Genomic DNA, 262,107 nt, shown 5'->3' with positions numbered 1-262,107 from the left:
GGGATGAGACGTGATTTCTTCAAGCCAGGAGAGAAAGACAAGCCTGGGAGATATTGTCCAAGAGACCTCTTGGTGAGAGCCAGCTTCCCAAAATTGCCCCCTGTACTGATCTGGTTTTAGTATTCCTCTCAAACAAAGCCAGGCAATATCTTTTGGGCTCATCAGGTGGAGGAGGGGACTCTGGCCTAGGAGAAGGCAGCAGGAGTCTGGCTTTGGCTCTCAGTCAAGACTCCTTCCAGTTCACTTGCTCCCTTGTTGCTTTTAATCAGTCAAAGCCCAGAGCTCCAGATGAAAAAGAAGTGGCGAGGGAGAAAGGCTAAACCTCAGTTCGAGTTAAAGCAGGATTATTTATTTTAATTATTTATTCATACCAACTTCCAGCACGGCGCCACATACACGATGGCTGATATTTAGAATTTCTCAGTCGTGTCTGATCAAAGCTTACAGTTCCTGCGTCTCTTCACTTCCACAGAATTCTACTTTGGTGGGGTGTGGTGGGGCGGGCAGGCAGGAGTTCGATGTGGGAAAATAATTTGGGCTCAGGGATTAACAATGGTTAAATCTTAGTGTACCTCGCCTGCCAGGTAACATGGTATGGTAAACAGTTTTGGTTTTGGCTGCCTGTGCCCTGATCTACCTCTAAGAATTATTTATTCTACATATGGAAAGTTGTTAGTCAAGGTGTCTGCCTTTCTCTGGCCTGAGGTAATACATGTGAACCACATGAGGTCAGTCAGATCCTCCTTCCTTGGAATCTGACATTTGAACAAAGTCATCGAAAGACAGAAATGAACTGGAGCTCATTTGTGATTCACAGTGGTGTAACCAGGCAACCCCAGTGAAGGAGGTCCTCGGTCTTGATTCTGTGCTGCTGCTTGCCTATGGCGTAACCCCGGTTCCTGTTTGTTCTTTCTTGCTTTCTGGACCTGATTTTCAGTTGAGCTATTGAAAGATCAGCTGTTTTTCCAGTAAATTCCCTTTTGATTTAGATTAGCCAAGGTCAGTTTCTGTTGCTTGCTACTCAAGGAACTCTAACTACACCCACAACGAGCCCTTGTTTCTCAGAATCCCTTTAGTCCACACAGGTTTCAGAATGGTGCCCTAAAATTGTGCTAGAAGCAAATAAAATCTTTGCGTTGACTTGGACTCTGTTGTAATCATTTCCTACAATTTATTTCCTTCGTTGCCAAGTTCAAACTGGCTATTCATTGATTGTAGTTTGTAGCCTGTCTTTTGTTTCTTTCAGCATTTTTTAGTTCATGTCACACTTGGCCAAAACTCCCCACTGCATTCCTGGGACCAGGCTTGCTTTCCTCATGGTCTGCCGCTTGACACTCTCCAGGCAGAAGACACTCAGATACCTGCTAGGGAAACACAAGCCTGGACAGTGTTTCTATAAGCCACAGCTTATAGAAAAACTATCAGCAAGAGCTTCTAAAATGTTCTTTCTTTTTGAATTAGTTATTTAAGTAGTTTGGGAACTTACCCTAAGAAAATTGTGAGAGAAGCATAAAGATTAAGTATATTTGTTACAGTGTTATTTTGTAGTAGCAAAAGCTGGAAAACATTTCCCAGCAACAGAGAATTGCTCAAGAAAACAATGATATATTCATATGACAATGTGTGATGTATCAATTCAAAATCATGATTTTGTAGATTATTTAATGCTATGAGGAAAATTCTCACAGTATCTGTGTACCAGGAGAGAAAAAACAAACCAAGACACAAAACTTTATGCACAGGGCAATCTCAACTTTTTTTTTCTTTCAAATTGGGAAGGACCACATCAACATATTAGCAGTGGTTAACTCTTGGTGGTGTGATCACGAGTGGGTTAGCAGACTGTAAACTCTTTGAAGGCAGGAACTCTGTCTTGCTGAAGGTTATAGCTCTAATTCTTAGCTCAGGTCCAGGCACATAGCTTGCCTTGAGATAATGAATGAGCTTCTTTATATTTTTCCATAGTTGTATTGCTAGAGATCAATAGATACCCAAACAGTCCTATTCAAACTTCTCCCTCCTCGGGAAACCTTCACTGATCCTCCCTGCCCTTCCCAGGATCCCAAACCCAAAATTCAAATTAGTCACTCTTAGCTCCAAAAGTTTCTCTTTACACCTTTATCAGAGTACTGGCTCATCTTGTCTTTCTCCAGGAGATAACGAGTCCCTTAAGGGAAACAACTCTAAATCATTTTGTATTCTCAGAGCACTTAGCAGTGTCCAGCACACTGATTCTTTCTTAAAAAGTTCTATTTTATTTTAGATTCAGGGGATACATATACATGTTTGTTACATGGATACATTGCATAAGGGGGGGGGGTTGGTCTAGTGTGTTACCCAAATAGTGAACATTGTACTCAATAGATAATTTTTCAAATCCCCAATCCCCTCCCACCCTCTTTGGAGTCCTCAGTGTCTATTATTTTCATCTTTATGTCCATGTGTACCCATTGTTTAGCTCCCACTTACGAGAACATGTGATATTTGATTTTCTGTTTCTGAGTTAGTTCACTTAGAATAATTAACTACAGCTCCATCCATGTTGATGCAAAGGACATGATTTCATTTTTTTTTATGGCTGTGTAGTACTCCATGGTGTGTGTGTGTGTGTGTGTGTGTGTGTGTGTGTGTGTGTATCTCCCATGTGCAGGTGTCTTTTTTATATAATGATTTCTTTTCCTTTGGGTTAATATACAGTAATGGGATTAATGGGTTGAATGGTAGTTGTATTTTTACTTCTTTGAGAGATCTCCAAACTGCTTTTCATTAGAGGTTTAAGTAATTTACATTCCCACCAGCAGTGTATAGACATTCCCCTTTCTCTGCATCCATAACAACATCTGTTGTTTTTTGTTTTTAATAATAGCCCTTCTGAATGGTGTAAGATGATATCTCAGTGTGTTTTAAATTTGCATTTCTCTGCAAATTGAAACTTTTTTTCATGTGTTTGTTGGCCACTTGTGTTTCTTCTTTTGAGAAATGTCTCACATGCACTGCCCAGTTTTTCATGGGGTTTCAGCACATTGAATCTAAATGGTGGTCCCTCTGTTCCTGTTACTATAGTATAGTCACATGGGAGAAAAAAAGTTGACAGAGAAGCCAAATCTAGTGTGTATGTTGTGCTCTCATGGGATTCTGGCTATCTTCAGGATTCTGGGCTGCAACTTGATATCACAATGGGATGGCATTACACCTGTAAACCATCCCAAAGGTCTTAGTTTGCTAGGGCTGGCATACCAAATACCAAAGACTGGGTGGATTAAACAACAGACATTTCTTTCCTCACAGTTCTGGAGGCTGGAAGTCCAGGCTCAGGGGGTTAGCAGGTTTCATTTCTCCTGAGACCTCTGCTTGGCTTGTACACAGCCACTTTCTCATTGTGTCCTTACATGGTCTTCTCTCTGTGTGCAGGCATCTGGCAACCCTTCTTCTTCTAAGGACATCAGTTGTATTGCATTAGGGTCCTACCCTTGTGACCTCCTTTAACTTTAATTACCTCTTTGAAAACCTTATCTCTAAATATAGTCATATCGGGGTAGGCCTTCAACATATGAATTTTGGGGGGACACAATTCAGTCCATAACATGAAGGGACACAGTAAATTCTTATTGTTTGCATTCCTGTACTTGTGGATGTCAATGAAAAGAAACAATGAACACAGTGATCAAAATTTTATCCATAAACACTCTCCTGGTCATAAGTTCCAGGCTTATACTGTTGTTGCTTCATATCCCTTTAAAATAATGACCTACCTAGGTAATAGAAGTCTGTGACAACTTGCCCTTCTCCACAGCCAATAACAAGATCTGATTGCATGTAGGTTTTGTTTGTTTGATTGTTTGATGCCCAAGGAAACCTCAAACAAGTCTCTAGTATCATCGTCAACCCACAAAACAGTATTGATTGCAAAGTAATGCACAATATGTCACTTGTGTACAAGAGAGTGTTCTTTAATTGCAGCACCATCCTTTACTGAGGCTAAAGAACAATGAAGGGGTTTGGGAAAGAAGTTGCTACAAGCAATCAGAGGATGTTTTAAGGACATGTAGTAATGCCAGTGTGATGGAAACTATTCTTCAACATTCTCCTTCTCAAATTAATTCCTAGTAATTTCATTTTTAATCGGTTTGTTCTTATTGTTTTATGTTATATTATAAAAATAGGGGGAGGGAGAGATAGAAGATAATCTTCTATTGGTTTAGGGCTATTTTATGCCTATATCTGTGGTTGCTGGAAGAGGCATAGAGCAAATATTCAAGGTCACATATTTGCCCCTTGCAATTCAAATTAAAATGCACCTATCTTGCAATTTTTGCTTCTTGTTTTCAGCTGGTCTTTGTCACACTATTTCACTCTCAAACCAGCCCTCTCCCCACTTCTCCTTCCACCTTGGTTTCAACACTTAAGGAATGAGAGAACATTTCTTGTTCTGATTCATGGTATCACTAGTGCATGCGCTACATGAATCTATCAACTCTCATTTTCACATATTGTGGCATGTTTACACAATCACCACCCTGCCTGTATGGAGTCTTCTAATTTAAAACTTTTTCATGTGAAACTCATTTCTGAAATACATTTTATTTACCATTTCAAACAGATTAAAAATTTTGTTTCAGTCTGTAAGAAGGATTTATCTGTGTGCCACTCTATAAAACCCTCAAGATTTTTATCTTTCTTGAATTGTCTAAAGATAAGAGGAGATTCAATTTGCTGAGGGTCCATGCTTTTGACACAAAGACAAATATCTATGCCTGTGCTATCCTGCCTCATTAAAAAAAAATCTCTAGAGATCACGGATTCTCCAGATACAGAGAATGAACCACCCAACCCTTGCTTTCTTCATTAATTTTAGTATGTTCTTTCTCTGATGCTTCACTTCAGAAAAGAGGTATAATTACTATCTTTATGAGTCAGACTCATAGCCCAGCACCTGCTAGAAAATTAAAAAATATCTTCCCCATGTCACATCGCAAAGTGAGGCTCTTTGTTTTCACACAGTTGCCAGTGTTCACTCATTTGCCAAAATGACTATATTGGAGGCTTTAAAAGCCATAGCGATAATGGAAAACAATGACTAGAGACATTTCCAAATGTCAATACATAAAGATAGTAACATGAACTTGATAAACTCTGGTTTTCATTCTCTTAAAATTGTTCATAGATTAATATAGGAGAGTCTGTTTCTCTCAGGCATGACAAAGCAGCAGATGCAGGCAGTTCAGAGTTGTTTTCTTAAAACATACTCCAGGTAGCTACTTAGGCATTAGGTATGGAACTTAGTAAATGCTAACTACTCAATATGTCTGAATATATTATTGACACAAAGATTAAGAACAATTGTAAAACTGATGCCATAACATATAACTGTCCAGCTCAGCAGAGTATAATAAAAAAATCTTTACACAGTCCATTTTTTGCCTAAATGATATATAGAGAGATAAAGGTCAAAATACTATTGTTCTGCAGATGACAATTACAGTGTTTGATCCCAATACCAAACAGAAGACAATAAAGATGTCAACTTTCTTGGCTCTGCCATATTTTCCCAGTGACTTCAAAGGGTGTTTCTGTACAAAACTAACTTGAAGTTTACTTTGAATGAGGAATATATGCTGCACAGTCACAGACTGAGATACAGCAGGGAGAGTTCCACTACCACTCACACCCAGCCCAACTTATAACATTTCTAGGCCTTTGCCATGTGCATTGAAGGGGAAGAGCAGAGTAGAGAGGCACTGCATGTCCTTGGCCAGTGGCAATGGTAAACACAATCTCACTTGAAATTTATACAGTTGTCCCTTGGTATCCTTGAGAGATTGATTCCAAGACTCTCACAGATACCATGTTCAAGTTCCTTATATAAAATGGCGTAGAATCTGCATATAATGTACATGTTTACTGCCATATACTTTAAATAATCTCCAGATTTACTTATGATATCTAATTCAATATAAATGCTATGTGAATACTTGTTATAATGCATTTTAAAACTTTGTATTTTAAAAATTATTGCTTTGTTATTTTTTATTGTTTATTTCTTTTAATCACTGATTGGTTGAATCCATGATGTGGAACCCACAGAGGGCTGACTGCAGTAGGAAATCTCACTTTAGAATCTGTAACTATGACCTGACCCTCACCTGGCTTTTTGTATGAATTTATATCCCTCACATATGAAAAATCAAAAAGGAATTTTAATTGAAGTGGTCTCAGAATGTTTGTATAATCAACTGAGAGGGACAAATGCAAATCTTCTTTGGAAAAATGCAATCTCAGTTGGGTCTCAAAGAATTCTTATAGATAAAGTTCCAAGGGACATAACTTCACATTGAAATACACATACCAATACTCGCCTTTCCTTGACAAAGATCTAGCCCGCCTTGAGGATGAGCATGAGAAAACAAAACACCATGAGTGAGAACCATCAAAAACAATAAGCAGTAAAATCAGATCCATAAAGATAAAATCCATAAAGACTCAGAATATAAAATAGTAAGTTTGATGTGCTTAAAGAAATGAAAAGTTTACAAGCAAGGAATAATAGTTTTTAAAAAATCTAGCACATTGAAGAAAATCGAATAAAGCTTTTGGAAAGAAATAATTGCTTTAGGCAGTAAGATTATAAGGCCAGATGCAGGAAGGTCTGGGATGTGAGAAAAAAATTGTAAACAAATAAATCGATAAATATGTTAAGTAAATCTAAACAAACATTGGCTACATGTAAAAATAATAATAATATCTAATTTTTGAGATTAAAAAATATAGAATTCAAATACTAGCCAAAGTATAATATAAAACGCAAGAGGATGAAAAATTATAAATATTCTATGGTTCCTGCATTGTTTGGGTAGAGCATCAAGAAATTAACTTTAAGCAGGCACGTTAACATGTCTACGGTAACTCATTTTTTTTTTTTTTTTTTTTTTGAGACGGAGTCTGGCTCTGTGGCTCAGGCTGGAGTGCAGTGGCCGGATCTCAGCTCACTGCAAGCTCCGCCTCCTGGGTTTACGCCATTCTCCTGCCTCAGCCTCCCGAGTAGCTGGGACTACAGGTGCCCGCCACCTCGCCCGGCTAGTTTTTTGTATTTTTTTTAGTAGAGACAAGGTTTCACCGGGTTGGTCTCGATCTCCTGACCTCGTGATCCGCCCGTCTCGGCCTCCCAAAGTGCTGGGACTACAGGCTTGAGCCACCGCGCCCTGCCTTACGGTAACTCTTAAAATTAAAATAGAGATAATTGCTTTCAAAGAAGCAGAAGGTAGAGGAGGTGGGGAGAGGAATAAGCAAAAGAAGAAAAGAAAAAAGATGGCAAGAGACAGGGCAGAAAGCTAGAAAAATAGAAAGCACATAAGAAGGTAGAAATAAATCAAAGGAAGAACAACAAAGATAGAGTTTTAAGATCCTCTGCATGATAACAAAACAATGGGAGTTTATACACACTCTAAAATCATGAGTGTTAATTTCATACTGCTGCTAACAGCGAATAAGTAACGTAAATGTCCTTTGGGAATAAAAGGCTTTATTCCATAAAAGAAGCTTTAAACTTTTGAAGGCCTGTCTCTCAAAAATGGACGTTTATAGACAGTTTTCAAGAGCACTCTTATGGTTACTAGATTTAGAACATGTTTTTATTCTTGTAAAATTTGGCCTTTGACTTTATCTGGAGAATTTTGTCTTGTGAACTGCTGTGTTGTTTGTTAGTTCTCCTCCTTTCACTCCTATATTAATACTTTTTCTCCTTTGTATTTAGAGGACCTGATATTTTTAAGGCTAGAGCTGGGATACCATTTTTTTTTTTTTTCAAAAAATGAATCAGAAAGTTCAAGACCTCAAGACTTACTATAGAAAGCGATATTTTAAAAAAGGATTGAGGTCTATAATATCGTGCTTCTACAGGATGCTAAATAGCTTCCTAAAGGGTCTTTATAGGATTCCAGAGTGGATCCTTTCCATGTGTATGTTTTTTTCTTCCCCCCCCCTTGGTCCTACATGCTGCCGCTTTATTTTGTTCTGTAACGCTTTTTGCCACAGTTTCTGAGCTCTTCGTTTGTTTGTCTGTTTGGTCAACAAACAGCACACAGAGATGACTTCAAATTTGCTCAGGGTTCCGCAGCATATTCCTTCTCAGAGGCACAACTGGAGGCCAAGATGACGGGCATAGCCTCTAGTCCAATTCCCAATTCATTCGTGACTATTTGCCTAATCCAGGCTTTGCCACTTCTTATCTGTGTCACTTTGAGTGAGTTGCTAACCTTTCTATAGCTCTGTTTTCTTATCTGTAAAAGGAATCCAGTAAACATACCAACACCACATGGCTCTCTTGAGGTTTAAAAGTGTTTAAAGCCCTGAGCACCATACATTGCCCATCATACATAATACCTGTCAGCTCCTATAATGTTATTGTTACTATATAGCTGCTGCTGCCACTACTGTGGTGTACCCGGAATCTTCTGACATAGCCAACCTCTCTATACATGCTTCTTGGTCTTCTGACATCATCGCTGCGCAGAGATAATTCCACGTCCCAGGATCTAACACACCACTGCTCGTCTCTCCCTCCCCACCACCACTCACACAAACTTTTTGAGCCTGGTTTGTTTTTTTTCAGATTTGCCATCTTAGAATGTTCCCAGCAAAGTGGCCTTTGGTGCCTTGAGGAGCAGTACCCACTAGGCACAGCAATGAGGGTCCAGGTTCTTCTTCTTATTATTGTTTCGTTTTTTTGAGATGGAGTATCACTCTGTGCCCAGGCTGGAGTGCAGTGGCGCGATCTCGGCTCACTGCAACCCCCGCCTCCCAGGTTCAAGCGATTCTCCTGCTTCAGCCTCTGAGTACCTGGGACTACAGGTGCGTGCCACCATGCTCGGTTCATTTTTGTATTAGAAACGGGGTTTCACCATGTTGGCCAGGCTGGTCTCGAAGTCTTGACATCCAGTGATCCACCCATCTTGGTCTCCCAAAGTTCTGGGATTACAGGCGTGAGCCATCACACCCAGCTGAGGCTCTTGCTGATACTCTGTTGCCTTTGTGCTTTGAGTCTTTGATTTTTTTTGACCTTTTTTCATCAAAGGGCCGTTTTTTTTTTTTTTTAAATAGAGATGGGGGTCTCTCTATGTTGCCCCAGCCTCAAGTGATCCTTCAGCCTCAGCCTCCCAAAGTGCTGAGATTACAGGCATGAGCCACCACACCTGACCCATCACAGGGCTTTTAATGGGATATTGGAAGGGGCTGCCTCAAGGCTTGTTAGCCAGATGTCATGCCACCTTATACTGGAAGTCTATTTACTACTTTTAAAGTGGGAACACAAACTGTGGGAGAAGGCCTGATGCCTGTGAAGACAGTCCTTTCAACAAGCAGGAAGGAAGTCTTTTTGGTAATGAAGGAAAGCCTCTCAGTGACCTGCAGTGAGACCTTGACCTTAATATGAGTTGGGAGGATAATTGCCCCATTTTTACAGGCATTTAGATAAGTTAGATTTGGGGCTAAATTATCCTCTCAGGAGGGCTAAGACAACATCTAAATACTGCTGAGACAATATCCTTACCATTTGTCCAGGAAAATTCAGAACATTTGTGAGAAGATCTGTATGCTGAAACCCATGGTATTAGGTTTAGAAAAAAAGGTTTATGTTAAACGTTTAATGGTTGAATTTCAATAGTATATGAATGCACAGTTCTCATCATTGAAAGTTTAGCTGTTTTTATATTAATGAGGCCAGAAGAGGCATAAATAATAAAGCAATGAACAGTTCATAAAGATTTTGTGATTGAAAAGCAGTCAGGACCATACACTCAATCAGGGCATGTGCCCTTATACCTAGTTGGACACTCTTCTCTGTGCCCTTTCAGTAGCTGTTCTAGTTCCTGGGAGGGGTGGGGATGACTCTAGGAGCCCTGGGTGTATGGGGACCACAGACAATTAAGAGTGTGCCTATGAAGTTAGCCTAAGAAACATTTAGGACATCAGTAACTAAATTAGGAACAGCAACATAGACTCTATACATATACGCCTGACCAGCTTAAAGCATCAAAGCACAAATTATAGATGAAGGCATTTTCAAAGGCCTTCACTACATGATCAAAACAAACTCTAACATTAAGTTGTATAACTATATCTGAATCATCAGTAACAACATTAAAACATGGAAAAATGTTTTCTTTTCATCAAATAGAGCCATCTCTTCCTACCAATGTACTACATCTAGGACACAAATGGTAATAACAAGTATAATCTCTTTTTCTGCAAGTCAGTGAGTTGTATAGATATTGACAATTTGATGACATTAACAATGACTGGCTCAGGTAACCATGTTAGTTACAAAGAACTTAAGCTTTCCCTGACCCCAAACTCAATTTTTATGTCTCACGTTTCTCTTTCACTACTCTTCTCACTGCTGCCAAGGGCTGGAAATTGAAGAACTTTCTTCTTGGTGATTGTAGGTCTGTCTTAGACTCCATAAGGTGGATGGGCTTGGTCAGTTGTGGGGTCCCTCTGGTTAAGAGTATAAGGAGTTCCAGGGGAATATGGTCACAGAGAACCACAAGGACACCACCAACGCTGACTCAGAGACTTTCCTCTTATGTGATGTGGGGCTCGAGGCCAGATGAGGCATGCAGTAGCTCTCAGGGTCCCCTCAAAGACACAGTGAACTCCTAGGTGGAGGCAGGCTGAGGGAAGGGAGCATAGCTTCTGCCTTGGATCTGAAGTCTAGGGCCCAACTCCTGGACCTGAGGTACTCTACTGGATTTTGCCAGAAGGTCTAATGCTCTGATGCAAACAGGATTTTGGTTGACCTGACTTGAGAACGTTGAAGAGTGGTCTTTATTTAACATGGAGTCTGTGTACCCTAGGAGTACTTGAAGGAGTTGATGATTGTTAGTTCATAGGGCTTCTGGTATTTTCTTGACATAGATATTCTTGTTTAAGTGTACTGCTGAAAACATGATATTTTAGTCTACACTGAACTTTTCTCAGTTCAGATACAAGGTAGAGTGGAGTGATGGGAACAGACAATTTTGGACTAATAATTCTCCTTTCTATGCCCTGGCTTTGTGAAAGTATGCATCTGAGGGACAGTGTCATGAAAGCAAGCCAAAAACAACATTAGTAAAGAAATGTTTATTGTTGCAAATAATGACAATGTATTTAAACATAAGCAGCTCTTTTCACTTCTTCTTGATATTAATCCCTAGGACACAGCATTAGCTGGAAAAAAAAAAAGAATCTTAAATAGCCAAAGCAGTATAGGTTAGTGTTGCTAATTCTTTTAAATGTAATTAACAATGTTTTCCTAAACTCAACATTTAAAAATAATTTACAAATAAATTTTATTTGATTAAAATATGAAGATGTATTTTTATCTAGTCTATGAAGATATACTGGATAAAATTTCTTTGAGTTCTTTCCTCTTGGCACTTATTATTTAATGAAGTAGTTAATATAATTTTATTAGACACTGTTTGAAATGTTTAAAACAGTAAAATCCTTATCTAAAGATGTTTACTTTTTTTCCTATTAATAAAAAGTAAATAAGGTTCTTTGTACAGACCAATTATTTTTGTCTGCATCTACCATTCTTTTCCATTCAATGTAAACAAAATGTTAGATACTGATTCATCTCATCAAGAAATCCATTGTTAATACAATTTAACCTTTGCCTAATATTTACCAACATTTGTAACATTTGTGTTACAATGTAGAATAACTATAAAATTATGCATGTTTTCATAGTAATTTAAGAGATCAATGAAAGTTTTACAACTGTGAAAATATCTTAATATAATAAATTTATTTTGTAAATGCCAATATTTATAACATGCTGGTTATCTTTACAATATTCTTTGTAGCTATTTAAACTTAGGATGAACAATTTCAGATATCAACCTGAAAATGTGCAAAAGATATATAGTTTAAAAAATTTTGCAGGGTATATTAGAAAAATATTGATTTATAATTGTGGAGCATAGAACGTGTAGAGTAAGTCCTTGTGTAATCCGGTCAATCACTGCCATTAAATAAGGTAGTAGTAGATTCTCTTCTTCCTAACCTCACCAAAAATGCATTTCTCAGTTACTATAGTGAACACTGTGTACTACTTGGAAAAATAAAAGATTCCAGTCTTGAGATACTATTTTACAGTTTACAAGCTTAAACCTCAACTCTGCCATTTAAAAAGTCTGGTAATAGTGAATGAAAACTTGGCTGTGCTGGGTTTTAAAAAATGCTGCTTTAAATCAGTTGAAAAATAGCAGTCACTTGAATCTTGGCAGAAACCTTAATTCCCCAGAAATTTAAGGTTCTGGATAGAAAATGACAACTGTAGAACGCACTCACTTTTAAGAAGACAGAAGATATCTCTTTGGATTAATGTGTTAGGCCATATCAAGCTCTCTTGGGACAAAAGTAGATAAATCTGGCAATGGGGCACGATGCAAAGCCAGATGTTCATGTTTTGTAGCAAATATATTTCCAGTGCTAAGTCTTTTTACAAAAATGTCCTGTGAAGGGCTCTGCTTAAAAATACTTCAATATTCTAAATTACATATCTATCTAATTCTTGGTTTGAACTATTAACTATGAGAATTATTAATGGTAATAACAAATAACCATACAAACTAAATATTAGGACTAAATATGCTAATAATAGGTATTCAAAAGCTTTTTAATGGCAAACAAAATAAACCCTTTTCATTATTTCTAAATTAAAAAAAATTAAAGAAGATGGCCACCCTGTGGTGTCATGAGAGGAGCTGACTTAATCCTTACGGACAAGTGAGCATAATGCCTCATTGTGTTAAATATAGATTTTGAAATTGAGAATCTAAATAGATTCTCATTCAGACATTGTTAGTTCTACCTTTGAAATGAATCCATCTATGTGTAATACTGCAAGTTACAGTGTTATATTTAAGTCATTTAGAACTACTGTCAGGGAGAATAATGGTACTGTCATATTTTCTTCATAATTTTAGTAAGTTATCTAAGCATTCTATGTTTTGCAAGCCTCAAAAGACAACCAGCATTACCAATTTTCTTTTGGGAATCAGATCTCCAAATACATGCTGTTGGGAGATTAAATTTTAGGATTATTCAGCTGCTTATGATCAAAACCAAAATGTTTCTCTTGGATTATTTTTTGAAATTTAACCTATTAATTTTATTTTGCAAAATGTATTCATCCATTGATCCATTAAATGATTGCTAAGTATCAACTAGTTTTCTAGGGCACCCAGTAAAAAACAGAGGAATGAAGCAGAAAGGTATTGTTTTCTTGGTACATAGGTTAGCATTTTTTTTTAATAACTTTTTTTTTTTTTTAAACAAAGTTCTTTTCAGACTCAGGGCTTTGGGTGTTGGTATAAAATATTTAACATTTTTATGAAGGAATATTGATTTTCTTTAATTCACAAGTTTTCCCTGGAGAGTTATAGATTCACAATCAATGGGCAAAGAAGTAGAGTTTGCACGTGCTAGGAGTCAGAGTGTTAAATAGTTCATTCTATGGGGGTGGGTCTCAGTGTACCACAGGTTTCAGTTAAACATAAGGGAACTGAGTACAGCAAGGCTATTTCTGTTCAATACTAATACACAGCTCTTAAAAGTGGAATATGCCAGGGCCAGTGGTAACATCATAGGCAGGGCTTTTTCAACTTCAATGAGTATACGAATCACCTAAGGATCTTATTAAAAATCAGATTCTAGTCACTAAGTGACTAGATAGGGCCATCTGAGGACCCTATTGTCTACAGTAAAATTACAGGTTTGGACCAGGTGATGTATCAGGCCCTTCAGAACTATAAAATTATAGATTTTTAAGATAACTCTTATTTTTATGTTAGCTGCTGTCTTCTTTATTTCCCCTCATAAATGGTTATTGAAAATAAAAAGTTTTATTGTGCTGTGTTACTCCCAAAGCTTCCCAGTTAGTTGTACTTTGCATTCTTTGAGCCAAGATAGTTATTTCTCTTTAAGGTCAATTTCCAGTCTTTCTGCATAATTCTTAGGACATTTATTCAGATTAGTATTTTCCTTTAACTTTAAGGAGATTTTTTAAATGAATACGGAGTCTGTGGGGTTATTTGTTGCCTAAATAAAAATGTAGTTTCTATTATTTCACATTTTTCAGAGAAGCTATAATATTCTTAAATAGGGGCTGATCCTTTAATTGGAGCCAATCTCATAAAACGCACCCCTGCTACAGCGGCAGTGGCTGGTAGCGGTTTTAAATAGCATTTAACAGGGAACAAATCCTTTCCCTTCTCTGAACAGAATTTGAATCAGTTGCCTCTTGTTTATCCCCAATATCAATATCTTTATTCAGAATTTCATTAACTCTTACCTGAACTACTGTATTAGTCCACCAACTAGTGTCCCATCTCCAGCCTTTCTATCTCATAATTACTCCAATACACTCCTGCTAGAGAAACATTCCCGAATTTCAACAATGCACAACATATCACTTCTAGTTGAAAGCCTGCGGTGGGTCCTTATTCAACACCTTAATCAATTAGGTCCACCTACTTTTTTCAGGTTCCCACTACCTCCCTTCACCAAATGTTTCCTACATTTCCCATAAACAGAATTTGTGACTCTTTTTACATGTTTCTTCTACCTCGTATACCTTCTTCCATAAATCCCATCTATTCTTCAAGATCCATTGTAAATGCCGATTCTTGCTTAAAGTATTCCCTGATTCTTCTAGCAAAAAGGTGAATTCACATAACACCTTGCTGTTAACTCTCTTTTTACCCAATATCCTCTGCTGTATAGTCTTATTTCTATATGTGCTTTCTCCCTGCCCTCTACTGTATAATTCTTGGGAATCTGTATGATGCTTTAATTTTCTTTGTAGCTCTCACAGTACTTTTTCAGTTCCTCATATCTGTTGAATAAATGAGTGAATAAATAATGTAGATTCAGTATTAATCTATGGATTAAGATGTTCAGAAACTGCAGAAGTTTAAAATTATTTATTAAACTATTATTATTTTGGGCAAATTACTTAATCACTGTGACTCAGTATTCTCACATAGTTTTTTATGGAGTAAGGGATGTTTAGTAATTTTTTTTACTTGATGAATATAAAGCACTATGCTATATAAATGTTGGAACAGAGGGATATCTTTTGACTTACTAGATCATGGTAAATATTGTCATAGAAAAGTATATCCCAGATTCATCTATTATGTTCTTAAGAAAATTCTATATGTAAAATTCAGAATATAGAAAGATGATATAATTTATATTGAATAGTCTAAAAATGCAATACAATAGTATTGGCTTTACAACGTGTTATTACACAGGGTTAATATTTTCAAGCAGAAAAGTCAAATTCTTCCCGAGAATACCATTGATACAACCTTAGCAATGATACCATAATTGTCTATCATGATTTGGGGACCATTAAAGGTGTCCTTTGTAAGAGATGGTCTACATTATTTTCCTAAAACATGAAAATGAAAAAGTTTAATAATCTATAGTCACAATAGCATTTGTGAATTTTGAGCACATACCAAACTGACTTCTTGTGCTCCATAAGCTGCAACGCAATGGTTAAACATTTTCAGCTGTAGTGTGTTAGCTCTTTTAGGGTACTAGGTTAATCTGTGAATGCAATAGTGTAAGAGTCATAAAATTTAAAAAGATAAAACTTGAGAAAGCTAGCTCCATAGTCAAATAAATTAGCAATAATCGATCTTAAATATTACAAAAACTTTCAGAGTAACAGAACATTAAAAGATCTTAGTCTTACATAATTTTGTGTTAGCGTCTCTTCTAGTCAATTCCCTTAGCAGCAAATGTGACTTTTAAGTAGTTCTGACCAACTACAAATATAGTAATTTAATTCAATAAGACTTTAAAAAACTGTTTGAGGAATCTATGTGAAGTTAGAAGAATTCTCCTATCTTTGTCCATGAATACCAGTTTAAGAAGAAAACCAGAGGGTTATAATTCTCTAAGGAATATTTTCTTTGACATCTTTTCTCTTAACACCTATAAATCCTTTCATGGCAAGTCATGGCAAACATCAATTCATGGAGAAATTAACAGTATTAGACTAAATACCCATTATATGCATTTGGAGCCTTATTTTTTCATCCTACTCACTACTTTCCTAAGATTCCTTATAACTGTCTCATGCCAGGAACTTATTTATCAGTGAGAAAATCAAGAAAAGTTTGAATGTGTTCCTAACCTGTAGGTTACATACTATAATGCTGGGTTGTTTTTTTTTCTGTTGTTGTTGTTGTTGTTGTTGTTGTTGTTGTTAAAGATGTCTTTCTTTAAAGGCAACATAGCTTAGTCTGCACCATTCAAATGGTCTAGGTTGAAATAAATGTTAATATGACCTTTATGTTTATTCATGGAATTACTTCTCTGATATATTTGTGGAGTATAATACAACCTCATTGCAGATCATGATTCTATTCTGAGAGTGATTATTTATAGAAGTACTCATAAGGCAAAAATGTAATAGCAAACTGAGAAATCAAGTTTTGCAATAATACTCTACATCACCATTAGAAAAGCTTATGTATGACTTTACAAATCTAAATATGTTCATAATTTAGAAAAAATAAAGAATCCTACTTTATCCCCATGGTTCCTGAAGATACAGACCCACTGTATCTCCATGAGCTGAAATTGCAAGACTGTAAAAAGCATGTATAACCCTATAACAAAGACTGTTGCACACAATAATCTCTTGTGCTTTCACTAAAGTTTTCACTAGATTTTGCCATTTTCCTCATGTCATGAGTACTTGTAATTAAGCATGCAAGCAACAGATCAGAGACCCCTAAGGTCCAGTGCAGTGGTCACCTGTTGGCATTATACAAGATGATTTTAGAGGGTGCACTGACTAACACTTGTTTTGAGACAGGGTCTCACTCTTTTGACCAGGCTGGATGACAGTGGCACAATCATGGCTCACTACAAACTTGACCTCCTGGACTCAAGGGATCCTCCTAGCTTACCCTCCCAAGTGGCTAGGACTACAGGCAAGCACTACCATGCCTGGCTAATTTTCATTATTATTTTTTTGTAGAGACAAGGTCTCCTTATGTTGCCCAGGCTGATCTCGAACTCCTGGGCTCAAACAATTCTCCTGTCTTGGTCTTTCTAAGTGCTGGGATTATAAGTGTGGAGCCACCGTGCCCAGCCAACATTTCTTAGATACACATTTATTTCAAAGTGTATAAGAAAAAAGCAGCAAATCAAACTCATTATAGCTACTTCTTGAGTCAAATTTAGTTTTTACATAAATTTCAGGTTAAAAAGTAAGTGCATTTAGGAAAAATATAAACTACATATAGTGTAAGTGCTATTGACAAAGGTCATGATGGAGGCTTGGAAAGCTCCAGTGAGGTGGAAAGTCTGGGGTAAGGTGATTGTGGTTCTGTTTCTAGTTGTCACTAACTACCTGTACTACCTTAACCAAGTTACAATCTTTTTGGGCATCTATTCCTTATCTGTAAAATTACAGTTGGGGTGACTTCTAAGATCCACCCAGTGCCATTCTTCAATGATGTTGTACTCTCTTGTCAAAGGCCATTACAAGGGATGCCAATCTCTGCAAAACAAAAGTAAGCATTCAACTCTTAACACAAGATGCCATACTTAAACTAGTCAGGCAAATCAGTGGACCTAATGTGGAATTTTTTTGAGGTTAAGATACTTTATTAATAGAGTAGACTAATCCTTTGGAAGACTGGAAATAAATTTGATTTTGTTTAGTAACTTTACATCTTTTGCACATGGAAGGGATCCCAAATATCTTTGAATTCTCTAGTCAATAAGATGGTCAAATAGCAGAGATTTTTATGTAGCATATTTTGAATGTGTTACCATTATTCCAAAATGGGAATAGGAAGGCTGGACGTTCATGATGCAGTCAGATGGAGTATTTAAGTAAAGTTAGTTTTTGAAGGAAAATACCCTTCTATTAGATGGAGAAAAACATAGACGAACACTAGACTAAGGTAAAGAGTTGTGTTTTAAGAAACAGGAGGTGTCTGCAGGTTTAAGATAAAATAGCTGATCTGGCTTCTGGTTTTATTTTTTCACTCAAAATAGAAAACATGTTAACCAGTTACCCATTTTCAGGGGTAATAAAATTTGAATCCCAAATTACCTCTAACTTTACTAAACTGTGTTGAATTAGTTTTTTTCCCAATGGTTTGAGAATACAAGGCCAACTCTGAGTACCAAAAAGCACTCATTGTAGAAAATATCTATCAATATGGTCAGGTTATTTGTTTACTAAAATAATCTATATAATTTGAGAAATAAACTACTATTTCCTTGAATTGACATTACCATCTCTTTTTCTAGAAGGTCCCCAGTCACTCAGAGAAGATTGTCTTCCTGAAGGTTATCTATCATTAACTCTGAGCTAGCCTAAAGAGAAATTAGATTAACCAATTAGATTGTAAGGTGAGGAAAAGAAGCTTTTAATTATGATGATGATCTCTGCAACTACCTGAACTAAGCATTTTGGAGATTATCTAATTTTAATTAGATAAAGTACTTTTTTTTTTTTCTGTTTGGAATATTCATTACATCGATTTAACCTATTCAGCTCAACAAACAAATGAACACATACCAACAAAATCCAAACAATCTTTTTTTTTTTTTTTTTTTTTGTGGAAATATATCTGCTTGTAGTGGTGCAAGAAATGGAAAAGATGTTATGGGTGAAAAATTTTACCTGTGATCTCTAAAAGGCTATATTCATAGAGCACATTCAACATAAATATAGAAATCGGACCTCTGGAATACCAACAACTTAATTATCTGTTACTCTATCAAAACCCTCTTGAAAAATATGGCTTCACAATTTTCCAGCTTTTTACAGTCTTTTGTTAAATATATCTATAGGTATGCCTTCCTGATCTGTGAAAATAATTTTATCTTTGTCATTCTCAGTTACAGTGAGTTCCTGGCACTCTCTGAAAGAGCGTGCACGCTGTGGGGAGCTGCCTGCTCCTCACTTTGGATCATTGCTGACTCCGCCTCCTCCTAAGAATGGCAGCCAGTCTCTGTCTAGTCTCATTTGCTGAAGATGCTCCACCCCTGGGAGGATGTGGCTGGGGGAGAATGGGCAAGCCTGAGCTGCCAACCCTCTTGGGCTTATCTGAGGTTGGGAAAGTGGTGGGTTTTGACACTCCGCGCAGGCTGGGAATTTGGATTCCTTTTTCAGAGTTCAGTCTTGCAAGGCTTCTCTCTCCATGATTACTGACCGCTGCAGCAGGGGAGGTTAGGCTGCCCTTGCTGAGGGAACACGGTGAGAATGGTAAACTTCCACGAAGCTTCCTGAGTTCCAGGAGCTGTTCTCTGGCTTGACTCAAAGCTTCTGTCAGTTCAAAGCGTTCTTCACATTCTCTACGCACTGTCTCCTGAAGAAAAGTATTCTGAAAAGAGAGAGGGGAAAAGAAAGCAGACTTAGCTTTAAATAATGTGCATAAGTAGATAGTTACTGACGATACAATTTGAGAACTGAACTGGAAATCAGAGGTCTGTATTCTTTGATTGTCTCTGTGATAGTCTACCACACGGGACAGACAAGTCAAGAACAGGAACAATCTGTGATGGTGGAAAGAAGTTGGAGTGCATATTTGGTTCAACCCTTGCAGTTTGCAGATGAGAAGTCAACAACTGCAGAGACTGAGTGACCTGTCCAGGGTTATTCAGATGTTAGTGGTGCGGCTGGTGTTAGAACCCAGGACTTCTAATACAGGCTTCAGTGGGGTTTCAACCTCTCTGCATCAAGTCGCAGACAGTATTATCTGCACATGTAATACTCAATAGTTAATAGCTATAGAGTCATTAAATATATTCTTTTACAGTAGAGGTATACTATAATAACATAAACAGGTAAAAGCGCTTGAAGTGTAAGATTGAAAGAATAAAAAATCAGCTATAGCATTTAAACAATAAAATCAGTTCTCATATGATGCTTTCTCAATGGAACTTAAATAAGATGTTCATTTGCCATTCTGTAAGATAATATCCCAAAATAGAGAAGATCGTCTGCTATTAATTCCATTCATTCAACAATCATTTACCAAGTTACTAGAAGTTGTAGTGAATACAATCCCTGCCCTCAAGAAGTTTGTACCTTTGTAGGTTTGAGCAGAACTGCTTTCTATGTCCATAAAAGAATCTAGACCCAAGGTGAAAGCTATGGGGTTTAACATAAGGAAGAACTTTTTAATAGAGCTATCTGGAGGACACTGATGAGTTGAATCTCACTTGACAGGGATGTGCTGAAGCAAATTTAAGCTTCAAATGTGTGACTGGACTAGAGATCATTAAGCCTCTTTGAAATTCTAAAATTCTACATTTCTAGTTGAGGAGTTACCTATGTTTCGTCTATGGAATTCATCAAAATTATTTCAAGTCCCATGGTAAGAATTAAGTCTTGGATCTCCCTAGTGTCCTGACATTCATGTCTTTATGATGTCAAAAATGAAGCTGAAAAGTAAATAATTCAAAGTAGTATCCTAGTAAGAAAACACAATTAAAATGAGTGTGCTATAGGATTCGTCAACTCAAAAATGAATTTCCATTGGGTTAGCTTGTTTGTAAAAACAGCCAAGGCATTCCCGAGTCTGCTTCTTAGTGGAAAACATCCTCCCTAAGGGTTGACTGACTAATCTGCTGTCAGTAGAACTAAATAACAAAGCGCCAGGGAAAGTAGCATCTTCCTGTTTTTGAGTTTCTCATGATTATAGACAGAACTCTATTCAATTCCAAATTTGGTAATCAAAATGGAAAAATATGGAGCAATTCCAGATTAGCCAATTGCACAGTAATTTTCTATAAAAGCTGCATTCCTGGGTCAAACAAATCCTCATCATTTACATATACTATTTACTTACTACATGACACACATTTAAAAAAAATCATGGGTTAATCACTTGCTTCTCGTTATTTTTAATTTTTGGAGGAATTGGAGAGAGCAAGGATGGTGTTTGTGGCTTTATCACCTAGTTCTCATTAACTCTAGCTGAAACGCTTGTGGAAAAGGTAGGGGAGGAGGGACTAGAGAGGAAGATAACAAGGTGCCATGTTAGGTGTCATCTCATTTCCTGCTCCCAACAATTATATCTGACTAATAAAGACTGAAGCTCACACTGTTATGTAACTTGCTGAGAGTAATTCCACTCTGAAGTACTAAAGTCCCCTTCAGAGCCCTGCTCCATGCTGCCTATGCCTAAATTAGTTGCCTAATTCATTACATCAAACATGCAGGGACCATTTTGTTCCCAGGACACTGAAAACAAACAAACAAAACAAAACAAAACAAAACAAAACAAAACAAAAACAGTAGGACATTTTCATCTGGTTTTGCCCAGGTTTTCTAAGTTCTATTAATCAAAGTTTCTTTTAAAGTGGGGGAAAGACCCAATCCATTATATTTTTTGTCTACTAGTAGAGTAAGCTGGCAAAGTGTTGGAATTATTAAAGTGGTGTATTAATCCATTCTTGCATTGCTATAAAGAAATACTTGAGACTGGGTAATTTACAAAGAAAAGAGGTTTAATTGGCTCATGGTTCTGCAGGCTGCACAGGAAGCTTAGCAGCTTCTGCTTCTGGGGAGGTCTCAGGAAGCTTCTAGTCATGGTGGAAGGCAAAGGGATAGTGATGCATCTTACATGGCAGGAGCAGGAGCAAGAGAGGTGGGGGGAGGCACTACACACTTTAAACAACCAGATCTCATGAGAACTCATTCAGTATCACAAGAACAGCACCAAGAGGATGGTGCTAAACCATTAATGAGAAACTGCCCCTATGATCAAAACACCTCCCACCAGGCCCCACCTCCAACACTGGGGATTACAATTTGACATGAGATTTGGGTGGGGACACAGATCCAAACCACATCAAGTGGCTTTCAATAAATTAGTATAAAAATATCGCTAATTAAGAAAGCAATGAGAAAGAGTTAATTTTATTTGAATATGTGAAAGAAAAAAATAGCAATGAAAAATGAGGCCAACATATTAGTGACATGAATAATAGGCACAACAATATGGAATGATAAAGTGATGGAGGATGTGATGACAAGAGCTTTCCTTAAAAGAAAAATAAAATTCAATCAATTTACTGAGATTAAATTCAAGTCTCAAAGGAAAGGAGTAATGATCTGGAGAAAACAACCAAAAAGCAAGTCACATAAAAGCTATTTCAGGCAAGTGACATTCCACTAAGGAGAACATGAAAGGGTAGAGTGAGCCAAAAGATGTCCTCATAGCAAGTTCAATGGGAGCAAAGACCTGGCAGACTCCAAGCTGAACTGTGTACCCATGTTTTATATCCAGTGAAGTCTGAACCAGTCATGGAAGGATCAGATTACACAGTTTCCACCAACACTAACTAGACATATTCCAAAGTAAGAGAATGGAGCCAGCCAGTGGAGTGGGGGAAGGGCTGCTGACTGTCTGGGGCTCACTGCTCTGCAACTCATCTTTCTTCAAGGTTATTAGCTTGCAAGACAAAGGATTAATTCTCTTTCTTCTATTAGTTCCCAAACCAGGAGACCCCTGAATTGAAAATAATATCCAAAATTGATACTTCTACTCTTTTCTGTGCCAAAACATCATGAAATGTTAGGTGAACCACACAATATCTTCACGTCATCTGCCACCATTACCTCCTCCTCTAAAATTGAGATTATAACTCTGTTTTGTTCAACAGGCAATTCAGATTTATAATCTATTCAATTATGGGATTAAAAAATTAAAATAAAACAATGGAAGTGTAGGGGATTGCTATTTCAGGGGTGTAATCTGATAGGGCATGACTAGAGGACACGTGGATGTGGCTAGAGTAAGTAGACACATTAGTGGAAAATTCCATCATACGTGAAAAGAATCATCCGCTCGTGGTTACTTTTCAGCAATTTAGTCAAGATGAAGGTTGGATTGTTGCAGAATTTTAATGTGTTTTCACTGAGTAACAAGGACAAATGTGCAAGATGAAATATGTTCAGTAAGACTGAAAATCATGCATAGTATTCTATGTTTTAGATAAAATTATCTTTGGCCATATTTTAACATGGCAAAAATAGAATCACTGGATTGTAACTAGACTGGAAGTCAAAATGGAAAGGGAGGCATGAGCCAGGTGAAGAAGAGGCAATTAAGTTTTCGAGGCAGAGCGGGCAGTGAGTGCAAATGCCTGGCAGTGAGAGAAGGAGAGGCATAACTTGGGATAAAACATGGCTTAATATGACTCAGGCAGGTGCACATGGGGAGAAGAGACCAGGACTGATGTAGGGAAGAGTGAGCAGGGTCAGATCAAGAGAAAATTTGTTAGTGTGCTAATACTAGGGTTTTGACTTAATTCTGAGGTTCATATGGAGTCATTGAAAGTTTATTTCAAGCAGATGGCTGGCAGGATCAAATCTGCATGAAAGGAAGATCCCTTTGCTAGCTTTGTGAAAAACAGCCTGAAGTTGAGCAAGATGGGAGCCAGGGAGGACAGTAGGAGCCCCAAGTTTTCATGGAGAAAGTCCTTATCTCAAGTGCCCCTTGGGTCAGGTGGTCTCGGGAGGGGAGAACTAGGCACACCTGCATCCTTAAGCTCTGCTGATTGGTGGTAAGCATTCTATAGATATCACTACAACATTTTCAGAATAAGGCCACTTTGAATGGGCTTAAAATATGGCTTAATTGCCCTCCCACTGAGAAGGAAAATGTCAAAATGAAAATATAAATTAGTTCATCATATGTTTGAAATTTCTAATATTAAAAAGTGGCCAATTTCCCCTACTCCTTGCAATATAAGGGTGGTTTATTTTTATATTTGTTTTCCTTTTTATTCTTAGAGACAGCTGGGTTGCTTTCAATTCCAAAAACAGTGGAAGAAGGGAGAGAAGGCTTTACTGTGTAACTTGATTGTTCTGAAGGTAAGACTGCCATCTGCAATGGGAATCAGCTGTATTTGGCACAATTTTGGGGGGAACATGCCAGGAAAGCAAGTCCTCCTCAGTGAAGAACAATCACAGACTGATGGCTTTGTTCATGCTTTAGACCGAGTAAGATCTGAATCAGCCATGGAATGATCAGATTACAGTTTCCACCAGCCCTAACTGGATATATCCCAAGGTGAGTGGGTGGCTGGCCGGGTGGGTGGGGAGCTGAGGTAAAAGGAAATTCTGTGGAAAAGTGTGGAAACCAAAACAATGAGTGGGAGTTTGCAAAGGATGTTCCCACCTCCCATTGAAAGCCTTCTAGGCTTCTGTTCAACTAATCTGATCAGCCCAAAACACTGCAAAAAGTTAGTGAAAATGGCCTTTTGGTAAAACAAGAATGAGAATCTGAAAAGATTTCCAGGAAAAAAGTAAGATGGATGTCAGGCTGGTTGTTTTCAAAATTATATTTCCCTGCTTACAAACATAATAAAACCAACTACAGTAGACATATTCAAACAAAAGTTGTAGCAACAGAGGGCAATAATCCCTCAGACTGATATGCTTCAGAGGCAGATTTGCAGGGCAGAGAAGAAGAGCCCATGATGACCAAGTATGCAGGATTTACTTTTCTAAGTCAATAATCCAACTTAATTTAGATTTAATTAGCACTAATTAAACATACACAATTTAACTAGCACTAATTAAATATACAAAAATTTCTCAATATATCTTCTCATTCTGTCAACTTTCTGGTATCTTCCTCACCACAGAGACTCCCAGTCTGAGCCCCATTCTGCTCCATGGCCCAAGGCTGAGGTTTTCAGGTTCTCAGTTCACTCATCCTCCCTGCTAACCAAGCCTACATATAGTCCCTGTCCCCTAAAAGCTTTCCTGATCCTCCCCATGTTTCCTGCTGGAGGATGGAGAACCTCCTTTTACCCTCTTACTCTTTAAAAAAGACATAGATATTCTAATTTTATTATGTCCCCAAACTGCCAACTACTTTTTGATAATTTACTTGCTGGTACTTTGCTTACTCCATTCTCATAGATGGAATTACCAGAGAAGTGTGTGCCGTATTCTGTATATTGATTAAACATGCAAATAAAATAAATGCTTATCCTAAAACTAAGCAAATCCCTCTTGCAAGTAAACTATTTGTGCTTGCAAATACCATGTATTCCTACAATTTAATCTTAGAGTTTACATAAATCCATCTTTGCTAGATTAGTTAATAAACTTTTTTCTTTTTGTTTTTTGAGACAAGGTTTCAGGTTGTCACCCAGGCTCCAGTACAAAAGCACGATCACAGCTCATTATAGCCTCTATCCCCTAGGCTCAAGCAATCCTCATTCCTCAGCTTCTCAAGTGGCTGGGACTACAGGTGTGTGCCGCCATGCCCAGCTAATTTTTGCATTTTCTGTAGAGACAGGGTCTCCCTATGTTTCCCAGGCTGGTCTTGAACTCCAAGCTCAAGTGATCCTCCTGCCTTGAGCTCCTGAAATGCTGGGTTATAGGTGTGAGCCACCATGCCTGGCCTAAACTTTCTTATGTAAATGGAGTTTCTTTCTTTCCTTTTTTAAAAATAGAGTTTACATTGGAAACATATTTTCAAAACACCAAAATGTTAAAAATAACCCATGATGTCAATATTTTTAAAAAGTATGTAAGAAGTAAAATCCCTGTCTATCTCTTCCTATACTTCTAAGGTAACCACTGTTAATAGTCAGGAGGCAAATCTTTGATTTTTTCCTATCATCTTGGTAGCCCTGTAGAGAAACACATGTACTTTCCTTTGTTTTTTAAACAAAACAGATTCAAGATGCTAGGAGATGGTCGGGCAAACCAACATAAACAATAAAAACAGCTGTTGTAATGAAAGCCAATACAGATCTATAGTCCTTTAGCCTTACTTTTGACATCCAAAAAGCTCTGAAAAGAAAAAAATGTAGCTCATTACATTTAGTGATAAAATCTGACTAAACTGATAGAAGGCTAATTACAGTCTTTGTCCCATTTCGTGTGAACATTCAGATGTTTCACTGCAGAAGTATTAATGTCATTGCATGGGGAGGCTGCCCTACATCTATGAGGACATACTGTACTAACTTTCTAAAATTCAAAATAATTTTATATCTGAGCCCAAAGTTTTCAGATAAGGGACTGTGGGCCTGTCTATATGGCATGTACTCTTCTTTAACTACTGTCTTTCTTTAGAGTCCTTGGTAGTGTTCTCTTCCGGTTTTCTTCCTACCTCACCAGAAGTTCCTTTTCTGTCACCATTGCTAGATTCTACTCCTCTTCCAAGCCTCTAAAAGTTGGAGTGCCTGTTCTCAACCCTTTCTCTATTGCCTAATCCTCTGGGTGATCTCATTCAGTCCCAGGGGTTAAGTATCAGCTACATGTGGATTTGTCCAAAATTGACATCTCCAGCTTGCCTTCCCTGTGGCCATAGTGCCTAGTCAACATCTCCCCTTGGGTATCTAATAGGCATATTAAGAGCAACATGTCCCAAATAAAATTCTTGATATTCCTCCCCGATTGTATTTCTTTTCTAGCATTTGCCATCTCAGCACTCTCTCAGTTGCTGAGATTCCAAACTTCGGAGTTATCCTTGACTCCTTTTTATGCTTTCATATCATCCAGTCCATCAGCAACTTCTATTGCCTTCATCCCTAAAATATATCCCAAATCTGGTGATTTGTCACCTCCTTCACAGCCTTGCTCTCATTTTTGCCCTCTTCAACCTATTTTCTAATCAGAAGTCAGTTATCTTCTAAAAATAAGTCAGATCATGTCAATTCCTTGTTCAAAATTCCTAGGTGACTTTCTATCACACTTAGAAAAGTATCCAAAGACTTATCACACTTAGAAAAGTATCATAGCCTACAAAGACTGCATGCAAGCTGGCCCTTCAACCTTGGTTTCTATCACAATCCTTGCTCACTAAGCTCCAGCAGTGCTTCCTGACTTCCTTGTGGCTTCTTTAAGGTTCCCAGTATGCTCCTTGCTTCTGGGTCTTGACACTAACTATTACCTTTGCCTGGAGTGTTTTTTTCCTTGGAATGTTCTTTGCCTCATTATTTTCTCAGAGCCTTTTACCACCCCGTCTAATATAGCACCCCTCCTTCAGAAAGTATCCCTTTTATCCGGATTTATTTTTTTCTTAGCACTATAAAAACAACAAAACTGTTTACCTGTTAAATGACTGCATAAATAAGGAACTGCAGTAGGCGCACAGGTGTATAGCTAATTTTGCCTCTGAGATTTTGTGACTTCTTGGAGGGGTTCTCTTTACACTTAGACTTGAGGAATAAACAGAAGTGTGCCAGGCACCTAAAGTTTAAGCTAGAATCTGCTTTGTCTTTTTTCATTTCTCATAATCTGAAAAGAAAATCTCATGAAGGTTTATATTTTGTTGCTTTTGTTTTACTTGTAACTTTCCTGATTTTTCTTTAATATTCCTTGCTTGACCTTTATTCTTATCTCTGTCGCCTTCTCTACCAGGTCCTTTTTATACTTTATTCCTTTCTATTATTTTTAATTTTTTAAAATTAAAGTATTACATATAGCTAAAAAGTAAAATAATACTAAAACTCACAATGAAAAAAACACTTTTTCACATTCCCAAGTCCTGCCTCCCAGGAATAACCATTTTCAGATCTTTAAACTATTTCTTCTGATAGTTACCCTCCGTAATTCAAAATAACATCATTATACATCGATCTCTTTGTTTTTCAGTTTTGAACATATCTACTTACTGCATGGAACGGAAGATGAGGGTTCAGCTTTCTATACCAATTCCCAACAGATGCTGCTGCTCCTCCTATCCTCATATTTCTGTCATAATTTTTAGCTTAATCTATATTCATCTTTATATGATTATAGTATATAAACATATGCACATCTGGGCCATGTTATGTACTATGACGACATTTTCTTCCTTGCACAGCTTCCATCCAGAGTTATTGTCTCATAATTTTTCTGCTTTGTTTTCTGGGTATTGATACTAATTTTTCACCAGACTTACAGAAGTGTAAATATCCTCTCGACATGTTCAAACACCCCATGTAAGCTATCAGCTTCTCTTTGTTCTTGGAGACATACTTCTAAGAACCCACCATGCTTCTGCTCAACATTCTAAGAACTTTCTTTTGGTATGCTTGTTCTTTCAATCTGATGCACTGCTGTAATCCTAGCATTTCTTCCCACCGTTGTCCTGGGATTCCCTTCATCTCTCTCCTGTGTTGGATTCCTTATTTCCTGATTCCTATATTTTCTCCTTTATTACTTATTCCCTCATTGTGCTGTCATATATCTTCTAACAGCTTCCTGAAAAAGGTTGCCAGGGTAGTAGTATTTTTGAGAAGTCTGAAGTCTGAAAATACCTGTGTTTGATACTTGATGGATTGTTTTGGCAGGATATAGAATTCTAGGCTGGGCATAATTTTCCTTTGGAATTTGGAACGCATTGTCTTCTATTTCTTATTTCCTTGAATTTTCTTTTTCTTTTCTTCATCTTTTTGCTTTTTTCTTCTGCTTTCTAGATTTCACATCTTTATCATCTAACCCAAATATTGATTTTTAAACATTTCAGTCCTTATATTTTAATACTCACTCTTGTTCTTTTTTTGTAGCTGGCTGTTTATGTTTAATGAATACAATATCATCTCTTTTCTCTCTGAGGATATTAATTATATATTTTTAAGTTCTCTTTTGCTCCCTGTATTGTTTTGTATTTTTTTTTCTGTGAAGTTCTTTTTTGCTTATTGTTTCTGTTCTTCACATTAGAGATGTTTCTCAAATAATTGGTGATCCTTGGCTGTTCGTGTTTAAAAATGGGTCCCCGAACGGGCGCGGTGGCTCACGCCTGTAATCCCAGCACTTTGGGAGGCTGAGATGGGCAGATCATGAGGTCAGGAGATCGAGACCATCCTGGCTAACACAGTGAAACACCGTCTCTACTAAAAATACAAAAAATTATCCAGGCATGGTGGCGGGTGCCTGTAGTCCCAGCTACTCAGGAGGCTGAGGCAGGAGAATGGCATGAACCTGGGTGGTGGAGGTTGCAGTGAGCCAAAATCCAGCCACTGCACTCCAGCCTGGGAGACAGTGAGATTCCGTCTCAAAAATAAAAATAAAAATAAAAATAAAAATGGGTCCCCAAAATGTTACCTTAAGCTCAGTGTCCTTGTGTTCGGTTTATTGGCTGAGATCCTTCTAAGTAGGTAGATTGAACATGGATATAGCCATTTCATTGAGATATCCCAACTGTCGGTATCAATGGGTCTTATCTTTTTTATTTATTTATTTTTGAGACAGAGTCTTGCTGTCACCCAGGCTGGGGTGCAATGGTGTGATATCTGCTTACTGCAACCTCCACCTTCTGAGTTCAAGTGATTCTTGTGCCTCAGCCTCCTGAGTAGCTGGGATTACAGACGTGCACCACCACACCCAACTAATTTTTTTGTATTTTCAGTAGAGACGGGGTTTCACCATGTTGGCCAGGCTGGTCTCAAACTCCTGGCCTCATGTGATCTGCCTGCCTTGGCCTCCTAAAGTGCTGGGATTACAGGTGTGAGCCACTCCGCCAAGCCGGTCTTATCTTTTGAGGCAGCTCATTTCTCCAGAGGGTGCTCTTCCAATTTCTTTTTTTATGGCCATTAATACATAAGCCTGGTTACTTGTGTTCTGAAAAGTGAGAGTGTGAAGGGTACTGGGAGGTCTCCCTACTTAACATACCCTTGCTTTATCTCTTTTGTCCTCAGGTTCAGTGCCTTTTCTCATTCAGTTCTGCTAGAGAGTAACCCCCTGGTACTCTGCCAGGATGGTGGGCAGGGGCTTCTTAGGAACTGGGAAGGCATCTCTAAGGATCCGTTTGCTCCGTTTATAATCTTTCAGTCTTGTTTTCCACTCCACCCTTACATCCCTCTTTCAGAGGCATAGGCATACAGAGATAGTGTGTGTTTGGTTCTAGACCAAAATAAAGCAAATATTGCAATAAAGAAAGTCACATGAATTTTTTGGTTTCCCACTGCATATAAAAATTATGTTTACACCATACTGTATTTAAGTGTGCAATAGCATTAAGTTTAAAAAATGTACATACCTTAATTTAAAAATATTTTACTGTTAAAAAATGCTAACAATCATCTAAGCCTTCAGTGGGTTGTATCTTCTGCTGGTGGAGGGTCTTGCTTCAATGTTGATGGCTGCTGACTGGTCAAGGTGGAAGTTGCTGAAGGTTGGGATGGCAGTGGCAATTTCTTAAAAGAAGACAACAGCACAGGAATCACTTGAACCTGGGAGGCAGAGGTTGTAGTGAGCTGAGATTGCGCCACTGCACTCCAGCCTGGGCAACAGAGTGAAACTCTGTCTCAAAAAGAAAAGAAAAAGAAAAAAAAGACAACAATGATGTTTGCCACATCAATGGACTCTTCCATTTATGAAAGATTTCTCTGTAGCATGTGATGCTGTTTGACAGCATTTTACCCACAGTAGAATTTGTTTCAAAATTGAAGTGAATCCTCTCAAACCCTGTCACTGCTTTATCAACTAATTTTATATAATATTTCAATCCTTTGTTGTCATTTCAATATTTTTCAAAGCATCTTCACAGGAGTAGATTCCATTTCAACAAATGGCTTTCTTTGCTCATCTATAAGACATAACTTTTTATGTGTTCAAGTTTGCGGCAGTTCAGCCACATCTTCAGACTCCACTTCTAATTCTAGTTCTCTTGCTATTTCTGCCACTTCCTCCACTGAACTTTTAAACCTTCAAAGTCATCCATGAGAGCTGGAATCAACTCATTTTATCCTCCTCCCATGAATCAGGAATGGTCTTAATGGCATCTAGAGTGGTGAATCCTTTCCAGAAGGTTTTGAATTTACTTAGCCCAGATCCATTAGAGGAATCACTAACTATGGCAGCTGTCATGTTATGAAATATATTTTTTAAATCATAAGACTTGAAAGTCAAAACTGTTCCTTGAGGCATGGGCTGCAGAACGGATGTTGTGTTTCCAGGCATGAAAACATTAATTCCCTTGTTCATCCCCATCAGAGCTCTTGGGTGACCAGAAGCATTGTCAACGAGAAGCAATATTTTGAAACGGATTTTTTTTTTTTTCTGAACAGTAGGTCTCAACAGGCTTAAAATATTCAATAAGCCATGCTGCAAAAAGATGTACTGTCATCCAGGCTTTGTTGCCCCACTTATAAAGCACAGAGTAGAGTAGATTTAGCATGATTCTTAAGGGTGCTAGGATTTTTGGGATGGCCTGTCCTTTGAAGGCTAATTCTTGAAGTTTGGCTTCAAAGCTTCTGTACCACAGCTATGAAAGTCCTAGATGGTACCTTCTTCCAATAGAAGGTTGTTCCATCTACATTGAAAATCTGTTGTTTAATGTAGCCACCTCATAAATGATCTTAACTAGATCTGGTTAACTTACCACAGCTTCGACATGAGCACTTGCTCTCTCACCTTGTACTTTTATGTTACGGAAATGGCTTCTTGTCTTGAACCTCATAAACCTACCATTGCTAGCTTCCAACTTTTCTTCTGCAGCTTCCTCATCTCTTTCAGTCTTCACAGAATTGGAGAGAGTTAGGGTCTTTCTCTGGATTAGGCTTTGGCTTAAGGGAATATTATGACTGGTTTTATCTTCTACCTAGACCACTCAAACTTTCTCCATATCAGCAAGAAGGCTGTTTTATTTTCTTATCATTCTTTGCTGAGGTAGCACTTTTATTGCCTTCAAGAACTTTTCATTTGCATTCGCAACTTGGCTAACTGGACCAAGAGGCTTAGCTTCTGGGTTATCTCAACTTTTGATTTGCTTTCCTTGCTAAGCTTAATCATTTCTGCCTTTTGACTTAAAGTAAGAGATGTGTAATTCTTCCTTTCACTTGAATGCTTAGGAGCCATTGTAGGGTTGTTAATTGCCCTAATTTCAATATTGTTTTGTCTCAGCAAATAGGGAGGCCTGAGGAGAAGAGAGATGGGGGGCTGGCCAGTCAGTGGATTAGTCAGAACACACACAGCATTTATCTATTAAGTTTGCTGTCTTATATAGGCACCATTCTTGGCACCTACAAACAAGTGTAACAGTAACATCAAAGATCACTGATTGCATGACCATAACAGATATAATAATAATGAAAAAGTTTAAAATATTGCAAGAATTACCTAACTGTGACACAGAGACACAAAGTGAGCACATGCAGTTGAAAAAATGACACTGACAGACTTTCTCGACATAGGGGTTGACATAAACCTTCAATTTGTAATAAAACCCAGAGTATCTATGGAGCACAATAAAGTGACATGCAGTAAAACAAATTATGCCTGCACCTAGTTTCTCCAGTTCCTGAGCCTCTCTAGTGTTGTGTCACATAACTAGATTTTCTGTTTTGGATCCTCCCATCCCCAATCCTCACAGGCATTAGGTTTCAATATTCTCTAGTCTGATAAGTCATTTTTCTCTTAGACACTTGCTTTCCATTTTTGTAAGCTTTGGTCAACATCTTTTTTATCAAGTGCTAACTTCTCTCCTGTTCTCTTTGTCCTACTGGATTTATTCACTTTTTATTAATTGATTGCCATTTTAGTGGCAGTGGAATGAAGTAGAGATAAACATACGTATTCAATTCTCCATGTTTAACCAAGAGCATTATTTTATATTTTTGAGTATCACTCATCTTCATTGTATGACTACAATAACTATAGCATTTAAAACTACTGCTCTTTTGACTCCCTTATGTGTGGTCTTCAAACAACAAAAATATTGAACTATCTGTACTGATTTTCCTTCAGTGATTGTATATGAGCTGTTTACTTGAATTTACCACATTCTTCCTCTGGATCACAACAAGGTCCCTAACAGTGGGGTCACACTGTCTTGACTGTACTCACATGGAACCAGTAGGAAGGAAAATGAGCATCAGAAGCACATGACCCATTTTGACTTTGGTTTTACTGATAAGTGTTATTCTCTAACATATTAACTTTCTTTCTTTCTCACTCCCTCTCTCCCTCCTTTCCAATCTTTTAATGTATCTTTTCAGGGACTCCTTGTTCACATTTACATTTCTAGCACAGTTTTATTTTCCATTTTCTCTTTTTATTGACCTGCACCCTTTGTTGCTCTGCTTTGTGACACTTGCTGTTTCTGGGGATGCGCTCCAATAATCCCTGCTCCATTTAGGAAGGCCCATTTTGCCCCTTAGATGCTTTGGCTTTCCTCTTATCCTTGAGAACTTTCTTCATACAATTAAAAACAAAGTCTACCTGTTATTTGGCCACTTGAAAGAGAACAGGGCTTTCTTCCTCTTAATTAGCCTCCTTATTAGACCATTAATTTATTTTCATTCTAATGGGAATTTGTTTTCCACTTAAATGCAGCTTTATTTCTCCAGAATCTGAGAAATTTCAAGTGTCTGGAATGCATGATCAAAAAACGTGGTGATTTTCACTTTACATGCTATGGCCTCTATTCTTTCTAGCTCATAAATCCTATCCCTTTTATTGGCTCATTTCCTATTTTTATAAGCATATTTTGGACTCTGGCATGCTTAGCCAGATAAGCAGCCTTAATTATTTACTCTTACAGTTCAGTTCAAATTAGTTAACTTTGACGTGATATTCTGGTAACTTCTAAAGGAAAATCTAGTCTACTCTCCCTGCTCCCACAAAAGGATATTGCCCGCCTGAGTATGCCCTTAATTGGTTTTCTTTACCTTTGGGATGTTCCTTTTCTCCTCTGTAGCAATGATCTATGATCATTTACATACCAACCCAATGTCTTATGTCTTTCAGTCCACATTTTTAAAGAAGCTTTATTCCTAAGTGGCTTCTTTTAACAACTAATGAGCAGGAAGAGTTCCAAATGCAGTTCCTTTTGTCGATGAAGAAATCCACTCTTCACTTTTAGTCTATTTTCTCTTGCCAAAATCACCTCCAGAAGCCCTGTGATTGGAAGCCTTTAAAATGCCCCCTAATGATCCTTACCCTCCTGATATTCATATCTTTGTGCAATGATTTCACCTTGAGTGTGGGTTCGATTTATTGATTCATTTGTAATGAATGGAATACAGCAGAAGCATTGGGATGTGTCTTCTGAGATTACGTTGCAAAAAGACTGTGGCTTCTGTCTTAGCACCTTCTCTCTCTCATTCTCACTCACTTGCTTGCCCTGAGGGAAGTCAGCTGACACACTGAGCTGTTCTATGGAAAGGTCCATGTGGCAAGGAACTGCGGGAAGCCTCTGGCCAAATACATCCTGCCAACAACCATATAAGTAAGCCTGAAAGCCAATCCCATCCTAGTTGAGCCTCTAGATGAGACTGCAGCCCAGAGGACACCCTGACACCAATCTCATGAGAGAACTTGAGCCTCTAAACCAGAGACACGCAGCTAAGCCGTGCTCAGATTCCTGACCCACAGAAGCTATGAGATAATAAATGTTTGTTGTTTGAAGCTGCCAAACTTGGGGATAATTTGTCACATAGCAATAGATAATTTATACCGGCTCTTCAGGCAAATGTTCTAGCTTTCAGTCTATGCTGTTTTTATGATAAATTCTGTTTAGATCATTCTTTCCTTTGGATATTAATTTAATTACGCATGCAAAGTTTTCTTTAAATTTTTTTTGAGAGCAGGAAGTGGCAGTTGTCAGTCTTATTCATAATTATATCATCAGTACCTACCTAACATGTGCCTGGCACCCAGATAGATGCTGTTATGGGGTATGGAAGTTTGTCAACTCCAAATCTCATGTTGAAATGTAATCCTCAATGTTGGAGGTGGGGCCTAGGTGGGAGGTGTTTGAATCACGGCAGGCAGCAGATCCCTCATGAATTGCTTAGCACCATCCCCTTGCTGATGAATGAGTTCTTGCTGGGTTAGTTCACAAAAGAATGTGGCACCTCCCCCCACCTCTCTGTCACCACGTGATGCACTGGGCTTCTCTTTCACCTTCTGCCATGATTGCAAGCTTCCTAAGGTCCTAACCAGAAACAGAGGCAGGCACTATGCTTCCTGTTCAGCCTGCAGAACCACGAGCCAACTAAACCTCTTTTCTTTATAAATTATCCAGTCTCACATATTCCTTTAGAGTAAGGCAAGAACAGAGTAACATAGATGCTAATATACATTTACTGAATTTGACCCTTCCGTCTTTTTCTACCTCTCCTAGTTTATAATTTACTCCTCATTTTCTATATTGCCATTTCTTTAGTGAATGAATAGTTAGGAAACCTGCTAGTCTAGTTGGCCTTGACCTTTCTGTCTTTTACCCTGCTTCCCTCCTCTAGAGATTCACTACTGCTGTCGCATTTGAGGCAAATCAGCATCACGTCTCTCTTTCTCAGGGTTTCTTCAGTGGAGCTAAGTCCATGTGTGCTCTTCCACCTTACTCCTGCCTGAACTGGGGGTGCGGCTTCCTTCACTGGGGGGACTGTGCTGCTATGTAACAAGAGACACTTCATCATCTTTTTGTCTTAATTATAATACTAAAAGAAAATTGAGTCCCTGGAGATGTTAACTGAGTCTGTAGTCACTGTGAAATACAGAAACAGAGTAATAAGAACTAGGTTTCCCAAAAGAGGAAACATCATATCATAGAGATTCGAATTTGAATCTTAGCTCCACCAAGCTGTCTGACCTTATGGAAATTATTCAGCCTTCTTCAGTCTCTTCCTCATTTGTAACTTGTAAATAATTTCTACTTATAGAGTTGTTTTAGGCATTATTCTTGATCTAGTATTCTGTCTATTCCATATTTTATTTTAAATTTATAACTTCGTTGTAATAGGTTGACTTCATGATTACATAATTACAATGATAATGTAAACTTTCTATTTTGACTGATAATTTAAATATAGCAAGACCATGGCATGTTTAATTGTTAATAATCGATACTGCTATTAGCGCTTTCCTTTTATGACTTTATTGATGTCAATCAAACCAACAAAAATATTACTTCTCACCAACATTCAGAATCTTCCTCCATTTGCCTTTATTTGCTATACTGTCATCAATGGGATCAAATATTGTAATGTGATATGATATTGGTGATTAGAGAACAGATGAATTGTTTCACTACTTCTAAACTCTTCAATAGTTCAGACATAATACTTTGAAAAATGTTTTCAAATCAAAATAAGTCTACTGCAGTTTGAATGAAAAACATCACTGAAATAATCATGCATACATAAGAAAGAAAACTGATGCATGCCTATTACCTTATAAGTTTACATTGATAGGAAGGTAAAAACCTATGGTAAAATTGTATTTAAAAGACAGTCTAATTTTTTTTTAAGTATGCAGAAAGTGCTCTAAAAGTTTATTTGCCAAAGATTTAACATTAAAACAAATAAGACATAAACATATAAAAATTCCTAGTCTTAGAGGCTTAAAATAGTTATTTGCAAGAAAGAACTGGGTGCCGAGAAAACTTTTAGAGATTATGTAGTTTAAGGGAAAGCCAGGTCTGGAGAGGCTAAGTGACTGCCTAAAGTTAAGGACAGAGCACCAAGATGTGACTTAGGTCAGACTAACATTCCAGGGCTCTTTCCAGGAAACTAAGCTGCCTTTCACGTTTTTGTTTGTTTGTTGAAAGAACATGTGCTCTTTGATTAATTGCAAAGGTACCACTATCTGCTTCCTACCTCTTCCTGGGACTTGTTAAATTGCTCTATCAGTTGTGTTTGAGCCAGCATTACTCTTTTCAGTTCATCTGACTTCTGTTTCATTTCCTTCCTCAAGTCTTCGGAAACTGAATCATTACTGTCAATTTCCTTCTTCAAGCGAGATTCAAATTCTGCAACCAAATTTTTAAGATTTTCAATTTCTTTTTCCTTTGACTCAGATTCTTCAGTGTACCGAATATGGGATTCATGAAGTTTTTCTCTAAGAGCGGTGACTTCCTGTCTTAGATCTCTTGTAGCGCCTGTGATTAAGTCAGATATCTGTAAGATAAATCTCATATTAGTTTGTAGGCGATAGTTTCTAGGTAACCACAGAATTCTTACGGTTTTTAAGAGGTTTATTCTCATTAATCAGTGTACTCACTTGATCAGATGAAAACAAACCCATGACATGCAGGCCTTCAAGATTTTCTTTTTAAAAGACTAAAACATTTATTTTTCTACTTAAAACAGTATCACATTAATCACTTGGGAATTTTTGGAAATATATAAATTTCTGTGACTATATTAAGCTACAAAGGATAGGACAACTCTTTTTTTTGAGACAGGGTCTTGCTCTGTTGCTAAGGCTGGAGCGCAGTGGTGCAGAGGTGTAATCATGGCTCTCAGCAGCCTTGACCTCCTGGGCTCAAACGATCCTCCCAATTCAGCCTCTCCAGTAGCTGTATCACAGACTCATGCCACCAGGCCTGGTAATTTTTTATTTTTTGTAGAGATGGTGTCTCTCTATGTTGCCAAGGCTGGTCTTAAACTCCTGGGCTCAAGCAATCCTCCTGCCTCAGCCTCCCAAAGTGCTGGGATTACAGGTGTGAGCCACTGTGCCCAGCCTCAGTTAAAGTCTTGACAAATAGATCAAGGGCCTGTCTGGACCTAACTAGGTTGGCTTTGGGATCTCAAAATGCCTGATTTTTGGGGAATGCAAGGAGGAGAGCGCTAAAGTTATACTTTACCCTAAGTATACCAATAAATTTTTCTTTGACCTATTTTTTTTCTTTTTTGTAAATAATGGCGGGAGGAACTCCAGATACTATGCCTTCCAGAATAGTACTGCCCAACAGAGCTTTCTGTGGTGGTAGAAATATTCTATGTTATCCAATATGGTAGTCACTAGGCACATGTGGCTACTGACAGTGCTGGTAAATGTTTAACAACTGACTCTCAAAAAAAGAAAAAAAAGCAATATTTGTATCTAATTTCTAAGTACTCTAACCATAGCTCTCAAAAAAGAGTATTGACTATTGAGCACCTGAAATAAGACTAATGTGACCAAAGAACTGAATTTAAATTGTATTTAATTTTAATTAATTTAATGGAAACTTTCATAGCCACAGGTGACCTGAATATTCTGAAAATGTACTGCTTCTCAAGGTGGTACCTCTAGATAAATGAATGAGAGAATAATTTGGAGAAGCTTTTCTTCATAGCATGAAAGTCTTTAGAAAGGAAAAGACACTTATTTTCTTTCTCCTTAAAAAACAAAACAACAAAACAAGAGCTGCTTCTAATGGAACATATCCTTATTACTTACGCTCAATTATTGTCATGTTATAAATATTAGCACAACAAGAAACTAGCCCACTAAGAATCTGGAAAACATTCACAGACCAAGGTTCCAAGGACTTTGTGAACTATTACATAAAAAGAGTTGTGTATCCAAAATTTGTTTCAAATGTTAAATTTACAGAAAGAATAACTTGTGTGAGAAGTCTCTTCACCATAGTTCATAATTTTATAAATTAATATTCTATTATCTTCAATTAATCCAGGAGGGAAGAAGGTCACTGTCAGGTCTGTACAGTGGTTTCCATCACCCAGAGGAGAGCTGACATTGAAATAAAGCAAGTTATCCTTGGGAGAAGAGGTTCACATAACCACAAATATGTTTTTATTTTTTAAAAGGCAGTCAACATTTAAAGATCAGGAGGTTTCACTTACAAAATGTGGATTTATGACTTCTTTTGAGAAACTGTAACATCTGGCAAGTTCCAGCTTGCCTGTCTGCGTTCTCCTGCTGATGGGATCCTGAACCACCCAGGGCTGCAACAGCAGTCACAGAGTGAGAGGAGGAAGAAAAGGGGAGACTCAGTGGAGCCTGGGGCATCAGAAGCCAGGAAGCAAGAGGTGAGAACCCTCTAGGGGAGGCAGAACCTTGGGGGAGCCAAGGCTGTAAGCTTGTGGCACATGCTCCATTGCCCCAGTAGGATTTCACTTACAAAACTCAAGTTCAAAGATAAAAATCACTACAAATTTTTTTTCTTTTAGAAAAGGGGGTCTCACTCTGTTGCCCAATCTAAAGTACAGTAGTGTGATCATAGCTCACAGAGGCCTTGAACTCCTGGGTTCAAGTGAACCTCATGTATCAGCCTCCCAAGTAGCCTGGGTATTAACTGGTATGAACATACTACAGGTATGAACCATCACACTAGGCTAATTAAATCTTTTTTTTTTTTTTTTTTTTTTTAAATAGAGACAGAGTCTTGCTATGTTGTCCAGGCTGGTCTTGAATGCCTGGCCTCAAGTGATCCTCTTGCCTGGGCCTCTCAAAGTGCTAGGATTATAGGCATGAGCCACTATGCCCAGTTAGCTTATTAAGAATTTCAAGGTAGTACCTGCAGAGCATTACATCCAAAGCATGAGACCTTTCTGAGTGTGGGACCATGTGCTATTGCACTGGTTGTACACATGTAGCTGGTGCTGCCTGTTGTTCACAATGGACTACTGAAATGGATGTACCATACCTCCTGTACACAAATGTAGAAGCCATTAGGTCTTGTCTGATGCTTAATTAACACAGACTCTTTATGCATGTATTCAAAATGTTATTTCCACACTAGGTCTTGATTAATACACATATGCACATACACACTCTACACTCAAGTCCTATAAAAACAGGAAAACTTTAACAAAACCTTTAGTATTTAGAACATACTGTTTAAGAAATTTAGGGAGATGTGATTACATTTTTAAAATATTTCTCTTCATTCAGAAATGTTGAGAATGAAAAATATCTGCAATGAAAGGGTATATGCTTTAGTTGTTGGGAAATTTTTAATTATGTAAAATACCTCATTATCTTTTGATGTTGGATATTTGAGGTGTTGAAATATCTAGCCATACTAATTTTTAGTCATATAGTTTATGATGTTTAAAAAATAAGTTTATTCCAGTAGAAAAAATCCATACATAGCTAGATTACATGCTTGTATAACTTATCTCAGTTATCCATTCTGGAGAATTAGCCAAACCATCTTACCTGCCTGGCTAAAACCAAGACACAGTGACCATGAGTGAAAGCTACTGGAATCATAAATACTGTAGTGTTCTAAGGCGAAATATACAACATCTGCAGTTTCAAATCTGTTAAATAATGATGAACGTCATAATTACAGACCTTCATTTGTAGTTCCTCTTGTTCTTTCTTATACTTTTGGATTATATCTTGGTGTTTTTCTTTTTCAATATCAAGTTGCAGTTTTGTTTCTTCCTTAAAGAGAAGAGCTTGCTCTTCAAATTCAACCAAGTGTTGGGCCCTTTCCTTGGCAAGTTCTGCTTCAATCTAGAAATGGCATTTAAAACACAAGTAAAACCATTTTACCTTAAAATAAGTACATTAAGCTTATTTTCAAACTCTAAGTTTTAAAATGTTCTGACATTAAATTTTTAATTAAACTATTTTTAAAATTCTAAAAAATTATGTGACTTAAAACTTGGGCCAGAAAAACTGACCTTGTGCCAAATATTCCACCACCTTCTAAGACCTGAAAAATTAGTAGAGGAGTTAGAACCATATGACAGTTTTCAGAAATACTAAAAGCTTAGTTACCTGCTCATTTATACTGTGAACTCAGTCCTTGCCAGCAACTCAGAAAATTAAAGTTTTTGTTTTTAAGCAGATTTTGAGGGCTTTAGACTAAGTTCTGCTTAAAACTCAGAGGGAATACAAAGTACAAATGTTGATTTTTCAAGTGGCCCTTTCTTGATGGAGGTCATAGAAAGTTTTAGAGTCACGGATTGTCATTTTAATGTGACTAAAGTGGGAAGGATGGTTAAAGGAAGAGTCAGTAATGCCCGTACAGATGGTCTCCAACTTACAATGGTTTGACTTCTGATTTTTTGACTTTATAATGGTGAGAAAGCAATATGCATTTTCAGTAGAGACTATACTTCAAATTTTGAATTCTGATCTTTTCCTGGGCCATTGATACACAGTATGATACTCTCTTGGGATGTTAGGCAGTGTCAGTGGGCTGCAGCTCCCAGTCAGCCATGTGCTCATGAGGGCAAACAACTGATAGTGTACAGTGTATGTACTGTGTTGCCAGTATTTTTTAGATATTGTGTTTTCACATTCCATCATGTCTACAGAGTACCCATTTTTGACTTACAATACCTTAAATTTATGATGGGTTTATCGGGATGTAACTCCACTGAAAGGTGAAGAGCATCTGTATCCATACTTTGACTCAGATAGCATCATAATGCTAGAAGGGACCTTAGAAATCCCCTAATTCAATCTCTCATGTTTCCAAGAATTGTGGAAAGAATAAGCAAGAAATCTGGATGCAGATGAAGTTGAGTTTAAATCCTGGCTCTTAATCCTGGCTCTGCTACTTGCTAACTGAGTGATTTTGAGTTTGTGACTGTAACCCTTCCTGGTAGGGTTATAACTAGTTCCCTTAGGGGTTGTTATGAGGATTAAAGGAGGCAAAGCTTCTTTGTAAAGCTCTAACATGAGTAGGAATTTAATAGTCAGTGGAGAGTACTTCCACACTCTGACCCTTCAGTCTCTACTACTGACTCCATACTAAATGACTGACTGCTGGGTGCCTCACACCTCCAGAAACCATAACTCACTCCTTCCCCAGAAGGCATTTCCATTTTCAGACAGCACTAAGCATTAGGCAGTTTTTCCTGTAGTTGAGCCAACATCTCTCTCCATGTGGTTTTTAGCCATTGGTTTTGGCTCTGCCTACTGAAACAGGAAAGAGAACAAATCCATGAGTACTGGAGTAATTTACTCCTGGGAGTTCATCTAGAGAGACTGGAGAAGGCAATCCCAGTGACAGGCTGGCTCTGGGCTTACACTGTGCCAGGATTATAAACTCTAAGAAAGGGTAAAACCAGGTAAATCGGGAGAAAAACTCACAACTGATTGTGACTGTGTGATTTAGGCCACCAAGACAAGGAAAGAGATCAACCTAAATTTCTCAAGGGAACAATGAAATCAGGGTACAAGGACACAAATTTTGCTAAGAAAGTTAAAGGAAGTCCTTTACATTAAATAAAATACTAGATGGAAGACTAGCCCCAGTGTGGGGTCAATTGGTTTTATTGTACTGGGTATAAGATTGAGCATCTGCCTTAAGGGAAAGTAATTATGTTTATACAGTATTGGATTTTAGCCCTTTCAAAATAAACTTCTGAATTGTTTGGGATAATAGGCTACTGATGATCTTTTAGCAACATTACAGAATTACAGAATTACTCGGATGGGCTGCTCTCAGACTGCTGAAGACAAAGGAAGTCTCAGGGGCACTCAGAAAAAAGGAAGACATTCTTTTGAATTTCAGGTACGTAAATCCACTTTGCCTCCTGGTAGCCATTTAGATAATTCACAGGTGCCTCCAACGAATTGTATGACCCAGAAATCTTGTAACTACACTCCTCCCATAGCCTGTTTCTCCCCCTTATTTCAGGACACAGCTCTACCATTCATCTAGTTACTCAAGTCAATAACTGGAACATCATCTTTCACACCTCTCTCCTTTACCCTCCCCACCCAATCCAACACAAAATCCTGTTCATTTTACCTTCAAAAGATGTTTTGCATCCATTTCTCTATGTCTCAACTTTCATCAGCACTTCCCGATCACCTAGTTCTGGCCACCATCACTTCCTGACCGGCCTCACTTTCACTCCTGCTTTGCTCCAACCCATGCTACGACACACAGCACAGTATTCTTTACAAAGTATAAATTAGATTTTTAAAATTCCTTCTTCGTGGTTTCTCAAGGCATTAATATATCAAAACTCCTCTATATGAGCTTTTACAGGGCCACTACTAGCCCATATGACACCTTTGTGTAAACTGACAAAGCACCCCTTCCTTAGATGAAAACAGTCTCATGCCAGGCATAGGACTTGATGAGCAGAGTACAGGCTAGATTCCAGCTCCCTTTGCTGCCTTGGCCTGGTGCAGGCTGCAACTTAAACACTGTATATGGTGGCAGTCCTGGATTCCTCCAGTCTGGCTGCCACTACTTTTCTCATTTGATCACTGTGCTTTGACCACACTGGCATAGATATGTCAAGAATATATGAAAAGAGAAACCAAATGTAAAACATTTGGAAAAATTGGAAGGCATAATATTAATATAAAAGTCAATAATCAATAACATTCAATTATTAATTATTAATAAATAATAGTCACATAGTTCTCATTAATAGTAATCAATAATAAGTGAATAATATAAGCATTAATCATTCATAAGATGCTCTGAGACTATTAATAAAAAAGCAACAAGCTATTTTGAGAAGCTCAAGAAAAATGTGTATTGAGGTGCTAAGATATCAAGTATTTTTAAAAATCTTGTGTGGTTAATTAGTAGAGTTCAATAGCTATTTTAGGACAAAACAACATCTTTCCAAATATGGATTGATTGCTCAAATTAAGACAGTGAGAATATATGCAAACTTGGTGGAACAAGACAAAAATTAGATGACAGAAGGACTTTAGAAGAACCTTTAAAAAAGTTTTCAAAAATTATTATGGAGATGAGGTCAATTAGAAAATCAGCAGGGTTCCTTTGATGAAGTTGAAACGAAGTATTCAGGGAAGAAAAGGTGATGGCTGATGGCTTGAATGAGTTGAATGTTTTGTTTTACCTGAGTTAGAAAGCAAGATCTTCTTGCCCCTGAACTATTCCTTGAACTACTGTAGGTAAAGAGACAAAACAAGGAAGGAATAAATATACGGACAGTGGGAAAGAACAAGCACTGTAGACAAAAGGGAGAAGAATGATTGACTATTGCTAGCTTGATTTTTAATTTGCACAGTCTGAGAAGGAGAAGCAAAGTGATGAGCTTCACATGGGATTTCAAACATTTAGGAAAGCTGCAATGGGATGCTAAGAGCCATCTGAATGTGTTGACAAGTTAGCACAGAGAAATGAGATTACTGGTTCCTTCATGATCTGATTAGTTTGAACAAAATGATGAGCCCATAAACACAATGATTTGCTTAAGGGGTGTATTATTTGCCTTTGAGTAGGTGCATTCATGCCAACTTGCCATGTTTTTATTTTTAAATGTTGATAGGAGCTGATAATTTAAAATATTTTAGATGACAGGAGTGATGTTTGAGCAAAATGAATAAATTTGTTGATGGCGTACATATAAAGCATGAACCACTTTGTACAATAACTAGTAGTAATTTTGATAAGGAGAAAATTATGATTTCTAAAAAAGCAGGAGTAACATTAACTTAAGATTCACACAAAGTAAAATCAATTATTACCTTTGTACACATCCTAGGTTTTAATTATTTTTGTTTTTTATTTATCTATATCCTCTTCTAGCTCAAACTCCATCTCCTTGGTGAAGGCCTCCAGATGACTCCAGAGCATTCAGAGCATTGTTTTTAAATTTCTTTTGTATTTGTTGTTAAAATGCATAATTAGTATTTTATAAAATCTGTATCTAATACCAATATGCAAAATACTGCCTTTTCACTATTTTCCAAGTGAAATATTTGTGGTTGACTTTGTTATTATCATTTTCTTATTGAACATGGAGCCAAACACCATGTTTGACCATTTATTACTCAATGATACCTTTAAAACCAATAGGAATTTTAGTTGCCAAAGTAGGAATCAAATAATTTGCTTATGTTTGATATGCATATATAATTTTTAAAGATATATCTCCTAAAATAAATTATTATACTATTTTACAAAAAAAATACTGATTGCAAATTATTACAATACTTCAGATTATTTCTGAAATAGCTACTGAATAAATAATAAAAGCAGATGATTATTCAAAACAGAATTTGCAGTTGAAAAATGAATGCTAAGGAATCAGAATATGTAGGCTGCAGGTCAAATCCTGTCAAGAACTGTGTGAACTTAGGATGCAAGGAGAGAATGTTCACTGAGTAAATGAATACAAGCTAGGGTGGTATGGTATAGGACACTTTCTATATATTAACTCTTTTAATTCTTACAACAACTCTGAGAATAACATATACTAATAGAAGTATTACTCCCATTGTCTAGATTAAGAAATAGGTTCAGAGAAGTGAGTAACTTCACCAAGATCATAGAGCAACTACAAGGTGGAAAGGATATGTATACTTAGGTGCTGCTGGTGAACTCCATAGCTCAGTGTGTTTAGTTTTCTTTTCATGTAACCTGTCCCCTCCACCCCTACATCTGTACAGCATAGTGGGCTCAGGGAATGGACTTGGTATTTATTTAGTTTCAAAATATTTGAGGATTGTCCAGATCTGCTAATGATTTCTAATTTTATTTCATTATGGTCAGAGAAAATACTTGTCGTGAATCCTTTTAAACTTATTGAGACTTATTTATAAGCCAAAATATGTCGATTTTGGTAAAAGATCATGTGCACTTGAGAAAAATGTGTATTCTGCTGTCAAATTGAGAATTCCATACATATCATTTGGGTCAAGTTTGTTAACAATATTGTTCAATGTATCTGTTAATAAATTTATACCATTTTCCATTGTATAAATCCTTACTCTTTGGCTATTTTTCTATCAATTATTGAGAAAAGGAATTGATATCTTAGGCTCTAATTAGTGAATTTATTTCTCCTTACAGTTCTATCAGTTTTGCTTCATGTATTTGTAAGCTCTGTTATTAGGTGAATGAACATTTAGGGTTATTATGTCCTCCTGGTGAACTGACCCCTTTGTCATTATTAAATATCTTTCTTTAATCCTAGCAAAATATTAAGTATTCTGATTTCTTTGCTCTGAAATCTACTTTGCCTGATAGTAATATAGCTACTCCAGCATTCTTTTTTTTTTTGAGACGGAGTCTTGCTCTGTCACCCAGGCTGGAGTGCAGTGGTGCCATCTCTGCTCACTTCACCTCCTGGGTTCACGCCATTCTCCTGCCTCAGCCTCCTGAGTAGCTGGGACTACTGGCACCCGCCACCACACCCAGCTAATTTTTTTTTTTTTTTTGTATTTTTGGTAGAGATGGGGTTTCACCGTGTTAGCAAGGATGGTCTCGATCTCCTGACCTCGTGATCCACCCGCCTCAGCCTCCGAAAGTGCTGGGATTACAGGCGTGAGCCACCGCGCCTGGCCTCCAGCTTTCTTTTGATTTGTGTTTCCATTTTTTACTTTTAATCTATGGTGTCTTTATAGTAAAGTGCATTTCTTGAGAGCTTATTTAGAAGTTCTAGCAGGGGAGGAGCACAGCTACTCATATACCCTTTACAGAAGAATGGTCCTCCTCTATCAAGGAAGGTCATCCTCTTCCACCAGAACACGTGCAGCTTCAAGAAGGTCACATGTAAAGCAGTAAGGGAGGATGGGGATACCTGCTTAGCCAGCCAGATCAGCCAGATCAACCCTGGCAATCAACAGGGTGTGATAGATGTCACAGTCAGATCTTCCTCACATCCTAAAGTACATTTCTTATAGGCAACATATAGTAAGGTGTTGCATTTTTTATCCAAGATAAACATCTCTGCCTTTTTAATAGAATATTTAGACCAGAGCTTAGCCAACTATGGCCTACAGACTAAATTCAGCCATGCCCATTCATTTGCATATTGTCTATGGTTTCTTTTATATGTTACAATGGCAGGGTTGAATGTTTGTGACAGAGACTGTATGTCATACAAAACCAAAAATATTAACTAACTGGTCCTTTATAGAAAAAGTTTGCTGATCTCTGGTTTAGATCATTTCCATTTAATGTGATTATTGATATAATTAGCTTTAAATCTACTATCTTGCTATGTTTTCCATTTGGCCCATCTCATATTTTTTCTCTTTCCCTTATTTTGCTGTCTTCTTTAGGACTGGTATTTAAAATTCAATTTTGTCTCCTTTATTGGATTATTATCTATATTTTAGGGTTTGGAGAATATGTCTTTAACTCAATACAGTCTACTTTCTAATGATATTATCACTACATATATTGGATAAGAATCTCACAGTAATAATATATTTCCACTTCTACCCTCTCAGCCATTGTGTTATTATTGTCATATATTTTGCTTCTATGTTATAAATCTCATCAATTATATTTTTAAAAATTTAAATAATGAAAAAAGACCCATATCTTTACCCACAGTGTTACCATTTCTGGTTTTCTATGTTCCCCTGTGTAGATCCATATTTCCATCTGGTATAGCTTTCCTTCTGACTAAACGACTTCTTTTAACATTTTTTATAGTGTGGGTCTATTGGTAATACATTTTTTCAGTGCCTTTTGAAGGAAAGATTTTTTCACTTGGTATGAATTCTAGGTTGACAGCTTTCCTCACTGCCCCCCTAACCTTCTTTTAGTACTTTCAATCCTACTTTTTTTTGCTTGCATTGTTTCTGATTAAAAAAAAATCTGCTGTCTTCTTTCCTCTCTATATAATGTCTTTATAAAATCCAGTTGCTTTAAAATGTTTCTTTTTATTACTGTTTTGGACAACTGGATTATAATTTCCCTTGGTGCACTTGGTTTCTTGTGCCTGAGGCTTATTGAGCTTCTTAAAACTATGGGTGTTTAGTTTTCATTAAATCTGTAAAACTTTCAGTCATTATTTCTTCCTTTTTCTTTTTGGTTCCCTCTTCTGTCTCTTGTCCTTCAGGAATTTCAATTACAGATATATTGGGCCTCTTGAATCTGTCTCATGGCTCACTGATATTCTTTTTGAGTTGTTTGTTTGTTTTTGTTTTGGAGTCTATCTTGTTTTATTTAAAAAGACTTTCTATTGCTGCATCTTCAAGTTCACTAAAGTTTTCTTCTGGAATGTCTATTTTGCCATCAGTCCAATCCAGTGTACTTTTAATTTCAGATAATCTAGTTTTCGTCTCTCAAAATTCAGTAACTGGTCTTTTTTATCTTCCATTTACTTAACATGGTCAATTTTTTCTTTAGCTTTTGGGTATATGGAATACAGTTATCATATTTGTTTTAATGTTTTTTCTGCTAATTCTCACTTCTGCGTTAGTTTTTATTTACTGATATTTCTTTTCATTCTGGGTCAGTTTTTATTTACTGATATTTCTTTTCATTTTGAGCCCTATTTTCTTGTATGTTTCCATGGATGGCAATTGTTCACTATATGCCAGACATTGTTAACTTACTTTGTTTGGTGCTAGATATTTTTGTATTCCTATGAATATTCTTGAGCTCTGTCCTAGGATGCAGTTAAGTTTCTTGAAATCAGCTTGATTATTTTAGGTCTGCCTTTTAAAATGTATTAGGCAGAATCAAATCAGCATTTCATCTAGGCCTAATTTTTCTCAACTTGTGATGCAAGACCCTTTTGAGCACTCTACCCAGGGCCTTATAAATTACAGGTTTTCCAGTCTGGCTGATGGAAATGCAAATCACTGGCAATGTGTGAGTATTCAATACTCTCTCTGACTCGGTCTGTCCCTGGCTTTGTGTGCTTTTCCCACATGTACACTTTGACCATAAACATATGCAAGGGGGGACTCTTTGTAGATCTCCAGTGTTCTTCCTATGTGCAGCTCTCTCTCCTGTGAACACTATCCGTGAACTTTAGCCACCATGATCTCCCAGGACTCTGCAAGGTTTCCTCAACTCAAAGAATCTGACAGGCTCAAACTGGATTCCAACTCCCTGCACCATGACCTGAAATGTCTTTCAGGACACTAAGTTATAGCAATCACAGGGCTCACCTTGTTTGTCTTCTGTTTCCAGGAATCACTGTCTTTCATTGCCAGATGTCCAATGTCTTGAAACCATTGTTTTCTATCTTTTCCTCACTGTTTTATTTGTTTTAGGTAGGAGGGTAAATTTGGTCCCTGTCACTCCATCTTGGCCAAATGCAGAAATATAGAACTTTGTATTTAGATACATGGAAATAGATTCTCAGCTCATTTCCTGCCTTTATAGCTTTAGTAAATTACTCAACTTCTCTAAGTCTTTTTTGTAATGTGCAAAATGGAAATAATAATGTCATAATAATGAAAATTACATTATTAATAGAGACAAATTTTGTTTCTAGATTAGTGGTTTATGAGATGATCTCTGCTGGCCACTCCTGACCCAAAATTTTCAGATTTTATTAATTCAATTTCTAAAACTGCATTTTAAAAAATATTAAAATTAAAGCATGTCCTCAATATTCCTCTGATCTATGTTTATTACACATAAATTAAAATTGATATTTTATAAATAACATCTGTGTCACATTTTGTATGTCAGAAATTATCCCTTTTAATTTCAATAATAGCATTCTAAAATACATTAGGAATTATTAGGTCATTTGGTTCTTCAATTTTGAAAACTAATTTGAGATTTTTTTTTTTTTGCCTTTCTTCAAAATTGAAAATTGACTATTTCTTGAAGTAAACTGTTCTCACCTGCATTTTCACTCTCAATCTAGTTGCTTCTGTCAAGAAATAAGGTTTTTGTTTGTTTAACTACTGGTTTCTCAAAAGCTCTATGTAGTATTTTAAATGAGGTCATTAGTGCAATTCTAAAATGTTCTTAAGTGTGATGTCTTGATGATAATCTAAGAAAATATTTGCTTAGAATTTGCTTATTGCACTAAAAAGTGATAGTGATTAAATAATGTAAGTTGATTATATAAGCAGTGTGGCTATAGGATTTTTTAATTACAAAATTTTAACTAAATAGTAACAACATTGTACATTTAAAACCAATTTTAAAGGTTCAGCATGCACATTAATTTGCTTTCTTCAAGTAGTAATACTTAAATAAAAATCCATGACAATTAGTAAATATGTAGTTATTTAAAAATGTGCCATCCTTGTCACATAGCAACTATTGATCTTATTATGTGCTTTTTACATACTCTAAAATAATTAAGCACAGACACAAATTGCTATCTACTTTTTTGCATGTTAAAACCATTTAATCTATGAAGTTTATTTTAATATGTGTATTATATATTTGTAAAAAGAACATTTCATTCTTTGGCAAAGGCACAGTGACCCAAGAAAGAGATGACAATGTCATATTAATGATTCTCCTTTCTCATGAGAAGACTTTTAGATAACTTTTTATTCATAGTCTCAATAGCTAACATAGCCAAGGCATAATTATTAGTCCTTTGCTTTCCTGGTCTGGATCTTGATTTACTGCTAGCTAAATTATAACATTTATTAACAAGAAGTCATGTTCTTTCAACCAAATGAAATGACCATTTATACTATAGAAAATTATACATGCCAAAATACCTCTGCAATATAATTAATTCATTAGAAAGATATCATGGTCCTAGCAAGAACTTATAGAATATTATATAGAATTATTTTTACCACCAAATTAACTTAATAGCATAAAGCAAGAACATAAATGCTTTTATATGTCAGATGCTAACACTAACTTGTTCTACTCTGTTAGCACCTCAAGACAGGGTACAGTGAACAGAAGTACTAGAGGGGATCATAAACAGAGACTTTTTCTCCAGCAAAATGTATTCGAAAACCCCTAGTGGGGTATGAATATGGAGATGGGAAATTTCTACAGAAGCAAAAGCAGGAAAGTTTACTCCATCATATTAAGAGAAGGAGCTCAGGAGTTTGAGAAGCGGAATGACTCTGAACCTCTATCCACATTAATTCCATTAGTAAAATTTCTGAGTCAAAACATGGGAAGTTTACAATATCTCGGTACATATTGGCAAACTGCTTTCCAAAAAGGTTGCTTTAATTTCTAGTCCCTTAAAGAGTAGGTATGAGAGACGATCTCACTAGATCTTAACCACAGTGTTAAACTATTCTATCAGTTGGATGGATAAACAATCTTTCATTGTTCTAATTTGAATATTTTGGATTATACAAAATAGGGCTGATAATCTTCTTTTTCAATTTTTACACATAGATTGGTAAGAATAGGGAAAGTGAATAAGTGCAGACCTGTTAGTTGAATACCCTGAGGCTAATTAAAATAAGAAAGAATTAAAGAAGCTGGGCCTCAGAGAAGAAGGAAAAGAAAAGGCTTATGCTACAAAATAAAACAAAATAAGAATGAGACACAAATAGCAACATTAGTCCATATTCTCCAATTTTGTTTTGGTCCATGTGGTACTATTGTTACAGTGATCATTTTTACTATATCCTGACTGTGTACCCTGATGGAGAAGGGAAGGGGTACTTATTTTTAGAGGGCTACTGTTGGCTGAGTATGGCCAACTGTTTGAAGACTGGAAATGAAAGCGACAAATTTAAAATTGTCCTGAGCCAGCAAGAATACCTAAAGGGTTTCAGTATGCTGGATGGTAGAGTGAGGGATTCCTAGTAGAGATGTTAGTTTGAAGGAGGCCACTGCTTGTTGCCGAGGCTACAAGTTATGGGGTTCAATCCCCAAGGAGAAGAATCTGATAAAACCCAAACAAGTTGTCGGGACTTCAGTCAAACAATCTGAATTTTGGCGACCAGCTCCATTTCTAGAGGAAAATTTAAGGCATAATAAGAAAACTAAGGCAGAAGGCCAGTGCTAGGCATAGATACCAGTCATGGAAGAGAATAAGTTGGGAATGCTTTGGGTCAGTGTGTAGAATATGGCCCAGGGATCAATCAAGGAGTACTGGAAGTTTATGGCAGAAAGATGACTGCTTTTAACTCAATGACTAGAGCTGTGGATGACCTGAGAAGGTACGGACTAACAATTTTTAAAATATTACTTTTATTATTTAAAATTATGAAAGTAATACCTATTCATTGTTGAAACTTTGAAAACTACAAAAAAGACCAAAGACCAAAACCAATGCAGCTTTTTTTCTACTTTAACAGCAAACATTTCTCTGTAAATACTAGCAAGCTAAATGCTTATTCATTTTACTTTGTCAGGGTATATATGTCAAAAGTCCAAAACCAAATAATTCTAAGTCATTTTCCATTCTTTCATCTTCTCATAGGAGAAGAAGAGAAGTTGTAAGAATTATTTCCCTGGTCTTAAGAATATGATCAAATGTAGATTGTGACAGTTGATAAGGAAATAAGAAAATATTTAAAAGCAAAAAGATATGCTTTTGCATGAGAACCAAGAGCTATCTTACAAGATTCCAAAATGTGTTATCATTGTTAATTTTTCATTATGTTGTCTAATATTTTGGAAAAGACACATTCCATAAGCATGTCTGGTCTAGGAAATTCCAGAAGGAATCAAAAGTGTGCATAGAAGCAAATAAATCTATCTGGAAGAGTCTTCTGACAAATGGTCAGAATTTTTAAAAAGCAAATAGGTTGCATGCTGATGAAAGCCACGCTACCATTACCTTCTCCTTCCAGTTATCATCACTCAGCAGCTTCTGTCTAAGGGTTTCTTGCAGCTGCTCGATGCTTTTCTGATGTGAAATCAGCATCAATTCCCTGAAAATCATAAACCCGACAAATGAGTCAATAATTACCCCTAACACAATTCCTAAGTTGTAGTTCCTGGGTCAGAAGATATTACTTCAAAACTTAGTCTGTTTATTTTCTTTAGCAGTATATATGCTGCTACTACATATCATTTTAACTATTAACAGCAATTTACAAGTGCTGCATATATGGTATTTTTTCCAGGCTTAATTTTTGCTTAATAAGTAGTAAGATATTATTTTGGCAATAAACACTAACAACATATGCAGAGTCACAAATACAATAAAATGCCTTCTGGCTGTTCATGTGTGCAAAAAATAAAATAAAATGTTACAAGTTGTGGTTCAAAAAGTATATGACTAAATTCTAAAATAGCACCAGACAATATTTGGTTTCTTTAAAAAAGGAAAATATGTTGGGATATGCCATTAAGCCAATACATGTTAGCAGTTCCTGTGAAATTTTCTTTTCTTTTACTTATCTCAAATATTGATAGGAACAAACCAAATTAAGTAGAGAGATGTGTGATGTCAGGGATGCAATATAGCATAAAACATATTAGAAATTTGAAAACATAAAGATCACTTTATTATCTTAATCCACGTAAGTAGATCTTCATGCTTAGCTTGTGATCCTCTGGATGGAAGTAAGGACAGGAGGAAATTCAAGAGAGAATTTCACAGGGGCACTGAAATTAAGATAAAAAATCAGTAGTAGCAGCAAAAGTATGCTTATTGATCAGGGACCCTTCCCTCTTGCATGATCATTATGATTCTTCTTATGTTTATGTATGTGATTCTTCTCTATTGCTCATTCATTCTCCTAATCCTTTTGTTTTCCATCATCACTCTTTTCCTTTTAGCTCTGACCCTCCTGCAAAAACCTGTGACTTTCATTTATAATTGCGTGTTCAACATCTCCACCCTAATGGTCCATCAACACCAAAAATTTTATACATCAAAAACCAAATTAAATATAATCTCCTACAATCTTTTCTTTCCTCCTGACTTCTGAAAACCTTCAAGGGTCATTTCTGAAGGTTCGAATCATCTCTGACATTTCCTTCTCTCTCTTCTACCACAACCATACAGTAGCAAGTTCTACATAGTCTACTTCTTTGGGGTAACCTCAAACTATTTCCTCCTTTCCTAATACCAAGACCCAAGATAGGCAGAAGAAAGTAAAAAATATCAGAGTTGTAATCAATGGAAAACAGAAAAACAATAGACAATATCAGTAAAACAAAAATTTGTTTCTTTGAGATCAATAAAATAAACTTCAAGGTAGACTAATCAGGAATAAAAAAGAGAAGTCAGAAATTACTAATATCAGAAATAAGAGTGATCATACTACTACAGATCCCTCAGATATTAAGATGATAATAGAGAAATATTATGAGCAGCTTTATAATAAATATTATGAACAGCTTTATGTCATTAATTTTGACAACTCTGATGAAATGGACAAAATATTTTAAACAACCAACAAAGTTCACTAAAGAAGAAATAGATAACATGAATAGTTGATAATTATGGTAAGTTTAATTTACTATGAATGTTCTAAACTTATATGTGCCTATTAAAATAGCCTCAAAATATATAAAGCAAAACTTGATATAACTGTACAAAGAAATTCTTAAATCCATACCTTAGTGGTAGAATCTACCACAGATTTCTCAGTTACAGACAAATCAGCCCAGGACCACCACATATGCCAATGGAAGTGTAAACTGCACAACTCTAGACTGCTATGTGAATGTCTTTGCTACCGTTGTGTAATGTAGCAATCCAGGGTCAAGCAAATAAATAGTTCATTAAAGATACAGGAGACTTAAGGTTCATAAGACAGATTTAAGGTTCACATCTAGAACCTTGTAAACAATTAGTGGATAAATACATCATTATTTTCCAGCTCATATGGAATTGACCACTTCTAGGACAAAGAGTAAGTTTTAGTTAATTTCAAACAATGGTTATACTATAACCTGCATTATTCAATATGGTAGCCACTAGTTTCATGTAACTATTGAGCAGTTAAAATGTGGCCAGTTCAAGTTAAGATGTGCTATAAATGTAGAATACATACCAATTTGAAAATTTAGTACAAAAAATCTAAATACCTGTGATAACATTTTAAGACAATTACATATTTAAATAATATTTTGGACAGTTTGGGTTAAATAATTAAAATTGATTTTACTTGTTTATTTTTAGTCTTTAATGTGGCAACTAAGCATTTTAAAATTACATATGTAGAAGTATAACATAATACTTCTACAGAACAGCAATGTGATAATGTATATTCCATGAAAACAAAGAAATGTCTGTAACAAAAGATAAATAGCTTCAGGTATTTGAAAATTTTTAAAAATGTATTTTTGAATAGTTCATGAGTCAAATAAACATCACAATTGGTATTTTAATATCCTTCGAACTGAACAATAATGAAATTATTAATTACTATCAAAATGAATGGAATAAGGCTAAAGCAGCATAAATTGTGGTATACCTGAACATACAATATAGATGAAGAAATGAATAATCCTCAGCTACATGAAACTTTACAAACAAATCCCAGGAACATAATATTGAGCACAAAGAACAAATTAGAATGATACATATGGAATGATTTTATTTATGTGAAGATAAAATACATGCAAAATCTAACATTGTTTAGGAATACAAACATGCTTGGTAAAATTATATAGAGAAACATGGACACAATAGATGTTATCTGTAGGTTTTTGTAGCTGCTCTTTATCAGTTTTAGGAAGTTTCCTTCTATTCCTCATTTGTTGAGAACCACAAAATGCAGGCTGGTGGTCTTCTCTGAGGAAGGGGCGAATGAGATGGAATTGGGGAGAAGCAAAAGAAAACTTCAAAGATAATGGTAAGGTTCTTTTTCCTAAACCGTGTGGTTGATACACAGATGTTCACTGTATTGTAGCTCATAATATTTGATACCTATGTAAACCTTCAATGTATCTACTCAAAACTTATAAAGAAAAACAATTATTGATATAGCCAGAGCACAGAGTAGAATGTGCACGTGGAAGAAAGAGAATTCAAGGTAAAAACCAAGGTGAAGGAATGTGCAGGTGACTTGTCGGTCTCTCTCTTGAGTGGTGGGGTTTACTGTGCTCTCTGAACAAGGCAGTGTCATCTAGCCCTGGAGATATAGAGGTGAATTAGGAAGGAAGAGTCACTGTTCAAACTGTGCTCAAAATCCAGCAAATGTAAACAGGAGATCTATTAACGTGTGAGGCAGACCCAGCAGGCTTGATGCTTGCACATTAGTCTCTAGGCTGGAAAAATGGAAGTGAAACAAAAGGAATAAAGAATGAAGACAGCAAAAGTGAGAATACATTAAAAATTTTATTCAGGGCTTTCTTCCAAACATCTGGCCATTCCTGTCTCCTTTGCAGAGTCATCTTCCTCTAATGTAATCTAGCTGATGACAGTTCCCAAATTTTATCTCTAGCTCAGATCTGTTCCTGAGTATCTGATTCTTGTATCCAACTCTCCACCTGACTGTTTTACTTTATCTTAGAAACATCTTAAATTTAACATGTATATACTCTCAGTGGCTTACAATACCAAAGTTTATTTTTCTTGGATTAGGTGTTATCTCCTTCCTTGCTCCACATTTTGGGATATAGCCCAGTGAGCAGCTCTTACTTGAGAATGCTATTATTGTGGCAAGAAACAAAACAAAACAAAGCCAAAACATAGAATCTCTTAGAGCTTCTACTTGGAACTGGTATATATCACTTCTCTCACATTTCAATGGCAGAACAAATCAATTGACCAAGTCTGATGGCAATCAGGTGTGGATAGCATTGTCCTCTCACTGGGAGGTGCACTGTAAGTCACCTGACTGGCACCAATGGACTCCATCACAACTCTGAAATCCCACAGGAAACCTACCCTAAAGGACGGAAACATTTCTTGCTTGGACTGTGATTCTTTTTACTGACAGTAATTTCTAAGTTCAATTTTTGCCATAGCTCCTCCTAGCTTTCCTGTCTGAAATGTGCCTCTTTTTCATTACCTGGCTTGGCCACGTCTGAAGAAGCTATTAGGTTTTGCCCTTGAGATACCAACAGCTTTATCAACTTCCTTATGGTCTGTAGATGTTGGTGGGTGGTTAAGGGGGTTGCCTCTTTGTTTATTTATTTATTTATTTGAGACAGAGTCTCGCTCTGTGGCCCAGGCTGAAGTGCAGTAGTGTCATCTCGGCTCACTGCTAGCTCCGCCTCCCAGGTTCACGCCATTCTCCTGCCTCAACCTCCCAAGCAGCTGGGACTACAGGCACCCGCCACCACACCTGGCTAATTTTTTTGTATTTTTTAGTAGAGACGGGGTTTCATCGTGTTTGCCAGGATGGTCTCAGTCTCTTGATCTCATGATCTGCCCGTCTCAGCCTCCCAAAGTGCTGGGATTACAGCCGTGAGCCACCACTCCCAGCCGCCTCTTTGTAATCCAGGCCCTCTCCTCCAGGCAATCAATGCTTTGGTTTCTGTCACTATAGATTAGTCTGCATTTTCGGGATATGTAGATATATTCTGAAATACTGTATATTCTGAAAATATATGATTCTGAAGTCATACAGTATATTCTTTTTTTGGTCTGGCATCTTTTACTCAGCATATTTTAGATTCATCCAGGTTGTACCTTATTGATAGTTCATTCATTTTCATTGCTGAGTAGTATTCCATTGTACAGATACACTGCAATCTGTTCATCTATTCATCTGTTGGTTAACATTTAGGTTGTTGTATATATTTTGGCTATTACAAATTAAGCTGCTTTCAATATCTGTGTACAAGTTTTTGTATTGATATATGGTTTCATTTGTCTTGGGTAAATACATAGGCATGAAATGGCTGGGTAACAAGATAGGTATACATTTAACTTTTAAAGAAACTTCCAAACTCTTTTTCTAATAACTTGTACTATTTACCCACCAGTAGATTATAAGAGTTCAAGTTCCTCCATATCTTTGTAAACACTTGATACTTTCAGGTTTTAAGTTTTTACATATTCTAAAAATGTATAGTAGTATCTCATTGTGGTTTTAGTTTGCATTTCCCTAATGAGTAATGATACGGAGCATCACTTTATGTGCTTATTTTATTGGTCATTTGCATATATTTGGTGGTGTCTATTCAAGTCTTTTGTTCATTTTTTATTAGGATGTTTATGTTCATATAACTGAGTTTCTAAATATCATTGTATATTATAGAAAAACTCCTTTATTATATAGATCCTTTGCAAATATATTATTCCAGTCTGTGGTTTTTATTTTCATTCTCTTAAAGTGTCTTTTGAAGAACAAGTTTTTAATTTTGATGAAGTTGAATTTATCTCTTTTATCTGTTGAATGTCATTAATTTTTATGTTAAACTAATCATATACTCTTATGATAAACTCCACTTATTCATGATTTATTTCCTTTTTATATGTTATCTTGATTTTAGCCCCTTCAATTTGCTAAAATTTTGTTTAGAATTTTTATATTAATGCTCATTAGAAATGTTGGTCTGTTAATTTTCTTGTTATGTCTTTGTCAGGTTTTGTTATCAGAGTAATACTGACTTCATAAATTAAGATGGGAATTGCTCTTTCTTATTCAATTTTCAGGAACAGTTTGAGTATAAATAGCATTATTTTTTCTTTAAATGTTTGGTAAAATTAACTGGTAAAACCTCTGGGCTGGAAGTTTTCTTTGTGAGAAGACTTTAAATTACAAATTCAATTTCTTTAAAAGATATAGAACTATTCACGTTATCTAATTCTTCTTTAGTGAGCTTTGGTAGTTTGTTTAAAAAATTTTGTCCATTTCATCAGAGTTGTCAAAATTAATGACATAAAGCTGTTCATAATATTTATTATAAAGCTGCTCATAATATTTCTCTATTATCATCTTAATATCTGACAGATCTGTAGTAGTATCATCCCTCTTATTTCTGATATTAGCAATTTTTGACTTCTCTTTTTTATTCCTGATTAGTCTACCTTGAGGTTTATTAATTTTATTGATCTCAAAGAAACAAATTTTTGTTTTACTGATATTGTCTATTGTTTTTCTGTTTTCCATTGATTACAACTCTGATATTTTTTACTTTCTTCTGCCTATCTTGGGATTTTTTTCCCTCGCCTCTTCTTCTAATTTCCTAAAGTGGAAGCTGATTTTTTTTTTTTTTCACATAGACATTTGTCCCTAAGTTTTTCTTTGGTGACATCCCATAAATTTTGATGTTTTTATTTTCATTTAGTTCAAAATACTTTCTAATTTCCCTTTTGATATTTTATTTGACCACTGTCTTATTTAGAATTGTTAAATAATTTACAAATATTTAGGGGACTGTCCAGATAATTTTCTGTATTTGATTTCTACATTAATTACACTGTGAGAAGAGAACATACTGTACTTTGTATTATTTAAATCCTTTAAAATTTCTTTGGTTTTATTTCATGTCCCAATTATACAGTCTGTCTCAATGAGTAATCTGTATAACCACGAGGGGGAAATGTGTATTCTGCTGTTGTTGGGTGAAATGTTGTATAAATGTCAATTAGGTTAATTGATTACAAAGTTCAAGTCTTCTATAGCCTACTGATTGTCCTATTACTTGTTTTATCAGCTATGAAGAGGGGGTATTGACATCTTTAACAATAATTGTGAATTTGCCTACTTGGAATTCCATCCAGCTTTTGCTTCCTATATTTTTAAGGTCTGTTATTAGATGTACAAATATTTAGAACTGTTATGTCCTCCTGATGAATTGACCTACTTATAATTATAAAATGAACTTCTTTACTTCCAGTAAATTTTTTTGTTCTGAAATCTACTTTGTAAACCCATTACAGCTTTCTGATTAGGGTCAGCATGTTAGATCTTTTCCCATTCTTTTATTTTTGACCTCATATGTCTTTATATTTAAAATACGTTTTCTGCAGGCAGCATATATCTAAATCTTATTTTCTTATACAATCTGATAATCTCTGCATTTTAATTAGAATGTTTAGACAATTTACATTTAATTTAATCATTGATACAGTTAGGCTTAAATTACCATTTTGCCATTTCTTTCCTATTTTTCCCATCTGCTTTTTCTTCTCTTTCCCTTCTTTCTGTTTTCTTTCAGATTTTGCATATTTTATGATTCAATTTTATCTTATTTGTTGGCTTATTAGCTATAGCTCTTTGTTTAGTTTTATTTTAGTGGTTGCTATAGGGTTGATAATAGATATTTTTAGCTTATCACAGTTGTGATAGGCTGAATAATTGCCTCCAAAGATGTCCATATCTGAATCTGTGAGTATGTTTCCTTATATAGGAAAAGGGACTTCGTAGACGTGATAAAGTTAAGGATCTTGAGGTGAGGAGATTAGTTTGAATTATCTGGATGGGCCCTAAGGGTAATTACTAGGGTCCTCTTATAGGAGGGATGCAAGAGGGTTAGTGTGGGGGAAGGTTATATGACAATGAAACAGAGATTGGATTCATGTGGCCAGAAGCTAACGAATGCTGATAACTTGTAACAGATGGAAGATGTAAGGAATGTCTTCTCTGGATCCTGCAGAGGGAACCAGTCCTGCTGACACCTTGATTTTAGCCCCTTAAGATTCATTTGAACTTCTGACCTCCAGAACTGTAAGACAATAAATTTGTGTTATTTTAAGTCACTAAATTTGTGGTCATTTGTTACAGCAGCAATAGGAAACTAATACAACATCTTCCTATAAGTGATACTATACAGCTTTAGCAATAATATGAGAATATCATGACAGTAACTTGATCAAGCTAAGGAGCAACTGTCAATGGAAATAAAGTAGCACTTCACCTGGTTTTCAAAGCCAGGATCATAGAATAAATGTGTCTAGTCACATGCTTGATAGAAGTGTCCAGACAGCCTAACAATTTGATCCACTTAATTTATTAAATTAGGTTTCTTGTTGGAAAATAAGTCTTATTGATTAGAAAATCCAAATGAGCATCTCCTGAGAGTGCCTGTGAATACATTAGAAGCTACCTTTACTATAAAGTAGATGGTACTGAATATTTGAGATGCTTGAATTTCAGTCTCCCTGGATATAGTTACAATTTTGATACCACAAAAAGTAGAATCCATTCCAAATGCATTCCTCTGATGGACTCAGTGCATGGAACTCATGTTAAATGTAGCTTTTTAGAAGAAAAACTTTAAAAGTCTAGTAGATTAGAGGAGCTAAAATATAGTAAGCTAGGATGCAAACAGTGTTAACGAAGTGATGATTATCCACTGAATTTTCCAGGAATTATGAAGTTCTTTATGACATTTCTAATAAAGTATATAGTATTTTGAGTAAATTGTTATGAAAATATAAATTTGTATCTGTGATGATAACTTTGCTTGATATTATGGTGACAGAAATGAGAAGGGCTTTTATACCTCCTTGATTCCCTGCTGAGCCTCCATTCCTGACTCTAAGAAATCTTCAGTGAGACTCTTTAATGGGATAAAGCAGAAAGAATAATTATACATGATATTATATGCACTCATTGTTCTTGATTAGAATGGAATGGGCAGTGAGTAATGTATACAGGACTGATTATATGTGTGAAAAAGATAATCTAGATTCCAAAAATAAAAATCACACTTGTACAGTACAACCATGGCGGTGCTCACACATTGTTCAAGATCATAAAACAATCTTAGGACACTGGTAAAGAGAAAACAATCTTGTGTTGACAAAAACTATGAAGGACCAACTCTGACTCAAGCAGGACTTTTTGCTAGAAATTTAGAGGAATTATGAGAAATAAAATATTTATTATAAAGGCATAGTACATATTTTTCCATGTTATAAGTAGCTGAAAACATATAGCTATTTAGTTATCTGACTTTTTTTCTAGAATCAGTTCAAGAGAGATTGATGTTTTAGAATTATAGGAAACAACACAGATTTAGATCCTAAATTTAAATTTTACTAAGAATTTAATAAAGAAGATTACCACTGGAATCCCGGAGTTCTCATTGTACTCCTAGGTCTGATTTTTGAAGGTCAAAAGCTCTCTGGCCTGAAAGAAAAACTGGAGCTTCCCAGTTTTAAATTCCGTGATCAGTTGTTTGATAGAAATTAAATTCATTCTCGTCCATGCACGCATCCATCCCTTACAGCAAATATTGAGTGCCGACTATGTGTCTGGCACTGTTTTATTCTCTGGGGATATAGTGGTTCTTTATTTTCATTCCTTAGAAATATGTTAATACAACTCCCTCAGTTTTAGAAGAAATGAAGACCTGAGTGATAAATGACTATCTGAGGTGACATGATTCACAAGTGACAAAGCTAGCTCAAGCTTATGCCAGCCAGCAGTATGTCATGCTGTCTTTGCTTTGCATATCTCAGAGGGAGGTGTGGCTGTCGACATTCTACCCTGAAATTTCACCAGATAGATTTAAAATTAATTTTTTTGGAGTTGCCACAATAGGTAAATTAGGACTTATTCACAATTAAGAGTATTTATTTTTAAAACTTTATTAAATTCTTGGACCAAAAAGAAAATGAGAATCTTAATTTCTTATGTACATGCAAATCCAGATTCTCTTAATTGCAGTTAAAAACATAACTGCAAACAAATGTCAAACCATAATGCCAAAATGACAGTTTTAAATTCTGTTTCACAAGTTGTTCTTTTCGAGATGTCTTCACATTGTCAATCAAATAGATAATTTTGATTTTGCCATAACTCCTGCCTCTGTTAAAAGCAGTAAGTGTGTGATAACATAAGAAGCTTGGCAAGCCTCTTGTTCTGAGAGCTGTTGATGTATAGGAAATCAGAGAAAGAGGTGAGTCTTGGAGAAAAAAACCTGATAAGACTTATTGTTTTCAATTATTACTTAGAACATTTCATAATGCTTTAAACTAACAGATTAGCATCTGCATTAGTATGTTTGAACACTGCTACTAAGACATACCTGAGACAGGGTAATTTATGAAGGAAAGAGGTTTAATTGACCCATAGTTCAACATGGCTGGGGAAGGCCTCAGGAAACTTATGGCAAATCATGGCAGAAGATGAAGAGGAAGCAAGGCACATTCTTTACAATGTAGCAGGAAGGAGATGTGCCAAGAAAAGGGGGAAGAGCCCCTTATAAAACCGTTAGATGTCATGAGAACTCACTCACTATTACAAGAACACCATGGGGGAAACTGCCCCCATGATTCAATTACCTCCATCTAGGCTCTCCCTTGACATGTGGAGATTATGGGAATTACAATTAAAGATGAAATTTGGGTGGGGACACAAAGCCTAACTATATCAGCATCCAAATGGAATCACTCCAAGGATTGATCTTTACAACTGTAGGAGTAAAGCAGATAATAATGAATTCAACAGATATTTACTGAATATCTTACATGGCCAGTGCAGGGAATAAAAATTAATACGACATGGTGCTTTAAGGGGTTAGCAATCTAATGAAAGATGAAAGAGAGGAAACTAATACTTTCTGAGTACCTACAACCTACCAGGCACAATATTTTAAAATTCTCAAGAAGATAGCTATTATTAAAATGTCCACATTACAGATAGGGAAAAGAAGCCTTAATTGCCCAAGCTTAACAGTGGTCAAGTTGGGATTTACTCTGTGTTTACCTAATTCTAAAGTCCATTCTTTTTATATTAAGAATGGACTTTATCTTGCATCACTTCTTAATCCTTTTTCATATCTAATACTAGATATAGCTAATCACTAGTGATTGCTTCTAGAATTTATGAAAATATGACAAGCCTGAATGAAATAACTAACCACTTAGTTTACATTTTTAGAACGTAGCTGTGAATTGTTTTTATTCTATTTTCCATCTGAAGATATAGCTTTACTTCTGATTCTACCAAGGCACTGGGAAGCAGAAGACAGCATCTCATATTTATCCCGTGAAGAGAAGAATACTGAGGGGGTGGGGGTGAACAAGAAATTGAGAGGAGAGGAGAAGGGACACAAAAAGAGCATTGCTTTTTTGCAGGACTGTGAGTCTCCTAAAGACTCAGTGTTACAACATGGTTCAGAAAGATGTCACACTGAGAAAGAATGACAAAACTTAGCCCTTCAAGACAAATACTGAGGGAATTGTGCAAACGGTAGAGAAGAGAACATGAGTTATAAGGTCAGACCCAACAGAGCTTGATTTCTGTCTTTGCCAATGATGTGACCCTGAGCAAGAAATTTAGCCTCAGTTAAATTAACATTAATGTCCTCATCTCCAAAATGTGGAAAATGACACCTGCTTCACCAGTGAGGCAGGTGTGGTTGCTAGCCAGTGCCTTTGTGCAAATTTGGAAATGACTTCTCTTCTGGGTTGGTGAATTAGAAAAAGTGCTCCCTTGGTCTGAGGGAAGACCTATGGACACAGGGCTTGGTAAGGATGACAAACTTATGCAAGAAAAGTGAACCCCTTCGTCTGGCAAGTAGCTATGATAGCAGAGCCCAGGCTGGCCTCCTGTCCCCCTTAGCCCTTCCACCGAGCCTCATAAAATGGTGCATGGCATTGTGCACAGGGTTCCTAGAAAACAAGATAAGATAATGTCTACAGAAACATTTAGAGGGCTCCTCATTGAAACCTGTGGATAGGTGAAAGAGCTTGAGAAAGAGAAGGGAAAGGGGGAGGGGAGAAAAAGGGAGGGAAAGAGAGAGGAGACAGAAGAAGGGATAGAGAGAAAATGAGAAAGCAGGTATGTTTAATCATGAGGTCCTGCCATATATTTGAAAACAGGAGACTCTACGAACCTCTTGAAATAATGTGCTGGGTTTTGTGGATACTTTTCTGAAGTGAGTATATTGTCTGTCTGTTTTCCTGTTGCTATAAAGAACTGCCTGAGACTGGGTAATTTATAAAGGAAAGAGGTTTAATTGACTCACAGTTCCGCATTGCTAGGGAGGCCTCAGTAAACTTACAATCATGGAGGAAGGCAAAGGAGAAGCAGACACCATCTTCACAGGGCGGCAGGATGGAGTGAGTGCTGAGCAAAGGGGGAAAAGCCCCTTATAAACCATCAGATCCCGTGAGAACTCACTCACTATCACGAGAACAGCATGGGGGTAACTGCTCCTATGATTCAATCACCCACACTGGGTCCCTCCCATGACACATGGGGATTATGGGAACTACAATTCAAGATGAAATTTGGGTGGGGACACAGCCAAACTGTATCAGTGAGGGTTCATAGCTTTTGACTACAAAGAAAAAGATGGAGAGAGGAGAGGCCAAAAGAGAAGTTAATGAAATGCAGGTGGGGGTGAAGGAAGTGGATAAAATCCTTCCCTGTAGCCTAAAAATTATGCTTTATGGGAAAATGGGGGAAATTTAGTAAACTGCATTTAAGATACATAAGTAGAGAGACTGCCAAACAGATGCAGATGTATATTATTTATATCTCAGAATAATTTACACATAAGCAACTTGCACCTAACTTTTATTATGACTAAGCTTTTCCTCAAACAACACTCTTCATTATTCCCATCATGTTATGGGCAAATTGATCACAGTAAGTCTTTTTCTGTATTTTTTCTTGGAGTTTACCAAGATAAAGATAATACAGCATCTAAGAATGCAAAGGGTATGAGAGCTATTATAAACAGTGTGTGTTCCGGCTGTATGGTTGTAGGCCACATGGTAGTGCGTAAGCGAATTTCTCCAAGTGCTATATGTAGGCAGTCTTCAAGCTTAAACACATATGTCCTCATAAAATATATTTGTACATTTGTTATAGAGAATTTAGGACATTTTTAACTATATAAGTAGTCCCTAAGGATGGAATTAGGTGCCCCCATCAGCCCACAGAACCCTTTTTAACCCACAATATGCCTGAAGGAGTGTTGCACATTCACAGTTCTGGGCAGAGTTCTGGCCTTGGCCACAGAGACCTTGTATCCCAGTAGGATGGGAGCTGAGGGCTGTCTTTTCAAGAAGTTAAAAAATGGCCATACTTTTCTCTGGCATCATCCTTATGACTTGCTGCATTCTTCTCCATCCATAAAGGAAACCCCTCTCATCAGTCCCAATGTGTCTGTGACCAAGCTGGCCAGACTGTCTCCACCTGCAGAATCCCATGATCTGAGAAGACCTACTTCTTTTCCTTTCATTGAAGATTCTTCTCTACCTAGCACTTCCTCAGCTGAGTGTGGGGAAGAAAGCAATGCCCAAATAGATAGATTTGTACTAATCAATGAACTATTTCCTAGTTACTAAACTCCCTTATCTCTCCAAATTCAGAAGTTCTGCTAGTTTTTTTCTAGGGTCACCTCTGGCTTTTTATATCTTTTCCTCCTCTTCTGAAACTACATAGCTTCTAAACTGCACAATTTGTGACCTCAGCAAGGGCTCTGCTCTCCTGAGGGGTCAGGAAGGAAGGGTGGTGTGTATCTGACACTGCTTGGATTTATGAAAGCACACACAGTCAGTGGGAGTGAATTGAGCTCTGGCCTTTGGTGAGTACATCTGGTGGCCTGGTTGGTTGTAATACTTCCGTAGCAGTGGTTTGGTACTTTACCAAGTAGCAGATTCCTAGGCACTACCCAGACCTACTGAACCAGAATCTCCTATGGTATTATCAAGCATCTCTATATTAAAAGTGTTTCCTGAGCCCAGTTGCTTCTTTTGGAGGGACATTCACACCTCCAACTGCTTAAGGAAATTTCTTATTTAAAAGTCCCATTGATGCTTCAAATCAAAGCTTCAAGAGCAAACTTGCTAAGCTGAGACAGGGTCAGTTTACTAAAGGAAAAAAGTGGAAAGAGGAAAGTCAAGTTCAAGTGTGAATTTTAAGGAATGTCTGCTATCAGGTGATCACAGGAGGGAAGGGGAAAGAACAAAAACAGAGCTAGAAAAGAGACCAAATAACAGGTTGCCCTGGAGCCAAAAGACCACTGTTCCAAGACAAATTTGGACAGTAATGTCAAAAGCTTCCAAAGTTCATTTGTTCTTCAGAATATCTTTTTTTTTTTTTTTTTTGAGATGGAGTTTTGCTCTTTTTGCCCAGGCTGGAGCGCAATGGTGCGGTCTCGGCTCACTGCAACCTCCGCCTCCCAGGTTCAAATGATTCTCCTGCCTCAGCCTCCCAAGTATCTGGGAATACAGGCACCCGCCACCACGCCTGGCTAATTTTTGTATTTTTAGAAGAGACAGTGTTTCACTATGTTGGCCAGCCTGTTCGCGAACCACTGACCTCAGGTGATCCACCCACCTCAGCCTCCCAGAGTGCTGGAATCACAGGCGTGAGCCACCAAGCCCGGCCCAGAATATCTTTTTAACCCTGAGGCTCACCATGGAGTAAGCTGTGGCTATTTTACTACTACCCACTTGACATAGACACTTAACCCAACAGAAACTGACAGGGGTAGGAGCTGGAGATTCTCATATTTCTCATATCTCTTAGGCTTCACTACCTATATAATTCTTTATCAAAAGAGTAAATGTCCTGACTTGCTCCCATTACCAATACCTTCTCCATCCAGCATCGAGAATGATCTTTCTACAGTGTCACTCTTCTGCTTAAATCCCTTCAATGGTTTGTCTTCATTGCACTGAGAACAGCACCCAAACTCCCAAAGGCCTGCAAGACCCTGCATGATGTGACCTTGCCTGCCTCACTCACACTTACTATGCCACCAGCCACGCTACCCTGCTGTCCTTTCCCAGAACTCACCAAGCTTGTCCTTTGCTTGTAAAGTTCCTCCCTGGCTCTTAGCCTGGTAACTTCCACTTGTCTTCCTTTAGCAAAGGGGCAGAGTATCATCTTGGAAGTCACTTTTACGACCACCCTGGCCAAAGCATGCACCCCTTCTATCAATTTCTACTACTTCATAGCCATTATCACAATTTATAATTATTCTAGTCAGTTTTCCACATTTTTTGTTTTACTGTTTGTCTCCACCCTTAAAATATAAGCTACGTACTATGTACCCAGGGTATATAAGCTGGGTACTATGTACCCAGGGTACTAGCTGAATTACCCAAAGCAATCCATTCATTTATTCACTCACTTGACAAATATTTGTTGAATGGATGTGTGTGGCAGGCTCTGGGCAGTTAGAGGACAAGGCAGCAAAATATGAAAGTAGCCTAGAAAAACTAAAAAGGTAAAGCTTATGTTTAGGAGTAATCCTATGATTACATGATAACCTACTGGTCTACAAGGACATTTTTAAAAATTTTATTTATTTATTTTGAGACAGAGTCTCACTCTGTTGCCCAGGCTGGACAGTGGCATGATCTTAGCTGACTGCAATCTTTGCCTCCCGGGTTCAAGCGATTCTTGTGCCTCAGCCTCCTGAGTAGCTGGGATTATAGGCATGAGCCACCATGCCTAGCTAATTTTGATGTTTTGGTAGAGATGGGGTTTCACCATGTTGGCCAGGCTAGTCTTAAACTGCTGGCCTCAAGTGATCTGCCTGCCTTGGCCTTCCAAAATGCTGGGCTTACAGGTGTGAGCCACTGTGCCTGTCATTTTAATTTTTATTATGTGACAGACATCATGTCTGTAAACTTAGTGTCACCAATTACTAAGTAAATGTATATTCTGGATATACTAAAGCAGAGAGAATAAAGAAAGTACAAGGGCAATAATACAAGAAAAAAAAAAGAAAGGAAAAGAAGAAGAATAGGAGTTAGTTCAGTGATATCACTATTATCTGAAAGCTGATAGAAACTGTCCTTCTCACTCAACACTTAGAGCGTAAGATTGTAATCATAATTTTTTTAAAAAACATGGCAAAACATACACATCCAAGTGTATGCTATTTCAAAGCAATTCCCCAACAAAGCTCTATATATATTCTACTGAGGTCACTAATCCTTAAAGCATTCATAAAACTCCCTTCTTCAAACTGTAGTCAGAGATAATTTATTAAGCATAGAAAAAAGGGAAAAATTTACCTCATTTTTGATCCCCAATAGTATTTCCCAGATTGATTTCCCATCATATTCACTGGACTTATTTTCACTGGACCTATCTGAGACTGTTTCAAATAGCAAAGGTATTCCTAACAGGTAAAGATCTGTCATACTGACAAGAGTCTAAAATGTGTGCTTAAGCCAGTCCTTGGAGAAGAGTTCCAGAAACAATTAGACAAAGACAGGTTCTTCCCAATGACTTCAGTGAAGGAGACAGCATTCATCTGACTAAACAATTAAGCCTAATTAATCTGGTATCATTGGAAATATGATATTCTAGGTAATATAGGAATTGCTCAGATAACCAAAGTTCTAAACCAAATACTTTGAAAATTTTTATTTATTCCATGGTGTCTTTTCAAAGATGTATGATGTGTATCTTTTGTATGGAATATATAACTGATTTTAATCTTTCTGACTATATACGTTAGCATATATAGATTTTATCTCTGCTTACACATGCTCAATCTTTCAACTATCACTCCTTTTTTATTAATAAGCCTGGCTCTTACACATTTCATTGTTATAAAATTGCAGCTTCTAATAAATGGCAGAGGAGGTGGGGTGGAATAGTCATGTAAGTAGAAAGTACACTTTTGGTGTTGAAGGGTAAAGAATAAATGGTGCGGGGATATCAGCTCTGCAGTTGCTAATCTTATTCAATAGAATATAAGTAATTATAAAATCATCCCAGGAAGGACGAGAGATAAGCATTTTTCCCTATGAACTACACAGACTGCCTTCTTGCCTGGTGTAGAAACAGATATGATGCCCAGGGAACAGTGTTGGCAAGAAAGAGTTCTGAGACAAAAAAGTCTAATTCTAAGATAACTGCTGCCCACTCCTCTGGCCCCACTCCCCAGACTCAGCAAATAGGTTTGCAAAGAGGAAATAAAAAAAAGATTGTAACTCTTCTAAATTATATTCATAAAATAAAATATAAACAAATATAAAAATGATAGGAAGAATGAAAAACAACCTATCATGTGCCTTCTGCGCACAGAAAATGATACAAAACAAAAATTCCTGCCCTTATGAAACTTGTGTTCTTAGCGAATATAATAATTATATCAGTAAATGTAAATGAAATAATCTCCTAAAGAAACCCAGATTTTTAAATCAATGAAATAAACAAACAAAAAAACCCCAAGATTTGTGCTATATATCAGATATAAATTTAAAACAAAAGGATTCAGAAAGAATGAGCAAAGACATAGCAGGGAAATGAAAACAAAAAGAAAGAAAGCAAGGTTGAAATATTAATTAAAGATAAGGTTAATTCAAAGACAAATTAAGTAAACAAAAGTATCTTGGAAGCCTGGACCAATGTGCTTCTTAGTATCCTCGATACCAGCTAAGGAGGTATCTTTGCTTGTGCCATATCCTCCAACAAGATGTGCTGACAGACAAGGAGGAGAGAAGAAAAGTAGGAGCCAATTAAAGGAAAAAGTGATATAAAAAGTTGTTTCTGTTGGAAAAATGATAGAATCTACCAATCACTGACCCAGGTGAAATTTAGTAGTATAAGTATCACACATGGTCTGATTTTTTTTTTCAATAAAAATTTGACACCAAATGCAATTTGGGCTTCATTCTCTACCTTCACCAACTGCAACTTTACCAAGTCACGTAACCAACTGGAGCTTCAGTCTAATCACTTGTAAAATGAGGTAGTGGGATGCAATGACCTTGTAGGAGAAATATATATTTATTCCTGTGATTTCACTATTATAATATGTCGGACACTGATGTCTCAAATATATATGGAATGCTAACTTAAACAAAAATGTTTTCGTAAGAAATTATTGTTAACTGCACCTTTCATTTTTCAGGGTTAAAACCTCTTCCCTTGTCTGATTCAAAAGAGTTTTGGTTATCTCCAGTTCATTTTCTGCAAGGTTAATTCTTCTCTTTATGTCTTCTTCTTGTTTTTCTTTTGCAGTCAGCTCTTCCTGTAATGCTCTATATATTTGTTGACAAGTCATTAAAGAGTCTTCTTTTTCCTTAAGCAGCATAGTATGCCTAAAAAGAAATAGGAAAAAAACCCCACCAACATGCTTTATATACTACATTTTATATTTATCAAAGATGTATTAAGAGCTCATTTGAAATTATAGATTATAACTGTGACTTTAAAAAATTAAAAATGTTAAAAAAAAAGAATGGTTCTATAATGTTAAAATTTTCCCATCTAGGCAGTGGCAACAGCAATAACCAACTGCAAGACAATATAAGCTTGAATTAGGTATTGTATATGTAAATAATAAGAAAATAAAAAATAAGTGTCTTTTAAAATAAAACATTACTTAAATACAGTTTTAAGTTCAATTATTAAAATATAAATTTAAAAATTGGTAATGCATACTGTGACTCAGAAATAACGGATTCAAACTTCAGTTTTCTAAGTTCTCTTTGACAGTCATCAGCTTCATTAGATTTATTCCTAAAATAATACAAAAGAAGTTCAAATATATGATTTCAAAATAAAGTATGTGTTTTTCTGTAGCATTATTTTACTCATCAATAGAAGAAATTTTTTAACATCTTCATATTATTATTTGTTTAAAGAAATAAACATTCAGTTCACTTCTATACTGGCCAACAAAGCTTCTGTCAGACTGATTTGCATGTAAATAAAAAGTATAAACTCTGCACAACATTAAAAAACAAAAACAAATAAACAAAACCGAAACACCAAAATACCTATGTGAAGGTATTGGAAAATGACCAAAAGCAGGGAGATTCTGGAGAAAAGTTGACACTTGGAATGAGGTGACAGCATAGGGTTGAGTTATTAAAAATAATTTTAAGCCTGAAGGCAGCCCCCAGTCAGCACACTGCAGGGGAACTAAATAGAAATCTTCAGTCTTTCTGGCTCATAGAACCAGAGGGCATGGTATTTGGGGCAACCACAGCTGTTGGAAAGTAAAGAAAGAATGCTGAAAAGGGGAGAGCCAGAGAAAGAGAGTTCAAAATACTCCATATAAATTCTGCCCCTGAACTACACATGTATTAAGCAGATTCCAAGCAGCCTAGTTAAAGAAAAAGACCTGAACTGAGATTGAGCTGTTATCCTGGACAGAGATTGCCATTTGAGGTGAAGCAACACCACTCCAACACTATCAACAATAACAACGATGACAATATTTTTTGGAGAAATATAGCAGAATCCAGACTCTCCATAACAGAACATTCACAATGTCCAGAACATAGTAAAAAAGTATTCAGAAAAGTGTGACTCATTCTAAAGAGAAAGACAGTTAATAGGAACTGACTCTGAGATGATCCATATATTGAAATGAGCAGACAAAGATTTTTGAGGAGGAATTATTAACTCTGCTCAAAGACATAAAGGAAAATCTATTCTAATTAATAAAAAGATGAGAAATCTCAGCAGGGAAATAAAAACCATTAAAAAGAACCAAATAAAAGATCTAAAACTGAAAGAAACCTTTGCCTTGATCTTATATGATTGGGTTTTGTAACAATATTCAAAAGGTTAATATATTAAAATTTTAATATCCAATTTAAACGTATTCAGACTACTCATTAACTAGTTAAGTCACAATCTGAATGCATCTTAAAATAGCTTGTAAATTACACAATGAAATACGTAAGATTATCAATGCCCTCCTTGCAGAATGACTTTAACTTCTAGTAATAATGTAAAAATCATCGTGAACATGCACAATATTCATTTATTTTTAAACTTCTTTATTGTAAAATATAACAAAATTGTAAGATACAGAAAAGTACATAAAACAATTATATAATATAACAAATTATTATAAGAACAATACTCTGGTGATTACCATTCAGGTTAAAAAATAAAACCTTACCAGCTACTCTAAAAGTCCTTTATGTCCCTGGTTCCAATCATAGCCAACTCCCCGCTCCCTATAAGTAACCATTCTCATGAATAATATTGTAATCACTGATTTTCCTTAGAGCTTTATTATCTAAGTTTTATCTCCGAACACTATATTTTAACTTCGTTTTTATTTTAAAGCCATTAAAAATGTTCTCTGCCGGCCAGGCGTGGTGGCTCACGCCTGTAATCCCAGCACTTTGGGAGGCTGAAGCGGGTGGATCACGAGGTCAGGAGATCGAGACCATCCTGGCTAACACGGTGAAACCCCATCTCCACTAAAAATACAAAAAATTAGCCAGGCTTGTTGGTGGGCGCCTGTAGTCCCAGCTACTCGGGAGACTAAGGCAGGAGAAGGGCATGAACCCGGGAGGCAGAGCTTGCAGTGAGCCGAGATTGCGCCATTGCACTCCAGCCTGGGTGACTGACAGAGCAAGACTCTGTCTCAAAAAAAAAAAAAAAAAAAAAGTTCTCTGCCACTACCCTGTTTTTGTAAAAATGTCTCTATTAAGGTATTGTATTGACGTATAACACACTGCACATCTTTAAAGTGTATAATTTGATATGTTTAACATATGTATATGCCCATGAGCCATCACTACAATCAAGTAGCACATGAGCACATTCAGAACCCAGATACGGGCTTCTATCAACATTCCCTATTAGAGGAACCAGGACTACTCATAGAAATAACTGATTTCAAGGCTGGGGCAAAGTAAGTATATCTGAAATATCTTGTGATGCCAGAAAGTAACAAAGTGTTTACAAAAGATGATGAGATAATATTCTAATGTCAGAAGAGCCAGTTTGAAGGGGCTTCTACTTACTAAGCCTAGGACAATCTGAGCACCACAATAATTCAGTACAGTAATAAATTATAAGCCATTAAAAGACAGGAATTGATGAATCTGTACAATAAATAAATAGACGAAGGTAGGATCTTGCTTACAGTAGAATGCTAAGGCCTAATTAATAAAAGGGAGCATGATCTGGAATCTTAAAAAGTCACCATTTAGCAATCACTATAGTAAAACTGAGATCAGGCAAAAATCATTAACAGATGCTATATCTAAGGATAAATTTTCGTGAAAAGCAGTATATTTACATGCATTTAAAGTGTCTCTTCTAGACTTCTTATTAATTGAAAGAGAACAAAACCCCCAGTAATTATGCAGAAAAATTGAGCAACATCTTGATCAGGTGATCAAAATTAACATCACCAGTTACGGGAAAATGGTTTTCATGTGCCTCCAGATGTGATGCCCTGACGACACATCACTCTCTATGTGGTTTTCTGGCTAAGAATACACATCCTTAATCTAATAGAGAGAAAACATCAGACCAATACAAAATGAAGAATTTCTTATTTTTAAAAAGTGTGAGGGGTGCTGCATTCATAAAAATTCAGTGTCATTAAAAGACAAAGACAAAATGTGGAAATATTCTAGACTAAAGGAGGCTAAAGAGATATGCGAGTAGATGAACTCCAGATTGGATCCTGTACTAGAAGAGAAAATGCTATAAAAGATGTTATGAGGTCAACTGACAAAATTGAAGTAAGAATGGTAGATTAAAGTATTGTATGTAAATTTATGACACTGATTAGGTAGGCTGAAGTATCTAGAGGTAAAGGGCTATGTTGCATGTAACTTATCCTCAAAATGGTTCAGGAAAAAAAAATTTGTGTATGTGTGTGTGTGTGTCTGTGTGTGTGCAGAGAGAGAGGGAGAGGGAGGAAGAGAAGGAGAGTAAAGAGGGAGAGAGAGAGAAAGTAAATGACTTAAAATGTTAACACTAGGTGAAAATAGGTAAAGACTATCTGGGTGCTCTTTGAACTATTATTATTTTTACAACTTTTGGTAAGTTTGAAGTTATTTCCAAATAAAACATTAGACAAGAAGAAATAGAAAAATATTAACATACAGTTAGAAAAATGGGCAAAGGCTCAGGTGAGTCACAAAGAAAAGAATACAAGGAGCTAGAAATGCAGAGGTACAAATTTTATTAATTTTAAAAGTTATAATACCCAGTATTGTCCAGGAAGCAGAGAAATGAGTATTTACAAACACTGTTGAGATTACATATCTGTATAGGCTTGTTGGAGGACAATGAGTTATTATGCATTAAAAGCCTTAAAAATATTCAAGTTTGATTCTAGCAAAAATTACACTAAAGAAATAACTGTGTGTTAACAGATTTGGCTACATGAATTTTCCAAGTGCCTTACTTATACAAATAAAAAACTTGAATGCTCTAAAAACAAGATGTTAATAAGTTATGGTTCATCCATAGATTGGAATATTATGTAGCCATTTAACAATTTTCCATAAATGTATAAAGTAATGACATGGAAAAATGTCCAGGATATATCGCCACGCAAAAAGTTCGCAAAACAGTAAAGGGGCCGGGTGCGGTGGCTCACGCCTGTAATCCCAGCACTTTGGGAGCCGAGATGGGCGGATCATAAGGTCAAGACCAACATGGCCAACACAGTGAAACTCTGTCTCTACTAAAAATACAAAAAATTAGCCGGGCGTGGTGGTGTGCACCTGTAATCTCAGCTACTAAGGAGGCTGAGGCAGGAGAATTGAGTCAACCCAGGAGGCGGAGGTTGCAGTGAGCCGAGATCGCGCCATTGCACGCCAGCCTGGGCGACAATGTGAGACTCCATCTCAAACAAAAACAAAAACAAAAACAAAAACAAACCAAAACAGTGCATAAAGTATATTCCCAATTATGTTAAAAATGCATACTACTTAGAAAAATGGACTAGAGTTCCCTTCCCCTCAAAGATACATCATTGTAGACTGAGGCCACAAACAAGTGTTTTGCTGACTTTGCCTGCAGCTGGGTGCAGAGGCATTGGTGGAGGGACTGGTTCTCCAGTACCTTTACCAGGAAGGAATCTTGACAGAAAACCACGTCCAAGAAATTAAAGATCAAGCCACAAGCTTCAAGAAAATACTACTGCTGGATAGCCTACTTTCCAGGGGTCCTAAAGCATTTGATACTTCCCTAGATTTCCTACAGGAATTTTCGTGGGTAAGGGAGAAGCTGGAGAAAGCAAGGGAAAAAGCCATGACTGAGCTGCCTGCAGGTGACACGATGACTGGGATCCCCTCGCACATCATCAGCTCCCCATCAAACTGGCAGATTAATCAGCTGGCCCAGAGGCTGGGCCCTAAGTGGAAGCCCGTGGTGCTGTCTTTAGTACTGTTCCAGACAGTTATCTACCGCTGTAAGGCCAACCATCTCCACAATGTGCACTTGCAGGTGGTGGAGGCCTTTGTCTGTTGGCGGCAGCGCTTTGGGAAGCAGGCAACTTTCCAGAGCTTGCACAATGGGCCGCAGGCATGGAGGTAGACCTCTTGGTGCTCCTGCACATGTTGCAGTGATAGTGCCTCTGCCAACCAGCTGAAGAGTATGCCTCCAAGTCACATGGCCTGAATCCTGACTTTCAGTCAGAACAGGTGGTTTTTGGTTTGGTTTACGTTTGTTTTTTCTTTTTAATGATCCTCAGATGGAAAGAGAAAACAGGGTTTCCACTTGACATTACTTGAAAGGCCAGATTACTCAGTAGATCTCCCAGATTGGTTCAACAATTCGTTGTTTTTAATTGCCTGAAGATTGCCTTGTTATGACTGCATAGTTTTAAATTGTGTGATGGCCTTTTAATAGTCTAGTAAATCATAGTGGCTCCAAAAACCCCCCAAAACAAAAAAAACGCCAAAGCCCCATGTTATCACATTACATGCAGGTGTCTTATACGTAAAACATTCACTTTTATGTTGCCTGGGAACTGAACTGTGAACTTTACTATTCATAATGATAAGAAAATAAAATGTAAATTACTTAAAAAAGGAAAATGGACTAGAAAATAAATCAAAATGTAACTGTGACTTTTTTTATATCCTTGCATTTTCCAAGTTTTACACATTCGCTTTGAAATCAAACAAAAATGTTTCTTTTACAAATCCCTTTGAGATTCAGCAGCCCCACCACAACTTTCACTGTATGTTCAGACTGTTATGTACACTTTTCCAAATCTAGAAGCAGGGACAGAAGAACTCCTTTTAGCGGTTATTTTACTATGTAGATAATAAATTTGGGCTGCAATTTTTTAAAAGCCACCTACCATCCCAGGAAGTCCCCTCAGCATGATCCCTTCCCCTGCCCCACACCAGTTAAGCCAGTCTTTCTATGGTCTACCCTTCATTACCCAATTGTTATCTTCACCTTCATTAGGACGGAGAAATTGGATGGAATAGAAAGGATGCCTACATCTCTTTAAGCATTGCATTCCTTCTTTTAGGATTACCAAATAGTGGTAATCCTTTCTCTTCAATTGCTATGAGTAAACCTTCAGAAAGGTCCCTGCTGCTCCTGCCAATAAAATAAAATAAAATAAAATAAAATAAAATAACTGCCTATTTCCCCCCACTTTGAAAGGTGATGTTATATGCCACTCCACTCGCTTATATGAAACAGCCATTCTTAAACTAACTCCTTGGTATTTCCACTTTGCAGTCTCAAAGGCATCTTAGCTCTAACAAATCAAAAGCATTGTTTTTGATTCCTCCACTTCCTGTATCTGTTTATTTCACAGAATTTCCCACTTCAATAAATGGAACAAACACAATGATGAGAGTAATAAATAACACATTATGTATCTTGTGCACTCCTCAAATAAGCCCTTATTCCCATTTTACGATTTAGGGAACTGAGACCAAAGAGAAAAGAAACTTGCCCAAGTTGACATAACTACTAAGTTGTAGTACTGGGATTTGAACCCCAGCAGTCTGGACCTGGAGTGTGAACTCTCAGTCACTGCACTTTGCTGCCTCTCAACTGTCTCCCCTAATGAAAAAAGGCTCAAGCCCATCTTTATTCTTTCTTTCACTTCCCGTCTCCTTGCTTCCCAGTCACATTTTCTCTATCAGTAAATCTGATTGACCTCTGACAAATATTTCTCTCCATCTCCATGCTACAGTCTTAGGCTAAACCATAATTACTTCTCACTTGCATGAATGCACAGCCTGCCACCCAGACTCCCTGATACCGCTTTTACTCCTACTCCAGTCCATTCTTGAAGTAGCAATCACAGTGAGCTTTTAAAATGCAGATTAGATTACTCTCTTAGCATTCTCCCCAGGCTTCCCATTGCTCGCCTTATAAATCCAAACTCCTCAGAAACTCTTCAGGAAACACAGGCCAGTTTAATTTCTTATTGCTGCTGTAACCAATGACCAGAAGCTTAGTGTTTAAAAGCAATAGAAATTTATTATTTCACAGTTCTGGAGGTCAGAAGTCCTAAAATCAAGGTGTCACTAGGTTGTGTTCCTTCTGAAGGCTCCACGGGAGAATTCATTTCCTTACCTGTTCTAGCTTCTAGAGCTCACCTGTATTTTTTGTCTTGTGGCCCCTTCCTCCATCATCAGATCACATCACTGCAACCTCTGCTTTCATCCTCACATCTGCTTTTATGACTTTGACCCTCTTGCTTCCTCTTATAAGGACCCTTGTGATTACATTAGGGCTGCCCACATAATCCAGGATAATTTACCCATCTCAAAATTCTTTTTTTTTTTTGACACAGAATCTTGCTTTGCTGCCCAAGCTGGAGTGCAGTGGTGTGATCTTGCCTCACTACTGCCTCTGCCTCCTTGCCTCTCGGTTTCAAGAGATTCTTGTGCCTCAGCTTCCCGAGTAGCTGGGATTACAGGTGTGCACCATCACACCTAGCTAATTTTTGTACTTTTTAATAAAGACAGGGTTTCACCATGATGGCTAAGTCATACTGCTGGCCTAACGTGATTCACCTGCCTCAGCCTCCCAAAATGCTGGTATTACAGGTATGAGCCACTACACCTGGCCTCAAAATTCTTAATCACATTTGCAAAGTCCCTTTTGCCATGTAAGAGATCATATAGATTCCAGGGATTAGGACATGAAACTCTTTGGGGAGCTGTTATTCTGTCACCACAACTGGCCTTCATGTTTTTTGAACTTGTACGTTTCCAATAAATGTAGGGCTTGTCTTGATGTCCTTGCTCCCAGATGTAATCACAGCTAGCACCTTTTTGTTACTCATATCTTTTTTTTTTTTTTTTTTTTGAGGCGTAGTCTTGCTGTGTCTCCCAGGCTGGAGTGCAGTGGTGCAATCCTGGCTCACTACAAGCTCCGCCTCCCAGGTTCATGCCATTCTCCTGCCTCAGCCTCCGGAGTAGCTGGGACTACAGGCGCCACCACGCCCAGCTATTTTTTTGTATTTTTAGTAGAGATGGGGTTTCACCGTGTTAGCCAGGATTGTTATTCATATCTTAACTTAAAGATCATCTGCTCAGGGATGCCATTCTGACCACTCCGTCAAAAGTATACCACCCCTCTCCACTACTCACATTCTATTATGCCTATTTTATATTTTTGCGGCACTTAGCATTGCCTGAAAAGTACATCTATGGAAACGTGCCCATCTTGTTACTCCAATATCTACTGCCTGCACACAATAGTCCTGGCTCTCAGTAAACATTTTGTATCAAATAAATAAATGAAATAAACATAGCCTGTTCAAGTTAAAACCATGTGAAAAATACAATGACACTGGAATGCCACCAGGTCACCTTCTGCTTGCCAGGCAAAAATTTTCATGAGTGAACAGGAAGGTGAGAGGAAAATCAGGAGAACTCTGATATTTATATCTCAATAATAGAGACTGTCCCAAGAACAGTTTGGTCAACTGTCAGATGCTGTTGAAAGGCCAAGTAAGAGCTTTAAAAATTAGTACTTTGTGATGGTCAAAAGTTTACTATTGTTCAAATTATCAGTTAAATGAGGAGCAGGTGACTGCTAATGAAATTAAAATGTAAGTCCTGTATTAGTTTGCTTAGAAAAAAAAAGGAATTAAAGTGTAAGTACATTACAGAGGTTCTTAAATTAGAAACCTTTTTTTAAAAAATTTTTTTGAGACAGAGTCTCGCTCTGCCACCCAGGCTGCAGTGCAATGTCGTGATCTTGGCTCACTACAACCTCTGCCTCCGGGGTTCAAACAATCCTTCTGTCTCAGCCTCCCGAGTAGCTGGGACTACAGGCACCTGCCACCACGCCCAGCTAATTTTTGTATTTTTAGTAAAGGCAAAGTTTCACCATATTGGTCAGGCTGGTCTCGAACTCCTGACCTCAGGTGATCCACCTGCCTCAGCCTCCCAAAGTGTTGAGATTATAGGCGTGAGCCACTACGACCGGCCAGAAAACATATTTTACATAACCACTTAGACATATTCTTAGACATATTCTTAGTGACAGATTATAAATCATTTTAAGTAAATTTTGTTCTTACCACATACATGAAAATAAATATATCTAAAGTGTAAAGCATTCAAGCAATATGTAATAGAGTGAAATAAGAGTTTCTACACAGCCCACACTTTCATTTCTAGAGGTAACTGTTGCAATCCTATCATTTATTCAATGTTTAAATCCATATGCATGTGTATGTGCATTTGTATTCATTTTTAGCATGAATGGGATCCTTTTTCTGATATTTCTAATCTCCTGAATTCCTAATAGCTTGCCATAACTGTCTGTTCTTTTATGGTTACAATCCTGGACATACTTTGGAGTCTATCAATTATACTTATTCTAATGTCATCTGTTTGCTATTTAACAATTTTCTAGGGTGTTAAGGATTTTCTGTGTGAATTTATAGCCACTTTTCGGGGGAACTTGGGTGGGGGGTGTTTCCTCACACACCTAATCTTTGGGTGTGTGTGAATCCTCAGACTTAAGATCCTCTGTTTGCTTGTCTGCTTTGCTGTTCATTTTTGCCCTAGGTTGTTTCAGAGGTGTGATGAAGGGGCAGGGTATGCTACCTGGTGGGGGCACTGGAGGTTTGTCTTGGGCTGTGGGGACCCTGGGCTCTCCTGGGATTCAGTAGCTGCCAGGCTGTTTGACTCTAGTCCACATACTCATTTTGTTAGTCTGAGTATAGATGCTTCTGCAAACGCTGCTTCACACAGGGCTGACTGATTATAGGGTATTGATGAGGGGCCAGCTGGCTTAAATGTTCCATATGCGATTCCTCAGAGTGGGTTTCACTGGACCACCTGAATCAGTATCATGTGGGGAGTGCTTTAAAAATGTGATTACTTGGAGCCACCCCAGACCTAAATGTAAAACCAGAAATCTGGTCCTGAGGCTGAGTCTGTGGGAGTGGCCATACTGTAATACACAATTTTAGCAAGCTACCCATGATTCTTATGTAGATTGGAGTGTGAAACCACTATTTCAATGATTCACCAGGTCTCACTCCCTTCTCTGTGTTTTAATTAATTCTGAGGAAGGTCCTGTCTATCCCACGCCCACCAGCATCACCACTCAATTGCTCTTCGTCTGGGTTATTCCTCAATAGAGTTGACCCTTTCTACTATCCTTTCTGTAGTAAAGATATAGACCCTTTACTCTCCTTTCTATGTATTATCTTTCAGGAATTCCTAAAAATTTCTCACCATAAATACAGTCTTTCTTTTAAGCCTTACTTATCTATCTTTATCCTGGAAGTTACTGTATAATTGCAGAAATGCTGATGATGTTTTTTATCAGTTTGTAAAACCGATGTTTCCTACACATATAAAACCTTCTTAAAAATTAAAAAATGGACATAATGCCCATTTTTAGAAATGCAAATTAGGAAAGATAGAGCCACTTAAATGGCTCCAAGTGCTGGAGACCTTTCTCTATGCTCCCTGTCTCTAGGTCTTCCATCTATGTGTGTGTGCATGTGTGTGTGTGTATATATATATATATATGAAAGTAATAAATATATATATATTTTATATATGTATATATATGAAAGTAATAAAAGTATATTTTATATCCATATGTGCATAAAAGCAATAGAACTAGATTTTATAGTCTTCATATTTTTCATTATTTCAGGGAGGCGTTCTCTTAATCTAGATATTATAGTACTTAAAAATAAAATTTATAGAAAATTTCAAGCTCTCAGAGCATCATTAATGCTCTACCTCTTTAGCAAACACTACTGGTTACCTTCTGAACATTCACTATAGCTTTTTTCCTGGCCATCAGAGTCCCAATTATTATTTGTTCTAAGAATAAATCTTGCTTAGTCTAAAGTAATTGTAGCAGCCCTGTTCCCTTGCCAGTGATTCACTTAGGAGAGCGTATGTAAAGGGTTCTAGTCAAGGAAATATAAGGAGAATGCTGTTTGGTGGCATCTGATAATTCTTTTTTCTCACTTCCAAAAAGACACCAGAAAACCAGTCCCTTCCTGCCTGCAGGCACCATATCCAAATAAGGCCTCTAGGGTGGAGGAACTGCAGCCATCTTGTGATTATAGGGACCTGACTTAGCTTTGGGTTGAAGCCAGTGCTGAGGGCAGCAGGATGGAGACAGAAAGAACATCAAGATCCTTGGGGATATTGCTGAGACTCTTATCAACTAAAACTGGCATTATCCTACCTCTGTTACTTGTAGCCCAAAGCATTCTGATAAAATCTCTATTTTTAAATACATAGCAATATTCTTTTAAACTTTGGAAAATATTTTCTTAAAAATCTTGGGGAAAACACTCTTGGAAAAAGAACCCCAATTTCACCCATTTATAAACTGCTTCTTCCTCTTATTCTCAAAATTCACAAACCGTATATCCAAATATTTAAAAATCTTTAAACAACACCAAGAATTATCTTAACTTACAGGTGATGAACATTCCTATTCCCAGCCCCCAGAAAAAATGAGGATTAAAAATTGAAGAAACCTGATTTCATAGCATATTCCAATTTCTGGAAGTCCAAAGAGGTTTGAGTGTACACAGGAAATCTTGAATTTACTAACAAATTGTATTAATATGTCAAATTTTTTGAATGAAATGTTTTGACTTCAAACTTATTACAAAAATGGCCAAGCCACAAATTTGACTCTAGCTTGACCTCCTGACCTCTGAGCAACCTGAGGCTTCGGCAGTCCCAGGCTTTGATCCTAAATGCCCACCCTCCCCAACTTAGTACTAGCAGTGAAGGAGAGTAGATAGAATATAGATGGAAGAGCTAGAGACAGGTAGCATAGAGAAAGGTCTCCAGCACTTGGAGCCATTTAAGTGGCTCTATCTTTCCTAATTTGCATTTCTAAAAATGGGCATTATGTCCATTTTTTAATTTTTAAGAACGTCTTGTATGTGTAGGAAACATCAGTTTTATAAACTGATAAAAACATCATCAGCATTTCTGCAATTATACAGCAACTTCCTACAGATAATTAGTTTGATGGACTTTAGGGGTGTATTTCTCCCTCCATCTCCAATCTACCCTGACTCTCACGATTTCTCAGCACAAATTATGTTAAAATTATAATAAACAGAAAATACCACAAAGCATGTGTTAATATTAAATGGGCAGGCTCCATGCACAGTCAGTCATTGCTTTACAACAGGGATACATTCCAAGAAATGTATCATTATGCAATTTTGCCATTGTGTGAACATCCTTGAGTGTACACAAACCAAGATGGTATAACCTACTACACACATAGGCTATATGATATAGCCTATTGTTCCTAGGCTACAAACCTATATAGAATGCTAATGTATTGAATAGTGTAGGTAATTGTAACACAATGGTAAGTATTTGCATATCTAAACATATCTGACCATAGAAAAGGTACAGTAAATATATGGTATTATAATCTTATAGGACCATCATTGTATACATGGTCTGTCACTGACCAAAATGTCATCATGCAGAACATGAATATACAAAGAATTCTGTGCAAACTTTTTCTGTAAAATATCAATTCATGTCACTACCAGTAAGTTTATTCCTTTTCTTCACTATGCTCATTTCTATGTTTAGCTTTCTTCACTTTATATGCTGAGTCTTGGTATGACAACAAATTCCCTCTTAGTTTAGTTGTGTGCTAGCACCATCTCCCTATGCCTAAACTGTGCCCTCTTCACTTCTTGAGCTCCAAGAAGCAATCATCACACAGTGGCTGGGGCCTGACTAGACTGCTCTCCACAAGAGACATTCACATGGCCAAACCCCTCCTTGATGTTATCAGAGGGAAAGCCACAACGATTTTTTTTTCTAGCAACCATCACCTTGTTTCTTTTTCATGATTTAAAAAAATCTCCCAAAAGGTTACTTCCTGGGCCTAGTGGGTCTTCTAAGGAACCCCATCCACCAATTCCTTCAACCCCAGCCATCTACACAGACAGCTGAACTACTGTACTTACTGTACTATTAACCACAGTGTTATAAAGTATGAATATTTTATTTTCCTTCCTTTTCAGAAACTATTTTGTTACAAATAATCCAAGTATACATTAATTTGATAGGGCATTTTTGGAATTTGTTCCTTCTTGTGTTCAGTATTTTATTAAACACATTGTTTTTAGGAGTAGTTCATGATCAACACAAACACTGGGTTGCTAAGCATTCTAAATATTTATATTTTTATGACGTTCATCCTTCTAAAATATAGGAACTGAAAATCACATATATCATAAAGTAAAAGAATCGGCTTACTTTTCAAAGATTATATACATACTATTTTAGTATTATAATTATAGATATACTATGTTTATGCTATAATTTTTGAAATTTCTGAAATGAAAGTAATTTTTACTTATTTATTTATTCATTTTGAGACAGGGTCTCACTCTGTCACCCAGGCTGGAGTGCAGTGGCATGATCATGGTTCACTGTAGCCTCAACTTTCCAGGCTTAGGTGATCTTCCCACCTCAGCCTCCCGAGTAGCTGGGACTACAGGTGTGTGCCAACACATTTGGATAATTTTTGTATTTTTTTGTGGAGACAAAGTTTCACCGTGTTGCCCAGGCTTAAAATTAATTTTTAAAAGAAATAGTGTTCTTGATTTTACATCATTTTCTTATCATGTGTTTTCCAATATTTCTTTCTCACTTATATCAAGCATAAGTACTTCAGCATTTCAAAGCTACTCAACTCTCTCTTTGAAGCTAAAATTAGTAATTTTGAGATGCAACTTCAATATTGTTTCTTGTGGAGAGATAATAAAGAAACAAAGATAAGAAAAAAGTTCAAAGACTGTTTCACATTAAGTTACTGCATTTGAACTATCAGGGAAAACTTTTATATATGGATAGGTAAGTTTCTTACTGAAAGAAATCCTCCATATATTTAAAAATATTTTACAGGTTCTTCAATATATAATCTAGGCCAGCAAAGTGGGCAAGAAAAGCAGCAGTAAACTATTACCCACACAAGTAAATCACTGCCAAAAGAATCACAGAGAACACACCATGGTCTTTATAATTCTTGTCATTTCTAATTCCTGCCATTTTGTGACACATCTACAGAGCACTGTTATCTTACAAGTTGTTTAATGTTCTTCATCTTACATAAGCATTTCTTTATAGTTGTCCATCTCTGTCACTGCCTTCTGAAGTTTTACTCCAAGTGCCTCTACTAGACATTGCAAATCTGAAATGACACAATGTATTTCATCTGATTAGTACATTTTAAGTGTCCAGATATTTTCATAGTGTAAACCATATTCTTTTAATGTTGCTAGTCAGCTCCTGAAGAATAAGGCAGCTGCTTACTCCACTTTGCCTGTATGTCCATATGCAACTTGTCATTGACTACTCAGCCCTCCCCATCCTAACACCCCACAGACTTAGTGGGTTTTGACAGGCCCAATTTGTTGGCCTCTTTCTGCCCCCAACACCATGCTGATTTTCAAACAGCTAATAGGCTAAATTTTACTAAAGTTTTCAAATGAAATATATGTAGCTGACAAACATAAGACTTTCTGATCATGTGTCTTGTTTCTAAAACATTTGATTGCCTGAGCTCACTTTTGTGGTCTGGAACTGAGAAGCATGGCTGAGTCTTCCTGCTAGAACTAAAACAGACAAATCATGTGCCAGGCTCACAGTAAAGAACGTGTTAACTCTGGGTAGCATCTAAAAGGCATTTTAGTGACTTTCAAAACCAAGAGAATACAAGCAGGAAACTGGCTTCCATAGAGTCTTTAACTGGGGAATGCAAGCAGTATTTGAGGATGATTATTCAAGCAGCCCCGTCTAACAAGTGTGTGAATGCAGAACTGAAACTATAGCAGAAAAAACAAATGGCTTGAATTATCTGAGTCCTTCCATTGTCCTGTGCGTGGAAACTGTGATCTGAACCCCAGCCCCAGTGACAGCCCTTGCTGGTACGCTTTTTGAGAGTAAGTTATAATGTAAAACAAACTGATAGACTGGTTTGTTTCTTCAGAAAAAAAATGTTCAAAACACTGGAGTTGTAAAATTTCTATGTTCCATCTGTTCAGGTGTTTCAGTGACATATTTCAATAGTAAACTTTAAAATCTTTATGCATCCATACAAATACATAAAACTATATAAATCTGCATTCTTAACTTTATTTTAAAAAGAGTTAGTTCCTTAAATTAGAAAATAAGTTCACCCTAAACGAATGTTTTAGTGTTTACCAGACATTTGTATAAACCTTTGTTTATCCAGTGCTTTTACATACATTAATTTTTGTTTTTTAGTTTACATGTTTTCTTGTTCTTATTACATTAAATATATCTATCTCTGAGAAGAGTTTGCTTAGCATCCCTAAAAGAAAGTTCTCATTTTTTAGGTCACCCATGGTAAAGAGAGGGAGGATTAGAGAGTATCTGCTACTGACCATATGGAAGTTTTGGATGATATAAATTCAGAGGATCAGACCAGCTGAATCAAAATTAAAATGTACATGTAAAAAATGTGTTAGATAATGGTGGGAGGATAGAGAAAGAGCCAGGTGAGTAGGGAGTCACGTTGAGGTGGGAGACAAAGGCATTCAGACTAGCATATGGCGTTTCCTATGGAAGGCAAGAGGGTCAGAACAGAAGCTGTGGTTACAGTCCAGGCACTAAAAAGATTTGACTCCAGTATGTTTTCAGAAATGTCTTGTTTATCAGACAGAGCAAACTTCCATATGCATCCATCCCATGTACATTTGTGTGCTCTTCTGTATGATTTCAAGTGGAAACTTTTAGTGTATACTTTGTTGCATATGTCATCTGTGTATCCTTTGCTTCCTTTGAGTTATCCACGGATTCCACCAGTAAAGGTCTCTTCCCAGGCTGCACTATGACCTAAGGGAGATTTTATTGCAACAATGCTTGTGGGTGGGCACTGAGTTCATTAAGGGGGGTGACATTTCTTCAGGATAATAATCTGTCCTCTGTGGTTTGATAACAGGTTCAATTTTTTTTTTCCTGTGGTATAGGCTTCTTATATGATTCAATTACAGGTACTTGCATGCTACTATTTGAATTTTCCATTTCCTCTAACAAGGAAACAATGAGAGGCTGCTGGAGGTAACTCATGTACATAAAGGGGCAGACCGTACCACCACCAGGCAGGATCCCCAGGCTCTGTATTCTGTGCCAGGAGAAGGCAGCTGCCATCACTGGTGGCATGGACAGTGGCACGCCAAAGGGCTGCATGCCCAGAGAAGGGAGTGAGTATTTTTCATTATGGGCTAGAAGAAGGCATGCTCAGCCCTGGAGAGCCTCTCCAGTTCAAGGATGGGAACTTCAGAGAGGAAGAATTCCCAGCCAAACGGGGTGAACTCCACTTGTTTACTGTGAGGTCTACTGGTTCCATCTGTATTCCGTGCAACAAGCCTTCCCAGGTCTGAAAAAACTTATTAGGTAATAGTGTAGAGTAGATGACCCATACTTGTTAGGTTTTATTGATTTCATATAATTTCATGTAGAGTCACAACTACTAAGAAAACTCTAAGGATCAGAGTAATTAACTTATCGAAGGTCACTCAGCTAGTTAAATCCCACAATTCAAACTCAGGTCTTCCTGATCCCAAAGTTCTTATCTCTCTCACACTTGAAATATAAACTCTTGAAATATAAAAGCTGCAAGAGAATATGATACTTGTCCATAAAAGTGTGGTAAGTGTGGCTACAAATCTATTACCATATTCCCAGAATCCTTAAAGAGGTATACTTAAGACAAATGAAAAGAATTACTTAAGAATGAAATATGTAGTAAACTGGTAGAATTTCTAACTCCAAAAGGTGGTTTAGATTTTAGTTTTAGAAAGTTTAAATATATATTATAGTTAATAAAAATATTAATACAATTATGGTGTTACTGTGACTGATTCTATGAGAAGATTTCATCAGAGAGAACAATCACACCTTACTATTAAATGGCCCCTGGTGCTTTTGTCAGGATATGATCCTAAACTAGATGAAGCATAGGTCTGAGCCCATATGATAAATTTTATGTTATTACTTCTAAATGCAGTTATAAATTAAAAGGAAGACTTATCTTAAAATGAACTTCAAAGAACTGGTACTTGATATGTGGATTTTATGCAGTTAATTTTCAATTACCTGAGAATTAGTAGAATAATAGACAGTAAAAATGGCAGCTAATTCAAAGCTTTGCTGTTCGGAATGAAATATACATCCTACTAGTTCACTATAGGTTCCTGTAGACTAGTCTGGTCCTTTTGTTTTTAGAAGCAGAGTGCCCAGTTCCTGTCCTTAATAAATAAAGAAACACAGGATAAGCTGCAGAGAGATTAAGCCACCTGCACAAAACAGCTCCTTCAGTTTCTGAGGCAAGGAGTTGTTGAATAAGTTATTGTTCTGCCCAGTCCTTCTCTATAAAGAAATTCGACTTTAATTTTCTGTCACTCAGCACGACATTGGATTGTGAGGCACAAGGCCCTAAATGCCCACAAAAATAAAGGAAGTCTTGGCTTTAAACACCATGCAGATGTAAGGCAGAACCCATGGAAACAATCCAAAATTTACAACAGCAAATTCTACTATGATGTGACTGTGTTCTTTGCAGATATTAAATAAGAAGTAAATGATTTTAAATGAACAAGACAAAAAGAGTTCTTAGCCTCTCTTCATATGAAGCCAGCTGTTTGCTGGATAGCATTACACAGGCATCAGATTTGGGATAATCAGTCATTTAAGAGAATCCTGCTATTCCTAAAGGATTCTAGAAACCACAAACATAAAAGGCATTCATAATTAGCTATTTTATAGGCTGACATGCAACTTTATAGTCACTTGGAGGACATATTAAGTTAGTATGATGTTTGAGAAAACAATAACTAAAACCTATATAGTGGAAAGATATTTCAAACTTAAAACTTACTGGATAAAGAAAATACAAAACATTTAAAAATCTGGTTCAAAGTGCTATATGGAGGAAAATGATTTCAAGTTAAAGTAGCATAATGGAAGAACAAGCAGGCAGATGAACTGGCACCCAGAGAACAGGGAAATTTTTTTTTTAAATGTAAAATAGAAGGCTGTACTTTTTTGTTTTAGAGGTAATTGAAGACAAGGAAAAACAAGAACTCAACACTGGTTGTGACAGGATAGTTTAAAGGTGTCATGCATGAGCTCTTTAGAGTGCCAGACTGCTTAATTTCAAATCCTGGCTCTGCTTCTTGTTAACTGTATGACTTTAGGCACTCCAGTTTCATTATCTGTAAAATAGTCACTATCATACAGGACTGTTGTGAGAATTAAATCACTTAATATATGGAAAGAAGGGGAATCGTTGCAGGTACATTGGGAGTAACACACACATGTTAGCTATTATCACTGGTGGTGGCATTAAGGCTACTCTTCCACTTCTGCCCTGAATCTCATCACTTCTTACCTTGAGGACATGTTGTTTTTGCACTTGGACCTGGTGTCACCAGTAGCTATCTTTGTATGGGGAGGAGTAAAAATGGAAATGTTAATTGTCTTTTCCTTCTTTAACAATCTATAGTGCAACTATGGCAAAATGTTAAAACTTGTTAAATATGGATGATAGGTACACACACATGTTGTATTATTCTATTTTTCTGTTAAAAAAATTTATAGGTATATTAATTAGAGAGGGGCGTTGCTGGCATGGTTCAAGGATGATAGCATGTTTTGTACTACAGAGTCTAATCGACTCTGTTTTATGTGCCCAAAGTACAGAAGAAAACAAACAAAAAAGGGCAAGAAAGCTTTTTGGAGGGTGGTGGGGAGATAAAGTTTGAAACAGCAATTAAAGACAACCCATTTGACTCCATGAAGAGGGAGCAGAAAAACTGAATTGCAGCTGGAGGTGAACACGGTAACAAGGAGGGTTGTCTGTTTTGTTTTGTTTTTAATATGGGTGAAACTGAGATGTTTAGTTTCATTTGGGAATGATCCATTCTAGACAGCATTTATGCTTGTGAATTTAATGTCTACCTTCTAACCTGCATCTTACATGTGAAAACATTATCTGTTTTGAAGGTGTTTTAAAAATTACACAAATCAGGTTAAACTACAAGTCTCATTTTAACTCTTATTCTTTTTAGTCAACATTATGTTTTTTCAGACCTATCCATGTAGTTACATGTAGATATGATTCATTCTGCTCTGACTGCTATATAATATTTCATCATGTGCACATACCACATTTTACTTATCCAGTCCCATAGTGATAGAACCTAGGTTACCTGAAACCTTGTCACCACAAATAATCCTGCAATGAAAGTTTTTTACCCAACTTCTTGTGTACTTATAGGACAGTTTGTCTGCAGTATGTCTCCAGGGCAGTATTAGGTACAAGTATGAGATCATGGGCATACACATAAATACTGCCAAATGGTTCCCAAAATGGAGGCGCTACCTTACATTCCTACCTCACTGAATAAAGGCTCCTGCTTTATAACATTCATTAGAAGCAGCTAATATTCATTAGAAACAGCTATTTTTCTAATTTTTGCCAATCTGAAGAATACAAAGTAGTGTTTTTGGCTTAACTTGCAGTTCTCTGCTTCCTATTGGAGCTGAGCACCTCACCTTATACTTCTTGGCCATTCATGACTCCCCTTTTATGATTTACCTTTTCCTCAGTCTCTTTTCTATCCATTCCAATTGAGCTTTCTTTTTCACTCCTCCACAGAAACAGCTCTTTTCAAGGTGATGAATGACGCTCTATATTGGCAATTTCAAAATTTAATTCTCTATTCTTATCAAATTCAAACATTATGCAGCATGTGACCCAGTTATTTTCTCTCTGTTGGCAATGCTCTGGCTATCTTCTCGGTTTCTATTGATTATTCTTATTCTTAGGTTCACTCTAAATTCTGGGAAGCACAAGGAGCTCAGTCCCTAGCCCTTTTCTCTACCTGCATTATCTCCCAAGATAATCTCATCTAGTTTCGTGGCTTCGAATAGCATCTATATATGGGTGTCTTCCATCATCATCATCATCACAGCTAATAAATATGGAATACTTACTATATACCAGGTACTATATCCTAAGTGCTTTACACTCATTGAATCCTTTCAGTGTAAACTTACTAGAATGTAAGTTTCACAAGAACAGGAACCTTATCTGTTATAGTCATAGTGCTTGAGATATGGAAGTTGCTTAAAAAATAATCATTGAAAGAATGAATAAAACTTTGCAGACTTTAGAAATAAGAGTGTCAGCAAACATGTTGAGAATTAAGTGCCTAAGATTAAAATACAGTACATGAAACAAAAACAGTTCTGCAGTTTTCATTGATACTATCTGGTATGTGTCTTGGCATTAAAATGTAACTTTCTTATTTGTTATTTTATTTCAATAGACACTTATTAAACACCTCCTCTATGTAGCTAGGTTTCATATTAGTTAGATTCAGTGTACAAATATAATTAAGATATATTTATTTGTCCTTATATAAATAATAAGTGCCTCATTTGGCCTTGGCGAATGATAAATTAATCTTTTAAATAACAAATTAATAACTCATTTAAACTAAAGTGTTTTATTTCTTCACTATTTTAAATTATTTTATTCACTGTTTAAATTATTTAAATTAAGTTTAAATTATTTTATTTAAATTATTTTATTATTAAAATACAATATTATTTTATCTGCTTAGATTCAGTGTATAAATATCATTAAGATATATTTGTCCCTATATAAATTACAATCAAGTGCCTCATTTGGCCTTGGTGAATGATAAATTAGTCTTTTAAATAACAAATTAATAACTCATTTAAACTAAAATCTGTTTTATTTTTTCACTATTTAAATTATTTTATTTATCTGTTTTATTTTTTCACTATTTTAAATTATTTATTTAGTTAGGTTAGTTAATTACATGATTGAAATTGTGAGATTTCTAATAAAATATAACTGACCTGAATAAACAAAATCAGTCTGCTGCATTAGATATAATTTATACATATATTATCATATGACAGTTTGATGAGCCCTTTACAAAAGTAATATCTCATTTAAAATTTTATAATGAGCATTCATAGTAAACCTTTGCACATGCAAAAATATATACCAATAATAGAAGAAATTCTTTAATAAGTACTTAACTATGTCAATATCAAATTAACATATTTTAACTTTAGCAAACATTTTTCAAAGTTCAAGTGGTAATACAGCCAGTTAGATAATTCATTTCATTTTAGGGTTTATATTTTAGAGGTTTAATTTACATCTATTTTGAAACAAGTATTCTTGAAGTACATTTAACATTTCCTGCATTATCCCAGAAGGGACTAAAATAGTATATGGAGATTTTATAAATCAGATGCTAGAATAGATGTGGATATATAATTTAAAAGATGCAATTCAATACAGATGTAGTTACATTAAAATCAGAAAATTATTTTGCTGTGTGTAGGGACAGAAGGGGAGAGGGGATTAAATCGAGCTAAGGAGATAATCAGAATGTTTAAAATTTATAAATGAATTACATTCTAATATTAACGACCAACACTTTTACTTCAGAATTGTTCATGCAAAAAATGCTTCTAAGTTTCTACTGTATTTTTTTATCTGAACATTAAAACAACCCAATATAACATGAAGATAATTATAATTTATAGGGACTTATAAAATATGATAAATTATGAAAGGATAAGAAAGGAATTTTAAAATTCTAGTTTGTGTGTGTGTGTGTATGTATGTTTATCATGATTATATTATTTAACCACTCTAGACTGGCAAAATGAATATAATACTTTACCTATAACATAGGAATAATACTGATGGATTTAGAAACTTTTCTGAGTTTTAAAGCAGTATTTTGTTGTTTCAAATTTTGCATAAAATCACACAATCACACGTATTTATAAGTTATAACAAGATTTTTCAAGACCACAAAATGGATATGGACAGCCTAGAGTAAACAAAGTAGGAAGGGACACGGACCTACAATGAAATCAACAGAATATTAGCTGAAAACATTTAGGGAATAAAGAAGAAAAGACGTAGGGTTAATAATAAAGTAAATTAATAAATAAAAGAGAAGTTTAGATCTAATAATATTTAGGACATTTTCCAATAGTGTTATATAACTACATAAACATCAACTTCTTTTAATGAATCAGTGTATTTCATAATCAGAGATCATGCTTACAGAGATTCCTGCATGCAGGGCTAATTCTGTGCAAAACTGAAGGCGATGGAGTGTATCTTTAGACACCCAGAGTATGGACTCTTCTTTCTGCACACTTTTTCTCTGTGCTAGGATGGCAGTAAAATAGGCAAAAGACAAGGAGTTTTCTCCTTATCTTCTAAAGAGTCTTTTCATGCTACAAAACTACTCTGAACTAATTGCAGTCTTAAGAATTAATTCTACAGCACAATTACATAATATAAAAGTAAAAAGCAACAAAACAACACAAACATGTTTTACAGTTTTATGACTAAAGGAATTCTAAGGCAATACCCAGAGATATGTAAAAATTTAATTATGACGATGTTTATTGTAATATTTTAATAAAAAGAGTGAGAACAACTATCTAATAATAGGGTAAGATCAAATAAATTATGATTAATCCAAACAACAGAATACTTTGAATATTTTTGACTTGGAAAGATTTCATAACAGAGAGAATGGGGGGGGGAAGGGTAGGGATAATAAAACTCTTTTATCCCAATTTTATAAAAATATATATTCAAAAAATAAAGTCTAGAAGGATCCACATCAAATGTTTATAATTCTATCTGAAAGTTGGAATTTCCTAATCAATAGTGAACATGACTTATTTTGGTAAGGGAAAACAAAAAAACCATCATATTGAAGCAGCCTAATACTAAACATACTCATACCCATCTTATAACTCATCTTGTAAGCCATCATCAGGTGTCCACTTTCCTCTAGACCTCTCTGCCTTCCCCACATAAAAGCTTATGTTTACTATCAGGCAGGCTGGAAGTGGCCTGATACAGTAGGTCACTCTGAAGCATATATTAATGATAACAATGTATATGCTTTGGTGCTCCTAGGCAGTGGAAATCTGGCAGTAAAGTTCCGGAATCAGGTCCCAGTTCTGCTGATTAGTAGTTGTGTAGCCCTCGGCAAATGACTGAACTCCTCTAGGCCTTAGTAATTTCATTTGTAAACTGGAGATAATAAAAGTGCTTAACCCAGGAGGGTGATAGTAAGGGGGTACCTATGGCTGACATATTTCAAGTGGTATGTGAATGTCAGCTGCTATTTAGATTATAGTAGGAAATCTACCTGAACTCATAGGAATTATTATTTTAATGATGTTAAAATAGTACCAGTGATTAGCTAGTGGGAGAGAGATGTTAGAGATGCTGCCAAGAGGTAAGAGACATTGGACCACAGGGTGGGAGTATGGGGAGAGATCATTAATTCCTCATTTAGACAGTGTCACTATTATTCATGCTGTCAGCCCATAATGTGGATGATCTGTAAATGTCCATGAGCAGCAGGTATGTTCTGTGCCTGGGTGAGTCCATGTGTAAAAGAGTGTCTGTGTGTGTAGGGAGGGTGTGCCCATGTAGGTGTTAGGGAATGGGCAGATTAAAGCTCCTTTCTATTCACTGCTTAGCTGAGGTTTCCCTGAGGATGAATCACGCTTAGTATAGAAGCCATGTATGACAGAGAAGACAGAACATTTATCATAGTTGTTCCTGATCAAGCCTAGTGTTAATCATATGACAGATGCCTAATAAATATTGCTGAATGACTAAATAAATTGGAAACTGGTATCTGAATGAGCAGGAGGAGACTTAATATTGGGATGGGATGATATAGACATCTCAGGCTACAAGTATATATAATGGGAGAAAGAATGAAAGGGGAAAACTATCTGAGAGAGGTGAATTTAGGAAATCAGGCAAAGATCAGAACCCATAGAATTTAAAAAATGAGGTCTAAAATTTATTCCCAAGGTCCTACGGCACAGTTAAAGAAAAGGCAAATAAAGTGATAGGGCTAAAATCTAGCCTTAGAATAAGAAAATGATGTTGGAGGTAAAGAACAAGGAGAGAAGGTTGCAATGGCAAAAATGAAAAATGACCAGAGATTGAACCAGAATTATAGCTATCTCAAAGGAGAGAAAGGAGTCTCAGAGGAATGACATCCATTATACGGAGTAGATGCCTATGATCATTATAGAAAATTCCTCTACGATTCAAACATTAATAAAATGGAGATGATATATAAAACACTGGTAATCTTTAGATGAAAGCTCAATGTTGGGAGCAAATGAAAAGGCAAGAAAACAAAGATAATCTTAGACAACTCCAGTGATCAAAGATCAAAGGCTTCTACAGGAGATCCCTTTATTAGACTCACATTTCCATGGTGATCAGGTTCTAAAAAAGATTTCTTAGAATTTTAGTTAATACTATCTGGCTTGCAATTTGTCTAGAGATCAGGCTAAACTTTTTGTCCATCTACTTTTGGGCACAGAAGCAGCCCACAGTCATCAATTATCAAGTTGGTCTCTTTTAAGGGCTGTTGGATTTAATACAACTAAAAATAATAACAAATTTCCTTGGTTTTCTGTTTGCAAAATCAGCACTTTCCCTTTCTATTTGAAGCCAAGGTCACATTATTCCAACTAAAGTTCAATGGTTCAAAAGGAATCGTAAAAGCTGGTCAAGTCCCCATAGTGAGCGCTCTCTGAAAATCAGACCTTGCAAGTAAGGTCCTAGTGGATCTGCGTTCATAGACTTCTCTATCTGCCATACAAACAGATGACTCCTGAATTAAACATAGGCACTCCTTTCTTCAGTAACCTTTTCTAAGAGCAGGCAAACTACTGTTACAGCTAATCAAGGCTGACTAGAAAATAAACAAGTCGAGGTGAGTAGACCTTTGGGCAAAGAGATATTCAAATGTATAGTTTTCTTCTGAAATTAAAGTAGTATTTAAAGAAATGTGAATGCTTTTATACAAAATATAATCATTTGGTTTGCTATCACACCAGGAAAGTCACTTTAAAATACATTTGAATATATAGTCCTTTAGGTAATCCTACATTTTATCTTGCCTATTCTAATGTATTACAGTAGGTAAGAAAAGCCAGCATATTCCCACTTTACAGATGAAGTAACTGAGTCAAAGAAATTAATAACTTATTCTAAGGGCCTATAAAAGGCTTAAACAGTACCAGAAAGCAGAAGTGTTTGGATCCCAGTTCAATATTTTTTCCAACTGATTTCCAATGATTTTCCTTCCACCTGCTAGAATAAAATGTCCTTTACTTTTTGTCAGCAGTCACAAATATTGGAAGACAGAGTTCAAATAAGTTACTTCAGCATTCAGAGTATTTTTAATATTCTTCCTTAAATTTATTTTACCAACTTTCAAATTTATTCCAAGTGAAAAAACTTTTGACTTTTTTATTTTAGTAAGCTGTTCGGTATAGTAAATAGCACAAATAATTTAATAAAATTATTTTGCATATAACATTTTTACATCCTAATTGATGTCACATTCATTTTGTGACTTGAGTCACAAGCTACTAAACAAGCTACTAATTAAGGAATGCAGTACTTACACATGCTACAACATGGATGAAACTCACAAACATTATCCTAAGTGAAAGACACCACACACAAAAGACCACATATTATATGGTTCTATTTGTATAAAATGTCCAGAATAGGTAGCTCTATACAGACAGAAACTGAGTTAAGGATTGTTGGAAAGGGGCAGGAGTATAAGGGGAGTGGCTGTTGATGGGCCACAAAGTTTCTTTTTGGTGTGAAAGAAATCTCCTAAAATTTGGCTATATTGATGGTCACACAACTCTGCAAATATCCCAAAAACCACTGAATTGTATACTTAAAGTGGGTGAATTTTGTAATTTGTGAATTTTATCTCTATAAAGCTGTTTTAAAAAATTCAATTAGGATGTAAAAATGTTATATGCAAAATAATTTTATCAAATTATTTGTGTTATTTACTATACCGAACAGCTTACTAAAATAAAAAAGTCAAAAGTTTTTTCACTTGGAATAAATTTGAAAGTTGGTAAAATAAATTTAAGGAAGAATATTAAAAATAAGCTGAATGCTGAAGTGACTTATTTGAACTCTGTCTTCCAATATTTGTGACTGCTGACAAAAAGTAAAGGACATTTTATTCTAGCAGGTGGAAGGAAAATCATTTAAGTAGACTGACTGTGGGTCACAATGACCTCTGAGAGGATTATATAATTGAGATAAATTGTGCATTTTGGAAGTTATTAGTGTGAGCTAAACATAAAATTACAGAACTTAGGTAAATAAATCTTTAAAAGGAAACAAAAAATTTGATCTTCAAATTTTTGCTGTATATGTTGGCTTTTCTATGAAAAAATCAAATTTTGGCATTAAGAGTTAGGTTATTATTGATAGCTCATTATTTACTCTTAAACGGCTATTAAACTATAGGCACCAGAATTAACACATGTATTTAAATTTTTGTTCTCTATTTCAAGACAGAAATAAAGGGAAAATGTGGAGAAAACAAAGTTGAAAGTTTTTCATGTAGAAAAGCAATGATCACAAAAGCCGTATACTTGGGCCAGGAATGGTGGCTCACGCCTGTAATCCCAGCACTTTGAAAGGCTGAGGAGGGCAGATCACCTGAGGTCAGGAGTTTGACACCAGCCTGGCCAACATGGTGAAACCCTTTCTCTACTAAAAATACAAAAATTAGCCGGGCATGGTGGCGCATGTCTGTAATCCCAGCTACTCAGGAGGCTGAGGCACGAGAATCACTTGAATCTGGTAGGTGGAGGTTGCAGTGAGCCGAGATCGCGCCACTGTACTCTGGCCTGGGCAACAGAGTGAGATTCCATCTCAAAAACAAAACAAAACAAACAAACGAAAACCATATATTTGAATCAAAGTTGAAACTTTTCAATGGTGATTTACAAGGAAAAAAGTAACAAAATGTGAAAAATATGAGCATTTATTTAACTTTGGAAACAAGAAAATGGCATCAGAGTTAGAATAAGAATCATAGCATATCAGAGCCCAAAGGGCCTTCCAAGGTCTTAGTCCTATCCATTCATTGCCTAGGTGTGGACACATATTCATTAAGGATAAATGGCATGTCAGAGTCACCTGCCTAATGTGTGGGAGGGTCATCATGTTCTGATTCTTGGCCTAGCATGCTTTCAACTAATACCACATTGGAGAGAACATGGGTAGGGGGTTGAAAGGCACAACAGAGAGATATTTACATAGTTTGAAATGAAGAAAGATAAAATTTATTCTAAAAGTGAATTCAAAAGTAAGAAATATGGGAATATAAAATATTAGAACAGCTTTTAAAGTATATTATAAGCACAGGTTAAAAAATTCAGGTGTAAAATATATATTTCATGTTAGTTTAAAAAAAGGATAACATGTTAACCCATTTTTTAGGAGAGACAACCTAAGAAAGAATAATGAACAACAAAGGGCATGGATAATAAAAGGCCACAGTATAGAAATTCAAGTGAAATGAATGAAGGGATTGCAATATTCAGGGGAAATGGATAGTACAGAGTTTGAACTATCTGAAGAAAAAAAGGCAGGGTGGTGGGATAGAAGGTGGGGCAGAGAATTAGGCCAGGAACACTGAAAGGAAGATGTTCAATTAGTACTACAAAAGAAACCTTATTGTGATACTTAACACTTAAAGCTAGTTCTACAACTGCAGAGAAGCTGGTAAAATGGCTTATAGGAAGGAGTATATAAACAATGCAAATGCTTAGAATTGAACTTACGATTATTAATTAAAATAAGCCATTTAGAAAGTTTATAACAAAAAGTGGATTTAAGTGATTTCTAATATATTGTTTAAACAAACAATTATTTTTTTATTTTTTTTTTTTTTGAGACGGAGTCTTGCTCTGTCGCCCAGCCTGGAGTGCAGTGGCCAGATCTTGGCTCACTGCAAGCTCCGCCTCCCGGGTTTACGCCATTCTCCTGCCTCAGCCTCCCGAGTAGCTGGGACTACAGACGCTCGCCACCTCGCCCGGCTATTTTTTTGTATTTTTTTTTTTACTAGAGACGGGGTTTCACCAAGTTAGCCAGGATGGTCTCGATCTCCTGACCTCGTGATCAACCCGTCTCAGCCTCCCAAAGTGCTGGGATTACAGGCTTGAGCCACCGCGCCCGGCCCAAACAATTATTTTCTTAAAAACAACAAAAGAAAGAGGAGATGAGTGGTGTATCAGTCTGCCCTTATTTGATTTGCCCAAAGAAAATCTAAAATACTATATCCATTATGTTAACCTGATGATTTATTGTTTTTTCCTTTTCTCAAAAGGTTAACATGATATCCGAAAAGACTTTAATAAGCTGGAAAAGCTATGAATGATACTTATCAAGATAACAAAATCTTACAGACATAAATCAGCTAATAACAAAAGTAAGGCATGCATTTAAAAGAAAGCAGATTAAGAAGATGGCTGAAGTTCATTAAAATTATGAAAGTAAATGTCATAAGATGGTAGAGAAAGTAAAGCCAAACAAAACGATTTGAATGGGAACATAATTGGAACTAGAGAAATTTATAGGGGACAAAAAAATACCTTGTTGAGAATCACTAAAGTTAAGAGTACCCATACATAAAACCAGTGTGAAGCTAGGAGGTGAGAAGTCTTGTGAAGACCCATGAAGAGTTGAAGGACACCTGCAGACTAGAAGTCAAAGTGAAGAGAAGGCCCATTGGCTGGCATGCCGGAGATGTCCAATAAATACTTGCTGAAAAAATGAAATCAGTTCCAGGACATGGTCAGCCCAAGGTCAATAGATGGGAATATCTATTGCGGTTAGAAGCTAGTGAATAGGTTAATAGATAGTAGGCAGAGATAAAATCAGGTTATAACAAGTAGGAAATAGGTAGTAGGAAAGGAGTAAAGGGGCAGGCTTGGGGCACTGTAGGTGGGAAAATCAGGAAAGTCCCTCGTGGACCCTAGAGACAAGAAGAAAGTTATAAGTACTTTGCAATAAAACACTGCAAAATCTGAGATGGAAACATTGCTGCCTTTCCTGAACTTGTAGTTCTATAGTCTTTCTAAACCACTGTAAATACTTTTGCCAGGTGAATTGGGAAGAAAAATATGTTGGTATAATCAGTTCACCAGAAAGATATTTGTGGATAAAGCAAGAAGTACACTTGTGAACACGTTTCTAAATGTTTTGACAATTTCTATATGGGGACTCTGATATGGGAACGAGTAAGATTGTTGGTTGTTAAAACAAAACAAAACAAAAAACAAAAAAACCAACCTGGTACCCTTCACAGATAGGTACGTAGTGAAGTGGTATTTATCATCGCTAGTTGAAAATAGGGCTAATAATCCTGTCCTATTGATTTTAAATGGTTTCAACCAAGAGAAATATAACAGCCTTTCAAAATGTTTTCTCTGTTATCACAGCTTGGGTGTTATCCATGGTGTGAATCTATTCAACACCAGCAGCAAAAATGAAACCCTAATTTAGTCTTGAAATTATATGGAGTCAGGCATGGTGGCTCATGCTTGAGGCCAGGAGTTTGAGGTTACAGTGAGCTATGATCATGTACTCCAGGCTGGGTGACAGAACAAGACCCTGTCTGTAAAAGGAGAGAGAGAAAGGAAATAAATAAATAAATAAATAAATAAATAAATAAATAAATAAATAAAAATAGCTCTTTGCTCTGCAATTACACTGCCTTTTAGAAGAGTCTGTATTCTATCTACAACTGCATAATCTAAATATGAAGACTGAAAACATCCTAAAAGTACAGAGAACACTGATCTACACTGTACGTTTGCTTTGGATATAGACTGGACTTAATAAAGGTAAAGTCTTTTTTTTTTTTTTTTTTTTGAGACGGATCGCCCACTCGCTCTGTCGCCCAGGTTGCAGTGCAGTGGCGGGATCGCCGCTCACTGCAAGCTCCGCCTCCCGGGTTCATGCCATTCTCCTGCCTCAGCCTCCCAAGCAGCTGGGACTACTTGCGCCCGCCACCACGCCCGGCTAATCTTTTGTATTTTTAGTAGAGTCGGGGTTTCACTGTGTTAGCCAAGATGGTCTCGATCTCCTGACCTCCTGATCCGCCTGCATTGGTCTCTCAAAGTGCTGGGATTACAGGTGTGAGCTACCGCGCCCAGCCAAGGTAAAGTCTTAATGAGTATAAAAACTGTGGCTAATTATTGTACTGCATTGTTCTAAGGAGTTTTGTGGTTTTTTTTTTTTTTTTTTTTTAACTCTAGGAGGTAGAATGTGAGCTAAATCTTGAAGGACATGTTGGGTGATTTTTTTTTTTCTTTTTTGAAAAAAGTTTATTGTTAAAACACCATCAGAAAAAAATTTGAAGAGGAAAAAAATCACTCCTTTCCATCATCCAAAATTTACTTTCATATTTCCATGTTTCCTTCTGGTTTCTGTTCACAAATACATCTATTTTGCTGTAACTGTAATTATATTACACATATAATTTTGTGGATTCTTTTTACACTGTAACATAATCATAAGCATGTTTCTATGTTGATGCCCAGTGGTCATATTGTCATTTTAAAAGTCTGGGTAATGTCCTAAATGTTGGCATGTGATAATGTATTACTCCTATTATTAGTGTTGGGTATAAATTAGTTCTAATTATTCACTATTATAAATGTGATCTTTCCACAAAAATAATTTTTTCTTCTGATTGTTTTCTAAGTATAAATTATCAAAAAGGAGATTACTAATTACAAACATTTCTATGGGCTGAAAAAAGTACAGCAATAATTTCCATCACCAAATGAAGGAAAACTTTACCATTAAAGTCTCTGTACTAATTTAAAAGGTAGCATTTTATTTAGTTAGTTATTAGTAATTGAACATTTTGTGTTTATTATGTGTTTTTCCTGTGTTAATGGTCTGTTTCTGTCTATCACCCATTTGCTTGGGGTCTTGGAGTTTCCTTACACAGTTGAATAAATCCTTTACATGGTGTGAATTTTAATACTTTGTATATCATATGTGATACAAATACTTTTTTGTCTGTCGCTGTTTTTAGGTTGTTTGGCAGATTTGAACTCAAAAATTCTACCTTTTAAATAGACAAATTCTGTCAGTCTTACTCTTTGTAATTTTTAAAGTGCTGCTTTATCCTTCTATAATTAGGATACATTCTGTATCTTTTTATTGTGTGCTAGTTTGCCTTAATTTGAGGCTTATTTTGATGTAATGTTTATTTCCTTTGGTTATATAGCACTTACTACACAATTTTGCTTTTCCCCATTGTTAATGATGCTTACATTAAAATCTGATTCTACTTCTGGATTTGCTACACTGTTCTTAAGATATATATTGCCATTTTTGCAGCAGCAGAACATCCCTATAAAAACATAGCTTAAATATGCTAGGGCTAGGTGGCCAAACAAGGGCTTTTCATTTCCAGGCTTTTTTTTTTTTTTTTTTTTTTTTTGAGATGGAGTCTCGCTCTTTTACCCAGGCTGGAGCACAGTGGTATGATCTCGGCTCACTGCAAGCTACGCCTCCAGGGTTCACGCCATTCTCCTGCCTCAGCCTCCCAAGTAGCTAGGACTACAGGCGCTCGCCACCAGGCCTGGCTAATTTTTTTTTGCATTTTTAGTAAAGACGGGATTTCACCGTGTTAGCCAGGATAGGAGGGTCTCGATCTCCTGACCTCGTGATCTACTCGCCTCAGCCTCCCAAAGTGCTGGGATTACAGGCGTGAGCCACCGCGCCCAGCCTCATTTCCAGGCTTTTAAAAACTACATTTTTCTCAAGATCTGATCCAAGAACAACTGACGCCAAGAAGCTGAAGGAGTAGAGGGATCAACTGTTGTTCAGGACCAGAGGAGAAAGCAAGTAAGGTAGGTGTCCAATGTCTTAGGGACACAGAAGGTGCATCCTCACCAGATAGTTCTTATGGAATGATTTTGGCTGTGAAATTGGCAGCCTCCCTTTACTGGGTTCCTAACCACTTTCTCAGCCTGGTTCTTCCACCCTCTTAGATATTCTGAATATCCAAATAATATCCTTTCAATAAACTACTGTATTGTTTGAATTAAAGTTAGCTTTGGCTGATTGTGACCAAAATAATTCACAAATACTGTTCTTTTTGAAAATGTAAGCTACTTACATTTTTTAAAAAACTATTCTACAGTATGAATATCCTTTTTCCCACATTTCTTATTATTATTTTAAAACTAGTAACAAACTTGTCTGGTCATAAGAACCACCTAGAGGAGCATTTATTAAACACAAAGCATCTTCGAATCTTGGAGATTCTAATTCAGTGCATCTGAATGTATAAGAATGTGCATTATTAATGTCACTTTATGTACCCATCCTTCCTACCACCCACTTCCCTCAAATACTCACAGCCCCAGATGTGGTCAGACAACTTTGAAAAACACTGTCCCACCTTAAATTCTTAGAAGACTTGCTAGGTCAATGGTCTACTTTTGTAAGTGGGGGAGGTATCCCCCTCTTTTTTGGTTAAGAAAAAGAGTTACCTTAATATAGCTATAAAAATCCTATATGGAAATATTTATAGATATGTATATAAATACACATATATATTTCTTTTCTCTGTAATCTGAGGGGACCAAAAGAAATAACACTGTAGTATTAATAAGTACAGCTAGCACCCAGATCTTAGTTTTGAATACTGTTTGCCAATAAAAGGAAACAAAGCTTCTTGGAGAAATGACTGACTCTAGGACTGGGGCAGGAAATATACAAAATGAGCTTTTACTGTACAGCCAGAAAGTCAGAAGTGTTTTAAAAAGAAACCCACATTGATGGGAATATACCCATGGCACACAGGAATCAACTAAAAGGATTTCCAATGGCCAAAGTTGGAAATTTTACACAAAAATATACACGAAGCATGTACTATTGGTTTATAACCTAAGTATAAAATAAATACCCATGAGTCCATGCTCATATAAATAATAAACTAATAAATGGGGAGAAGAGATGGAATCTCCTACGCAGAAGTATTTCATATACTTTATGTAGATACTCCTCCCTACAGGAGAGGGAGCATAACTTCCCACTCAAGTCTGGGATGTATGTAGATAGAGCTTCCTTCCAAAAAGTGCAGTATGGAAAGGGGGAAAGGAGAAACTTTACTGTGGAGAAACCAAGCACTACCTTAACCAGGTGATTAAAGTCAATATCAATAGTCAAAAATCATGTTGATTATATTTACTTTTGACAAGATATGATAAAAATGGCACTTTGCCTTCGTGTTTTTCTTCCCCCAAACCCATAATTCCAATTTAAATATGAGAAAAACATCAGATAAATCTAGTAGAAGGACATCCTACAATATACCTGACCACTACACCTTCAAGCCATCAAGGACATCAAAAACAAGGAAAAGTTTGAGAAACTGTCACAGTCAAGAGGAGACTAAGAAGATATGACAACTCAATGTAATATGTTTATCCTAAATGGAATCCAGGAACAGAAAAAGAACTCTGAATAAACTATGGACTGTAGTTAATAATAATTTGTTGGGGGAGGGGTCAAGATGTCCCATTAGAAGCAGCTGCAGTTTGTGGCTCTCACAGAGAGGAATGAAAATGGTGAATTAATTCAGCACCTACAACTGAAATATCCAGGTTCTCACATAGGGGCTGACTAGGTAGACAACTCACCCTATGGAGAAGGAGGAAAAGCAGGGTGGGGTGATGGCCTACCTGGGAGTGGGAGTGGCACAGAACCAAAGAAAACCCCATCCTTAGCCAAGGGAAGTGGTGAGTGATTGTATGTCCCTGCTCAGGAAACCACACTTCTCCCATGGATCAGGAGATCCTCTCCTGAGCCCAAGTCACCAAGGCCCTGGGTCGGATACACAGAGCTATGTGGAGTCTCAGCAGAACAGTTGCTCAGGCACACACAGAGGCTTAGGAATTTTACATACTCCAGCCCCAGGAATCTCGGTAAGGCACGAGATCTTTCTGTACATTCCCCTAGTAAGGGGGATAAATGTGGAGAGTCAAGAGGCATCGTTCTGTGGGCCCCACTTCCATGGCACTTCACACATTAAGACCCACTGGCTTTGAACTCCAGCCAGCCAGCAGCAACAGGCTGGAGACTGCCTGTGATGGGATCAAGTTCCTGGGGCAAGGAGTGGCTGCCATTTCTGCAGTTAGTCAACTTAGCCATTCTAGCTTGTCCACACCAGGGAGTCCAGGTATCAGGACAAGGAGGAGTCCCCCATAACACAGCACAGTTGCTGTACCAATTTGTGCCCAGACTGCTTCTTTAAGTGGACCCGGATCCATTCCTTCTCACTGGGTGGGGCCTCCATGTGGGAATTTCAGCAACTCTTGCCAGGGTTATATGGATAGAACTCTGATCTCTCCCTGGGACAGAGCTTCTCGTGGGAGGCGCAGCTGCCGTTTCTGTGGTTCAGCCAACTCAACCATACAAGACTGCAGGCTCTGGAGATTCCAGGTGGTCCATACAAGGAGGGGTCCCCCACTACGTAGCACAACCAAAAAAGCAGCCAGACTGCTTCTTTAAGTGGGTCCCTAATCCAGTTCCTCCTGACTGGGTGAGACCTCCCAAAAGGGTCTCCAGATACTTCCTATAGGAGCATTTGGGCTGGCAACAGGTCAGTAAACCCCCTGGGATGGAGCTCACAGAAGAAGGAGCAGGCTGCCATATTAAATGTCTCGCAGTGTTCACTGGTGATACCTCCAGGTACAAGAAAAACTGAGGCAACTAGGGTCTGGAGCAGACCCCCAGCAAACTGGAAGATTGGTCTGTTAAAAGAAAAATAAATAAGCAGAATACAATAACAACAACAACAAAATCAACAAAAATGACCCCACATAAACCCTACTGAAAGCTTAGCAACCTCAAAAATCAAAGGTAGATAAGCCCACAAAGATGAGGAAGTATCAACACAAAAAATGCTAAAAACTCAAAAAGCCAGAGTGCCTCTTCTCCTTCAAATGACCATAACACCTCTCCAGCAAGGGCACAGAACTGGGCTGAGGCTGAGATGGCTAAATTGACAGAAGTAGGCTTCAGAAGGTGAGTAATAACGAACTTCACTGAGCTAAAGGAGCATGTTAAAACCCAATGCAAAGAAGCTAAGAATCATGACAAAACAATACAGGAGCTGATAACCAGAATAGCCAGTTTAGAGAGGAACATAACTAACCTAATGGAGCTGAAAAACATAACATGAGAACTTCATAATGAAATCATAAGTATCAATAGCAGAATAGACCAAAGGGAGGAAAGAATCTCAGAGCCTGAAGACCATCTTTCTGAAACAAGACAGATACACAATAATAGAGAAAAAAATTAATAAGAATAAACAAAAGCTTTGAGAAATATGGGATTATGTAAAAAGACTGAACCTATGACTGACTGGGGTACCTGAAAGAGACAGCAAGAATGGAACCAAGTTGAAAAACATACTTCGGGGGGGCGGAGCAAGATGGCCACATAGGAACAGCTCCAGTCTCCAACTCCCAGCGCGAGCAACACAGAAGACCGGTGATTTCTTCATTTTCAACTGAGGTACTGGGTTCATCTCACTAGGGAGTGCCGGACAATCGGTGCTGGCCAGCTGCTGCAGCCCAACCAGCGAGAGCTAAAGCAGGGCGAGGCATCGCCTCACCTGGGAAGCGCAAGGGGGAAGGGAATTCCTTTTCCTAGCCAGGGGAACTGAGACACACAACACCTGGAAAATCGGGTAACTCCCACTCCAATACTGCACTTTAAGCAAAGGGGCACACCAGGAGATTATATCCCACACCTGGCCGGGAGGTTCCCACGCCCATGGAGCCTCCCTCATTGCTAGCACAGCAGTCTGCGATCTAACCACAAGGCAGCAGCGAGGCTGGGGGAGGGACGCCCGCCATTGCTGAGGCTTAAGTAGGTAAACAAAGCCACTGGGAAGCTCGAACTGGGTGGGAAGCTCACAGCAGCTCAAGGAAACCTGCCTGTCTCTGTAGACTCCACCTCTGGGGACAGGGCACAGCAAACAACAACAACAACAACAACAACAACAAAAAAGCAGCAGAAACCTCTGCAGACGCAAACGACTCTGTCTGACAGCTTTGAAGAGAGCAGTGGATCTCCCAACACGGAGGTTGAGATCTGAGAAGGAACAGACTGCCTGCTCAAATGGGTCCCTGACCCCTGAGTAGCCTAACTGGGAGACATCCCCCACTAGGGGCAGTCTGACACCCCACACCTCACAGGGTGGAGTACACCCCTGAGAGGAAGCTTCCAAAGTAAGAATCAGACAGGTACACTCGCTGTTCAGCAATATTCTACCTTCTGCAGCCTCTGCTGCTGATACCCAGGCAAACAGGGTCTGGAGTGGACCTCAAGCAATCTCCAACAGACCTACAGCTGAGGATCCTGACTGTTAGAAGGAAAACTATCAAACAGGAAGGACACCTATACCAACCCCATCAGTACGTCACCATCATCAAAGACCAGAGGCAGATAAAACCACAAAGATGGGGAAAAAGCAGGGCAGAAAAGCTGGAAATTCAAAAAATAAGAGCGCATCTCCCCCTGCAAAGGAGCTCAGCTCATCGCCAGCAACGGATCAAAGCTGGACGGAGAATGACTTTGACGAGACGAGAGTAGAACGCTTCAGTCCATCAAACTTCTCAGAGCTAAAGGAGGAATTACGTACCCAGCGCAAAGAAACTAAAAATCTTGAAAAAAGAGTGGAAGAATTGATAGCTAGAGTAATTAATGCAGAGAAGGTCATAAACGAAATGACAGAGATGAAAACCATGACACGAGAAATACGTGACAAATGCACAAGCTTCAGTAACCGACTCGATCAACTGGAAGAAAGAATATCAGCGATTGAGGATCAAATGAATGAAATGAAGCGAGAAGAGAAATCTAAAGAAAAAAGAAGAAAAAGAAATGAACAAAGCCTGCAAGAAGTATGGGATTATGTAAAAAGACCAAATCTACGTCTGATTGGGGTGCCTGAAAGTGAGGGGGAAAATGGAACCAGTGGGAAAACACTCTTCAGGATATCATCCAGGAGAACTTCCCCAACCTAGTAGGGTAGGCCAACATTCAAATCCAGGAAATACAGAGAACGCCACAAAGATACTCCTCGAGAAGAGCAACTCCAAGACACATAATTGCCAGATTCACCAAAGTTGAAATGAAGGAAAAAATCTTAAGGGCAGCCAGAGAGAAAGGTCGGGTTACCACAAAGGGAAGCCCATCAGACTAACAGCAGATCTCTCGGCAGAAACTCTACAAGCCAGAAGACAGTGGGGGCCAATATTCAACATTCTTAAAGAAAAGAATTTTAAACCCAGAATTTCATATCCAGCCAAAGTTTCATAAGTGAAGGAGAAATAAAATCCTTTACAGATAAGCAAATGCTTAGAGATTTTGTCACCACCAGGCCTGCCTTACAAGAGACCCTGAAGGAAGCACTAAACATGGAAAGGAACAACCGGTACCAGCCATTGCAAAAACATGCCAAAATGTAAAGACCATCGAGGCTAGGAAGAAACTGCATCAACTAACGAGCAAAATAACCAGTTAATATCATAATGGCAGGATCAAGTGCACACATAACAATATTAACCTTAAATGTAAATGGACTAAATGCTCCATTTAAAAGACACAGACTGGCAAACTGGATAAAGAGTCAAGAACCATCAGTCTGCTGTATTCAGGAGACCCATCTCACATGCAGAGACATACATAGGCTCAAAATAAAGGGATGGAGGAAGATCTACCAAGCAAATGGAGAACAAAAAAAAAGCAGGGGTTGCAATACTAGTCTCTGATAAAACAGACTTTAAACCATCAAAGATCAAAAGAGACAAAGAAGGCCATTACATAATGGTAAAGGGATCAATTCAACAGGAAGAGCTAACTATCCTAAATATATAGGCACCCAATACAGGAGCACCCACATTCATAAAGCAAGTCCTTAGAGACTTACAAAGAGACTTAGACTCCCATACAATAATAATGGGAGACTTCAACACCCCACTGTCAACATTAGACAGATCAACGAGACAGAAAGTTAACAAGGATATCCAGGAATTGAACTCACCTCTGCAGCAAGCAGACCTAATAGACATCTATAGAACTCTCCACCCCAAATAAACAGAATATACATTATTCTCAGCACCACATCACACTTATTCCAAAATTGACCACATAATTGGAAGTAAAGCACTCCTCAGCAAATGCACAAGAACAGAAATTACAACAAACTGTCTCTCAGACCACAGTGCAATCAAACTAGAACTCAGGACTAAGAAACTCAAACAAAACCACTCAACTACATGGAAACTGAACAACCTGCTCCTGAATGACTACTGGGTACATAACGAAATGAAGGCAGAAATAAAGATGTTCTTTGAAACCAATGAGAACAAAGATACAACATACCAGAATCTCTGGGACACATTTAAAGCAGTGTGTAGAGGGAAATTTATAGCACTAAATGCCCACAAGAGAAAGCAGGAAAGATCTAAAATTGACACTCTAACATCACAATTAAAAGAACTAGAGAAGCAAGAGCAAACACATTCAAAAGCTAGCAGAAGGCAAGAAATAACGAAGATCAGAGCAGAACTGAAGGAGATAGAGACACAAAAAAACCTCCAAAAAATCAATGAATCCAGGAGCTGGTTTTTTGAAAAGATCAACAAAATTGACAGACCGCTAGCAAGACTAATAAAGAAGAAAAGAGAGAAGAATCAAATAGACACAATAAAAAATGATAAAGGGGATATTACCACCGACCCCACAGAAATAGAAACTACCATCAGAGAATACTATAAACACCTCTACGCAAATAACTAGAAAATCTAGAAGAAATGGATAATTTCCTGGACACTTACACTCTTCCAAGACTAAACCAGGAAGAAGTTGAATCCCTGAATAGACCAATAGCAGGTTCTGAAATTGAGGCAATAATTAATAGCCTACCAACCAAAAAAAGTCCAGGACCAGATGGATTCACAGCTGAATTCTACCAGAGGTACAAGGAGGAGCTGGTACCATTCCTTCTGAAACTATTCCAATCAAGAGAAAAAGAGGGAATCCTCCCTAACTCATTTTATGAGGCCAACATCATCCTGATACCAAAGCCTGGCAGAGACACAACAAAAAAAGAGAATTTTAGACCAATATCCCTGATGAACATCGATGCAAAAATCCTCAATAAAATACTGGCAAACCGGATCCAGCAGCACATCAAAAAGCTTATCCACCATGATCAAGTGGGCTTCATCCCTGGGATGCAAGGCTGGTTCAACATTCGCAAATCAATAAACGTAATCCAGCATATAAACAGAACCAAAGACAAGAACCACATGATTATCTCAATAGATGCAGAAAAGGCTTTTGACAAAATTCAACAGCCCTTCATGCTAAAAACGCTCAATAAATTCGGTATTGATGGAACGTACCTCAAAATCATAAGAGATATTTATGACAAACCCACAGCCAATATCATACTGAATGGGCAAAAACTGGAAAAATTCCCTTTGAAAACTGGCACAAGACAGGGATGCCCTCTCTCACCACTCCTATTCAACATAGTGTTGGAAGTTCTGGCTAGGGCAATCAGGCAAGAGAAAGAAATCAAGGGTATTCAGTTAGGAAAAGAAGAAGTCAAATTGTCCCTATTTGCAGATGACATGATTGTATATTTAGAAAACCCCGTTGTCTCAGCCAAAAATCTCCTTAAGCTGATAAGCAACTTGAGTAAAGTCTCAGGACACAAAATTAATGTGCAAAAATCACAAGCATTCTTATACACCAGTAACAGACAAACAGAGAGCCAAGTCATGAATGAACTTCCATTCACAATTGCTTCAAAGAGAATAAAATACCTAGGAATCCAACTTACAAGGGATGTAAAGGACCTCTTCAAGGAGAACTACAAACCACTTCTCAGTGAAATAAAAGAGGACACAAACAAATGGAAGAACATACCATGCTCATGGATAGGAAGAATCAATATCGTGAAAATGGCCATACTGCCCAAGGTAATTTATAGATTCAATGCCATCCCCATCAAGCTACCAATGAGTTTCTTCACAAAATTGGAAAAAACTGCTTTAAAGTTCATATGGAACCAAAAAAGGGCCCGCATTGCCAAGACAATCCCAAGTCAAAAGAACAAAGCTGGAGGCATCATGCTACCTGACTTCAAACTATACTACAAGGCTACAGTAACCAAAACAGCATGGTACTGGTACCAAAACAGAGATATAGACCAATGGAACAGAACAGAGTCCTCGGAAATAATACCACACATCTACAGCCATCTGATCTTTGACAAACCTGACAGAAACAAGAAATGGGGAAAGGATTCCCTATTTAATAAATGGTGCTGAGAAAATTGGCTAGCCATAAGTAGAAAGCTGAAACTGGATCTTTTCCTTACTCCTTATACGAAAATTAATTCAAGATGGATTAGAGACTTAAATGTTAGACCATATACCATAAAAACCCTAGAAGAAAACCTAGGTAATACCATTCAGGACATAGGCATGGGCAAAGACTTCATGTCTAAAACACCAAAAGCAATGGCAGCAAAAGCCAAAATTGACAAATGGGATCTAATTAAACTAAAGAGCTTCTGCACAGCAAAAGAAACTACCATCAGAGTGAACAGGCAACCTACAGAATGGGAGAAAATTTTTGCAATCTACTCATCTGACAAAGGGCTAATATCCAGAACCTGCAAAGAACTCAAACAAATTTACAAGAAAAAAAACAAACAGCCCCATCAAAAAGTGGGCAAAGGATATGAACAGACATTTCTCAAAAGAAGACATTCATACAGCCAACAGACACATGAAAAAATGTTCATCATCACTGGCCATCAGAGAAATGCAAATCAAAACCACAATGAGATACCATCTCACACCAGTTAGAATGGCGATCATTAAAAAGCCAGGAAACAACAGGTGCTGGAGAGGAACCTGTGGAGAAATAGGAACACTTTTACACTGTTGGAGGGATTGTAAACTAGTTCAACCATTATGGAAAACAGTATGGCAATTCCTCAAGGATCTAGAAGTAGATGTACCATATGACCCAGCCATCCCATTACTGGGTATATACCCAAAGGATTATAAATCATGCTGCTATAAAGACACATGCACACGGATGTTTATTGCGGCACTATTCACAATAGCAAAGACTTGGAATCAACCCAAATGTCCATCAGTGACAGATTGGATTAAGAAAATGTGGCACATATACACCATGGAATACTATGCAGCCATCAAAAAGGAATGAGTTTGTGTCCTTTGTAGGGACATGGATGCAGCTGAAAACCATCATTCTTAGCAAACTATCACAAGAACAGAAAACCAAACACCGCATGTTCTCACTCATAGGTGGGAACTGAACAATGAGATCACTTGGACTCGGGAAGGGGAACATCACACACTGGGGCCTATCATGGGGAGGGGGGGGGGGAGGGATTGCATTGGGAGTTATACCTGATGTAAATGATGTGTTGATGGGTGCTGACGAGTTGATGGGTGCAGCACACCAACATGGCACAAGTATACATATGTAACACACCTGCATGTTATGCACATGTACCCTAGAACTTAAAGTATAATAATAATAATAAAGAAAGAAAGAAAGAAAGAAAGAAAGAAAGAAAGAAAGAAAGAAAGAAAAAAAAGAAAAACATACTTCAGAATATCATCCAGAAGAACTTCCCCAACCAACAAGACAGGCCACCATTCAAATTCAGGAACTGCAGAGAACCCTGGAAAGATACTCCATGAGAAGATCAACACCAAGACACATAATCATCAGACTCTCCAAGGTCGAAAAGAAAGAAAAAATGTTAAGTGCAGCTAGTTAGAAAGGACAGGTCACCTACAAAGGGAAGCCCATCAGAATAACAGTGTATCCCTCAGCAGAAACCCTTCAAGCCAGAAGAGACTGGGGGCCAAAATTCAACATTCTTAAAGAAAATAAGTCCCAACCCAGAATTTCATATCTGGCCAAACTAAGCTTCATAAGTAAAGGAGAAATAAGATCCTTTTCAGACAAGCAAATTCTGAAGGAATTCATCACCACTAGGCCTGCTTTGCAAGAGCTTCTGAAGGAAGCACTAAATATGGAAAAACAAACAAAGAAACAAAAATGTTACCAGCCACTGCAAAAACACACTGAAGTACACAGACCAGGTACACTATGAAGCAACCACATAAACAGTCTGCAAAGTAACTAGCTAGCACCATGATGACAGGATCAAATTCACAGACAACAATACTAACCTTAAATGTAAATGGGCCAAATGCCCCAATTAAAAGACATAGAATAGAAAGCTGGAAGAGCCACGACCCATTGGTATGCTGTCTTCAAGAGGCCCATCTCATATCCAAAGACACACATAGGCTCAAAATAAAGGGATGGAGGAAAATTTACCAAGAAAATGGAAAACAGAAAAAAGCAGGGGTCACGATACTAGTTTCTGACAAAACAGACTTTAAAGTAACAAAGATCCAAAAAGACAAAGAAGGACATTACATAATGGTAAAGGGTTCAATTCAACAAGAAAAGCTAACTATCTTAAATATATATGTACTCAATAAAAAAGCAGATTCATAAAGCAAGTTCTTAGAGACCTAAACAAGAGACTTAGACTCCCACACAATAATAATGGGAGACTTTAACATCCCACTGACAATATTAGATCATCAAGATAGAAAATTAACAAAGATAGTGAACCTGAACTCAGCTCTGGATCAAGTGGACCTGATAGATATCTACAGAACTCTACATCATAAAATAACAGAATATACATTCTTCTTATCACTACACATAATCAAACACTCCTCAGCAAATGCAAAAGAACTAAAATAATAACAGTCTCTCAGACCACAGTGTAATCAAACTAGAACTCAAGATTAAGAAATTCACTCAAGACCACACAACTACATGAGAATCGAACAATCTGCTCCTGAATGACTTCTGGGTAAATAATGAAATTAAGACAGAAATCAAGAAGTTCTTTGAAACTAATGAGGACAAAGAGACAACAAATCAGAATGTGTGAGATGCAGCTAAAGCAGTGTTAAGAGGGACATTTATAGCACCAGACAGATTTATAGCTGAATTCTACCAGAGGTACAAAGAAGATCTGGCAGCACCATTTCTACTGAAGCTATTTCAAAAAACTGAAAAGAAAGACTCCTCCGTAACTCATTTTATGAGGCCAGCATCATCCTAATAGCAAAACCTGGCAGAGATGTTACAAAAAAGAAAACTTCAGGTCAATATATCCCTGATGAACATCAATGCAAAAATGTTCATTAAATACTGGCAAACTGAATCTAGCAGCACATCGAAAAGCTTATCCACCATAATCAAGTTGGCTTCATCCCTGGAATGCAAGCTTGGTTCAATATATGCAAATCAATAAATGTGATTCATCACATAAACAGAACTAAAGACAAAAACCACATGATGATCTCAATAAATGGCAAAAAGGCCTTTGATAAAATTCAACATCCCTTTATGTTAAAACTTCTCAATAAACTATGCATTAAGGGAACATACTTCAAAATAATAAGAGCCATAGATGACAAACCCACAGCCAATATCATACTGAATGTGCAAAAACTAGAAGCATTTCCCTGGAAAACTGGCACAAACAAAGATGCCCTTTCTCACCACTCCTATAAAACATAGTACTGAATGTTCTGGCCAGGGCAATCAGGCAAGTGAAAGAAATAAAGGGTATCCAAATAGGAAAATAAGAAGTCAAATTATCTTTATTTGCATATAACATGATCCTACATCTAGAAAATTGTCTCAGCCCAAAAGCTTCTTAAGGTGATAAGCAACTTCAGCTGTCTCAGAATACAAAATAAATGTGTAAAAACATTACTCTACACCAACAACAGGTGAGCCAAGAGCCAAATAATGAATGAACTCCCATTCACAATTACTATAAAAAAAAAATGTAAAAACCCTAGGAAGACAACTAACAAGGGAAATGAAAAATCTTTTCAAGGAGAACTACAAATGACTGCTCAAGGAAATCAGAGAGGACACAAACAAATGGAAAAACATTCCATGCTCATGGATAGGAAGAATCAATATTATTTAAATGGCCATACTGCCCAAAGTAATTTATAGATTCAATGCTATTCCCATTAAACTACCATTGGCATTCTTCACAGAACTAGAAAAAACGATTTTTAAATTCATATGGAACTAAAAAGAGCCTGAATAGCCAAGGCAATCCTAATCAAAAAGAAAAAAGCTGGAGGCATCATGCAACCCGATTTCAAGCTATACTATAAGGCTATAGTAACCAAAACAGCATGATACCAGTACAAAAACAGACATATAGAACAATGGAACAGAATAGAGAACTCAGAAATAAGACAGCACACCTACAACCTCTGATATTTGACAAACCTGACAAAAGCAAGCAATGGAGAAAGGGTTCCCAATTTAATAAATGGTGCTGGGAGAACTGGCTGGCCATATGTGGACAGCTGAATCTGGACCCCTTTCTTATGCCACATACAAAAATCAACTCTAGATGGATTAAAGGCTTAAATGTAAAACCCAAAGCTATAAAACCCTAGAAGAAAATCTGGGCAGTATCATTCAGGACGTAGGTACAGGCAGAGATTTCATGATGAAAATGTTAAAAGCAATAGCAACAAAATCAATAATTGACAAATGAGATCTAATTAAAGTAAAGACTTTCTGCACAGCAAAAGAAACTATTAATAGGTGAACAGACAACCTAAAGAATGGGAGAAAATTTTTGCAATCTACCCATTTGACAAAGGTGTAACATCCAGAGTCTACAAGGAACTTAAAAAAACGTACAAGGAAAAAACAAAAAACTCCATTAAAAAGTAGGCAAAGAACATGAACACACACTTTTCAAAAGAAGACATACATGCAGCCAACAAACATGAAAAAACACTCATCATCACTGATTATTAGAGAAATGCAAATTAAAACCACAATGAGATACCATCTCACACCAGTCAGAATGGTGATTATTAAAAAGTCAAGAAACAACAGATGCTGGTGAGCTTGTGAGAAAAAGGAGCTTTTACACTGTTGGAGGGAGTGTAAATTAGTTCAACCTTTGTGGAAGACAATGTCGCAATTCCTCAAAGATCTAGAGGCAGAAATACCATTTGAGCCAGCAATCCCATTACTGGGTATATACCCAGAAGAATATAAATAATTCTATTATAAAGATACATGCATGCATATGTTCACTGCAGCACTATTCACAATAGCAAAGACATGGAATCAACCTAAATGTCCATCAATGATAGATTAAATAAAGAAAATGTGGTACATATACACCATGGAATACTATGCAGCCATAAAAAGGAATGAGATCATGTCCTTTGAAGAGACATGGATGGATCTGGAAGCTGTTATCCTCAGCAAACTAATGCAGGAACAGAAAACCAAACACCTCATGTTCTCACTGAATGATAGGAACACATGGACACATGGGGAAAACAACACTCACTAGGGCCTGTCAACTGGGGGGTGAAGGGAGGAAGAGCTTCAGGAAGAATAGCTAATGGATGCTGGGCTTAATGCCTAGGTGATGGGATGAGATCTGTGAAGCAAACTACTATGGCACATGTTTACCTGTGTAACAAACCTGCACATCCTGCACGTGTACCCCAGAACTTAAAATAATTGAGGGGAAAAATAATAATATGTCAATATTCATTCATTAATTGTAACAAATGTACTAAACTAGTGTACAATGTTAACCACAGGGGAAACTGTGTTGGGGGAGTGGTATATGAGAATGCTCTATATTATCTTTTCATTTTTTCAGTAAATCTCAAATTGCTGTAAAAAATAAACCTTTTTTTTTTTTAAAAAGACTCCCCTCATTCATCTCTCATTCACGTAATTCTGATTGCCTCCAAATAATAAATACTGTTGTTAGTTTCTTGTATGTATATCTCCAAAGATTTTAAAAATTTATACAGAGTATAAGTAAATAATAATACACATATATTTCACTTCATATTTTGTATACAAATTATACCACAGTGCATATGCAATGTTATGTATCTTCCTTTCCTTATTTGACAATATAGTTTGGAGATCTCTACACATTAATATACAAGGAACTTTCTCTGTCTCTTTCTCTCTCTCTCTCTCTCTCTCTATGGCTATATGGACTCTACTGTTTGAATACTGCACAATTTATTTAACCAGTCACCTATCATGATGTTTTAGGTTGCTTGCAATCTTTTAGTATTGCTATGCTTCAAAGAATAACTTTGCAAATCTGTTATTTCATTTATAAGAAGGCATATCTACATGTTAATTCCTGGAAAAGGAAGTAAGTCCAGGGTCAAAGGAGGGCAGTTCATTTGTATTTCAGAAAAATATTGACAAACTAGTCTCTATAGTAATTGTACCAATTGATAGTCCACCCAGAAATACATTAGAGTGCCTCACCAACCCAATCTGCTATCATACTTTTGGGTTTATTTAATCTGATACATGAAAATCACTATCTTAGTAGCTTCATTTTTTATTGATCTTATAAATATTTGAAATATTTAGCTCTGACAGTATTTTATTTTGAAGGAAAAAAGATCAAAGCTAAACTCCAAAACTTCACAGTTTCCATGAGGATCTATTATTCATACATTAAAGAATTTCACAAGTATTTATATTGTCAGCATTAACAGCTCATGGTATAATAAATTCCAAAAATGCATTTTTGTTGCTACTACTCTTACATGTTTTCGATGTGCCTCCATTTAGCTAAAAATAGCTTCTAGTTCTAAAAAGGCTCCAGGAATCTACAACTCCTGGGGCCATCCCATAAGCAGCTATTTCAGGTCAAGAGGAAAATCCAGGATATATGAGAAGAATTTCAGTTTTCTCAAGAATGCAAGAGTGCATCTTTAAATAGAGCTTGCCACATTAATTCCCTACTTTTTCTGGTTCATAAAATCAAAACCCTATATACCACTTGACTATTTCAAGTCACAAGTATACGTAATTCATTTGAATACAACTTTCATACAAAGATTAAAAATTGATTTGTTCATTCCTTATACTATACCCAATGATAAAAAATTATTTGAAGCATTAGAATCTCACGATTCTAAGCTATTAAAGAAAAAAATCAACCCCAAAGCTAGCAAAATACAAGAAATAACCAAAATCAGAGCTGAATGGAAGGAAATCAAGACACACAAAAACATTCAAAAGATCAATGAATCCGGAAGTAGGTTTTTTTTAAAAGTGAATAAGATAGGCCACTAGCTAGACTAATAAAGAAGAGAGAAGATCCAAATAAACACAATTAGAAATGAAGAAGGAAGTGTTACCACTAACCCCAGAGAAATAAAAACAACCATCAGAAACTACTACAAACACCTCTATGCACACAAACTAGAAGAGATGCATACATTCCTGGACACATACACCCTCCTAATACTGAACCAGGAACAAATTGATTCCCTGAACAGACCAATAACAACATCTGAAATTAAATCAGTAATAGTCTACCAACCAAAAATAAAAGCCCAGGAGCTGATGGATTCACAGCTGAATTCTACCAGATGTACAAAGAAGAACTGGAACTATTCATAGTGAAACTATTCCAAAGAATTGAGGAGGAAGAATTCCTCCCCAATTTATTTTATGAGGTCAGCATCATCCTGATACCAAAACCTGGCAGAGAGGCACACACAAAAAAATTCAGGCCAATATCCATGATGAACACCAATGCAAAAATCCTTAACAAAATACTTGCAAACCAAATTCAGCAACACATCAAGAAGCTAATACATCTTGATCAAGTAGGGCTTCATCCTTGTGATGCAACGTTGGTTCAGCATATGCAAATCAATAAACGTGATTAATCACGTAAACAGAACTAAAGAAAAAACCATGTGATTATCTCAATAGATGCAGAAAAGGCTTTTGATAAAATTCAACCTCCGTTTATATGAAAAACTTTCAATAAACTAGGTATTGAAGGAATAGACCTCAAAATAGGAGCCATCTATGCCAAACCCACAACCAACATCATATTGAATGGGCAAAAGCTGGAATTATTCCCTTGAAAACCAGAACAAGACAAGGATGCCCTCTCTCACCACTCCTACTCAATATAGTATTGGAAGTCCTAGCCAGAGCAGTCAGGCAAGAGAAAGAAATAAAGGCATTCTAATAGGATAAGAAGAAGTCAAACTATCCCTGTTTGCAGATGACATGTTTCTATATCCAGAAAACCCCTTAGTCTTGACCCAAAAGTTCCTTCAGCTGATAAACAACTTTAGCAAAGTTTCAGGATACAAAATCAATGTACAATCACTAGCTAGCATTCCTATACGCCAACAACAGCCAAGCTGAAAGCCAAATCAGGAACACAATCCCATTTACAATTCACACACATACACAAACACACACACAAAATTCCTAGGAATAAAATACATAGGAATACAGCTAACTAGGCGGTGAAAGGTCTCTACAATGAGAATTACAAACTGCCCAAAGAAATCAGAGATGACAAAAAGAAATAGAAGAACATCCCATGCTCATGGATTGGAAGAATCAGTATCAGTAAAATGGCCATACTGCCCAAAGCAATTTACAGATTCAATGCTATTCCTATCAAACTATCAATCACGTTCTTCATAGAACTAGAAAAAATTATTTAAAAATTCATATGGAATCAAAAAAGAGCCAGAATAGCCAAGGAAATCCTAAGCAAAAAGAACAAAGCTGCAGGCATCACATCATCCAACTTCAAACTATAATACCAGGCTATAGTAACCAAAACAATAAAAGAAATGAAAAAGGGGCAGTAACTACAAATAAAGAATAAGAAATAATAAGAAAATAATGCTCTGAACAACCTCATGCCAACAGCTTTGAAATCTTGGATGAAATGGACACATTATTACAAAAATATATTTTACTAAGATTGACTCAACAAAAGCAAAAAAAAAAAAAAAGGTTCTGTAACTAATAAATTGAAACAGTGTCTTCCCACAAAGATATGTCCAGATAATTTTCTAAGCAAATTGTACCAAACTTTCAAGAAACAGAGAAAAACTTAATTTTATACAATGTTTTAGAAAGAACCAAAAATTAAAGTATATTTCTCAACTCATTCTACAAGGCCACAGTGACCTGTAACCACAATCTGACAAAAATATTAAAACAAATATAGGCCTATTTCTATTATGAAAATTGATGTAGCAATTTTAAACTAAATGTGAGTAAATTAAAACAAACAGCTTTTCTTTATGCTGAGTATATGATCAAATCTTATTAAATGTTCCTTTGAAATATGAAGTAAAATACAATTCTCTACTTGAGAATTCTTGCAAAATCCTTGCAAAAACACTAGAAGGTAGGGGCTGTTATTATACCCATTTTGTAAATAAACTAAAGCCCAGAGAAGTTAAGTAACTTATCCAAAATAACACAGCTAGTAAATATTGAAGCCAAAAGAACAGCATAGTACTGGTACGAAAACAGGCACACAGACCAATGAACCAGAATAGAGAGCCCAGAAATAAAGCCGCAAACCTACAACAATCTGATCTTTGATAAAGCTGACAAAAAAAAGCAATGGGAAAAGACTCCCTATTCAGTAAATGGTGCTGGGATAACTGGCTAGTCATATGCAGAATACTGAAACTAGACCCCTTCCTTATGCCATATACAGAAATCAACTCAAGATATATTAAAGACTTAAATGTAAAACCCAAAACTATAAAAACCCAGAAGACAACCTAGGGAATAACCATTCTGGACATAGGAATGGGCAAAGATTTCGTAACAAAGATACCATAAGCAATTGCAACAAAGGCAAAAACTGACAAATGGGATCTAATTAAACTTAAGAACTTCTGCACACCAAAAGAAGCTATTAACAGAGTAAACGGACAACTTACAGAATGGAGACAAAATTTGCAAACTATGCAGCTGACAAAGGTCTATTATCAAGCATCTATAAGGACCTTAAATTCACAAGAAAAAAACGTCAAACAAGCCCATTAAAAAGTGGGCAAAGAACATGAACAGACACTTCTCAAAAGAAGACATACATGTGGCCAAAAAGCATAGGAAAAAAAGTTCAATATCACTGATGATTAGAGAAATGCAAATCAAGTGCCAATGAGGTATCACCTCACACCAGTCAGAATGGCTATTATTAAAAAATCAAAAAATAACAGATGCTGGTGAGGTTGCAGAGAAAAGGACACACTTATACACTGTTGCTGGGACTGTAAATTAGTTCAACACTGTGGAAAGCCATATGGCAATTCCTCAAGGAGCTAAAAGCAGAACTACCATTCAACCCGGTAATCCCATAATTGGGTGTATACCCAGAGTAATATAAAGCATTCTACCACAAAGACACATGCATGCAAATGTTCATAGCAGCACTATTCACAATAGCAAAGACATGGAATCAACCTAAGTGCCCATCAATGACAGATTGAATGTTCACTGTCAGCATTATTATTTAACAGAGTGTCAGAGTTTCGGATGAATTTAATAAGATATAAAGAAGACAAGAAAATAAAATAACAGATATAAACACTGGGGAAAAAATAGAAGAACTCTTTTGGGAAGTTGTAGGCCCAAGAGTCACTAATAAAAAATGTCTACTGTAGAATTAATATGAGAGTTTTGTGAGGTGGATGGATATAAAACAAATATATAAAAATGAATAGCTTTTGTCTACTCTATCAACAAAAATTGAAAAAATAGTCTATTCATGGTAGAGGCAAAACTGATAGTAACAAATTTAACAAGAATGGCAAAGAAACATATTTAAGTAAAACTATTACATCTTATTAAAGAACATATAATAGCATTAAAAATGAAACAGCATACCATGTTTTTGAATAAAAAGACTTAACAATATTCAAAAGACAATATTACCAACATTTTTAATTCTCTAAAAATTAGTTTGTAAATATAATGCAATTCAAATTAGAATCCTTGTTGGCATTAGAGGTGAATGTAATCATCTTAAAGTTTATGTGGAAGAATAACTTTCTCTGAATATGTAGGAAAGATGTAACAAATACAGAGAGAAAAACTTTTACTAGGTACTTCTTGGAGCCTATGGATTAGAGGTAAATAAAATTATATTAAAGTTAAAATGAAAGACTAACTGTCTGCAAATATGTATTTAAAAAGTAAGAACGGTGGAGACAGAAAGGGTTTAGCACCTAAAAGAATATGCTAATAAGTCATATTCAAATCAATGCACTATTAATGGTGCATCAAAAATATTAGTGGAACAGAAGATAGAATATAGTAATAGTTGCTAGTACAGACAGTTCCCGACTTATGGTTCAATATGATTTTTTGACTTTATGATAGGTTTATCAGGATGTAACCCCATCATAAGTTGAGAGGCTTCTTACCAATTATGATGGGGTTCTGGTTTCTACTGAATGCATATTTCTTTAACACCACAGTAAAGTCAAAAATTTGTAAGTCGAATCATGGTAAGGTGGGATCGTCTGCTGTGTTGCCAGCATTAAATGCATTTTTTTACTTACAATATTTTCAAGTTAGGATGGGTTCATTGGGACATAACCCCACTGTAAGTAAAGAAGCATCTGTATATATTAAAATTTTAACATATAACAGATAGTAGTTCTATCTAGTGAGAAAAGGATAAATTATTTAATACATAATACTGATACAGTTGGAAAAGAGTAAATCTGGACCATTATATCTTGCACCATATTACAGATAAATTCTAGAGGGGAGGGGGAGCAAGAAGGCCAAATAGAAACCACGAGCAATCATCCGCCCTGCAGGAACAACAAAATTGAACACCTATCCACACACAAAAGGCACCTTCTTCGTAAGAACCAAAACCAGATCAGTAATCCTAATACTTGGTTTTAACATCCTATTGAAGAAAGAAGCACTGAAGAGGGCAGGAAAGATAGTCTTGAATTTCCAGTGCTACCCCTCCCCCCATCCTTTGGCAGCAGACCTGTGGCACAGAGAGAGAATCTGTGTCTTTTGGGGAGGAAGACTGCAGTGACTGTGGGACTTTTCATTGTAACTCAGTGCTGCTCTCTCACAGAAGAAAGCAACCAGGGGCAGAATTCAGACAGTGTTCACAGAGGGAGCATTTGGACCAGCCCTAGCCAGAGGCAAATTGTCCATCCCAGTGACAGGTACCTGAGTTCCAGCAGGCTCCACCACTATTGGCTAAAGTGCTCTGAGGTCCTAAGCAAACTAGAAAGGCAGTCTGGGACACAGGAACTGCAATTCCTGGGCAAGTCCTGGTGCTGTGCTGGACTTGCAGCCAGTGGACTTGGGGTGCATGTGATCTAGTGAGCTGAGGCATTCAAGGGAGTGCTTGCATCACCCCTACCTCAACCCCAGGCAGTGCAGCTCACAACTCTGGAAGAGACTCCTTTACTCTGCTTGAGGAGAGGAAAGTAAACAGGACTTCGTCTTGCAACTTTGATACTAGCTCAGCCACAGTAGAGTAGGGCACCAGGCAGAATCTCAAGACCCCTTTTTCAGGCTCTAGCTCCTGGACAACATTTCTAAACATACCCTGGGCCAGAAGGGAACATGGTGCTTTGAAGGAAAGGAACCATTTCTGGCAGAATTCATCACCTGCTGACTAAGAACTGAATAGTCAGCAGTGGTAGCAATATAGTGGTAACCATACAGTACTTGACACAGGCCTTGGGTGAAACCCAGAACTATGCTGGTTTCAGGTGTGATGTAGCACATTTCCAGCATTGGTGGCTATGGGAAGAGACCATTCCTGCTTGAGGAAAATAGAGGGAAGAGAAAGGAGACCTTATTGTTTTAGCTTGAGTACCAGCTCGGCCGCAGTGGCATAGAGCACCAAGCAAGCTTCTGAGGTCCCTGATTCCAGGCCTTAGCACCTGAACAGAATTTCTGGACCCTCCCTGTGCCAGAGGAGAGCCCGTGGCCCTGAAAGGAGAGACTAAGGAGTGGCAGCATTAACCACAAGCTGAATGAAGAGCCCTTGGGCCTTGAGTTAACAGTGGTGGTAGCCAGGCAGTACTTGTTGTGGCCGGGGCACTGGTGGCCATGGGGAGATATTCCTCTTCTTGAGGAAAGGGGAAGAGTGGAAAGGACTTTGTCTTGTGGCTTGGATGTCAGCTCAACTATAGTAGGATAGAACGTCAGGTAGATTACTAAGCTTCCTGACTCCAGGCCCTGGCTCCTGTACAGCATCCCCAGACTTGCCCAGAGCCAGAGGGAACTCACCGCCTGAAAGGGAAGAGCATAAACCTGACTGAATTAGCTATTTGCTGATTATAGAGCCCTGGGGCCTTCAGTGAACATCAGCAGTAGCCAGGCAGTGGTCACTGTAGGCCTTGAGTAAGACCCAAATGAAGTGCTATGCTGGCTTTGGGTCTGACCCAGCACAGTTCCAGTGGTGGTGGCCATAGGATTACTCGTATCACCCCCTCTCCAGCTCCAGGAAGCTTAGCACAGACAGAAACACTCTGTTTGGGGGAAGGTAAGGAAAGAGAACAAGAGTCTCTGTCAGGCAATCCCGTGAATTATTGGATCTTACCCAAGTCCACCAAGGTGGTATATCTACAAGTCTGCAAGACCCACAGTATTACTGAGCAGGTGGTGCCCTCTAAAGCAGGTATGGCTGCAATGACCAAAGACTTAGATCATAACACCCAAGTCTCTTCAAATACCTAGAAAGTCTTCCTAAGAAATATGGATACAAACAAGCCCACACTGTGAAGGCTACAATGAATACCTAACTCTTCAATACCCAGACACCAACAAAGATCAAGATCATCCAGGAAAACATGGCCTCACCAAACAAACTAAATAAAGCACAAGGAATCAATCCTAGAAAGACAGAGATATGTGACCTTTCAGACAGATAATTCAAAATAGCTGTTTTGAGGCAGCTCAATAAAATCCAAGATAACAGAGAACAAATTCAGGATTCTATCAGATAAAATTTAACAAAGAGACTGAAATAACTAAAGAGAATCAAGTAGAAGTTCTTTAGTTAAAAAATGCATTTGACATACTAAAGAATTCATCAGAGTCTACTAACAGCAGAATTGATCAAGAAGAAATAATGGGTTATAAGATATTATTTGCAAGCTTCATGGTAAACCTCAAACCAAAAAACATACAACAGATACACAAAAAATAAAAAGCAAAAAATTAACATAACACCTGAGGAAATCACCTTCAGCAAAAGGAAGAGAAAGGGAAGGAAAGAAGAGAGAGAAGACCAGAAAACAAATAAAGTGGCAGGAGTAAGTCCTTACTTATCGATAATAACATTGAATGTAAACAGACTAAACCCTCAATTGAAAGACAGAATAACTAAATGAATTAAAAAATAAGACCCCATGATTTGTTGTCTACAAGAAACATACTTCACCTATAAAGACACAATAAACTGAAAGTAAAGGGATGGGAAAAAATTCCATGCAAATTGACACAAACAAAATAAAATGCACAAAAAACTATATTTATACAATACAAAATAGATTTCAAAACAAAAACTATAAAAAGAGACAAAGAAGTCATGACATAATGATAAAGGGGTTGATTCAGCACAAGGATGTAATAATTGTATATATGTATGAACCCAAGACTAGAGTACCCACATATATAAAGCAAATATTACTAGAGCTAAAAAGGGAGATGGAATCTAGTACAATAATCTAGTACAACAATAGAAGTGTAGAACAAATGGACCTAATAGAAATTTAAGAAACATTTCATCCAATGGCTACAGAACACACATTCTTCTCAGCACATGGATCATTTTCAAGGATAGACCATGTAAAGCATCAAAACAAGTCTTAAAACATTCAAAACAATAGAAATAATATTAAATATGTCTCTGACCAAAATGGAATAAAACTAGATATCAAGAACAAGAGGAATTTTAAAAACCATACAAACATGAAAAACTAAAAAATGTGTTCCTGAATAGCCAGTGGGTCAATGAAGAAATAAGGAAGTAAATTTTAAAATTTCTTGAAACAAATTAAAATGTAAACACAATATAGCAAAACCTATGGGATCCAGCAAAAGCAGTACAAGAAGAAAGTTTATAGCAACAAGCACTTACATCAAAAAAGTAGAAAGCTTCAAATCAACATAACAATGCATCTTAAAGCATGAGAAAACCAAGTCCAAAATTAGAAGAAAAGAAATAAAGATCGGAGCAAAAATATATGAAATTGAGACCGAAGAAAACAATATAAAAGATCAACAAAATGAAAAGTTGGTCTCTTCAAAAGATAAACAAAATTAACAAACCTTTAACCCAACTAATAAAGAATAAAAAAAGAGAGAAGACCCAGATAAATACAATCAGACATGAAAAAGGAGACATTACAACCAATACTGCAGAAATTCAAAGGATCGTTAGAGGCTACTATGAGCAACTATATGCCAATAAATTGGAAAACCTAGAATAAATGAATAAATTCCCAGATATATACAATCTACCAAGATTGCTCAATGAAGAAATCCAAAACCTGAACAGGCCAATAAAAAAAAGGGAAGCAAGGATGGTCCAACATATGCAAATCAGTGTGCTACATTATATTAACAGAATGAAGGTCAAAAACCATATGATCATTTCAGTTGATTCTCAAAAAGCATTTGATACAATTCAACATGCCATTGTGATAAGAACCCTCAAAAAACTGGGTATGGAAGGAACATATCTTAACATAATAAAAGCCATATAAAAGAGGTCCACATTTAGTATCATACTGAACAGGGAAAAACTAAAAGCCTTTCCTCCAAGTCTGGAAAACAACAAGGATGCCCACTTTCACCACCATTATTCAACACAGTGCAGAAAATCCTAGCTAGAGCAATCAGACAAGATAAGGAAATAAAAGGCATCCAAATTGGATTGGAAAGGAAAAAGTCAAATTATCCTTGTTTGCAGATGATATAATCTTATATTTAGAAAAACCTAAAGACTCCATAAAAACTATTAGAACTAATAAACTAATTCAGTAAAGTTGCAGGATATAGAATCAACATACAAAAACCAGTAGCATTTCTATATGACAACAGTGAACAATCTGAGAAAGAAATCAAGAAAATCATCCTATTTACAATAGCTAAAAATAAAATAAAATATCTAGGAATAAACCTAACCAGAGAAGTAAAAGTTCTCCAAAATGAAAACACTGATGAAAGAAATTGAAAAGGACACACACAAAAAGGAAAGATATTCCAAGTTCATAGATTAGAAGAATCAATATTATTAAAATGCCCATACTACCCAAAGCAATCTACAGATACAATGCAATCACTATCAAAATACCAATGTTATTCTTCACAGAAATAGCAAAAATAATCCTAAAATTTAGATGGAATCACAGAAGACCCAGAATAGTCAAAGCTATTCTGAACAAAAATAACAAAACTGGAGAAATCACATTACCTGACTTCAAATTATACTACAGAGCTATAGTAAACAAAACAACTGGGTACTGACATAAAAACAGACACAGAGACCAATGGAACAGAACAGAAAACATAGAAACAATTTCATGCATCTGCATTGAACTAATTTTTGACAAAACTGCCAAGAACACAGGTTGAGGGAAGACAGTCTCTTCAGTAAATACTCCTAGGAAAACAGGATATCCATATGCAGATGAATAAAACTAGATCCCTATCTCTCACCATATACAAAAATCAAATCACAATGGATTAAATACTTAAATCTAAGACCTCAAACTATGAAACTACTAAAAGAAAACATTAAGGAAACCCTCCAGGACACTGGACTGGGCAAAGGTTTCTTGAGTAATACCCCACAAGCACAGGCAGCCAAAGCAAAAATGGACAAATGGGATCACATCAAGTTAAAAACATTCTGCAGGAATCACATCAAGTTAAAAACCTCCTGCACAGCAAAGGAAACCATCAACAAAGTGAAGAGACAACCCACATAATGGGAGAAAATATCTGCAAACTATCCATCTGACAAGGAATTAATAACCAGAATACACAAGCAGCTCAAACAACTCTATAGGAAAAATTTAATAACCTGATTTAAACGAATGGGAAAAAGATCTAAATAGACATTTCTCAAAAGAAGATACACAAATGTCAAACAGGTATACGGAAACGTGTTCAACATCACTGATGATCAAAGAAATGCAAATCAAAACTATACTGAGATATAATCTCACCCCAGTTAAAATGGTTTTTATCCAAATGACAGACAATAGAAATTCTGGCGAGGTTATGGAGAAAAGAGAACACTTGAACACTGTTGGTGGTAATATAAATTAATATAATCACTATGGAGAACAGTTTGGAGGTTCCTCAAAAAACTAGATGTAGAACTACCATATGGTCCAGGAATCTCACTGCTAGTTATAATACTGAAAGAAGGAAAATCAGTATATTGAAGAGTTACTTACACTCCCATGTTTATTGCAGCACTATTCACAATAGCCAAGATTTGGAAGTAACCCAAATGTCCATCAACAAATGAACGGATAAAGAAAATGGGGTAAATATACACAATGGAGTACTATTTAGCCATAAAAAGAATGAGATCCAGTCATATGCAAAACACGGATGAAACTGGAGGTCATTATGTTAAATGAAATAAGCCAGCTAAAGAAAGACAAATTTTGCATATTTATTTGTAGAAACTAAAAAAAATTAAATCAATTGAACTCCTGGCAATAGAGAATAGAATGGTGGTTACCAGAGTCTGGGAAGGGTGATGGGGCAGGATTGGGGGGATGGAAAGTGGGGAGGGTTAATGGGTACAAATATATAGTTAGATAGGGTGAATAAAAGCTAGTATTTGATAACACAACAGGGTAACCACAGTCAACAATATTGTACATTTAAAAATAACTAAAAGAGTGTAACTGAATTGTATGTAATACAAAGAAAGGATAAATGCTTGAGGCAGGACACCTCATTTACCCTGACATGATTATTATACATTGTATGCCTGTACCAAAATATCTCATTTATCCTATAAATATATACCCCTACTATGTACCCAGAAAAATTAAAAAGAAAAAATTTCAAATAGCTGTCTAAATTTTTTAAATAAAATCAAAATAAATTCTATATGTATTAATGACTCACTTGGGAAACAAAACCCAGGATACTGTATGTACTATCTAGGAATGGGATGACTTTAATAAGACTACGCAGAAACAATACAAGATAATAATTGATTATACCAAAATTAAAAACTTCGATATGGTAAAGTTTACAATAAAAAGTCAATAGATAAATTATACATTAGAAAAAAAATTGAATATAGAATATAATACCTATACTGTATAAAATTTGCTATAAAATTATCAAGAAAAATTCCAATAATGCAATAGAAAATTTCCAGAATCTATGAATAGGTAGTTCTCAGGAGAGAAAATAAAAATATATGATTATTTTAAATTTTATCTGATTTTAAAATTTTTATCTGTTGATACTGCTACAAAGTTAATATGATGACTTGTTATCTTCTCTTCCAACACTAGGTTCTCTCCAGATTTCCATAGTCTGTGGTATGTTTCCATGATTAAAGACTCCCAAACACAGGAGGTTCAGAACGCTTTCTGACTTCTTTCTCTTCCGTGTTTACCAGACAGATGTTCATCTCCCTGGTCTTGGGTAGTCACCTCAACCCTGATTCTATCTCACCCTTCCCACTGGGCCACGGAGAAGGCTAAATAGACACAGTGGGACAAGCATGAGCATTGAAGTCCAACCAGTTTTGCTTTTACTTTCTGCCATTTACTAGGAATGTAGTACCAGTTATGATACTTTGTGGGCCTTGGTTCTCTCCGCTGTAAGATAGGATAATTATACATGCTTTTCGTGGTCTCTATAAGAACAGATAGAAATAATTCATATAAAGTGTCTAGCACACTTAGGACTTAAAAAATGTGAGTTCCCTTCCCTACTTCAGCTTCTTATGGTTAGTCTTGGGATTGGGATACTGGCAAAGATATTTTCAAAATGGCTACCTGGCTCCAGTGTCTTGATGTTTGAAATACTCTATTCATTAATAACAGATTAATTTTTCTAAAACTCTGCTTTTGTGATATCATTTTTCTGATTACCTATTTTATCGATCCCTTCCTACCTCCAGGGAAAATTACAAACTGCTTACATTTACTGTCAAGACACTCATTCCTCTGAGGCGGAGACAAATTTTAAAACCTTGCCTAAGATGCTTCAAACACTTTAAATTTTTTCATTTGGAAAAATGAAGGATTGCCTACAAATCTGGATTCACCTTTACAAGGAAACATAGTAAAGCACAGATATACCAAAGTAAATTTCACTTTAGTTTTCTGAAATCTTACACTGCAGTTGAAATGTCTTTTATATATCCACTTAAGTCTTACCACACTAAATGGCAAAACTGGAAATGACAGCAAGTATTGACCACAGGCACAGTTATCACCATAGTGATACTAATAATTAAGCATATTTGCAACCCAAAATAATTAAAACAAGATTTTGTTGTAATTTTAAGTAAAAATTTAAATATTTCCTCATGTAGTTATATAACTAGTCACCAACAACAGCAAAAAAGACTTTTTTTTTACCTAGTACTTCTTTTTCCAAATCATAGCATCTGGTTTGCAAGTTTACTTCCTGTTGTCTAGATGTCTGAATCTGCTGAGATCTCAATATGGCTGCATCTGACAACAATTTCAGATTTTTCATTTCCTTTTCAAGGCATACTTTATTTCTCTGGGACACTATCAAACTTTTATTCAGTATGTCTATTTCTGTAAAAAGAATTCAAAGTTTACAAATAGCCAATAATTGAATCATAAAACATTTCTCTAAAGATTGATTAGTTTCTTTTAGGAAATTAATAGTTGAAAGGCAATATGACATTTCTGAGATTATAATGACATCTAACTAAAAAGTTAAATTTAAATTCAGTAGTCATTCTGAAAATGATGTTTTATTGCTACATGATGCATGAAATCTTTTAACAGTATTTTTTTAGCTTTTAAATTGCATTAAGTGGTAATAAAGCCTGCTTTTTAAATACTCACATAAATGAATAATATAAGATCTGTGTAATGTTATGGGTTTTATTGAAATTTTTTTTTAGGCAACATGATTCAGAAAAGTAAATTGAAATGTTCTAGCATGAGCTGGTTGGGTGGCATTTCTAAGGGGTTAACTAGGATACATTCTCTACAAATTATTAAGAAAGATTTTAGGAGTAGAGTGGACTAGAAGGATGTAGTGTCTAGAACTAATAAATTTATAGGCAGAAAGCATAGTTAGTAATACCTTAATGATTTTAATAGTACTGTGTCCCCCCAATAAGACCAGAATTCATCATAATAATCATGTCATTATTCTATTTAGATTGTTTAATAAAAATGTCTTTATAGCTCTACTTAGATTTAAATGTGCTAATTTTATATAATTTCATGAGAAATGCATGGAGCATATTATCCTTTGGAATAATTAACAAGCTACCTGTTCATCAGTCTTTTCTGCACTATTGCCTTAAACGATCATTAAAACACATGAACACACACTCAACAAATATAAAATAAGTGCTATAAAATTTGTACAACCACAATTAATTGAATTGATGAGCATGTGATTTACATGAAAATTTGGACAGTCTGCTTTTTCAGACATTTCAATTGGAATTCCCTTCTTTGGTTAGCCCATCCTCGACTATGTGATAGGTTTAACATGTGATGAGATGTCAAAAGTGGTTGGTTTCGTTTATTGCTCTTGGTGCCACCACAGCAGAAACAGCAACCACGTGGGCCAGTGAAGACCACAAGTAGAGATACATAGGACAGACATGCAGTAGAGGTAATATGGCCAGGAAATGGTTATAGGAGAAGTAAAGCAGAGAGCTAGAACAGAGCACAGGAAAAAGAGCATGTTTTAAGGGATTGTGATGAGGAGGATCAGGAATGTAGTACAAGGAGAGAAAAGCAAAATATCTTTTCATGGGTAGAAAGCATGTCTGGGAGAAAAAGTGGCATTTGTGATAGACTTGGGGAATAAGCACAAGGGGCCTGGCACCTTCTCTACATTTAGTTCCTGCTCAAAATGGAAAACCTAGAGAAATAAATTGCAGGAACCAAATAAGTGGGATTTTAATATAGTCCAATGATTATTTTATGTGGGAATGTTTTTCCTCAAAATAGCTATATGCTACTAAAAACTTACAACTATGCACCAATTTGTGTGAGGAAAACTACTAACACACAGTACATAAAATTTTTAAAAGAATAGAGTTAAAGAAAATAAGGAGGTTAGTTTCCCTACGTACCTAAAAAGTCTTTCTGTGTATTTTTGTAGCCAAAAAGGTGGCTCCTTAAGGTTGAATAAACTATAACATACCAAAACCATATCTATGTTTAAGTCAAAATGACACTGCACAGCACCACACACATGCTGTCACCTATTTATCATTTGCCAAAATGACACTGCTTAGGTTAGCAAGCTGACTCTGTTAGCATACACTATACTCTAAAATAACTACTAATGTCAATGTGACTTTCTATCTTACATTAAAAGAGTAAAAATCTGCAATACAAATTTATTGTGAAATATATTCTAAGACATGGAAAAGTACATCAAGATTTCAAAACTAACAAAAGCTACAACATTCCTAACACAGAGTTAGGAAAAAGTAAACTCGATGGAGATGAATTAATTTACCTTTTGCAAAATAAACACTCCTTTGCCTATGGCAATCCTAGTGGCAAAGATTCAATTCTACCCTTGTCATTATACAATTCCATACTTGTCAGACATGTGTCCTGATTTGGGGTTCAGAAATTAAGATTCCCCACAAGGTCAACCTATACTGGTCATTGTATCCACCTTGAACTTTTCCTGTCTCAGCACCATCCCATGAAGAAGGTCCTCCTATCCTCATATATTCAGCTATCATGGCTCAAATGTTACCTCTGTGCAGAAATCTTTTTGGACCTGATCTGGATGTGATCTTCATCTTCCTGGAACTCACAGCAATTTACAACATTTGTGTTGCACTGATCACATGCATACATGTGACCTACTATTGGACTATAAGTTATTTTAGGCCATAGATAGTATCTTATTCATTTCTATTTCCCCCCTTATTTCTACCATGATGTCTTAGGATTAACAAGAGCTCAATAAATGCCTAATAAATTAGCAAAGGCATTGCTGAGCAAAATTTCTAGATTGTTTTTGATATACCACTAGCTGAAGATCCTGAATATGTGTTTATCTGTCTTCATTTCAGAGGCAGGCATTTTGAGCCCCACATTTTTAAATCTCAGAGTAGGATAGGCAGTTAAAACACATATCCAAAAGAAACATTTTTAATTGAATAAATGAATCAATCAATTCTATCCCTAATTTAATCAATTTTGTGAAAAATGTGGACTACATTTCTAAGCCTAATTCTAGATTTGAATTTTAAAAGTTCAACAACTATTCAGTCAATAGTTGTTTGAGGAGTGGAATTCACCTGATAAGTATTCTGCCTTGGTAAAAATATTTTTCCTGAAATTTATTTTATTAAAATAAGTATGCTCTTGTTTAAGAAAATTTCATCTATAAAAACTTCATTTTAAAAAATGTCAATTACGTAAAGTGATAATCATTTGCTAGAATAGGAAATATTTTACTCATACCTGCTACTCAATATTCAGCATACATTAACAGCAAGAAAATATTAAGCAATTCCCTTTTCTAGGAATGTTATTTTAGTTTTGGACTTTGATTTTAAAGCCTAATTTTAACATGCAAATCTTTTAAAGTAACTGAATAATATTGTGCAATATATATGGGGTTTACTACATTTATTAGTTTGCTAGGGCTGCTGAAAGAAAGTACCACAGATTGAGTGCTTAAACAACAGAAATTTATTTTTGCACAGCTCCAGAGACTAGAAATCTGAGATCATGGTGTCAGCAGAATTGGTTCCTTCCTGGACAGCGAAGGAAGGATCTGTTCCAGGTCTCTCTCCTTAGGCTTGCAGGTGGCTGCCTTTTCCCTGTGTATTCACATGGTGTCTGTAGGTGTCTGTGTACAGATTTCTTCTTCTTATGACACCAGTCAGATTGGATTAGGGGCTACCCTAATGACCTCTTTAAAAACTTTATCTCCAAATACAGTTACTGTAGGAGGTACTGGAGATTAGGACTTTAACATTTCAATATATGAATTTGAGGAGGGGGACACAATTCAGCCCATCACACTATATTTTAGAATACTTGTTATTTAAAATGTTTGTACTATTATCAAAATTTATAGCCAATACATGTTTTTAGCTTTTAGAATAAGTATTATCACATAATTCACTAGCTAATGCAAATACAATTATTACTATTAAGCTATGCAATCAATTTCTTTACCTTGATAAGTTTTTTTCTTTGTTTTTCTATTAGTCCTGTGAGCTTAGGCAAAGGAACTCAAAATTATGCTAGGTCATTATATTATTAGGAAACCTCTATAACTTTATTATCAAGGCATTCTGATGTTACAAACACAGTGTGATTCTTAATTCACAAAACTTCACAGTTTGATTACAATAATAGGGAAAAAGACTCAGTGACCAGATTTACTAAATAAAGAAATCAAAAAATCAATAGCTGGTGGCTCACGCCTGTAATCCCAGCACTTTGGGAGGCCGAGGCAGGTGGATCATCACCTGAGGTCAGGAGTTCGAAACCAGCCTGGCCAACATGGCAAAACCCTGTCTCTACTAAAAATACAAAAATTAGCCGAGGGTGGTGGCATGTACCTGTAGTCCCAGCTACTCTGGAGGCTGAGGCAGGAGAATAGCTTGAACCTGGGAGGCAGAGGTTGCAGTGAGTAATCATGCCACTGCACTCCAGCCTGGACAACAGAGCAAGACTCCATCTCAAAAAACAAAAAACAAACAAACAAACAAACAAAAAACAACCTAAAAAACTTTTTATTTTGAAATAAATATAAATTTACAGAAAGTTGCAAAGAAATGTGTAGGGAGTTCCTATTCAACCTTAACGCCACCTCACTTCTTCCCTTGTTGACATTTTGTATAACTGTAGCACACTGTCAAAACTAGAAAATTGCATTGGTAAAATCCACAGAACTCACTCCGATTTTACCAATTGTATACACACTCATATGTGTGTGTGTGTGTGTGTGTATGTATAGTTCCATGCAATTTTATCATAAATGTAGCTTCATTACGTATCAACACAATCAAAATACAGAATTGCTCTATTACCACAAAGTTGATCCCTGCAATTCCTTTATAGCCAAACCTACCACTATCCCCACCATCCCTAATCCCTGGCCACCACTAATCTGTTCTCAACACTTATAATTTTGTTCTTACAATTTTGTTATTTCAAGAATGCTATATAAACAAAATCATATCTTATGTAAACTTTTGAGACTATTTTCACTAAGCATAATTTAGCTGAGGTTCATTCAAGTTGTTACACATATTAATAATTTGCTTCCTTCTGTTGCTGAGTAGTATTACATGGTATGGACATAGGATGTTTTTCTTTCATCCATTGAAGGACATTTGGGTTGTTTCCAATTTTGGGCTATTATGACTATAGCTGCTATGAACATTTACATACAAGTATTTTTGAGAACATAGGTTATCATTTATCTGGGATAAATGCTCAAGAGTGCAAATGTTGGGTCATGTGGTAAGTGCATCTTCAATTTCAGAGGTAATTGCAAAATTATTTTCTAGAATGGCTGAACCATTTTATATTCCTACCAGCAGTGCTGAGAAAACTGGTTTCTTTGATCCATGTCAACACTTAGTATGGTCAGTCTTTTCAATTTTAGACATTCTAATAAATGTGTAGTTGTATTTAATTGTAGTTTTGCATTTTCCTGATGGCTAATGATGTTGAACATTTTTTCATGTACTTATTTGCCATCTATATTTCATCTTTGGTTAAATTTCTACCAATATCTTTTGCCCATTTTTTTAATTGATTTTTTTTAATATAGAATTTTGGGAGTTATTTATTCTACATATAAATCCTTTGTTGGATATGTGTTTTGCAAGTATTTTCTCCCAGTCTGTACTGTAGCTTTTTATCCTTTTTAACAGGTCTTTCACAGAGCAAAATTTTTTTTTTTTTTTAGGACAGGGTCTTGCAATGTTGTCCACACTGGAGTGCAGTGGCTGCTCACAGGTATGATCATAGAGCATGGCAGCCTCAAACTCCTGGGATTAAGCAATCCTCCCACCTCAGCTTCCTGAGTAGCTGGGACTATAGGCACGTGCTACTACACTCTGTAAAAGTTCTTAAATTTTACTGAGATCCAATTTATCAATTTTCCCTTTTAGGTATCATGATTTTAGTTCAAGTTTAAGAACTCTTTGCCTAATCCTAGGCCCCAAAGATTTTTTTTTTCCCTAAAAGTTTCATATTTTCTATTTAAGTCTGTGGTTAATCCACTGAGTTAGTTTTTGTAAAAAGTACACACTTTAGGACAAGGCTCTCTTTTTTTTTACCTAAGGATATTCAATTGTTCCAGCATCATTTGTTGAAGAGGCTATTCTTCCTCCACTGAATTGCCTGTGTGTCCTTATCAAAAATCAGTTGAGTATATTTTTCTGGTCTAATTATGTAGATTTTTAAAAAACTACATGTGAAAACCCTTTTTGTTACTTTATTTAGGAGAAAAGCTATAAACCCATTACAATGAAACATTCGGCAATAGAAATGAGAAACGAATATGATAGGAAAAACACAGACTTTAGAATAAAAAAGAATAGTTACAGCTAACATATCTTGCTTCCTTATTCTGCTAGGCATATGGGGTGTGTGTGTGTGTATGTGAGTTCTCATTGTATAAATGAGGACACTGAAGTCTCAGTTTTTTTTTTTTAAGTGGCAGAGTCAGGATATAAACTTTGGCTGACTCTTAGAGACCTGCTCTTAGGATGCCTATATATCTTTATGTATTAAGAATTCAAGCTGCAGCACAGAGGCCAGCATGGTTGAGCGCAGATATATTGGCTTGTGTGCCCTTCTCCAGGCATGGTGGTAAGTCTGTACAAGGGCAATGCCATCAAGGATCCTACGTTCCCCTTCAAATTTTTCCTGATTTCTGCCAAGAGTTCTAACATTCCTGACTCTGAATAGTGTTTGTTTAACAAATTTAAGTAAAAGACGAATTAAATAATAAAGACAACTAGAAAAAAACATTAACAGGTTAGGATTAAGAGTGACTGTTAAAGTGTTCTTCAGCTATAATTCACATCGTCCTAATCATTTTTGTGAATATCAAATAAATTATAACATTTACAAATTTTTGTATGTTAAAATGTTCATTTCACTGTTTATCCACACTAGTCATCTCCAATAGAAATATATATAATGAAAACCACACATATAATTTTAAATTTCCAGTAGCCATATTAAAAATATAAGAAACACAAAAATTAATTTTAATAGTGTATTTTATTTCATTCCACATATCCAAAATGTTATTTCAACAAAAGGCTATATCCACATTTCAAGTGCTCAATAGCCCCATGTGGTTGGTGGCTAACCTATAGGAAAGCAAAGGTCTGCCTGCTTCTTAGGCTCCTGGTCATCTTTTCATGTAAGTGGGATATAGTTCCTCAAGTTTTACTAGAATTATCCTTTAAAAACATTACATTCAATTTATTTTTTCTATACTTAAGATATAGATTATTTGCTTAAAATTTTATGCTACAAAATTGGCATGTTTATGTAGTTACTAGGATTGCTGTTAAATTTAAAATGTGTTCAAATTGATCAAAGAAACTGTAAAAAGGCAAGCATCAGCACCTTTCAAGTTTTACATGTATTTGCACATATTTGTACATCCATGCCCTGGAAATTTGACTGTTCTGATAGCACTAAGAAGAAAGTTTTTTTAAAGGTGAAAAAAGCTCTTATAATAATATAGCTTCAGTTTGACACACCCCATCTGTTGTGTTCACCAAGCTCTTGCTTGGGAATTGAATATACTTTCCTCGTGTGTGCATTTCCACCTTAGAGCTTATGTCATCACTATTGTGTAACTTCTAAACAAGGTCCTTCAGCTTCTGAGGCAAAGTGGTATACTATAATGGTAAATATAAAAGTCAAGGGTTGAAAACTAACTCGTATTTCTTCATGTTCAATAAAATATAAAATGTAACACTCGCAAATGAAAAGCAAAATGGTCATATACTTTGATTCTGCAATTCCACTTCTAGGAATTCACTATGTTAAAGAAAAAAACAGGATAAAATAATAAATATGCATGTATAAAGATGTTCAGTGAAGCCTTATTTACAATAGCAAAACGTGATCAACCTAAATGTCCAGGAATAGAAAATTAGTTAAATAAAATACATGCCTATAATAAAATACTGTCAACGTAGTTAATTGGCATGACTATATTTTCATGATATATTTTAAGTGTATATATGTATATATATGTACAGAAAAGAGTTTAGAAAACTCTATATCAAAATGTTAATAGCAGTTATCTCTGTGTCATGATATTATAGATGATTTATGTAAATTTTTCTTCTTTTTTGCCCCTTTTCTGTATTTTCTATGTTGTTATATTGAGGTTGTTTTATGTTTATGATTGCAACAATCCTTATATCCTTTTGAATTTGGGAAAAACTAATTATTAAGTGTTTATATTTTCCTCTTGTAAATTCAATAAAAAACTTTCAAACTGATTTTTAAAATCCAATTTGAAATTGTACTACTGATAATAGCCTACATTAAATTCGCTCTTGGTTTTCAGGCAAGTGTAGCTAATGAATGAAGCCTCTCCTCCCTTTCCAGATTATAGAATATGTAAGCATTACTAAGAAATCTTAGAGGATACTCAGAGGTTCCAAAACCTAATATAAATATTATCAGGAATCTGACTATGAAAATGTGGGTGTACTTTAGCTTCCACTTCCAATTCCACAAAGTTCACTGAGCACCTACTATGTGACAGGTTCAATTCTCTTAAAACACTAGTAATATAGCATTCAGCAAAACAATCAAAATTCCTGTTTTCACTGAGATTACAACCAGTAGGAGGAGACTGGCAGTAAACACATAAATCAATAAATGAATATTTCTGGTAGTAGTAAATATTATTAAAAATGAAAAAGAAAATCAGGATAGAGAAGGACTATAAAGGAAGACAACTTTAACTAGGGCAGTCAGCAAAGATGTTTTTGAGGAGGTGGCATATGAACTGAGACTTTCAATTACAAGAAGGGACAGCTACTTGTTTGGGAGACCCTTAGTCAATTTCCCCTGCATGAATCTGAAGGGCCTCCCTCTTTTCACATATTGCACAGTCATGGCCACAGGTCATATGCAGGGAGAATAAAGTGAGTGAAGCTTTCTGAGAGAGGAGGGTTGTTCCTCTACACAGAGGGGGCGTCAGTGTCTCCTTTTTTGTTATTTTTCTAAGATTGTGATACACTGCACTATATAACTGATATAACTGTTCCCAGCTATGTGGTTTAATTAACAGTCCTAAAATGGATAGTTGCCTTAAAAGTTTCCTGAAAAAGAAAATATGGATTACAGAAAATATTAATAATGCAACACAAATGAAAACAAAAACATTAGAGTTGATGTCTCTGCAAGTCTAGCATGATTGAATTCACAACTATTGATATTATGAGGTAAGTATTCTATAAGATGTGACAAGACACTCAAAAATGAGAAAATTACCAAGACGACTATTTTACACGTACATTCATATCTTTTATATGAATACCTCATTACAAAGAATAAAATGAAAGAGACTGACAATACTAAGTGTTGGCAAAGATATGCAACAACTAGAGCTCTCATACACTGCTGGTAAAAATGTGAAAGGAATAACCACTTTGGAAAAGCCTTGGGTAGTTTCTTAAAATGTTGCATATACCCTACTATACAATTCAGCCATTCCACTCCTAGGTATTTACCCAAAAATGAACAAAAACATATATCCAAAAAAAGACACATACGAATGTTCAAATAATGGAAATGATGCATAATATATAGTATATTTACAAAATGAAATACAATTATGTAAAGTATATCTATATTATTAACTGTGGCAGAAGCAAGATACCTCTGGCACAGATATGCAGATACTGGAAGTTAAAAGTCAGCAGAAGAACACTAAAGGTCCAAAGAATATGACTAGAACACTCTCAGTGTCTGTTCCTTTTTTTTTTTTTTTTTTTTGAGACAGAGTCTTGCGCTGTCACCCAGGCTGGAGTACAGTGGTGCAATCTCTGCTCACCATAAGTTCTGCCTCCCAGGTTCATGCCATTCTCCTGCCTCAGCCTCCCAAGTAGCTGGGACTACAGGCACCCACCACCACGCCCAGCTAATTTTTTGTATTTTTAGTAGAGACAGGGTTTCATCGTGTTAGCCAGGATGGTCTCGATCTCCTGACTTCGTGATCCGCCCGTCTCAGCCTCCCAAAGTGCTGGGATTACAGGCGTGAGCCACGCCTGGCCTGCTCCATTTAATAATATAGATATCCCCTTTGTTTTTTTTTTTTTTTTTTTTTTGAGATAGTCTCACTCTGTCACCCAGGCTGGAGTGCAGTGACATGTTCACTGCAACCTCCACTTCCCAGGTTCAAGCAATTCTCATGCCTCAGCCTCACAAGTAGCTGGGGTCACAGGTGTGCACCACCACACCCAGCTAATTTTTGTATTTTTAGTAGAGACAGGGCTTTGCCATGTTGCCCAGGCTGGTCTCAAGCTCTTGAGCTCAAGCTATTGACTTACCTCAGTTTCCCATAGTGCTAGGCATGAGCCACCACACTCGGCCTAATATAGACATACTTTTTACATGTTTGTTACAATATTCCTCTATTTGCCTACATTTAATTATTAAAGTTAAATTTCAAATTTAAAAGCATATTGTCATATAAAATGTATTTCTGAAGGCACATATTATATAACAAAATTGTTGGTAAGTGAAATTAAAGTTTCACGGTTTAACATGATTTTTTCCCAACATTTAACTATGAAAGTTTTAAAACATATAGAGAAGTTAAAATAATTGTATACTGGACACAAATATACACACTACTTAGATTCTACAATTAATATTTTACTATATTTGCTTTATCATGTAATTATATATCTATCAAACACTTTATACATCCATCAATCCATCCTATGAATATCAAGGTAAGTTGCAGACATAAATATACTTCTCTCCTAAACATTTCATCATAGAGATAGAGTTCAACATTTGGATATATTTCTTTTCGAGTAAATTTACCTACAGAAATGTACAAATCTCAAATGCACCAGTAGATGAGTTTTGGGAAATGCATCGACCTGTGTAATGCAAACCCCTATCAAAACATAAAGAATTACTATCATCAAAGAAAGTGCCTTTGTGCTTTTCCAGTCAATCCTATCCTCTATGGCAACCACTGTTCTGTTGTTCTGTTTCTTCCCCTCTGTAGATTAGTTTTGCCTGTTTCTAGAACATTGTATAAATGAAATAATACAATATGTATTATTTGTGTAAGGCTACTTTCAAGTAGCATAATATTTTTGAGGATTATCCATGCTACTACATTATCTGCAGTTCATTACATATTCCACTGAATATATCCAACTGTTTTCTTTTAGAGAACCCATTCTACTACTGATGTACTCCTGAGCTTTTTGCAGTTTTAGGATATTTTGAATTAAGCTTGAATAAAGTTGCTGAATATTCTCATATAAGTATCTTGTGGACATACGTTTTCACGTTTCTTGGGTAAATACCAAAGGGTGGAATTTCAGGGTCTTTGGATAAATGTATATTTAGCTTAATGGGAAACTGTCAGATCTTTTCTCTAAGTGGCTGTAGCATTTTACATTCTCACAAATTTGTACAAGGATTCCAGTACTCTACTTAGTAACATCTGCTGCCATCAGACCGTTTCATTTTAGCCAATCAGACGAGCTAATAATGTTGAGAACATTTTTGTGTCTTTATTAGCCATTTATATATCTTCCTGTGTAAAGTGTCTGTTCAGATCTTTTGGTCATTTTTGATTGAATACTTTTATTATTGACTTGTAGGCATTCTTTATGTAACTTGGACAACAGTTCTTTGTCACACATTTTGTAAATATTTTCTCTGTGATTTAACTATTCATTTTCGTACTGATAGCTTCTGATGAACAGATGTTTTAATGATGATAAAATCTAATTCACCAATTTTCATTTTTTTATAGTTCTTACTTCTATGTCCTATCCATGAAATCTTCATTTACCATCAAGTCATGAAGATATTTTGTTATGTTTCTTCTAGTAGTTTTATAATTTTATCCTTTGCATTTAGGTTATGATTTATCCTAAATTAATTCTCATGTATGGTGTGAGGCAGAAGTTGAGGTATATTTTTCTACATGGGTATTCAGTTGTTCTAGCACAATTTGTTGAAAGACTTTCTTTTTCTCATTGGATTGTTTTGGTGTCTTTGTCAAAAGTCAATTGATTATATAAGTAGGGTCATTTATCAGGCTATCTTGTTCCATTCATCTTCGTTGATCCATATGCCAGCACTATACTGATTTGATTACTGCATAAATCTTAGATGATGTTTAAAATGCCATCTTTTGGATTGTTTGAATACTTTTTAAAGAGTTATCTTTTAAATTATGTATTAGCTTTTTAGCTACATGTTTCTGTATTTAATTTTTTAGTAGTTGCTCTAGAAATTATACTATACTACTTAATTTATTGGTTTAAATATTCTACCATGTCACATAAAATACAAATATAGTGCAACCAAATGAATCCATTTATCCACCTCTCCAACCTTTAGACTCTAGTTGTCATGTTACATTGACACACTTTATAAGCCCTACAAAATAATAATGCTTGCTTTAAATAAGCATGTGAGTTTTAAAAAATTTAAAAGAAAAGGAGTCTTTTATATTTACTCATATTTGTCACTTATGGTGCATTTTATTCTTTCCCGAGGATGCTGGGGCTCCATTCAGTTTTTTTCAATGTTTATCTCTCTCTTTAAATTGAATAATTTCTATTGATTTATTTTAAAATTCACTGATTCTTTTTTCTGTAAATGCAATATGCTATAAAAGTCCATCCAGTGAAATTTTATTTCAGACACCATATTTTTCAATTCTTGAATTTCTCACTTTTTAATAGTTGCTTACTCAGATTTTCTTTTTATTCCTTACTAGCATATTTTCCTTTATATCCTTGAGCACTGTTATGATAGCTAATTTGAAATCCTGGCCAGCTAATTATATCATCTGAGTCAACCAGTCTCTATTCTTTTGGTTATGAGTAATTTTGGATTGTATACTAAACATTGTGGGTGTTATGTTACAGAGACTCTGGATTCTTATGTTCTTGCAAAGAGTATTCATTTTTTCTTGTATTGTTTTAACAAGGAGTTAATCTAGCTAAACTTCAAGTGTTAAATCTGTTTCCCGTAGGGTAGGTGACAGCTAAAATATCAATTACTTTAGTTTCAGATGGACTATTTAGCATCTTCCTTGAGCACATTATTTCAGGGATAAGCCTGAGATTTAGAAAGAGTTTATATGCAAAATTTAAGCTCTGTTTCTCTGGCTTTCACTTCTCTGGGATATCCCTTTACTTCTCAGAGAGTGAGGTTGCCTTGATCTCTATCCTCTAGTCTACAGTTTTCTATCAGATTTTTAGCTTCTTTGCATGGAGCAAACTGTATCCTGCTCTCAGTCCAATATCCTTAAAAAGAAAAAATTCACTCACTGCCATGCATTTTTTTCAACATTAAAAACCAAAAACCAAAAACCAAAAAACAAAACCTTTAATGGACTATTTTTTAGAACAGTTTTAGGTTCACAGGAAATTTGAGCAGAAAGTATGGAGAATTCCCATATCCCCCTCTCTCCACACACACAAATCCTCCCCAACAATGGACACCCTTCAGGAGAGTAGTACTTGTTACAATTGATGAATCAACATTATTATTACTACCCAAAATTTATAGTTTACATTAGGGTTCATTCTTTGTATTGTACATTCTATGAACTTTGACAAATGTATAATGACATGTCTCCACTACTGTAGTATTATACAGATTAGTTTCACTGCCCTAAAAATCTTCTTTTCTCTTCTCATTTATCCTCTGCCTGGAACTCGTGGCAACCACTGATTGTTTAACTATTCCATAGTTTTATCTTTTCCAGAACTTCATAGTTGGAATAATATAGTATGTAGCCTTTTCAAATGGGCATCTTTTACTTAGTATGCCTTCTTTTAATTTTTGATACTCCCTCCATTATGTGTTTGGTTTGGGTCACTCTTTACTGTCTTTAGGTAGCTATTTTTCTAGAATTTATAGTTGCTATCTATAAGAAGGCTGACCTAGTATGAGCTACTCACTCATTAAGAGAAGAGGAGTTTTAAAAACATAAATTAGTAGTTTTAACAGTAATGAACAGACTTCTGGCCACAGTTCAAGATAGATGTATCACAGCTTATCTTAGATAAACCTATAATAATTAAATTTCAGAGTTGAAATAGATCTTAATGGTCATCTACTCTACCAAGTGATAACAAAGTTAATCCTAATTCCCATCAAATAAAATGAAATACCATTATTTTATTACTTATGATGTACCATTTACCAAAAAGGGACAATTATATTCTAAATATATGTAACAAACCTGTCAAGGCTGTTTCACTTATAGATTTAATTTGTAGAAAAATTTCTCCTTTCAATGAAGTCCAGTTTTGGTAATTATCATACACTTCATTTTTAATACTGGTGAGCTCCCTTTTAGTAAAAGTAAGTAATGAAAGAGTCTTATTCCAGAAATATTTGTACTCTGACAATCTTTGACTGCAAATTAAAAAAAAAAAAGAAAAATAGGATTTTAAAAAACAGTAAGTATAATAAACTTCTCCAAAAATAGTTTTAGAGTGACCATATAATCTACTGTCTAATTGGAGACAATTCTGAAAGCAGAAGGTGGTATTCATATTATGCTGAAACAACAAATAAACTAGGAATATCTCAGGTAAACTGAAGTGTATGGTCACTCTAACTCACTTCCATTTTGCCATTATTTTAACTACAAAGAAAGACAGCTAACTACCTTCATACACATTTATTCTATTAATCCTTTTATATTCAACAGTAAGCATTTAGTGGAGAAAATTAGGTCAGAGCAATTTAGTCTTAGATCCTAAATGAGAATCTTAAAGTCTTATACAGCATTTGTCCCGCATACCATGGTTATATAGGCAGTGAAAAATCTGGGGTAATAATAAGTAAAACAATTCAAAGTGACTGATCCAGTGCATTTGCTTCATAAAATCTGACAGCTCAAAGTAATCACATTTTTGTCATCTCAGTGATTTTATTCTGGTTTTAATTATCTTAATAATCAAATAAAATACAGACACAGATTTGAGAGCAGCAAAAAGGTGATGACTGAAGCCATGAGAGCATGTCAATATTTGTATCCCTGAGTATAAGGCAGAGGTTATATCTATCTTGCTCATCACAGTCTCTCTAGCATCTAGCACAGTGCCTACTGCATAATATGTTTTCAACAAATATTGAATGAAAGAGTAAATAAAATAAATTCCTCCTCAGTTGGAGAAATGGAAAAATGAGAAGTGCTAGGGATAACACATTGGACAACACAAACATTTAAGCGACTGAAACTAAAAAGAATCCCTCAGAGGAGACTAGGGGGAACTCATCAGTGAGTCAGAAGATAAGCCAAAAGAATAATGTCAGAAAAGCCAGGGGATATGAATATTTTAAGAAAAATGTAGTGATCAGTGTTTAAGTCTGCAGAAAAGGGCTGAATAGAGCCCACTGTATCTGGGAGGCCTTTGGTAATTAGTAATTAGTAATTTGATGATCAGTAATGCCACATAAATTCTTAGCATTGTCAAATTTGGGGAAATTCTTATTAAACTTTTCTCATACATAAGATTTTGTCATTTCAAGTTTTCTTGGAAAGCGATTAAATTGTCTTTGAAATAATGAAACTCATGGGTCAATTTATCTTAGATGGTCTGCCTGAAGTAGTGTATTATGATTTGTATGTTACATTCAATGATGTTAGTCATACCTGTAAAATCAGTGTAAACGTAAATCTTTCTCCAATGTATCTGAATAATTAACTCCCTTACATTAGATTATCAAATAACCCAAGAACTTTAAAAAATTATCTCTTTCTATTAATAAATTTGCTTTGATGTAATCAAAGAAGTTGTTACAGCTTGCTTCTTTAGGCCACAATAATTTCTATTGCTTAATTTGCTTATAAATGCTTTTACTTAATTTTAAAAATCTATATATATCCAAATTAATGTAATTTCTTGCTTGTTTCATTAAAGCATTCTAAAGTATCTTTCCAAATGGCAATTATAATGGTGTACTCCTACGTCAACTTTCCCTTACTCAGATCCTCCAAATGCCTGTGACTACTCCAATGGTATACTTACAACAGAAGAATCACAAAAAATAATTAATTTTTTAAAAAGTGAGCGAGAGGAAAAACCTGAGTAGAAAGAGAATTTTTAACCAAATTACAACTCAATCATCTTGCTTTCACCAGAAGCCTTCTCAGAACCTTGGAAGGAAGTCCTAAGTGAGAGACTCTGAAACTTAAGCATCATCTGGTTCACAATAAATTTGCCTCTATTGGTAACCTTAACCTTCTCTGTGAAATAAGAGGCAAGAAAAATGGCTGCTAAGAGATGAATAGCACCAAGGAGCCTAAGCAGAATATTGAGGATTCCTCACTAAGGATTTAGTGTTTAACAACCTGGAAGTAGGCATGAAGGCCAAAGGATTTAAGGGTAAATACAACTAAATGAATAGAGGTAAAAGGACTTGGAGTGTTGGTAAACTCCTCTATGTAGAAAATCCTAAAGACACACACACACACACACACACACACACACACACACAAATACTAGAATTAATAAACAAATTCATCAAGGTCACTGGATACACAATACATATGCAAAAATTAATTTTATTTCTGTATATTAACAATGACCAATCCCCAAGATAAAATTAACAGTCCCATTCATAATAACATAAAAAGAATAAAACACTTAGAAATAAATTGTAATAAAAGAAGTTAAAGAAAACAAAATATTTTTGAGAGGGCTAAAGATCTCCATGGAAAAACATACCACATTCATGAATCGAAAGATACAAAAATTTTAAGGTAGAAATTCTCCCCAAATTGATCTATAGATTCAATACTATACCTATCAAAGTCCCAGCAGGCTACTTCACAGAAATTTACCAGCTGATCCTAAAATTCATTATGGAGGGCCCAGAATAGCAAAAACAATTTTGAAAACAAAAAAGGAAGTTAGAGGAATTATATTTCTTGATTTTAAAATTTATTAAAAACCTAGTATTTAAGAGAGTATGGCACTGACATAAGACATAGATTAATGGAATAGAATAGAAAATCCAAAAATAATCCCTTACATTTATGGTGAATTTATTTTAGGCAAAGATGCCAAGGCAATTCAATAAGGAAAAAAAAATGGCCTCTAACAAACAGTGCTGGAACAATTGAATATCCATATGAAATAGGATGAATTTAGATCCTTACCCCATATCATACACAAAAGTTAGCTGAAATAGATCATAGATCTAAAGAAGAGCTAAAACTATAAAACTCTTAGAAGAAAATACAGGAGAAAATCCTTGTGACAGGCTTAGACAGAGTTCTTACATACATCAGCAAAAGCACAATCTATAAAACAGATAAATTATATTTCATCAAAAATAACTTTTGCTTTTCAAAAAACATTATTAAGAAAATAAACAGAGAAGCCACTGGGAGAAAATATTTGCAAATCATATTTCATATAAAGGACTTATATCCAGAATACAGAAAGAACTCTTACAATCACATAAGAAAATAAACCCATTAAAAATTGGCAAAATATTTGAGTAGATGTTTCACTAATAAGATATACAAATGATTAACAAGCAAATGAAAAGATACTCAATATCATTAGTAATTTGGGAAACACAAATCAAAGCCACAATGAGATACTATTTTACACCCACTAGAATGACTACAACAAAAGACAGACAGACAATAGTAAGTGTTGACAAAAACATGGAGAAACCGGAATCCTCATTCATGGTGTGGGAATGTAAAATGTGCAGCCTCTTTGGAAAACAGGTTGGCAGTTAAAAAAATTAAATATCAATTGACTGGGCACGGTGGCTCATGCCTGTAATCCCAGCACTTTTGGGAGGCCGAGGTAGGCAGATCACAAGGTCAGGAGATTGAGACCATCCTGGCTAACACAGTGAAACCCCATCTCTACTAAAAATACAAAAAATTAGCTGGGCTTGGTGGCAGGCACCTGTAGTCCCAGCTACTCAGGAGGCTGAAGCAGGAGAATGGCATGAACCAGGGAGGCGGAGGTTGCAGCGAGCCAAGATTGTGCCACTGCACTCCAGCCTGGGTGACAAAGCGAGACTCCGACTCAAAAAAAAGAAAAAATTAAATATAGATTAATCATATGACCTAGTGATTCCACACTTAGGTATCTACTCCAAAGAACTGAAAACATATCCACACAAAGACTTGTATATGAATGTTTACAGCAGCATTATTCATAAGCACCAACAAGTGGAAACAATCCAAATATCCATCAACTGGTAAATGGATAAATAAAATGTGGTATATCCATACAGTGGAATACTATTCAGCAATAAAAAGGAACAAAAGTATGGATAAGTGTCACAACATGAATGAACCTCAAAAACATAATTAGTAAAAGCCAGATGTAAAGACCACATATTGTATGATTATATATATCTGAAATGTCCAGAAAAGTATAAATCTATAGAAAGAGAAAGGTTAGTTGCTTGGTGAGCTGGAGGTGAGCACAGAGATTGATTGAAGATGGCATGAGGGTCTGGAGGGTCTTTTTTGGAATAAGTCAAGTGTTCTAATATTGGATGTGGTTGGCAATCTAATAGCTAATATTTGGTGGCACCACTCTATAGGTTTATTAAAAATAATTAAATTGCCTCCTTATGATAGGTGAATTTTGTGGTGTGCCAATTATATCTCAATGAGTATGTTTTTAAAAAGGTATGGGGTAATAAACTTGGGATCAAGGATAGAAAACAAAGTAAAGCCAAAATATGGTTGGGAAAATAAGAAAAAATACTAGCATCCTTAATTAGACTGAAGAAGTGAAGTGAAAGTGAAAGAGCTGCAAGAGAAATTTTTGGAGTTGACATTGAAAATTCTAGAGATGACAAGGTCTAGCTTTACAAATAAGAAAAATTAAAGGATAAATACTCTTTATTTCAAATAATTTTAAAAAGATTCAAAATAATCCTCTAAAAGTAAATACTGATAGAATATTTCAAATATGGTCTGATTTGGAATATTGAACTTAAACACAACTTTGTGAGGTGAAGTATATCTATATTTCATTCAGGTTTTTAATAGCTACTTTATAGGCCTTCTACAATTAATTTGCATTTTCAAAAAACACTTTATTCTGAGTAACAGATGTGCTGAGCCAACCAATGTGCCAACTAATATGCTGAGCCCTTGCAAGACACAGGCTGGAAGTGATGTCACGGAAAACACAGAACATGAAAGAATACTTTGCTGAAGGCTAGTGATTAAGCCCAACTGTAATTAAACAAATGAGAGAAGAATTTAAAAACAGCAATGGACCCCGAAACATAGTTCACTGATCTACTGAAAGTTCCTTTTAGGCTCCATAAATAAAGATGATTATATCTGAGTAGAAAGCTCATGTTTCTTTCCCTTACCTCTTTTTTTTTCATCCCATGTTTTGGCCCATGAATCCTTTACCTCTTCAAGAGAGAAGATTATAAGCTCCTTTTCTTTATCCAGAGCAATCACTAAGTTTTATGGCCTAATATTTTTAAAATAATCAATAATCTAGCTTAAAATCAGCTTTCACTAATGCAACAAAAGTCAATGAACTCTAGAAATTTGGTTTGATTTTATTTTTAACAGTATGCCTTTTTCTATGGAATGCATTATGTCTACCAGTGAGAATATAAAAACAATAATTATTTCTATTCATCTATTACAAACTGTAATTTGTACTAAGTGTCTAGTTGACTAGTTACTTCCAAAATTGTTTTTAGTATATACTATTTTTATATAAGTCAGATCCCAGACTCCTAATTTGTGATCTTTTAGCTAAAAATGAGCAAAAATCACAGATCTATGAAAACATGTGAACAAAATAAGCTGTTAAAAGTATAACTCAAAATGATGACAAAATTAGAATACAGAATAAAAATAACACTCTATTTATATGTCTACGTTTCTTCAAAAATTTAAAATACTGAAGATAACATGCAAAAATGAAAACAATTAAGATCAAGTGTATCCGTCCCATAATATCCTGAAGCAGCAATAATTATTTGATCTAGTCCCAATCCAGCCTTTAAAGGTCAATCTTACCATCCATGAAGGCTCTAGTGGATAAATCAGATGAGCCTTCTATAGCAGATGTGGGTCAAAGCTATTACAGAAGCCAAAAGTGAATACTGATAGTCCTGATTAAAATACAAAAGTTGAGGTCACCTGAATGGCATTTTCCTGTTGGTTCAACACCAGATTTCTAGGAAAGGATCAAGGGGATTTCTGATGATAAAAATGGTCACTTGTTTTGTGAGTGGATTTCATTCATGGATTCATTCAAAAATTATGTATTGAGCATCAGTTATGTGCAAAGCATTTATAAAAGGTAGATGTTCAATAGGTTATTATCAGATAATGAATTAAAAATTATTGGCCCACAGAATTTTTTTCAGAAAATTCCTGGTAATAATTATTAGATAAAAAGCAAAAACTTATCATTCAAAACATTCACCCAGCATACTTTTTTAGTCATCCAGAACCTGTGTCATTTGCCGGGTTGAATTAACTCATTGCTTTCCCTTTTCTAAGAGCTAAAAGTTATTCAATTCAAAAAGGAATTATTCTTTCTCATAAACATTCTCAAAATATTCAATTCAATTTTTAGGAAAGAAAATGTACTTCCTAGTTTCTTTAGAATGCTGGATTTTATCGTTAGGTATTATAAACCCTCCAAAGATTATATAAAAGCAGAATTGACATGCTTTACACTAGAGATTTCTGAATTTAAGGACTATGTTAATATTATTTAGGAAGTTTTCCTATTCTACTACTTTTCTTGTCACTGCACTATCACTCAGAGGATCAACTACACCAAGAAATATTGGTGAAGAGGGGAATTAGTTACTGTGCTTTCATTCTAAATGACACCCACAAAATAAGAACAATAACAAGGCACTAATAGAACAAGGTATATGTCTAATTTAAATTTAATTAGCAACACTATTCATTGAGATAATGGTTTAAAAAAGAAAAAAGAAAACGTAATGCTGTTTCACTTTTTTCAATCACACCAGATATAGAAACCATATTACTGGCTGGGCGCGGTGGTTCACACCTGTAATCCCAGCACTTTGGGAGGCTGAGGCAGGTGGATCACGAGGTCAGGAGATTGAGACCATCCTGGCCAACATGATGAAACCCCGTCTCTATTAAAAGTACAAAAAATTAGCTGGGTGTGGTGGCAGGCACCTGTAGTCCCAGCTACTTGGGAGGCTGAGGCAGGAGAATGGTGTGAATCTGGGAGGTGGAGCTTGCAGTGAGAGGTCAAGCCACTGCACTCCAGCCTGGGCGACAGAGCAAGACTCCATCTCAAAAAAAAAAAAAAAGAAAAGAAACCATATTACTAAAATATGTTTGGCTATTTACAAAGTTAGTATTAAGCATATCTTTTCAATCTTTATAATTTTCAGTTCTTTAATCTTACCTGAAGATGTATGATTGTCTATATTTAATTTTTAACTCATCTTGCAAATGACTCAGTTGTTTCTCTACTTTCTGAAATTCATTTTGTTGATTTTTTAACTGCATGCCTACATCGTAAATTCTAAAAATATAAACAAACATCCCTTAAGTATTCTTTCCTATGGATGTACTATTTTTAAGTTACCATTTAAATATACTTACTTTTAATAAAAAGGAGTAGAAGAAGAAACTATGTCTCTTATATATGCTATATGAATGTACAGAAAAAATATAGAGAGACCAAATCTTGGGAACTAAACCCTGGGGAGGAGAGTGGAATTTATGGGCAGGGGGGAAAAGTAAAGAATATTGAAGACAGGCAGAACTTTTCCTCTATATTCTTTTGTATTGTTCAACTGTTTACAATGAACATAAATATTAATCACAACATAACTAAAATATTAATTTAATTTTCACTTAAAGTAATACAGGTTCAAATTTAAAATGTCAAATATTACTGTCTTAGTCCATTCTGTGTTGCTATAAAAGAATACCTGAGGCTGGGTAATTTATAAAGAAAGAAAGGTTTACTTTGCTCATGATTCTGTTGACTGAAAAATTCAAGATTGGATAGCTGCATCCAGTGAGGGCCTCATGTTTCTTCCACTTATGGCAGAAAGTGGAAGGGGGCATGTGCAAAGAGATCACATGGTGAGAAAGGGAGCAAGAGAGAAAAAAAATCAAGGAAGCCAAATTCTTTTTTGTGTGTGTGGCTTTTGGTAAGAAGTCATTCGGAAGAATATGAGTTAACTTTTGGTATAATGAATGAATGAAAACTTAGGTTCAAAATTAAAACTGTAAGTATATAAGCATGAAAAGTAAAATTTACATGAGGAAAAAGATGCCTGACATTTTATCCACATGGTAACACTAACTCACAATGTCCAAAGAATAATATGGTAACGTTACAAACTTGATCTAATACATCATGGCAATGGGATGTTTAGCTTAATTAATTAAAAAGACAGTAAGATGTGTTAGCATGTAGTTGCTATAAACAGTTATTAATCTATTTCTAAGATAAATGTACAGAAATACTGGTTGCCAAGAAAACACATTTTTTATCACATATTATCAATTGAAAATGAACTGAGGCATTACATTCAGCTGTGAATAACAAGAAATGCTAGAAATTTCCTGATAAAGAGAAGGTGCTTCTTCTCACATAAAAGTCTTGGGTGAGACCAGTTACCGCACAATCCAGCAGAGGAATAAGCTCCCACCTCATTGGTTTTTATGGCAGCATAGTAGCTGTCTGCCTGAATCAAGAACGAAGTCACTATCAGTAGGAACAACAATGCTCGTAATACAAAGGAGACCTTAAACCAACTCAATCTATAATTAGGGGAATTGAGCATCAGAGAATATTTCCAGCCATGATAATGTGAATTAGTTCTCTAGTAAACACTTAATAATTGCTGGGGGGAAAAAGCAATGAAAGGATGTATCTTTAATGTGGAGCATCTGGGGACATCTCTGGAGATCTACAACTCTGACAAAAGGAAAGTCAAGTGATTTGGAGGGACTCTTAATTTGCAAGCCAAAGAATAAGGACAATGGGCTGAAAGCTGGTGGCCACGCACCTCTTCCCCTGTATTTTAACAAACTGTTAACTTGGGAACTAATCCATTCTTGCCAGAGCAAAAACTCCATTCACTCACAAGGGAGGGGATTAATCTATTCATGAAGAATCTGGCCCTATGACCCAAACACCTCCGACGAAGCCATACCACCCAATGACGCTGTATTGAGGCCCCCAATTTCATCATGAGTTTTGGCGAAGACAAACCACATCCAAACTGTAACAATGACTAAAAGAGTTATAAAAAAAAATAGTAACCATGTGCCTCTACTCTAATTCCCACCGCCAAAGGCAACCACGTTTAATGTTTTTTTCCGTTTCTCCTAGCATTGATCTCCATATTACTGTATCACTCATATTACTAACATGTTTACACTGATATTTCCTAATATTTAATTTTATATATTATTTAGTGTATTTAGTGATACATATCAGTTAAGATCTAGTTGTGCTACATATAATTGACACCTGAATATAATGGCATAAATATATATATATAATCTCACATAAAGCAAATGCATTGGTAATCAGTTCAGTGCTAATATCACAGCTTTATAGTGTTATTAGGGCCTCATATCCTTCCAACTCTCTGGTATACCATCTTTGGTATCTACTTTATTGTCATAGTCCATGATGGTGGTGAAAGCTTCAATCATTACATTCCCATTCCAGGCTAGGTAGAGGAGAATAATGGCCTACTCCATCCCTTTTAAGTCAATCTCCTTAAAGTACCACTGAATACTTCTACTGAACTTAGATATATGGCCATACTTAGCTGTACATGCAGCTGGAAGGTGTCATCCTTTAAAGATTAGCGCCCAGATATATTCTGCTACTTACAAGGCAAAATGAATGTTGAGGTAGGTAGTTAATAAGAATTGACCCTCCTATGCATATCTACATGCTCTTCTCTTAATCCTCCCAATATAGTTAAATCAGTACTTTTTATTAAATTATATTTAGTAGTTATATTGTTATTCACTTGTGAGCCACATATAATGCCATGATTATATTTCTTTCTTGTACAACTTTCTGTTGTCTCTGGAATTAAAAATTGTCTCCTTTTCTTCTTTCGTAGTTTTCTGGGTACCATCATTTTATTCTTCTTCCATCTTTGATGGAGAGGTAATTCTTCTCCCGACACCTTCAGACACAACAGATAATCTTTCCAAATCATTTCTTTTCCAGGAGGTAGCCTTCCTAGAGCTTTCCATTCCCCTGCTGTAGTCTGGTTTATGCTCTGGTTTGACTACACAACTGTCATCATAAGACTTCCCTTCTCCATCACTTCAGGAACTGTCCTCATCTCTCTTTAATGTCAATTCTCCTATACCCTGGTTCTGAAGTTTTCTTCCTCTTGGTTTACTCCTTGGAGCAAATCGTCCAGAAATTTCCTATGCATTGGAAGTAAATTTGCGACTCTGGATGTCTGAACACGTTATTTTATCTCACACAGAACAGTTTGACTGAATAGAAAATCATATATTTGAAAAAATATTCACCAGAAAATTAGGATACCATTCCATTGTTTCCTAATTTCCAGTGATGCTGCTGAGAAATCCAATGACATTCTCAATTCTATTTCTTTGTGTGATGTATGGTGGGCCCCCCTACCTTCCCCCTGCTTCAGAAGCTATTTCTGAAATAAAATTTTTTACTTTTCACTTGGGATTCTTCAATTTGATCACAATGTATCATCACGTTAATCTTTTGTCATTCTCTGTGCTGAGCACTTGGTGAGTACTTCCTTTAGAAACTGATTTCTTTGGTTTTCAGAAATTTACCCTAGGGAGAATGATGCTTTCCAATCAAATTTCTGTTTCTGTCTGGAACATCTTTCTATTATTTCAGAGGTGGAATTTCCTGAACAGATCTCTTAACTTTCTTATCCTTTCTCTACCATTTTACCACTTTTAACTTTGTATTCTTTCATTATCTTCCATCCTATCAAAGTTTTAACTTCTGCTATCATATTCTAACTACCAAAAATTCTTCTTATTCTCCAAAAGGTCTTTTTTAATTGCGCCTTTTCTTGTCCCATGAATACAATTTGTATTTCTTTGAGGATATCAATTCTATTGTGTTTTTGAAGATTTCTTCAGTTTACTGCATTGCTTCTGTTTCTCTTTGAGACTCTTTGTTTTGCTTTTTGGCTTTCATGTTTGAGGCTCTGCTCAGAAGGCTGATGATCCTTTGTTGTCTGTTCATAATCAAGAATGAGGTACTCTCACAACCAACATCACACTAAATAGGCAAAGGCTGGAAGCATTCCTCTTGAAAACAAGAACAAGACAAGGATGCCCTCTCTCATTACTCTTATTCAACATATTATTGAAAGTTCTGACCAGAGTAATCAGGCAAGAGAAAGAAATTAAATACATCCAAATAGGAAGAGAGGAAGTCAAACTATCCCTGTTTGCAGATGACATGATTCTATATCTGGAAAACCCCATAGTCTTAGCCCAAAAGCTCCTTCAGCTGATAAACAACTTCGGCAAAGTTTCAGGGTACAAAATCGACATACAAAAATCACTAATATTCCTATACACCAACAACAGCCAAGGCAAGAGCCAAATCAGGAATGCAATCTCATTCACAATTACCACAAAACAAACAGAATATCTCAGAAAACAGTTAACCAGGGAGGTAAAAAATCTCTACAATGAGAATTATAAAACACTGCTCAAAGAAAGCAGAGCTGACATGAACAAATGGAAAAACATCCCATGCTCATGGATAGGAAGAATCAGTATCATTAAAATGTCCACATTGCCCAAAGCAATTTAGAGATTCAATAATATTCCTGTCTGATTAACAATGATATTCTTCACAGAACTGGAAAAAACTATTTTAAAATTCACATGGAACCAAAAAAGAGCCCAAATAGACAAAGCAATTCTAAGCAAAAATAACAAAGTCAAAGGCATCACACTATCCAACTTCATACTATACTATGGGGCTACAGTAAGCAAAACAGCATGGTACTGGCACAAAAACAGACACATAGATCAATGAAACAGAAGAGAGAGCTTGGAAATAAGAATAAACACCTAAACCATCTGATCTTTGACAAAGCTGACAGAAGCAATGGGGAAAAGACTCCCTATTCAATAAATGGTGCTAGGGTAACTGGCTAGCCATATGCAGAAGATTGAAACTAAACCCCTTCCTTATACCATATACAAAAATTAACTCAAGATGGATTAAAGACTTAAATGTAAAACTCAAAACTATAAAAACCCTGGAAGACAACCTAGGCAATACCATTCTGGACATAGGAACAGGCAAAGATTTCTTGACAAAGAAATCAAAAGCAATTGCAACAAGAGCAAAAATTGACAAATTGGATCTAAGTAAACTTAAAAGCTTCACACATCAAAAGAAACTATTGACAGAGTAAACAGACAACCTACAGAATGGAAGACAAAATTTACAAACTATGCATCTGACAAAGGTCTGATATGCAGCATGTATAAGGAACTTAAATTTACAAGGATAAAAAAACGTTAAAAAGTGGGCAAAAGACATGAACAGACACTTCTCAAAGGAAGACATACATGTGACCAACGAGCATATGAAAATAAACTCAATATCACTGATCATTACAAGAAACGCAAATAAAAAAACCAATGAGATATCATCTCACACCAGTCAGAATGGCTATAATTAAAAAGTCAAAAAAATAACAGATGCTGTTAAGGTTATGGAGAGAAGGAAATGCTTATACACTCTTAGTGGGAGTGTAAATTAGTTCAACCATTGTGTAAAGCAGTGTAGCAATTCCTCAAAGACCTAAAAACAGAACTACCATTCGACCCAGCAATCCCATTACTGGGTATAAACCCAAAGGAATATAAATTATTCTACCATAAAGACATTTGCATACATATGTTCATTGCAGCACTATTCACAATATCAAAGACACAAAATCAACCTAAATGTCCATTAATGACAGATTCGATACAGCCATAAAAAAAGAATGAGATCACGTCCTTTGCAGGAACATGGATGGCATTGGAAGCCATTATCCTTAGTAAGCTAACACAGCAATAGAAAAGAAAATACCACATGTTCTCACTTGTAAGTGGGAGCTAAATGATGAGGATGGATGGACACAAAGAGAGGAACAATAGACACTGGGATCTACTTGAGAGTGGAGGGTGGGAGGGAGAAGAAGGTAAGAAAAAATATCTATTGGATACTAGGCCTAGTACTTGGGTGAGGAAGTAATCTGTACAACAAACCCCCATGACACAAGTTTACCTATATAACAAACCTGTACATGTATCCCAAACCTAAAATAAAAGTGTAATTTAAAAAAATGAGGTACTAGCAGCACAACTGGACTGGTTTCTACAACAAGCTAATTATGACAAAGGGAAAAAAGGAAGAGAGGCCTTTATAGATAAAAGAGAAGCAAGAAATTTAATAACTAAATATGACATATGGACCTTGTATAAAACTCAATTAAAACAAACTGACAGCGGCTTTGCAGCACTGTTCACAATAGCAAAGACTTGGAACCAACCAAAATGCCCATCAATGATAGGCTGGATAAAGAAAATGTGACACATATACACCATGGAATACTATGTAGCCATAAAAAAGGATGAGTTCATTTCCTTTGCAGGGACATGGATGAAGTTGGAAACCATCATTCTTAGCAAACTAACACAGGAACAGAAAACCAAACACCTCATGTTCTCACTCATAAGTGGGATTTGAACAATGAGAATACATGGACACAGGGAGGGGAACATCACACACCAGGGCCTGTTGCGGAGGTTGGGGGGTGGGCTAGGGGAGGGATGGCATTAGGAGAAATACCTAATGTAGATGACAGGTTGATGGATGCAGCAAACCACCATGGCACGTTATACTTATATAACAAATCTGCACATTCTGCACATGTATCCCAGAACTTAAACTATTTTAAAAAATGACAGTAAACAATTTTTAAAGAATTGAGAAAATTTAATTATGTACTGGGAATTAAAGAATACCAAGGAACTGTTGCTAATTTTGGAATGATAATATTGTGATTATGTTTTTAAGAAGTCACATCACAGTGAAGTAAATAAAGATAAAATAGCACATAGACTAGGAGACTAGAATTTGCCTTAAAATACTTCAGTAAAGAAAAGAAATGATCAAATAAACCTAATAAAATCTTGATAATTTTAAAATCTGTGTAAATGAGTATTTATTTTATCATTTTCTCCTAAAAAATTTAAAACAAAGGACTGAAATGCTGCCTATAATCTTCTGTGTGTGTGCGCAGAAATTGTTAAATGACAAGATTTATTCTGGAATGACCAGGTGAGCAAATATTTATTTTGATAAAATCTCTGGATATTTCCTCTCTGCCAGTCATTCTCCCAATCTCTGACAAAGTTCTGGGAATTAAGGGAAGGCACTTGTGCCATTTCAGGGGATATGATGCCATTATTCCAAAAGTCAACTTTCACTTAATTTCTTTATTTTCATTTCACCACCTCCCTTTTACCACTCTCTAGCTATAGCTAGTACCACTGAGATCAGAGATACAACATCCAGAACTCTTTCAGGTAAAGTTAATTATATGTTTTGAGCAGGTCAGGTGTGAAAGAAGATCTAGAAGCCTAAATGCACCTTTAAAAAATTAAAAATCAGTAGCATTTCTATACAGTAATAATATTCTAGTGGAGAGACAAATTAAGAACACAATCCCATTTACAATAGCCACAGAAAAAGGAAATACCTAGGAATACATCTAATCAAGGAGGTGAAAGACCTCTACAAGAAGAACTACAATACACTGCTGAAAGAAATCAGATAAGACACAAACAAATGAAAAAATATTCCATGCTCATGGATAGAAAAAATCAATATTGTTAAAATAGTCATACTGCAAAAAGAAACTTATAGATTCAGTGCTATCCCTATCAAACTACCAATGTCATTTTTCACAGAAATAGAAAAAAAACTATTTTATTTTATTTTTCAAGATGGCAAACTGGAAGCAGTGTTAGAATTCCTCTTCCACTTGCAAAGTCAAAACAGTGAGTAGAGATTCACACTGTGAACATTTTTCCAAGAAGCAATGCAGGACCTTAACAGGAAAATGGAAGGAAATCACAGGCCCTTTGAAAGAGGCAGCAGGCTGCAGCCTACACTATGAGCCAGGTGAAAAACTATAAGTTCTCAGAGTGTGAGGTAGGGGAGACTGCCTCCAGGATATCCACTCATACCAGGGAACCTGTGTAGCCTTAACCCTACACAGCACTGGAACTGATACAGTGAATGGTGGGACATATAAAAGTAAGAGCAGCACAGTGAAGAGCCTTGTGCACATTCCCAGTCTAAAGTATGGACCCAGGGAAGCCATGGCTGATTCTATATTAAAGGGGACCTTGTGAAAGTCTGCCAACTAACTCAAACAGTGGTGGCAGGTTGAAGGAAGCTACCAACTGAAATTCACAATACAATCCTCGAGTGGGGATGAACTCCCTTGGCCAGAACCCAGGCGTGAGTGGGAAGTGTGCAGTAGCCACAGGCACAGGAGCTGGGTGCCTGGACTTTGACAGCAGACAGGGAGGGCCTGGGACAGTTTTGAGTTCTCAGCATAGGTTGCCTGGAATTTAACTAGCTACTGTAAGTGAACACTGCAGGTGAGAAACCTGCCTTGCCCGGTGCATGGGAGCTGGGTGAGACATACTGTCACCTGCTACTCCCCATTCCTTAAGCAGAGGCAGTTACACTCCTTCCTGGAATATTACCCCAGTGGCCAGAAAACCACTGGAGACTCAGAAGGAGGAGGCTGGGAGAGGGGCACAGGATAAAACACTACATATTGGGTACAATGTACACTACTCAGGTGATAGGTACACTAAAATCTCAGACTTCATTATTATATAATTTATTTATGTAGCCCAAAGCCACTTGTATCTCAAAAGCTAGTGAAATAAAAAAATTTTTGAAAGAAATTAAAATGATTATACTCTAGGCTCATGAGAAAATACTCAGTATAAATTGGTACATTTCAGGAAAGCAATTTAACAAAATATATCAATGCATCAAAAAATGAAAAAGAAAAAATATTCTAAAATTCACATGAAATAAAAAAAGAGCCCCAATAGCACAAGCAATTCTAGCAAAAAGAACAAAGCCAAAGGCATCACATTATCTGACTTCAAACTATACCATAAGGCTACAGTAACTAAAACAGCATAGTATTAGTATGAAAACAGACACATAGACCAATGGAACAGAATAGACAACCCAGAAATAAAGCCTCACACCTACAATCATCTGATCTTTGACAAAGTCGACAAAAACAAGCAATGGGGAAAGAACTCCCTACTAATAAATAGTGCTGAGATAACTGGCTAGCCATATGCAGAAGAAAGAAACTGGACCCCTACCTCTCACCATATACAAAAATTAACTCAAGATGGATTAAAGATTTAAATGTAAGACCTCAAGCTATAAAAATTCTAGGAAAAAAATAAAACTAGGAAATAGCCTTCTCAACATCAGCTTTGCCAAAGAATTTACAGCTAACTCTTCAAAGCAACTGAAACAAAAACAAAAATTGACAAATGGGACCTAATTAAACTAAAGAGCTTCTGCACAGCAAAAGAAACTACAGAGTAAACAGACAGCATAGAGAATGGGAAAAAACATTCACAAACTGTGCATCCAACAAATCTAATATCCAAAATCTATAGGGGATTTAAACAATTCAACAAGAAAAATACAAATAACCCCATCAGAAAGTGGACAAAGGACATAAACAAATATTTCTCAAAAGCATACACACAAGCAGCCAACAAACATATGAAAAAATGCTTAACATCTCTAATCATTAGAGGAATGGAAATCAAAACCACAATAAGATACCACCTCACACCAGTGAGAATGGCTATTATTAAAAAGTCAAAAAATAACAGATGCTGGGCTGGGCTGCAGAGAAAAGGGAATGCTTGTACACTGTTGGTGGGAATGTAAATTAGTTCAGCCACTGTGGAAAGCAGTTTGGAGATTTCTCAAAGAACTTAGAACAGAACTAGTATTCAACCCAGCAGCCACATTAGTGGGTATATACCCAAAGGAAAATAAATTGTTTTACCAAAAAGACATGTTCATCACAGAACTAATTCACAATAGCAAAGACACGGAATCAACCTAGGTGCTCATGAACGATGGACTGGATAAAGAAATGTAGTACACATACGCTATGGAATACTATGTAGCCATAAGAAAGAATGAAGTCATGTCCTTTGCAGCAACATGGATGCAGCTGGAGTCCATTATCATTTTTTCTCCCAATTTTTATTTTAGATTCAGGGCATATAGGTGCAGGTTTGTCAAAATCCTAGAAAAAAAATCCAAGAAAAAAAAACTAGGAAAGAGCCTTCTCAACATCAGCTTTGCCAAAGAATTTACAGCCAACTCTTCAAAGCAACTGAAACAAAACAAAAATTGACAAATGGGACCTAATTAAACTAAAGAGCTTCTGCACAGCAAAAGAAATTATCAACAGGGTAAACAGACAGCATAGAACATGGGTGATGCTGAGGTTTTGGGTACGAATGATCCCATTATTCAGGTGCTAACCACAGTACCCAACAGTTAGTTTTTCAACCCAACCCCTAGTAATCCCTCCATGATTCAATTATCTCCCACAGTGTCTATTGTTATGGGAACCATTATCCTAAGCAAATTAATACAGGAAATGAAAATCAAATACCACATGTTCTCACCTATAAGTGGGAGCTAAAGATTAAATATGCATGGGACAACAGCCACTGGGGACTGCTAGAGAACGGAGGGAAGGAGAGCAGTATGGGCTAACAAACTATTAGGTACTATGCTCACTACCTGGGTGACAGAATTATTCATACCCCAAAGCTTAGCATCACGCAATATAACCATGTAACAAGCCTGCACATGTACCCCCTGAATCTAAAATAGTAATAACAATAAAACCTCTGCCTAATTGGGAAAAGAATAGATTTTTAAGGAATCCTCTTTTTTCATCCCCACTTAATACCTTGGCAAGGACTTCTCTTATTAAGCTAAAAGAAAGGAGTCAACCAAACATTGTTTTTAGGATTCACATCTTTAAAAACTTGACAAATGAATGTAGAAAATAAAGACTTATAAAGTATAGTCCAGACAGATACTTTTTAAAATAACATACATATGTTAGTGCTAAAAATTAGCAAAAGAATTAAGTGGAACAAAGAAATTTTCATCTTTATAAAAAGTCCAATGCACCAACAAAAACAACATAGCTCCAAAATATATAAAGAAAAATCTGTTAAAAATCCAATGAAAACAAATTACTAATCATAATGGGATGTATTTATACTTTTCTCACATAAATGGAAAGGATCACAATAACATAAAAATAGGTAAAGATATTGAAGTGTTTTTTTTCTGTTTTTTTTGTTTGTTTGTTTGAGACAGACTCTCACTCTGTCGCCTCGCCCAGGCTGGAGTGCAGTGGCGCGACCTCGGCTCATTGCAGCCTCCACTTCCCAGGTTCAAACAATTCTCCTGCCTCAGCCTCCCAAGTAGCTGGGACTACAGGTACATGCCACCATGCCCAGCTAATTTTTTTGTATTTTTAGTAGAGATGGAGTTTCACCATGTTAGCCAGGATGGTCTCCATCTCCTGATCTCATGATCAGCCCTCCTCAGCCTCCCAAAGTACTGGGATTACAGGCATGAACCACCGCACCCGGTCTGAAGATTTAAATAACCAGATTAACAAACTTGATGTATGGACATATTTAATAGTTGAGATTTTATATCTAGTAATCATTTTTCCTCAATACATCATATAATCAAAAAAATTGACCATGTAATTAGCCACAGTTGAAATCTTAAGATACTCTTAAAAAGAAAAAAAAGAAACCAACATATACCTGCATTCATTGCTCACAATAAAATTATATGAAAAATTAACAACAAAGAGCAGTAAAAAAATCTGTATACATGAAAATTTAAACATACATCTAATAATCCTTGGGCTAAAGAGAAAATAAAAATGGAAATTATAAGCTATTTAGAAATAAAGGATAATGGAAGCACTACATATAAAAGTACTTTATTAGTCCATTTTTCTAATTAGTCCATTTTCTAATCTAACACTGCTGATAAAGACATACTCAAGACTGGGCAATTTATAAAAGAAAGAGGTTTAAAAATTGACTCACAGATCCACATGGCTGTGGAGGCCTCACAATCATAGTGGAAGATGAAGGCAGAGAAAAGGGATGTCTTACATGGTGGCTGGCAGAAAGAATAAGAACCATGTGAAAGGGGTTTTCCCCTTATAAAACCATCAGCTCTCATGAGACTTATTCACTACCATAAGAAGAGTATGGGGGAACCGTCCCCATGATTCATGATTCAATTATCTCCCACTGGGTCCCTCCCACAACATGTGGGAATTATGGGAGCTACAATTCAAGATGAGAGGACACACAGTCAAACCATATCAAGTATCAAGAGGAAAATGTATAGCCTTAAATTCATTTATTAAGGAACAAATAATGAATATTCTTAGTGTTATGACCCAAGAGAAGGGTACAAATGACAAAAACAATGAATGCTCAGAAGCAAAGTAACAATGAACATACCCAATCCCCCGATGCTGGTTTCTAAATATCATTCTCCAATTAAAGAAATCAGGGCATTTTGGAAAACTGTTGATTCCAGTGCTAAGGCAGGAAAACTTCAAGATAAGCCTAGAACATTTTGTGATGCCAGAAAGCGAAGAAGAACTCAATAGAGGACAGAGGCAGGTTAAAAGGGCACAAGTTGACCTAAGCAAGCTACTAATGTTCAAAACAAGAACAATCAAGCAATAAAATAATGATAGTATTGGATTATAACCCACAAAACTAAAGTAAATGAGTCCACACTGATATAAATAAATAACTGAATGAAAAATGAGTAATAAAAGACAGCTCTTTCTCACAGAAAATTTCCAAGTAATAAATGTAGAAGGAAAGAGGGAATAAGAAAATCACCATTAAAACTGTACAGTAATAGCCACTGCAGGCAAATTCTATTGACAGTTACTGAAAAAAACAGGTCAAAGGTTGAGAAGAAACAGAGTATTTGGATAGTCTCAAAATATCTACCATAAGATATTTATTAATTACAAAGCGAAAAATAATAACTATACAGTGGAAGAACCTAGCAAATACCAGTTTGGCCAAGGGAGTAAGGTTAACTTCACCAGTAATAAGATACTGATATCATGATATACATCCTGATATGATGTACTGAGAAGGGCACATAATTTTTGTAGTATTCTTGCCAAAAATGAATAATCTCATTATAATAATTAGTAAACATCAGACAAACCCCAACTGAGGGATATTCTACAAAATAAATGACCAGTATTCTTCAAAAGCCTCAAGACCATGAAAGACAAAGAAAGACTGAGGAACTGTCGCAGGTCAAAGAAGTCTAAGAAGAAGATATGAACTTTAACTGCAATGTGGGATTTCAGATAGAATTCTGGACTGGAAAAAATATATATTATTGAAAAAATGATAAAACCAAAATAAAGTCTGTAGATTAGTTAACAGTATAACAATGTTAATTCCTTAGTTTTTATAATTGTACCCCAGTTAAGCAAAGTGCTAACATTGTGGAAAGTTGTGTATCTGAAAACTATTTGTACTATTTTTGGAACTTTGTATCAATCTAAACATTTTTTTAAAGGAATGATTTGGGCACCTACAATGAGTAATCTATATGTGTCAAATGTATCTCTAGTACAAATTGTGGTATAAAAGAATAGGTACATTTTAAATTTTGGAAGTTATGAAATATTAATAGCAAAAAAGGAAACAGTCTTTATGGTCAGTATATGCCAATAATGGTCAGTATTACAGGAACAGTTAAATAACCTATGGTCCTATGGAATACTATACAAAAAATAAATATATAATAAAGTAGATTTGTATGTCCTAGCATGGAAAGAATGCCAAGATTTATCAATGGGGAAAAAAATGCAAGCCGTAATGTACAGATCAATAAATATGACATGAAACCATATATTTTTTTGATAGTTCTATATGTACACATATGTATTTAAAACCTTAGGAAAAGAATGGAAATGATCTTCATCCATGTTAAAGCAGGGTGATCTCTACAGAGAGAATCAGGATTGAGAAGGCTGGTCATGGGAACTTTAGCTTTCCTTCCTATAGTATTTAGATTATTTAAAATGAAGATGTATCTATGTGTTACTTAAAGATCTAAAAAGATTGTTTTAAAAAGCCCAGTCTCATTACATGTGTGTAAAAATATCTCAGGTTTATAAATGGAAAAAATGCAGAAATAGTTGATATTTAAGCTTATATAGTACACTGCTAAATTATAAGATTAAACATATGTATTAAACATTCCTTAATAGAAGCCCATTCCAGCTATTAACATTCACTCAGAAAAGAATTCTCAGTCTGTTTTTATAAAATGTTTTTCTCTTTATACTTTTAAAAAACTTGCACACTGAAACACTTTCCAAGGTCACTTCTTTAATATATATTTATCCAAATGAATGTCACATACAAATAGCTTCTCAAGCCATCTAACTAAACTCCTTGAGATGTGTGGTCATATTAGTTCACTCTGATTTGGCTATACTAGTCTGTATTTCTCCTTTCATATCAAAATGATATGGTTAAAAATGACATTACTAGAAAAGCACAAATGTTTACTTTTACCATACACATCAACTTTATGAAATAATTCATGAAATACTACAATACAGTATGTACTGTGCTAGCACACAGTTTTCTCTAACAGTCATAATTCGGCACAGAATGTGCACACTACGTTGATGTAAGGACATAATGTTGTCTAGTCAGAGGGTGTTCCTGAAAATAGTGGGTACTAACAGCATGTTCTAGTGGAGAGAGTCTTGTACTGGGAGTTAGATAACTTGTATTATAATCCTCTTGCCAATGCAACAACGAGAACAAGTACATTTATTATCCTTAAGTATTTCTCAGTTTTTCTTAGTTAACATAATTAAAATGGATCACGTGAGAATCACTGAGTTGTAAAACAAATTAGAGAAATATAGTCCCTTCTTAATTATTTCCATTTGGATTAATATTACTCATAATGAAAATATTCTAAAGGGAAATACTTTTAAAACTCACTTTTAACTTCCCTCCACTCTATAATGAAACACTTTAGAAAACACAAGAAAGCCGGCCACATCATTGAGGATGTTGCCACCTGTAATCTGCACTCTTTTTTGTCAAGCTCCTGGTTCTAAAGATTAATTTATTTGTAGTCTTTCCCTCAAACTGACTTTGCAGCAATCAAAGATGACAGGTGGAAGTTCTGGGTCTGAAAAAGTGAAGTGGGGGATTCTCAGGATTACATCCTACTATGGTGGGACAGGCAAAGGTATCCAAATATCAAGGGGAAAATTAGAACTGTGACAAAGAAATCAATCAAAACTAGGTAGTACTTCAGGAGTTCTTGGAAAACAGAGTTCAGAAATTGACATACAATTGCCAATTATGAGAAGTGGCTTCTATACCTGCTCCTTTGAAATTAACCACTACCTGAATCCATTCAGAAAATTAAACTGCCTTTTAAGGAAGCAGGGAATAGGGGGATGCAACTATGACAGATAGATAAATCATTTAGTATTTAATACAACCAGAAAGAACTCTTATATTGCAGAGAACTCATAAGCACCTTGTGAAATCCTTCAGGCAAAATCTAAATCACTGTACCCATTCTCAGGTGCTATGGCAACTTCAAAAATGTCAACAAGAGAATGCACAAGACCAGAAATGTCATTAACACACAAGAGTATGGAACAGTAGCAATATTTAAAACCAAATTATTTGAGAATACAATTACTTAATTTCCTCTTCAGTGGTATTATACTGCTTCTGTTTAGAAAAGTAACATGACACCCATTTAAGTCTTATGAATTCTAATTTAGTTACTCAAATATATCCTTCTGTTAAGATAGTCTTAATTTTATACTTAAGAGTAATTATCCTGTATAAGATCAATGTACTTTTAGTACATCAGTACACTGATAACAAATTTACTCCTTTACAACTTGACTCCTTCTTAAGGGTGCTTGCCCTACTGAGTTAAGGATCATAAATATTTACCTTTGCTAACAGGTAAGGGATTCAATATTCCAACAACATTATCTTCTAAAGCTATTGGTTTGACTTTGATACCACACATTCATATTTATTCCCTCACCCCTCTCTCTCTCTCTCCCCACCTCTCCCAAAAAGGCAGGAAACAAGTACCTGCATTAGACTGACTCAACACAGATTTTTAAATTAACCTCATTTAATTAATCTAATTTGAGCTCTATTTGATCTTTGATTCTTCATTTATTTTCCTGTTTCTTTAATATTTAGATAGTCTATTAAAATAATAGATCTTTCTTTGACTGAACATGGTACTCAAGTTTTACTGGTGCAGAAACAGAAGTTAAAAATCTTAACCCTGACTTAATTTAAAACACACACACACACACAGGTTGGGCACAGTGGCTCATGCCTATAATTGTAGCACTTTGGGAGGACAGGGAGGAGGAGTGCATACACACATATATATATATATATGCATGCTATATGATAGATCTTGTCTCATATATATATATATGTATAGCAAATATAGCTGGGTGTAGTGTGGTGTGTCTGTAGTCCAGTTCCTCCAGAGGTTGAGACACCAGTATTGCTTGAGCCCAGGTGTTCAAGGCTGCAGTGAGCTATGATCATGCCATTGCACTCCAGCCTAGGAATAAATATGAGTGACACAGTGTGAGACTCCGTCTCTAAAAATAAAAATACAAATATTTTTAAAAGTAAAAAAAAAAAAACAAAAACAAACAAACAAAAAAAAACACATGATTCTGTATTACAGAGCTGATATATAATTTCACAAAAGGAGGCAAAAGGGTTTAGTGTATTTTTCTTGAGGATAAGGGGATAGAAGATAGTTTTCAGAAAAACTAAAATCTCCATCCTATTAAAGTGTTCTTAATAAAATCATGTTGTTTATATAAAACATTGTCAAATACTGCTACCATCATTTTAAAGTATCCTTAATAAAATCACATTATTTATTCTTTAGTGCAAGAATGTTTCTTACTTCCCTTTTTGCTCTCTCCCAGCTCTGGTAACAATGCCCAGTAGGTACTGGTAAATGCCCAGTAGGTACTTCTATTTATTAATTCTAAAGGATAGAAAAGCATATAAAATCCTTGGATAGTCTTTGTCATGTAGTGGGTAACCACTGTTTGGCCATCCAATATAATTACCTTTCTTTGGGGAATTAACCCTTTATTCAAGGAACTGTTTCTTTCCACTCACTCTTCTAGCTTCAAACAATAATAAGACTGCCACAGAAGTTTCCATGTTCTATGACCCAACCCAACTGGCTAAGTGGATAAAACATCTCCCCATCACGGAGTCAATCAGAGCTCTTCTGTAGAATTCTTTCCTTGGGACTAGAGAAAACAATAGGCAATCCCTTTCAGGTAGCAGTAGATGTAAGAAGTAAAACTTAGGAACTGCAGACAACCACTTCTCCTTCTATGAGAAACTTGATTTGCAGTTTAAGAGAATAAAGCCGACCCACTAGAGAAGCAGAGATGAAATACAAAAGGAAAATCTTAAGGGTAGTAATGTCCTTTGTTAAGGTTATTCCTAAGGTCTAGCTACATAGGCCCTTCCCAGAGTTCAATTTTTCCTTGAAACCTATCATCCATTAAACACTTTTCGCCTAAGCTAGTTCAAGCTAAATTTTAGTCACTTACAACCAAGAGTCGTAACTAATAGTGTATGGCCCAGGATCTATCATATAACAACCTTAAAATTAACTTACAGGAGGTTGGTTTGAAGACTGGATGCTTCTACCGATCCTTAAGAATGGGAAGTATACAGTTAAATAAGCAAATAAAAATAAATATGGAATTAAGGGAAAATAATTATTCTAAGTAAAAAACAAAAAAAATCACTAAAAGTCAGAGAAATGGAAATTAAAACAATATTTTAATCTAACAAATCAACAAAGATATATCAAAAGTGAGTATAACCAATATTGTCAAATTACAATGGAAAGGTACTTTCTAACACCATTTGTGGGAATATTCATTTTTATAGACTATTTGAAGCATAAAAATGCTCAAATTCTTTAACCCAGGAATTCTACTGCTGGGAATATAGCCTAAAGAAATAGATCTAAATATAGAAAACATTTTTGTTTGCTTTGGTTTTGAAGAAAGCTAATCACTGCAATAATCTGCAGTAGCAAAAGAATCTCAGAGTAATACAAATGGTTCAGTAAGAAAATTATTTACTCAATGTAATATTTGTCATTAAAGATAATGTTTACAGTAGGTATAAAATAACAGAAAAATGCTTACATTATGGTGCTAATTTTTTAAAATCAGGATATTAAACTGTATAATTAAATGTTCTTAAAACTATATATATTATAAAAATAACTCAAGCATTTCTCTATGAAAGTTTTTATAATATAAGCTAGATAGTATTCAGTAGGTTAACAGGAAATATGATTTGTATTCTGAGGAATGCTATTAGTGAAAGGTGATTTCTACCAGGAACTAGCACCTTAAGTGAAGGAAAAAAGTTGTTCTCCAAATACAGGAACACATAGCTACTCCATTTAAAAAGTTGGCCTTGCCTCCTTTCTTTACTGTTGGTGGTTATGAAATGCATAACAATTTCTAGAAACCCAATTTTAGTAGTCTTACATAATGTCCAGGATGCCTTCAGTGATCTTTAGATATATGTTTGTCCCTCAGCTAAATCTGTTTATTATTTTTACCCTGAATAATAAAATGTCTATAAAAGATTAAAAATTTTATTAAAATTGTTACAGAAAATGTAACATATTTTAATTGTGAAACTCAGCTTTTAAATATTTTTCTCACTGAAATACACTTCTAAAAAGATAATTTCTGACATTCACTGGGCAATATAATGAATCCATTTTAAAAGAAGAGACTGACTCCTCAAACCTACTATAAGTTATTTTATGAAGTGATATTAAGGGTAGTCTTCTTCATCTATTTCTATTTTCCAAGTATTCCATAATGTGCACAGTGAAAACAAGATTTATTTTTTTTAAATAATAGGTAATAGATCAGCAAATCAATAATAAATTCACATTTGAAACTATGAAAAGAGTGAGAGCACTTGAAACAATACAAAACTCATTTATTAATGTACCCCAAAATATCACTAGATTACATTTGTTGTTTTAAACCCTGGTCTATACATCTGTTTTTCTTTGAAAACATTCAAGAAAATTATATGTGAGCTTCTGGAAATAAGGCAGAGAACTATAAGAAAAGAATCATTGGTCGGGTGTGGTGGCTCACACCTGTAATCCCAGCACTTTGGGAGGCCAAGGTGTGTCGATCACAAGGTCAGGAGTTCAAGACCAGGCTGGCCAACATAGTGAAACTCCGTCTCTACTAAAAACGCAAAAATTAGCCGGGTGTGGTGGCTGGCGCCTGTAGTCCCAGCTACTTGGGAGGTTGAGGTAGGAGAATCACTTGAACCTGGGAGGCAGAGGTTGCAGTGAGCTGAGACCACGTCACTGCACTCCAGCCTGGGTGACAGAGTGAGACTCCACCTCAAAAATAAATAAATAAATAAAATAAAAAATTTTTAAAAAGGATCATTAATATTTGAGATTTTCTATTCTTCCATTTTTGGATTTGAAGCAACAGTAACTGGTTCAACAAGAGGAAAAGAGAATATGCAACACCTCTGGATTACTATTTTCATTCTCTGATAAAATTAATTGCACTAGAGATAAAAAGGAAAACTAAAAATCATTCACTCAAAAATATGAATTACAAGCCCACTATGTACATGATACAATACTTGGCATAATTAAGCATTTGGGAAAAAAGGAATGGCACCTGTTCTCAAGAGGCTCATGATTAGGTATGAAGAGTATAAAAGATAAGACAGTTATATTGTGATAAATATGGTAAAGGAGGCAACCAAGAGAGGCAAGTACCCAGCTGCTTCTTTGTGTGTCCTGGAAAGTATGAAGAACCTTCCAATTAGAGAATATGCTTGCATCACAAGTACTGTTGAAAGCAGGCAAGAAGAAAAGGAAGGAAAAAAAAGAATGAAGTTGTTTGCACTAATGAAGGGAAGAAAAGAAAATTTGTTAGAAAGACTTTTATTTTCTTCTCAAAATATTTAATAATCAAGCTAGGCACAGTGGATTGTACCTTTAATTCCAGCTACTGGGGATGGGGAGGCTGCAGTGGGACAACCACTTTAGGCCAGTAGTTTAAGACCAGGCTGGGCAATACAGCAAGATCCAATCTCTTTAAAAAAATTTAATAATTCAAAAAATTTTAAAATAATCAAAAAAGGTGTGAGTTATTATGGCTACTTCCAAATCAAAGATCATTCAAAAAGTTTCGTTAATAATGCCCAATTAAAGATTTATAAATGCCGAATCATTTAACAATATATTGTATGCTCTTCATTTCACCGTTAAAAAATAAAAACACACAAAAAACTGTAGTAGTATTTCTTCAAAATTCAAATTACTGCCTGCCATACTCTGAGGAAAATTCTCTTCAACTGTAAGTGATCAAATCACATAACAATATAATAAGCCAAATAATCTAGCAAACAATTAGGAAACATATTTCACTTTTGGCTAGTTTTTCTGTTATCAGTGTTTCACTAAATATTTTCTAACTCAAGTCCTATATCCTTGCATTGAAAGTTTTCTTGCCTACTGGTAATACCATTAGGAAATGTAATGTGATTTTTTTTTTTTTTAGATCATCAAATAATAGCACTGTGATCTCAAGTTAATTTTAAGTGGATAGTTACGAGATTCACAAAAACCACCTTAGTTATAAGACTGGCTAGGAGCATCACTACACTAGTTGCTTTGTAAAGGATTCTATGATAAAAAGAACTTAGAGCTGAGTTGGTATGAAGATTTGCCTAGGTTACACGATGTGCAGTTTGATACTTGCCTAATTTAGAAGTCACAAACTGGTCTTTGAACATGTTTTATCTGTCTTGCAGAGTGTTGTTTTTTACAAGCACAAACATTTAAACTTGGAAAGATTTTAGGTAAGAACCTAGATTCCCCACCTCTTTAAAAGTCAAGTGATTCAAAAACCATGGACCCACATTCCTCCCACAAAACCAGTCTCCTGGAGCAGCTGCTATCTTTAATGAGTATGTATTTTTTGGTTTAGTATAGTTCCCCCTGTCTGTTTTACTCATTTATTCTAGATAACTCCTAGGCATTTGAGTTTGCCACACTACCTAATTCAAAAATTTGCTACGTGGATTTTAGAACTTTTATAATCCTTTTAAAGCCCATCTGAATGAGCCTTTAGCGATCCCAAATATTTTTCTCTGCAAATTACAAAATTATTTGCACACTTAAATACACACACACACGCACATATATATGTATACATATATATGTACATATATATACATATGTGTATATATATACACACACACATATATGTGTGTATGTATACAGATAGAGATAGGAACAGAGAATGGTGAAAACCATAGGGGAAAGTTTGAATTTGTACTGACAATTACCAAGATATGAAAACCTGAAAGCAAGAAGAAACCATGACTGCTCCAAAATTATAGTGGTTCCTTAGTTAAGGAATAAATTAGTTGATGTCTACCCCACTGACAGCAACCTGTCTTTCACACAGCTGGCAAGAATAGCTCTTTTTTGTCTCCTTCCCCATTCAACAACAAAGCAACAGCAACAGCAACAGCAGCAACAAGAGATTCAGCATCAACTATGCGAAAGGCTCTATGCAACATGTTTTACAGATGGTTTTTCATTTAAATCTTTTGGGGAATCTTAGCTCAAGCTTCTCAATTTCCTTTTGGTTCGGATGAAATAATTTCATCCTGTTTTTGTTTGTTTGTTTGTTTTGTTTTAGCAGTTTCTTTGCTATAGCAAATACTTTACTAACATTTTTAACCCGTATTTTAGTGTGGTCAAAGTGTGTTCTACAGTAAGCTCCCCATCGCATCCCAAAAATGGTTTCACAGTAAACTAAGATTGGAAATAATAATCTTGGGGTTTTTTTCCTGTAATGCTTCTAAGAGCTTTTATTACGCACCTTAGTCCATCTGGGCGGCTGTAACACAAATAGCATAGATTGGATAGTTTATAAACAACCGAAATTTCTCACAGTTCCAGAGACTGAGAAGTCCAACATCAAGGTGCCGGCAGGTCTGGTGTCTGGTGAGGGCCTGCTTCCTGGTTCACAGATGGTCTTCTTCTCACTGTAACGTCACATGGCAAGGGCTCTCTCTGGGAAATCTTTAATAAACGCATTTGAGGACTAAGCTCTGATTTTTTTTTTTATCTTGCCCAAATTCCTATCTAAGGGTTTTGGGGAGTCATGCCCTACAAACCATAAATTCTCATCAGATAGGTTTTATTAAACTCTATATGCTGTAACTCATTTTCCAACCCAACTCTGGCATAATATTACTAGAGAAGAAAAAAATCAAAATATTTTACCCCAAAACATGTTTATTTGCATAACTTGACATGGCCCTGCAAAGCTGTCCTTTGTGGGGGAAAATTTGCATCTGTAAAGAATCTCTATTAACACAGCTAGATCTTTTTCTTCTAAGTCTTCCTAATCCTAAAGAGATTATCTAAGAGTCTGGCACTTTCTAAAGATCTGAATAGTAAACATTTGTCATCTATTGTCTCTAAGGGCAGTCACTATAAGACTTCAAAGGAACCCTGGTCTCCACAATTTTTTTTTTTTTTTTTGGAGACGAGTCTTGCTCTGTCACCCAGGCTGGAGTGCAGTGGCACGATCTCAGCTCACCGTAACCTCTGCCTCCTGGATTCAGGCAATTCTCCTGCCTTAGCCTCCCAAGTAGCTGGGATTACAGGGCGTGCCACCATGCCCAGCTAATTTTTGTAGTTTTAGTAGAGACGAGTTTCGCCATGTTGGCCAGGCTGGTCTCAAACTCCTGACCTCAGGTGATCCACCTGCCTTGGCCTCCCAAAGTGCTGGGATTACAGGCGTGAGCTACCACACCAGGCCCTGGTCTCTACAATCTTTTATGTTAACCTGGACATTTCCTTTCTAACAATCCCAGGTCTATAGACAAATTCAACCAATTATCAACCAGAAAATGTTTAAATTTACCTACAGCCTGGAAGCTTCCCGCCGCCCCCACCACTTTGGGTTGTCCTGCCTTTCTGGGCCAACCCAGTGTTTTTCTTAAATGTATTTGATTGACGTCTCATGCCTCCCTAAAATGTATAAAACCAAGCTGCACTCCAACCACCTTGAGCACATGTTCTCAGGACCTCCTGAGGGCTGTGTCATGGGCCATGGTCACTCACATTTGACTCAGAATAAATCTCTTCAAAATTTTACAGAGTTTGACTCTTTTCATTGACACACTAATACCATTTATGAGGGTGGAGCCCTATGACATAATCTCCCCGCAAAGGCCCCATCTCCGAATACCATCATCTTGGGGTAGGATTCCAACACATGAATTTTTTCTTTCTGACTTTTAAGTTACACATACAGACTTGTTATATGGGTTGCGTGTCACATGGTTTGGTGTGCAAATTATTTCATCATCCAGGTAATAAGCATAGTACCCAATAGGTAGTTTTTTGATCTTCTCCTTCCTCTCTCTCTACTCTCTACCCTCTACTCTCAAGTAGGCCCCAGTGTCTATTGTTCCCTTCTTTGTATCCATGTGTACTCAAGGTTTAGCTGGTATTTGGCTTTCTGTTCCTACATTAATTTGCTTAGGATAATGGCCTCCAGCTCCATCCATGTTGCTGCACAGGACATGATTTTATTCTTTTTTATGGTTGTGTAGTATTCCATGGTGTATAATATACTATATTTTCTTTATGCAGTCCACTACTGATGCGCATTTAGGTTGATTCCATGTCTTTGCCGTTGTCAATAGTGCTGCAATGGACACATGCATGCATGTGTGTGTATAAATGGTAGAACGATTTATATTCCTTTGGGTATATGTAACAGCATTGCTGGGTTGAATGGTAGTTCTAAGTTCTTTGAGAGATCTCCAGAGTGCTGTCCACAGTGGCTGAACTAACTCACATTTATACAACAGTGTATAAGCATTCCCTTTCCTTTGCAACCTCATCAGCCTCTGTTATCTGTTGACTTTTAAGTAATCACCAATCTGACTGGTGTGAGATGGTATCTCATTGTGGTGTTGATTTGCATTTCTCTAATGAATTGTGATACTGGACATTTTTTCATATGCTTGTTGGCCACATGTATATCTTCTTTTGAGAAGATACCCATCTGTTAATGTCCTTTGTCCATTTTATTTTTTATTATTTTTTTCATCAACTTTTATTTTAAGTCCCAGGGTACATGTACAGGATGTGCAGGTTTGTTACATAGGTGCCATTTGCTACACAGATCAGCCCATTACCTAGCTATTATGCCCAGAATTCATTAGCTATTTTTCCTGATGTTCTCCCCGCACCATGCCATCTGACAGGCCCCAGTGTGTGTTGTTTCCCTCCATGTGTTCTCATTGTTCAGCTCCCACTTATAAGTGAGAACACGTGGTGCTTGGTTTTCTGTTCCTGCATTAGTTTGCTGAGGATAATGACTTTCACCTCCATCTATGTCCCTGCAAAGGACATGATCTTGTTCCTTTTTATGGCTGCGTAGTATTCCATGGTGTACATGTACCATATTTTCTTTATTCAATCTATCATTGATGAGCATTTGGGCTGATTCTGTATCTTTGCTATTGTGAATAGTGCTGCAATGAACATACATGTGCATGTATCTTTATAAAAGAATGATTTATATTCCTCTGGATATATATTCAGTAATGGGATTGCTGGGTCAATGGTATTTCTGCTTCCAGAACTTCGAGGAATCAGTGCACTGTCTTCCATAATGGTTTAACTAATTCCCACCCCAGTGTAAAAGCATTCCTTTTTCTCTGCAATCTTGCCAGCATCTATTGTTTCTTGACTTTATAATAATTGCCATTCTGACTGGCATGAGATGGTATCTCATTGTGGTGTTTGTTTTCGTTTTGTTTTTGTTTTTGTGTTTTTTTGAGACGAGGTCTCCCTCTGTCGTCCAGGCTGGAGTACAGTGGTGCAATTCTCAGCTCATTGCAACCTCTGCCTCCTGGGCTCAAGTGATCCTTCTGCTTCAGCCTTCCAAGTATCTGGGACTATAGGCATGAGCCATCATGCCTAATTTTTGTATTGTTTGTAGAGATAGGGTTTTTGCCATGTTGCTCAGGCTGGTCTTGAACTCCTGAGCTCAGGTGATCCACCCACCTCAGCCTCCCAAAGTGCTGGGATTAAAGGTGTGAGCCACTGCACCAGCCTCATTGTGATTTTTATTTGCATTTCTCTAATGATTAGTGATGTTGAGCTTTTATTCATATGTTTGTTGGCTGCATGAATGTCTTCCTTTGAGAAACACCTGTTCACGTCCTTTGCCTACTTTTTAATGGGGTTGTTTTTTCTTGTAAATTTGTTTAAGTTCCTTGTAGACTCTGGATATTAGACCTTTGTCAGATGAATAGACTGCAAAAATTCTCTCCCATTCTGTAGGTGGTCTGTAGGTTCACTGTGATGATAGTTTCTTTTGCTGCGCAGAAGCTCTTTAATTAGATTCCATTTATCAAATTTTTATTTATTTTTTTATTTTTTTATTATTTTTTTTGAGACGGAGTCTCGCTCTGTCGCCGGGGCTGGAGTGCAGTGGCCGGATCTCAGCTCACTGCAAGCTCCGCCTCCCGGGTTTACGCCATTCTCCTGCCTCAGCCTCCTGTGTAGCTGGGACTACAGGCGCCTGCCACCTCGCCCGGCTAGTTTTTTGTATTTTTTTAGTAGAGACGGGGTTTCACCGTGTTCGCCAGGATGGTCTCGATCTCCTGACCTCGTGATCCGCCCGTCTCGGCCTCCCAAAGTGCTGGGATTACAGGCTTGAGCCACCGCGCCCGGCCATCAAATTTTTATTTTGTTGCAATTGCTTTTGGTGTTTTCATCATGAAATCTTTGCCCATGCCTATGTCCTGAACAGTATTGCCTCAATTTTCTTCCAGGGTTTTGTTTTGGGTTTTACATGTAAGTCGTTAATCCATTTTCAGTTAATTTTTGTATATGGTGAAAGCAAAGGGTCCAGTTTCAATCTTCCACATATGCATAGCCAGTTTTTCCAGCAGCATTTATTGAGTACGGAGTGTTTTCCCCACTGCTTGTTTTAGTAAACTTTGTCGAAGATCAGCTGGTTGCCGGTTTGTGGCTTTATTTCTAGGTTCTCTATCCTGTTCTATTGGTCTACATGTCTGTTTCTGTACCAGTACCATGCTGTTTTGATTACTGTAGCCTTGTAGTATAGTTTGCAGTTGGGTAGTGTGATGCTTTTGGCTTTACTCCTTTTGTTTAGAATTGGTTGTGACTATTTGGGATCTTTTGTGGTTCCACATGAATTTTAGAATAGTTGTTTCTAAGTCTATGAAAAATATCACTACATAAAAATTTAAGGACACAACCATTCAGATTATAGCATTATGCTAATATGCAGAATGATTCACCAAGAATAGATGCGGAATATTTTTCCAAACATAAATTAAATCACAGATAACTTTTTCAATAAAATTTCTTAGGAATCCCTTGGAACACACTTTGAGGAGCAATGCTTTAGTTTTTAGTATTAATTTTACAATTATTCTATGTGATCACTTTTATTTAAAGTGTTGTTCACTTCAATTGGGTATCAGAAAGTATCACCAAAAGAGGGGAAGGTCAAATGGATAACAGGTACCCCATCTAAAAAAAGATAAAGACATTACTCTTTTCCTGGTGAGTACCAAAGAGGCTTCATTTGTCCAGAGGAACTGTCCCTTTCAGAGGGTACTCCTGACCAAGATGAAGTCTGCTCCATTAAAGACTTCCTTCTCCTACACACTGTTTCAGGTGATTGCTTTTGGTACTTCCCCATAAACTTCATTGGTCATCAAACTGCTTTCCAACTCCTGACCCTTCACTTCAGCCTCTAAGTTCACCGTTAGCCCACTGCTTTAGAATTGGAAGACTCTTCAGCAGGTCAATGTGCCCCATCCTGTTACCAACTTGGAAGGGGTAGTTGGACCATGTCCATTACCCCAAGACCAATTTTCTGCCCCAGATCTAGATAGTTTCTTTGACTACGGGAGAAGACAGACAGTCCTACACCTGGAGATGCTATATTATGTCATTATTGCATTGCTGAGGCTGAGTAATTTATAAAGAAAAGATGTTTAATTGGTTCACAGTTCTGCAGGCTGTACAAGCATGGTTTCAGCATCTACTTCTGGTAAGGGCCTCAAGAAGCTTACAGTCAAGGCAGAAGGCAAAGCAGGAGGAGGCATCTCATATAGCAAAAAGCAGAGGCAATGGGGAGAAGTGTCACACACTTTTAAACAATCGGATCAGGAGAACTCACTTATTGTGGTGAGGACAGAATGAATTCAGTCATGAGGGATCTACCTTCATGACCTAAATATCTCCCACCAGGCCCCACCTCCAACACTGGGAATTACATTTCAACGTGAGGTTTGCAGGGGACAAACATCTAAACTATATCAGATGCTATTCCTTTAATCTTACTGTAGCTGAATGCTAATACTTTTCTTGTAAAATATAAATAAAGCTAATATACACAGATGCACACAAATAATTAATAAATAGTGTTTTGTCACACCACAACTCCCTTACATTGTGAAATCTAAAAAGTCTGACTTATCTGATCTCCAGATATCTGCTAAGTAGCCCACACTATGAACTTCAAGAATCATGAATAAAAATCTCACCCAAGAAGTCCTCCCCAATGCCATTCCTCCACCAGACTTGAAGACAGCGACTATGTAATTTCTTCTATATTTCTTCAAAATACACTCTCCAAAATATAGAACCTGAAACCTCCCTTGACAGCCAAGGCACAATCAGAATTCCAGAGTCCCTCAAGAACAGAGATTTTCCTATATATCCTGACCTTACAAGACACCAGTGTTCCACAAAGGGCTCTATTGAGAATCAGATGCCAGATAACGTTGATCTTTTGAAAGTTTTTGGATGACTCCATTGCAAACAGGAAGTTATCATGAGTAGGCCTGAGGCCCTTCAAACAAGCCAACCATCAAACCGTGCTAAATTTTAGCCATAATTCACTCCTCTCAGAGTCTCATCTTAGTCATGCATATATTCATTCATCAAAGAACTCCAGTTAATAAGATTGATTGGTCAGTCAACCAGCACCAAGGGTAAGTACTGTAACAACTGGTATGCCCAAAATTTTATGCAAGCACAAGAGGAGGACTCAGTCAAGGAAGCTGAATGGTAAAGAATGAGTTATAGTCAGTGTGAAGCAGAGGAGGGTATAACAAGCAGGAAATTTTAGAAAGGAATTAAGCCAAAGCACAGTAGCTTCAAAGAAGATGGCACATTCTAGTTAATTCTTAGTTGCTCACCTGTAATGACAAAAATCAAAGGCAAACTGGAGATCATGTGTGCCATGTTATGGAATTTGCATTTTTTCCTCAGTGTTATGGGTCCCTTGGAGGATTTAAAGCAAGAATTATGTTTTCATTTTAAGAAACTCAATCTACCAGAATTTACCCAAGAAAATTCCCCGGAGACTTTGGTCCAGGAATATTTGTATTGCTTGAGCCCACCCCTTCTACCAATCTGTCCTCCCATTGAGTCCTCTCCTTCAGAATCTTGTCTCTTCAACTTACAGATGCTCTCACTGATACATAACATCAATTATCTACCCTCAATCTGGTGGTATTTATTCTATCTCACATCTATTGCCATATGATTCCCCCACTTAGAGACCTCCTACCCACCTGCCTTTCTTCTTCTCATCCCCTCTCCCCTGACTGTTGGGACCAATCCTGACTTCAGAAACCCCTGTCCAACTCTGCATCAATTTATTCTTGTTGCTGATTTTTTGGGGGGTTGGGGGGCTGGCTTCAACAGTAGGCTTACAACTTGGTTTCTTGTAAGCTTGTCTTTTATTGGTAACACCAAGATCTCTAATATTCTCTTTTCATGCCAAGAGTACAGCCTTGCAATTCAGTTTCTCTAACTGTCCCTGGCTAAGTGATTAGACATTTGGATTCCCCAAAATGAACCCTGCCATCTGTTGGGACAATTTATTATTTAATTTCACCCTGAACTTTTCTTGTTAACTACTCATCTAGAAACATCAAATCTCTTGGAGATTTGAGAGGTATGTGTGTGGGGAATGGTGGTGGAAGACTATACCTATATAGTGCCTAAGGCTTCGGCTGTTTTCCTCAACACCTGTCCTAGCCAAAGGACGGTTATAACTCCAGGTCTCAGTCCCTTCAAGTAAGCTATGTACTTGTCACAAGAAACTGAACCACATTCAGTTGAGTTATGGGAAGTGACAACTATAATTAATTTGAACTGTTCTCTCAGATAATAACATTGCCCCTCAGATTAATCCTCACTGATTACCTTCCATTGCATATCATAAAAACAATAACCTTATGTTTCTCTCTTACTAACCCTTTAAGTCCTTACTTCCCTCATCTAGATTAAAAAGATTAATAAGCCCTTCAATTCCTCCACTCCTAGAAACTAGACAGCATTGAACCTATTCTGAAGTACTAATAATTTATTACATATGGACTCATATAACCCCAAAAGGCAAATGTATATACTTTTTTCTTACCCTTAAGCAATTTTGGGTTGTATTTTCCAAAATTAAATTCTTCTGAAATGTAACAGTATAAACAAACACAAAGATGCTTTTCTAGTTTCCCATAAATTCTTCAGTTCTCTTTCAGTTAAAAAGAAGCATGGCAGCTGTGCACAGTGGCTCACGCCTGTAATCCCAGCACTTTGGGAGGCCAAGGCAGGTAGATCACCTGAGGTCAGGAGTGTGACACCAGCTTGGCCAACATGGCAAAACCCCATCTCTACTAAAAATACAAAAAAAAAAAAAAAAATTAGCTGGGCATGGTGGTGCGCACCTGTAATCCCAGCTACTTGGGACACTGAGGCAGGAAAATCACTTAAACCCAGGAGGCAGAGGTTGCAGTCAGCCAAGATCACGCCATTGCACTCCAGCCTGGGTGACAGAGCAAGACTCCGTCTCAAAAAAAAAAAAAAAAAAAAAAAAAAAAAAAGCATGACTTTTAGAAAAAAAAAACAATACTGTCCATATCCAGGGTTGCTGCCTCTTTTCTCATCTGTTGCCTGTCAAAATAATGCTGCTTAAGCATTACTTTGGGGTAAACTGATTACACTGATCTCAATTACCAATGCGGAGAGGTCTCAATTGTCTGGTAAATATAATGTTACATTAAACTTACTGATTACAAATACAATGACAGGGAATTTCTGATAGTTGGAACAAAAGGCTAGGCTGAAGTTTGCATGCATTTTTACAATGGAAATATTAATATAATTTCTGTTTAACAACTTCAGAAAAATACTTGATATGAATTATTCATATTTAGAAATAATTTAAAATTATAGCATTAGGTTTGGGGGTTTATTAAAGCAAATCCACAAAGTAGTAAATCACATAATAATTTGTTGTCTTGGTTTTATCAATTATATGTACTTAAATGAATTAATATTTTATCATTTAGATATTTACTGATTTAGATTGCTCTTAGGAAACCACTCTGAATTGTGAAGCTATACAATATATATTGAGTTGATTATAACTTCTCAGATTTCATTTCTCTTCATTTTGGCACTTAAGTAAATGAGTTAGTTCAGAATGTTACTTTATATGCTATTTTATTGATATTAAAATGCTTTTCAGGGTAACATTTTCCTAAAGTTAAGAAAACTTTTATACAAATAATAATAATAAAACAAAACAAAAATAAAACTCTATTGAGCATTTACCAAGTGCCAGGCATTGGACTTAAAAATTTACATGAGCTATCATACTTAAACATCACAATTTTACTATTAGGTAGATCCATATTAACATCATTTGACAGATGAGGAAATGGAGAGGCAGAGATGTAAGAAAGTTGAACAAACAAGGCGACAAAACAAGCAAGTGCCCAAGCTGAGATCTGAACTCAGGTAGCCTGACTCTTATCTTGCTACTAATATGTAGTGGGACTATCCTTTACTCTGATTTTTTACCTTTTGATTATTTCTTTGCATATCATTTTGAAAGGTGGATTTTTACTTGTACACTGTACTTTGAATTCTGCCTTGATTTAAAAGATGCTTAAGAGGGATTCACAGGAACTGAGGAGTGGGGAATGACATTACCAAGAAAAGGAAGTTAGTAGCAGCTAAAAACCACAAATGTTATGGGCATGAAGAAAAGTTAAGCAGGATATTAACTTTACATGCATTCCCAAATATATGTTTTTTTAAATCTCTTCTTACAAAACCCAGGGATTCACAGAGGAAAAGAATTAGGTGGTAATTCTTACAAACATTTGTTTTCACAGGCATAAGATGTTTTCAGAATCAGCCCCAGTTAGTTTCTGTATTTCAGCATGGTAAAGAGTTGGCATGTTTCTCCTTTCCATCTGAGAGAGAAATCCAAATGCTTGCCAGACCACTTAATATTCTAGCATCCACAACAAATCATTTTCATCTCCTTCTAACCGCCTCCAAAATGATTTAAGATTTGAGCAAAAGAAAGGCATTCGAGAAAAAAAGAGGTACAGTGGTGGTTGCTGCTGGGTTTTCTTTTTTTTTTTTTCAGCAAAAATAAACAAAACATGCTTATAATTATGCAAAACATAACTTTTTAGTATAATTCTCGCTATCAACCCTAGAAAGTTTTTTAGTTGCAGTCCTTCCTCCCATAATAACATATAACATCAGGCAAATATTACAGAGTAAAATGAGGTACTAAATGACTCTTCTAACTCAGTGACAATTCTGAGCTTTACTTCAGTAACCAACTTTTTTCCTTTAAAAGAGGATAGGAAATGGAGAAAATGACAATGTAGTCTCCTAGGTACAAGCATATGAGTGAATACAGTATCTAGCCAAAGAAAATAAGATTATTAATAAAGAAATCTATGATTTAGCATTTGCAAGAAAATAAACTTTCCTCTTTAGAAAATAAGAGCTACAAAACAGGTTATGCTAAAGTTAATTTTTCAAAGACATTAACAAAGTATGTTTTGTTTTTCAGCTCATATTCTAATTTGCTTTTCACTGAGTTTTTTAAAAGACACAAAGACAGGCTTGTGTTTGGAATGTGATTCTGGTGAGAAGAACCTGAGAACACTGGACAAAATCTGACATAGAAGGATGATGATGACAAGTACTCGAAGAAAATGCTGCTTTTAACAGAAAACTTAAAAAATAAAGACAGGCTAAAAGCAAAAGGTTAGAAAAAGAGAAGACAAACAAACATAAGCAAAATAAAAGGAGCTAGAGAACATGGCATGCTTAATTAGCTCGCTCTTTCTTTCTATTAGCAGCTCCCAAATCTAACCAGGCCCTTTCAAACCTTTTATTTGTTTCTCCCTCTGTGCCTCTCCAAAATCTTCTGGCTTAATATCATAATAAATCCATTAACTTCATTTCAAAAAAATATTTATTTTGCAAAAACAAAGTTATTAAGAAAAGCTAAGGAAAACAAATCACAGACCTATATATGGCTCAGTGACAGAATGTTGTAGATCTGGCATTCGTTCTTTCAGCTGGCAATGTTCTACTTCCAGTCTAAGCATGAGTTTGAAATATATTTTGCTGTTAAGATTGAACATAAACATTACCATTTCTATCAACTGTGCATTTCCTTTTAAATAGAAGTGTTGACCAACTGCTTTACTTTTTTTCCGTTCCCTAACCCAATCCTCTCCCCACTCCTACTGTGCTACCTTCTTTGAGCCCTCTTATGCAATCACATTCAACTGGATAGTGTCATTAAAGATACTAAAAAGCTACATGAACTGAGGCTACATATTAGACATTACATATATTGAAAGGGTGATATTCTTTCCATTCTCTGATATATATCACTAGATTCCCTCTATTATGATTTTATCTACATATTAATGATAAAATATAGATGGCCAACTATCTTGAGTTTGTCAAAATAGTAACAACGATATAAAACACATATAATTATTCAAATGACATATAGAGAGGTGAATATTCAAATATATTTCTCAAGATATACCATCTGGAAAAAAGAATGAATGAATGAGCTAACCTAAATTTTTATAAAATGTTAATCAAATGTTTGGGGGACGGGCAGAAAGATTACCCCAATCCCAGAACTGTAACACAAAAACTATGCTCAATTTTAAACTTTTTGAGTGTCTGATAAAAATGATTCTTAATTATATTAACTATATGATTAAAATTCACATTGCTATAAGTTCTTGTTTGATTGGTCTCTCCTGAGCAATTACCAGAGAGAACTTGCACCAATATGTACATCAGAATGTATAAATTAATCATTAAAATATTTTTCAATAGAGTGTTCAGAATTCAAAGCATCATTCGGTTGGCCACACAAAACATCTACATAACAGTTCATAATATTTATGAACACATTTCTAAATATGAAGTAACATACCCTAAAAAAACAATTCTACTTTTTACTAATGTAAAATTTGTAGCTCTTGTGCACCCCACACTCTGCCTACCAGGCTCCAAGCCTAGGCTTTACAGTCACACTCACTGCCTCACTTCACACCTGCACTGTGCACCTCAAAGGCCCACCAAGAAGGCAGAGAGGTGACAAGAAAATCTCCAAAAGCAAATTTAAAAAATTGGGAGGAGCAACTGTTACACCAGAGACTCAGATATTAACATAAAAATACGGACAAATAAAAAATCATTAAAAAGCAAGAAAATGTGACACTCGCAAAAGAAAATAATTCTCCAGGAGCAGATCCCAATCAAAAAGAAATTTACAAAATCCCTAAAAGAATTCGAAATATTGATATTAAAGAAGCTCTACAAGCTATAAGAGAATATTGAAAAACAGACATATAACATAAAACAGCAGATAGGACACAGAGCTAATGTGCTGCTCCCACATGGATGGACAAAACAGCATGTGGAGACTCACACCATGATCTTTTGCTCCAAGAACTACTGCAAGAACATACCAGGAAGACAGAAAGAATTCACAGATCCTTTGAAGGAAGCAGCACGTTGCTACAAACTCTGCACAACAGGTGAAAAACTGAGTTGCCAAAGTGTGAAGGGGAGAAAACCTACTTCCAAACACACATCCCCACTTGGGAATCTGAAAATCCAGGTCATGGGAGGTTTTAACCTTACCTAGAGATGAAATGGACTTAGGGAGTCCCACAAAACATAAAAGCAGAAGTAGCAGCGGTAAGTGCCTTGTACATACTCCCAGTCTCCTGCTTGAGCCCAGTGAAGCCATCCCTGACTATATCTGACAGGGAACCTTGAGGAAGGCAGCCAGCAGAATTGGAGTGGGGGTCACAGGGCAAAGGAAGCTCCCAACTGAAATTGGTAGTGGTTTTGACTGGGTACAAATTTTCTTGACCAGAGTCCAGGAGTCAAAGGGGAGTTGCTATGGATACCAGCAAGTGCAGGAGAGCCCAGGAGGTGCCACTGATGGAGTAGGCAGATGGGGAGGGGCAAGGTCTGAAAGCCCTGCAGGGGACAGCTCCACTTTTGGCTGCTTTCATGGGCTGGGATTAAGCATCTGCAGACTTTTCAAGTGCACAGTGCAAGCTGTCAGATCTAAAATTCTGGGGTCTGGAGGAGAGTGGTCCTCTTCTCACAGCTCCACTAGGCAGTGCCCCAGTGGGGTCTCAGTGTTGGGGCTTCACCCCACATTTCCCTTCCTCACTGTCCTAGGAGAGGTTCTCCATGAGGACCCAGCCCCTGCAACAAACTTATGCCTAGACATCCAGGTGTTTCCATACAGCCTCTGAAATCTAGGCGGAGGTTCCCAAACCTCAATTCTTGACCTCTGTGCACCTGCAGACTCAACATCATGTGGAAGCTTCCAAGGCTTGGGGCTTACACTCTCTGAAGCCACAACCTGAGCTGTACCTTGGCCCCTTTTAGCCATGGCTAGAGTGTCTAGGACACAGGACACCAAGTACCTAGGATGCACACAGCAGAGAACCCCTGAGCCTGGCACACAAAACCATTTTTTCCTCACAGGCCTCCAGGCCTGTGATGGAAGGAGCTACTACAAAAGTCTCTGACATCCCCTGGAGACATTTTTCCCATTGTCTTGATGATTAACATTTGGCTCCTCATTACTTATACAAATTTATGTAGCTGGCTTGAATTTCTCCTCAGAAAAGGGGCTTTTCTTTTCTATCATATAGTCAGGCTGCAAATTTTCTGAACTTTTATGTTGATTCATGAAAACTGAATGCTTTTAACAGCACCCAAGTAAGCTCTCGAATGCTTTGCTGCTTAGAAATTTCTTCCACCAGATACTCTAAATCATCTCCCTCAAGTTCAAAGTTCTACAAATTTCTAGGGCAGGGGCAAAATGCCACCAATCTCTTTGCTAACACATAGCAAAAATAACTTTTACTCCAGTTCTCAACAAGTTCCTCATCTCCATCTGAGACCACCTCAGCCTGGATTTCATTGTCCATATCATTATCAGCATTTTGGTCAAAGCCATTCAACAAGTCTTTAGGAAGTTCCAAACTTTCCCACATTTTCCTGTCTTCTTCTGAGCCCTCCTAATGCTCCAACCTCAGCCTGTTACCCAGTTCCAAAGTTGCTTCCACATTTTCAGGTATCTTTATAGCAGTCACCCACTCTACTGGTACCAATTTACTGTATTAGTCCGTTTTCATGCAGCTGATAAAGACATACCCGAGACTTTGTAAGTTATAAAATAAAAAAATTTTAAAAAGAGCTTTAATGGACTATTTAATCATGGCAAAAGGCACATCTTACATGGCAGCAGATAAGAGAGAATTAGAGCCAAGTGAAAAAGCGTTTCCCCTTACAAAACCATCAGATCTCATGAGACTTATTCAGTACCATGAGAACAAGTATGGGGGAAGCTGCCCCCATGATTCAATTATTTCCCACTGAGTCCCTCCCACTACAAGTGGGAATTATGGGAGCTGCAATTCAAGATGAGATTGGGTGAGGACACAGTCAAGCCATATAACATGTTATCAAGAGAGAAAATCAACATAGAAACAACAGACCTAAACTATATCTTAGAACAAATAAGCTTAACAGATATTTACAGAATATTCTGCCCAACAACTGCAGAATATATATTCTTTTCTTCAGCACATGGAACATTCTCCAAGATAGACCATATGACAGGTCACAAAACAAGTCTCAATACATTTAAGAAAATCAAAATTATACTAAGTATCCTCTCAGGCTACAGTGGAATAAAACTGGAAATTAACTTGAAAAGGAATGCCTTAAACTGTACAAATACATGGTCGTTAAGTAATCTACTCTTGAAAGATCTTTGGGTCAACAATGAAATCAAGATGGAAATTTAAAAATTCTTTGAGCTGAATGATAATAATGACACAACTTATCAAAACCTCTGGGATACAGCAAAAACAGTGTTAAGAGGAAAGTTCATAGCATTAAATGCCTATATCAAAAAATCTGAAAGAAGATAAATAAACAATCTAAGGTCACACCTCAAGGAACTAGAGAAACAGGAACAAACCAAACCCAAACGCAGCAGAAGAGAAGAAATAACAAAGATCAGAGCAAAAATAAATGAAATTGAAGCAAAAAAAAAGAAAAAAGATGAATGAGGCCAGGCGGTGCCACACCTGTAATCCCAGCACTTTGGGAGGCTGAGGGGGGCAGATCAAAGGTCAGGAGTTCAAGACTAGCCTGACCAACATGGTGAAACCCTGTCTCTACTAAAAACACAAAAATTAGCCAGGCATGGTGGTGCGCACCTGGAATCCCAGCTACTCAGGAGGCTAAGGCAAGAGAATCACTTGAACCCAGGAGGTGGAGGTTTACGTGAGCCGAGATTGAGATCGTGCTACTGTATTCCACTCTGGGCAACAGAGTGAGACATTGTCTCTAAAAAAAATAAAAATAAAAACAAAGGAAACAAAAAGATGTTTTTTAAAAAGATAAAATTGATAAGCCATTAGTGAGATTAAGTAAGAAAAGAAGCGAGAAGATTCAAATAAACCCAATTAGAAATGAAATGGGACATATTACAACCAATACAACTGAAATACAAAATATTATTCAAGACTACTATGAACACTTTTACACACACAATCCAGAAAATCTACAGGAAATGGATACATTCCTGGAAATAGACAACCCTCCCAAATTAAATCAGGAAGAAACAGAAACTCTGAACAGACCAATAACAAGCAGTGAGACTGAAACAGTAGTAAAAAAGTTGCCAACAATAAAAAAGTCCAGGACTATATGGGTTCACAGCTGAATTCTCTAAGACATTCAAAGAACTGATACTAATCTTACTGAGACTATTCCAAAAGATAAAGAAGGACTCCTCTCTACATCATGCTATGAAACAAGTATCTCCCTAATTCCAAAACCAGGAATAACATAACAAAAAAGTAAAAAAAAAACTATAGACTAATATCCCTGATGAACATAGATGTTAAATACTAACAAAAATACTATTTAATAGCTAATCAAATCCTACAGCATATCAAAGAGATAATACACCACGATCAATTGGGTTTCATATCAGAGATACAGGGATGGTTTAACATATACAAGTCAATACATGTGATAAATCACATAAATATATACATTTTTAAATCATGATCATCTCAATAGGTGCAGAAAACACATTTGACAAAATCCAGCACCCTTTTATGACTAAAATCTTCAGCAAAATTGACATAGAAGGGACATACCTTAAGGTAATGAGAACTATCTATGACAAGCCAACAGCCAACATTATACTGAATGGGGAAAAGCTGAAAACATCATCCTTGAGAACTGCAACAAAGCAAGGATGATCACTTCCATCACTTCTATTCAACATAGTACTGGAAGTCCTAGCCATTGCCGTCAGACAAGAGAAAAAAATAAAGGGCATCCAAATTGGTAAAGGGGAAGTCAAACTGTTGCTGTGTGCTGATGATATGATCGTAAACCTAGAAAACCCTAAAGACTCATCCAAAAAGCTCCCGGATCTGATAAATGAGTTCAGTAAAGTTTCAGCACACAAAATCAATGTAAACAAATCAGTAGCACTGCTATATACCAACAATGACTAAGCTGAGAATCAAATAAAGAACTATATCCCTTTTACAACAGCTGCAAAAGAATGTAATAGTTAGGAATATACTTAACCAAGGAGGTGAAAGATTGCTACAAGGAAAACTACAAAACACTGCTGAAAAAAATCACATTAACACAAATGGAAACACACCCCATGCTCATGGATGGGTAGAATCAATATTGTGAAAATGACCATATTGCCAAAAGCAATCCACAGATTCAAAGCAATTTCCATCAATATACCATCATCATCCTTCACACAACTAGAAAAAACAATCTTAAAATTCTTATGGAACCAAAAAAGACCTACATAGCCAAAACAACTCTAGGAGAAAAAAAAAAAATGTGAAGACTTCACATTACCCAACTTCAAACTATACTACAAGGCTATGGTTTCCAAAACAGCGTGGTACTGGTATAAAAACAGGCATGTAGACCAATGGAACAGAATAGAGAACCCAGAAATAAAGCCAAATACTTACAGCCACCTGATTTTCAACAACAAAAAACAAAAACAAAGTAGGGAACGGACACCCTATTCAACAAATGGTGCCAGGATAACTGGCAAGCCACATGTAGTATAAAACTGGATCCTCATTTCTTACCATATACAAAAATCAACTCAATATGGATCAAATACTTAAATCTAAGACCTGAAAGAATAAAAATTCTAGAAGGTAACATTGGAACTCTTCTAGATGTTGGTGTAGTCATTAAGTCCATGACCAAGAACCCAAAAGCGAATGCAACCAAAAACCAAGATAAATCGATGAGACTTCATTAAACTAAAAAGCTTCTGCACAGCAAAAGAAATAATCCACAGAGTAAACAGACCACCCACAAAATGGGAGAAAATATTCATAAACTATGCATCTGACAAAGGACTAATATCCAGAATCTAAAGAAATTCAAACAAATCAGCATTAAGAAAACAACCCCATCAAAAAGTGAGCTAAGGACATGAACAGACAGTTCTCAAAATAAGATATACAAATGGCCAATAAACATTAAAAAACGCTCAACGTCACCAATTATCAGGGAAACACAAATCAAAATCACAATGTGATATCATATTACTTCTGCTAGAATGGCCGTAATTAAAGAATCAAAAAATAATAGAAATTGGTGTGGATGTAGTGAAAAGGGATCACTTTTACACTGATGGTGAGAATGAGAATGTAAACATGGAAAACAGTGTGGAGATTCCTTAAAAAACTAAAAATAGAACTATCATTTGATCCAGAAATCCCACTACTGACTTCCCAGAGGAAAAGAACTCATTATATGAAAAAGACATTTGTGCATGCATGTTTATCACAGCACAATTCACAATTGCAAAAATATGGAACCAGCCTAAATACCCATCAACCAATGAGTGGATAAAGGAAATGCGGTATAGATACATCAGGGAATATCACTCAGCCCTAAAAAGGAATAAAATAATGGCATTTATAGCATCCTGGATGTGGCTGGAGACCATTATTCCAAATGAGGTAATTCAGAAATGGAAAACCAAATATTGTATGTTCTCACTTATAAGTGGGAGTTAAGCTATGATGATACAAAGGCATAAGAACAATATAATGAACTTCAGGAACTTGGGGGGAAGGGTGGGAGGGATGTGAGGGATAAAAGACGACACACTGGGTACAGTGTATACTGCTCAGGTGATGAATACACCAAAATCTCAGAAATTACTGCTAAATAACTTATCCACGTGACAAAAGACTATTTGTGCTCCAAAAACAATTGAAAAAAAAAGTTTTTTAAAACATCATATATAACAAGCCAAGGGAAAATGTCTGAACACATGTTAAAAATTATAACTTTATTTTATAAGGAGGACTACTAGTTTATTAAAAAGCCTCCCCCAAATAAAAATGGTCAGAGGTAGTATATGAAAAATCAAACTGCAAATGACTTCTAAGCATATGAAACAAATACGATCATTTAGCAATAACATAATTCTAATGAAAAAGATATCCTTTTTTTCAAAAAAGAGAATACTGAAAGACAATACCAAGAAATTAGAAAAACAATTTGAGATATAAATTACAATTTTACCAAAGAGAAAGATATTGTAAAAAAGGACCAAACAGAAATTCTGGAACTGAAGAATTCATTGAATGAAATGCAAAATATATTTGAAAGCTTAAACAATAGAGTAGATCAAGTAGAAGAGAAGGCAACAGAAAACAAATGGATTAGAAAACCTATTTAACAAAATAACAGACGAACACTTCCCAAGCCTAGCAAGAGATTTAGACTTCCAGATACAGGAGGCTCAAAGATCTCCAAATAGATAAATTCAAAAAGGTCTTCACCATACTACATTATAGTTAAACTGTCAAAGTCAAAGACTAAGAGAATATTCTAAAAATAGCAAGAGAAAAGTCTCTAATCACTTAAAGGAATCCCCATCACACTAATAGCAGATTTCTCAGCAGAAACTTTATGGGCCAGGAAAGAATGGGATGATATTCTAAAAGTGCTGAAAGAAAAAATCTTCTAACTAATATAGTAACAATACTGTATCTAGTAGTGTTATCTTTCATAAATGTAGGAGAAATAAAGTCTTTTCCAGACATGCAAAAGCTGAGGGAATTCATCGCCACTAGACTGGTCCTACAAGAAATGCTTAAGGGAGTCCTACACCCAGAATTAAAAGAACAATAAATACCACCATGAAAACACACACAAAATATAAAGATCATTGGTAGAGCAAACACACAAACAAATAAGAGATACAAACTCAAAGATTACTACAGAATATCACCAAACTCCATTGATAAACAAAAAGGGAGAAAGAGGGGAACAAAGGATATACAAACCAACCAGAAAGCAATGACAGGAACATGCCTTCACATATCAGTAATAACTTTGAATACAGAGTAAATGTTCCCTTTAAAAAATATAGACTAGCTTAATGGATTAAAAAACATGACCCAATTATATGCTGCTTACCAGAAAATCATCTCACCTGTAAAGACATACAGAATGAAAAGAAAGAGATGGAAAAAGATATTCCATGCAAAGGGAAACCAAAAGTGAACAGGAGTAGCTATACTCATATCAGATAAAACAGACTTTAAGTCAAAAACAGTAAAAAAGATACAAAAAAGGTCATTATATAATGATAAAGGGATCAATTCATCAACAGTATATAACAATTCTAAACCAACACCAGAGTAACCAGGTATATAAAGCAAATTTTAGATTGAAAAGGTGAGATCGACTCCAATATGTCAATTGCTGAGGACTTCAACACCCTACTTTCAGCATGAGACAGAAAATTAACAAAAAAACATTATATTTAAACTGTACATTAAACTAAAGGGACCTAACAGACATATACAGAACATTTCCTCCAACAGCTACAGAATACACATTCTTTTCACCAGCACATAGAATATTCTCCAGGATAGACTATATTTTAGAACACAAAATAATTCTTAATAAATTTTGAAAACTCAAAATTATATCAAGTATCATCTCAAACCACAATAAAACTAAAAATCAATAACAAGGGGAACTTTGGAAACTACAAATACATGGAAATTAAACAACATGCTCCTGAACAACTTTGTGTCAAAGAAAAAAATAAGGAGGAAATAAAAAACTTCCTTGAAACAAACAAAAATTGAAATACAACATTCCAAAAACCTATGGAATTTAGCAAAAGCAGTGCTAAGAGGGAATCTTTTAGCAGTAAACACCTATATCAAACAGTAGACAGATTTCAAATAGATAATCTAGCTATACACTTGAAGGAACTAGAAAAGCAAGAGCAAACCAAATCTAAAATAAGCAGAAAGAAAGAAATAATAAAGATTGAAGCAGAACTCAACAAAACAGAGGCTACAAAAATAAAATAAAATAAAAAGGATCAATAAAATGATAACTTTTTTTTGATAAGATAAACAAAATTGACAAACCACTTGCTAGACTAACCCAAAACAGAGTGTGAGAAAACTTAAATAAATAAAATCAGATACAAAAAAGAAGACATTACAACTGATACCACAGAAATACAAAAGACTATTATAAACAACTATAAACACCAACAAACTAGAACACCTAGAGGGAATGAAAAAATTTCTGGACACATACAACCTCCCAAAATTAAATCAGGAAGAAACGGAAAATCTGAACAGACCAATAATGAGCAATGAGACTATATCTGTAAAAAAAAGTCTCCCAACAAAGTCAAGTCCAGGACCAGATGGTTTCACTGCTGAACTATACCTAACTTTCAAGGAAGAACTAATACCAATTCTCTCAAACTATATTCTCAAAAATTGAAGAGGAGAGGAGGGAATTCTCCCTGACTCATTCTGTGAGACCAACATTACCCTGATAAGAAAACAACCAGACAAGGACACAACTAAAAAAGAAAATTACGAGCCAATATCCCTGATGAACATAAATGCAAAAATTCTCAACAAAATAGTAGCAAACCAAATCCAACAACACATCAAAAAAATACATCGTAATCAAATGGAATTTATCCCAGGGATGCAAGGATGGTTCAACATACACAAATCAATAAATGTGATATATCACATCAAAAGAATGAAGGACATAAAAGATATGATTATCTCAATTAATGCAGAAAAAGTATTTGGTAAAGTTCAATGTCCCTTCATGATAAAAACTCAACCAACTAGGCATAGAAGGAACATATCTCAATAAAGGTCACATATGACAAACTCACAGCTAACATCATTCGAAATGGGGAAGAGCTGAAAGCCTTTCCCCTAAGAACTGGAACAAGACAAGGATACACACTTTCATTACTCCTACTCAACTCAGTACTGCAAGTCCTAGCCAGAGCATCAGGCAAGAGAAAGGAATAAAAGGCATTCAAATTGGGAAAAAAGTCAAATTGTCCTCTTTGCTGATGACTATAATCTTATATCCAGAAAAACCTAAAGACTTTACCAAAAAAAACTCCGAGATCTGATAAAAATAGTAAAATTGCAGGACATAAATTGACATATGAAAATCAGTAATGTTTCTATATATCAATAATGGATTAGCTGAAAAAGAAATCAAGAAGCCAATTCCCTTTACAATAGCTCCAAAAAAATACCTGGAAGTAAATTTAACCAAGAAGGTAAAAAATCTTTACAAGGTAAACAAAACACTGATGAAATAAAGAAGACAAAAACAAATGAAAAGACATTGTATGTTCATGAATCAGAAAAATTAATATCATTAAAATGACCATAGCAATGACCAAAGCAATCTACAGATTCAATGCAGTGCCTTTCAAATACCAATGTCATTTTTCACAGAGATAGAAAAAAAATCTTAAAATTTGCATGGAACCAAAAGAGTCCAAAAAGCCAAAGCAATCCTGAGCAAAAAGAACAAAGCTGGAAGCATTGCACCATCTGGCTTCAAAATATATTACAAGGCTACAGTAACTAAAACAACATGCAATTGGCATAAAAAACAAGACACATAGACCAAGAGAACAGCATAGAAAATCCAGAAATAAACTGACATATTTTCAGCCAGAGGATTTTCAACAAAGGCACCAAGAACACACACTGGGGAAAGGACACCCTCTTCAGTAAATGGTACTGGGAAAATTGGATATCCATATCCAGCAGAATGAAATTGGACACCTCTCTCATCATATATAGAAATCAACTCAGAATGGACTAAAGACTTAAATGTAAGACCCCAAACTATAAAACTACTATTAGAAAACATAGGTAAAATACTTCAAGACATTGGTCTAGGCAGAGACTTTATGGCTAAGACCTCAAAAGCACAGATAACAAAACAGAAATAGACAAATGGGACTATATTAAACCAAGAAGCCTCTGCACAGCAAAGGAAACAATCAACAGAATGAAGAGACAACCTGCTGAATGGGAGAAAATGCCTGCAATCCATTTGTCTGACAAGGGAGTAATATCCACAATATACAAGAAACTTTAAAAAAAAAAAAAAAAAAAAAAAAAAAAACCTTAGTGTAAGAAACCAAATAATTCCATTAAAAAGTGGGCAAAGGAAATGCAAAGGCATTTTTCTAAAGAAGACATACAAATACATAACAGGTATATGAAAAAAATGTTCATCACTACTAATCACCAGGGAAATACCAATCAAAACTACAATGAGATATCATCTTACCCCAGTTAGAACAGCTACTTTATTAAAAAGAGAAAATAATAACAGATGCTGGTGAGGATGCAGAGAAAAGGGAACTCTTATACATTGTTGATAAGAATGTAAATTAGTACAGCCACCTTAGAAAACAGCATGGAGATTTCTCAAAACACTAAAAACAGTACTACCATACAATCTAGCAATCCCACTACAGGGTATTTATCCAAAGGAAAAGAAATCAGTATATCAAAGGGATACTTGTATTTGAATGTTTATTGGAGAATTATTCATAATAGCAAAGATATGGAATCAACCTAAGTGTCCATCAATGGAAGAATGGATAAAGAAAATGTGTGATATACATACACAATGAAATACTATTCAGACATAAAAAAGAATGAAATCATGCCATTTGCAGCAACATAGATGGAACTGGAGGTCATTATGTTAAGTGAAATAAACCAGGAACAGAAGTTAAACGCTGCATGTTCTCACTTACATGCAGAAGGTAGCAAAAAAAGTTGATCTAATGGAAGTAGAGAGAAAATTGATAGATACCAGAGGCTGATAAGGGTGTATGGTGGGAGGGGGAATGAAAAGAGGCTGGTAAATGAGTACAAACATACATTTAGATAGAAGGTATAAGTCTCAATGTTTGATAGCAGAGTTAGGTGACTCTAGTTAATAACAATGTATTATATATTTAAAGTAGCCAGAAGAGAGAATTTGAAATATTCTCAACTTAGAAATTATAAATTTATAGAAATTATAAAAACTCAAGGTGACAGATACCACAAATACTGTGGCTTGATCATTACACATTCTATGCATCTCTTCTCCCTTCTTCCCTGCTTCCTTGTCACACTCTACCCCCAATTTGTTCAAGGAAAGTATTAATAATTTTTCATTTTCCCTTTACCTGTTTCTTTGCTTCCCTTTATGAGCTCGGGCACAGGCATTCCACAGGGTGCCTGCTCTCTGGCAGCAGGTAAGATATATTCCTCATCTTCTGAGGGCAGACAATGACAAAGCCCGGGAGTAATCATACATAGGAGACAAAACTCAATACAGAAAAATTCACGTCCATTAATAGAAAAATGGAATATACATTCTAGGAAATTATTATGATTCATCTTTTAAATTATATTTGAATAAACCACTTTCCAACCATCTGAAACCACAAAGATGCAAAGGAAGAAATACCTTTCACAGCTCTCTAAGCATTTATCTGAGTACAAATATTAGAGAATTCAGTGTAAGGTTGCCTGCTGAGAACAGAAACTGAAATGCCAGGAGGCATATTAAAAACCAGTATAAATGATGCAATTCATGGCAGACAGCCATCTATAGGCATACATGCATTATTGTTAATGGAAAACAGAGGTATCAGCAAGAGCTACACTGTTTCCATTTCTCCTTTCTTGACATGGAAATCATTTATAATATACAACAACACATAAGCTTAGTACCTTCCAGTAGGTATATAAATATTCCTATGTTATGTATAGTAGTAAAATAAAAATGAAATATGGTATGAAAATCTTGGCTTCATGACTTATCTCACATATCTCAATCATTCAGCATATTATTTAATACCTACAATGCACCTACCATTATGCAAGGTCCTATGGGTAATACAAGGGCAGATAAAGATATAGTTTCTGTTCTGAAAGATAGTGACATATTTAAAAGCTGAGACTTAAGAACACACAAAATACAAAATAAGACAGTATATAGCTATTTGCTGCACGTTTAAAAATGTAAGTGCTATCCAATATCAAAAAGAGATTATTGTGGACTGGAGTAACTGGAGGTAACAATATAAAAAAGAAGAATCTTTAGGTATAAAAATAATTTAACCCCAAAGAGAAAAATCAAATGGGTAGTTTATTTTGGCCAGGGGAGATAAACATGTACAAAATACTGAAAAGGGAATGGCCTCAGACAGTTTCATACTATTGGCAAAAACCTGAGTTACTTTTGCACCAACCTAATAACTCAAATCTGTATCAAAATTGTAGACATTTTTGACATATAGAAATGACTTATTTTCTTAAAATTAATCATAAGTTCTAGGACAGTTCCAGTTTGAGTTTATTGTTCGAGAATAATTACTGATAGCACCTCCTTTTACTGAAAAAGTTTCCAATTTAGACTACAAATTTTACGGTTGGCTTACTTATAATAAGCTATATCAGCAGAGAATTATACTACTTGACATCCTTTCATCTAATAATGGTTCTTTTGTTATGAACATTATTGGCAAGGCCATTTGCCAAGATACATCCTTTATTCTGACTTTTACAAAGTATTTCATTTTCTAAATTACCGGGGATACAGCAAATATTGACCCAAATGTTGATGTATCTCTTTAAATTAAGTCCAGAGGCTGCTCTCTTAGGAGATTTCATTTTCAGAATCCAAATGAAACCTGTAACTCAGAACCCTTCTTAAGGAAATATCCTCTTCAAACCTCAATCAACACTATCATCAAGAAGCACTTGTTGGGCATTTACTATATGAAGGACAGTATGCAGGGTGCATAGAGTTGGGTGTGGGGAAGGGGAATACAAAAAATATAAAATACGGTCTCTATTTTCCAGTAGTTTATAATCTACTGGTTGCTGTCCATCCATCCATCTACCTACTCATCCATCTATCCATCCACCCATCCACCTACCCATCCATCCATCCACCCAGCCATCCAGCCATCTGCCCACTGGTTTACAATCCTAAAACATCATATCACTAGGTACCAAATAAGTTATGTAAGCACTATATGCACCTATCAGGGATTGCATCTGGCTACATATAATAGAAACCAGACTATAGTATATTAATGATACAGTGGTTAATTATTTTCACATAGTAAGAAGTCTGGAGAGAGGCATTTCAGGGTGGGCACAAGGACACCAAGATATCATCAAAAACTAAGAATCCTTCTGTCTTTCTTAAAATGCCATGCTCATTCTCACAGTAACCTCACCATTGCAAGAAGACCAATCTGCCTCCAGCCTGTCCTCTGCATTATGGGGAGGAAGAGGAAGAAGAAAGAAAGAAAGGAAAGAGGTGGTGCAAAATTTTCCAGAATCCCCCAGCAGATTTTCATTCACATCTCACTGAACAGAACCTTCACAGAAAGTCATTCTTAATTTCAAGGTAGGTTTGGAAAGTAAGTATCTGGCCTTTCCAGCGTCTATAGAGAAAGTTCAGCTCTTCTGCCTATAACAATCAGACAAAGGAGAATTCCTCAAACATAGCAATCATACGTTTTTCATATCTGCTCATAAATGAATTAATTCAACAAATATTTTCAGAGCATTACTATGTGCCAGACACTGTTAGGTACTAGAAACAGATAAAGCCAAGAATTAGACTGGTTTTTATGGAACTTAGCCAGGAATGCAAACATTAAACAAATAATTGTATTTAAGGAGCATTATAAAAGGGAAAACAAAGGATGTTCATGGGAACCCCATTAGAGGTCGGCAAATGCCTTCCTGATGATCTGGCATCTCAGCTAAACCCTGAAAAAAGAGGTATATAATCTCTTAGCAGAAAGAGGTAGCAAAAAGAGGTAGATAATCTCTTAGAAAACAGGGGGAAAAAGTCTAAGGTGACTGAAACAAAGAGAGTGAGGTTGGAGGGATAACCAAGGGTGAGAGGTCACCCAGACTCTCAGACCATAGAGAAGATTTTGAGCCTTATTCTAAAGAAAACTTGAACCTATGACAGATAAAGTGTTAAAGTGCAATGATCCAATATGCATTCTGACACAACCATCAGGTTGCAGAATAAAGAATGAATTGAAAATGGGCAACAGGGAGATGATAGAGAGATGACTGCAGATGTTCAAACAAAGAATGGACTAGCATGGTGGTTGAATGAATTGATAAACGCATGGACAGATTCAAGAAATATTTAAGAGGAAGGTCATATGGGAAGAATCAAAGATAATGCCCAGGATGGATGATAATCATAATTACATTATATAAGCAATTAATATGTTTTATTAAATCTATATAAGATACAAATCTCACACACCCCCATTTAGTACTCATAGTAACTCTGTGACAAAGGTAGTATTAGTATTCCCATTTTACAGACTAGAAAACTGAGGCAAAGGGCATTTAAGTAATTTGCCCAAGTCCAAGCTACTAATAACTGATGGAGCCAGGATTCCAATCCAGGCAATCTGATTGCAAAACCCAGCCTCAACACTACCTTAATGCTGCAGAGTGATGATGGGAGTAACATATGCTAAAGTTAGGAACACAAGAGTATCAGGTAGAACATAAGAAGAAGGAGGATAAGCAGTTCACTTTGGGACACATTAAAGCTTGTGATACAGCCAGGTGAAGATGTTAAAAAAAGAGCTGAAGAGATTAGTATGGGGCTCACAAGAAAACTTAGAAGTGGAAGTGGTGATTCAGAAGCCTACATCAAGAGAGGGTAACTAAATCCTCAGGGCTGAATAAAAGCAACTGGAAACTGAAGAGAGAATGTAGAATACAAATGGAAGAGAGCTGTGGACAGGTCCCTGGAAGTCTCCAGTATTTACACAGCATGAAGAAGTGGAGAGGCCAAAAAAGGACAATAAAAAGCAACAGGTATCATGAAAGGCCACACAAAAAATGAGAATATGATATGAAAGTAAAATAAGAGAGTGTTCTAGATACAAGGGCTAAAATACTGTGTCAAATGCTATTAAGAAGTCAAGAAAGACAAATAACTAGCATACTTTTTGGATTTAGTAACATGGAAATAAATGATTATCTGAATTAGAATTTTTTTGGAAATGTTGATGAATGAAGCCAAATTACAGTGAACTGAGGGATGTATGGATGTGACAAAATGAAAGCAGTAAGTCCAGGTAATTTATTCAGTAAGAACGGCATGGAAAGGGGAAGCTAAGAAAGTACCTGGAAGATGCCTCAGTTTAAGTGAAGATTTCGTTTGTTTATTTGGAGTCCTGAGGAAATACTGTTGGAAAAGAAGGAGTTTATAGAGAAAGAAAAGATGGAAATACCATAAAAAGAGGAAATAATAAGGAAGAAAAGATGGAAATACCATAAAAAGAGGAAATAATAAGCACTGCCAGATTCCTGGCAACCAGGGTACTTGTATGAAGAGTGTGGTTAATTGGAGTCATCTACATTAGCAGTTTTCCCAGCTGATATGATGGAAGGATAATGTAAATGGGACTTGAAGATACTGTCAAAAGATGACTGACATAACAAACATAGCATCTAAGCTGGATAAGAAAGAAAGTGATAACAGAAAAAGAAAGAGAGAAGGTAGAGAAGGTAGACTTCAAGATGCAATGAAACTGATCAAGTTGGACAATGAGAAGTACACAAAGAATGGGATGTCTAAATTAGTGACTTCAAATGTGGAGCCACTTTGGTTGATTAAAATGATTTTCCATCTCACTACATCTTCACTTTAGTTTAAAATGTGGCAAATAATACATGAAGATTTCTTGTTGAGTTCTTCACAATGTTTCTAGGGACAGCTTCCCTAACAGTTCTGCCAACTCAACCAACCCTGTCTCTTGCTAACACTGCATGGCTTTTTGTACAACTGGGTTTCTTCAGTCCAAGAAGACAAGGCTCAAGATCTGGTGTGCCTTGTCCCTTTAAAATAGGTACCTCCAATGACAGTCTCTTCACCCTACCATAATTTACCATAGCTGTATTTGTTTGGTTTCTTCAACTAACCTGAATAGTGATACCATATAAAAGAGAAAGATAAAGAACTTGACCAGCTGTGTGAGCATCATTATTTAATCTCTTTGTGTTTGCTTAGCCATCTGCAAAATGGATATAAGAGGTGAGGATCATACCTTAGTCAATGAGTTAATTCATTTTTCTCCTATTTGAAAGCTGTTTCCAGTTATAAATATGTAAATAATATATAAAGAATCTGAGAAAAATTCAAATTGTCCACTTTTGTGAAGACGCATTAATTCAAACCTGCAACAAATAAAATTTAACCTATTTTTAAGCTAAAATAACATGATCTGACTTGTTTGTTCAGGCGTTATGGTAAGTGAGGCAGTAAGGAGATGGGTGGAGGGATGAGGGTCAAGAGAAAAGCTAACTGAAAGACAAGCCAGAGGTGCACTCTTTAAAATAATTTCCTGCCTCATTAATGAAGAGCAGCATTGAGTCCAGCATTATACGGGGTGGCCACCTATTGCCTATTAGGACTGGCTTCAGATACATAGATAGTAGAAGTTCTCACCAGAGCCTAATTACTCTCCTGAATTAGCTCCCTTAGACTTCCTCGGGATTTCTTCCAGTGTTAAGTCAGGCTTGCTTAAATAAGCAAACAAAAAACCCACTTCCCCAACCCTTGCCCTATTCCTACTCCTACAAAAAGGCTATGAGTATGAAAATCCCTGGAGCTCAGGTAAAAGGATTTGCTGGAAAGCCAAACTTACCTTTTGACCCTTGAGGTCGACATATTCAAATTCTTGGTTTTTGTCCAACTTCTCCCTCCATTTCCCTCCTATGTTGTTAATTTTATTATGCCCTTTTAAATCAATGAATATCCTTTTTGCAAAGAAAGGGGATGTAATAAATAAAAGCAATGATTGAGTTCTACAGTTATGCTTTCCATAAAATCTCTACTCCACTGAGTGGAACTCCACTGACTGTGAACTTAACCAAAGCTGGGCTAGGCTTTGGTTAAAACACCAATTAAACTGGAATTAATTGTGGGAGAGCTGAGATCAAGATATTTCCTAGACTCAATAACTTCCTTTGTGAAATCAGTAAATATTTAGATATCCAAGTTAGGTATGAAAGTGACAATATTTATAGGGAGAAACAGTATGCTATTAACCTTAGTTAACAAACATAGAAAAAGGAAAAAGGAAGGTGAGGAAAGTGAAAGGTAACTGAATTCCTACCAAGTAATGAGTAATGTGTGTATCATCCCTGTGAAGTAGCTCTTTCTGCATCCATTTTACAGATGATGAAACCAAAGCACAGAAAGATTAAGGGGCAAAGTCATAAGATTAGGTATTAGCAGAGCCTATACCTTTTATATCATATCATACACTGCATCTCTTCGAATTCATTCTTACAATTCCCACTATTTTATGCCAATAAAAATTATATTTCATTTGTTACAATAATAAGTAACCAATTTTAAGCAAGGGAAATTCAAAGTGGAAAGACGATTAGAAAAAATAATAAGTGGTTGGGCCTGAAACTCTCCCCTGCTGATTAAAAAGCTTTGGGAGAAAAAGAATGCCTTAAAAAGACAAAGCAGAAAAAAAATGTACCTTATTTTGGTAACCATGTTGCTACAGCAACATCATAATTATACACGAAGGGCTTTCAAAGTTATACTGGTAATAAAAGATACACACATATACATAGGTCTACAATATTGTTAAATAAATATCAATCTCCATAACCTTGCCAGATTTAGTAACAAGGAAACTCAGGTAAACATTATTTATACTGATCATAAAAACACCTGTCAACTTCTATTTACTGTTTGCACATGTTCATGGAGAGAAGAAATAAAAGAAAATAGTATGTTCTATACCTAAGGACTTTGGTGTAGAGCACAATCTAGTGTTGGTGTGGGAGAAAAATGAAAAGATAATAAAAAGATTAGCTATATCTTAGGTCTACATGTTATAAATAAACTTGTTTAGGTTCCTCAAAGTTCAAGTAATGCATAGTACAAACATCAATGTAATAAATTCATATCTACACATCTAGACAAAAAAAAGTGATATGAACTTCTAGATTTAAATTATTTTTTAATGGCCCTGTGTCTCCTGGAGCCATTTTTCAATGGCCTGAAAATGAATGTGTTTCCACAATGTTACTCAACGTTTTTTTTCCCTGCCGTTCCCATGTTCCTATGCCCAAGCACACTTCTATCAGGAACAGTCCTCATTTTACTGTAGACTGAATTCTTAACACATCCCAAAATGGGCAAATCAGAATCTCAAGAGCGATGTGAGGGATTGAAAAGGCCCCAGAGATCAACAATAGTTCCCTAGGAAGTAGGCCCCACCCCATAAGAACTACAGTTCTGCATCAGTTCTTTGTTCTATAAAATCTTGATTATTCAAAATTAAGTTGTCCCAATCATTTTCAGCATAAATGCCCCTTACGCTACTTCCATAAACACCAAAAAGTGCTGCAAAAGTACAAAAAGCAGAAGCCTGGATGACACATGTATAAAAAATGAGACCTTTTACAAAGGGAGTTGTTGATGTATCTGTTTTCTCAAGATACTACTTTTCTTCCTCTCAATGAGTGAAATTAAGCATACACGTGATACTCTGGAGAAAAATCTAATGGCCCAGTGAGGCAGGCCCTGATAGTGTCTGTTTCCTTTTCTTCCTTACAACAGTACCTGTTATTGTTTCAGGGAGCAACAAGCCAACACCCTGCAGTTAATGCCCCAGACTCTTCTGCAGTCATGACCAATGGCACATAGGATGAAGCTTTCTGTAAAAGTTTTTGATCTCCTAATATAAGCATTTCCCCTGACTGCTTCCCCCTTCATATTCCTGCCTAGAAATTAAACATAGTATCTGGTGATGCAGAAACCATCATGAAATCATAAGACCAGTATGAGGCTAAAAGCCTACTTACTGAGGAAGACAGAATGAGAGAGAGAAAGGGATTGAGTTCCTGGTGACATCACTAAGCTACCCATACCCCTTCTTCTTCCTTCAAGAAATAAACCTTTGTCCATTTAAGCCACTTACCAAAGATTGTATTCCTAACTGATCCAGCCAGTCTAGGTTGGAGGTAGGTAGGTTTACCAGGGAAGGAAAATGACTAACAAAAGCTGCCTTGTTTGCCCCCATCACTCTCTACACCCGCCAGGTACACTTATTTCCTCCAATTCTCACCATTTGTAAATTCAGACACACTCTCTGCATTAATCTGGTCTCAAACTGTAGACTCAATCTGGCTCTCTGGACCTTTGGTACCTACCTTATGTAGCCCCTTCCTTGGGCTGACTGCTCTAAACTGACTTATCTGGTTCACCTAACATGAGATAATTGCCAACTATGATCAACCAAACTCTTAAGTGTTGTCCCTCATAAACAAGCCTACATTACTGTGGATTAACTCTCCATATGACAGTCTCAATTTGGCATGAGCGGAGGAGAAACTGAAGAGGAAATGTTTAATAGCCACTTAGAGATGCATTTTATTGTGTAACTACTGACTTCTGTAATCTACTGACATTTGTGAGAATTTAACCAATTACCTTTTTTAGAAATATTCTAAGTTACTCAAAACAATATTTAATTTGACTTAAAAAACCAACCCAAGATTTCCACCAAAATGGAGTAGTCCCATTGTTCCCAGATCCTCCTTCTTACAACTAAAACACCCTGAACAGAACACAAGCAGCATAGAAAGACTCTGAAAAGTGGAAAGAAGGCAGATGGCCTAGGGACCTTGGGACTTGATAAATACCAAGGCAATAAAATCTCTGACTTTCCTCATTGACTTTCACATATCCCAGACAAGGTGCTGTCGAAGTCTCCAACCCAGAACCACCAACATCCATAGACAAAAAAGAGCTCCAAGAAAAATTTAATCCATCTAGCTGAGTAGGGGAAGGGTAACTGAATGACAGAAAGCATTCTTAGCAGTACTTGCCCTACTCCAGCCAAACACCAACAGTACAGATCAGTGGTTGCTAAGTGTTAATGGAGAAGGAGGATGCATAGGTAGAACACAGAGTATTTTTAGGATAGTGAAACTATTCTGTATGAATGAAACTATTCTGTATTCTACAAGGGTGGGTAATGTCTTTATACATTTGCCAAACCCCTTAGAATGTATAACACCAAGAGTAAAACCTAATGTAAACTATGGATTTGGGGTGATGATGATGTATCAATATAGCTTTATCAACTATAACAAATGTATCATTGTGGTGTGAAGAGGAGGTTGTGTGAGTGTGGGGACTGCGTTATATGAAAACTTTCTGATCCACTCAAATTTGCTGTGAACTTAAAACTGCTCTAAAAAATAAAGTTTATTAATTTGTTAAAAAGTCAGTATAAAACATCTGTGAAGTGTAAAGATACAAACTATAATTTTTTAAATCCAGTGTTAGAAAAATTTAAGGTCAAGAAGGATATTCTATATTAGCAAAACATATAAAATCTAAAAAGATAGGTTTTATATACTCCCATGAACTTAATTTTGACATAAACAGAAACTGACAAATCCATATTCATTTTGAAGGACTTCAATATTCCCTTGCGGTTTTTCAAATGGAATTGACAAAACTAAGTAAAAATATATGTAATTTGAATACTGCAATTAACCAGTATAATTTAATGGATCTATTAGAAAGTTATATCCACAAAAAGAAGACTATGTCCCCTTTAGAGTAACTACAGAATATTTCCAAAACTTACTGTTTACTAAACTCTTAATACATTCTCCCAAATAGGTTATATTCTCTGTCAACCTGGAATAAAAATAGACACAGATAAAAGGATAGCCAAAACACAACCTATCCATTTAGAAATTTAAAAACATTCCTCCAAGTACTTCTTGGATTAAAAAGGAAATAAAAACTAAACTTCATCTTATTTAGAAGTAAATGAAAATAAAATACTATCATCAAAAAGTTTGTTGTTGCCTTTGTTGTGACAAGAAAACTTAATAGCTTTAAATTTATTTACTAGAAAAAGAGACTGAAAATAAATTCACCAAAGACTTCAACCCAAGTGAGTATAAAGAAAACTAAACAGAATATGGCCAAATAGGAACAGCTCCAGTCTCCAGCTCCCAGCGCGAGCAACACAGAACACAGGTGATTTCTGCATTATCAACTGAGGAACGCAGCTCATCACCAGCAACGGATCAGAGCTGGACAGAGAATGACTTTGACGAGATGAGAGAAGAAGGCTTCAGTCCATCAAACTTCTCAGAGCTAAAGGAGGAATTATGTACCCAGTGCAAAGAAACTAAAAAGCTTGAAAAAAGAGTGGAAGAATTGATAACCAGAATAATTAATGCAGAGAAGGCCATAAATGAACGGACAGAGATGAAAACCATGACACGAGAAATACGTGACAAATGCACAAGCTTCAGTAACCGACTCGATCAACTGGAAGAAAGAATATCAGCGATTGAGGATCAAATGAATGAAATGAAGCGAGAAGAGAAATCTAAAGAAAAAAGAAGAAAAAGAAATGAACAAAGCCTGCAAGAAGTATGGGATTATGTAAAAAGACCAAATCTACGTCTGATTGGGGTGCCTGAAAGTGAGGGGGGAAATGGAACCAAGTTGGAAAACACTCTTCAGGATATCATCCAGGAGAACTTCCCCAACCTAGTAGGGCAGGCCAATATTCAAATCCAGGAAATACAGAGAACGCCACAAAGATACTCCTCGAGAAGAGCAACTCCAAGACACATAATTGCCAGATTCACCAAAGTTCATATGAAGGAAAAAATCTAAAGGGCAGCCAGAGAGAAAGGTCGGGTTACCCACAAAGGGAAGCCCATCAGATAAACAGCAGATCTCTCGGCAGAAACTCTACAAGCCAGAAGAGAGTGGGGGCCAATATTCAACATTCTTAAAGAAAAGAATTTTCAACTCAGAATTTCATATCCAGCCAAACTAAGTTTCATAAGTGAAGGAGAAATAAAATCCTTTACAGATAAGCAAATGCTTAGAGATTCTGTCACCACTAGGCCTGCCTTACAAGAGACCCTGAAGGAAGCACTAAACATGGAAAGGAACAACCGGTACCAGCCATTGCAAAAACATGCCAAAATGTAAAGACCATCGAGGCTAGGAAGAAACTGCATCAACTAATGAGCAAAGTAACCAGTTAATATCATAATGGCAGGATCAAGTGCACACATAACAATATTAACCTTAAATGTAAATGGACTAAATGCTCCAATTAAAAGACACAGACTGGCAAACTGGATAAAGAGTCAAGAACCATCAGTCTGCTGTATTCAGGAGACCCATCTCACATGCAGAGACATACATAGGCTCAAAATAAAGGGATGGAGGAAGATCTACCAAGCAAATGGAGAACAAAAAAAAGCAGGGGTTGCAATACTAGTCTCTGATAAAACAGACTTTAAACCATCAAAGATCAAAAGAGACAAAGAAGGCCATTACATAATGGTAAAGGGATCAATTCAACAGGAAGAGCTAACTATCCTAAATATATATGCACCCAATACAGGAGCACCCACATTCATAAAGCAAGTCCTTAGAGACTTACAAAGAGACTTAGACTCCCATACAATAATAATGGGAGACTTCAACACCCCACTGTCAACATTAGACAGATCAACGAGACAGAAAGTTAACAAGGATATCTAGGAATTGAACTCACCTCTGCAGCAAGCAGACCTAATAGACATCTACAGAACTCTCCACCCCAAATAAACAGAATATACATTCTTCTCAGCATCACATCACACTCATTCCAAAATTGACCACATAATTGGAAGTAAAGCACTCCTCAGCAAATGCACAAGAACAGAAATTATAACAAACAGTCTCTCAGACCACAGTGCAATCAAACTAGAACTCAGGACTAAGAAACTCAATCAAAACCACTCAACTACATGGAAACTGAATAACTTGCTCCTGAATGACTACTGGGTACACAACGAAATGAAGGCAGAAATAAAGATGTTCTTTGAAACCAATGAGAACAAAGATACAACATACCAGAATCTCTGGGACACATTTAAAGCAGTGTGCAGAGGGAAATTTATAGCACTAAATGCCCACAAGAGAAAGCTGAAAAGATCTAAAATTGACACTCTAAATCACAATTAAAAGAACTAGAGAAGCAAGAGCAAACACATTCAAAAGCTAGCAGAAGGCAAGAAATAACGAAGATCAGAGCAGAACTGAAGGAGATAGAGACACAAAAAAACCTCCAAAAAATCAATGAATCCAGGAGTTGGTTTTTTGAAAAGATCAACAAAATTGATAGACCGCTAGCAAGACTAATAAAGAAGAAAAGAGAGAAGAATCAAATAGACGCAATAAAAAATGATAAAGGGGATATCACCACTGACCCCACAGAAATACAAACTACCATCAGAGAATACTATAAACCCCTCTACGCAAATAAACTAGAAAATCTAGAAGAAATGGATAATTTCCTGGACACTTACACTCTCCCAAGACTAAACCAGGAAGAAGCTGAATCCCTGAATAGACCAATAGCAGGCTCTGAAATTGAGGCAATAATTAATAGCCTACCAACCAAAAAAAGTCCAGGACCAGATGGATTCACAGCTGAATTCTACCAGAGGTACAAGGAGGAGCTGGTACCATTCCTTCTGAAACTATTCCAATCAAGAGAAAAAGAGGGAATCCTCCCTAACTCATTTTATGAGGCCAACATCATCCTGATACCAAAGCCTGGCAGAGACACAACAAAAAAAGAGAATTTTAGACCAATATCCCTGATGAACATCGATGCAAAAATCCTCAATAAAATACTGGCAAACCGGATCCAGCAGCACATCAAAAAGCTTATCCACCATGATCAAGTGGGCTTCATCCCTGGGATGCAAGGCTGGTTCAACATTCGCAAATCAATAAACGTAATCCAGCATATAAACAGAACCAAAGACAAAAACCACATGATTATCTCAATAGATGCAGAAAAGGCCTTTGACAAAATTCAACAGCCCTTCATGCTAAAAACTCTCAATAAATTCGGTATTGATGGAACGTATCTCAAGATCATAAGAGATATTTATGACAAACCCATAGCCAATATCATACTGAATGGGCAAAAACTGGAAAAATTCCCTTTGAAAACTGGCACAAGACAGGGATGCCCTCTCTCACCACTCCTATACAACATAGTGTTGGAAGTTCTGGCTAGGGCAATTAGGCAAGAGAAAGAAATCAAGGGTATTCAGTTAGGAAAAGAAGTCGTCAAATTGTCCCCGTTTGCAGATGACATGATTGTATATTTAGAAAACCCCATTGTCTCAGCCCAAAATCTCCTTAAGCTGATAAGCAACTTCAGCAAAGTCTCAGGACACAAAATTAATGTGCAAAAATCACAAGCATTCTTATATACCAGTAACAGACAAACAGAGAGCCAAATCATGAATGAACTTCCATTCACAATTGCTTCAAAGAGAATAAAATACCTAGGAATCCAACTTACAAGGGATGTCAAGGACCTCTTCAAGGAGAACTACAAACCACTGCTCAGTGAAATTAAAGAGGACATAAACAAATGGAAGAACATATCATGCTTATGGATAGGAAGAATCAATATCGTGAAAATGGCCATACTGCCCAAGGTAATTTATAGATTCAATGCCATCCCCATCAAGCTACCAATGAGTTTCTTCACAGAATTGGAAAAAAACTGCTTTAAAGTTCATATGGAACCAAAAAAGAGCCCGCATTGCCAAGAAAATCCCAAGTCAAAAGAACACAGCTGGAGGCATCATGCTACCTGACATCAAACTATACTACAAGGCTACAGTAACCAAAACAGCATGGTACTGGTACCAAAACAGAGATATAGACCAATGGAACAGAACAGAGTCCTCAGAAATAATACCACTCATCTACAGCCATCTGATCTTTGATAAACCTGAGAAAAACAAGAAATGGGGAAAGGATTCCCTATTTAATAAATGGTGCTGGGATAATTGGCTAGCCATAAGTAGAAAGCTGAAACTGGATCCTTTCCTTACTCCTTATACGAAAATTAATTCAAGATGGATTAGAGACTTAAATGTTAGACCTAATACCATAAAAACCCTAGAAGAAAACCTAGGGAATACCATTCAGGACATAGGCATGGGCAAGGACTTTATGTCTAAAACACCAAAAGCAACAGCAACAAAAGCCAAAATTGACAAATGGGATCTCATTAAACTAAAGAGCTTCTGCACAGCAAAAGAAACAACCATCAGAGTGAACAGGCAACCTACAGAATGGGAGAAAAATTTTGCAATCTACTCATCAGACAAAGGGCTAATATCCAGAACCTACAAAGAACTCAAACAAATTTACAAGAAAAAAACAACTCCATCAAAAAGTGGGCAAAGGATATGAATAGACATTTCTCAAAAGAGGACATTCATACAGCCAACAGACACATGAAAAAATGCTCATCATCACTGGTCATCAGAGAAATGCAAATCAAAACCACAATGAGATACCATCTCACACCAGTTAGAATGGCAATCATTACAAAGTCAGGAAACAACAGGTGCTGGAGAGGATGTGGAGAAATAGGAACACTTTTACACTGTTGGTGGGATTGTAAACTAGTTCAACCATTACGGAAAACAGTATGGCGATTCCTCAAGGATCTAGAACTAGAAGTACCATATGACCCAGCCATCCCATTACTGGGTATATACCCAAAGGATTACAAATCATGCTGCTATAAAGACACATGCACATGTATGTTTATTGCGGCACTATTCACAATAGCAAAGACTTGGAATCAACCCAAATGTCCATCAGTGACAGACTGGATTAAGAAAATGTGGCACATATGCACCATGGAATACTATGCAGCCATATAAAAGGATGAGTTTGTGTCCTTTGTAGGGACATGGATGCAGCTGGAAACCATCATTCTCAGCAAACTATTGCAAGAACAGAAAACCAAACACCGCATGTTCTCACTCATATGTGGGAACTGAACAATGAGATCACTTGGACTCGGGAAGGGGAACATCACACACCAGGGCCTATCACGGGGAGGGGGGAGGGGGAGGGATTGCATTGGGAGTTATACCTGATGTAAATGACGAGTTGATGGGTGCTGACGAGTTGATAGGTGCAGCACACCAACATGGTACAAGTATACATATGTAACAAACCTGCACGTTATGCACATGTACCGTAGAACTTAAAGTATAATAAAAAAAAAAAAAAGAAGAAAGAAAAGAAAACTAAACATTAAAGAAAGGATAGAAAATAGATAATTTTTTTTTTTTTTTTCTTTTAGACAAGGTCTTGCTGTATCACCCAGGCTGGAGTGTAGTGGCATGATTCTCGGCTCACTGCAGCCTCTGCCTCCCAGGTTCAAGCGATTCTCCCACCTCAGCCTCCCAAGCTGGGGTTACAGATGCCTGCCACCACACTCAGCTAATTTTTGTATTTTTAGTAGAGACAGGGTTTCACCACGTTGGCCAGGCTGGTATCAAACTCCTGACCTCAGGTGATCAGTCTGTCTCGGCCTCCCAAAGTGCTGGGATTACAAGCGTGAGCCATCACACCTGGCCTGATAAATATAAATTTTAAAAAGGAACATATTTGATTAATTTAAACAAAAATCTGGTTCTTTAAAAAGGCCAAAATAGACAAATTTGTTTATTTTCCTAGGAAAACCACACTCTCTCTGTCCTTCGCTCTCTTTCTTGTCTCTTTCTCAATCAAACACAAATAAGCTACCCAAGGAAAGAGAAATGGAGTCATAATAGATACAGAGGAAAGCTTCTAAATAAGAGGATACTATATAATACTAAACATCAAGAAATTTGAAATGCCAAGTGAAATGCTTGATTTTCCAGGAAAGCATTTCCAAAAATGACTCAAAAAGAGGTAAAAATCCATAAGTAAACCAATAATTATAGAGGAAACATAATAGGTCATCAAAATTCCACCAACCCTCCCCCAACCAAAATACATTTTTAATGAAGATCTACCAAAGCTTCAAGGAACAAAACTCTCATGTGCTATTCAAGATGTCTGGTGCACACCAAAGATGAAAGCCTTCTTAACTTATTAGAAAAGATAAGTATAACCTAGTTTGTATGCCACAAGGAAACAAAACTGTAGGCCAACTTCACCTGCGAAGACAGACGCAAATATCTATGTAAAATATTAGTAGCATTATTTCAAAAGAACAATGCTTTTCATAAACTATTTCACATATTACTATTAGTATGGGCAATTTTGTTAGTGTTACAGAGACAAAACACTTTTATTTTAATCAAGAAATTACCCAAAATCCAAAACTTTTTGAGTGTCAGCATGATTTTCAAAGGGAACACTCATTAGTGCATTTCACATTTTGGATTTTCAGATTAGATGCTCAACTGGTATGTATTCTGAAAATATTCCAAAATCCAAAACACTTCTGGACCAAAGTACTTTTATTTAATGCTTTTACCCAAAGCATTTTGGATAAAAGGTACTCAACCTGTAGTTATATACTTATTTTTTAAATATTTTATTTATGGCAAGTGATAAATGTTTTTCCACTTACTATATGCATAGAAATACATACATTTAAGGGAGAATTCACAGAAAAATAGAATAGTGCAGAGTACTTATAGCAGTGGCAAGAATCATGAAGAAGGCAAGCAAATACATGAGACTCTGGGAACCCTGAAATATGTAACATGATCAAAATGGCTTTCTATCAAAAATGTAAGTTTAGCTTCATATTAGAAAATCCATTAGTATGATTTACTATATTAACAGATTAAAGGAAAACAAATCATATGATCATCTCAATAGAAGACAGAAAAGCATTTATTAAAATTCAATAGTCATCTGATTTTAAATAAACTTAAAGAATTAGAAATAAAAGGAGGAATTCCTTAAATTGATAAAAGGTATCTTTAAGAAACCTATAGCAGATGTCCTTTTTGAAACAGAAACATCCTAGACAGGATTGCATTACCTTACAAATAAATATAAAGATGCATTCTACAAGTTTACTATTCAACACTGTTCTACAGGTCCAATCCAATTTAATAAGACAAGAAAAAGGAGGAAAAGGGTATAACTATTGGAAATAAAAAGATGACAGGCACTATTTGCATATGATGTGACTGTTTTACATGTATGTGTATGTTATAAACATATATAACAAATATTCCAGAAAATTAAAAAATCCTAACAATAAAAGAATTCAATAAGGAAGCTAGCTACAGAAATAAATAGCATTCAAAAAAATGTAATAAAAAGGCATCCTTCCCAAAAGCAACAAAAATATGTCCAAGGATTAAACTAATACAGAATGTATTTAAAAATTATAAAATTGTATTGAAGGATTTAAAGAACATCTGAATAAATGGGGAATCCATGTTCCAGGATAAGAAGCCTCAAGATTATAAAGATGTCAATTATTGAGATAATCTAACTGCTCTAGAAAGTAAATGCAATCCCAGTCTAAATCATAACATAGCATGCTTTATGGAATCTGACAAGCTGATTCTAGAGTTCATCCAGAAAAGAAAATATACTAAAAAGCCAGGGTAACCCGAAGGCAAACCAAACACTTGTCCTACAAAATATCAAAACATATTATAAAGCTAAAGTAGTTAAAAGTGTGGCTCTGACTCAATGATAGACAATAAATCAATAACACAAAACAGAGCATCCAGAAATATGCTAGAAGAAAAATTAATAGGTGGCATTTCAAGTCAAGGGAGAGAGGATGAAGAATTTAATAAATGATATTGGGCCAACAGCCAGATATCTGAGAAACAACAAACATGAAATTGGAAATCTACCTCAAATTATATACAAAATTAATACTAAATAGATTAAAAAGGTAATTCTAATACTGTAAGTTTTAAACATATGTTGTTTCTACTTGCCTGAGTCTATTTCCTCATCTTCTGATAACAATAGTCTAACTTCTCTTTAGTGAAAACCTTTGCTTTCATTGTATGAAGTCTTCATAGAACTATCAATCAAGGTTACCCCCTTCATCAGGCTAAGGGAGTGGAATTGGAGGGTGGTCACATAAAGGAAATAAAGCCAGTGAGACTCTTCTGGGATTTGAATCTTGAAGGGAATGATGCAAGGAAAAAAAAGTTGAGTGAATTTACCCCAGACTTCCCAGATCCCTGAACAAGATCTGTTTCCAGTCCATTTCCAAAGCCAGGGTTCTTGAGTTTTTCCTTTCTTTCAATGAGCTATCACCTCGTACTCTTCCAATACATTCTCTGTTGTGTTTAGGTTCATGTCAGATAAGTTTCCGTTGTTTGCAACTAAAAGAACTTGACACAAAACTCTAACCAACCAGAATCTGGCACAGGATATTATTAAAACTTTTAAAAGATACAGCAAAAAAATACAACGAAGTGAAAGGACAAGCAACCATGAGAAAATATTAACAACATATATAAACAAAGTATAATGCCAATATTATATTAAAAGTGCCTACAAATAAACAAACATAAGCAAATAACCCAATAACATGGGCAATATATGTATACAGGTAATCAATATAAATGTCTAATACACAAAAAATTGTTCAGCTTCGTTGGCAAAAAAAAAAATACTAATTAAATAACCATGAGGTAATATTTTTCACTCAAGAGATTGAAAAAAATTAAGAAAAACCCAATATTAACAAAATGTAGGAAAGTGGTCACTTCATCAACTATTGACCAAATGTAAGTGAATGTTATTTTCTCAAAGGACTACTTGGTATAATATCCATCAAAATTTTAAACTGGCATTTGTTTTCTTTCAGTAGTTTCACTTCTAGAAATTTATCCTTTGGAACAGCATATGTTCACAAGAACATAAATACAAATACTACATGTAATAACAAAAATTGGAAAAATATAAACTTTGAAAAGAAAATTAAGTAAATTATAGCATATTCTTGGTAAGAAAAATGTTGGTGTAGTTAAGAACAAGGTGGATCTACATACATTAACATGGAACAATTTCCAATATATATAATTAAGCGGCAAATGTCAACAGCACAACAGTATGTTTGATATACTGCTTATGTTAAAACTAGTCTATTAAGAGAAAAAGATATGAACTACACATATTCAGAAAATAAGGCTGAGTGCAGTGGATCATGCCTGTAATTCTAGCACTTTGGGAGGCCCAGGCAGGCAGATTACTTGAGCCCAGGAGTTCAAGACCAACATGGACAACATAGCAAAACCACATCTCTAGGGAAAAAAAAAAGCTACAAAATACAAAAATTAGCCAGGCATGGTGGTGTGCACCTGTGGTCCCAGCTACTCGGGAGGCTAAGGTGAGAGGACAGCTTGAGTCTGGAAGGTCAAGGCTGCAGTGAGCCATGATAGTGCCATTTCACACCAGCCTGGGCAACATAGAAAGACCCTGTCTCAAAAAAAAAAAAAAAAAAAGAAAAGAAAAGACATTTGTAATAAAGGTAAAGGTACAATGAAGGATCTAGCAAGACATACACCAAATCATTAAAAGTGACTTTTGGCCGGGCGCAGTGGCTCACGCCTGTAATCCCAACACTTTGGGAGGCCCATGTGGGCAGATCACCTGAGGTCAGGAGTTTGAGCCAGCCTGGCCAACATGGTGAAACTCTGTCTCTACTAATAATATCAAAAAATTAGCCAAGAGTGGTGGTGTATGCCCATAATCCCAGCTACTTGGGAGGCTGAGGCAGGAGAATCACTTGAACCTGGAAGGCAGAGGCTGCAGTGAGCTGAGATCATGACACTGCACTCCAGCCTAGGTGACAGAGCAGGACTCTATCTCAAAAGAAAAAAAAAAAGATGATTTTTACCTCCAGTAAGAATACAATCAGTACAATCAGCAGGGTACCAGTAATAATACAATCAGTACAATCAGCAGGGTACCAGTAATAGTACAATTAGCAGGGTACAAAGACTTTCTTGCCTTATTATTCTCTATACTTCTTTTACTTCATGTGTTTATGTCTTACATGTATACTACATTTTATTAAAGAAAGCAAGGTGTGAATACACCAAACAAAAGAATCCCTGACAGGCAAAACCCCTCCAAATTAAAAATTGTAAACAATACTTCAAATTTTTAAGCTTTTTCATGAAAATATCATAAAATACTTTATTATTCAGATGTGAAATTAAAGAAACTATAACTACTTTTTTTGTTAAAAAAAAAAAGTAAGAAATATCTGGCTTAACTGGCATTTAATGAAATTACATATTTTATATAAAATTTTGTAATAAAATTTAATAGAAGTATTTAATCCGAAGTGACTTAAGCAAGTTTCCACTACATAGACATGTTATTCATTAAATTCATTAACTCAAGGTCTTTTAACATCAACTGTCAATACTTTAAATCAAGAAATTTTCATTCATAGGAAAAGCTATAAAACACCAGCAAAAACTCTTCTGTATAGGCTCACTGAAATGTCTTTAGGCAGACTAGATTGCTGATTAGATTCTACAATATTAGAAACCCATTCTTAAAGTTTTTTCCAATTCCAATAATTTAAAATCATACACTAATTTGAATGTCTTGGCATCTTTTTCAAAATAGGAAAGCCTTACTCTACAAATCTAAAAATCCAAAGCCATTTTAAAATAAATGTATGAAAAACTCCCAAAATTAATCTGATTTTTGATAGATAAATTTTCCTAATAATAAAACGTAAGATATATACCTGGGAAAAAAACTTGAACGTCTCAGCTGGTGGTTACTAAATTAATTGATTTCTAATTTTTCAGATAGTAAATATATGGCTTGAAAGAAAGCAAACTATAATAATTATATTTAGTAATTATTAATATAATTAAGAAACAAACAAATGTATTAAAGTATAAACTATACCTGATGTAGAGAAATTTCAGAAAAACATTCAAAGTGTATTTATTTCCTGTACTTTTCTTTCAACTAAATAAATGATAGAAAAGAAAAACATACTCTAACCTTTCTGTTTTGGATTTGCTGTCAATTTTGTACTGTTCAAGTTCTTGGTTAAGAGAATGCAGTTTTTCTTGAAGTCTCTTTTCACGATCTACACTTCCTTGATAAAATTTCATCTCTTTTTCCATTGCTTTCACTTTTTCTTCCATAGCTTTAAATTCATGAAGAATTAGATAGCTGATTCCACAGTACTTACAAACTTTTTCTTCAGGCAACATCTAGGAAACAGAACATACATTTACTAAATTTTTTTTTTAATTCTGAAAAATAAAGTTCAACTGAAGATATTGTAGACATGCTGGTTGAACGAAGTAAATATATAGTATACTATGCCTTGGAGCAATAATTATGACATTGCCCACATTTGTATAAAAAATTTTAAACAGGCATATTGAGTCTGACACAAAATCTTGGGATTAGAAAAAGATCTTTCTGAGCAATTGTTTCTCCACGGTATCTCTAAGAAAGATTTACTCTTACAATATTTTCCGTAAAATAAAACCAAAAATAGTGAAAAATGTATAATCTTTATAATTCTGGTTTTAAGATGAATTTTCCACAAAGTGGGAGGAAATCACTGTTCTTTAATTGCAAACTGCTCTGTTCTCCTGGCTTTTTCAGACCTTATTTTCCTCATTTGTAAAAGTATGACATTACACCAAATGAATTCTGTTTCTGTTCAGTTTCAGCATTTTATGATTTTTACAGAAATTTAACATTCTGTCATAAATCTACAAATAGGAAAAACACTTTGAACCTAATCTCTTCTCCCCAAGTCAGTTCTTAGTAGGTATTGTTATACCCATCTTATAGATTTAAAAAAAAAAAAACCAACAGAGACTACTGAAGTTAAATAATCGGCTGATATGTGGAGAAGCTGGGATTAAAACTCAGGTCTATTTAAAACCAGCACCTTTAACCAACTGTATATTGGATAGATCCTCTTCCTTCCTTCAAATAAAGTGTTGCATGACTTCTGGCCAGCATAGGGCCAGTGAAAAATGAAATTTTAGCCAAGTCAGAAAGGAGATAGCTCTTTTTTCTGTTTCTCGTATAATATTTCTCAGTAGCCTCTGCTTGTTTTCCTATTCACAAAGGATAAGAGATGCTTCATAAAATACTTGCTCCAGGGCACTAAATTTGAAATTAACTCTTGGATTATACAAGATTTACTCTTAAAGTAACCTCCCTTGAAACTATAGAAACTGTTTCTGTAACTAATAGTAATGCCACCATATCTACCTACCAAAGTGATTACAGAAATGTCAACTGGAAGAAAGTAACACATTTTTATAAAGTAAAATTTGGCTCCTTTAAACTTTAATAATAAAAATTTTAATTTAAAAACCATAATACAGTATTGTGGGATACAGATTAATGACTATATCAACTATCTAACTGCCACTTTGATTTATAAAACATCAGGTTTAAAAGTAATCATAAAGATAACCTGGTTCAAGTTCTACATGGATTCAATTCCATTAATCTACTTCAACCTAAATACGTTGTTGCCTATCCTTTATTTTAACATCCCAAATGATGGGAAACCACTTTCTAAAGCATTCTGTTCCATCTTCTGCCAGTTTTGTCTCTCAGGAAATCCTTTCTCAGGCTCATCACAAATCTGCCTCCCTGAAGTGTGCACCAGTTCCAGTCCTCTTAGAAACCATGTGTGACATCCCCAGGCCTCTTTCACATGAAGGTCTTTCTAACATTTGAAGACAGCTATCAGGAATATTCCATGTCTTCTCTTCTTCAGGTCAACACTTACAATTCCTTCAGTTGAATTTCTTCCTCATTCTAGATTTCTCTAAATTTTTTCCAATATTCTACACGTGTTTCAAAGTATGGTGCCCAGAATGCAATAGTTTAGTGTGGCTGGTCTCACTGAAATAGAATAAGAGAAGACTCAAACTTCTCTCATTCTAATATCTCATTACTAACATCATTGTAATATGTTCTAATGAAACTTTAGATCTCATTGGTCTTTCATATTTTTAGCAATTATATTTTGCTTTTATATACTATAACTGGCTTTATGTTACATAAAACCCCTGATCTTAAAAATACTGCAGTGCAAACCAATGTCTCATTATACTGAATATACCAATTATTTCCTTTCTATGTTTCCATTTTAGATAATCCACTTTCCACAGCCCTGGCTGCTATGTTTGGCAATGTGACTAAGACTCCCTCTACCCATCTAACCTAGCCATGGTGACTGGTGAACCAGGATTGGACATCAGACCCAGAAGGACCAAGCGCCAGCTGGTATGAGCCAACTGGGCCTGTAATTGTTGAAGATTCAGGCACTTAGGTCACCTTAGAAAATGTCATGTACAAGATACAAATTAACTAATATAACTAAAATCTGAGACATGAATGAGCACAGAGAAGCTGAGATGAGGACGCTGTCGCTCCAGAAAGACAGAGAAAATAAGGAACCCCAAACGCTTCCAGTTCCTCACTTCAGTCCCTCTTGAGACCTGGCTGCCCTACTTGCCATTTGGAATTCATGCCCAATCTTCCTCTACTATTTTCCCTTTTCTCCCTTAAGCTCCCTATTCCTTGCAACCAGAACTTTCCATTCTATTATGTCTGCATTTGGCTTTTCAGATCCAAGTACAAAACTACAGATGTAAATGTAAATATATAAAATACATAAAAATATATATCTTATATTATCTTAGACTCACATATATTTGAGTATATAACATAGATATATATATCTTAGACATAGGTATTTCCTTTGGTTATTGCCTTAGTTATTGCCATTGGTATCCAGGAAATTCTAAGCTTCTTGTCTTTTGCAAAGTTGATCCTTATAAGTCATTTTATGTATCTCACTCACTGATTTTAAAATGCTGAACTGACTAAGTTGAGGACAGAACTCCATAGCATGTAATATCACATTGGTTGATACTGTTCTATTATTCAGCACATTTCAGGTACAACTCTTAATCTGATCATTAAATTATCCAATTATCTTTGTTACCAGCATATATTTATTTTATACTGTCTTCAGGAATATTATGACAGACTTTGTCAAATGTTTTCATAAAGTCCATATATTCTATGCCTAATATGGTTCCTGGATCTAGTAATCCTACATAAAATGAAATGGCAAAGCCTACAGGCTTGCTCTCAGTGAACATAAAATTGGCCCAAGGGTTATTGTTTTGTCTAATATATCCTCACAAACCACCCTTTCATAATATATTCTAAATCTTGTCTGTGATTGAAATTAAGCTAATTGGTTGTAATTTATGGGCACTGTATACATGAAATGGCATTTGTTCATTATCCTATTACTCTCTACACATCTTCAAACATAACCAAGAGTGGCTTTGCAATCCTATTCAAAGACACTATCGGCCCTCAGAAATACAATCCATCCATGTCAATAAACCTGAACTAATTAGGAACAGATGGATATTTTCTCAAAATTTTTGTCCATCTTGTATTTTGGTTTCTTCTTCTCAATTTGAAAATTGTTGCTTACTGTAAGTCACTTTCATCATTAATCCTTGCCTATTAATTGCAGTTCTTGCCCTGTTCCTGACAAAGTATCCTATCTTTATTCTAAAGAAAACTCTTGATGGGTGGAGTAGATTTGCAGACTGAAGAACGAAATAGAAATGCTATAAACTTTACATTGTGAAAGCTATTAGAATGTTATTTCATCATAGCAGTCAAGGGAAAAAAGGCTGAAATGTATTTTATGTGAAGCAATACATTTTAGAGAATAGGTTTTCTAGAAGTTCAGCAAGGAAAGAGAACATGATATTCATTACGATGCAGAAAACAAGACAATGTGATTTTAAAATAATAGGTCCACAAGAGTCGTCTTCTGACTTTACCTGAATCATTACGTGAGCAATGTTAAATAAGCATATTGCATAAAATTTTTCAACGCTATTAAATTGTAAATAACATTCTGTAAGCAAAACTGCTATAGAAAAAAAGGTAATAACCCTTTCAAATTATTAGTGTCTATATGAGCTAATTACTTAGGGCATTTTTGTGAAACTTGAGAAGATAGGAAATACTGTAATTATATTCCCAAATGAAGTAAGTTATCTGCTTTTTGTGATATACAATTTGTGCTTCATTCTTATAACTTGGTGTTATATCTATATCATCCTCTCATTTTGAAAGTAAAATAATGACATGCTGTCATTCTTGACAAAAGGCCTATCATTAACAGGATGTTTTGGTGTTCTACAAGATGCACTTCGGAGGAGACAGTAACAAATACAGTATACTAAACAAACGTAGAACCATTTGAAAATAAATTATGAAACAAACTTCTCAAATGCAGTGTTCATACTTCTAAAATTACAGTTATTTAATATGAAAATAATGGACATTTTTTAAAAAGGTTAAATTAGGCTTCAGATCCTTTTCAGAGCTCCTGTCTGTGCTTGAACTAGAAAAACTACTTAGTACCTTCCTGCTGCCCAATTGTGGCATTCTCTATTTCAAAATCGTGCCTCCTGGCCAAGCATGGTAGCTTACACCTGTAATCCCAGTGCTTTGGGAGGCCGAGGTGGGTGGATTGCTTGAGCCCAGGATGAACCTGGGCAACATGGTGAGACCTTATTTCTACAAAAACTTTTTAAAAAATTAGCCAGGCGTGGTGGTGTGTGCCTGCAGTCCCTGCTATTTGGGAGGCTGAGGTGGGAGGACTGCTTGAGCCCAGGAGGCAGAGGCTGCAGTGAGCTGAGATGGTGCCACTGTACTCCAGCCTGGACAACACAGAAAGATCTTGTTCCAAATAAATAAATAAAATTGTGCCTCCTTCTCCCACCTATATGATGCTTTTTGTGCTCAGACAAGGAGGAAATAAACTATTCATTGTAGATAAGAGTGATAGCAGTATGAAATATTAATCCTTCTAAGAGGTTTTCCATTCAATAAGATGCCTTTACTCAAAACAGTAAGTGTTTAGTAAATTTCATTCAGATTAGGAGAAAGTTTTTGAGATAGGGCAATAGATACTTCAAGCTCATTAGTCACACAGACCACCTGACTACTTCATAAAGCCATTAGGACCCTTCCTCATCATTAAGTTAGCCTGCTTATTTATTAATTTAAAAATCAATTTAGTAAAGGGCACTTACAAAAAAAAAACCCTACAGCTTTATTAGAATTAGTAGTAAAAGACTCAGTGCTTTTCCCCTAAGGTTGGGAAATGGCAAGGATATCCACCCTCACTACACTTATTCAATATAGTGCTAGAATATCTAGCCAGAGCAATAATGCAAGAAGGGGAAATAAAAGGCATACATATCAGAAAGAAAAAAATAAAACTCTCCCTAATTGAGATGGCATAATTACCTACATAGAAAATCCCAAGAAATCGACAATAAAACTAGAATTAGTAAGTTCAGCAAGGTTGCATGTTTCAAGATACAAACAGAACTATCAATTGCATTTCTATACATACCCAGTGATCACCTGGACACTGAAATTAAAAATACAATACATATATATATATTTATAATTGCTCCAAAAATTAAATACTCAGATGTAGATATAACAAAATATGTACAAGACTTGTATGCTGAAAACTACAAAACACTGATGAAATATATTGAAGATCTAAATAAATGGAGATCTAAATTTATGGTTTGGAAGACTCAAAATAGTAAAGATATCAATTTTCCCTAAATTGGTATAATCCAATTTCTATCAAAATCTCAGCAAGATATTTTATATGTAGAAAGAGTTATTCTCAAATTTGTATGTAAAGCCAAAGGAATTAGAATAGCTAAAATAATGCTGAAAAAGAAGAATAAAGTGGGGGAATCACTACCTGATTTCCAGACATACTGTATTGCTATAGTAATCAAGATTGTATGGTATTGGCAGAAGTAAGGACACATAGATCAATGGAACAGAACAGAAAACAACTTCCATAAATATGCCAAACTGATTTTTGACAAAGGTACAAAAGCAGTTCAATGAAAGAAAGATAGCTTTTTCAACAAATGGTGCTGGTACAACTGGATATCCATACATTTTGTTTTAAAAAAATGAACCTCAACCTAAACCTCACATATTCTACAAGTAGGGACAAAAATATAAAATATAAAAGTAGAAAAAATTAGAAGAAATTTTTTTAGGAAAATTAATAGGAGAAAATCTTCAGGATCTAAACTGGAAAAGACCTCTTACATTTAATACCAAAAGCATGATTCATAAATGGAAAATCTGATAACCTCAATTTCAACAAATTTAAAAACTTCTGATCTGCAAAAGACCTTGCAAAGAGGATAAAAAGACAAGCTACAGACCAGGAGAAAATATTTGAAAACCACATATCTTACTAGTACCTAGATCACATAAAGAATTTCCAAAATTTGGCCGGGCACGGTGGCTCACGCCTGTAATCCCAGCACTTTGGGAGGCCGAGATGGGCGGATCACGAGGTCAGGAGATCGAGACCATCAGGGCTAACACGGTGAAACCCCATCTCTACTAAAAATACAAAAAACTAGCCAGGTGCGGTGGCGGGCGCCTGTAGTCCCAGCAACACGGGAGGCTGAGGCAGGAGAATGGCGCTAGCCCGGGAGGCAGAGCTTGCAGTGAGCCGAGACTGCGCCACTGCACTCCAACCTGGGCGACAGAGCGAGACTCCATCTCAAAAAAAAAAAAAAAAAAAAAATTTCCAAAACTCAGCAGAAAAAAAAAGTCTAATTAGAAAATGAGCAAAAAGACTTGAAGAGACCTTTCGCATAAGAGGATATTCAGATGCCAAATAAGCACATGAGAAGATATTCAACATCATTTCATTAGCCATTAGGAAAATGCAAATTAAAACCACAATGAGATATCACTCATTACACATCACTGACAACATCAAATGCTGGTAAGATGTGGAGAAACTGGATCACTCACATACTGCAGGTAAAAAATGTAAAATGGTATACCCACTCTGTAAAACAGTTTAGTAGTGTCTTTAAAAACAATAAACCTGTAGTTACTATATAACATAGCAATTGAACTCTTGGCCATTTATCCCAGGAAAATGAAAACATATGTTCACATAAACGAATGTTTACAGCAGCTTTATATGTAAAGCGCTAAAAACTGGAAAAAAACCTAGATGCCCTTCAATAGATAGGTAAATAGTTAAACAAACTGGTACATTCATACCATGGAATATTACTCAGCAATAAAAAGGAATAAACTATTGATACACACAACCTAATGAAGCTCCAGAAAATTACAGATTGAAAAAAGCTATATACACTACATGGTTCCATTTATATAACATTCTTGACATAAAATTATTAGAGACCACACCAATGGTTGCCAGGGCCATGGACTGGGAGTAAGGAAGAGATTGGGGAAGTTAAGGTGAATGTGGTGATAAAAGGACAACATGAGGAATCCTTGTTGTGATGAAAGTGTTCTGTATCTTGATTGCATCAGTTTATCAATTGTCAATATCCCGGTTATGACACTGTACTTCAGTTTTGCCAGATGTTTCCACTGCAGGAAGCTAGATGATGAATACGTGGAATTTCTTGGTGTTATTTCTTACCCTGCATGTGAATCTACAACTATTTCAAAATAAGAAGTTTAATTTTAAAATAATAAAAATAGAAAAAAATTATTCTGGGACTAAACTACCAGAGATTCATCCATAAAGACATGTTATTGAACAACATCAGAAATGTTGGCTTCATACTATATAAATTATAAATGATATGCCTATGTCTATCTATATATACTTCCAAAGTATACTTCCTCCAATACCTATTTTTCCACTGGGAATCCTCACCTTAGTAAACTTGATGACCTTCTACGGTCAGTTGGCAAAAGTATTTTTGAGTGCAAATTGACAAATTCAGATTTTTGAAGATACATAATAATATTTTGCAGAAAATGTTTTTTCTAATGAACTACCTTGGGTCACAATATTAAGTGAATAGTCTCTCCAAAAATTATACAGCTTCCTATTCCCTTTGTCATAAGGTTTTAATAAAACTACAATTGCTTAAAAACACATAACACATAAACGTACACACACACACACACACACACACACACACACACATATCACAACTTTCCCAGGATGCTAGGTCTAACATTTGTATGACCGTTCTTTTTCCTTTTCTTCCACTTCAACTCAACACAAAATCTGAACCTTGCCACAGTGGCCCAAAATAACCTGGAAATTAAGTTTATTTTTTCTGGCAATGACAATCTGTGCTTGGAAATATAACACTGTTATTCGGAATAAATTTCAAAGTTCCAAAGTACTAAAATTACTTTACTGAAACAGGACAAAATGAGCTGTTACTGCTGGGGAAAGGGATTGTTATCCCTGAAAGAACACTGCGCTCTCTAGCCCTTGTATCACTACTTCTGTTTTACAAAATAAACAACTCTGGTCTCTTTTTTTTTTACTTTTGTGTCCTGTGGCAATAAAGATTTCCTGAAGCTAAAATCCTATTACAAGTGTTCATTCTCACCATTTTAAAAAAACAAAAGATCAGTTTCGCTTCTTGCAAACTAACTGATTTTTCCACTAGTTTGTTGCTGTTGTTTTGATTTCCACATATGTCCCCTAGCAAAAACAGCAAAAGGAAAATTATTCATTGCTCTTTTCTAAAAAGAGGAGTCCATATGTCTCTAAAGTGGATTGACATTCATGAGGGGAAGAGATATACAATTATAGCATGACTTTACTGATCTATAAGTGTTGCTTTAGTCTTAAATTGTGGCAATAAAATCCTAAACCCAGAACAGTACTATCATTTCAAGTGTATTCTGCTTTCAGAATACTTAATGAAAATGCTAGTAAGTCTGCTGGTTATCTGAGGTCAGAGGCAGGTAGGAGTCAGCTCAGCCTGGAGAGAGAACAGATTTAGAGATACGATCTAAATACGGCCGGGCGCCGTGGCTCACGTCTGCAATCCCAGCACTTTGGGAGGCCAAGGCGGGCGGATTACAAGGTGAGGAGATGGAAACCATCTTGGCTAACACAGTGAAACCCCGTCTCTACCAAAAATACAAAAAAATTAGCCGGGTGTGGTGACGGGCACCTGTAGTCCCAGCTACTCAGGAGGTTGAGGCAGGAGAATGGCGTGAACCCAGGAGGCTGAGCTTTCAGTGAGCCGAGATCGCGCCACTGCACTCCAGCCTGGGCAACAGAGCAGGACTCCGTCTCAAAAAAAAAAAAAGAAAAGAAAAAGAAAAAGAAAAAGGTAAGAAAAGAAAAGAGATATGACCTAAATACATACAGAAGTAACCTGCAGAGTGCAGCAGTAGAAAAAGGAGCCAAATGGGATTTTGCTCTCTAGCCCATGGGCCGCTTTTACATTTTCTGCCACTTAAGAAGATGCAAGTCTGACAAGTATACTATGCTCAGTCAGGAACTGTGATAAAAAAGGAAAAAGACCCGAACATGAGAGTCCAAGATTATCTTATTCCTTCTTCCCTAAAATTCCCTGAGGAGATGCCACCAGGGGAAAACGGTTTAACAATCTTAGCCTTCTAATCAGGCAATGGATTCTCTAACTGTAGCTTTTTATCATCACGGTTCTTCTCTACACTTTTTCTTTGCTAGCCATCTCCCCCATCACCTTTACATTTTTTGCAACTCTCCTTTTTCTACTACTCAATTTGGTATTAATAGTACAGTGTGGCATAGTCATTTTCAAATTCTAATTTACCAGCCATCTATTTCCATATCACATAGCAAAAATACATAAAGAAAAAAATAGGAAAGGCTCTCACCCTCTCGTCCCTGATTTCTACACTCACCTTCCTTGCCTATACGCTGGAAAAAAAAGGAAACAGCAGGGACTTCTCTAGAAAGAGAAGCCAGCATAAAAAGTTAACAGAACAAGAAAGAAAAAAAAAAAAGCCTTTGAAAGACCTGTCACTGCACACTGATCCACCCATCTCAAGTCCTTTTTTCTTCAATAAAGAAAGAGAGCCATTTCCAAGTCATTATGAAAAAAAAGTCTTTGTTTTCTTCACGTTGAAGTGAAATGGTTCTAATCTAAACGGCTCCTGTTACCACTATAAGCTATATATCTAATCAGCGGTCCCCAATTTTTTTGGCACCAGAGACTGGTTTCGTGGAAGATAATTTTTCCATGGATTCGGGGGATGGGGATGATTTTGGAATGAAATTGTTTCACCTCGGATCATCAGGAATTAGTTAGATTCTCATAAGGAGCACACAACCTAGAACCCTCGCATGTGCAGTTCCTGCTCCTATAAGAATCTAATGCTGCTGCTGATCTGACAGAAGGCAGAGCTCAGGCGGTAATGCTCACTGGCTTGCCACTCACCTCAGGCTATGCTGCCCAGTTCCTAACAGGCTATGGACTGGTACTAGTCAGTGGCCAGAGGTTTGGGGACCCCGATCTATCTCTCTAATATTATTCTGTATAGAATAATACACGCAAGTTGACTAAATAGATACACTGCCCAGTCATTAGGAAATTAAGTTAAATTACAGACAATCTAGGTAAATCAAATATAGGTAAGAAGTTATGTAACACATTTATTCTAAAAGACAGTGCTTTCATAGGCTTTGGGATGTATATACATATTTTGACTGCTTTAAAATCAAGCACCCCAAACAGGGACTGGCACGTAAGAGGCATAATAAATACTTGTTGTATAAATGCATCTAACTTAGGTCTGAAAAAGTGCAAAGCTGCACTTTACATGACCAAGTCTAAGACTAGCACACTTGTTCAGGACCTTAAGCAGCTGAGCCTCTCCTGGTGTCCTCACTTCTCTGCACTGCCTGGATGGCTGCCTGCTATTCTTGCTTTAGACTCTAAATGCAGATTTATGAAATGATTGGTTTTAGTATGTTTTAAACAATTTACTTGTAAAGTATTTCAAACATGAGAGAAAACACTCTATAACTCTCATAAAAACCTTATCAAAATAAACACATATTTTATGTTCTCAAAACACTGAAGTTGTTAAACATTCTCTAACTTGGCCAGCTTTTCTCACCAGAAAGCTTTTGTTCCTTTGCCCTAGGATGCCTTACCTGCTGCCTGTGGAAATACTAGGCCTTCAAGAGGCAACTCCAGTTTCATCTACAGCATAAAGCTTCCCCTCTGGCCATCCCACCATGCAGGGATTCCTCTTTCCACTTTCTTCATTCTCATGGCAGATACTATCTTACATGGCACTAAATCATATGCTGTCTTGTAGAGCTTTTTTTTTTTTCATGTCATTATACATCCTCTGCCTGAGAGGTGATTAAGGTCTGAAGTGCAGCTATTGTTTCTTGTAGATTTTGTTTGTTTTGCTTTGTTTCTTTTAATTTCCATCACACCTAGGCTAGTACAAGAAAGGAACTTAGTTCAGGGCAAGAGGAAGGATATTTCATGTCTTCAAATATATACAAGCACTATTTCTCAGGTGAGCACAAGTATAGCTGAACCCTCTCTATGCTTACTCTTTTACACCTAACTTAAAAGGTGAAGATAATTGAATGTAATGATTTAAAAGGTCTTTTATGGTAAATGGACTTCTCTTCCTGTTCCTGCGAGGTTACAATTTACATAAACCTGAAGGGCAGGCAGCAACAGTAAGCATCACGTTAAATCAATGGCATGATTAATGTTAACAGGCAGCCCAAGGGAACCTGCACAATGGACAAAAGCATATCTGAGAGCTGACTGCAAATTTTAATCAAAATGTAACAGATTGGTTGTTAATTAACAGTTAACTGTAGATTTACTGAAAAACCTGAAAGATTAATGATAGTTCAAGTTTGAGGTTATAACTCACAATTTAAGTCAATCTTTTTCAAAAAGAGATTTTTTTTTAATTATGCTATTAACCATGTATGGATTGCAAGCTAAATATGGGAAAAATGCCCTGTCCTGAGTACAGATATGAACTAAAAGGGAAGAGAATAGCACAAAAACTAAGAACTGAGTGTTAATTAGATTAAATGAGTTGATATATTGTTGAATTTTGAACAACATAGACATTAGGGGTACCAACCTCCCATCCACATAGTTGAAAATCCAAGTACAACTTCTGACTCCCCAAAAACTTAACTACTAATAGCCTACTGTTGACAGGAAGACTTGCTGATAATATAAACATTCAATTAATGCATATTTGATAAAGTAAGCTAAAGAAAAGAAAATGTTATTAAGAAAATCATCATAAGGAACAGAAAACAGGCCGGGCCCGGTGGCTCAAGCCTGTAATCCCAGCACTTTGGGAGGCCGAGACGGGCAGATCACGAGGTCAGGAGATCGAGACCATCCTGGCTAACACGGTGAAACCCTGCCTCTACTAAAAAAGAAAAACACAAAAAACTAGCCGGGCGAGGTGGCGGGTGCCTGTAGTCCCAGCTACTCAGGAGGCTGAGGTCGGAGAATGGCGTGAACCCGGGAGGCGGAGCTTGCAGTGAGCTGAGATCGGCCACTGCACTCCAGCCTGGGCGACAGAGTGAGACTCTGTCTCAAAAAAAAAAAAACAGAAAATATACTTAATCTTCATTAAGTGGAAGTGGATCATCAAAAATGTCTTCATTCTCATGTTTACATTGAGTAGGCTGAGGAGGAAGAGGAAGAGGAGGGGTTGGTGTTGCCCTCTCAGGGATGACACAGGTGGAGAAAGTGGAAGGGGAGGCAGAAAAGACAGGCGCGCTTGGAGTAACTTTGAGGAAATATGTCATAACTTCTGTAGAACTTTTTGCTTTTTCATTTCTCTGAAAATGTTTCCATATCATGCCAATCCTTCTTCCAATGTTTGCTTTAGTTTCAGTGCCCATATCATAGAAAGGTTCATATTATAAAAGAAGTGAGAAGCAGTCTTGAATAACTGAAACCCTTCTGCCATATTATCTAGCATCAATTTGTTTTCTGGCGCTGCCTCTACTATGTCTTCTTTCTCATTATCTGCACTGATTCAGGAAAAAAAAAAATCATCTCCAAGTTGTCCTCTGCTAATTCCTCTTGTGTGGTGTCTATTAGCTCCTGAATTTTTCCAAGATTAGTATCTTGAAACCGTTCCTTCACCCTCTGACCTTTTTTGCCATATCCACAATCTCCTTTATAATTTCCTTTATTGGCTCCATTGTAAATCCTTTGAAGTCATGCACAACATCTGGTCAGTTTGATCTAGAACGAATTTCTTGTTCCAGGCTTGACGACTTTCATGGCTTTTTCTATAATGGTGTCATCTTCAATGGTGTAATCTTTCAAGACTTTGGTAATGTTCTATCAGGGTTCTCTTCCATAGCATTGACAGTCCTTTCCATAGAGTACTGTTGAAGTACTTCCTAACTTCAGGGACAAAGCATTGATGGAATCAGTCTACAAAAAGTTATCTCCTTGTCCAAGCCTTTGTGTTGCACAACCAAAAGACTAACACCTGATGTTTATTTTTTCCCATCAAGGCTGGAGATTAGCAGTTTTATAGATAATGGCAGTCCTGATCATAAACCTGACTACACTTGCACAAAACAATAGAGTTGGCTATCCCTTCCTTCCTTAAATCCTGGTGCTCACTTCTCTTCCTTACTAATGTATTTTGTGTCATTTTTTTCCAGAATAGGGCACTTTCATTTGCATTAAAAACCTGTTTAGAAGATTGATGTGAGTAATAACTCCATCTTCTGTGTGGCATGGCCATCCTCATTTCCATTAAACTCTTTCTCTACTGCAATGCCATGGTCTCAGTGGCTTGATTTCATCTATTTGGGAGGCAGGAAAAATCCATCAGGCTGTTATAAATTTGGGGGTCTGTCTGGGATCTGCCTTTGTGGGTGCCTGCCTGCAGTTTGTCAGCCCCCAACAGTATGGCAGAATTGGAGGTGAGCTCTGGCAGCTGCTTATTTCTCTGGAACTGAAGGCCATGTTTGGTGTTGTCCTTTCTCAGTGAGGCCCTGTTGACCCACAGTGCTTGGGCCTAACTGCAGTGGAGAAAGACATCCTTCCTAGAAATACATCTTTAAACTGCTCTGCTGAGTATTCTAAGCACAGCCAGAACCTTCTTCCTTCTCCCAACTGGTTTGGCTCCATTGGGGTTCTTGGTTCTGCTCCTTTAAGGGTCTCAGTTTGGCTCCTTTGGGGGCATTAGCTGGCTCTCCCAAAATAGTAGGAAGAGTCTCAGTTTGGGGAGATGTCTCCCCAGTTAGAGAGTAAGAGGTTAGTTCAGAAGAATTACTTCCGGAAATTTTTGGTTAGGAACCCTGGTTTAGAAGGCCTTTTTGTTTGTCTTTATCTCATTGTGTGTATTTGTATATATGGAGAGAATTCCCTGAAAGAATTGCTGATGAAAGTCCAGGAGGCTCTACTAGTTTGTCTGGTTGGTCACATTCTGTAAGCCATGAAGAAAGTTCAACAGGTCTAATTCAGGGTGACTATCCACTCTTCCATGTTGCTCAAAGATCACCCATTGAATCTCCTGGTTGGAGAACATCCCACTGCACTTTGAGTGGATCAAAGACAACACGGGCCAACAGAGGCAATTTTAAGCCTTGCCAGGTCAACATTTGGATGCTATGCGGGGTGACTGGTGTCTCTGTTTTGTCATGTGTATTTTCCTCTGCCTAGAATAAAAAAATGTCATTTCAGTTCCCCCATGTAGCTTGGCTACATCTTGCAAAACAAGAGGTTTTTGACTATGATTCTATGAAACAGAAAGAGATGATTTTATTTTGTAACGCAGCATGGCCCCCACGGCTATGGTAGAGCAAGCAGGGTCACCAAAGCTGCTGAGAGAAAAGGAACCTGGAAAGCTGGCATGCCAGCAAAAGGGTAAGAATTTCTTATCAGTCAGGATTCTGACCTCTCTCTGTGCAAACTGTTTTGATTCAATGGTAAAAATCACTGTCTCCTTTGCAAAGTCTGATTAATGGGAAAAAGATTTGTGTGATTAGTCTGAGGTTGTAGCAAATCTGGTGTACTTTGTGCTATGAGCGTTCATATTGTTTCATTCCTTTCCTCTCAGTTTTTATCTTTATGTGTCTTCTGTCATGGAGAGGGGCACAGTACGATATAACAAGGGCCTAGGATCCCTATAAGCCCAATGCTCAAGTTGGCCCTGTGGGCTGGTCAGTTACAAACTTTGCTGCAGGTCCCTGAAATAAAATCTGGACAAGGTTTCCCTCTCATCTTGTTTTACGTCCTTGGGAGCTTGACTTTGTGACTATGTGGAGGTACACTCTCAGTCTCCACCATCCAAAGGGCAGGAATTTTTTGGTTCATGTCAGTACGAGAGGACCAGGTATCCGAGATAAGTCAGCACACTCTTCATCCCAAATGTGTCATACCATTGGGTGAGTCTTGTCTTAAAGATCGCAGTTCTACAGGGCTCTTGTCATCTTTTGTTATCTTAAGCCATTACTGAGAGTGAATTCTTGGAGATGATGAAGATGTCTCATCTATCCCCTCTCTAAGAATACCTCTTGCTTATATGATAAAATCCTGGAACATTAACATCTAGGCTTGTAAAAGACTCAGATTAAGTCACTACTGAAACTGAGTATACCATTTAAAAAAAAATAGAAATTTTAGAAATCTTTTATTCTCCACAATTAAAGATTTTAAAAAGGATGAATAATGTCATAACTAGCTTCAGAAAATTCTCTCGAGCAGTTACAATCCTTTACAAGCTTGAAAATGATGCCCCACACTCCTTCCTGGAAGAGCAATGACAGCTGCCCCATGCTGTAGCTCAGTAGCTAAGACTTTACCTTTTTATAGTGGCAGTCTGGGTTCAGTTGCTGGCTTTGAGAATGAGTCATTTCTGGTTGGATACTTGTGGGACTTTTGCCATTTATTGATTTTTTTCTTCTCCATGGACAGCTTCTGATTTCCTGTCTTGAATTTTCTTTTCTCTGAGCTACCTCAGGGGCTATTCTAGATATTGTAAAAATGCTTGCCATCTCTTTTGGAGACATCTCATGCATCCATGGATAAGTCATAATCTTAGCTAAGACACTTAGGAGAAGATCTTTGAGGGGAAAAAAAAAAACTTAAAAGCCAGAGGATGTTTGTCCTGGCTAGAGTATAGTAACCAAAGATTTAAAAGGATTTCTTTAATGAAGCTCTATGGTTAAAAGTTGGCTTAATTAAAAGTTGATACCTACACCATACATATATTTTAAAGGTCTTTATGCTTTTTCTCTTCTTGGATCTTGTTTTTTTGAGAAAAAGTTTTTTTCTTTTTGGTTGGCTGAATTGTTTCTCCATTTACTTCTTTTTGCCAGCCTGGGATTCCTTAGGAAAAACAGAGGAGGTACCACAGTCCCCATTTGGGGAAAAACCTGTTTTCCTCATGGAACCCACGAAATTGTAAGTAGACAATCCTTCTCAAAATGTATGACTCTGCTCTGTTTTGCATTACATTATCCGACCTTTTTAACTTTTGAAGGTATCAGAAATTACTTTGCTTTGGCTGGGTTTGGTGGCTTATGCCTATAAAACCAGCGCTTTGGGAGGCCAAGGCAGGTGAGTTCATCTGAGGTCAGGATTTCAAGGCCAGTCTTGAACATGATGAAAGCCCATCTCTACTAAAAATACAAAAATCAGCCAGGCATGGTTGCACACGCCTGTAATCCCAGCTACTCGGAAGGCTGAGGCAAAAGAATTGCTTGAACCCAGGAGGCGGAGGTTGGAGATTGCACCACTGCACTCCAGCCTCAGTGACAGAGTGAGATTCATCTCAAAAAAGTAAAATAAAATAAAATAAAAACGGAAGACAGAGCAAGACTTGGAGGGAGGGAGGGAGGGAAGAAGGAAGGAAGGAAGGAAGGAAGGAAGGAAGGAAGGAAGGAAGGAAGGAAGGAAGGAAGGAAGGAAGGGAGGGAGGGAGGGAGGGAGGGAGGGAGGGAGGTAGGGAGGGAGGGAGGGAGGGAGGGAGGGAGGAATCGCTTTATGAGAGAGGCTTTATGAGAGAACTTTTAGCCTTGGTGTGTAATAGCTAGGTAAGAGATGGCTTTTACCTAGCTTAGGGATGGCTAATGGCAGACACTTACAATTGAGTTACTACAGGGCGATACTCAGTTCTTTGCACACTGAATAAGACAACCATGTTCCTGGGCACCTGGAAAGTATGGATTGGGGAATGGACTGATTACAGATTAAGCTGATTGGCTTTGGGTTGCCCACTAGCCTCAGCGAAAATGTCCTTGCAATGAGATACATCACAAAATCACTATCTCGTCGTATAGTGTTTCTCTTTTGGGGGGCCCAGGATTAGGCATAAAAATGGAGCCCTTGATTTTTGGGGATCTGTTCTACCTTCCAGCTCTGCCTACCAGGGCCTGGAAGCTGTATGCTTTCTTGGCCCTGTTCCTTGAAGGGCTCCACCCTGAAGCCACAAATCCAATTTAGAAATTTACATCTTTAAGAAAACCCCCACTGGTAAGGGTGCCTGCCTGTGTCTATTAGAAACTCTTATCGTACAATGTTTTGGCTTAATGTCTCAGCTCTGTGCTTTTAAAATATAAGTTCTCTATCCTGTTTCACCTAGGAGCTGTCCCTTTAGAAATGCAAGTTTAGAGTTGCCTAGCTGACAATTGTTTAGGGCAGGGAATAGGTAATCAATAAACTGATAGTCTAAAAGAGGAAAAGAAACTTAAAAACTGGCAAACAAAAAATTCTTACAACTACCAGATCCATTTCCTTCCATGTAATTACATGTGTTGTGTGTGGGATGTTTATATAAAAGAGCTCTAATTAACTGGTTTAGGGAAGAACGAGCCTTAAAATAAAATATTTTGTCAGAAAAATAGAAAATTTAATGCCTTTTAGTATAGATGACTTTAGAAATCTTTGTTAAATATAGTTTTAAAAATTATTGGTAAAATAAAAACATCTTCAAAATTTAGACATTTGGTCTAAAGTAGACAGACTGAATACTGTCTTTGCTATATGTTTTAAGGTTATAAACTACTTCTAGATATTTTTGAAAACTGACTTATCTATTCTTCAGCCATTAGATTCTAGGTAAGATTTGGGGACATATGGAATTAGCCCTGTCCTCCGACTAGGCTAGGAAGAGTCAGACACTGTCTGAAGCTCTGTCCTTGTCCTAGGCTCTGTAATCCGATACATGGTTAAAATTACTTACTTACCAGGTTCCTAACCAGAAATAAAAGTCACTAAAAGTTAACATAGTAACATTGAGACTACTAGAGAAAGTTTATATACAAGTTATATAAAGAAAGTAGAACGTGTTTTTGGCTTGGAAACATGACTTTTGTTCAAAGGCAAGTAATAATGTTGAGTTTAGAGATTTTTGAGGATTGTCCCAAAAAGATATGACAATACTGAAGGTTTAAGCAAGTTACAAAAGATTTATATAAGATTGATCTTGTAAAGGAAGCTCTGTGGGTGTGAGCAATGTAGCCAAAAGTTGAAGGGGATTATTTAGTTTTTCTATAAATTAAAACATTAAAATAAAAAGCACATTGTTACAAGGCCAGAATCTGTACTCATGTGTCAGAATAATGGTTTTCTTAGAACACTGATCTGCTCTTTAATAAATTATAAAAAGTTATGGGGGGTTTATGAAAATCTTACCTTATGGTCAAATTGATTAAGACTGTATAGATTAGTTTATAAGGTTTTATTTGAAAATTGGGCCTAACATTAATAGTACATCAATACAAAGGTAAAATTTGGTTTTCCTCTTTTGAACAAAGTTTTTTTGTAATACTGAGCCACAATGAAAGGTTTTTGCCTTTTAAGTAAACTGCAAAAAATAAATAAATAAATAAAAATAAAGGAAAAAGAGGGGAGAGAGACTCAGGCAGCCACATGCTATCTTTATTGGGTATGCTGTTTAGGTTTTTGCCTTTTGAAATTTTTGAGTTATCACTTCTGCTAAATGAATAACCAATGATACTATTTTGTAACACTAAGTATTCTAAATATTTGATATTTGACAAACCTTCCAAAATCAAAATTTCAAGTTCTAAATTAAGTCCTTTTGATTTCATTAACTTCTTCAATATTAGGTCCCCTGAAGTCCAAAAGAGACATCTGGCTTATCTGGCATGTTGAAATTATAGAGTGAGCACTGTCAAGTATGAATTGGTATTCGGCTTTCTTTGGGCTGTATTTATATGAAAGTGTTATTGGTATGTGTTCCAGAATTGTGCAAGATTCCTATAATTTCAATATGACTTAGTATATGTTATCAGTAATAATTGTTATACTAAATTGTATGCCACAAAAATAACCAAATTTCCTTGTTAATTGAGTCTTAAACCATAGCTGTTTTAAGCCTCTTGTCATCCAAAATTATTTTTACTTTGATCCTTCTCAAAAGGTGATTTTATAATCAGCTATGGGACTCTAACAGGGGCTCTTGAATGCACATTTCTGATATCTTTAAAGATTGTGCCATTAATATAGAGGGAAAAACTTCTAGGACTCTCAAGAAGAGCTGATGTGTTCATGAATATTAAACAGAACAGGAATTAACTGTATGGTCTGAACTAAGAGAATAATGAAATAATCTATGACTGTTTGAAATATTTCTGATCCTTTTTGTTTTTCAGGGTCAAAAAATACAACAACTTTCCTTTTGAGCTGTTTATACCTTTTAACAATTGAATGAAGCATATTTCTATCTGCAAACTTTGGAGGCTATTTCTTTCTCTCAAACTGATTTCTCCAGAATTTTGAAACTAATTGTATTCTTAGCATATGGCAACATAGTTTTTTGCATAAGTTCAATAAGAATCTGCTTTTTGTTTTGCTTTCTTTTGCTTTCTGTAACAGGACACAACTGGAGACACTGATTATTTTACCAAGGCTTTGACTGGAAATGGCATGGTTTCAGGCTGCTTTGAGTAACTGAGGTTGACTTACAGAGCTGATAACGGCCCCTTGGAAATACTGGTCTCATATGTTGTCCTTTACAGGGCTCCTAACCTGTAGTAAATAAAGAATGTCACTTTCTGACAGACCCAGGAATCCCAAGTTATTGTGGGACCTCAAGAAGAGAGAAATTCACCCAATTCATACAGGTATCTGCAGGCACAGATGAATCCTTGGCCAGGCTAGAGACTCTTAAAAGGTCTAATCTGAGATTCCTTATGAAATAAATTCCAGCAAAACCAATTATTTTTAGAAAAAGAATCTATGTGGCAAATAACTATTCTTTCTGCATTTTATGCAAATAAATAGGCCAAATATAATGGGACTGGAACTTATTCTGCAAATAAACTGGTCCTACTAAGATTTGTGTTTGGTAGAAATGGGGAACTGGAGAGAGAAAAATTGTTTCAGAAAAAAACTATAGTACAACTGTTATTAGATTCCAGCCTTGTCCACTATGTTTGAGTCTCTGCTAATGACCCCATATCTGATTGAGTCTTGGGGTCATTCACCTGTATCCCTTAAGGCTTCAGGTCAGTTCTACAAGGATTCCTGAAGTGAGGACTTTCTCTCCTTATGCTGGGGCTCATTATTTGTCTTATCATCCACCTGTTCACTTAAGTGCTGTATGAAAGTTGTGGATAAGAGCACCAATGTTTTGTTATGCAGACCTTGGGACCTCAACCTGGCACACATGAATACATACCAACAATTACAAGACAGTTTCAATCCTCTTACCCTGAGGGCAATTCCTACTCCAAATCTGCCCCTATGAGCAGGAAGAAGTTACAGTGGCGGTCAGCCTTTTTCCATTTCCATAACCCACAGATTAAAAATAAGGTATGATGAAACCCAAAGGAGGGGGACTGAAACTGTCTTTGCAAAAATTGTAACAGTGAGAAAATTCTGACCTAACCAACTCAGTCTTGCCTTTAACCTCCAAACTGCTCTTGGTCATTTGATATGGTTTGGCTGTGCCCCACCCAAATCTCACCTTGAATTGTAGCTCCCACAATTCCCACATCACGAGTGGGACCTGGTGGGAGATAATTGAATCATGGGGGTGAACCTTTATCATGCTGTTCTCATGATAGTGAGTAAGTTTCACAAGATCTGATGGTTTTATAAAAAGGAGTTCCCCTGCACAAGTTCTCTGTTGCCTGTCGCCATGTAAGACATCCCTTGCTTTTCAGCCATGATCGTGAGGCCTCCCCAGCCATGTGGAACTGTGAGCCAATTAAACCTCTTTCCTTTATAAATTACCCAGTCTCAGGTGTGTCTTTATTAGCAGCATGATAACAGACTAATACACAATTCCTGGGTGTGGGCCAATCTAACTTTGGGAGAACTTTATAGTTTAAATAATATCCCTTAAACTAAGCCATCTTTGTAAAACTTTAGCCAACAGGTTAAGAGAATTAGAGGGGTCTGCATTCTGCTAATATGTAGGTGTAAATGACTAGGAGCCATTATTCCAATGAATTTGCAACTTCCCTAATTACTCCTGTAATTAACATCACTATTGTAGAACCTACAACTGGCCTTTTGAGATGTTTCTTCAGGCTTTTGTATTTCTAATGACTGATGTCCCACTTGGACTCTCCGTCTTCACACTGGGACCATTTTTAACACCCCTATGACTGCATCCCCAATCAATCAGCAGCTCCCATACCCTAGCCCCAGTCCACCTGCCAAACTATCCTTGAAAATCCCTAGCCTGCTAATTTTTGGAGATTGATTTGATTACATGCCACAGTGGCCTCATATCAATTAAACTTTCTTTACTGCAAAAAAACCAAACAAACAAACACAAAAGCAATAAAAAAGAAACCAAAAACCCCCTTTCTTCTTAATGATTTTCTTAATGACATCTGGGAACCTGTCTGCTGCCTCTTGGTCAGCAAAAGATGCTTCTCCTGTTATCCTGACTTTTTCTTTTTTAAGCCAAACCTCTTCCAAAAATTACCAAACCATCTTTTGCTGGCATTAAATTATCCAGCTTTAGATCTTTCACCTTTTTTTGTAAGTTGCCATATAATGATTTTTTTTTTCCTCTGTGGCTTAAAATCCAAACTCCTTCCCAGGGCATCCAAGATCCTCTAACACCTGGCTGTATCCTAGATTTCCTACTCCATTTCCAGCCTCCCCATTTCCTCCAACCACTAACATCCCAGACTTTTCACCACTCTCTGCTCACTATGTGGAATGACTTTGTTTTTTCCTGAATCATATTAGAGTCTGCAGGTATGCCTTTCTTATAGCAATTCTGCACCCACATAAAAACTGGATTTTCGTTATAAGGGGTTTTGCAAAAAGTACATGGTTTTTGCACCTGTTGGCATAGCTGTAGCTACAACATCATAAATTTCCTTTAGATATACATAATGGTCCTTACACTGGATTCACTTATCTTGAAATAGTGGGCAACCACAGCTGCACACCACATTCTACAGTACATATCAAACGATTCAACTTTTGCTTTGTAATGTCATGACTTTTCTCTGCTTCTTGAAAGTACTTCCAGCATCAGGTAGTGGCATGCTAAATGTGTCCTTTGGTGTTACCCAAAGTTTGTGAAATTACACTAAACATGATGAAAAATACAACAGAACTTCAAGATCACTTTTTCCTGAAGGGAAGAACTGCTCAGATGGCCATGATTATCACACAGTGTTTTAAGGAGATAATCACAATTATTGGGCTCACTGCAAAAGCAACAGGAGGTAGCTATAAAATTATTAGTATAGTATATACTACAGTTAATTTTATGTAGTTACAATTTAATACTTCATCATTATGTTTATTTACATCTCTTGACTGCAAATAGCACCATGTTGTCTGTTGTCTGTGTACATAAGTTTTGATAAATTTTACCCTTTTATAACAGATTTGTGCATATTTTATTGTAGTAAATGATAAAATAGACTAGTGTCTACATACATTTTATGCATTCATGACATGCCTTTTTGTTTTGTTTTGTTTTGTTTTTGAGACGGAGTCTTGCTCTGTGCCCCAGGCTGGAGTGCAGTGGCACGATCTCGGCTCACTGCAAGCTCCGCCCCCACGGGTTCACGCCATTCTCCAGCCTCAGCCTCGAGTAGCTGGGACTACAGGCGCCCGCTACCTCGCCCGGCTAATTTTCTTGTATTTTTAGTAGAGACGGGGTTTCACTGTGTTAGCCAGGATGGTCTCAATCTCCTGACCTCGTGATCCGCCCGTCTCGGCCTCCCAAAGTGCTGGGATTACAGGCTTGAGCCACCGCGCCCGGCCGACATGCCTTTTTCTTAATTTTTTCAATATTTCTAGGCTACTTGGTTCACCTGTGAGTTTTTTCAAACCATTACAAATCTTCAAAACATTTTCCAATATATTTATTTAAAAAACCCACATATAAGTGGACCCACACAATTTAATTCCATGTTGTTCAAGGGTCAACTGTATAAAAAGGGCTTAAAACAGTGCTTGGCACACAGTAAATACTGAGAATTAATGTTGGTGAAACCATAATAGAGGCTTAGAAATCCAGCTCCACTGAAACACACATGGACGTTTCTGATGCCTGCTTTTCACTAGGGCTCCACAACCATCTGGTCAAATACTGTGTTGGAATTAGATATATGTCTTCTTTCATAGTAACAAAATTCTTTATACTGAATTGAATTCCACAATTCTGCTCATTATGATAATAATTATTCCCTCTCCCACTCCACCAATTCATTCAGATCCTATGACCAAAATTAATGAATTCACTCCTCTAGGTTTCAGAATTATCTAACTACTAAACGTTCCCACTGTTAGGCTGTAGCAACACAATATAATAGCATACCTTTTGGATTTCTTCAGGCAAAGCATGCACGGGAATGTGACGGTCCATAACTTCCCAAAATATGGTGAGAGAGCTTTGAAGCAAAAAGAAATCTAAGAATACTGATGGCAACAGTCAAACAGAAATCATGTAGAGAACATTCAAACTAAGATGCTTTATAAATTCTTGGGAGTATTTGGGGATGAATGGTGATAACTGTTTCAACAGATGCTTATTTCATCAGCTCAATGTTAGAAAGTACAATTAGGGTTTTCTCCATTAGTTATTGGGCCAATAGAACAGGAGAGAACTATAGAGACTGCTAAGTTAGAAAGAATATTTTCTCTTTTGTTAGAACTTTATAGCCTAATAGTAATTTCTGCTGTGATTTACTACTAATTGTTTTTCAAATACATAATGACTAAAATTTTAAATACACATTTCAGTATATTTTAAAAATCAAGTATTTTTCTGAAATGCTGCCAGAAAAAGTATGAAAATACAGCATTTAAGTTTAGCAGATGAAAAAAGCAATTGTGTCATGAATACTGGATTAAATACAGAAAGAGAGAATTTAGAGTTACCAGATTAAATATCATATGCAAATACTGAACAGAAGACTGATCAAAAAATAAGAAGTGCCAATTTTATCTAAGATGGACATTTACATAATTTTATGCAGATATTTTACTTTTAACAGATTTTCTTTTTCTAATAAAAGCCATTCAATATAAAAGTGAGTCACTACTTTCATAAAACTACAGAGGATAAACGGAGGAGCACTTTGGGTTCCTTTTTTTTTTTTTTTTTTAATCCTTCCCTCACGAGTGAGGGCTGTTTGTACATATCTAAGAAGTCAGGAGAAGAGGGAGAGCAGTGACAGCAGAGTCAGATGATACAGGCACAATTCCATAGCAGGGAAGAAGGCCTGAGGACCATGAGTTATAGACAAGAGCAGTCTAAGAGTTCAAGAAAGGAAAATATCTTATGTTTCAGATGAGAGGTGGGAGTTAGTGAAGCCTTCCTGAGGTTGTTCGCATTCAATCAGGGCGGGATTTTGAAAAGAGAGACTGGAGGTACTCCATCAGAGACAGCAACCCCGGCCATACAGCAAGGCAGCAGGAAAACTGTAGTTGTCAAAAGGTCCTATAGTGGCATTATCTTTGTAAATGGTGCAACCACTAGTGGAAGAGGAGATTCTTTGTTCCTTGTGTTAGCACAAAGACTCATTTCAGTGAGGTGCTGTTTAAAACCAAAAACTAACGAGCTTTCTGTCTTCCCACATAAAACATAATATGACATGTGTCTTAAAGTTAACTGAGGTCTGCAACGGACGTACCATTAACCATGTCAACATAGGTCCAACCATAATCGGATGTTTGGCAGATTTGTCATAATCATGTGGCAAGAGCCCAGAAGGTTCATTATTCTCATTTCTGTCATTTAACGGTGGACTTGCCATCAGTAAAATAAAACAGTAACTTCAACTCTATTGGGAGAATTTTCCAAAAAATCACCATCTAAACATCCTTTGAAAATTTCACCCATAAAACTATCTGAGAGCACGGATCTAAATGACAGTAGAAGCAAAGCACCAGTAGAACAGTTTTTGTGTAGTGCCCTCATTGTGAATCTATTCCAACTTTATGGCCTTAGCATAAGAAGGGGAGGAACTGGCAGGTTCTGATTATTGGGGGGAAATTAAAAGTAAAATATCATGCCAACTCAGAAAATGCTCCACAATGCAGAAAGACAACAATTTTATTAGTAATTAGGCATTTAACTAGACTTTGATGTACATCACAGCTAATCTGCTAATGAGGTTACAAAGAGAGAAGGAAATCCCACTCTTCTTACTACAGTCAAGGAGATATAATCCGTCACACACATTCTCAAGGAAATTGGTAACGTGTCCTCATGGAAGAGGGCTTAACATAGTGTTCTATACATTCTTTTATATTTCTTCTTTAATTCATCTGGTAATTGGGGTAACCACCTGTGTTAGCTAACGGCTTTCCTCCTAAGGAATGCATAGCGCTATAACAAAGCAGGTGTTTACAATTAGGAATAACGCAGGTAGGTTAAACTCCCAAAGCGACAAGGAGATTGGGGCCCTATCTTCCTTGATGTTTACATTTTAAAAGAAATGGCTTCCAGGTCCTCAAGAAAAGCATTCCTAGGTTTTAAAAAAGATTTTCATACATATTAAATTGAGGAAGAATTCACAAATACTAAGTTTCTCGAGAAAGAAGAAGGGTCTCTTTCCCTTTTGGCAACAGGGAAAATTTGTAAATTTTTAAAATTTAGTCTTACATAGTTTTGCGTGTGTTATCAAACAAGTCCCTTTAATTTTTCTCATTGCACGTGTGTGGACTGCACTTTGGCAAGAGGTGCAGTGATAAGTGGCTGCAGCTACGTGAGTGTTTGTGAACCTCCTCTCTAACAAGATCACCGAAAAGACATTTTTTAAAATGCAGACACGTCCTTGTTCATTTCCAATTCCGTTTCTCACACCAGTGTCACGTTAGGCCATTAACTCACGTTCAGCTTTCAAGCCCTTACGTAAAGAACCATTGTCTTGGCGTGAATCACACCACTACGAGCAGGTCAGGGGCAGGTGAAGGCGGGAGTTCACGTCCTAAGACTTCCCTGAAGCGGCGGGATCTTCCGCACAGAAACCAACCGCAAGGCCAGACAAAACTGCTGCAACGGCTTTCAAATCTGTCCCTTTCTAACCCCGTTCCCCCTGGACCTGCCGTGGCCGGAAGAGGAGGAGGAGGAAGGTGCGGGGGTGAGGAAGCAGAGCCGCGCGTTCCCTGGGGCTGGGAGGAAGGCGCACCGCGCCTGGGACCCGCGGGCTGGAAGACAGCAGGAAGGGGCCGCAGAACAGTGTGGCGGCGGAGTCCAGGCCCGGGACCTCGTGCCCTCGCTGGGGCACCGCGGCTCAGCTTTCTGGTCCTCTCCCCGGGTACGAGCACGCCTCCACTCCGGAACTGCATTCCGGTGGACCGCGTCATCCCAGGCTGAGGAAAGCCATTGTCCCTCACCTCGACTTCGACTACGACAGGTGTGAAACGGCTTTCCTGGTCTCCCGGGCGACCGCGCCGCCCGTCGGCTTGACGTCAGGGCGCAGCGACGTCACGGCCCACGTCTGTCGTCAGCGCTCCCCTGCACCGCCCAGGGCCTCACGCGCCGGGCGGAAGTGGGAAAACTGGTGGTGGGGCTGGGAAGGCTGGGCTAGTTTTACGCGGAGTGTTGTGAGAAGGAGGGAAGGGGATCGAGGGATGAGGCGGGCGAGAGTGGGTCGGGTGCTTGGTAGCGGCTGCTGAGATGGAGGGAGCTATCCCACCGTCGTGGGGGTTTGGAGAGAGGCACTGCCGGGAGTCAGGAGCCTATAGCCCTACCTCTCACCCCGGCTCTGGGGCTATGTGGCTGACATAGCAGTGAGCAGTTACTGTTCTTGAGCGGAGGAAAGAGATGCCTGTAGAGGTCATGGGTGTAAAGGGAAGTTCTAGTTTCAGTCATTACAGCAAGGGCAAATTAATTGGGAAGGCGTTGGTGACATTTCCATTCTACTCCAAAGTAGTGAAGATTAAGGGCTTAGTTCAAAAAGTATTTTGAGACCTCCTAGTCTACACTTTATTTATCGCAGGCTACCCACCCTTACACGTGACAAACTTCCCTTTATTCATACATTCATTCACAAAACAAATATTTATTGACCTACTACGCGACAAGCAGAGCAGCATACCGAGATAGGGTAATACTCTGTGACTGGTCAAGGAAGGAGCAGCCATTGGTATAATTAGCAGGTGACTCATTCGTAGTCCAGATCTTGCCTTTCTGAGGATTATATAAGGTCCAAGTACAGTTCTTCCAAGAACCAGAGAAAATATCATGGCTCTCTAGCAGGCAGAAAGACTGGTTTGCTATTGAATAAAATAAGGTTAAGTAAATACAAAGAAAATTAATTGAACCTATAGATTTAGATAAATGATTAAATGACGCACAGCAGTAGCAGTACACCAAACTGCTTACTCATAACTATTGATTAATGACACCAGGAAGTACTGAACACTGCAGTGCCTTGTTCCTTGGCACTAAAAAGTCTAGCAGATGTATCTTGTACGCGCAACCTGACTGATATTTTTGCCCCAGTGCCTACCCTTGATTTTCTGTTTCCACTCCCTCAAAGAGGAAAGGATTAAGAGGCCTGGAGGACAGTCAACCAAGTGGTCAAGTACAGCATGCTTATGAGAAGCCCAAATAACTTTCAGAGCTATTCATCCTCATCATATTTATCTGAGGGATAGTGAAGGTAAGACTGCTGTCATTTTGTAATAATGGAAGTTTAGATATAGGGCACCAAAACCGGTACCTATCTGGGACAGAAATTCGCACGCCTGATGCAAGATCACTCTGTTCTGAGGCTAGTTTTATTTATTGAGTACTTTGTGTATAGGATAAGGAAAAGCAACGCTTTAAGGATGGGAGAAAATCCAGTTCAAAGGCGCAGTTCACTCTGTGGTTTAATTTCATCTGTGTTTGTTTATCTGCATATTGCCTTTGTGACCAATTTCCACTGTAAATTTCCCTTAGACCTGCACTGTCCAGTAAGGTGGCTTCATGTAACTAATTTCACTAAAATAAAGTATGTTTAAAAATTCCATTGCTATATTGCATTAGCCACATTTTAAGTGCTCAGTAGTCATGTAGGTACGGTATGATACACCATAGATATTGAACATTTTCATTATCATAGAAAGTTGGGCTGGGCATGGTGGTTCATGCCTATAATCCTAGAGCTCTGGGAGGCTAAGGCAGGAGGATCCCTTGAAGCCAGGAGTTTGAGACTGGCCTGGGCAATATAGTGAGAGACTGTCGCTATAAAAAAAAATTAGCGTGGTGTGGTGACACACACCTGTAGTCTTTACTCAGAAAGGCCTAAATGAGAGGATCACTTGAGCCCAGGAATTTGAGGCTGCAGTGAACTATGATCTGGCCACTGCACTCCAGTATAGGTGACAGAGCCTGACCCTGTCTCTTAAAAAAACAAAGAAAAAGAAAGTTGGAAAGCAGTAGACCCCAGTAACAATTTCAAGGGATAAGAGTTAAGTTATGAAGAATGACATTTTTTAAAGGGTAGCAGCAAAAAGTGTTATTCCTGAAAGAAGATAGTGCACAGGAAGTGTTGTGACAAGATGTTACAAATTAGGTTTAAGAAAAAAACAAAACAAAGCCATGAATCCTGTGCCCTGTGTGGGTGTTTTATCTTAGTCTGTCTTTTCAGGTTTCTCACTTGCCCTCCTTGATCCTTCTTCTCACCCCATTACTGTCCATACTAGAACTGAAGTACAATTTAAAATAATCCCATCATTGGGCATATTGAATAAAGTTTGTGTTATCCCATTAATTTTTAATTGAGTGAATTTTCACTTTTTACTGCGACTTTTAAAAATTATCCAGTAATAACCAAATTAAGCTGCTAACTTCTTTTTATGACCCTTAATTTCCCGCCTCCCAACCCCATATTGTCAGCGACCCCTGGGGAAGGAAATGCTTTCTAGTTTTTGGAATAGACTTTCTAAAGCAACTAACCTAGGGCTTTCCACATGGTCTGCAGAACTTCGTGTTGGTTTATGAGGACACAGTGTCTGTGCTTTTGTTACTGTTGTGAATTTACATAAAATCTGTAAATATCCATCAAGGAATTGTTCTTCTTATTCACTTCAAAAAGTAGTTTTAAGCTTCCTCTTTTGTTTCCTCCTCCCCCACCCCCATGAAAAGCATGTACAAGAGGTATGTTGCCTGCAATTCTGAAATTCTGATAACAATGTAGGAACTCTATCCAAGATTGCTTTTTTTTTTTTTGAAACGGAGTCTTGCTCTGTCACCCAGGCTGGAGTGCAATGGCACGATCTCGGCTCACTGCAACCTCCAGCTCCCAGGTTCAAGGGATTCTCCTGCCTCAGCCTCCCTAGTAGTTTGGACTACAGGCACCTGCCACCATGCCTAATTTTTTGTATTTTTAGTAGAGATGGGGTTTCACCATGTTGGCCAGGCTGGTCTTGAACTCCTGACCTTGTGATCCACCCTCCTTGGCCTCCCAGAGTGCTGGGATTACAGGCGTAAGCCACTGCGCTTGGCCCAAGATTGCTAATTTTAAAGCGAGCTTAAAACTGTACAAAGGGAGCATGGCAAAATTATATTTAGCCCCAACTTTATTTTCATCCTGCAAACCAGAACCCAGTACAACTCTGTCCCCTCAAAAACGGGAATTAAATAGTTACAAACAGGCCTCGCAGGTTGGAAGCAACCACAGCTTTCACTGCTATTTCTGGGTTCCATCCAGCGCAAGTGCACAAAAGAAAAAAACCTAACATTTTTGAAAAGCTAATACTTATTGGGCTCTTTCTATTTGCCAGGCACTTCGTACACAATGTCTCATCCAATTGAGAACCCTTCCAAACATAACTCAAGTCAGATCCTACTTATTGTTTATTTTCACACAAATAATGGAAATGGCTGAGAGCATGGCCTAACATGAGCACAGAAGTGTACTTGGACGCAATATAAGAGGAAGCACTTGGGCCTCACATACAGTGTTAGTTGACTCTGCCAGCCAGCTACTACCCAGGGGACATCAGCCTATAGTGGATTAGTAACATGTAAATATCCAAAACGTATTTAATTCTGTAAACCTAACTTTGTCTTACACTTACTGTCTTCATGACTTTTCTGATGTCGCTTCTTTTTCAAAAACAGCCACAAGGGACCACTTGCTTTGTTTTACTTACCCTAACACATTTTGTTCCCACCAAGATGTGGATTGGATTTTCTTAATAACATTTTATGTTTGTTAAAACTGCTATTAACATTATTAACATTTAAAGTTTTAAACTGCTTTAAAAAGTTGCTTTGCATATTTTGAACCACAAATAACTCTAGTCTGGAGGTGGCTTAGACCACAAAATACTATTTGTGGGTTTAAGCTCTGTATCTTTTTAAATCCATCATATGTACAGCGTAAACTTGAGTACCTAATAAAATAAATGTCACAATGTTTAAATAGCATTTCTCTTTAGTTCAAATGCTTTGTCATCTGTGCAGGAATAAATTGTGTGCTGAATTCTTTTTAGCCCTGAGAATATAATTATTGAACAAAATTTCCAATGAGACAAGTTAGGCCTTTAAATGATAAATATCCTCAAATATTAACAGTAAGTCAAGCATTACAGCAAAACTTTTGATTATTGTAAAGGTATTTCCTGTGGTAAGTTCACTACTGATAAGAGCTTTTTATCCAAAACTGTACTATGTGCCAAATACAACTTAGTATTTATTACATTATTATATTTTTAAAAAACAAAAAGAATAGGCTGGGCACGGTGGCTCATGCCTGTAATCCCAGCTACTTGGGAGGCTGAGGCAGGAGAATCGCTTGAACCCAAAGGTGAAGGCTGGCAGTGAGCCGAGTTTGTGCCACTGTACTCCAGCCTGGGCAACAGAGTGAGACTCTGTCTCAATTTTTAAAAAAAGAATAAAGCTCTAATGGCACTAACTTAACACTCTTGTAATGAATTTGATGCTCAAAACGTGGTACTGATAGCTCTTAAAGAGATTATTCTGCAATGTAAATTAACCAAATTCCCTTTATTAAACTCAGCATCCAATAAATGGCCCATAATAAGCACTTAATAAATGCTAGTAAGTTCAAAGACTGAATATTGATAACTGCCTTATACACTTAAAAACAACTTTTGTACTTTATTATTTGCTTGTTTAGTGAAATTATTGCTTCATTTCTGAGATTTTCATAGGATTCTAATGAAGAATCTAAGAATCCAACTCACATTTGTTTTGACAAGTGATTGGTAAAAGTGATTTCATTCTCCCTTTGTAAAGATGAAGTTAATGTTTCTATACCTATTATTTAGGTAGCTACTGAATTTACAGGAAACAAAGTATAAAAATTTTTCTGTCATTTTATTCTGCCTCCATTAATAGTGTTTTTAATGCCATTAAATGAGTTCCAAATCATCTTAAAGATATTTTCTTAGGAACTACTGATATCAAATATCAAGCATTTTATGAGATCTATCAAACACATGAAAAATATTAAAATAATTACAGTAGCCCTGTTTGGCAATGATGTAGAGCAATTAGCAATCTTAAACACTACTGTTTGGGTGAAAAATTAGAACATTTATTATGTTTTAAACCCCTTGAAATGTTCAAAACTGTTAGAGGTGACACGTGATCCTCCTTCTTCCTTTTGTTCAGGAATTCAGACCTCTGTACTGCCCTCCCCCCATCCTACCCCAGGCACACATGAATCAGTCCAAGTCCAGAAGTGAGTTCAGATTATATCAACTCTGTTAGCACCTTCCCCTTTACCAGTGATTAAATCAGAAATGCGTCTATGATCCAATTATGACTAGAAGTTCCAAGAGACGTTTGCTGGAGGCTTTAGGAAAATTCTTTCTTATTAGCACATATATTCAGCGTTCACCACAGTCTTAAAATGTTTAAAAATAGGAAATACTAAAACGTGAAATACATTGATTTACTCAAACAAGAGTGTGCAGCTGTTAGAAATGATGATGTGGTTCTTTGCTGATGTGGTAGAATGTCCCAATAAATTGTTTTGTGAAAAAAAGCAAGTTAAAAAGTGTTATAACTACAAGAAAAAAAAAAAACCCACAGTATTCTAAACAGCATTCTAAATGTACATTTTATTATTTCTATAAATATATATCTCTTCTCATAGAATCAAAAGAGGTAAACAATCAAGTTTCAGGAAAGCAGGAGCCAGTATTGCTTTGAGAATCTCAGATAGCAATGTGAAAGTTGCGAAAGCCATAAAAAGGCTCAGCCCTTAGAATCTACCACTTAATGAAAGTTGGTTCCATGTTCTTTTATTGTTGGCAGTCTCCCCACATGGCAGAGCAGTGGTGGCTGATGGTCCAATTTTGTCACCAAAAGGAACCAGGGAAAAGGCAACTATTCCTACCTCCTGTTAGAAAATTGCCAGGAAATGACTTTCTTTGGCACACCTTGAATGATATGCAATCTTTTTAACCAAATTACCTAGGCCAGGAGGAGTCAAGTGTTGTTTGCCATTGGCTCAGCTTGAGTCAGGTATATGCCTCTCTACCAACTGTGGGGACCAAGTAGGCAAGGCCACACACACTGACACCTCCCTTTCTAACTACATTCTAGAAGAGTAAAGGCAGAAGCAGAATCCAGGCAGGAAGGGTAGGCAGTTCTGTCCCAGAAGAAAGTAAGTGTGCTGAGCAGACCAGGAAAAAAAAAAAAAAAAATCCCACATATACTTACATGAGAATCAGAGTCAGCTGGGAGAACATTTTAAAATTAGTGAATCCTGTTCTCTTTTTCCCACATGCCGTAAGCTGAGATGAGAATATGTATTTTTAAGAAAGCTTCCTACGAGTTTATTGTGTCTATTCTAACTCTAGAGAATACCCCCTTTCCTATAATGTTACATGTATCACAAAAATAAATGTGTGTGTAACAAGGCACCATAGGCCTACGAGTCATAATAGGGAAATAAGTGAGCATAGATTCACCAAATCAAAGTTTAAGTGCATAGAAAATAAACCAATGTGGAATTTCCCAAACTTCCAGTTGGACTGGGTGCTTTTGTGTTAAACTATCGTGGTGTTAACATTTTTTGTTTCGCCCTCTAAACTTGATTTATCTGCAAATCTACAAACATTATGTAAATAGATATCTGTGCGGGCAAAACACTTTTTGCTCACATGATCTTGAGAAGGAACTTAGATTCTGGCGTCTTAAAACGCGGCACCTTTTTTATGTCCTTGGGGCTTTCGAGTCACCATATAAATGAGGTCTCTGAAGTTAGTATGCCAGGGAGATCAGGCACCTCTGATTTTAAAATAAAACACTGCAAAGAAAGCTTCCGGGAGGAATGAGAGCATGCCCCAAATCACGACTCTGTAATTAGTCTTTGTGAAGAGTGGACAGAAATTTCGTCCCAAAGCCACCGTCTTTGCTCTGGTTCCTTTCTCTGTAAGCATGTCACACGAACCACACTTGTGCACCATGCATCGCAATTTAAAGCTTTCCTTGGAAAGTTTCCCCAGCTTGATTGCTTATGGAAAGAGCAGCTCCGGTTCCCAATTCGTTTAATACATCCTGTCCGAGCGCGTTTTATTACCGAATGTTACCCACGTTCTGATAACAAGGGGACGCCGTGTCCTCCCCCGGTGAACTCACTCCCAGTCCCAGAAATATAGCGTGACTGCCTCCCCGGCGGTGTTTTGAAAGTGGAAGCCGGGCGCCGCCCTCCAGCACCTGCACCTCCCGCCCGGCAACGGCCGCCTGAAGCACGAAGTGCGTGCGACCGCAGCTCAGCAGGTCACGCAACCCCAGGCCGCCGCGCAGCCTGCGTGCCTGCAGCCCGCCGGCCCCGCCCCCGCCGCCTGCTTCCGCCGCTTTTGTGCACGCTCCGGCTTCCTAGTGCGCCCAGAGCCTTCCTCGCGTGCCGACCCCGCCGCGTAATCCGGCGAGGAATCCATATTCCCTCCGGCCCCCGACGCCCTCTGTCGACTTTAGTTCGAGCAGGTGACGCCCTCATTTTGACGCCGAAAAGTGTCCGTTCCTGATATACAGCAAACACCCCAGGCTGCGAAACGTGGGAGAAGCGGACAGCGGGCGGGGAGTCGGCCTCCTTGGCGCCTGCTCCCTGCCCGCTCCGTCGGACGGCCCTGGCCGGGCGACGAGAGCAGCAAGGCGGCCTCGCGCACTGCCTGGATTTCGCAGGCAGGGGCAGGGGCAGGGGCAGGGGCAGGGGCGGGGGCGGGGGTGGGGGCGGGGGCAGCCCGCCCAGGGCTAGGAGACCCGGGAAGGGGTACCCAGCGAGTGGCCTTTGCGGAGCTGCCTCACCCCGCCTGCCTGGAGCCGGGAGCCCGGCGTGCACTGACGCCAGGGGCACGCTGGGGGCGACTTTCGTTACCGGGCGGCTGACCCCAGCGACCCGGCGCAGCCTCCAGACGTGCGCTGGGGGGCAGTGAGGGGCAGCGCTCTCTGAGGCTGAAAGGAGCGAGGGCCGGCGCTGTGTAGGTTAGATTCTTTGTTGACTACTGGGCGCCGTCTTTTGAAGAATGAGACCGGGGCCATTATTGCAAGTAGGATGGGCTTCATCGTGGGCCTCGAAGGATCAGGGGTGGGTGCGCTGGCTGCCAAGGCCCCTCTCACGCCACGCCGCGTGCAGGCGAGGGAGAGCGCGTGTCGTGACGACCTGCGATGAGATCAGTTTGAATAACCACAGCGTCGGGGCTGAGACATGCAGCCAGTCACGCAGCGCAGCGCCGGCTCTGGCCGGGTGGCCGCAGCCGCCCAGCGCTTCTCTCCAGCAGAGGGAGGTGGGGGTGGATCAGCCCCTTCCAGGCGGTCACCGGTGGGGGCGTCAGAACTATTCTAAGAGGGTGGGGAGCCGGAGAAGAAAACTATACAAAATGCAACTTGCATAGTTAGGAGGCTGGATTCTATGAGTAAATGGGCTTTCAAGAAGCACACTGAAAATCACCTCTGTTAATGGTTGTCTCTTACACTTTGCCCGGTAGATAACTGTTTAAAAACTAACACGGAATTCAAACATCATTCAAATGTGCCTTCAATTTGTTTATATTACTTAGTTTAACAGGCAGTACACACGGCTTACATATGCGTGCATGAAATTTAATTTATACAGTCAAGTCTGGAAGCATGGTTTGGCAAGAGGAATAATTGTGAATTCAGTAAGAGTCAGGGTACAAACAGATTACTTAAAAGGACAAAGGAACTGAAAAAAAATGCAGTCCATGAGGAAGCTATTACATTCATCTTTTCATGGTCTTGAACATCTTGTACCAACTCAACAATAATACCCAGCGGAAACTTCTAATTAGACACAGAAAACGCAAGTATTAGCTGTGCGGGCAAGCATCAAAAAGCCTCATGTTAGAGACAGACTCCAGCTCAGGCTGGAGTGCTGTGGTGTGGTCAGGGCTCATGGCAGCCTCTATCTCCCAGGCTCAAGCGATCCTCCCACCTCAGACTTTCCAGTAGCTGGGATCACAGGTGCACCCCCACGCCGCGCTAAGTTTTTATTTTTTTGTAGAGATAAGGGCTCCCTATGTTGCCTGGGCTGGTCTCAAACTCCTGGGCTCAAGCGATCTTCCCACCTGGGACTCCCAAAGTGCTGGGATTACAGTTCAAATAACATCTATAACGTAAGAACGTATATCTTTATTTATTTATTTATTATTTATTTATTTTGAGATGGAGTCTTACTCTATCACCCAGGCTGGAGTGCAGTGGCGCGATCTCGGCTCACTACAAGCTCTACCTCTAGGGTTCACGCCATTCTCCTGCCTCAGCCTCCCCAGCAGCTGGAACTACAGGCGCACACCGCCATGCCTGGCTAATTTTTTTTTTTTTTTTTTTTTTTGGTAGAGACGGGGTTTCACTGTGTTAGCCAGGATGGTCTCGATCTCCTGACCTCGTGATCCGCCCCCCCTCGGCTTCCGAAAGTGTTGGGATTACAGGCGTGAGCCACCGCGCCCGGCCATAAGAGCGTTTTTAAAAAATGTGTATTTCAGTCATTTCCTTAGTATATATTTGGTTCACTGATAGGTATGTTATTATAAAACAATTAGGATTAATCACCAGGTACAGAAAAAGCTCTGCTGTGAATTTAAAATTTTTATCAGATTTTTTTTTTTTCTTTTGAGACAAGGTCTGTTTGGTTGCTCAGGCTGGAGTGCTGTGGTGTGGTCAGGGCTCATGGCGGCCTCTATCTCCCAGGCTCAAGCGATTCTCCCACCTCAGGCTTTCCAGTAGCTGGGATCACAGGTGCGCCACCACGCCGCGCTGATTTTTTATTTTTTTTGTAGAGATAAGGGCTCCCTATGTTGCCTGGGCTGGTCTCAAACTCCTGGGCTCAAGCGATCCTCCCACCTGGACTCCCAAAAGGCTGGGATTACCGGCATGAGCCACTATGCCCAGGGCAGAATTATTTTATTTTACTTTATTTATTTATTTTACAGATCGTCATGTTCATATAATGTGAGTTCAGTAGGAAATAAGGAGTTGATCCTTAGTGCCTAGCAAACTGCATCAAATTAATATTATGAATGAAGAAAGGAATGAATTAATGTGTAGGCAGTACTCTAATGGTTAGATCTGTGAACTAAAGGGTCATGAGTGAGTAGTGCCAGCCCTGCCACTGACTCATGTGTGATCTTGGTATGGTAGAAATAATGCTTACAACATACCTACCTTGGCAGAGGTATAGAGGGAACTATTCCTTACTTACTACAGGTGCTTCGAGATCCTTGGAGGAGGATGATACGTTCAACTATTATAAATTAATACACCACTGTTAGGACAACCCACATGTAAAATTACAAAAGTATAGATTTTAAATACAGTAGTGTCACCAATTTTTTTCATTTGTATGTAGTCCATCAAGTACTGAAATACAGTATAGGAGATTGCACCTTTATATAAAATATTTGACTTATAGAATCTTCATCGTTGTACCAATATTTCATGATGTGCAATGGAAGTTTTAATCAGTACTACTATACTTCACTAATAATATGCATATATAATTAATAATGATATAGTGATTAGTAATATGTATACTACTATAATAATAGTATTAATATACTGTTATATAGTTAAATACTATTACAGTAGTATTTGTGGTGATGATATTTTCTGAGAGCAGAGACCTCTGGTGTATGAAGTGTATAGGAGAAAACTAACTTTTGGTGACTTTTCTTAACTTGATGCGTGGAATCTTGACGATAAGGGACCTTCTTGGTATAATTTTCTATTGCCAAATGAAAGTCTAGAGATACAATCAACATATTAAGAGCCCCACTGTGTATCAGACATTGGTCTAGGTGTTGGAGATAGAGCAGAGAACAGACAAAACTGATTACTTCAGGTTTAAATGTTTTTGTTCTCTATTTAATGCACGTTACTTTAGGAATAGTAATGCACTGTGTACATCTTTGTGTAAACTCTTTCCTGTTCTAAGCTCTTGGTGGAGGGTCCTTAAGAGGGATTGGAAAAGTAGTGACAGAGGGGCTTTCTGGAAAGAGAGTTGAAGGCAGAACAGTGGTAGGCAGTTTTAACTGGAATCAGAAGGCAGATACCAGTCCTTCATCAAGGTTTCCTGTTTAGAAAATCATAAGACAAAAGCATACAATACTTTGCTTTCCATCATTCTCCCCATTGGCCTCATGTTTCTTAATTCTCTCTGCCATCATATTAAGTCTATGTGTATCATTTTTACCAGAGTCATAGGCACTCGTGCAGTTTGCTGGCTGCATGGTGGTGCCTGGTGGAGAAGGTAGGTAGGCATTAAACTCCAGACCTAGCTTCATCTGCCAACACAGGTGTTTTGCATCCTCCCGAGGTAGGGGCATCTTGAACAAAAGCACCACGAGGCCATAGTAGCTCTCTTTATTCTTCAGAGTTCTCAGGCATCTAACCCCTGTCTGCCCTTTGGCATGTATTTTCCTGTTGTATTTAATAGCATTGCTCTGCTATGAGTTGCCAGACAGGGAACATGGGGGGATGAGGAGAAGGCAAGGCTGAAGAAGTGAACCAACCCCTATCAGCTTCCAAGATGTCTAGTATCTATAAATGAAGACTAGCTAAGGCATAATGATGCTGTGTGAAATGTTTTGCAGCAAAAAGAAAGCAAAGCAACGATAGACAACAACCTGCCTTTTCGATTTTAGCAAACAGAAAGAATTGTCAGCTCACAACAGATTGCCTCAGTCTTGCATTGCAACTAGAGAACACGATACAGTCAGACAGCGTGGCTCAACCTTTTGGCCAAGCTCATTTGTAGGATTTGATATCAGATAATTTGATATAGGATATATGTCCTGCTGAACCCTGGGGATGGCCTTGAGATTAAAGTGTTTTCCCTTCCCTGTTGCTAACTTCTCTGTGGTCTGTTGACATTACGTCATGTTGCAAACAATGAGTGGTAGAGACTGGAGACTGCCGTGTCAGGGTGTAGTGACCTGATTAGTCCAAACTCCTGCAGGGGAGACGTGCAGATAGATGAGCCCCAACAGGACCTGAAAAACCATGTGGTTTTGAAATTCTGGGTGGATGGGCCACACCCTGCATACACCTTAAATCTCCTGGTGCTTTGAAGGTACAATTATTGCTCAACAACTCCAGGTTAATTAGATCTTTGTATGATATGATTATCATAAATGTAACTTTTTAAATGTAACTTTTAAAAATGTACAAATGCGTGCATAATAAAAATGTATAAAACAAACTTGCAATTAATGTCTTATAAGGGCATAGAAATGATCCAACTGGATTCACACCTTTTAAAATATAGTTTATTCCTAGCAATAGTTAAGCAGTTCATTTTGTAGCTTAACATAAAGGCCTAAAGAAACGAAACATATGACGGAATCTTATTACTCTGTACTATGCAGTTTGTCATTTCACTTAAGTAAAGATTCCTATGAGATTTTTAAATTAATGATTATTATTTACAAAAGGCTTTTGAGAGTGTTGCTTTTACTTTTATGTGGTTTCAAGGTGGGGAGACAGATTAAAGATGTTAAGTAAAATATTCCATAAATACTATATCAACCAAAAAATAAGAGAATTAAAGCATTTGTGGAACTTTACTCCTAGAAGACACTTGGTAAATATGGTTTATTACTCTAAACTAATTAATATAATTTCCCACCTGAAACAATAAATGTAGCATGTAATATATTTTTCCCTGTTTAAGGACAGATACTGCTGCTTGTTGATGTTTGCATTGCTTGTACTACCCAATAAGTGATGATGGTTGAATGAATCAATTAATGAATGAGCATGAGAGAAAACCCATAAGAACTAACCTCCCATTCTAATCCCTAGGCCCTCCCTGTTTCTCTTACTGAATGCCTTTCCAGATTATTGATGCTTTGTATGAGCAATAAGGAAAAAGGAAGCAATCCAGATGGGAGCATAGCTGTGGTCAGATGTCTCTGAAATGAACAAAGTATTTGCAGATGTTTCAACAAGTGAAGGGGTTGGGCTGAGTCTAGGCCACAGGAAACAACTTCCACACCTTGGGGCTACTACAATAAAGGTATCATCACTTACCAGCACAGGATTCTGTTGGAAACTTGAAAAGGCTCTCAGGGTTGGAATGCTACATGAATCCAGACTTGTCTCAGGAATGCCACAAGTGATCAGAACTAAGTATAGAAATTAATGTGATTTGTAAAAATAGCAATAAGGATCATGGTTATCTGGGAATCAAATCCTTTAATCACTTTAGACAGAACTAATGAAACTAGAAGAAACCATCATTGATTGTGAGAGTCTCCTTCTAAATTAATTGGCCTTTGGCTTTTGGAGAGCAAAGTTCAAATTCCAGTTCCTGTCTGACAGGAAAATAAGTCAGACACAAAGTAGATTGTCTTTTAGACTTCAAACTGAAACAGCAGGGCATAAAGGAGATCTGAGTCTTGAAGAACCTTTTCTTTCAGAGTTGCTGAGTTCAGTATGGCTAATGCAGTATTTTTCATTGTGCCTTTTGAGGTTCATTTTAGATTTATGATATTTGCCTTTGTTGGTAAATATGTTCAAATATAAATAAAAATTTTATATTTCCTAATGAAAAAAATTCTAAATTCTACTCTTTTGTGCATGCCCTGTTCTGAAGCATCTTAACTTTCTAGCTGCATAGTGGATAATAGGGCCTGTGTTTGTAGGTCCCAGTTGTAAAGATAATAAGACACAAAGGCATCTTAAAAAGTGATCTGGACTAGACTAGGCAACTTACTAGCTTTGTGCTCTGTTATATTACCATTTGAATCCCTTTTCTGATCTCTGATATGGTAACAATTGGAGAATGGATTTGCTTTTTGGCTCAATGGGCAAGAAAAGGATTATTTTCTAAAATAATTATCTGAATGTTTGGCAACATTGAATATAAATTTTCCCTAAAAACCCTAAACTTTTATAGTGAAAAGACCATAGAGTAGCATACATATGGACACTTTACTCATAGAGACTAACTTTTTATCTCCCCAAAATGAAAGGGTTTTTTTATGTTACAAGAAATGAAAGAAAATGCTAACACAATCACTAAAATTGACCACCATATTGGGGGGATAGCGAAAAAAATAGTTAACTCTAACATGATTGGAGAATTATACATATGTTGCTATTCTACTTGAATCCCCCTTTCGGAATATTGGAATTCAATATACAAAAGTTAAATGTCAATGTTGGCAGTAAATCTTTTTGTCTTTTTTTAAAAACCAGAAAAATTGCGGAGGTGTATCAGACTCACTGAGTCTAACTATTATAAAGTCATATCATTACAGCCATGAAGAAATTTAGATGTCATCAAGATCAAATTCCTCATTTTATAGATGAAGAAACAAATTCAGACAGGATAATTAATTTTTAAAATACTATTATTATTATTGCCAGTACTATGCAAGGCACTAGTATTAGTCCGAGGATTCAGCAGTGAACAGGACAGATGTGGTCTCTTGCCCTGAATCACCACAGAGTTAATGGAGGAGCTGGAACCAGAAATGAGCCTCTAGATTTCAAACTAAAAGATTTCCATTAATCAAGTACTGACTGTATACCAGACCCTAAGTATTTCACCTACATTAAGTCATATAACCTTCACTAATTAAGAGTAGGGTGGAACATGCCTTCCCACTCCCGATGTCTCCTCCTGTGTGTAGGGAGCTCTATTACCATAATAATCCTGGCTCCTCTCTGTTGCCTCATTTACTTTACCCAAGGGGAGAGTGACTTATCTGAGTTAGGAAAGAGTAACAGCGCATGAGTAATCCAGCCCCTTCCCTTCTTTTTTTTTTTTTTTTGGGTGATGGGGGACTGAGCTGTCTGAAGGGAATGTTTGTTCAGCTTTGCTCTTCCAGGCCCTAAGAAGAACAGGAGCAGGAGTCCTCTTCAGATCTTGTGATTGGGTAGACAGGTCTCCTACTGGGGTTTAAAATTAGGAAGCGCACTTTCCCACAGATACCAGTTTCTCTCATCAATAAAATCTCGATGTGTATTGTGCAAGAGAGAAGCATTTCATAAAAATAAAACTAAGCAACTGGGTACTATCATATCTGAACCATCTAAAACCAGCCGTGTTCTATCCAGTATGTATGCATGTGCCTCACATTCTGACCTCATCTGTCAGGTACCCAAGAAATGCTGTCTTAAAATGATATTAATATAACCTTCTAAACTGCTTTGGTGCAATTTCCATAATTTCTGAAACTGTGAAGGTCAGCTGTCAGGCTTTCTGGGGGATAAAGTAGTGAAGTGAAAAGAACATGAGATTTATAGACTCAAACCAAGATTTGACTCTACTCTGAATACATGTCTATAATTTTGAACCTCTGTTTTTACCTGTAAATAACAACATGGATTGCCTCACTGAGCTAACATGGTTAAGGCCCAAAGAAGATAATAGATGTGTGAGTGCCTTATAAACTATAAAGAACTTTAAAAATGTTAGCTGTTTTACAGGTTTAACGGGCAATCCTGTAATAATAGTTCTCATATTTACTATAGATTTTAAGCTTCACTTTATACACAGATGGTTGAAGAGTTAGGCAGTTGATTGTTGCCTTGATGGTTTATTTAAACCATTATTTAAAGGCTGAGAATCACTTTACCAACTGAGCTCTCCCCCCTTCCAACCCGTGTTACTTAATTTATAACATAAAAGCTCCTCTTCCATTGCTGTCTACATTTCTACCATTAGTCTTTTGCATTAAGCAGTCCGTTTCCCAGTGACCTCCTTTGAGTTCTAAGCAGGTTTGTAAAATATTTTCTTACTAGGAAGAAGCAGCAGTACACTTAAGAATTGGAATAGAGTTAGGGGAAGATAAAAAGAAAAGTTAGCAGCAGGTAAAGGACACAGAAAAGTCTGGGCTATGGGTCTCAACCAAAAGTACTGATAAGGAAGTGGAGGAAGCAGCAGAAGGTATCCAGGAGCAAGGGAACATCTTTTCAAAGTGGCACCTTTTTCATAAATTGTTTAAGTCTTACTCCCTCTGATGAATCTGCAGTATTTCAACCTGAGAGTCAGGGGAAATGGATTCCAGTCCTGCCTTTGACCATCCAGCTGTGTGACCTTGGGTATGTAACTTGGGCTCTCTGAGTCTCAGTTTCCTTATCTATAAAATGAAATCTTTGGGCAAATGTTTTCTAAAGCCATTTCAGCCACAAATATTCTATAATTCTAACAAAGATCCCATGATATTTTCTTCCCTTTTTAACATTTAAGTCTTATCTTCCCCCAGGGGAAAAATATTATCTTAGAAATGTCTGAAGAAGGAGGAGCAGGAGAAGGAGGAAGGAGGAGTTGTGTGCATGTGTGTGTGTAGACAACAATGGTTATAACAAAGTTATAACAGTACATCATAGGCCAGAGAGAAGCATTTCATAAAAGTAAGCAATTGTACACTATCATACTTGAACCATTTCTGCTTAGAAGCAAAAAACTCTCTCCAAAAGTTTTTCCAATTATAGTTGTATTGTGACATGTTCTCAGTTCAGTTAAAATAATGTTGAACCCTCCAAATCATACTTGAAATATGATAGAATACATACCAGCATTTAAAGCAGGCCACCACCCTAAAATCATGTAGGCTTCTTGACAATTGCTTTAAATCATAAGGAAACAAATGAATAAAATATGTGGTATTGCACATATTTTAATCCTCAAAATAATACATTTTTCTCCTAAGTATGGAGGACTGATTATGTTGTGCATGGCAATAATTCAGTTCACTGCATAAGTAGGTTTAAACAACAGGAATAACAGAAAAAGGTCAACTACATATTTTGGAGTTCTTGGAGTGGAATTTTATTTAATATACACCAAAGCTACTAGAAAGCTTATGAAAGCATGCAAAAGATGTGGGTATGCCTTTGGTTCCAACAGATTTCCATGATAATACTGAATCAGTGGATCTCCTCTCCAAATGTTTCATTCTTAATACCTTTTTTCACTTAACATATCTTGAAGGTCATTCCATTTAGTACAATTATTGTTTACATTTTTATAGCTGTCCCATAATTTAATCAGTTCCCTGTTGATCAAAATTTAGGGATTTTTTTGGCCAACATTTTGTTAGTAAAACATTACTGCAATGAGTAATTTTGATATACATCATTTTATGAGTGTGCAATTATATCTGGAGGATAAATTTCTAGACTTGGAATTACCTGGTCAAGGGTGTGTACATTTGTAGTTTTGGTAGACATAGCTGGAGATTCGTGTATTGCCACTTACCCTTCCCACTCCCCAGCAGTTGAGAATTGTTGCAGTGTAATAACAGATATTACTGACAATGGAAGAGTATGTTCCACATGTGAATGGTGTGGAGGCAGAAAAAGTAGAATCACTGCCCCCCCGATGTCTTTTAGTCAGTATTTTTTATTCATCAAAGAGAGAATCTGCTTGACCAGGCTTGTCATGTCAAGCCCAGCCTCCTCAGGGTCTCCCAGAGTCACCAGCCCAGGCTTATTACCAACTTTGGTTATTACAACCTCAACTAAAGTCCAATCTGGTGGCTCAGGGTCACCATGAGCCTAGAGCTGCCTTTCTAACAGGGGCTGTTGACTGAACAGGGTCTTATTGGAAGGAGCCTTGGACAGTCAAACACTTGGGTTATCATATCTATAAGGGCAAATATAATCCCAGTTTTCCCAGGACAGTCCCCATTATGTGTGTGGCCTGATTACTAATAGTGCTCCTTTCATTCTCCTAAGTTTTCAGTTTGGACTATAATTTACTAATATTGCATAAGGTGGGTCTATTCATACTGTGTTGTAAGGAGCCCTGGAAGTTTGTAAAGGTGCCCAGGGAGAGACATTTAAAGGGGAAAAAGAAGCCAAGCAGGTGGGATTTGGGACCCATTGTTACTGTATAATGTGACTAAGAGAAGTGTAAGCTTATAATAAATGAACAAATTTCCACCTATTAGGAAGTAGATGGTTCTTAAACCTTTTAAATTAGATGTACTTGGTTTCTGTCTGCTGATTATACATCACACACACACACACACACACACACACACACACTCTCTCTCTCTCTCTCCACTGGGCATTGTTTTCCTACCAAAACAGAGAATTGAAAATCTATTGAGGTAGTAATCCCTTGACCTCAGCAGATATAATACCCACACTTACCACATATTTGACAATTTAGATAGGGCTAGATCTTGAACTAATGGACCACTCATGGCTTTTAGCAAGAGCTTCCCTGGCAGCACTTTCACCTTATACAGTCAGACTGGAGTCTGGTCTAGGTGAGAGAAGGGGCAAGAATTACATTTTGAGTTCAGTTCAGAGATGCTTTATTTTGATTTATTTGCTTCCAAAGCTGCATGTAAGCAGTACAAAGGATAGACATGAGGTAAGGGAGATGCAGCTGTCCATTGCCTCCTTTGTTTTCCAGAGACGACATAAATTTGATCATCTTGGCAACTGGAGAGAATGAGATGTCTTGGAGGTCACAGGAGCCCAGAAG

At 36.7% G+C, this 262,107-nt stretch overlaps 1 protein-coding gene and 2 pseudogenes across 2 annotated transcripts; 1 reads left to right on the top strand and 2 right to left on the bottom strand.

Moving 5' to 3' along the window:
* Positions 1-18,615: 18,615 nt before the first annotated feature.
* Positions 18,616-243,647, bottom strand: LEKR1 (leucine, glutamate and lysine rich 1). Its single transcript, XM_015131868.3, has 13 exons — positions 243,566-243,647; positions 240,540-240,612; positions 216,867-217,081; positions 151,173-151,292; positions 143,987-144,162; positions 129,910-130,095; positions 84,400-84,481; positions 70,499-70,576; positions 69,952-70,155; positions 52,105-52,198; positions 40,022-40,186; positions 36,592-36,891; positions 18,616-19,412 (listed from the first exon to the last, which is right to left on the bottom strand). The coding sequence occupies exons 2-13, from the start codon at positions 240,585-240,587 to the stop codon at positions 18,999-19,001; spliced, it is 2,082 nt and encodes a 693-aa protein (XP_014987354.3). The 5' UTR covers positions 240,588-240,612; positions 243,566-243,647; the 3' UTR covers positions 18,616-18,998.
* On the top strand, positions 74,837-80,500 carry LOC144338952 (death domain-containing protein CRADD pseudogene; annotated as a pseudogene). The gene has a single exon (XR_013413441.1). The product of XR_013413441.1 is annotated as a death domain-containing protein CRADD pseudogene (transcript).
* On the bottom strand, positions 85,851-86,760 carry LOC100431063 (Krueppel-like factor 3 pseudogene; annotated as a pseudogene).
* Positions 243,648-262,107: the final 18,460 nt, after the last annotated feature.

This window comes from Macaca mulatta, chromosome 2 (assembly GCF_049350105.2).
Source record: "Macaca mulatta isolate MMU2019108-1 chromosome 2, T2T-MMU8v2.0, whole genome shotgun sequence".
In the NCBI taxonomy this organism is placed as follows: Eukaryota; Metazoa; Chordata; class Mammalia; order Primates; family Cercopithecidae; genus Macaca; species Macaca mulatta.
Note: the sequence above shows the minus strand (reverse complement) of the source record. Positions and strands in the feature narration are given on the sequence as shown.

Bases quoted from the DNA above. Each gene is read 5' to 3' on its own strand.
- LEKR1 (XM_015131868.3), bottom strand. From the start codon at position 240,587: ATGGACCGTCACATTCCCGTGCATGCTTTGCCTGAAGAAATCCAAAAG. The intron at 130,096-143,986 runs GTTTGTTACATA...TTCTTTTTACAG, and splicing joins AAGTGAAACAGCCTTGACAG to AAATAGACATACTGAATAAA. The intron at 19,413-36,591 runs GTAGGAAGCAGA...CTCTCTTTTCAG, and splicing joins TTAACAAGTCCCAGGAAGAG to AATACTTTTCTTCAGGAGAC.